General features: G+C 40.2%; 4 protein-coding genes across 7 annotated transcripts in view; 1 reads left to right on the plus strand and 3 right to left on the minus strand.

Annotated features, from left to right (window-relative positions):
* Nucleotides 1-60,424: 60,424 nt before the first annotated feature.
* On the minus strand, nucleotides 60,425-141,017 carry asmt (acetylserotonin O-methyltransferase). The gene is made up of 8 exons (XM_061879906.1): nucleotides 140,763-141,017; nucleotides 127,480-127,654; nucleotides 115,767-115,896; nucleotides 103,742-103,810; nucleotides 89,524-89,642; nucleotides 68,666-68,806; nucleotides 66,113-66,235; nucleotides 60,425-61,018 (listed from the first exon to the last, which is right to left on the minus strand). The coding sequence occupies exons 1-8, from the start codon at nucleotides 140,844-140,846 to the stop codon at nucleotides 60,795-60,797; spliced, it is 1,065 nt and encodes a 354-aa protein (XP_061735890.1). The 5' UTR covers nucleotides 140,847-141,017; the 3' UTR covers nucleotides 60,425-60,794.
* A 111-nt stretch (nucleotides 141,018-141,128) lies between these two features.
* On the minus strand, nucleotides 141,129-180,402 carry akap17a (A kinase (PRKA) anchor protein 17A). Of its 4 annotated transcripts, XM_061879908.1 has the most exons (8): nucleotides 180,211-180,402; nucleotides 175,202-175,615; nucleotides 167,885-168,103; nucleotides 164,560-164,772; nucleotides 157,993-158,141; nucleotides 157,689-157,929; nucleotides 145,588-146,436; nucleotides 141,129-145,350 (listed from the first exon to the last, which is right to left on the minus strand). In XM_061879908.1, the coding sequence occupies exons 2-7, from the start codon at nucleotides 175,526-175,528 to the stop codon at nucleotides 145,600-145,602; spliced, it is 1,986 nt and encodes a 661-aa protein (XP_061735892.1). In that variant the 5' UTR covers nucleotides 175,529-175,615; nucleotides 180,211-180,402; the 3' UTR covers nucleotides 141,129-145,350; nucleotides 145,588-145,599. The 4 variants fall into 4 exon arrangements, with proteins under 4 accessions (XP_061735892.1, XP_061735894.1, XP_061735893.1 ...); XM_061879910.1 differs by having other exon boundaries at nucleotides 141,129-146,436; nucleotides 175,202-175,546; XM_061879909.1 differs by having other exon boundaries at nucleotides 141,129-146,436; nucleotides 175,202-175,549.
* A 25,283-nt stretch (nucleotides 180,403-205,685) lies between these two features.
* sowahca (sosondowah ankyrin repeat domain family Ca) lies at nucleotides 205,686-215,618 on the minus strand. The gene is made up of 4 exons (XM_061878864.1): nucleotides 215,076-215,618; nucleotides 209,585-209,946; nucleotides 206,461-206,850; nucleotides 205,686-206,391 (listed from the first exon to the last, which is right to left on the minus strand). The coding sequence occupies exons 1-4, from the start codon at nucleotides 215,398-215,400 to the stop codon at nucleotides 205,918-205,920; spliced, it is 1,551 nt and encodes a 516-aa protein (XP_061734848.1). The 5' UTR covers nucleotides 215,401-215,618; the 3' UTR covers nucleotides 205,686-205,917.
* Nucleotides 215,619-218,547: 2,929 nt separating this feature from the next.
* septin10 (septin 10) overlaps nucleotides 218,548-232,500 on the plus strand; it is a 50,765-nt gene continuing 36,812 nt past the window's right edge. Inside the window, exons 1-4 of the mRNA XM_061879911.1 lie at nucleotides 218,548-218,707; nucleotides 229,380-229,494; nucleotides 231,778-231,973; nucleotides 232,050-232,236. Coding sequence (XP_061735895.1) covers nucleotides 218,678-218,707; nucleotides 229,380-229,494; nucleotides 231,778-231,973; nucleotides 232,050-232,236 — 528 coding nt within the window. The 5' untranslated portion in view covers nucleotides 218,548-218,677. The remainder of the gene's footprint in view (nucleotides 218,708-229,379; nucleotides 229,495-231,777; nucleotides 231,974-232,049; nucleotides 232,237-232,500) is intronic.

Consider the following 232,500-nt stretch of genomic DNA (forward strand, 5'->3'; position numbering starts at 1 on the left):
ATATATATATATATATATATATATATTTATATATTTATATATTTATATATATATATATATATATATATATATATATATATATATATATATATATATATCCATCCATCTTCTTCCGCTTATCCGAGGTCGGGTCGCGGGGGCAACAACCTAAGCAGGGAAACCCAAACTTCCCTTTCCCCAGCCACTTCGTCTAGCTCTTCCTGGGGGATACCGAGGCGTTCCCAGGCCAGCCGGGAGACAAAGTCTTCCCAACGTGTCCTGGGTCTTCCCCGTGGCCTCCTACCGGTTGGACGTGCCCTAAACACCTCCCTAGGGAGGCGTTCGGGTGGCATCCTGACCAGATGCCTGAACCACCTCATCTGGCTCCTCTCCATGTGAAGGAGCAGCGGCTTTACTGTGAGTCCCTCCCGGATGGCAGAGTTTCTCACCCTATCTCTAAGGGAGAGACCCGCCACACGGCGGAGGAAACTCATTTCGGCCGCTTGTACCCGTGATCTTATCCTTTCGGTCATGACCCAAAGCTCATGACCATAGGTGAGGATGGGAACGTAGATCGACCGGTAAATTGAGAGCTTTGCCTTCCGGCTCAGCTCCTTCTTCACCACAACGGATCGGTACAACGTCCGCATTACTGAAGACGCCGCACCGATCCGCCTGTCGATCTCACGATCCACTCTTCCCTCACTCGTGAACAAGACTTCTAGGTACTTGAACTCCTCCACTTGGGGCAGGGTCTCCTCCCCAACCCGGAGATGGCATGCCACCCTTTACCGGGCGAGAACTATGGACTCGGACTTGGAGGTGCTGATTCTCATATATATATATATATATATATATAACCCTTAACTCAACAATGAGTAGATGAGTGTTATGTGAGTGTAAATAAATTAACACTGAAATTAAAGTATTTATTTTATATATATAAGTATTTATTTTATATATATATTTATTTTATATATATATATATATATATATATATATATATATATATATATATATATATATATATATATATATATATATATATATATATATACATATATATATATATAAAATAAATACTTTAATTTCAGTGTTAATTTATTTACACTCACATAACACTCATCTACTCATTGTTGAGTTAAGGGTTGAATTGTCCATCCTGGTTTTTCTAACCATATGCATGTACAGTAGATGGCAGTATTGTCATGTTTAAGAGTGTAACAACATTGCTGTTTACGGCAGACAAACTGCTTGACGGTAGACGAAAACGGACTGCTGTTGTTGTGTGTTGTTACCCGCGCCGGGAGGATGTTAATGGAACTGCCTGACAATAAACCCATATAAGAAACCAAGGGACAGCGTGGCGCAGTGGGGAGAGTGGCCGTGCGCAACCCGAGGGTCACTGGTTCAAATCCCACCTAGAACCAACCTCGTCACGTCCGTTGTGTCCTGAGCAAGACACTTCACCCTTGCTCCTGATGGGTGCTGGTTGGCGCCTTGCATGGCAGCTCCCTCCATCAGTGTATGAATGTGTGTGTGAATGGGTAAATGTGGAAGTAGTGTCAAAGCGCTTTGAGTACCTTGAAGGTAGAAAAGCGCTATAGAAGTACAACCCATTTATCATTTATTTATTTAACTTGCCCTCGATCATTCTAGAGTTATAACGTCATTGGGCAGACATGCTGTTTATATTGTGGGAAAGCGGACGTGAAAACAAGCTGTCAACACGTCACTCAGGTCCGCATGGAGCTGGAGGGGGCGTGGCCTCCAGCTTCGCCTGAATTTCGTGAGCTTTTCGGGAGAAAATTTGTCCCGGGAGGTTTTCGGGAGACGCGCCGAATTTCGGGAGTCTCCCGGAAAATCCGGGAGGGTTGGCAGGTATGCGGCGGGCAGGGTTTGAACTACTTCTAAATCACTAATCACTTATTTGGAACATCCCACAGGTGTGCAGGCTAATTGGGAACAGGTGGGTGCCATGATTGGGTATAAAAACAGCTTCCCAAAAAATGCTCAGTCTTTCACAAGAAAGGATGGGGCGAGGTACACCCCTTTGTCCACAACTGCGTGAGCAAATAGTCAAACAGTTCAAGAACTACGTTTCTCAAAGTGCAATTGCAAGAAATTTAGGGATTTCAACATCTACGGTCCATAATATTATCAAAAGTTTCAGAGAAACTGGAGAAATCACTCCAAGTAAGTGGCATGGCCGGAAACCAACATTGAATGACCGTGACGGCACTGTATTTAAAAACCGACATCAATCTCTATAGGATATCACCACATGGGCTCAGGAACACTTAAGAAAACCACTGTCACTAAATAGAGTTTGTTGCTACATCTGTAAGTGCAAGTTAAACCTCTACTATGCAAAGAAAAGCCATTTATCAACAACATCCAGAAACGCCGCCGGCTTCTCTGGGCCTGAGATCATCTAAGATGGACTGATGCAAAGTGGAAAAGTGTTCTGTGGTCTGACGAGTCCGCATTTCAAATTTTTGGGGGAAATATTCCACATCGTGTCATCCGGACCGAATTGGAAGCGAACAATCCAGACTGTTATCGACGCAAAGTTGAAAAAGCCAGCATGTGTGATGGTATGGGGGTGCATTAGCGCCCAAGGCAAGGGTAGCGTACACATTTGTGAAGGCACCATTAATGCTGAAAGGTACCTACAGGTTTTGGAACAACATATGGTCTTTTTCATGGACGCCCCTGCTTATTTCGGCAAGACAACTCATATGGAAACGACGATTCCAGAAAAAAAAAAAGATGCTAATCACGATGAAATTATTTTTTTGTCTTAATTATTGGTATTTTACTTTGAATAAGCAGGCAGTAGAACATCTTTTAGCAAATAATCAGTCATTGAGGGTGAAGGTAAAAAAGTAGGGGTTGCTTGTCATGCTGCGGGCCAAACTGACGGAGGCGACATGAGCAGCATCCTTGCAGCTGCAGAATCAATGTCAGATAGCAAGGCTGCCACTCATGCTGATAACGGGCGCTGCTCTGCGGTATGGGGGGGCGGGCGGGGTGTGGGGGGGACGGGGGGGGGTGGTTGGTGGTAATGTGACGAGGGGCCCGCTGCAGTCGGCGTGATTAATGTTGACTGAAGTCCCTCCGGTCCAGTCAAGTGTTGGCCCTTTGTTCCCCTGACAAAGAGGTCTGAAACTATATCCGCCAGGGGAAGTGAAGCAATCCTCCCCAATAACCGCCAGCGATTGTGTTTGGGCTTATCGGCCCTTTTTTGCTTATCGAGAGCCACGGTCGCTCGGAATGAATGATATCAGACACAATACAGCTGAGGTCAGAGGAGTACTTTTGATTGGTTTTATGTTTCCATTAGAGACAGCGCAGACCTGTGGAGATGTCATTTACAGTCGACTGCAGGCAGAATTCAACAATAATAAATGAAGGCGACAACGGTTTCAGTCGGTCTCTATCCTGGGTTATGGATGTCAAACTTTAAATCCAAAAATCGTGAAATTAAAGCATCAACTGGATTCTGTATCGGCCCATAACAACGTTCTTTCAAGTTATTACTGACGGATTATTTGAAGGGGAAGTGCCCTTTTTTTTTTTAAATGTTTTCTATCATTCTGACAAGAACATTTGATATCCTTTTTTTTTGTTAATGCATTCTAAATGGTAAAATATGGCAAGTCAGAGGTGGCTAACAAGGCAGATAACGGGAGTGCACTACCCATAAAAAACATCCTAAAAGTGCCAACAATACTCCGTTTACATGTGGTGACCTGAATATTAACAAGTATTATCGATGTTGTTATTATAAGTGCTGACGCAGACGGACTATTTTAGCCAGGCTAACTAGTTTATGCTGCTATATTGACATATTGAGCTGCTGCATCGCCTCTGATTTGGTGAAAGTTAATTCTAGATTATAAATCAAGTATCTCACCTGGATAGTAGAAGGTTGTGGACATAAACCCACAAGTTGGTACACCTAAACATATAATTTAGACCCAGAAATGGCGGTAAGACACGAAAAAAAACACTTTTTTTCTCCCCTTTGTGAGAATTATGATGCATTTTTGATGGAAAGGGGAAGATATAAACATCCCGTCAGTCTTTATCCCAGTGAGAGCACATTAAATACTCTGTAAAACATCCAAAAAGTGCCAACAATACTCCGTTTACATGTCGTGACCTAAATATTAGCAAGTATTAGTCATGTTGTTATTATAAGTGCTGACGCAGACGGACAATTTTATCCAGGCTAATTAGTTTATGCTGCTATATTGACATATTGAGTTGCTGCATCGCCTCTGAGTTGGTGAAAGTTAATTCTAGATTATAAATCATGTCTCTCACCTGGATAGTAGAAGGTTGTGGACATACACCCACAAGTTAGTACATCTAAACATATAATTTAGACTCGGAGATGGCGATAAAGACACGAAAAAAATACTTTTTTTTTTTACCCTTTGTGAGGATTATGATGAATTGTTGATGTAAAGGGGAAGATATAAACATCCCATCAGTCTTTATCCCAGTGAGAGAACATTAAATACTCTGTAAAACATCCAAAAAGTGCCAACAATACTCCGTTTACATGTCGTGACCTGAATATTAACAAGTATTATCGATGTTGTTATTATAAGTGCTGACGCAGATGGACAATTTTAGCCAGGCTAACTAGTTTATGCTGCTATATTGACATATTGAGCTGCTGCATCGCCTCTGAGTTGGTGAAAGTTAATTCTAGATTATAAATCATGTCTCTCACCTGGATAGTAGAAGGTTGTGGACATAAACCCACAAGTTGGTACACCTAAATATCTAATATAGACCCAGAGATGGCGATAAAGACACAAAAATAAACACCTTTTTTTTTACCCTTTGTGAGGATTATGATGAATTGTTGATGTAAAGGGGAAGATATAAACATCCCATCAGTCTTTATCCCAGCGAGAGCACATTAAAAACTCTGTAAAACATCCAAAAAGTGCCAACAATACTCCGTTTACATGTGGTGACCTGAATATTAGCAAGTATTATCGATGTTGTTATTATAAGTGCTGACGCAGATGGACTATTTTAGCCAGGCTAACTAGTTTATGCTGCTATATTGACATATTGAGCTGCTGCATCGCCTCTGAGTTGGTGAAAGTTAATTCTAGATTGTAAATCAAGTATCTCACCTGGATAGTAGAAGGTTTTGGACATAAACCCACAAGTTGGTAAACCTAAATATCTAATATAGACCCGGAGATGGCGATAAATACACGAAAATAAACACTTATTTTTAACCCTTTGTGAGGATTATGATGAATTGTTGATTTAAAGGGGAATATATAAACATCCCATCAGTCTTTATCCCAGTGAGAGCACATTAAATACTCTGTAAAACATCCAAAAAGTGCCAACAATACTCCGTTTACATGTCGTAACCTGAATATTAGCAAGTATTATCAATGTTGTTATTATAAGTGCTGACGCAGACGGACTATTTTATCCAGGCTAACTAGTTTATGCTGCTATATTGACATATTGAGCTGCTGCATCGCCTCTGAGTTGGTGAAAGTTAATTCTAGATTGTAAATCAAGTATCTCACCTGGATAGTAGAAGGTTTTGGACAAAAACCCACAAGTTGGTCCAATTTAACATCCAACTTAGACCCGGATATGGCAAGAAAGACAGACACAAAAAAAACAGTATTTTTAACCATTTTTGAGGATTATGATGAATTGTTGATGTAAAGGGGAAGATATAAACATCCCATCAGTCTTAATCCCAGTGAGAGCAGATTAAGTGATTATTTTTTTATGTTTGTATATCTAGTTTAGCATTTAGTGTTTGAATACAGCTGCATCTATTTAGCACACAGCTTGTAAAACTTGTAGATCATCCTCCTTATGTTCAGGCTCAAAAATAAAAGTTTCTGGATCATCATTTGTCCCAAAGTAGTCTTTGTTGTCTCTCATCAAGTCTGCCATGATGAGTAGTCTTGTTGTTGTTGTGAATTTAATACGCCTGCTGTATGCTTTTAATGATCAAAATATGTAAATATTAAACATTATTATGAATGTTACTAGATACTACATATATATATACCATTATGAATTATGGACTACAACCAAGATGGAGGACAGCTTAAAAAAAACTACACGTGGTAATACCCCTTTCTGCCTTTAGGAGTGATAATAGTTATAGTTATAACTTATGGCAGTGGTCCCCAACCACCGGGCCGCGGTAAATAAATATTGGTACCGGGCCGCAGAAGAATTTTTTATTAATTTTTATAAAAAAAAAATAAAAAAATGTATTATTTTTATTTTTTATTAAATCAACATAAAAAAACACAATATACACTTACAATTAGTGCACTGACCACAAAAACCTCCCTTTTTCATGACAAAAACATCCCTTTTTCATGACAAAAAAAAAAAAGACTCCCCCTCCCCCCCACCCCCGGGCCGCGGGACAAATTATTAAGCGTTGACCGGGCCGCGGATACAAAAAGGTTGGGGACCACTGACTTATGGTCCACAACTAAGATGGGGGACTGATACATTTTTTTTACAAAATTCAAATGGCGACCATACACTTCCTGTTTCCGGTTTAGGCCACGCCCTATGAGTGTGATGTCAGATACAAACAAGGTAACAAGACTACAATATTATTTGTATCAAATACATCAACAAACTGTATAAATATATATATATATATATATATATAATACCTTCTGCAAAAAAACTAACAAAGATTGTTTGTATTCGTTTCAAAAGGCAATTTGTTGTCGACATTGCACATTATCGAGATAAACATCGTTACGTCGTATTAGTCGCCAACTTCCTGTGCACCCCACAACAACCTTTGATCCGGCCCAGTCAGGCCGCGCCCGCTAACGATCCATTTTTGTTTATGTCTGCGAGACTCTCTTCCTCATTTGAACCGGGATTAGGAGACATGGCACACAGAGTCCGAAGGCCAGACTTGATTGATCGTCCTGGCTGGAGAGTCGCACTCCACCCGCGGGGTGCCAGACACAGATATCATCTTAGGCTTTTCCAGGAAGAAGCTTTTTTTTTTCTTATTAAGATGACTATTTCACGCGGATCACCATGAAGGATTCAGAGGGATTTTCTTCGTATGTAGACTTGGAACTCATCAATTATGCGTCTGAATGTACTTTGTGACTCGATGAATATTAAATAGTTTGACGGGACAGACATGAGTCGTGTTTCCAAGGTACTTTTATCTGATTCGAATCTCAGTGATGGCCGTTAAAGGTTTTAAAGACCTCTTTGGGGTCCACATAACCAGTAATGCTGGTTCTTTGCTCAAAATCGTGTTTTACCGACCCTCTTTAAGACAATTTATTACTGTAAGCTACGCTACGAGCTACATTGCTAACGTAACAAAAGATTATATTACTATCTGGTCCTTTGCCAAACACGGAAGGCACTGAACCAATTAAAATTTGTTTTTAAGAAAAACATTCTTTTGTCTTGAATTGAAAGGCTGAGCTAGCTACACAACATATCGAGCTATTATTAGCAACGCATCATTCGCACATTTATAAGACAGTGTCTTTACCTAGGCTGGCCCTGGACTTTGGACTGCCTCTCTCATAGATCGTAATCACAGAAACCGCCATTAAAAGTAGTTTTTAGGAAAATTATTATTTATTTTGCCGGTGAACGTAATACTATTGTCTTGCGTTGAAAGGCCAAGCTAGCTACACAACACATCAATCCAACATTAGTAACGTATCATTCCCACATTTATAAGCTACTGTTATTACTTACCGTTTTATTGTCTCCTCCATTGCCATAGATCGTAGTCAGAGAGACCGCCATTAAAAGTAGTTTTTATGAAAATTATTCCTTATTTTGCCGAAGAACCTAATGCTATTGTCTTGCATTGAAAGGCCAAGCTAGCTACACAACTCATCAATCCAACATTAGTAACGTATCATTCACATATTTATAAGCTACTGTTATTACTTACCATTTTATTGTCTCCTCCATTGCCATAGATCGTAGTCGGAGAGACCGACATTAAAAGTAGTTTTTACGAAAATTGTTCTTTTTTTTGCCAGGGAACGTAATGCTATTGTCTTGCGTTGAAAGGCCAAGCTAGCTACACAACACATCAATCCAACATTAGTAACGTATCATTCACACATTTATAAGCTACTGTTATTACTTACCGTTTTATTGTCTCCTCCATTGCCATAGATCGTAGTCAGAGAGACCGCCATTAAAAGTAGTTTTTATGAAAATTATTCCTTATTTTGCCGAAGAACGTAATGCTATTGTCTTGCGTTGAAAGGCCAAGCTAGCTACACAACACATCAATCCAACATTAGTAACGTATCATTCACACATTTATAAGCTACTGTTATTACTTACCATTTTATTGTCTCCTCCATTGCCATAGATCGTAGTCAGAGAGACCGACATTAAAAGTAGTATTTAGGAAAATTATTCTTGTTTTGCCGGTGAACGTAATGCGATTGTCTTGCATTGAAAGGCCAAGCTAGCTACACAACACATCAAGCCAACATTAGTAACGTATCATTCACACATTTATAATTTACTGTTATTACTTACCATTTATTGTCTCCTCCATTGCCATAGATCGTAGTCCTGGAGACGACATTAAAAGTAGTATTTATGAAAATTATTCTTGTTTTGCCGGTGAACGTAATGCTCTTTTCTTGCATTGAAAGGCCAAGCTAGCTACACAACAACAGTAATGTATCATTTACATATTTATAAGCTACTGTTATTACTTACCATTTTACTGTCTCCTCCATTGCCATAGATAGATAGATAGTAGTCACCGAGCCCACCATTAAAAGTAGTTTTTAGGAAAATTATTCTTTATTTTGCCGGGCGACGTTGATGCTACAGTCTTGCATTGAAAGGTAACATTGCAAGCTAACATTACTAACGTATCATTCCCACATTTATAAGCTAGTGTGTTTACTTACCATTTTATTGTCTCCACCATTGCCATATATGGTAGTCACCGGAATCGCTAATAAAAGTAGTTTTTAGAAAAATGATTCTTTATTTTGCCATGGGGGCGGTGACGCAATTGTCTTGCAATGAAAGGCCAAGCTAGCTACACAACACATCAATCCAACATTAGTAACGTATCATTCACACATTTATAAGCTATTGTTATTACTTACCGTTTTATTGTCTCCTCCATTGCCATAGATCGTAGTCAGAGAGACCGCCATTAAAAGTAGTTTTTATGAAAATTATTTCTTTATTTTGCCGAAGAACGTAATGCTATTGTCTTGCGTTGAAAAGCCAAGCTAGCTACACAACACATCAATCCAACATTAGTAACGTATCATTCACACATTTATAAGCTACTGTTATTACTTACCGTTTTATTGTCTCCTCCATTGCCATAGATAGTAGTCAGAGAGACCGACATTGAAAGTCGTATTTAGGAAAATTATTATTTTTTTGCCGGGGAATGTAATGCTATTGTCTTGCAATGAAAGGCGAAGCTAGCTACACAACAAGAGTAATGTATCATTTACATATTTATAAGCTACTGTTATTACTTACCATTTTACTGTCTCCTCCATTGCCGTAGATAGTAGTCACCGAGCCCACCATTAAAAGTAGTTTTTAGGAAAATTATTCTTTATTTTGCCGGGCGACGTTGATGCTACAGTCTTGCATTGAAAGGTAACATTGCAAGCTAACATTACTAAGGTATCATTCCCACATTTATAAGCTAGTGTGTTTACTTACCATTTTATTGTCTCCACCATTGCCATATATAGTAGTCACTGGAATCGCCATTAAAAGTAGTTTTTAGGAAAGTTATTCTTTATTTTGCCGGGGAACGTAATGCTATTGTCTTGCAATGAAAGGCCAAGCTAGCTACACAACACATCAATCAAACATTAGTAACGTATCATTCACACATTTATAAGCTACTGTTATTACTTACCGTTTTATTGTCTCCTCCATTGCCATAGATCGTAGTCACAGAGACCGACATAAAAAGTAATATTTAGGAAAATTATTCTTTTTTTGCCGGGGCACGGTGACACTATTGTCTTGCATTGAAAGGCCAAGCTAGCTACACAACACATCAAGCCAACATTAGTAACGTATCATTCACACATTTATAATTTACTGTTATTACTTACCATTTATTGTCTCCTCCATTGCCATAGATCGTAGTCCTGGAGACGATATTAAAAGTAGTATTTAGGAAAATTATTCTTGTTTTGCCGGTGAACGTAATGCTCTTTTCTTGCATTGAAAGGCCAAGCTAGCTACACAACAAGAGTAATGTATCATTTACATATTTATAAGCTACTGTTATTACTTACCATTTTACTGTCTCCTCCATTGCCATAGATAGATAGATAGTAGTCACCGAGCCCACCATTAAAAGTAGTTTTTAGGAAAATTATTCTTTATTTTGCCGGGCGACGTTGATGCTACAGTCTTGCATTGAAAGGTAACATTGCAAGCTAACATTACTCACACATTCACTCATTTATAAGCTAGTGTGTTTACTTACCATTTTATTGTCTCCACCATTGCCATATATAGTAGTCACTGGAATCGCTAATAAAAGTAGTTTTTGGAAATATTATTCTTAATTTTGCCGAGGGACGTTGATGCTATTGTCTTGCATTGAAAGGCCAAGCTAGCTACACAACACATCAAGCCAAAATTAGTAATGTATCATTCACACATTTATAATTTACTGTTATTACTTACCATTTTTTGTCTCCTCCTATGACATAGATAGTAGTCACCAAGCCCGCCATTAAAAGTAGTTTTTAGGAAAATTATTCTTTATTTTGCCGGGGGACGTTGACGTTCTTGTCTTGCATTGATGACACAACACATTAATCCAACATTAATAACGTATCATTCACACATTTACTTACCGTTTTATTGTTTCCTCCATTGCCATAAATATAAGTCACCGAGCCCGACATTAAAGGTATTTTTTATTAAAAAAAATATTCTTTATTTTGCCGGGGGACGTTGTTTCAAGAGCCCAAGGTCTCAGGGGCCTGACATCGAAAAGTGGATATTTGGCCAGAAAGTGCCTCTGCAGGCTAATAAAGACATCGGCTTTCACACTGCACTGACAATACACTCACTATTCTGCCCTCGCTATTCGCTTCCAGCGTGTGCGGCTCGACAGATAGTTAACAGCATGAAGAAACATGATCCTTCTTTCTCAGTTTTATTTATTTACACCTCCTTCATTTAGGTTCGTAAGACTGAAAATGTATACATTAAAAATTATGTTTGTTACATATTTTACGTAAATAATGTCTGTTTTGTGATTTCAATTAATTATTACGCAAAAAGCTACAGATGTTTACACATGTAGAAATTTAAACATTCACGGCAAAATTGCTCACATGTGACTCATCACAATCCCCAATATCCGTACAACTGACGGTTAGAAGTAGCAGACATGAACTCTAAATATTGTCCTGACTAGTTAAGACTTGGACTCAGAGCGAGGAAGAAGACAATGTTTGGATGGCCACGCCTGAGAATGTGACGTCACCCCCCCTCCCCCCCCCCCCCCAGAGGCCTCCAAGGTCAAAGAGAAGTTCAAAGACACATGGACTCACTTCATCTTTCTGCTGCCATGAAACATTATCATCACTTCCTACTACACTCTGTTTATAGTTATTCAGTATAACATTAATATTTATATACTTAACATGATATAATACTAATGTTTATATACTTAGCTTAATAAAATATTAATATTTATATACGTAGCATAATACAAAATTAATATATGTATATACTTAGCGTAAGATACCATTAATATTTATATGCTTAGCATATTGTAATACTAATATTTATATTCTTAGAATAATAATATGTATATTCTTAGCATACTAATATGTATATACTTAGCGTAATATAACCATTTGTAAATATTTAGTATTATGTAACATGAATACGTTTGTATACCAAGCATATATATATATATATATATATTTATATATATATATATTTATATATAATACTAATATTTATATATTTAGCGTAATATAATATTAATATTTATATAGTTAACATAATACAACAGTAATATTTATGTACTCAGCATAATGTAACATTAATATAATAATTATATACTTGACATAACACAAAATTAATAAAATATGTATATACATAGCATAACGTAACATTAATATAATATTTGTATATTTAGCATAATACAAATCTAATATAATATTTATATACTTATCATACTATAATATTAATATTTATATACTTAGCGTACTATACCATTATATGTATATGCTTAGCATAGTATAATACAAATATGATATTTAAACACTTAGCATTATATAATATTATTTATATACTTAGCGTATTATAACAATACGTATATATTTAGTATTAGTTAATATTAGTACTAATAAAATATTTATATGGTTAATATAAATAATACAAAATGTATATAATATTTATATACTTAGCATTATATAATATTAATATTTATAAACTTAGTGTAACATACCATTAATATTTATATACTTAACATAGTATAATACTAATATAATATCTATATACTGTGCATAATATAATATTAATATTTCTATACTTTTTTTAAAATTCCTATTATGTTTATAAAGTCATGAAATACACACGAGGACTTTGAGTATGACCAATGTATGATCCTGTAACTACTTGGTATCGGATCGATACCTAAATGTGTGGTATCATCCAAAACTAATGTAAAGTATCAAAGAAGAGAAGAATAAGTGATTCTTACGTTTGAACAGAAGTGTAGATAGAACATGTTGAAACAGAAAACAGCGCGACACCTACCCTTTACATACATTTTTTTTTAACCATATTATTGTTTTATTAGGTATTATATTTTATTGTATGATCCTGCAACTACTTGGTATCGGATCGATACCTAAATGTGTGGTATCATCCAAAACTAATGTAAAGTATCAAAGAAAAGAAGAATAAGTGAAGTGTAGATAGAACATGTTGAAACAGAAAACAGCGCGACACCTACCCTTTACATCGGTATTTCTTAACCATATTATTATTGGATTATTAGGTATTATATTTTATTGTATGATCCTGTAACTACTTTATATCGGATCGATACCTAAATGTGTGGTATCATCCAAAACTAATGTAAAGTATCAAAGAAGAGAAGAATAAGTGATTATTACGTTTGAACAGAAGTGTAGATAGAACATGTTGAAACAGAAAACAGCGTGACACCTACCCTTTACATCATTTTTTTTAACCATATTATTGTTTTATTAGGTATTATATTTTATTGTATGATCCTGCAACTACTTGGTATCGGATCGATACCTAAATGTGTGGTATCATCCAAAACTAATGTAAAGTATCAAAGAAAAGAAGAATAAGTGAAGTGTAGATAGAACATGTTGAAACAGAAAATAAGCAGATATTAACAGTAAATAAACAAGAGAATTAAGAATCAATTTTTACAGTTTGTCCCACATAATGTGTACAAAATGACACAAGATGTTACTGCATATGTCAGCAGACTAATTAGGAGTCTTTTTGTTTATTTACTACTAAAAGACAAGTTGTCTAGCATGTTCACTATTTTATTTGAGGACTAAATTACAATACTAAACATATGTTTCATGTACTCTACGATTTTGTGTTCAAATAAAGCCAATAATGACATTTTTGTTGCTGTCCCCTTTATTTAGAAAATAATCAAAAAGTACATTTTGGTACCGATCCCAGAATATTGGTACAGTTTCAGGACAATTGTAGTCTAGATTACTAGCAAGTTCTTTAAATGTTATCAAATGTCCCCCCAGAAGACTTCCCCGCCAAGACCACTTGCCAACATCCTTTCACAATAAAGGTAAACACGAACTACAAGACCACGCAAGAAAGTGGGACTCAATGGCACAGATCAGGGCTGAAAAGTGTTCGTAACGATAATTTGTGATATTTCCATGTAAACACGAAGGAACCTGAGAAGAAGTAATTTCTGCCGGTTTAGTGGCAGGACGTCACAGCAGTGCTCTAAAGGGTGAGCTAAGGCGCGCTTGCATTTGGACTTTCCCTTCTCACCAAGCAAACTTGATGCTGTCACCTGATTGGCTGTTAGCGCGTCACGTGATCACTTCCTGCACAATTGTGTACAAACCCAGTTTTCAAATGAGTTGGGAAATTGTGTTACCATATTTCCTTGAATTGCGCTAATTAATTTAAAACCCTCTTCTCACCCCTGCGCTTACCAAAGGCATGCGGTAAAAGTAAGCATGCGCTAATTATTTTAAAACCTCTTCTTACTCCGGCACTTACCAAAGGTATGAAGTAAAAATTGGAGTGTGATGTAAGCTTGGACCTTAAATCCTTCTGAATAGCTCTTAATCTTCTTCCCATTATGCGATTTCAAATTACCGGTACTGAAATCAGCCTCCTCCATTTTGAAAATGATGACAGGGGAAGTGTCACTCGTAACGTCACGAGTTTGACCCGGCAGTAATTCAAGGTTCTGCGGCAATTCAAGGAAATACGGTAGATGTGAATATAAACGGAATACAATGATTTGCAAATCATTTTCAACCCATATTCAGTTGAATATGCTACAAAGACAACATATTTGATGTTCAAACTCATAAATGTAATTCTTTTTTTGCAAATAATAATTAACTTAGAATTTCATGGCTGCAACACGTGCCAAAGTAGTTGGGAAAGGGCATGTTCACCACTGTGTTACATCACCTTTTAACAACACTCAATAAACGTTTGGGAACAACTAATTGTTGAAGCTTTGAAAGTGGAATTCTTTCCCATTCTTGTTTTATGTAGAGCTTCAGTCCTTCAACAGTCCGGGGTCTCCGCTGTCATATTTTAGGCTTCATAATGCGCCACACAATTTCAAAGGAAGACAGGTCTGGACTGCAGGCGGGCCATGAAAGTACCCGCACTCTTTTACTACGAAGCCACGCTGTTGTAACACGTGGCTTGGCATTGTCTTGCTGAAATAAGCAGGGGCGTCCATGATAACGTTGCTTGGATGACAACATATGTTGCTCCAAAACCTGTATGGACCTTTCAGCATTAATGGTGCCTTCACAGATGTGTATGTTACCCATGCCTTGGGCACTAATACACCCCCATACCATCACACATGCTGGCTTTTGAACTTTGCGCCTATAACAATCCGGATGGTTATTTGCCTCTTTGTTCCAGAAGACACCACGTCCACAGTTTCCAAATATAATTTGAAATGTGGACTCGTCAGACCACAGAACACTTTTCCACTTTGCATCAGTCCGTCTTAGATGATCTCGGGCCTAGAAAGCCAGCGTCATTCCTGGGTGTTGTTGATAAATGTGTTTTGCTTTGCATAGCAGAATTGTAACTTGCACTTACAGATGTAGCAACCAACTGTAGTTACTGACAGTGGTTTTAAGAAGTGTTCCTGGGCCCACGTGGTGATATCCTTTACACACTGATGCCGGTTTTTGATGCAGTAACTCCTGAGGGATTCAAAGGTCCGTAATATCATCGCTTACGTGCAGTGATTTCTCCAGATTCTCTAAACCTTTTGATGATTTTACGGACCGTAGATGGTAAAATCCCTAAATTCCTTGCAATAGCTCGTTGAGAAATGTTGTTCTAAAACTGTTCGACAATTTGCTTACAAAGTGGTGACCCTCGCACCATCCTTGTTTGTGAATTACTTAGCATTTCACGGAAGCTGTTTTTATACCCAATCATGGCACCCACCTGTTCCCAAATTAGCCTGCACACCTGTGGGATGTTCCAAATAAAAATTTGATGAGAATTCCTCAACCTTATCAGTATTTATTGACACCTTTCCCAACTTCTTTGTCACGTGTTGCTGGCATCAAATTCTAAAGTTAATGATTATTTGCAAAAAACCATTTTTTTTTATCAGTTTGAACATCAAATATGTTGTCTTTGTAGCATATTCAACTGAATATGGGTTGAAAATGATTTGCAAATCATTGTATTCTGTTTATATTTACATTAAACACAATTTCCCAACTCATATGGAAAAGGGGTTTGTATATATATATATATATATATATATATATATATATGTACATATATATATATATATATATATATATATATATATATATATATATATATACATATGTATATATCTGTGTATGTATATGTATATTGACATATGTACAGTATATATATATACATATATACTTATATATATATATATATATATATATATATATATATATATATATATATATATATATATATATATATATATACAGTGGGGCAAAAAAGTATTTAGTCAGCCAGCGATTGTGCAAGTTCTCCCACTTAAAATGATGACAGAGGTCTGTCATTTTCATCATAGGTACACTTCAACTGTGAGAGACAGAATGTGAAAAAAAAATCCAGGAATTCACATTGTAGGAATTTTAAAGAATTTATTTGTAAATTATGGTGGAAAATAAGTATTTGGTCAACCATTCAAAGCTCTCATTGATGGAAGGAGGTTTTGGCTCAAAATCTCACGATACATGGCCCCATTCATTCTTTCCTTAACACGGATCCATCGTCCTGTCCCCTTAGCAGAAAAACAGCCCCAAAGCATGATGTTTCCACCCCCATGCTTCACAGTAGGTATCAATCAATCAATCAATGCTTATTTATATGGCCCCAAATCACAAATGTCTCAAAGGACTGTACAAACCATTACGACTACGACATCCTCGGAAGAACCCACAAAAGGGCAAGGAAAACTCACACCCAGTGGGCAGGGAGAATTCACATCCAGTGGGACGCCAGTGACAATGCTGACTATGAGAAACCTTGGAGAGGACCTCAGATGTGGGCAACCCCCCCCCCCCTCTAGGGGACCGAAAGCAATGGATGTCGAGCAGGTCTAACATGATACTGTGAAAGTTCAATCCATAGTGGCTCCAACACAGCCGCGAGAGTTCAGTTCAAAGCGGATCGAAGACAGCAGCGAGAGTCCCGTCCACAGGAGACCATCTCAAGCGGAGGCGGATCAGCAGCGTAGAGATGTCCCCCACCGATACACAGGCGAGCGGTCCATCCTGGGTCCCGACGAGCGGTCCATCCTGGGTCTCGACTCTGGACAGCCAGTACTTCATCCATGGTCATTGGACCGGACTCCCTCCACAAGGGAGGAGGGGGGACATAGGAGAAAGAAAAGAAGCGGCAGATCAACTGGTCTAAAAAGGAGGTCTATTTAAAGGCTAGAGTATACAGCTGAGTTTTAAGGTGAGACTTAAATGCTTCTATTGAGGTAGCATCTCGAACTGTTACTGGGAGGGCATTCTTGAGTACTGGAGCCCGAACGGAAAACGCTCTATAGCCCGCAGACTTTTTTTGGGCTCTAGGAATCACTAATAAGCCGGAGTCTTTTGAACGCAGATTTCTTGCCGGGACATATGGTACAATACACTCGGCAAGATAGGATGGAGCTAGACCGTGTAGTATTTTATACGTAAGTAGTAAAACCTTAAAGTCACATCTTAAGTATCTTAAGGTGTGATGTTCTTGGGATCCAACTCAGTATTCTTCTTCCTCCAAACAGGACGAGTTGAGTTGAAACCAAAATGGATACATGGATGATACGGCAGAGGATTGGGAGAATGTCATGTGGTCAGATGAAACCAAAATAGATCTTTTTGGTATAAACTCAAGTGGTACCCCAGATACGGTACTGTGTCTTGCCTTGCCCCTGCCCGCTGGTGCTCGTCCTCAGCACCACGGATAGCGGCGGTGACTTTTGCTGTATATATATATATATATATATATATAACATAGTTTCATGTCAGTTTTAATATCGAGCCTTCCAAAATGGCCGCCGTGAATACAAACATACTGTATGTCCCTTGAATACGAATGAGCCCGGCCTGTCAGTCTTCTGAGGGTTCACTTCTCGGGGGACCTTGGCATTTACGTGCTAATGAAAACAATCATGGAGGTATGTTAATGTCCCGCCGTGGTTGGCTGAGAGCAAGTGTGATCTTTAAAAAAGCCGGATGAAGAACCTGCAGCATTGAGTTGACCACGGTATGCACAGCACACTGACACCCGTTAGTGACCCCTCCACGTTCACACCCCGGGGACCCACTGGGCCCACGGTGATTAGCGTACAGGTGAGCGTGGATACCTGCAAATATGAACGCTCTCCAGTGGGGCCTCGAGCTGGACTGATGATGACATAAATGAGCACCGCACTTGGAGTGTGGCAAACACGGCCGCGGGATCAGTGATGATAATGGCCGGGCAGGAAGAACTATTCATTTATGCAGGAGTTAAGAGGAAGTGACATGCCCTGAATAGCCAGGATGCGTGCGAATCAAATATCACATATATTATATTTGTTTTCCCGGGGTAAATAAGGCTTGTGTCTCTGCACGCATAGCAACACTTTGTTTTTATCATCTCTTTTATCACAGCATCAATTAAATTTATATATATATATATATATATATATATATATATATATATATATATATATATATGTATATTGACATATGTACAGTACATATATACATGTACATAGATGCAGTATACAAATATACACATATATATATATGTATATATATATTTATATATATATACATATGTATATATCTGTGTATATATATGTATATTGACATATGTACAGTATATATATATACATATATACTTATATATATATATATATATACATGCACATATTTATACAGTATACATATATACACACACATATATATATATATATATATAAATACACACATATATACATACATATAAATATATATATATATATATATATAAACCCCGTTTTCATTTGAGTTGGGAAAGTGTGTTAGATGTAAATATAAACAGAATACAATGATTTGCAAAACATTTTCAACCCATATTCAGTTGAATATGCTACAAAGACAACATACTTCATGTTCAAACTGATAAAAACATTTTTTTTTTTGCAAATAATCATTAACTTTAGAATTTGATGCCAGCAACACCTGACAAAGAAGTTCGGAAAGATTGTAATAAATACTGATAAAGTTGAGGAATGCTCATCAAACACTTATTTGGAACATCCCACAGGTGTGCAAGCTAATTGGGAACAGGTGGGTGCCATGATTGGGTATAAAAGCAGCTTCCATGTAATGCTAAGTAATTCACAAACAAGGATGGGGTGAGGGTCACCACTTTGTAGGCAAATTGTCGAACAGTTTTAGAACAACATTTCTCAACGAGCTATTGCAAGGAATTTAGCAATTTTACCTTCTACGGTCCATAAAATCTTCAAAAGGTTCAAAGAATCTGGAGAAATCACTGCATGTAAGCGATGATATTACGGACCGTTGATCCCTCAGGTAGTACTGCATCAAAAACCGACATCGATGTGTAAAGAATATCACCACGTGGGCTCAGGATCACTTCATAAAACCACTGTCAGTAACTACAGTTGGTCGCTACATCTGTAAGTGCAAGCAAAACCCATTTATCAACAATACCCGGAAACACCCCGGGCTTCGCTGGGCCTGAGATCATCAATGACTGACTGATGCAAAGTGGAAAAGTGTTCTGTGGTCTGACGAGTCCATATTCCAAATTATATTTGGAAACTGTGGACATGGTGTCCTCGGGAACAAAGAGGAAAATCCGGATTATATAGGCGCAAAGTTCAAAAGCCAGCATCTGTGATGGTATGGGGGTGCATTAGTGCCCAAGGCATGGGTAACTTACACATCTGTGAAGGCACCAATAATGCTGAAAGGTCCATACAGGTTTTGGAGCAACATATGTTGTCATCCAAGCAACGTTATCATGGACGCCCCTGCTTATTTCAGCAAGACAATGCCAAGCCATGTGTAACAACAGCTTGGCTTCGTAGTAAAAGAGTGCAGGTACTTTCCTGGCCCGCCTGCAGTCCAGACCTGTCTCCCATGGAGAATGCGTGGCGCATTATGAAGCATAAAATACGACAGCGGAGACCCCGGACTGTTGAAGAACTGAAGCTCTACATAAAACAAGAATGGGAAAGAATTCCACTTTCAAAGCTTCAACAATTAGTTTCCTCAGTTCCCAAACGTTTATTGAGTGTTGTTGAAAGAAAAGGTGATGTAACACAGTGGTGAACATGCCCTTTCCCAACTACTTTGGCACGTGTTGCAGCCATGAAATTCTAAGTTAATTATTATTTGCAAAAAGAAATATAGTTTATGTGTTTCAACATCAAATATCTTATCTTTGTAGTGCATTCAACTGAATATGGGTTGAAAAGGATTTGCAAATCATTGTGTTCTGTTTATATTTACATCTAACATGATTTCCCAACTCATATGGAAACGGGGTTTGTATATATTTATATACATACACAGTATACATATACACACACATATACACAAGCATATATATATATATATACATATACATTGTACGTATATATTTATACAGTATATTTACACACACACATATATATATATACATACATACAATATACATATGTACAAACACATATACTGTATATATGTGTATGTATACATATACACTAAACTTTTCTCCACCAAACTGAAAAAGTGTCAAGCGACACTCACCTGGCTATATCGATGAAAGGTGCACGTCAGAATCAATATTCTCTCCTTGCTACTCCTTGAAAGTTGCACGAATGTGACTTTGAGGGACCGTGGGAATTATCGCTTGCATCTAAGTGGGTGACAACCTACGCCATTAGGACAACGTATTTGAAACGCCCTTTTTATGTATTCTCATAAAAAGATATAAAATCGGTAAAAAAAAAACCCACACAAACACAGTTTTATTAATTAATAAAGCACTTGAGGTAATGAATAAGTGAATAAAAAGAAATGTTTTGTCTCGATCACGACTTCACCAAATGTTTACTTTGCATGTTGAGGGTAAACACAATTTAGATGTCACCTTCAGTGTGTGTTTGTGTGTGTGTGTGTGTGTGTGTGTGCGCGCGCTTTCCACGGCCACTCGTTAGAGGCATCAAGGCTTTGAAAAATCACTTTAATAAAGAGAAGCAGATGGCTGGATGTATTTTTCCCTACAGCTTGCCTGACAGGATCACATTTATTCTCCTGGCGTTTTTCTTTTTTAATATATATATATATATATATATATATATATATATATATATATATATATATATATATATATATATATATACATATATACATATATATATATATATATATATATATATATATATATATATACATATATATATATATATATATATATATATATATATATATGTATATATATATATATATATATACATATATATATATATATGCGAGAGGACAAGTGACAACTGTTGGGAAATATGGCCGCCAGACAGCGAGACCCTCCTTGGTTCTCGCTGTCTGGCGGCACACACACACACACACACACACACACACACACACACACACACACACACACACACACACACACACACACACACACACACACACTGCATTTAGCCATGCTAAGGGGCAGGACAAAGATAATAAAAACAGAATGGATTGCAAGTGACAGGGAGGAAGAGGAAGGGCAACAAAGTTGTCATCAAGTAGAGAAGTGTACCTTAAACACACATTTGTGTAGTTCCGACCTTCTTGGGACCTGATAAAAATGCCGACCTCTTAAAGACCACCCTTTCTAGATATATAAATATTTGTATTTACAACACTAATAACATATATATACTGTGAATATATATATATATATATATATATATATATATATATATATATATATATATATATATATATATTATTTTTTTGTTTTGTTTGTGACTTCAAGCTATTACAGTACGTCTCTATATACATATTTACCTTAGGAATTTTGGCCAAAGGGGGCGCATTTCAATTTCTTACAGACACTTGTTATTTCATAAGGTGACCGGAGGGGGAGCACTTTTAAAAGCAACACACAGTCAATTGGATAAATCTCTCCTTTTTGGGACCGCCCTTATTTTGATAGATGTCACCAGCAGGGGTACAAGTGAGACATTCTCTATTAGATGCGATGTTATTGGGACCATGGTTTATGTCCTCACTTGTTCACACCTCCTCATATGGAAGCTACTTTTCCTTGTTGATGTCTCCAGAAGGGTAGAAATACAAGAAAGCACACACACACACACACACACACACACACACACACACACACACACACACACACACACACACACACGTTTTTATATTTCGTACCTTCTTGAGACCTGATAAAAAGGCCGACCTCTTTAGGACCACCATTTCTAGATTTATAAAGATGTGTATTTACAAACCCCGTTTCCATATGAGTTGGGAAATTGTGTTAGATGTAAATATAAACGGAATACAAGGATTTGCTAATCATTTTCAACCCATATTCAGTTGAATATGCTACAAAGACAACATATTTGATGTTCAAACTGATAAATATTTAAAATTTTTTGCAAAGAATCATTAACTTTAGAATTTGATGCCAGCAAAACGTGACAAAGAAGTTGGGAAAGGTGGCAATAAATACTGATAAAGTTGAGGAATGCTCATCAAACACTTATTTGGAACATCCCACAGGTGTGCAGGCTAATTGGGAACAGGTGGGTGCCATGATTGGGTATAAGGGCAGCTTCCACGAAATGCTAAGTAATTCACAAACGAGGATGGGGAGAGGGTCACAAATTTGTAAGCAAATTGTCGAACAGTTTTAGAACAACATTTCTCAACGAGCTATTGCAAGGAATTTAGGGATTTTACCATCTACGGTCCGTAAAATCATCAAAAGGTTCAGAGAATCTGGAGAAATCACTGCACGTAAGCGATGATATTACGGACTTTAAATCCCTCACGCAGTACTGCATAAAAAAACGACATCAGTGTGTTAAAGGATATCACCACATGGGCTCAGGAACACTTCATTAAACCACTGTCAGTAACTACAGTTGGTCGCTACATCTGTAAGTGCAATTTAATACTCTACTATGCAAAGCAAAAGCCATTTATCAACAGCACCCGAGCTGGGCCCGAGCTCATCTAAGATGGACCAATGCAAAGTGGAAAAGTGTTCTGTGGTCTGACGAGTCCACATTTCAAATTATATTTGGAAACTGTGGATGTGGTGTCCTCCGGAACAAAGAGGAAAATAACAGTCTGGATTGTTATAGGCACAAAGTTCAAAAGCCAGCATCTGTGATGGTATGGGGGTGTATTAGTGCCCAAGGCATGGGTAACTTACACATCTGTGAAGGCACCATTAATGCTGAAAGGTCCATACAGGTTTTGGAGCAACATATGTTGTCATCCAAGCAACGTTATCATGGACGCCCCTGCTTATTTCAGCAAGACAATGCCAAGCCACGTGTTACGACAGCGTGGCTTTGTAGTAAAAGAGTGCGGGTACTTTCATGGCCCGCCTGCAGTCCAGACCTGTCTTCCTTTGTGTGGCGCATTAGGAAGCGTAAAATAGGACAGCGGAGACCCCGGACTGTTGAAGGACCGAAGCTCTACATAAAACAAGAATGGGAAAGAATTCCACTTTTCAAAGCTTCAACAATTAGTTTCCTCAGTTCCCAAACGTTTATTGAGTGTTGTTGAAAGAAAAGGTGATGTAACACAGTGGTGAACATGCCCTTTCCCAACTACTTTGGCACGTGTTGCAGCCATGAAATTCTAAGTTTATTATTTGCAAAAAAAAGAGTTGGAGTTTCACAAGAAAAAGGTCGCAATATCACAAGAAAAACTCAGAATTTTGGCAGTATTATAATAAAAGCCGTCATTTTACGCAATGTGAGTCAAAATTTGACAAGAAAAACGGAACATTTGTAAAATATTATGGTAAAAGTTGGAATTTGACTCAATAAAAGTCACAATTTTACAAGAAAATCGTCAACTTTGGGCAATTTCATGAAACGAGTCGTGATATTACTCTGCAAAAGTCACAACTTTACAAGAAAACTAACATTTTTGCAGTATTATAAAAACAATCGGAATTTTACTTGGCAAAATGATGACAGAAGTCGTAGTTTTGCTCAATAAATTTCACTGTTTTACAAGAACAACAACAAAATGGGCAATATTGTGATACAAGTCGGAATTTTATACGACAAATGTCACCGTTTTGCATTAAAAAGCAATAATTTTACATATAAAAATAAATCATTTTAGGAGAAAATATTGCAATATTACAGAAATACAAAAAATATGAGAAATTGTTCCCTATTTTATAAGAACAAAGTTGACACATTGTGAGAAAAAAACTGATTTTAGTTCATTTTTTTTCATTTTCAACCTTTTTGTTTGTAATTAGTTTGTAATCTTAATTTTTTACTACAAGTTATTACACTTTTTCTCTATATTAATATTTATTTTATTTTTTTAATACATGTTGGCCAAAGGGCCATTTCATATTCTTACACACACTTGTTATTTCATATGGTGACCAGAGGGGGGAGCACTTTTAAAAGCGACACACAGTCAATTAGAAAAATCCCTCCTTTTTGGGACCACCCTCATTTTGATAGATGTCACCAGCTGGGGTGCAAATGAGACATTCTCTATGAGATGCAGTGTTATTGGGACCATGATTGATTGATTGATTGATTGATTGAATGATTGATTGATACTTTTATTATTAGATTGCACAGTACAGTACATATTCCGTACAATTGACCACTAAATGGTAACACCCCGATACGTTTTTCAACTTGTTTAAGTTGGGGTCCACGTTAATCAATTCATGGTAGATGGAGCATGATTTATGTCCTCACTTGTTCACACCTCCTCATATGGAAGCTACTTTTCCGTGTTGATGTCTCAAGAAGGGAAGACACACAATCACACTCACACTAACATAAACACACACACAAACCTGTTCACACCTCCTCATATGGAAGCTATTTGTCCTTGTTGGTGTCTCAAGAAGGTTAGAAATACAACACACACACACACACACACACACACACACACACAAAGACACATTATCAAACTCACACTAACACGCAAACACACATTTGCACGCGCGCACACACACAAATACACACAATCCCACTCACACTAACACAAACAAACACACACACACACACAAAAACACGCAACAATACAGAGACACACAATCAAACTCACACTAACACACACACGCACAGACACACACACACGTGCACGCGCACACACATGCAAAGACACACAATCCCACTCACACTACCACAAAGACACACACACCAACATACACACATACACACAAAGCTCACTTTCACTAACACAAAGACACACTCACACTCACACACACACAAAGACACACAATCACACTCACACCCACATACACAAAGACACATAATCAAACTCACACTAACACGCAAACACACATTTGCACGCGCGCACACACACAAATACACACAATCCCACTCACACTAACACAAACAAACACACACACACAAAAACACGCAAAAATACAAAGACACACAATCAAACTCACACTAACACACACACGCACACACACACACACACGTGCACGCGCACACACATGCAAAGACACACGATCCCACTAACACTACCACAAAGACACACACACCAACATACACACATACACACAAAGCTCACTCTCACTAACACAAAGACACACACTCAAACACACACACAAAGACAGACAACCACACTCATGCTAACACAAAGAAACACACACAAACACACAAAGACACACAATCCCACTCACATTAACACAAGGACACAAACACACACACAAAAACACACAAACACACCCAAAGACATACAATCCCACTCACACTAACACACACACAACAACACACTCACACAAAGACACACAATCCCACTCACACAAAGACAAACAAAAAAACACACATACACACAAAGACACACAATCCCACTCACACTAACACAAACAAACACACACACACAAAAACACGCAAAAATACAAAGACGCACAATCAAATTCATACTTACACACACACACGTGCATGCGCACACACATGCAAAGACACACAATCCCTTTCACACTACCACAAAGACACACACACACAAACATACACACATACACACAAAGCTCACTCTCACTAACACAAAGACACACACACAAACACACACACAAAGACAGACAACCACACTCACGCTAACACAAAGAAACACACACAAACACACAGACACACAATCCCACTCTAACAAAAAGACACACACACACACACAACCAAAGACACACAATCCCACTCACACTAACACAAAGACACAAACACAAAAACACACAAACACACCCAAAGACATACAATCCCACTCACACTAACACACACACACACAAAAACACACTCACACAAAGACACACAATCCCACTCACACAAAGACAAACAAAAAAACACACATACACACAAAGACACACAATCCCACTCACACTAACACAAAGAAACACACACACACAAAAACACAAAGACACACAATCAAACTCACACTAACACACGCATGTGCACGCGCACACACACAAATACACACAATCCCACTCACACTAACACAAAAAAACACACACACAAAAACACGCAAAAACACAAAGACACACAATCAAACTCACACTAACACACACACGCACACACACACGTGCACGCGCACACACATGCAAAGACACACAATCCCACTCACACTACCACAAAGACACAAACACACCAACACACACACAAACACACACCCAAAGACATACAATCCCACTCACACTAACACACACACACACACAAAAACAGACTCACACAAAGACAAATAAAAAAACACACATACACACAGACACACAATCCCACTCACACTAACACAAAGAAACACACACACAAAAACACGCAAAAACACAAAGACACACAATCAAACTCACACTAACACACGCATGTGCACGCGCACACACACAAATACACACAATCCCACTCACACTAACACAAAGAAACACACGCACACAAAAACACGCAAAAACACAAAGACACACAATCAAACTCACACTAACACACACACGCGCACACACATGCAAAGACACACAATCCCACTCACACTACCACAAAGACACACACACACACAAACATACACACATACACACAAAGCTCACTCTCAGTAACACAAAGACACACACACAAACACACACACAAAGACATACAACCACACTCACGCTAACACAAATAAACACACACACACACACACACACACACAAAGTCACACAATCCCACTCACACTAACACAAAGACACACACACACACACACACACAACCAAAGACACACAATCCCACTCACACTAACACAAAGACAAAAACACACACACACAAACACACCCAAAGACATACAATCCCACTCACACACACACACACAAAAACACACTCACACAAAGACACACAATCCCACTCACACAAAGACAAACAAAAAAACACACATACACACAAATACACACAATCCCACTCACACTAACACAAAGAAACACACACACACACAAAAACACGCAAAAACACAAAGACACACAATCAAACTCACACTAACACACACATGCACACATACACGTGCACGCGCACACACATGCAAAGACACACAATCCCACTCACACTACCACAAAGACACACACACACCAACATACACACATACACACAAAGCTCACTCTCACTAACACAAAGACACACACACAAACACACACACAAAGACAGACAATCCCACTCACACTAACACAAAGACACACACACACAGACAACCAAAGACACACAATCCCACTCACACTAACACAAAGACACAAACACACACACAAAAACACACAAACACACCCAAAGACATACAATCCCACTCACACTAACACACGCACACAAAAACACACTCACACAAAGACACACAATCCCACTCACACTAACACACACAACTAGTTCACACTTCCTCATATGGAAGATACTTTTCCTGTTTTGTGTCTAGAGAAGGGTAGAAATACAACACACACACACAAACACAAACACACACACACTTCTTCACACCTCCTCATATGGAAGCTACTTTTCCTTGTTTGTGTCTCAAGAAAAGTAGAAATAAAACACACACACACACACTTGTTCACACCTCCTCATATGGAAGCTAGTTTTCGTTTGTGTCTAAAGAAGGGTAGAAATACAACACAAACACAAAGACACACACACACACGCAAAGAGACACACTCATACTAACAGACACACACTTGTTTACACCTCCTCATATGGAAGCTACTTTTCCTTGTTTGTGTCTCAAGAAGGGCCGAAATACGACGACGCACACACACGCGCACAGACACACACACACACACACACGCACACAGACGCACACACACACACACGCAGACAGACACACACACACACAAACATCCGTACACATGTTAGTTAAATCAAATTTGGAGTTTGTGAACACTGACAACTAGCGTGTGTGTGTGTGTGTGTGTGTGTGTGTGTGTGTGTGTGCCAAGATACTGTCAGCAAGACCTCCAATAAAAGGTCAGTGTCACACCTCGATGCGGTGATGAGGATGTTTTACATACCAAGATGAAATGTCATTTGGAAAGATGACTCAAAAAAGGCCTCCGTCTTTGTAACAAACTGGATGTCCAAATATGGGCGTTGTGACAACACAGCCTAAAAAGCGTTGTGACAACACAGGCTAAAAAACAAACATGTTGCCTCTAAAAAAACAAACATGTTGCCTGGAGCACATTAAATGCACGCAGGGAAGAAGGCCTACTGTATATACTGTACAGCATTGTCTCTTAACCATAGGGCCGTGAGCGCCCCCTACAGGGCAGCCAAATAGTTAAAGTTAAAGCACCAGTGGTTGTCACACACACACTAGGACGAGGACACATACGTACTAGAAGTGTCATCCCATTCCTAACCCATAGGGTTCAATATGATGTCGGTCCACCTTTTGCACTTTTCAACTTTTCTGGGAAGGCTGTCCACAAGGTTGCAAAGTTTGTTCATAGGAATTTTCCTCCATTCTTCCAAAAGCGCATTGGTGAGGTCACACACTGAGAAGGCCTGGCTCTCAGTTGCCGTTCTAACTCATCCCAAAAGGTGTTCAATCGGGGTTCAGGTCAGGACTCTGTGCAGGCCAGTCAAGTCCATCCACACCAGGCTCTGTCATCCATGTCTTTATGGACCTTGCTGTGTGCACTGGTGCACGGTCATGTTGGAAGAGGAAGGGGCCCGCTCCAAACTGTTCCCACAAGGTTGGGAGCCTAGAACTGTCCAAAATGTTTGGATATCCTGGAACATTCAAAGTTCCTTTCACTGGAACTAAGAGACCAAGCCCAACTCCTGAAAAACCACCCAAACCTGTCTTTTATTCCCCCTTATTTCTAGGGTACCGGCGCTGCTGAGAGGCGTTTCCCCCGCAGACTGCACCTCAGACACCAGGGCAGGTGTGTTGGAGGTGCGGGCAACCTGGTCACGTGAGGCGGGAGTGCTCCCTAATGGAGGTGGGCCAGGTGATACGGGTTGCCGGCTCTCCAGCACCCTCCCCCGATCCAGGGGAGACGTATTGTGTCCCGGTAAGGTTACAAGGGAGAACATACGGGCCATGGTGGATTCGGGTTGCAAACAGTCCATGATCCACCGAAACCTGGTTCGACCCGGGGCTTTGAGGCATGCGACACAGGGGCGAATAAGGTGTATACATGGGGATGTGCACGCGTATCCTATTGTGCCAGTAGAGAGTTGGTATAAGGGACAAAAGCATATTTTGAAGGTTGCCATAAACCCGCATCTTACGCACCCTATAATTTTAGGGACTAATTGGCCAGGGTTTAGCCATCTAGTAACACAATGTGTGGGGATGCGTTCACAGACTGTAGGACAGGGGAGTATCCGCGCAGTACTCAGTGGCGACGCGGGTTCATCCGGCACTGCCGAATGGGAACCGGCCCCTCATTGGCAACCCACGGAGGATTTTTCCCTCGACCAGTCCCGCGATGAAACTTTGCGTGCGGCCTGGGACCAGGTGGATTACATCGACGGTCAGCTGGTGCGCCCAGGGAAAACGCGGGTATTCCCCCCACTTTGCGATTATTAGAGATAGGTTGTACAGAGTGAGCCGTGACACTCAAACTGGCGAGGAATCCACCCAGTCGTTGGTGCCAAAACCCCGCCGGGCAATGGTTTTCCAGGCGGGGCATTGCAATCCCCTGGCTGGCCACATGGGGTACAACAAAACAATCGGGTCATGGTCCGTTTCTATTGGGCAGGTATCAGAGCAGACGTGCGCCGGTGGTGTGCCAGCTGGTTAATCCGGTGGTCATCCCGAAGGCCCCTTTGCGGCTATTACCGCTTATGGAGGTCCCATTCGAAAGAATTGGGATGGACCTCATCAGACCATTTCACCCGAGCACACGGGGATATCGCTTTGTATTAGTCCTGGTGGATTACGCAACGCGCTATCCCGAAGCAGTGTCCCTGCGCTCCATCTCTGCGAAGAGTGTAGCGGAAGCACTGTTTCAGGTCATCTCCCGAGTCGGAATCTCGAAAGAGATTTTGACAGACCAAGGCACGTCCTTTATGTCACGCACGTTAAAGGAACTGTACGGGTTATTGGGGATTAGAGCGATCCGCACCAGTGTGTACCACCCACAAACAGACGGGTTGGTGGAACGGTCAAATAAAACGCTGAAAACCATGATCCCTAAGTTCACACAGGAGGACAAACCTACTTGGGATAAATGGCTGGATCCCCTAATTTTTGCAACGCGAGAGGCACCCCAGACCTCAATCGGCTTTGCGCCTTTCGAGTTATTATACTGCAGGAGGCCGCATGGCGTACTGACCTAATTAAGGAAAGCTGGGAGGAGGGTTCAAGCCACAGTAAAAATGAAATTCAATACGTTATGGACATGCGAGCAAAACTCCACAAGGTGGGGCACTTGTCACGCGAAAATTTGCTCCGCGCCCAGCAACGGCAGCATCGCACGTATAACAGGGGGACCCAGCTTAGAAATTTTTCACCGGGGGAAAAAGTACTTGCACTACTCCCAACCTCCAGCTCGAAATTACTAGCAAAGTGGCAAGGACCTTTTGAGGTCACACGGCAAGTAAATGATGTGGACTACGAGGTTCGGCGCTCCGACCGAGGTGGAGGCACACAAATTTACTATTTAAACCTACTGAAAGCATGGAAGGAGGCGGTGCCTGTCTCCATGGTGACGGTAGTGAGGGAGGAGGAGGAGTTGGGGCCAAAGATCCCGGCCATACAGGCTCCCCGAGCACAAACGCAAAGTAGTTCGGGAAGAATTAAAAACCATGCTGGAGTTGGGGGTAATAGAAGAATCCCACAGTGCTTGGTAGTAGGGAAGAAGCTTGAGTCTGTGCGCTTCTGTGTGGATTACCGCAAGGTGAATGAGGTGTCACGTTTCAACGCGTACCCAATGCCTAGGGTCGACGAGCTCCTGGAGTGACTAGGCACTGCTCGTTCTTTTACGACACTGGATTTAACCAAGGGCTACTGGCAAATTCCCTTATCACCAGAGTCCCGGGAAAAAAATGGCCTTCTCCACTCCGGAAGGTTTATACCAGTTCGTGACACTCCCGTTTGCGACCCCACGCTGCATACGCGGCTGCCTACCTGGATGATGTTATCATCCAGAATAGCAGGTGGGAGGATCACCTGCGGCAGGTGGGGGCGGAGCTCGAGTCCTTGAGGCGGGCGAGGTTCACCGCCAACCCGAAGAAGTGCGCGGTTGGCCGGAGGGAGGTACATTACTGGGGTACCACTTGGGGGTGTGGGGGCAGGTGCGACCGCAGGTCAACAAGACGGCGGCGATCGCGGCCTGTCCACCCCCCAAGACGAAAAAAGAGGTGAGACAGTTTTTGGGTATGGCAGGGTACTACCAGCGATTTATTCCCCGGTTCGCAGACCTGACCAGCCCACTGACTGACCTCACCCGAAAGGGTGCGCCAGAACTGGTCCAGTGGACGGAGTCGTGCCAGCGGGTGTTTGAAAAGGTAAAATCAGCACTCTGTGAGGAGTCGGTGTTGCGCATGCCTGACTTCACCATCCCTTTTTGTCTGCAGGCGAACGGGTCAGGGCGGGGACTGGGGGCGGTGCTGTCCTAGCGGGTGGAGGGCATTGACCGCCTTATCCTGTACATCATCAGAAAACTCTCGGACCGGGAGGCAAGGTATAGTTCGGTGTAGAGGGAGTGCCTCGCCATCCGGTGGGCGGTCAGGGCCCTCCGGTACTACTTGTTGGGGCGGGCCTTCCGTCTCTGCTCGGACCACAAACCGCTCCAGTGGCTCCACCGCATGAAGGATGCCAACGCACTGATCACCCGGTGGTACCTTGCGTTGCAACCCTACAACTTTCGGGTGGTCCACCGGCCGGGTAGGCAGATGGCCATGGCCGACTTCTTCTCTCGCCCCTCTACGGGGGAGGGGGAGTGGACACGGTCGGACGGCTGCCCGACCTGAAACTGGCAGTGGAGGCATGTGGAAGGGGCGTGGTCCACGTGTCCCCTGTGGGCAGGGCATGCGAACAGGTGAGGAGATTTCTTAGCAGGAACGAGTTATCTAATCACCTGTCTCTTTATTAGCAGCGTCGGAGACCATGAAGGGGGGGCTGACGGACTGAGGAAGCTGAAAGCATGAGAGGACATTCGCTGAAAAGCAGAAAAAGGACAATTGCCGAAAAGCGATTGTTAGAGATAGGTTGTAAAGAGTGAGCCGTGACACTCAAACTGGTGAGCAATCCACCCAGTTGTTGGTGCCAAAACCCCGCCGGGCAATGGTTTTCCATGCGGGGCATTGCAATCCCCTGGCTGGCCACATGGGGTACAACAAAACACTCAATCGGGTCATGGTCCATTTCTGTGTGCGTGTGTGTCAATACCCCAAGTGAGTAGAAATGAATGAGGTGGGTTGAAAATGCATCAGAGGTGTCTCACCTGAGCCTGGAGCCATCGCAGTTATTTTGGGGTTTTGTGTTTCCTCTGATGTCACTTTGGGGAGACTGGAAGTTTAGTATACGTATATATCCTTGATCCTTGCCTATTTTTATACTGTACAGAAGCATCCATGAAACCCACTCACTTTGAACGGCCTCAGTAATAACTTCATGAGGTGGAAACGTAAAAGGATGGAAAGGGGGGGAGGGGGGAGTAAAAAAAAAGTCAGCGAGGAAGAGGAGGAAAAGAAAATGTGTGCACCTTTTCTCCAGTCAAGCAGAAGACATGAACTAAATCATTGAGGAAAGTGGGACAAAAGTAGCACTGAGATATAAAACACATTTCAATCTCCCCATGATCACATTTCAACATCGAAAAATCCGGAATTATAAAGACATTAGCCTTAATTATACAGACTCTTTAATAGTAAAAATAAAACTACCATATTTTCAGGACTATATACACCCACAAAAAAATAGCTTTTTTCCGTATATTAGTCGCATCGCCTTAGCCGCAGATATATACGTTGTGAAATTAGATAAGTAGGCAGAACGAGTCTGTAAATGTTTATTCACATACCTTAATTGTGTCCAGGGCAGTAAAACGGCCGATGAAACAAAACAGAAGTCGTCGTCACGGACCCACTAGCTGCGCATGCTCGCTCTCCAATCAGCCAAACATACTTTTTTGGTGAATTTGCTGAGGAATTTGTGAAAATGAAACGATTGTAAGTAAAAAATACGAACACAGACCCTCTTAAACTTGTTGGCGTATCAGCTAATGCTAACGATGCCCGCTTACAAATATGCATGGAAAAACACTCCTTCAGACATCACACATGAGACGGTTTAGTAAGTGTGAATTGTTTTGGTTGCTCGGAGTGATGAATGAAGGATCCAGACAAGTAGGTACGCTATGGACAGCTAGTATGAACAACACTTTTGTATATGGACACGCTTATCCTCTTAAGGCCCAAGATGTTTGTCTACATGCTTTTTTTATTTCTCTTTGCTATTTGGGCTTATTGGATCCTATTTAGAATAAAAACTAAGATTCATCTTTTGATATGATGTACTTTGTCCATAAGTACACAAACGTGTACATCATGTTTAGTGACATGCTAATTCTTATTTTTACACTTTTTTTTTTCTCCAAATTCCATTGCATGTTATACTCTTCTGACACCACCAGATGGCGGTATAAGTGTCCACATAAGTGGCCATAGGACCCCCATTCAGTAGTCTACACAATTTTGGAAACAAGAGCTAAAAGGTGCTGTCCACGCATGTGGCCACTAAGCCTTTAGACATAAAGTTATCACATGGTGATTTAATTGTATTTATTTATCATGCCATAGCACTTTAATCACAATTATTTTATTGGTTTATTATGGTTTAAAATGTTCTTTAAGTTTTATATGATTTGTGTTTACTTGCTTCATATTGTCTTGACGCTGAATCACAAACGTCTGCACAACTATTTTACCTCCGGGTAGCATTAAAGGAACCTTGAACTTCTACTTCGGGTTCAAAGCTTTAAACTTCTCACCCTATCTCTAAGGGGGATGCCAGACTCCCTTCTGCGGAAACTCATTTCGGCCGCTTGTATCCGCGATTTTATTCTTTCGGTCCGGAATCGGATCGCGGGGACAACAGCTCCAGCAGAGACCCCCAGACTTCCCTCTCCAGAGCAACATTAGCAACTTCCTCCTGGGATCCTTAAGCGTTCCCAGGCCAGACAGGCGATGTAATCCCCCCATCTGGTCCTTGGCCTACCACAGGGTCTCCTCCCAGTAGACGTGCAACGAGGACCTACCTCGGGAGACGCTCGTGAGGCATCCGCACGAGATACCCGAACCACTTAAGATGGTTCCTTTCCAAGCGAAGGAGCAGCGGCTCTACTCTGAGTCTCTCTCGAGTGACTGAACTTCTCACTCTATCTCTAAGAGAGATAGATGCCAGCCACCCTTCTGAGGAAACTCATTTTTGCCGCTTGTATCCGCGATCTTATTCTTTCGGTCCGGAATCGGGTCGCGGGGACAACAGCTCTAGCAGAGACTCCCAAACTTCCCTCTCCAGAGCAACATTAGCAACTTCCGCCTGGGATCCTTAAGTGTTCCCAGGCCAGAGAGGCGATGTAATCCCCCCATCTGGTCCTTGGCCTACCACAGGGTCTCCTCCCAGTAGACGTGCAACAAGGACCTCCCTCGGGAGACGCTCGTGAGGCATCCTCACGAGATACCCGAACCACCTAAGCTGGTTCCTTTCCAAACGAAGGAGCAGCGGCTCTACTCCGAGTCTCTCTCGAGTGACTGAACTTCTTACCCTATCTCTAAGGGAGATGCCAGCCACCCTTCTAAGGAAACTCTTTTCGGCCGCTTGTAGCCGTGATCTTATTCTTTCGGTCCGGAATTGGGTCGCGGGGACAACAGCTCTAGCAGAGACTCCCAAACTTCCCTCTCCAGAGCAACTATAGCAAATCCCTTTGGGTATCCCAAATCATTCCAAGGCCAGAAAGGAGATGTAATCCCCCCCATCTGGTCCTTCGCCTGCCACGGGGTCTCCTCCCAGTGGGACGTGCAACGAGGACCTCCCGAGGGAGACGCTCATAAGGCATCCGCACGAGATGCCCGAACCACCTAAGCTGGTTCCTTTCCAAGCGAAGGAGCAGCGGCTCTACTCCGAGTCTCTCTCGAGTGACTAAACTTCTCACCCTATCTCTAAGGGAGATCCCAGCCACCCTTCTGAGGAAACTCATTGTACCCGCGATCTTATTCTTTCGGTCATGACCCACACTTCAGAACCATAGGTGAGAGTAGGAATGTAGATAGCTCGGTAGACCGAGAGTTTTGCCTCCTGGCTCAGCTCTCTTTTGGTCACAACAGTGCGGCAGAGAGACTGCAATACTGCCCCAGCTACTCCGATTCTCCGGCTGATTTCCTTCTCCACCTTCCCTCACTCGTGAAAAAACCCCCGAGATACTTAAACTCCTCCACCTGGGACAGAGTCTCGTTCTCTACCTGGACTGTACAAACCATCGGTTTCCTGCTGAGAACCACGGCCTCAGATTTGGAGATGGTGATCCGCATTACAGCCGCTGAACACTAGGCTGCGAATCGATCCAGTGAGAGCTGAAAGTCACGAACCGAAAGAGGCACCAGGACCACATCATCTGCAAACAGCAGTGACGCAACCTTTAGTCCCCCGAGACGCATACCCTCTCCGCTATGGTCACGACTCTGCCTCGAAATCTTGTCCATGAAAATCACAGGATAGGTGCTGACGTCCTAATTTCTTATGGACAAAAAAAAGCTCTGAGGCAAAGGATGTCAACTTGGTACTTTTTTTGTCTCGTTTTAACCCTTGTGTAATGTTCATATTGTTGCTACTCAGCCAGTGCGTGTGGGTCTGATGGACCCATTGCATTTTGTGTCTTTTAATGCCTCACAATCACACACTTTTATGTTTAAATACTGAAAATAGGTTTACCTTATACCAATAAACATCTGTCCAGTATTTTTACGGAAAAATGTTTGATTGCGAGGCATTAAAAGCCACAAAATGCAACGGGTCCATCAGACCCAAAAACGCTGGCTGAGTAACAACAATATGAACGTTGCAAGGAAAATTTGTCCGCCATTTTCTGCATCCCACAGGGATTCTTCTTCTGCATTTCTGCACCTGCGGTTCCCACAAAAGGTTGCAACATTGTTTGTCAACACTGTCTGCTCTCATTTTCTCGCACATCTGACCCTCTGATGTTCTGTGTACCTACACTCTGTCCTCCTCCTGTCTAGGCTTGCTCTCTGTGTGTGTGGGTGTGGTACACAAAACATCAATTTCCACACTTCTATTAGACCCGGTTCCAGTGGACCCGGGTGTTATATGTAAAAGATAAGGGTGGGGGGGGGGGGTGTTCGGGCTCCAGTACTCTGGAATGCCCTCCCAGTAACAGTTCGAGATGCCACCTCAGTAGAAGCATTTAAGTCTCACCTTAAAACTCATTTGTATACTAGCCTTTAAATAGACTCCCTTTTTAGACCAGTTGATCTGCCGTTTCTTTTCTTTTTCTCCTATGTCCCACTCTCCCTTGTGGAGGGGGTCCGGTCCGATCCAGTGGCCATGTACTGCTTGCCTGTTTATTGGCTGGGGACATCTCTGCGCTGCTGATCCGCCTCCGCTTGGGATGTTTTCCTGCTGGCTCCGCTGTGAACAGGACTCTCGCTGCTGTGTTGGATCCGCTTTGGACTGGACTGTCGCGATTCTGTTGGATCCAATATGGATTGAACTTTCACAGTATCATGTTAGACCCGCTCGACATCCATTGCTTTCGTCCTCTCCAAGGTTCTCATAGTCATCATTGTCACCGACGTCCCACTGGGTGTGAGTTTTCCTTGCCCTTATGTGGGCCTACCGAGGATGTCGTAGTGGTTTGTGTTGTGGTTTGTGCAGCCCTTTGAGACACTAGTGCTTTAGGGCTATATAAGTAAACATCGATTGATTGATTGATATGGTGTGTGGTCATTAAATATGTATTTGATGTATTTTCTTCACAGAAAATGAGCCAAAGTCAGTGAGTCTCGGTTCGACGAATTAGTTAATTGCATAATTGTTCTTTTACTAAAAAATTGAAACGGGTCCCACAGACCTGAACAGCACACAAGGGTTAAGCCTAAGAGGAAGAGGTGGGATGGTCTGATCCGGTTTAAGAGTGAGCCAAGGATAACAGATAACGAGCTATTTAAGTAACGGTTTTAAGAAATCAGACGTGGATTTAGTTGAGCGCATTTTGAAAAACCGCCACCAGGAAGTCTCGGGAAAAGACACAAAAAAGATAAAAATCCAAGTTGAATGTGATATTAGTGTCAATTTGTATTATCAGTGAGTCTGCACCAGGTCAAAGTGTCGCCAGCCTCAGAACTTCATCCTCGCTCATTAACTCCGCTCTTTGTAAAGCCGCCCTCACGGATTTGACATCCTTCTCATTCGCGGCGCTCCGAGGTCTGATTAATTCATAATTATCGTGGGAACGGGAACAAGAAAGTGGAGGCGGAATTTGCGGTCGGACAAACAGACGGTGGAGTGAATAAGAGAGCAGCTCAATGACCAACTCCGGGGTTTGAAGCCCACTGATAATTATTTTCGTGCCTGAAGGCTTCCATCTTCTGATGGTTGATGATTTCATTTGATAGCATGAGGTTTGACTTGACGGAGTGAGGAGCGTCCTCGGCGGCAGGTCGAGTCACAGAGGCAATTTTGTTTTGTCGTTTTGTTGGCATCATTCTGTCAGTTCTGGCTCTCTGCAGGCTGGGACCTCAAAGCGCTTGTGGTTCTATCGCATGTTCTGTCTGCTAATGTGTGGAAAATAGGAGCACTCTTCTTACTAAAGTGTGTCTTGGTCTCTTCTAGGGTTGTACTAGTATAGTATCACGGTACTAATGATGTATCATCCACATCAACAATATGATTTGTATCTACATCAACAATGATTTGTATCATCTACATCAGCCTTCCGGGTAAGGTTTATTCAGGTGTACTGGAGAGAAGGCTACGCCGGATAGTCGAACCTCGAATTCAGGAGGAACAGTGTGGTTTTCGTCCTGGTCGTGGAACTGTGGACCAACTCTATACTCTCGGCAGGGTACTTGAGGGTGCATGGGAGTTTGCCCAACCAGTCTACATGTGCTTTGTGGACTTGTGTACCCCGGGAAGTCTTGTGGGGAGTGCTCAGAGAGTATGGGGTACCGGACTGTCTTATTGTGGCGGTCCGCTCCCTGTATGATCAGTGTCAGAGTTCGGTCCGCATCGCCGGCAGTAAGTCGGACCCGTTTCTAGTGAGGGTTGGACTACGCCAAGGCTGCCCTTTGTCAGCCATTCTGTTCATAACCTTTATGGACAGAATTTCTAGGCGCAGTCAGGGCGTTGAGGGTATTTGGTTTGGTGGCTGCAGAATTAGGTCTCTGCTTTTTGCAGATGATGTGGTCCTGATGGCTTCATCTGGCCAGGATCTTTAGCTCTCACTGGATCATTTCGCAGCCAAGTGTGAAACGACCGGGTTGGGAATCAGCACCTCCAAGTCCGAGTGCATGGTTCTCGCCCGTAAAAGTGCCAGGTTGGGGAGGAGACCCTGCCCCAAGTGGAGGAGTTCAAATACCTCGGAGTCTTGTTCACGAAAGAGGGAAGAGTGGATTGTGAGATCGACAGGTGGATCGGTGTGGCTTATTCAGTAATGCGGACGCTGTATCGATCCGTTGTGGTGAAGAAGGAGCTGAGCCGGAAGGCATAACTCTCAATTTACCGGTCGATCTACATTCCTATCCTCACCTATGGTCATGAGCTTTGGGTTATGACCAAAAAGACCAGATCACGGGTGCAAGAGGCCGAAATTAGTTTCCTCCGCCGGGTAGCGGGTCTCTCCCTTAGAGATAGGGTGAGAAGCTCTGTCATCCGGGAGGAACTCAAAGTAAAGCCGCTGCTCCTCCACATGGAGAGGAGCCTGATGAAGTGGTTCGAGCGTCTGGTCTGGATGCCACCCGAACGCCTCCCCAGGAATGTGTTTCGGGCACGTCCGACCAGTAAGAGACCACGGGGAAGACCCAGGACAAGTTGGGAAGACTATGTCTCCCAGCTGGCCTGGGAACGCCTCTGGATCCCCCGGGAAGGGCTGGACGATGTGGCTGGGCAGAGGGAAGTCTGGGCTGTCCCCGCAACACGACCTCGGATAAGCGGAAGAAGATGGATGGATGGATACATCTAGACCAGACTAGTCTTCATTTTCAGCAGACTTATTGTAATAATGAATATCAGTAAAGTGAGCCAGCGAGGACTGTCAGAGGTTCTTTGGATCAATCATAATAATATTTACATAAAGTCCATGGTCAACTACTGTCATCTGTGTTCTTGGTGGAGGTCAACTGAGACTGGACACTATCGCCCACATGTGAATGACATGTGGACTAAGAACCACATACAAAAACCACTGACAGGTATAGCGGGACCTCTGATGCTGAACATACAGTAGGTCTGGATTCGGTTTTGCCTCAACCCCTCACTTAAAGGGTGAGTGAAGAATAAGTCGGAAAGAGATGATAGAGTATTATCTGCTCACTGATGCTACCTGGTGGTTGTTTGAGCACACTACAGCTAGTCCTGGATAGTCCTTGTTATAACTGCAGCAAGTCATATATATATATATATATATATATATATATATATATATATATATATATATATATATATATATATATATATATATATATATATACCAGTCAATCAATCAATCAATCAATCAATCAATCACAAGTGTCTCAAAAGGCTGCACAAACCACAACGGCATCCTCGGTAGAGCCCACATAAGGCCAAGGAAAAACTCACCCCAGTGGGACGTCGGTGACAGTGACAATGATGACTATGAGAAACCTTGTAGAGGACCGCATATGTGGGCAACACCCCCACCCCCCGAAAACAATGGATTTCGAGCAGGTCTAACATGATATTGTGAAAGTCCAGTCCGTAGTTGATCTAACATAATGGTGAGAGTCCAGTCCCAAGTGGATCCAATATAGTAGCGAGAGTCCCGTCCAAAGTGGAGCCAGCAGGAAACCATCCCAAGCGGAGGCGGATCAGCAACGCAGAGATGTGCCCAACCGATACAGCGGTCCATCCTGGGTCCCGACTCTGGACAGCCAGCACTTCATCCATGGCCACCAGACCTGGGTCACCCCCCTCCACAAGGGAGAGGGGACAGAGGAGAAAAAAGAAAAGAAACGGCAGATCAACTGGTCTAAAAAGGAGGTCTATTTAAAAGCTAGAGTATACAAATTAGTTTTAAAGGCCTACTACTGAAACTCACTACTACCAACCACGCAGTCTGATAGTTTATATATCAATGATGAAATATTAACATTGCAACACATGCCAATATGGCCGCTTTAGTTTACTAAATTGCAATTTAAAGTTTCCTGCGAAGTTACTTGTTGAAAATGTCACGGAATAATGACGCGTGTTGGTGACGTTATTGGTTGGAGGGGACATACTATAGCCCAGCACCACTTACGGCTAAAAGGCGTCTCTTTTCATCCCATAATTACACAGTAATTTGGACATCTGTGTTGCTGAATCCTTTGCAATTTGTTCAATTAATAGTGGAGACGTCAAAGAAGAATGCTGTTGGTGGAAAGCGGTGGATTGCAGCTGCCTTTAGCCACCGAGACACAGCCGGTGTTTCTTTGTTTGTTGTGAAGCTTTAACACAGAGCGGTCAAGCGAACATGTTTTCTCGACGTCAACCAGCATGTTTTTGGATGGGGAAATTGTTATATATATCTTACCGGAGACATCAGTGTATTATGCGTCCTCCTGCAGTAGCTGTCAAAAAAAGCAGCTGTGAGCTTGGCTCCTCGGCTTCTCTCTGAGACACTGCCGTGTTCACCGCAGCCATCCGACTTTGAGGTATGTCTTTACAATCTCACTAAAACACTATTAAAACAATGAGCAGATAAGGGATCTTCCAGAATTATCCTAGTAAATGTGTCTAATTACATCTGAAACGCTCACACTGCCGCCGCCCGGAGCCGTCGCTTTTTATTTTATCTTATTTTATTTATTTTTTCTAGTCCTTCACTATCAATATCCTCATCCACAAATCTTTCATCCTCGCTCAAATTAATGGGGAAATTGTTGCGTTCTCGGTCCGAATCGCTCTTACTGCTGGTGTCTCACATTATAAACAATGTTCAGATGTGAGGAGCCCTCACATCGGTGACGTCACGCGCACATAGTCTGCTACTTCCGGTAAAGACAAGGCTTTTTTATTAGCGACCAAAAGTTGCAAACTTTATCGTGGATGTTCTCTACTAAATCCTTTCAGCAAAAATATGGCAATATCGCGAAATGATCAAGTATGACACATAGAATGGACCTGCTATCCCCGTTTAAATAAGAACATCTCATTTCAGTAGGCCTTTAAGATGACACTTAAATGCTTTTACCGAGGTAGCATCTCGAACTGTTACCGGGAGGGCATTCCAGAGTACTGGAGCTCGAATAGAAAACGCTCTATAGCCCGCAGACTTTCTTTGGGCTCTGGGAATCACTAGGAGTCCTTTGAACGCAGATTTCTTGCCGGGACATATGGTACAATACAATCGGCAAGATAGGATGGAGCTAGACCGTGTAGTATTTTATACGTAAGTAGTAAAACCTTAAAGTCACATCTTAAGTGCACAGGAAGCCAGTGCAGGTGAGCCAGTACAGGCGTAATGTGATCAAACTTTCTTGTTCTTGTCAAAAGTCTAGCAGCCGCATTTTGTACCAACTGTAATCTTTTAATGCTAGACATGGGGAGACCCGAAAATAATACGTTACAGTAATCGAGGCGAGACGTAACAAACGCATGGATAATGATCTCGCCGTCTTTAGTGGACAAAATGGAACGAATTTTAGCGATATTACGGAAATGAAAGAAGGCCGTTTTAGTAACGCTTTTAATGTGTGACTGAAAGGAGAGAGTTGGGTCGAAGATAATACCCAGATTCTTATAATATATATATATATATATATATATATATATATATATATATGGGGATAGGTTGATTGGCAACACTAAATTGGCCCTAGTGTGTGAATGTGAGTGTGAATGTTGTCTGTCTAGCTGTGTTGGCCCTGCGATGAGGTGGCGACTTGTCCAGGGTGTACCCTGCCTTCCGCCCGATTGTAGCTGAGATAGGCGCCAGCGCCCCCCGTGACCCCGAAAGGGAATAAGCGGTAGAAAATGGATGGATGGATGGATATATATGTATATATATATATATATATGTATATATATATATATGCACACACACATATATGTATAGACATATAAATATATAGACACATATACATACACACAAATAAACATACAGTATTCACATATGTACAGACATAATTTAATATATATATATATATATATATATATATATATATATATATATATATATATATATATATATATATATATATATATGTATTTGTGTGTAAATTTATGTGTGTGTATATAGGTACTGTATACAGACATATATATATGTATATGTATACATATATATATATATTTATACACACACACACACACACACATATATTTACAGACATATATGTATACACACAAATATTTACATATATTTATACATATATACATGTGTGTATATGTATATACAAATGTGTATATACATATGTATATATATATGTAAGTATTTGTGTGTAAATATATGTGTGTGTATATATACTGTATACAGAGATAGGCGCCAGCGCCCCCCGCGACCCCGAAAGGGAATAAGCGGTAGGTAATGGATGGATGGATGGATGTATACATATTTATACATATATATATATTTATACACACACACAAACAATTTACAGACATATATATATATACACAAATATTTACATATATTTATACATATATACATGTGTGTATATGTATATACAAATGTGTATATATGTATATACATATATGTGTATATATATATATATATATATATATACATATATATATATACATACACATACTGTATATACATACATACATACATATACATATATATATATATATATATATATATATATATATATGTATATAAGCGAAAGTGGCAGAGTGGCCGTGCGCAACCCGAGGGTCGCTGGTTCAATCCCCACCTAGTACCAACCTCGTCACGTCCGTTGTGTCCTGAGCAAGACACTTCACCCTTGCTCCTGATGGGTGCTGGTTAGCGCCTTGCATGGGTAAATGTGGAAGTAGTGTCAAAACACTTTGAGTACCTTGAAGGTAGAAAAGCGCTATACAAGTACAACCCATTTATCTTTTATATATGTATTTATATATATATATATATATATATATATATATATATATATATGCATACATATATACACATACTTATATGTATACTTATGTATACATATACATATATATATATATACATATGTATATATATACATTTACTTATATATGTATACACATATGTATGCATGTCATCATCATCGGCGGTCACTCGTGGTCGAGTATGACTGTCTTGCTTCCTGGTCCTTGTGGATCTTCAGGTGGGCGTGGAGGCCGATTCTGGACCCGATTATTCTGGGGCAATATGGACAAGGGAATGTAGTGGTGGTGGGTTTGGGTTGGGCCTGTTTGGTGGATGCTCTCTCTTTTCTTAGTCTGCGCTTGTCTTGTGCAGCATGGCGGAGATCGTCATTATATTGCGTGACACCCTCACGGACAAGGTTTCTCCACATCGTCCTGTCTGTTGCCTTGTCTTACCAAGACTTAAGGTCTATGCGACCTTAAGTCTATGCGACCTTAAGCCTTGATGTTATCCATAAATCTCTTCTTTTGACTTTCCCTTCAACAAGCTGGGAATAAAGGACTTGTTTTGGGAGGCAAGAGTCAGGCATGCGGACTACATGGCCAGTCTATCTGAGTTGGTTTTGGGCAATCGTGGCAGTGATGGTGGGCAAGCCAGCCTCCTCCAGGACGCTGGTGTTGGTGCGTCGGTCCTCCCAGCTGATCCTGAGGATTTTTCTGAGACATCTATGATAGTAGGTCTCGAGTGCCTTTAAGTGCCTGCTGTAGGTGGTCCAGGCTTCTGACCTATACAGAAGGGTGGGGAGCATGACTGCTTTGTAGACCAGGATTTTGGTATTTGCTTGGAGGTCACGGTTCAATGACAGCTTTAGGTGACAGGAGGCTCCCGAGATATGGGAAGTGGGCCACATTTTCCAGTCGGATTTTGTCAATTGAGAGGTTTGGGGGCAGGACAGGCGCACTACTGTTCGGTGGTGGTTGGTGGAGGATTTGGGTTTTCTTTATATTGATGGCAAGACCCAGCTCTTTGTATGCCTTCGCAAAAGCAGACAGAGTGCACTGTAGGTCCTCTTCTGAAAGGGCTACGAAGGCATTATCGTCTGCATACTGCAGCTCCATGATGGATATGGTGGTGGTTTGACTTTTATCCCCTGAAATGGTTGATGTTGAGGAGTTGACCGTCGGTTCTGTACATTATTTCGACTCCCTGGGGCAGATGTATGTTTGTTAGATGGAGGATAGCAACAACAAAAATGGAAAATAGTGTTGGAGCGATGACACATCCCTGTTTTACACCTGTGTCTACCCTTAAGGGTTCCGTTTCATCTCCACTGCCACTGAGCACTGTGGCTGACATGTTATCATGCAGTAGTCTCAGTACCCGGATGTATTTGTCTGGGCAGCCAATCCTGGACAGAACCAGCCTAAGGACCTGATGGTCAACCGAGTCGAAGGCTTTGGTGAGGTCTATGAAGGCCATGTATAGTGATTGGTTTTGTTCCCGGCATTTTTCTTGCAGTTGTTGTGCGATGAAAATCATGTTTGTGGTGCCTCTGCTTGGGCGAAATCCACTCTGAGACTCAGGAAGCACGCTTTCTGACAGGGGGGTGAGTCTGTTGGCCAAAACCTGAGTGGTGGACAGGAGAGAGATGCCATGATAATTCCCACAGTCTGCCTTGTCTCCTTTCTTAAATATGGAGACAATTAGGGTATCTCTGAGCTGTGCAGGGATTTCCTCTTCTTCCCATGTTTTGAGAAGCAGGGCATGGATGTGCTTGGTAAGATCGGGTCCGCCTTTCTTCAGGACTTCTGCTGGAATTCCGTCAGGCCCAGCAGCCTTGTTGTTCCTCATCTTCCCAATGGCATCCTGCAGCTCATCCAAGGTAGGTGGTTCTCCCATGCTTTCATCTGTGGGTTGTTGTGGGAGTTGGTCAAGAGCCTCCATCTCAGGTATAGCGTCCCTGTTTAAGAGGTCCTTATAGTGTTCTTTCCACTTGTTTGAAATTGCGTCCTTGTCTTTCAGCACCAGCAGACCATCCTTTGAGCGAAGGGGGGTTAGGCAGCGGTGGCTGGGACCATACACCGCTCTTGTGGCATCGAAGAAGCCTCTCGTTTCTCCAGAGTCAGCAAGATGCTCGATCTCCAGAGCCTTCTTTGTCCCCCACTGGTTCTTCAGTTTCCAGTGAAACTGAGTCTGTTGGCCAAAACCTGAGCGAGGGCTTTCCCTATGGTGGAAAGGAGAGAGATGCCACGGTAATTCCCACAGTCTGCCTTGTCTCCTTTCTTAAATATGGAGACAATTAGGGTATCTCTGAGTTGTACAGGGATTTCCTCTTCTTCCCATGTTTTGAGAAGCAGGGCATGGATGTGCTTGGTAAGATCGGGTCCGCCTTTCTTCAGGACCTCTGCTGGAATGCCGTCGGGCCCAGCAGCCTTGTTGTTCCTCATCTTCCCAATGGCATCCTGCAGCTCATCCAAGGTAGGTGGTTCTCCCATGCTTTCATCTGTGGGTCGTTGTGGGAGTTGGTCAAGGGCATTGCAGTAGTCTAAACCATTCCAGACAAAGGCGTGAATTAATTTCTCGAGGTCATGTTCTGACAGAAGCGGTTTCACTTTCGCTATTTGGCGTAATTGATCAAAGCTTTTTTGAACGACGCTGCTGCTTTGTTTTTCGAATTTAAAATCTGAGTCGGACTTTACCCCCAGGTTTGTGACACAGTCGCTGAGATACGGGGTCAGAGTGCCGAGGTCAACGTTGGGGGGAGGGAGAGCGACTTGGACCGAACAACATAACTTCTGTTTTGTCTTCATTTAGACTCAGGAAGTTAGCTGAAAGCCAGGCTTTGATATCGGGCAGGCAGTCAATTAGACGTTGAACTGTACTGTTTTGAGCCATGGGAAAATAGATCTGGCAATCATCGGCATAAAAATTAAATGTAATACCATACTTCCTAAAAATAGAACCAAGGGGGAGAAGGTGAAACGCAAATAAGATTGGGGCAAGGATTGAGCCCTGGTAGAGGAGCTGTGGAAGACTTAAAACTGTCAATTTTTACACAAAAACTCCTGTCGGCTAGGTATGACCGGAACCAGTTGAGGGCGGCGCCCTTAATACCCACACAGTTCTCAAGACCAGTGATTAAGGTGGCGTGGTCGATGGTGTCCTACACAGTAGACAGATCTAAAAACACCAGGACGAGATATTTGCCAGAATCAGTTGACAGGAGGATATCGTTAAAGGGGAACATTATCACAATTTCAAAAGGGTTAAAAACAATAAAAATCAGTTCCCAGTGGCTTGTTGTATTTTTTGAAGTTTTTTTCAAAATTTTACCGGTCTCGGAATATCCCTAAATAAAGCTTTAAAGTGCCTTATTTTCGACTCTCTGCCAAGACACTGGCCATTTTTCTGTGACGTCACACAGTGCTGCCAATGTAAACAAACAATGGGAATACCACAGCAAGATATAGCGACATTAGCTCGGATTCAAACTCGGATTTCAGCGACTTAAGCGATTCAACAGATTACGCATGTATTGAAACAGATGGTTGGAGTATGAAAATATTGAAGAAGAAACTGAAGCTATTGAACGAATAGCTATTGACGCTATTCATAGCCTTAGCATGGCCGAATAGCTGCGTTAGCATCGCCGGTAAAATGTGCGGACCCAACGATCAGGACATTCGCATCTTTTGACACTAGAGCAACTTAAATCCGTCGATTGGTAAGTGTTTGTTTCGCATTAAAAGTGGGTGGAAGGAAACGTAATATAGTTGCAAATGCATCTGCAGGTTATCCATACATCTCTGTGCCATGTCTGCCTTAGCATCGCCGGTCAAATGTGGAGACATTCCAGCACATTCAATGGGGGTCTGGCGGCAGACACTTTGGCATCTTCGGGCCAGTGGTGCAACTTGAATCCTTCCCTGTTAGTGTTGTTACACCCTCTGACAACACACCGTCGAGGCATGTCTCCAAGGTTCCAAAAAATAGTCAAAAAAACGGAAAATAACAGAGCTGAGACCCGGGGTTTGTAATGTGTTGAAAATGAAAATGGTGGGTGTATTACTTCGACGACGTCACATTCTGACGTCATCGCCTCCAGCCCGATAAACAGAAGGCCGTTTAATTCGCCAAAATTCACCCATTTAGAGTTCGGAAATCGGTTAAAAAAATAGATGGTCTTTTTTCCGCACCATCAAGGTATATATTGACGCTTACATAGGTCTGGTGATCATTTTCCCCTTTAAAAACTTTTAGAAGCGCTGACTCTGTGCTGTGGGAGGGCTTTAAAACCGGACTGGAAGAGCTCAGTGATACCATTATCCTCTAAGAAGGGCAACAACTGACTGTAGACAACCTTCTCTAATATTTTCACAAAGACGACAACAAAAAATCCAATCCATTGGTGGTTTTTATTTATTGTTATTGAACCCGTTAGTGGTTTTTTTCTATAAGGTTTTGTGCATGATTGCAACCCATTCATGGGTATATTTGAAGTGAATTTGAAGAGAATTATATTTATATAGCGCTTTTCTCTAGTGACTCAAAGTGCTTTACATAGTGAAACCCAATATCTAAGTTACATTTAAACCAGTGTGGGTGGCACTGGGAGCAGGTGGGTAAAGTGTCTTGCCCAAGGACACAACGGCAATGACTAGGATGGCGGAAGCGGAAATCGAACCTGCAACCCTCAAGTTGCTGGCAGGCTGCTCTATCAACCGAGCTATACCGCCCCAATATAAAATACAAGGTGGTGATTTATGATTTATGATTCCTTGTGCAAGCCCGTTCGTGGGTGAGGTTTTGGTGCGAATAATTGCAAATGAGTAACTGCGGTCTTTGATGTTTGGTGTTTTGAGTGACACTACAAGGTTTCCATATATTTGATCTGATTTTCAATTGTGGGTTGTGTGTAATCATGAATCCCGGAAAAGGCAAACATGATGCTTTGGAAATGCATCATGTTTGCCTTTTTTGCGTTACTGGAGGAGAAAAATGTAACGCATTCAATTGGTGACACAATTAAAGGTCAAATGGAACCCTCACCGGCGGAATTGTCAGAAATTACTTAAAAGCAGGCACAGCATGCGGAATTGGAAAAACAGGTGGACACAGATCAAACATCTGATGTAAAAAAAACACACAATGAAAATCAATCAATCAATGTTTACTTATATAGCCCTAAATCACAAATGTCTCAAAGGACTGTACAAACCATTACGACTACGACATCCTCGGAAGAACCCACAAAAGGGCAAGGAAAACTCACACCCAGTGGGCAGGGAGAATTCACACCCAGTGGGACGCCAGTGACAATGCTGACTATGAGAAACCTTGGAGAGGACCTCAGAAGTGGGCAACCCCCCCCCCCCCCCCCCGCCCCCCCTCTAGGGGACCGAAAGCAATGGATGTCGAGCGGGTCTAACATGATACTGTGAAAGTTCAATCCATAGTGGCTCCAACACAGCCGCGAGAGTTCAGTTCAAAGCGGATCCAAGACAGCAGCCAGAGTCCCGTCCACAGGAAACCATCCCAAGCGGAGGCGGATCAGCACCGTAGAGATGTCCCCAACCGATACACAGGCGAGCGGTCCGTCCTGGGTCCCGACGAGCGGTCCATCCTGGGTCTCGACTCTGGACAGCCAGTACTTCATCCATGGTCATCGGACCGGACCCCCTCCACAAGGGATGGGGGGACATAGGAGAAAAAAGAAAAGAAGCGGCAGATCAACTGGCCTAAAAAGGAGGTCTATTTAAAGGCTAGAGTATACAGATGAGTTTTAAGGGGAGACTTAAATGCTTCTACTGAGGTAGCATCTCGAACTGGGCATTCCAGAGTACTGGAGCCCGAACGGAAAACGCTCTATAGCCCGCAGACTTTTTTTGGGATTTAGGAATCACTAATAAGCCGGAGTCTTTTGAACGCAGATTTCTTGCCGGGACATATGGTACAATACAATCAGCAAGATAGGATGGAGCTAGACCGTGTAGTATTTTATACGTAAGTAGTAAAACCTTAAAGTCACATCTTAAGTGCACAGGAAGCCAGTGCAGGTGAGCCAGTACAGGCGTAATATGATCAAACTTTCTTGTTTTTGTCAAAAGTCTAGCAGCCGCATTTTGTACCAACTGTAATCTTTTAATGCTAGACATGGGGAGACCCGAAAACAATACGTTACAGTAATCGAGACGAGACGTAACAAACATGACACCAAAAGCCTTAATGCACAGAATTGAAACACTTCAGAAGGAGAGAAATTCCAAATTAAACAAGGCAAGCAACATGCAGAAACATATCATGGAAATGATGGAAAATGGAGAGGACAAAATGGAAGTGCAATCTGCTTTACCCAAATATCTCAATGTTAAAAAGGAAGCTGCAAGTGCACACCAATCCCTCCGATCAATTCTACCTACAGAGGACCAAATCAAACACGACATATGGTACAAAGCCCAATTAATCATCCATCATATCCATCTTCTTCCGCTTATCCGAGGTCGGGTCGCGGTGGCAACAGCCTAAGTAGGGAAACCCAGACTTCCCTCTCCCCAGCCACTTCGTCTAGCTCTTCCCGGGGGATCCCGAGGCGTTCCCAGGCCAGCCGGGAGACATAGTCTTCCGGACGTGTCCTCGGTCTTCCCCGTGGCCTCCTACCGGTTGGACGTGCCCTACACACCTCCCTAGGGAGGCGTTCGAGTGGCATCCTGACCAGATGCCCGAACCACCTCATCTGGTTCCTCTTGATGTGAAGGAGCAGCGGCTTTACTTTGAGCTCCTCCCGGATGGCAGAGCTTCTCACCCCATCTCTAAGGGAGAGCCCCGCCACACGGCGGAGGAAACTCATTTCGGCCGCTTGTACCCGTGATCTTATCCTTTCGGTCATGACCCAAAGCTCATGACCATAGGTGAGGATGGGAACGTAGATCGACCAGTAAATTGAGAGCTTTGCCTTCCGGCTCAGCTCCTTCTTCACCACAACGGATCGGTACAACGTCCGCATTACTGAAGACGCCGCACCGATCCGCCAGTCGCTCTCACGATCCACTCTTCCCTCACTCGTGAACAAGACTCCTAGGTATTTGAACTCCTCCACTTGGGGCAGGGTCTCCTCCCCAACCCGGAGATGGCATTCCACTCTTTTCCGGGCGAGAACCATGGACTCGGACTTGGAGGTGCTGATTCTCATTCCGGTCGCTTCACACTCGGCTGCGAACCGATCCAGTGAGAGCTGAAGATCCCGGTCAGATGAAGCCATCAGGACCACATCATCTGCAAAAAGCAGAGACCTAATCCCGCGGCCACCAAACCGGAACGCCTTGACTGCGCCTAGAAATTCTGTCCATAAAAGTTATGAACAGAATCGGTGACAAAAGACAGCTTTGGCGGAGTCTAACCCTCACTGGAAATGTGTTCGACTTACTGCCGGCAATGCGGACCAAGCTGTGGCACTGATCATACAGGGAGCGGACCGCCACAATAAAACAGTCCGATACCCCATACTCTCTGAGCACTCCCCACAGGACTTCCCGAGGGACACGGTCGAATGCCTTCTCCGAGTCCACAAAGCACATGTAGACTGGTTGGGCAAACTCCCATGCACCCTGCAACCCTGCCCAATTAATCAGTGTACATGAATTCATCGAGCATGTTAACACCCGGATAAAAACACCAACCCTGGAAAATATGGAGGATTTGGAAAACGAAATCAATCCGAATGACAGCATTTCTAATGTTACAAGTCACAAATCGCATGGCAGTTGCACACACTCAGGTTCTAGTAGATCAAGCACCTCCTCAGCTCGCAGACTGGCAGAGGCCGAAAGGGCTGCCCTCTGCAGCTCTAAAGGAAAAGCCTGCCTTGGAAGAGGAGGAGGAATGAATCGGAAAGAAAAACAAAATGATGGACCTGGATGCTGATGCAAAATTAGCAGTTTTAAAAGCATCCAGCATTTATTCTTCCTCAAAACAGCATCTGGTGGCATGAAATCCTACTTAAAAGGAACCAAGGAACCACCAATCACTCTCAACCTCCAGGCTAAAGCACCAGTCACTCTCAACCCCCAAGCTCAAGACTATCAACCCCTCAGGCAGCAGCAGTCAAGCCAAGCTTCACCACCACCTCCACCACAGTCTATACACCTTCCATCTGAGCAACAACAATCAACAGCATGGCAACTAAAATATAGGACATCACCTCCCATTCAACCACCCGCATTTTGGCAAGAGCAACAGTTCAATCTTTCACAACCTAATCCCATTCAGGTACAACCACAACCAACATCTTCAATACCAAACCGGCAGCAGGTCTTTTGGAATACCGTGCAGGACCATAGCCTTACAACCCACTTGGACCCCCCCTGTACAGCAAGAAGGGCAAACTAACATTTCCCCTCCAACCAATGGCACCCTCACTTTACATAATTTATTGCACAGGCAAAATGAGATCGCAACATTGCAAATGTCGTTGCAAAGATCTCATCTTCTCCCACCCAGGCAGATTCCCTATTTTGATGGTGATCCCTTATTGTACAGAATAGAGATGCGCGGTTTGCGGTCTCATCCGCGGAGTCCGCGGGTAAACCGCGGGTCAGGCGGTTGACATGACGAAAAATTAGATTTTAATTAGATTCGGGCGGGTGGCGGTTGAAGCATCCGGAAATATTTCGTATACATGGTGCTGGGATCGGTATCCTTTGCCATTCAAAGAGCCATTTAAGACCTGTGTCATAAAGCGAAGAAGTCAATAGGAGACGCTATTATTCGCGGTGTAAAATATATTCAGGATGTGTCATGAATACAAAGGATTATGGGTATTAGTTGTGTTGCGTTTATGTTGTGTTACTATGAGGATGTTCTCCCGAAATGTGTTTGTCAATCTTGTATGGTGTTTCTTCACAGCGTGGCGCATATTAGTACGTGTTAAAGTTGTTTATATCACAACCATCAGTGTACTCTGTGTCACCCAGTATGTCTTTCAATCTCATACGTGAGATTGCGGAAGCTGCACACAACATGCTGCCGGACCAACAATCGGTTCGTACATGTTGTTGAAGCTGTCTAAGGCAATGGCTTCACAGAACGCCCATATTCTTGTCATCAGGATAAACGCAATTGAATATTCGCGACAACGTCTTCATTACTCTGTGAAACAGTTTAAATAGCTCTGTGAGTGGTAAAGGTGGCCAACCTCTGATGTAATTCAGCGGGCGGTTGGTTCGGGTGGACGGCGGGTGGATGAAGATTTTGGTGATGCGGATGATATAATTGCCTATCCGCGCATCTCTAGTACAGAACCTTTGTCAGAACATTTGTAGAATCAATCAATCAATCAATGTTTACTTATATAGCCCTAAATCACTAGTGTCTCAAAGGGCTGCACAAACCACTACGACATCCTCGGTAGGCCCACATAAGGGCAAGGAAAACTCACACCCAGTGGGACATCGGTGACAATAATGACCCAGTGGGACGTCGGTGACAATGATGACTATGAGAACATGATACTGTGAAAGATCAATCCATAATGGATCCAACACAGTCGCGAGAGTCCAGTCCAAAGCGGATCCAACACAGCAGAATGCATTGAGAAAAACGCCAGCAACAAAGGAGACTGTTTGTACTATCTGGAAATGTACTCCAGGGGTCAACCTAAAGAACTGGTGCGTAGCTGTCAACTCATGCCCCCAGAGAGAGGATACAAAATGGCAAAATATTTATTGGAAAAACACTTTGGTGACCAGTACCAGATAACAACATGAAGAAAGTGTTTAACTGGCCTTTGGTCAAATCTGAAGATGTACGAGCTCTGCAAGCCTACTCTCCTTACCTTCGAGAATGTTGCACTGCCATGGAAAACGTGCGGTACATGCAATAACTTAATATGCCAGCTAACATGAAAACTGTGATCTTCAAGCTACGAGAAAGCTGGAGAGTTTCTGCATGCAACATAATGGAAAACCACCATCGCAGACCTCCGTTTTCAGACATCGTTGCATTCATTGAGCGACAGGTGAAAATTGTCTCCGACCCAGTCTTTGGAGACATCCAGAATACACCACAAGGTACAGAAAGTTAGCCTGTGACAGGAATATAATCTCAAAGTAAACCCAAATTCCAAAGTAGCAGTTTTGCCACAACCCCTGATGCGGGAGACCAAACCAGATTCAAACCTGCTCATACCCCAAACGCCTGTATTTGCTGCTCTGAAAATCACCCTCTTGACCAGTGTCTTCAGTTGGAGGAGAAGACCCACAAGGAGAAGATAACTTTCATAAGACAGAAAGGAATCTGTTTTGGGTGTCTACATGTTGGACATCTTAGCAGGCATTGTGACAAGCAAGGTATGCAAGCTAAACCATCCAAGTCTGCTTCATATTGGTCGGAAAGAAAGAGCAAACAACCTCATTCCAACCCAAAATAAGGCAAGGGAACCATCTGTGATTAATGCAGAAATATTTGTACAAACGTGGACAAAAGGGGGCTGGTAACAGAAATGGAACTCTGTCAATTCTGCCTGTACAGATAAAGTCCAACAAAGGACACACGGTCATACAAACTTACGCATTCCTGGATTCGGGCAGCACAGATACATTTTGTTCTGAAAGCTAGATGACAAAGCTCAACTTAAAAGGAAGAAAAACTAATATCAATCTCCTAATCATGGGCCCCAAAACATCAGTTTCCAGTTACATGCCGACGGATTTACAGATTTCAAGCCAGTTCTACGACCTTCCCAAAGTTTACACCCAAAAAAGGATGCCTGTAACTACAAACAACCTCATCATGTCTGTGGAGGCCGGCAGGGGATGGAGGGAGGACGGCGATATCGTACATCCTCTGGAGGTCAGAGGTGGACAGGACGTAGAACTCAGACATCCATGGACCCTCCGATTGAACTTTAGACACTTTTCACTTCATGCCAATAGGTATAACTCGGTTGGTAGCAACTTGAGGGTTCCAGGTTTGATCCCCCGCTTCCGCCATCCTAGTCACTGCCGTTGTGTCCTTGGGCGAGACACTTTACCCACCTGCTCCCAGTGCCACCCACACTGGTTTAGATATTGGGTATTCACTATGTAAAGACCTTTGAGTCACTAGAGAAAAGCGCCATATAAATAAAATTCACTTCACTTCACGGAGTCGGTTTGGAGGGACTGGAGGTGATGCGGATGAGGGGACAGGGCTGCGGAGCTGGCACTGAGCGCCGGGACGGAGAGGCTATGCCATGTTTTGGCTGCGTGAGCAGGTGTCGGACCCCTCAGTCACCTTGGACGTATCCTCGCTCATCCATGCGGACTGGACACTGGCCGAGAGTGGAGTCGGCTGTCTTGGTTGCTTTGTTGGGTCTGCTCCTGTCTCTGGCCATGCTCCCTCCACCCCAGCAGACGATGGCGTGGAACACCGCAGAGGCCACCGCAGTGTATATGTTTCTTTTACTTTTTATTCATAGCTGTATGTAGAAATGGCTGGTTGTATCTGCTGCTTTAATGTCTTTAATGTCCTCTGTGTTCTTTGATGTTTCCCTCTTACACACATGGAAGAGGGATGTGTTCTATGGCTATGAGTTGAGTTGTTTTTTTCCCTTGGCCTCAGTCTGCACCCCCTCTCCAGGGCCCAGGCTAAGACCGATTTTTTAATTTTATTTTAATCTTCTATTTCCCCCCCCCCCCCTCTGTTTACCTGTATCTCATCTTTTTTCTAAGGGGCGCTGGAAGCCGGCAGACCCGTCAGCGATCCTGTTCTGTCTCCCTGTAATGTTTGTCTGATCTTGAATGGGATTGTGCTGAAAATTGTAATTTTCCTGAAGGAACTCTCCTGACGGAATAAATAAAGTACTATCTATCTATCTATCAATAAAGAAGAGTTGGCAAAATGGCTATACTTGGATGGCATCTCTCTTCCTCGTATTGAAGCCAAAGTGGAACTATTGATTGGAACCAATGCCTCTAAACTGCTTGAACCCTGGGAAATGATCAACAGCCATGGAAATGGACCATATGCCGTTAAGACCCTATTGGGGTGGGTCATTAACGGAAGATTGGGTGCTCCACGACTACTGTTAACAGGATCTCTATAGCAAAGCTGGAGGAGCAGCAGCACAACCAATACCACCGTGATTCTAACTACCGGTCATCAGAAAACACAAGAGATTTTTGGAGATGACTAGAAGTTCATGAAAGTCATGAGTGATACAGTTGTGATCAAAATTATTCAACAAACCCCCCCACCCCCCCACAATTTGGGTGTTTTAGCAAGTTGGAAATTTATTCCGTATTTTGTTATTTTGTTTATAGTCATATCAAATAAAGATGTGTCAAATAGACAAATGCAACTTAAATTGTAACACTGTATTTTACAAAATAGCAAAAAAGGACATTTTTCTTAATAGCTCATTGACAAAATGATTCAACCCCCTAGTTCCATGCATCTTTAGTACTTAGTAGAACACCCTTTGGCAGTAATGACATCCTTCAAAGGTGATACATAAGCGGACACAAGCTTCTTGCAACAATCTACAGGTATTTTAGCCCATTCCTCTTGGGCAAAGGCCTCCAGTTCATTCATATTCTTGGGCTTGTGTGCTGCAACTGCCTTCTTCAAGTCCCACCACAGCTTTTCTAAAGGATTTAGGTCTGGCGACTGTGAAGGCCACTCCAGAGTCTTCCAGCCCTTCTTCTGCAACCACTCTGATGTTGATTTGGAGGTATGCTTGGGATCGTTGTCCTGTTGGAAGGTCCAACGTCTCCCAAGCCTCAGCTTCGTCACTGACTTCATGACATTTGCAGCTAATATATCCTGCTAGGAAATAGAATTCATAATGCCTTGAACGCGCTGGAGATTCCCAGTACCTGAGGCAGAGAAACAGCCCCAGAGCATGATTGACCCCCCACCATGCTTAACAGTAGGCAAGGTGTTCTTCTCTTTGTAAGCTTCATTTTTTTCTCCTCCAGACATAACGTTGGTTCATAGGCCCAAAGAGTTCCACTTTTGTCTCATCACTCCATAGAAGAGTTCCCCTAAACCTTTGGGGTTTGTCCAGATGATTTTTGTTATACTGGAGTCTATTTACTTGTGCCTGGTAGTCAGAAGTGGGGTGTGCCTGGGAGTTCTGGCATGGAGGCCTTCATCTCGTAGTGCGCGCCTTATTGTCTGGGACGAAACCTCTGCATTGTCCTGTTGTAGTTCCTCAGCTGTTACCTGGGGGTTTTCACCACTGTACGCACACAGCATCCTCTTTCTACCACGCCCAGGTAGTGTTTCCACTGTGCCTTTAGCTTTAAACTTGCGAATTATGCTCCCAACTGTGTCTCTTGGAATGTGTAATGCCTTTGCTATTTTCTTATATCCATATCCTTTCTTAAGAAGAGAAATTACCTCCTCTCTTGACTTCTTTGACCACTCCCTGGACTTCACCATGTTGCAAATACACCATTGACCATCTACAAGAAGCTGAGCGTCACAGTCTTTTTCAATCAGTTTAATTGTTGCTCGTTATGGTTCTAATCACATCTACAGGTGTTTTCAATACCTGATTGAAAAGACCTTATTCAAATTCTGTTCTTAAGAGTTATGATCTTCAAGGGGTTGAATCATTTTGTCAATGTGATATTAAAAGAAATGACACTGTTTGGTATGTTACGAAATATAATGTTGTAATTCAAGTTGCATTTGTCTATTTAATGCATCTTTATTTGATATGACTATAAACAAAATAAGGAATAAATGCCCTACCTGATAAACACCAAAATTGTGTGGGGGTTGAATAATTTTGATCACAACTGTACGTGCAAACTTCAAGACAGAAAATACACTTTGGAACTGCCATTTAAAAAGGATATTGTATCGCTTCCCAACATTCAGGGCGTTGCTAGGCAACGCATATTTGGTCGGAAAAGGAGGTTTGGGAAACACAATGGCGATACATTAAGCCCACTCAAAATCCTGCAGACAAAGCCTCAACAGGAGATAAATTGGATGACCTACTGACTCACAAAAGATGCACAGAAGGTCCTGAGTTTCGGAAAAAACAGAGGAGGAATGGCCAACTGATAAGTTGGAGTATGGGGTTGCAGCGAAGGACCCTGAGAGGTCAGTTGCCTGGATCCTGAACGTGGGGACTCAACTGGAAACCACAAGATGATGACAATGTGGATCAGAAAGTTGTGCGCATTAAAGCTGCTCTGAAAAGAGGAAACTTAAAGATGATTATTTTTTTATATTTGTGGCTCCATTGTTATTATTATTTTGAATTGTTCATGGCATCCTGCCCTTCTCAACCGGGGGCCGGAGCGTTGGGGCCAAATGTCCTTATTTGTATATATTGTTTTTATTTTATTTTCTCTAATTGATGCTTGGCTCAGACCACGTTGAGTTTCCTATTCGGCAAATTGCTCCACCCACTTCCTGTTAAGAACCAGGACGTGTTGACAGGGATGGGACGGTTGCGGTGGTGTGGTTACCCTGGTAACCTCCTTCAATTGGGTCTAGGTGTGAGCACGGGAGGGCGATTGGAAGACATACAGTTTTCGATCGTGTCGTGTTATGTCAAGACGTATCATTGAACGTATAGTGAGTTTCTTTTGTTGTATAGCATACGTTTGATTTAATTTGATAGCTTGGAGATAAACGGATTGTCATATCTAATCACAGTTCTACAGTATTGGACATTATCATTTACACGCGTCAAACTGGTCAACACAGTCGCCCTCAGTATCGGCCCAGAGGTAAGGGCAATACAGTGTAAATATAAATATATATATATAGATATATCATGTTCGTCCTTCGTTTTCGAAGATGACCAGGTGACTTCACGTTGATTTGTGTGTGCGAAGATGGCTGATGAGGCCAATCATTGCACGGAATGACCGGCTGCAGTGAGGGCAGGTTATGGCTGGGGGGTGGTTGGCTGAGAGGGAGGAACAGTCTCTGGTCTTGCGGAGCTGTCGCCTCTGTTCGGCTTCATGGATCCGTTTTTCCTCGAAGTCTGCTACACCATGCCAGACTGCAGAGCGCCAGTTTGAACGGTGTTGGGCAACGGCTTCCCAGGTCTCTGGGTCCAGAGCACAGCCCTTGAAACTGGTTTTTAGGGTGTCCTTAAAGCGTTTCCGCTGTCCGCCGCGGAATATATACATATATATATATAAATATATATATATGTATAAACGCCCAAAAAAAGGAAATGCTGATTATCGGTCCTGCTAGACACCGACCTCTATTTAATAATACAACTTTAACATTTGACAACCAAATAATAAAACAAGGTGACTCGGTAAAAAATCTGGGTATTATCTTCGGCCCAACTCTCTCCTTTGAGTCACACATTAAAAGCGTTACTAAAACGGCCTTCTTTCATCTCCGTAATATCGCTAAAATTCGCTCCATTTTGTCCACTAAAGACGCCGAGATCATTATCCATGCGTTTCTTACGTCTCGTCTCGATTACTGTAGCGTATTATTTTGGGGTCTCCCCATGTCTAGCATTAAAAGATTACAGTTGGTACAAAATGCGGCTGCTAGACTTTTGACAAGAACAACAAAGTTTGATCATATTACGCCTGTACTGGCTCACCTGCACTGGCTTCCTGTGCACTTAAGATGTGACTTTAAGGTTTTACTACTTACGTATAAAATACTACACGGTCTAGCTCCATCCTATCTTGCCGATTGTATTGTACCATATGTCCCGGCAAGAAATCTGCGTTCAAAAGACTCCGGCTTATTAGTGATTCCTAGAGCCCAAAAAAAGTCTGTGGGCTATAGAGCGTTTTCCGTTCGGGCTCCAGTACTCTGGAATGCCCTCCCGGTAACAGTTCGAGATGCTACCTCAGTAGAAGCATTTAAGTCTCCCCTTAAAACTCATCTGTATACTCTAGCCTTTAAATAGACCTCCTTTTTAGAGCAGTTGATCTGCCGCTTCTTTTCTTTTTCTCTTATATCGCCCCCTCCCTTGTGGAGGGGGTCCGTTCCGATGACCATGGATGAAGTACTGGCTGTCCAGAGTCGAGACCCAGGATGGACCGCTCGCCTGTGTATCGGTTGGGGACATCTCTACGCTGCTGATCCGCCTCCGCTTGGGATGGTTTCCTGTGGACGGGACTCTCGCTCCTGTCTTGGATCCGCGTTGAACTGAACTCTCGCGGATGTGTTGGAGCCACTATGGATTGAACTTTCACAGTATCATGTTAGACCCGCTCGACATCCATTGCTTTCGGTCCCCTAGAGGGGGGGGGTTGCTCACATCCAAGGTTTCTCATAGTCAGCATTGTCACTGGCGTTCCACTGGATGTGAATTCTCCCTGCCCACTGGGTGTGAGTTTTCCTTGCCCGTTTGTGGGTTCTTCCGAGGATGTCGTAGTCGTAATGATTTGTGCAGTCCTTTGAGACATTTGTGATTTGGGGCTATATAAATAAACATTGATTGATTGATTTATTCGATATTTATGTATATACATATATGTATAGTATGTATATATCCAATGATAATTGGGCTAACTTCATACATTGTGACAGGTAGTCGTGGCCCAGCGGTTAACAACGTATACATGAAATCACTAATTTGTTTATATAACCCTTAAATGACGAGTGTCTCGAAGGGCTGCACAAAACCACGACCAGGCAAGGAAAAACTCCAAAAGTACAAGCTGGGGAATGAAAAGAGAAGAAATTTTGGGAAAGTGTGGGGCCGAGTCCATAAATCATTCAAGTCCAGTCCAACAAGAACATTCCAATAAAAAATATTCAGTGTGTGATCTCAAGAACACTATTTTTTTATTATTAAATGTACTTCTTCTTTCGATTTTGACAGAAACAAATGCATGTTATCCAAAAATGGTTCAATCTGTCAACTTAAAAAGTATCTAATGTTGCAACGATTATTGTTATTATTTTTCATTATTTAAAAAAAATATTGATAAGAAGTTTTTGTTCCTCCAAAAACAGTGGCAAAAATAGCAAGAATAGCTTGTTAATAATCTCTGTGAATACTAATAAAGTGCTATAATTCATACATAAAACATCTAAATGACTTAGTTTGGAGTAGAATTGATCATTTGTGGTCACCAGGCTAGCCGTGTCTGTCATTTGACTTGTTTTTAAGTTCCTCCTTCCTTAAGGCCCAGAACCGCGTCATAGATCTTGCCCGTGAGTCGATACTGGACCTGGCTGAAACCGGCGGCAGTCAGCAGGGCGCTGTACTGGGCCCCTGTGCGCTCCCGGCCCTCGGTTTGCACCAGCATGTTCAGGGAGTAGAGCTGCGCCGTGAGCGGGCCGGCGCCGTCCTCGCGCAGCAACGCCTCCACCAGCAGAACGGCGCCACCTGTGGAGGAATACACAGGTGAGCGGCTAGCACCCGAGAGAGGTCCAGGTCCCCACATTGTCAGATTTGTTTGTGCTGTGAAATGTTTTTGTAGAATGTTTTTGTACTTTCTGAAGTTGTCTTTATTTTTAAGTCATCGTGCCGAGATTTTACCAGTCCGGCCCACTTGGGAGTAGATTTTTCCCGATGTGGCCCCTGATCTAAAATGATTTTCACCCCCCTGTTCCAGCCTATAGCGTGTGCATCATTATTTAAGCCACACACACCAAAAAATGAGAAGAAAAATATATTATTTTCTACATTTAAATGTCCTCGTCTTGAGGACTGTGACGCTCTCAGTCTTCTGCCGTCACATTACACAGGTGAGCAGCTAGCACCCAAGTGAGGTCCAGGTCCCCACATTGTCAAAATTGTTTGTGCATTGAAATGTTTTTGTAGAATTTCTTTGTACTTTCTGAAGTTGTCTTTTTTTTTAAGTTATCGTGCCGAGATTTTACCAGTACGGCCCACTTGGGAGTAGATTTTTCCCGATGTGGCCCCCAATCTAAAATGAGTTTGACACCCCTGTTACAGACGATAGCGAGTGCACCTTTATTTAAGCCGCACCCACCAAAAAATTAGAAGAAAAATAAATTTTTCCACATTTAATTGACCCGGTCTTGAGGATTGTGACGCTCTCAGACTCCTGCCGTCACATTACACAGGTGAGCAGCTAGCACCCGAGTGAGGTCCAGGTCCCTACATTGTCAAAATTGCTTGTGCTGTGAAATGTTTTTGTTGAATTTATTTGTACTTTCTGAAGTTGTCTTTATTTTTAAGTCATCGTGCCGTGATATTACCGGTCCGGCCCACTTGGGAGTACATTTTTCCGCATGTGGCCCCTGATCTAAAATGAGTTTGAAACCCCTGTTCCAGACGATAGCGAGTGCACCTTTATTTAAGCCGCACCCACCAAAAATGAGAAGAAAAATATATTTTTTTCTACATTTAAATGTCCTCGTCTTGATGATTGTGACGGTCTCCGACTCCTGCCGTCACATTACACAGGTGAGTAGCTAGCACCCGAGTGAGGTCCAGGTCCCCACATTGTCAAAAATGTTTGTGCTGTGAAATGCTTTTGTACTTTTTGAACAATCTGAAGTTGTCTTTATTTTTAAGTTATTGTGCCGTGATTTTACCAGTCCGGCCCACTTGGGAGTACATTTTTCCGCATGTGGCCCCCGATCTAAAAATGAGTTTTACACCCCTGTTCCAGACGATAGCGAGTGCACCTTTATTTAAGCCGCATCCACCAAAAAATTAGAAGAAAAATATATTTTTCTACATTTAATGGTCCCGGTCTTGAGGATTGTGATGCTCTCAGACTCCTGCCGTCACATTACACAGGTGAGCAGCTAGCACCCGAGTGAGGTCCAGGTCCCCACATTGTCAGAATTGTTTGTGCTGTGAAATGTTTTTGTAGAATTTTTTTGTACTTTCTGAAGTTGCCATTGTTTTTAAGTTATCGTGCCGAAATTTTACCAGTCCGGCCCACTTGGGAGTAGACTTTTCCCGATGTGGCCCCTGATCTAAAATGATTTTCACCCCCCTGTTCCAGACTATAGCGTGTGCACCATTATTTAAGCCACACCCACCAAAAAAATTTGAAGAAAAATATATTTTTCCACATTTGATTGTACCGGTCTTGAGGATTGTGACGCTCTCAGACTCCTGCCGTCACATTACACAGGTGAGCAGCTAGCACCCAAGTGAGGTCCAGGTCCCCACATTGTCAAAATTTTTTGTGCTGTGAAATGTTTTTGTAGAATTTCTTTGTACTTTCTGAAGTTGTCTTTGTTTTTAAGTTATCGTGGCGAGATTTTACCAGTACGGCCCACTTGGGAGTAGATCTTTCCTGATGTGGCCCCTGATCTAAAATGATTTTCACCCCTCTGTTCCAGACTATAGCGTGTGCACCATTATTTAAGCCGCACCCACCCAAAAAATTTGAAGAAAAATATATTTTTCCACATTTGATTGTACCGGTCTTGAGGATTGTGACGCTCTCAGACTCCTGCCGTCATATTGCACAGGTGAGCAACCAGCACCCGAGTGAGGTCCAGGTCCCCACATTGTCAAAATTGATTGTGCTGTTAAATGTTTTTGTTGAATTTATTTGTACTTTCTGAAGTTGTCTTTATTTTTAAGTCATCGTGCCGTGATTTTACCGGTCCGGCCCACTTGGGAGTAGATTTTTCCCGATGTGGCCCCGATCTAAAATGAGTTTGACACACCTGTTCCAGACTATAGTGTGTGCACCATTATTTAAGCCGCACCCACCAAAAATGAGAAGAAAAATATATTTTTTTCTACATTTAAATGTCCTCGTCTTGAGGATTATGACGCTCTCAGACTCCTGCCGTCACATTACACAGGTGAGCAGCTAGCACCCAAGTGAGGTCCAGGTCCCCACATTGTAAAAATTGTTTGTGCTGTGAAATTTTTTTGTACTTTTTGAACAATCTAAAGTTGTTTTTATTTTTAAGTTATCTAACCGTGATTTTACCAGTCTGGCCCACTTGGGAGTACATTTTTCTGCAAGTGGCCCCCAATCTAAAATGAGTTTAAACCCCTGTTCCAGACGATAGCGAGTGCACCTTTATTTAAGCCGCACCCACCAAAATATTAGAAGAAAAATATATTTTTCCACATTTAAATGTGCCGGTCTTGAGGATTATGACGCTCTCAGACTCCTGCCGTCACATTACACAGGTGAGCAGCTAGCACCCGAGTCAAGTCCAGGTCCCTACATTGTCAAACTTGTTTGTGCTGTGAAACCTTTTTGTTGATTTTTTTTGTACTTTCTGAAGTTGTCTTTATTTTTAAGTCATAGTGCCGTGATTTTACCGGTCCGGCCCACTTGGGAGTACATTTTCCCGCATGTGGCCCCCGATCTAAAATGAGTTTGAAACCCCTGTTCCAGACGATAGCGAGTGCACCTTTATTTAAGCCGCACCCACCAAAAATGAGAAGAAAAATATATTTTTTTCTACATTTAAATGTCCCGGTCTTGTGGATTGTGACGCTCTCAGACTCCTGCCGTCACATTACACAGGTGAGCAGCTAGCACCCGAGTGAGGTCCAGGTCCCCACATTGTCAAAATTGTTTGTGCTGTGAAATGCTTTTGTACTTTTTGAACAATCTGAAGTTGTCTTTATTTTTAAGTTATTGTGCCGTGATTTTACCAGTCCGGCCCACTTGGGAGTACATTTTTCCGCATGTGGACCCCGATCTAAAAATGAGTTTGACACACCTGTTCCAGACTATAGTGTGTGCACCATTATTTAAGCCGCACCCACCAAAAATGAGAAGAAAAATATATTTTTTTCTACATTTAAATGTCCTCGTGTTGAGGATTATGACGCTCTCAGACTCCTGCCGTCACATTACACAGGTGAGCAACCAGCACCCGAGTGAGGTCCAGGTCCCCACATTGTAAAAATTGTTTGTGCTGTGAAATTTTTTTGTACTTTTTGAACAATCTAAAGTTGTTTTTATTTTTAAGTTATGTAACCGTGATTTTACCAGTCTGGCCCCACTTGGGAGTACATTTTTCTGCAAGTGGCCCCCGATCTAAAATGAGTTTAAACCCCTGTTCCAGACGATAGCGAGTGCACCTTTATTTAAGCCGCACCCACCAAAATATTAGAAGAAAAATATATTTTTCCACATTTAAATGTGCCGGTCTTGAGGATTGTGACGCTCTCAGACTCCTGCCGTCACATTACACAGGTGAGCAGCTAGCACCCGAGTGAGGTCCAGGTCCCCACATTGTCAAACTTGTTTGTGCTGTGAAACCTTTTTGTTGATTTTTTTTGTACTTTCTGAAGTTGTCTTTATTTTTAAGTCATAGTGCCGTGATTTTACCGGTCCGGCCCACTTGGGAGTACATTTTTCCGCATGTGGCCCCCGATCTAAAATGAGTTTGAAACCCCTGTTCCAGACGATAGCGAGTGCACCTTTATTTAAGCCACACACACCAAAAATGAGAAGAAAAATATATTTTTTTCTACATTTAAATGTCCCGGTCTTGAGGATTGTGACGCTCTCAGACTCCTGCCGTCACATTACACAGGTGAGCAGCTAGCACCCGAGTGAGGTCCAGGTCCCCACATTGTCAAAATTGTTTGTGCTGTGAAATCTTTTTGTTGAAATTTTTTGTACTTTCTGAAGTTGTCTTTATTTTTAAGTCATAGTGCCGTGATTTTACCAGTCCGGCCCACTTGGGAGTACATTTTTCCGCATGTGGCCCCCTATCTAAAATTAGTTTGACACCCCTGTTCCAGACGATAGCGAGTGCACCTTTATTTAAGCCGCACCTACCAAAAATGAGAAGAGAAATATATTTTTCCACATTTAAATGTCCTCGTCTTGAGGATTGTGACACTTTCAGACTCCTGCCGTCACATTACACAGGTGAGCAGCTAGCACCCGAGTGAGGTCCAGGTCCCCACATTCTCAGAATTGTTTGCGCTGTGAAATTTTTTTGTAGAATTTCTTTTTACTTTTTGAAGTTGTTTTTATTTTTCAGTTATCGTGCCGTGATTTTACCGGTCCGGCCCACTTGGGAGTAGATTTTTCCCGATGTGGCCCCTGATCTAAAATGAGTTTGACACCCCTGTTCCCAGACTATAGCGAAATATAAATACAGTCTATATACCATGAATAGAGCATCATTCAGATGTGAATAATGCTATTATTTGAATAATTACATTATTATATTATATTATTTCCTCTTAGGTCTCAGTGCTGGTCTTACAAAATATTTCAAAAGTCTTGTTTCTTTGTAGAAATGTGTAGAACCGATCAGAAGTAAAGAAAGTGCTGCAGGTGGCTATTGAATGTGTCTCCTCAGATGAAGATGTCATTTGTTGTGCCGACCCGGGATCCGATTAAGGTCTCTTGCCCAGAAGGGTTTGAACGATCGAGATCCTGGAGCTGTAATTCATTTCACCAGTGATGGATGTTCACACCTTGGGCCAGACGGTTTTTGGTCTCGTGCCAAGGACCTCAGACTCCCACCCAGCTTGAAAACCCCAGAGACTCTGACCCACCTGCTCGGCAGGCCCCGTGGACTCTCCTCAGCAGTTGGAGGCACCGCTCATCCGTCCAGTCATGGAGGATCCTGGCCAGGATGTAGAGGTCCGCCTCCTGCAGGGGGTCCTTGAAGAAGTCACCTGAAAAGACACAAAGTGTGGTTTTCTTCATCTGATGCCACCTGGGATGGGTCCCCTGGACTACAAATCAGGAAGGGATGGAAAAGAAAAATAAACAAAAAATGGAGAGCCTGGCCCCCGGCAAAATTAGTCCAGCCCACTGTGGCCCTTGGTCTAGCCCTGAGATCGGTAGGTTGTGAGTTCAAACCCCGGCCCGAGTCATACCAATGACTATAAAAACGAGACCCATTATCTCCCTGCTTGGCACTCAGCATCAAGGGTGGGAATTGGGGGTTAAATCACCCAAAAATTATTCCCGGGCGTGGCCACCGCTGCTCCTCACTGCTCCCCTCACCTCCCAGAGTGGTGATCAAAGGGTGATATGCAGAGAATAATTTCGCCATCATTAGTTCCTTTAACTTTACCTTAATTTGATACAGGTGTGTCCATACTTTTACCCGCTGTTCTACCAACTCCTCACAAGTGATCAGAAACCCCCCGGAAAATCCTTCATTTTAACAAGCATATTGCAACAATAGTAAACATTTTAAAAAGTAAAATCCGCATCGGGAAGGAGGAGCTGAAAAGAAAAGAGGGGGTGTGCGTGAACAAGAAGTAGTCTTCTTTCCCGCTGTGAAATAAGTCAGCTTTGGCATAATTTTTCCCGGATAAGTCTGTTCTCATCGCAACTAAAAACTTGCTGTGGTATGGAACCGGCTTCCTCAAAGTCTTTTATAGGAGCAAGCACAGCTGATTAGCTGATTGGAGAGATAAACAGACTTCTGTTTTGTTTAGCCAGCCGTTTTACTGCCATGTTACAGACACCGTTTGGCAACAATTAAGGTATGTAATTAAACATGAACAAAATATTTCTGTGCAAATAACTCATTTCACAACGTATGCACGATATTGCCAAAAGTATCTGGCCAACAATAAAAAGAAATGAGAATCAGGTGTCCTAATCACTTGGCCCGGTGTATAAAATCCAGCACTTAGGCATGGAGACTGTTTCTACAAACGTTTGTGAAAGAATGGGCCGCTCTCAGTGATTTCCAGCGTGGATCTGTCACAGGATGCCACCTGTGCAACAAATCCAGTCGTGAAATTTCCTCGCTCCTAAATATTCCAAAGTCAACTTTATTATAAGAAAAGTGAAATTTGGGAACAACAGCAACTCAGCCACCAAGTGGTCGGCCACGTAAACTGACAGAGAGGGGTCAGTGGATACTGAACCGCATAGTGCAAAGACTTTCTGCACAGTCAGTTTGTTTCAACAGTACAGTACGCAGAGAGCTTCATGGAATGGGTTTCCATGGCCGAGCAGCTGGATCTAAGCCATACAGCACCGAGTCCGATGCAAAGCTTGGGATGCAGTGGTGTAAAGCACGTCGCCACTGGACTCTAGAGCAGTGGAGACGCCTTCTCTGGACTGATGAATCACACTTTTCCATCTGGCAATCTGATGGAAGAGTCTGGGTTTGGAGGTTGGCAGGAGAACACAACATTTCGGACTGCATTGTGCCGAGTGTGAAATTTGGTGGAGGAAGAGTTATGGTGTGGGGTTGTTTTAGTTCCAGTGAAAGGAACTTTGAATGCTCCAGGATAGCAAAACATTTTGGACAATTCCCTGCTCCCAACCTTGTGGGAACAGTTTGTTGCGGGCCGCTTCCTCTTCCAACATGACTGTGCACCTGTGCACAAAGCAAGGTCCATAAGACATGTATGACAGAGTCTGGTGTGGATGAACTTGACTGGCCTGCACAGAGTCCTGACCTGGACCCGATAAAACACCTTTGGGATGATTTAGAACGGCAACTGAGAGCCAGGCCTTCTCAGTGTGTGACCTCACCAATGCGCTTTTGGAAGATCAGTGTAAAATTCCTATCAACACACCACGCAACCTTGTGGACAGCCTTCCCAGAAGAGTTGAAAGGTGCAAAAGGTGGACCGACGTCATATCGAACCCTATGGGTTAGGAATGGGATGACACTTCAAGTTCATATGTGAGTCGAGGCATGTGGTTTATAATCTGCTGGATCTAATATATGGAAAACTATTTGTTTACAAAATTTTAGTGGGTGTGGCTTGGCGCTCTATAGTCCAGAAAAAGATGGCAGTTTTTAAGAGTCAACATTTCAAATTTGATCTGTACACTTATTCCGCTCTTTTTAGTTTGCAATGGTATTTTTAAACTGTGAAGTGAAGTGAAGTGAATTATATTTATATAGCGCTTTTCTCTAGTGACTCAAAGCGCTTTACATAGTGAAACCCAATATCTAAGTTACATTCAAACCAGTGTGGGTGTCCCTGGGAGCAGGTGGGTAAAGTGTCTTGCCCAAGGACACAACGGCAGTGACTAGGATGGCGGAAGCGGGAATCGAACCTGCAACCCTCAAGTTGCTGGCACGGCCGCTCTACCAACCGAGCTAAACCGCCCCTGTGTGGACTCACCTTCGATGAAGCTTATCCTGCAGTCGGCCTCCTTGACAAAGTGCTCCCTGGAGGTCTGCACCACCTTGGGCAAGTCAAAGATGGTCACCGTGCACTCCGGGTAAGCCGCCGTGCAGCGCTTGGCCAACGCCCCGCTGCAGCCTTGGGAGAGACGGCAAAGACACACGCGGGCCTCGTTAGGGGCGCTCACAAATAAGTCCGGAGCGCGGCCATTATTTTTGATGATCGCATGATTTGTACTCGGCATTACGGACACGCTTGGTTTCATACGCGGGAACAAAGCGGACGGAAATGAAGCGAATGTGGGGCGCCGCAGAGACAGATGCGTCATACTCCCGAGTAGCGACGCTATGCTGGGAACCTTTTTCTCAATCTTTTTTGAGCCAAGGAACACTTGAAAAAATCTGCAGTCACACCACCAGCAGAAAACATAAAAAAATTAAACTCAACAACCCTCGCAATAGGACTTTAAAGCATAACCAAGCATGCAACACTATAGCTCTTGTCTCAAAGGAGGTGTACTGTCACATCACGCTCTGACTTATTTGGACTTTTATTTTGGTATTTTCCTGTGTGTAGTGTTTTAGTTCTTGTCTTCCTCGAATGGCCTTGATGCAACAACAGGAGCAGGCTGTTCTGAAAACACTCCCCCACCCCAAGGACTCCTCAATTAATGACGTTTTTGACCTCCCTCCCTTCCTCAACGGCACCCGTAGTCAAAGTTTTGTTCGTATGCAGAATGGCCCCAGGCCTACGGACACTACATCAACACACCCAAAACAATGGGCATGTAGACACACACATTCCCCGCCTTCAGCACCACTTGATTCCCCTTCGGAGTGATGGACGGCTGGCAGTGCTTCATAGCAGCAGTCGACCTCCAGGGCTCTTCCTTAGGAACCCAGTCTCGGTTGTATTTTTTTACCCATCTTTTCCCCCAGCGTTTTACATTTTCCCCCAGCTTTTACGGGGCGCGTAGTGGCAACCCATTGGCGTTCCTATTCTGTAACCCGCTGAAAACATAGTTTTGTTGTACTTGTTGCATTGACAATAAAGACCGAACCTATTCTATCTCACCCTATTTTGGTGGCTGTTCCTGTTTTGTTATTGTTTTGTCTTCGTTTGAGCGCTACACCCACAACTGCTTTGTTTCAGCAATCCAGGCTATTTAAGTTGTTTTTATCCTTCTTTGTGTGGACATTGTTGATTGTCACGTCATGTTCGGATGTACTTTGTGGACGCCGTCTCTGCTCCACTGTAAGTCTTTGCTGTTGTCAAGCATTCCGTTTTTGTTTACTTTGCAGTAAGGTTGTACGGTATACCGGTACTAGTATAGTATTGTGGTACTGATGAATTAAAAACCGTACTATAGTCTGTGTAAAACGTACTGATTTTTTTAACGGGCATGATGGCGACAAATAAAGTCAGTTTCTTACAATAGCATTATCACTGGAGGACAAGGACTACAATAGCTGACCGGCGTCAAAATGTAAACAAATGCCATGAGTGGATCTACACCTGACATCCACTGTAATGATACCAAGTACAAGAACGTATATAGATGATACTACTATGATTACATCGATATTTTCTTATCGTCGCAAAATCTTTTTTCCATTTTTTTTTTAATTTAAATTATCTTTATACAGTCATGAAATACGTCCTTGGACAAATGAGGACTTTGAATATGACCAACGCATAATCCTTTAAATCTCTGGATTGATGAAGTAATGTGCTGTTCATACTTACTGGGGACCCTGGGGAAAAAGAGTTAATATGGTTCATGGGGACCAAATTTCAATAATTTTGCATCATTCAAACAAATTTGTACGTGACTGCTGAGGACCATTTAACATTTAGGCATCTTCAGAATGGAACGGACTATCATTTAAAAAGGTTACCTGATTTTTGGTCCCCATACCGTAAGAGGTCCCATAAAGGTGTAAACAGAGCGATGTCCCCATTAAGTCGGAACACACACACATTATTGTATCTACTCACTCTTACTCATGCGAGGAGTAAGAGTGGACAACAATGTGTGTGCCCAACACACACACAAAAATTGAACTTTTCAGTTTTCAATCCCTGAGCGAAATACAACGCTTTAGAAGTTACTAGCTTTTTGTATTCGTTTTGCTCGAAGAGATAAACACAATGATCTCTCCCTGTTTCTTATTCACACACACACACACACCGGTTATCATTTGGAATGGGGACTAAATTGTCGATCATGACTTGTGGGGACCACCCTTTCTACAGGTTGTGGAGGCATAAAAAAAGGGGGGTAAAATGGCCACTGCCCAGTTAGCTGATACATATTCTTTAAATCTCTGTATTGATGAAGTAATGTGCTGTTCGTACTTAGTGGGGACCCTGGGGAAAAGGAGTTAATATGGTTCATGGGGACCAAATTTCAATCATTTTGCATAATTCACACAAATTTGTACGTAACTACTGAGGACCATTTAACATTTAGGCATCTTCAGAATGAATCTGACTATCATTTAAAAAGGTTACCTGATTTTTGGTCCCCATACCGTCAGAGGTCCCCTAAAGGTGTAAACAGAGCGATGTCCCCATTAAGTCGGAACACACACACATTATTGTATCTACTCACTCTTACTCATGCGAGGAGTAAGACTGGACAACAATGTTAGTGTCCAACACACACACAAAAAGTGTACTTTCAGTTTCAATCCCTGCACCATTGAGCGAAATACAACGCTTTAGAAGTTACTAGCTTATTGTATTCGTTTTGATCGAAGAGATAAACACAATTATCTCTCCCTGTTTCTTATCCACACACACACACACACTTGGAATGGGGACTAAATTGTCGATCATGACTTGTGGGGACCACCCTTTCTACAGGTTGTGGAGGCATAAAAAAAAGGGGGGTAAAATGTCCACTGCCCAGTTAGCTCATACTCGTCTTTAAATCTCTGGATTGATGAAGTAATGTGCTGTTTATACTTACTGGGGACCCTGGGGAAAAAAAGTTAATATGGTTCATGGGACCAAATTTCAATCATTTTGCATCATTCAAACAAATTTGTACGTGACTACTGAGGACCATTTAACATTTAGGCATCTTCAGAATGAATCTGACTATCATTTAAAAAGGTTACCTGATTTTTGGTCCCCATACCGTCAGAGGCCCCCTAAAGGTGTAAACAGAGCGATGTCCCCATTAAGTCAGAACACACACACATTATTGTATCTACTCACTCTTACTCATGCGAGGAGTAAGAGTGAACAACAATGTGTGTGCCCAACACACACACAAAAAGTTAACTTTCAGTTTCAATCCCTGCACCATTGAGCGAAATACAACGCTTTAGAAGTTACTAGCTTTTTGTATTCGTTTTGCTCGAAGAGATAAACACAATGATCTCACCCTGTTTCTTATCCACACACACAGGTTATCATTTGGAATAGGGACCAAATGGTCGATCATGACTTGTGGGGACCACCCTTTCTACAGGTTGTGGAGGCATTAAAAAAATTAGGTAAAATGGCCACTGCCCAGTTAGCTGATACTCGTCTTTAAATCTCTGGATTGATGAAGTAATGTGCTGTTCATACTTACTGGGGACCCTGGGGAAAAGGAGGTAATATGGATCATGGGGACCAAATTTCAATCATTTGCATAATTCACACACATTTGTACGTGACTACTGAGGACTATTTAACATTTAGGCATCTTCAGAATGAATCTCAATATCATTTAAAAAGGTTACCTGATTTTTGGTCCCCATACCGTCAGAGGTCCCCTAAAGGTGTAAACAGAGCGATGTCCCCATTAAGTCAGAACACACACACACTATTGTATCTACACACTCTTACTCATGCGAGGAGTAAGAGTGGACAACAATGTGTGTGCCCAACACACACACAAAAAGTGAACTTTCAGTTTTAATCCCTGCACCATATAGCGAAATACAGTGCTTTAGAAGTTACTAGCTTTCTGTATTCGTTTTGCTCGAAGAGATAAACACAATGATCTCTCACTGTTTCTTATCCACACACACACACACACACACACACACACACACACACCGGTTATCATTTGGAATGGGGACTAAATTGTCGATCGTGACTTGTGGGGACCACCCTTTCTACAGGTTGTGGAGGCATTAAAAAAGGGGGGTAAAATGTCCACTGCCCAATTAGCTCATACTCGTCTTTAAATCTCTGAATTGATGAAGTAATGTGCTGTTCATACTTACTAGGGACCCTGGGGAAAAGGAGTTAATATAGTTCATGGGGACCAAATTTTAATAAGTTTGCATCATTCAAACAAATTTGTACGTGACTACTGAGAACCTTTTAACATTTAGGCATCTTCAGAATGGAACGGACTATCATTTAAAAAGGTTACAGGATTTTTGGTCCCCATACCATCAGAGGTCCCCTAAAGGTGTAAACAGAGCGATGTCCCCATTAAGTCAGAACACACACACACACATTATTGTATCTACACACTCTTACTCATGCGAGGAGTAAGAGTGGACAAGAATGTGTGTGCCCAACACACACCCACACGAAGTCAACTTTCAGTTTCGATCCCTGCAAAGGCACTGCAGCCGTTTTAAGCGACCATTTTAGAGAATGTTTTGAACTTTAAACTGCTCGATGTCCTCTGCAGGGCTGGTTTATTGTTAGTTTGTACTTACTTGGATGTGTATCAAACAAAATATTCATCTTCAATTCCAGTCACCTGACTTTATTTTCGACAATTTTAGGATTTAAGCATCTAATAGGACTCTTCCCAGGGTCCCCGAAACTCATTATTTTTGATCATACGTGATTATTTTCGGATGAATAAACTCATATAATAAACACACACTGTAACGAAAGCGGGACTTGGCCAGGTTGTTATTTACGTGCATTTATTTTTTTTTCTCCCACGATTGAACTCAATTTGAAGCAGAAGGAGACCGAAAAAAGAAAAAAAAAAAGCGAGTGTACAAATTGGATGCGGCGAGCGAAAAGCAGCGAGGTGGAAAACGGGATCAAAAGATCTCATTTAGACAAAAGCACAAATGTGGATGTCTTTTGGCCTCGCTGACGTTGTGTGGCACAACCCTGCACCTACACACACACACACACACACACACACACACACACACACACACACACACACACACACACACACACACACACACACACACACACACACACACACACACACAAACGAGGGTCAGAGGAGGATGCAATATGTGGGAGTAAAGCCAACAAATGAGACCCAAAGTGAGGTGGATGAGTCAGTTTTACCAATGACCTTCTTTCATGGAAGCTTTGTGACTTTCTTCTTGTGAAATATACAGTCGCGGTCAAAAGTTTACGTACACTTGTAAAAAACATCATGTCGTGGCTGCCTTGAGTTTCCAATCATTTCTACAACCTGATTTTAGCTTGTCCTGAAGAATTTGGAGGTAATCCTTCTTTTTCATTGTCCCATTTAATCCACTGGCAGCAAAACAGGCCCAGAGCATCATACTACTACCACCACCATGCTTGACGGTGGGTATGGTGTTCCTGGGATTAAAGGCCTCATATTTTCTCCTCCAACATAATTTTGGGTATTGTGAGAGAGTATTAAGCCTATACCTTTAGTCAAAAATGATTTATGGGGGTCAAAGGTCAATGATTTAGGGGGGTCAAGGTCAAAGGTCAAGATCAAGGTCAAAGTCAAGTGGGTGTGGCTTAACCCGGAAGAGGGTGGGGTTAAGACCTGGTTAAAACTCCACCCTCTTCCTGGTTAAACCACTCCCTCTCAAAGTCTTAACTCCACCCTCTTCCTGGTTAAAACTCCACCCTCTTCCTGGTGAAACCACTCCCTCTTCAGGTCTTAACCCCACCCTCTTCAGGGGGAAGCCACACCCACTTGACTTTGACCTGACTTTGACCTTGATTTTGACCTTGACCCCCCATAAATCATTGACCTTTGACCCCCATAAATCATTTTTGACTAAAGGTATATGCTTAATACTCTCTATTGTGGCCTAACAGCTCCATTTTTGTTTCATCTGACATCACATGGACAAAGATAAGACCTTCTGGAGGAAAGTTCTGTGGTCAGATGAAACAAAAATGGAGCTATGTGGCCACAATACCCAGCAATATGTTTGGAGGAAAAGTGAGGCCATTAATCCCAGGAACACCACACCTACTGTCAAGCATGCTGGTGGTAGTATTATGCTCCAGGCCTGTTTTGCTGCCAATGGAACCGGTGCTTTACAGAGAGTAAATGGGACAATGAAAAAAGAGGATTACCTCCAAATTCTTCAGGACAAGCTAAAATCATCAGACCGGAGGTTGGGTCTTGGGCACAGTTGGGTGTTCCAACAAGACAATGACCCCAAACACACAAAAAAATGGCTAAATCAGGCTAGAATGAAGGTTTTAGAATGACCTTCCCAAAGTCCTGACTTAAACGTGTGGACAGTGCTGTATGTAAACTTTCGATCGCAACTGTATGTACTGTAACCATCCTGGCAGAGTGAACCTTCTCTTGGAATTGTGTCTATTACTTTTTAATGCATTCTAAGTCGTAAAATACAGCAAGTAAGAGGTGGCTAACAATCCAGCTAACGTGACTAAGCTATTACATCCACAAAATCCTCTAAAAAACATCCAAAAAGTGCCAACAATACTCCATTTACATGCCGTGACCTGAATATTAACAATTATTAGCGATATTAATAATATAAGTGGTAACACAGAGGAACTACTTTTAGAGAGCCAACTAGCTTATGCTGCTATATCGACATATCGAGCTGCTGCATCGTCTCGGAGTTGGTGAAAGTTAATTCTAGATTATAAATCATGCCTCTCACCTGGATAGTAGAAGGTTGTGGACATAAACCCACAAGTTGGTCAACTTTGGCAACCAATTTAGACCAGGAGATGGCGAGAAAGACACGAAAAGACGCTCGTTTTGTAAACGGGAAGATATAAACATCCCATCAGTCTTTATCCCGGTGAGAGCAGATATTGTACAGTAAGGATTTAGTCTTGAATCTACAAGACATTCAATTTATACCCTGAGATGGAGACAAACACACACTGCCTAAGACGGTGTATGGAGGGAATTTTCCTTGTTAATCCTTTGTGAGGATTATGATGAATTGTTGATGTAAAGGGGAAGATATAAACATCCCATCAGTCTTCATCCCAGTGAGAGCAGACATTGTACAGTAAGTGATTGCTTTATTATGTTTTTATAACTTGTTTAGCACTTAGCAATACTGCTACATGAGGCTTAGTGTTGGACTAAAGCTGCATCTGTTTAGCACACAGCTTGTAAAACTTGTAGATCATCCTCCTTATTCTCAGGCTCAAAAATAGAAGTTTCTGGATCATCATTCAGGGTCACCACTTTGTAAGCGAATCGTCCAACAGTTTTAGAACAACATTTCTCAACGAGCTATTGCAAGGAATTTAGGGATTTTACCATCTACGGTTCGTAATATCATAAAAATGTTCAGAGAATCTGGAGAAATCACTGCACGTAAGCAATGATATTACGGACCTTTGATCCCTCAAGCAGTACTGCATCAAACACGGACATCGATGTGTAAAGGATATCACCACATGGGCTCAGGAACACTTCATAAAACCACTGTCAGTAACTACAGTTGGTCGCTACATCTGTAAGTGCAGGTTAAAACTCTACTATGCAAAGCGAAAGCAATTTATCAACAACACCCAGGAACGCCGCCGGCTTCGCTGGGCCCGAGCTCATCTAAGATGGACTGAGGCAAAGTGGAAAAGTGTTCTGTGGTCTGACGAGTCCACATTTCAAATTATATTTGGAAACTGTGGACGTGGTGTTCTCCGTAACAAAGAGGATAATAACCATCCAGACTGTTATCGGCGCAAAGTTCAAAAGCCAGCATGTGTGATGGTATGGGGGTGTATTAGTGCCCAAGGCATGGGTAACTTACACATCTGTGAAGGCACCATTAATGCTCAAAGGTACATACAGGTTTTGGAGCAACATATGTTGTCATCCAAGCAACATTATCATGGACGCCCCTGCTTATTTCTGCAAAACAACACCAAACTACGTGTTACAATAACGTGGCTTCGTAGTAAAAGAGTGCGGGTACTTTCCTGGCCCGCCTGCAGTCCAGACCTGTCTCTCATCGAAAATGTGTGGTGCATTATGAAGCGTAAAATACGACAGCGGAGACCCCGGACTGTTGAACAACTGAAGCTCTACATAAAACAAGAATGGGAAAGAATTTCCACTTTCAAAGCTTCAACAATTAGTTTCCTCAGTTCCCAAACGTTTATTGAGTGTTGTTAAAAGAAAAGGTGATGTAACACAGTGGTGAACATGCCCTTTCCCAACTACTTTGGCACGTGTTGCAGCCATGAAATTCTATGTTAATTATTATTTTCCAAGAAAAAATTAAGTTTATGAGTTTGAACATCAAATATGTTGTCTTTGTAGCATATTCAACTGAATATGGGTTGAAAAGGATTTGCAAATGATTGCATTCCGTTTATTTTTACATCTAACACAATTTCCCAACTCATATGGAAACGGGGTTTGTACATGTTATTATGAATGTTACTAGATACTACATATTTACTTACAGCATGATCAGAATATGTAAATATTATATGTTATTATGAATGTTACTAGATACTACATATATACTTACAGCATGATCAAAATATGTAATAATTACATGTTATTGTGAATGTTACTAGATATTACTTATATACTTACAGCATGATCCAAATATGTAAATATTACATGTTATTATGAATGGTACTAGATACTACATATACTTAAAGCATGATCCAAATATGTAAATATTACATGTTATTATGAATGTTATTAGATACATATATACTTACAGCAAGATCAAAATATGTCAATATTACATGTTATAATGAATGTTACTAGATACTACATATATACTAACAGCATGATCAAAAAATGTCAATATTACATGTTATTATGAATGTTACTAGATACTACATATATACTTACGGCATAATCAAAATATGTCAATATTACATGTTATTATGAATGTTACTAGATACTACCTATATACTTAAAGCATGATACAAATATGTAAATATTTAATGTTATCATGAATGTTACTAGATACTACATATATACTTAAAGCATGATTAAAATATGTCAGTATTACATGTTATTATGAATGTTACTAGATACTACATATATACTTACAGCATCATCAAAATATGTCAATATTACATGTTATTATGAATGTTACTAGATACTACGTATATACTTACAGCACAATCCAAATATGCAAATATTCCAAGTTATTATCAATGGTACTAGATACTACAAATACTTACAGCATGATCCAAATATTTAAATATTACATGTTATTATGAATGTTACTAGATACTACCTATATACTTAAAGCATTATACAAATATGTAAATACTTAATGTTATCATGAATGTTACTAGATACTACATATATACTTAAAGCATGATCCAAATATGTAAATATTAAATGTTATTATGAATGTTACTAGATACTACTTATATACTTCCAGCATGATCCAAATATGTAAATATTACCTGTTGGCATGAATGTTACTAGATACTACATATATACTTACAGCATAATCAAAATATGTCATTATTACATGTTATTATGAATGTTACTAGATACTACATATATACTTACGGCATAATCAAAATATGTCAATATTACATGTTATTATGAATGTTACTAGATACTACCTATATACTTAAAGCATGATACAAATATGTAAATATTTAATGTTATCATGAATGTTACTAGATACTACATATATACTTACAGCATAATCAAAATATGTCATTATTACATGTTATTATGAATGTTACTAGATACTACATATATACTTACGGCATAATCAAAATATGTCAATATTACATGTTATTATGAATGTTACTAGATACTACCTATATACTTAAAGCATGATACAAATATGTAAATATTTAATGTTATCATGAATGTTACTAGATACTACATATATACTTAAAGCATGATTAAAATATGTCAGTATTACGTGTTATTATGAATGTTACTAGATACTACATATATACTTACAGCATCATCAAAATATGTCAATATTACATGTTATTATGAATGTTACTACATACTACCTATATACTTACAGCACAATCCAAATATGCAAATATTCCATGTTATTATCAATGGTACTAGATACTACATATACTTACAGCATGATCCAAATATGTAAATATTACATGTTATTATGAATGTTAATAGTTACTACCTATATACTTAAAGCATTATACAAATATGTAAATACTTAATGTTATCATGAATGTTACTAGATACTACATATATACTTAAAGCATGATCCAAATATGTAAATATTAAATGTTATTATGAATGTTACTAGATACTACTTATATACTTCCAGCATGAGCCAAATATGTAAATATTACCTGTTGGCATGAATGTTACTAGATACTACATATATACTTACAGCATAATCAAAATATGTCATTATTACATGTTATTCTGAATGTTACTAGATACTACCTATATACTTAAAGCATTATCCAAATATGTAAATATTTAATGTTATTATGAATGTTCTAGATACTACTTATATACTTAAAGCATGATCAAAATATGTAAATATTACATGTTATTATGAATGTTACTAGATACTACATATATATTTACAGCATGATCAAATTATGTAAACATTACATGTTATTATGAATGTTACTAGATACTACATATATACATACAGTGTGTATATAAAACCTTGATGGAGTTTTTTAGTGTGCTTTATTGGCAGAACAGAGCGACTCTCATTGTTGGCTGACTTTTGCTAGCCTTTATTTCCGACTTAGACTGTATTAAAAAAAATGTGTTCTTGTCTTACATGATGATTGTGAATGATGGACCACATTGCCATTAAAAAAGTGCAGTTCCCCTTTAAAAGTCCTCTTTCAAAGAGTCCCTGGCCTCACGGAAATCCAGCAAAACTTCATCGTTGTGAAAATTACGCCTCAGTTGCGCGAAAAGTCGGCATTTTTATCATTCATGCATGGCGTCACCACAAATGTCAAGCGTATCGCATGAGACCTCATAAGAGCTCAGTTCAGCGAGCTTTAAATGACTCACTGACCTTCGTCTTTGACTTTTTTTTGTTGGTGCGTTTTTATCGACTTGTTCCAAAACAACAAAAGGTGTCCGGGAAACTTTTATCTGAGCCCATTAAAAGGGGAACTGCACTTTTTTTTTGTAATTGTGTCCATCATTCACAATCCTTTTATAAGACAAGGACACATGTTTTTTTTTCTTTTGTATGCATTCTAAGTCATAAATAAATGCTAGCAAAAGTCAGCTAACAATGGAACTAATCAGAGTCGCTCTTTTCTGCCTATAAAGCGCTCTAAAAATATCCATCAAGGTTTTATATACACACTGTAAGTGTATATGTCAGGGGTAGGGAACCTATGGCTCTAGAGCCAGATGTGGCTCTTTTGATGACTACATCTGGCTCTCAGATAAATCTTAGCTGACGTTGCTTACCACGATAAGTAATTAATAATTACGCTGGTAATCACAGTGTTAAAAATAACGTTCAAATTATAAAACATTCTCATGCATTTTAATCCAACCATCCGTTTTCTACCGCACCTGTCTGAGATGTCGCATTAATGGTAAGAAGTATAACATGAATTATTGGTTAAATTTAAAATAACAATGGTATTAAAAAGAATAAGAGACTTATTATACTCTAAAAATATTGGTCTTGTCAAGACCTGGACTATGGTGTGGTTTGTTTTCCAATCTTGCAAAGCGATTGGAACGGACATGGCGTGAAGGTAATGACATCTTTAATCTTAACTCAAAAATATTACAAAAACAAAGGGTATAAACAAAAGGCGCTCTCAGTGGAGGTTAAAAACTTGGCTAGGAAAACTAAAACTCGCACAATGGGAGAACTACGAACATAAAATAAAACTTACAAACTAAGGCATGAAAAACTTACTTGGACCGAGAACTCAAACTCAAATACAGAGTGGGCCAACATTTTAAAATTGAACAAATTAACTTTTTAATAGGGACCCCAAAAAGTTTTGCATTAAATATTGAAGAAGCAAGACTCATATTACTTTAGTGACATGCAAAATCCAGGTTCAAATAATAATAATAATAATTGAAAAAAATATCAATTGGCATAACAAATACAATTTAAATAAAAATGTTATGCCTTTTTTTCTATTTGCAATCTTCTGAGGTGAATATCAACTTCTTTCCACAGGCTAATAATAAATTAGAAAATAAAATAACAAAAATGAATGAACCAAACATTCAAGCCTTGAAGTAGCAAGAGAACATGCATGAATGAAACGTTAATTATTGCTCAGTTTGCTGGAAGTTTCCCGGAGGAGTTAGTGCTGCAAGGGTATTCTGGGTATTTCTTCCGTCGTGTCACGTGCGGATGTTCGCCCGAAATGTGTTTGTCATTCTTGTTTGGTGTGGGTTCACAGCGTGGCGACTATTTGTGACAGTGCTAAAGTTGTTTATACGGCCACCCTCAGTGTGACCTGTATGGCTGTTGACCAAGTATGACTTTCATTCACTTGTGTGTGTGTGTACAGGCCACAAATATTATGTGACAGGCTGTTAGTATGGAGAAAAAGCGGACTTGACGACAGGTTGTAGAGAACGCTAAAGGCAGTGCCTTAAAGGCACGCCCCCAATATAGTTGTCCAGGTGGAAATCGGTAGAAATTCGGGAGAATGGTTGCCCCGGAAGGGGCACTGAACTTCGGGAGTCTCCTGGGAAAATTAGGAGGGTTGGCAAGTATGAGTATTAGCGGTGAATGCGGTGTTAAAGCGGCACCGACGCTGTATAACACCGGCGAGCCAGCTCTAATGCTAAATTGATATTGCCTCAAGGGCCAGAGTTTGACACCCATGCCATAAGGCAGGGTTCGGGAACCTTTTTGGCTGAGAGAGCCATGAAAGCCAATTATTTCAAAATGTATTTCCGTGAGAGCCATATCATATTTTTTTTACACTGAATACAACTAAATGTGTGCATTTAGAGTAAGACTAACATGTTTAGAGTATAATAAGTCTCTTATTATTTTTAATAACATTGTTATTCTGAAGCTAACCAATAATAAATCAAATCTCATGTCTGTTGACCATGTTTTTGTTTGGCCATGTGCTGTTTGTCCTTTGGACTCTTTAAGTTCCTGTTTTTTTCCACTCCCTTGTCTGGTTTCCTTGGTTACTCATTTTGTCCACCTGTCTCTGGTGGACAAAACGCCTGCTCAGCTGCTTCCCGAGCACTAATCAGAGGCAGTATTTAAGCTCGTCTTTGCCAGTCAGTCGCCCTGTGCTGACTTGTTTCATGCCTTGCCAAGTAAGTTTTGTTTAACTTATGTTCATAGTCTGTTTATGCGTTAGCTTTGTTCCTTACCTCAATCAATCAATCAATCAATGTTTATTTATATAGCCCCAAATCACAAATGTCTCAAAGGACTGCACAAATCATTACGACTACAACATCCTCGGAAGAACCCACAAAAGGGCAAGGAAAACTCACACCCAGTGGGCAGGGAGAATTCACATCCAGTGGGACGCCAGTGACAATGCTGACTATGAGAAACCTTGGAGAGGACCTCAGATGTGGGCAACCCCCCCCCTCTAGGGGACCGAAAGCAATGGATGTCGAGCGGGTCTAACATGATACTGTGAAAGTTCAATCCATAGTGGCTCCAACACAGCTGCGAGAGTTCAGTTCAAAGCGGATCCAAGACAGCAGCGAGAGTCCCGTTCACAGGAAACCATCTCAAGCGGAGGCGGATCAGCAGCGTAGAGATGTCCCCAATTGATACAAGCTCAAGTTGTGCCTCCACTGTGAGCGATTTTTGTTTAGTGTAAATTAAATCATCTTTTTAGCTAAATGCCACATCCCGAGTAGTCCGTCCGCCTTCCTGGGGGAACGACCCCGCGGCAAGCTGCGACCCCCCCCCCCCCCCCCCATCGTGACATAAAATACTTCTTACCATTAATGTGACTTCTTGAACAGGTGCGGTAGAAAACGGATGGATGGATTTGTTTTATATTTTGCATGTTATTTTTAGCACTGTGATTACCAGCAAAATTATTCATAATTATCGCATTAAGCAATGTCAGCTAAGATTTATCCGAGAGCCAGGTGCAGTCATCGAAAGAGCCACATCTGGCTCTAGAGCCATAGGTCCCCTACCCCTGCCTTAAGGTGTGGTCACGCCCTCCACACCTCCTGCTGTCTGCACACTTCCACTCAGATGCTGCTTTCTGCAAAACGTGAAAGCCCAGAAGAGGAAAGGAGACAAGATGTCCTCTATTAGTGGCGTCACAGCGCCCCTCTGTGGCCAAATGCGGTAATCACACTGGGTTATCACAAGAAAAGCTGCTTTTACATGATTAAAGTTCAAGTAAAGTAGCAACGATTGTCACACACACACACTCAGTGTGGTGAATTTGTCCTCTGCATCCCCTCGACCACCCCCTGGGAGGTGAGGGGAGCAGTGAGCAGCAGCGGTGGCCACGCCCGGGAATCATTTTTTTTGGTGATTTAACCCCCAATTCCAACCCTTGATGCTGAGTGCCAAGCCGGGAGGTAACGGCTCCCATTTTTTTATAGTCTTTGGCCGGGGTTTGAACTCACGACCGACCCATCTCAGGGCGGACACTCTAACCACGAGGCCACCTGTGCTAATAATCGGATTGTCAGACATAAAAACAACAATTTTGAACTGCACACTTAAGGGAAATGATGTGCTTCACTGAGTCTAATATATCTTAAACATTGTCAGAATTACACTATATTGACAAAAGTATTTGGCCAACTGCACAGGTGCACAGTCATGTTGGAAGAGGAAGGGGCCCGCTTCAAACTGTTCCCACAAGGTTGGGGGCATGGAATTGTCCTGACTGACCTATGAACATGAAGTGCCATCCCATTCCTAACCCATAAAGATCAATAGTATGTGGGACCACGTTTTTGCAGCTATTACAGCTTCAACTCTTCTGGGAAGGCTGTCCACAAGGTTGCGGAGTGTGTTTGTAGGAGTTTCTTCCAACAGCACATTTCTCAGTCTCCGTTCTAATTCATCCCAAAATTGTTCTATGGGTTTCAGGTCAGGACTCTGTGCAAGCCAGTCAAGTTCCTCCAGACGAGACTCTGTCATCCATGTCTTATTGATCTTGTTTTGTGTACAGTCATGTTGGAAGAAGAAGGGGCTCGCTCCAAACAGTTCCCACAAGGTTGGGGGCATGGAATTGTCCTGACTCACCTATGAACATGAAGTGCCATCCCATTCCTAACCCATAAAGATCAATAGTATGTGGGACCACGTTTTTGCAGCTATTACAGCTTCAACTCTTCTGGGAAGGCTGTCCACAAGGTTGCGGAGTGTGTTTGTAGGAGTTTCTTCCAACAGCACATTTCTCAGTCTCCGTTCTAATTCATCCCAAAATTGTTCTATGGGTTTCAGGTCAGGACTCTGTGCAAGCCAGTCAAGTTCCTCCAGACGAGACTCTGTCATCCATGTCTTATTGATCTTGTTTTGTGTACAGTCATGTTGGAAGAAGAAGGGGCTCGCTCCAAACAGTTCCCACAAGGTTGGGGGCATGGAATTGTCCTGACTCACCTATGAACATGAAGTGCCATCCCATTCCTAACCCATAAAGATCAATAGTATGTGGGACCACGTTTTTGCAGCTATTACAGCTTCAACTCTTCTGGGAAGGCTGTCCACAAGGTTGCGGAGTGTGTTTGTAGGAGTTTCTTCCAACAGCACATGTCTCAGTCTCCGTTCTAATTCATCCCAAAATTGTTCTATGGGTTTCAGGTCAGGACTCTGTGCAAGCCAGTCAAGTTCCTCCAGACGAGACTCTGTCATCCATGTCTTATTGATCTTGTTTTGTGTACAGTCATGTTGGAAGAAGAAGGGGCTCGCTCCAAACAGTTCCCACAAGGTTGGGGGCATGGAATTGTCCTGACTCACCTATGAACATGAAGTGCCATCCCATTCCTAACCCATAAAGATCAATAGTATGTGGGACCACGTTTTTGCAGCTATTACAGCTTCAACTCTTCTGGGAAGGCTGTCCACAAGGTTGCGGAGTGTGTTTGTAGGAGTTTCTTCCAACAGCACATGTCTCAGTCTCCGTTCTAATTCATCCCAAAATTGTTCTATGGGTTTCAGGTCAGGACTCTGTGCAAGCCAGTCAAGTTCCTCCAGACGAGACTCTGTCATCCATGTCTTATTGATCTTGTTTTGTGTACAGTCATGTTGGAAGAAGAAGGGGCTCGCTCCAAACAGTTCCCACAAGGTTGGGGGCATGGAATTGTCCTGACTCACCTATGAACATGAAGTGCCATCCCATTCCTAACCCATAAAGATCAATAGTATGTGGGACCACGTTTTTGCAGCTATTACAGCTTCAACTCTTCTGGGAAGGCTGTCCACAAGGTTGCGGAGTGTGTTTGTAGGAGTTTCTTCCAACAGCACATGTCTCAGTCTCCGTTCTAATTCATCCCAAAATTGTTCTATGGGTTTCAGGTCAGGACTCTGTGCAAGCCAGTCAAGTTCCTCCAGACGAGACTCTGTCATCCATGTCTTATTGATCTTGTTTTGTGTACAGTCATGTTGGAAGAAGAAGGGGCTCGCTCCAAACAGTTCCCACAAGGTTGGGGGCATGGAATTGTCCTGACTCACCTATGAACATGAAGTGCCATCCCATTCCTAACCCATAAGGTTCAATATTACTTTTTGCAGCTATTACCGCTTCAAGTCTTATGGGAAGACTGTCCACAGGGTTGAGGAATTTGTTTGTTGGAATTTCTTCCAAAAGCGCATGTCTCAGTCTCCGTTCTAATTCATCCCAAAGGTGTTTTATGGGGTTCAGGTAAGGACTCTGTGCAGGCCAGTCAAGTCCATCCAGACGAGACTCTGTCATCCATGTCTTATTGATCTTGCTTTGTGCACAGTCATGTTGGAAGAAGAAGGGGCCCGCTCCAAACTGTTCCCACAAGGTTGGGGGCATGGAATTGTCCTGACTCACCTATGAACATGAAGTGCCATCCCATTCCTAACCCATAAGGTTCAATATTACTTTTTGCAGCTATTACCGCTTCAACTCTTATGGGAAGGCTGTCCACAAGGTTTCGGAGTGTGTTTGTAGGAATTTCTTCCAAAAGCGCATGTCTCAGTCTTCGTTCTAATTCATCCCAAAGGTGTTCTATGGGGTTCAGGTCAGGACTCTGTGCAAGCCAGTCAAGTTCATCCACACCAGACTCTGTCATCCATGTCTATATGGACCTTGCTGTGTGCACTGGTGCACGGTCATGTTGGAAGAGGAAGGGGCTCGTTCCAAACTGTTCCCACAAGGTTGGGAGCATGGAATTGTCCAAAAATGTTGTGGTATCCTGGAGCGTTCAAAGTTCCTTTCACTGGAACTAAGGGGCCAAGCCCAACTCCTGAAAAACCAACCCCAATCCATAACTCCTTCTCCATCAAATTTCACACTTAGCACAATGCTGTCCGAAATGTAGCGTTCTCCTGGCAACCTCCAAACCCAGACTGGTCCGTCAGATTGCCAGATGGAAAAGCATGATTCACCAGTCCAGAGAAGGCGTCTCCACTGCTCTAGAGTCCAGTGGTGACACACTTTGCATTGGACTTGGTGTTTTATGGCTTAGATGCAGTTGCTCGGCCATGGAAACCCATTCCATGAAGCTCTCTGCGTGCTGTACGTGGGCTAATTGGAAGGTCACATGAAGTTTGGAGCTCTGCAACTCTTTACAGTAGGCGCTTCAGTATCCGCTGACCCCTCTCTGTCCGTTTACATGGCCTACCACTTGGTGGCTGAGTTGCTGTTGTTCCCAAATTTCACTTTTCTTAACATAAATTTCAATATTTAGGAGCGAGGAAATTTCCCGACTGGATTTGTTGCACAGGTGGCATCCTGTGACAGTTCCACGCTGGAAATCACTGAGAGCGGCCCATTCTTTCACAAACGTTTTTTAAAACAGTCTCCATGCCTAAGTGCTTGATTTGATACACCGAGCCAAGTGATTAGGACACCTGATTCTCATCATTTGGATGGCTGGCCAAATACTTTTGGCAATATAATGTATGTCAACTTAAGAATACCTCGACTTAAGAGTGTTTTGGGATAAGCGCTCTGACCAAAGTTGCAAGGAAAAACTCGAGTTCCAAACATCCCTGCTATTGGTTAGGGTGGCAAATGAACGATGATGGTATTTCTTGAATCAAAGAAAGAAATCGTCAAAAACATGAACCTATTGTGTAGCTAACTTGGTGAAGCAGTTAGAGCGGGTCAAAGCACGCAGAATGACTCGAGTCCCACGTGAGCCAAGAACGTCAAAATGATATTGAAACATTTATTCCGGGGAAAAAGATGGAATAGCTGCTGATGGTGTGTTTGACGGAAAAGAAGCTAAGAGAAGATACTGTCGAATAGAGATGGATATGATATTTTCCTTTTAGAAGAAAAAATATCTTCTTTTTTTTTTTTTACATATAATAGCCGCAGATATATATATATATATATATATATATATATATATATATATATATATATATATATATATATATATATATATATATATATATATATGTGCATACACTGTAAAAAAATATATATACACATTGGGGCGGTTTAGCTCGGTTGGTAGAGCGGCCGTGCCAGCAACTTGAGGGTTGCAGGTTCGATTCCCGCTTCTGCCATCCTAGTCACTGCCGTTGTGTCCTTGGGCAAGGCACTTTACCCACCTGCTCCCAGTGCCACTCACACTGGTTTGAATGTAACTTAGATATGGGGTCTCACTATGTAAAGCGCTTTGAGTCACTAGAGAAAAAGAGCTATATAAATATAATTCATTTCACTTCCCATACAGTGTACATACAGTATTTGTATAAATATATATACACAGTTGCATCTACATACATACATATATACATACATATATAAATACATACATACATACATACATCACACTCAAATCTTTACTGCATGCCTTTGGTAAGTGCCGGAGTGAGAAGAGGTTTTAAAATAATTTGCGCATGCTTACTTTTACCGCATGCCTTTGGTAAAAGCAGGAGTGAGAAGAGGTTTTAAATTAATTAGCGCCCTGGCGGCAATTCAAGGAAATACGGTATATATATATATATATATATATATATATATATGTATATATATATATATATATATATATATATATATACACATATATATATGTATGTGTGGGAAAAAAATCGCAAGACTACTTGATCTCTACAAAACTGTTTCATGAGGGGTTCCCTCAATCATCAGGAGATTTTAATGGAAGCATTCACAAAGGCAACACCCTAAGAAATATTCAACAAGAACAAAATTAAATTGAGCTACAGCTGTATGAATAACATACAACAAATCATTTCAAACCACAACAGAGCAATTGCAAAAGGACTACCTACCCCCAGACGGGGGGTGCTTACAAACATCAGTCGTTTACCAAGCAAAGGTAATACGCAAGGACATTAACACATCCGACACGTACGTAAGATTAACCGAAGGAGCGTTTAAAACCAGATGGAATAATTACAAGGCCTCCTTTAGAAACCAGACCCTGCGGAATTCTACAGAACTCAGCAAGCACATTTGGAACCTCAAAGACAATAATGTTGAATATTCAATAACATGGCAAATTCTTGCATCCAGCACACCTTACAACAGTGGTAATAAAAGTTGCAACCTATGCTTAAAAGAGAAACTGTTTATTATAAATCATCCAGACCTCAACAATCGCAGTGAAATCATTTCAACATGCCGCCATAGACGGAAACACCTCCTAGGTAACACATGAGCCAATCACCACGCCCCTACGCCTGCCTGTACCCACCCGCTCTGTGCCCTATATTGTATGTGAATGCTTCCATTAAAATCTCCTGATGGTTGAGGGAACCCCTCATGAAAGAGTTCTGTAGAGACTAAGTAGTCTTGTGATTTTTTTCCCACACATACATATTGCGCTCTACCACGGTATCGAGCACTATTCTCTGGATAATCCCATCACACACACATATTATATATATATATATATATATACACACACACACACACATATATATACACATACATATATATATTTATACACGACACTGAATTTTAAATTAATTAGCGCCCCGGCGGCAATTCAAGGAAATACGGTATATATACATATATATATATATAAATATATATATATATATATATATATACACATATACACATGCACACACACACACACACACACACATATACATACATATATACACGACACTGAATATATCATCTTACTTTTGATTTGAATCATAATTATATCTAACCTACTTACAGTTGAACAATTTAACAACCTTGTCAAATGATGTGAAACCGCGTGTTCATCACAACGATTATTATTTGTTTAACATATAAACCTTACTGTAGGCTCAGGTCAAGCTGATGAAAAAATAGGTCATGACTGACTAAATAACTGATGAAAAATAAATTGCCATGCAAATGCGTAGTGCTAAACTAAATAATTAATACACAATAACATATATGTTATGGAATAAAGTTAAAGTGAAAATGAAAAACACAGCTTAACCACTTTAGATTGTTGTGCTTTTGTTTGATGTTGTCATTACTGCCACAAGTGGTGGAAAAGTGCATTACAAGCGAGTGCTGCTGAGACCACGGCTGAGAAATATATTTTTCGGGGGGCGCCCAAGAGTCGGCCTACGGTTCAGAACCATTCCATTAAAGGTCGGTGCCCTGTACTGACTTACCTCCAAGGTCGCAGATGACCTTAAAAGGTGAAAGGTCAAAGGCTGTGACCACATCTCGGCCGCAGACGTTCCAAATGGAGTTCATGAGCTGCATGAACTTCACCATCTCCTGGTCGGACCTAAACACACACAGAAGCACAACCTCTTTTCACTCCTCTTTTCACCATACTTGCTTTCAACCTTTTTTGCGTCTAAAAAATGCGGAGACACACCACCGGCGGAAATCATTAAACAAAACTAAACTTATTCGACAGTAAAAAGCCGTTGTCGCAATTGTTGAATGATAATAATAATAAATTTTATTTGTAAAAAGCACTTTATATTGAGCAAACCTCAAAGTGCTACAGTGTAATAAAAATAAAAAAAAATAAAAGCATAAAATAAAAACTAGAACAGCCTAATACCTAGAACTAGTACACATATATCTAAAAAATAGACTTTTTTACAAAGAAGAGTTTTTAAGCCTTTTTTAAAATCATTCACAGTCTGTGGTGCCCTCAGGTGGTCAGGGAGAGCGTTCCACAGGCCGGGAGCGGCGGAGCATTGTTCGTAGCTTTGTCCTCGGAGGTTGGAGGTTGAGGATGTGACCTTAAACCATAACCAAGCATGCATCACTATAGCTCTTGTCTCAAAGTCGGTGTACTGTCTCCACCTGTCACATCACACCCTGACGTATTTGGAGTTTATCGCTGTTTTCCTGTGTTTACTGTTTTAGTTCTTGTCTTGCGCTCCTATTTTGGTGGCTGTTCAAATAATTGTTTCTAAGTGATCACAAAAACTTTGTGTTACTTTGAGTGACGGGTGAGAAGCAAAAGCTGTTTTCGGAACCAACCAAGAGTAAGGCTGGTAAAAGTCCACTGTGTGGGTGCGGGGGTGAAAAAATGAAGGTGTTCTGTTTATTTCATGTATTGTAATCAAACAGAAAGATACCGTTTGACCCAAGGCCGACAAAAGCGAAGAGGAAGCAGGGCCAAACTCCCCTCTCGGCGACCTCTCTTTGAACTCAGTTACGAACCTCTTCTTTGAACTGTTTCACGACCTTTTCTGTGAACTGTTTTACGACCTCGTCCGTTAGAAGCAGCTGTTGTCATGTGGTCAGCGAAAGTCCAAATAAAGGGGAAGGCGTACAATCTTTTGGCAGACTTTAACCACACCGTACAGGGGTACGGATGTCCAAGCGTCTCTCCTCAAATTGAGTCCAAATTGAAGTTAATCAATCAATCAATGTTTATTTATATAGCAATAAATCAATTATAATAAATGTGTACTCTCACACACATTTATTATAATCTGAAGCTAAGGGTTTCCCCTTAATCTCGTTGAATGTGGCGCACCGACACCCAACTTTTGTTGCCGCCACACCTTGAAAATACGTCTGTTTTCTTTTTACTTGGAAAAAAATTTAATAAAGTATATTGTAGCCCCCAGAAAAAATCTCATCGTCTGACGCTATTTTTAACTTTTATTACCAAACGGCACGATTGCAACAGGTTTTACCTTCCATGCAAACACTTTCGTCTCCTTGAGTCTTTGCTTACCAGACACAAAACAACACTTCCTCGTTCTCCGCCAATCACCTTTCAGACACCAACAGCGTGTTCACAACAATGGGAAAAAATGACTAACCACACGGACATAAAACATTAACACTAGCAGGTGGTTACAATATGAATCGATATATATATATTGCCTATTATTTGTGCACTATTGACAAGTGATGCGCTGAAAACTCAACCACCAAAAAAAAGACTTTGATTACTGAAAACAGTGCAAAACCGGATGTAAACAAAACGCAAGCCGTTGTCTGGATCATTGTCAGCATGTCTGTGATGGGGATGTGATGTTTATATACAAACCCCGTTTCCATATGAGTTGGGGAATTGTGTTACACGTAAATATAAATGGAATACAATGATTTGTAAATCATTTTCAACCCATATTCAGTTGAATATGCTACAAAGACAACATATTTGATGTTCAAACTGATATACCATTTTTTTTTTGCAAATAATCATTAACTTTAAAATTTCATGCCAGCAACACGTGACAAAGAAGTTGGGAAAGGTGGCAATAAATACTGATAAAGTTGAGGAATGCTCATCAAACACTTATGTGGAACATCCCACAGGTGTGCAGGCTAATTGGGAACAGGTGGGTGCCATGCTTGGGTATAAAAGCAGCTTCCATGAAATGCTAATGTAAGCAAATTGTCGAACAGTTTTAGAACAACATTTCTTAACAAGCTATTGCAAGGAATTTAGGGATTTTACCATCTACGGTCCGTAAAATCCTCAAAAAGTTCAGAGAATCTGGAGAAATCACTGCACGTAAGCGATGATATTACACTTTTCATTCCTCAGGCGGTACTGCATCAAAAACCGACATCAGTGTGTAAAGGATATCACCACATGGGCTCAGGAACACTTCATAAAACCACTGTCAGTAACTACAGTTGGTCGCTACATCTGTAAGTGCAAGTTAAAACTCTACTATGCAAAGCCAAACCCATTTATCAACAATATCCCGAAACGCCGCCGGCTTGGCTAGGCCCGAGCTCACCTAATATGGACTGATGTGAAGTGGAAAAGTGTTCTGTGGTCTGACGAGTCCACATTTCAAATTATATTTGGAAACTGTGGACGTGGTGTCCTCCAGAAAAAAGAGGAAAATAACCATTTGGATTCTTATAGGCGGAAAGTTCAAAAGCCAGCATGTGTGATGGTATGGGGGTGTATTAGTGCCCAAGGCATGGGTAACTTACACATCTGTGAAGGCACCATTAATGCTGAAAGGTCCATACAGGTTTTGGAGCAACATATGTTGTCATCCAAGCAATGTTATCATGGACGCCCCTGCTTATTTCAGCAAAACAAATGTTACAACAGTGTGGCTTCGTAAAAAAAAAAAAGAGTGCGGGTACTTTCCTGGCCCGCCTGCAGTCTGTCAGGCTTGCCCCTGACAGTTTGTCTATATTTTAGTTTTTTCCTCTGCATTTGTCTGTTTCCTGTGTTTAGTATTCCCTGTCTTTTAGTTCCTGTCAAGTGCTCTTAATTTGTCAGCTTCCTGTCTTGTTCCCTGAGTGCTGTGTTCCTCCTCAGTGTGTTTAGTATTTCCTGTACTTAGTTCCTGTCTAGTGCTCTTATTTTGTCAGCTTCCTGTCTTGTTGCCTGAGTGCTGTGTTCCCCTTTGGCTGTGGCTGATTGGCATCTGGCCACAGCTGTTGCCAATCAGCCGGCTCCTATTTGTACCTCCTTTGTCTTGTGTCAGTTGCTGGATCATTGTATTGTCTTGTCGATGTCACGTCTAGTCGCTCTTGTGATGTGTTATCGCTCCTGTCGTGTCGTACCTTGTCTTTGCAGCGTAGCGGTAAGCTATATTCAGTTGATGTTTTTAGCTTACTGTTTTTTGCTCCCTGCTTCCGTTTTATTTTTCTATATACAAGTACGACTTCTGTTTGCCTGTTCGCTGCCCGCTAAGCTCCTGCTCGTTATTTTCTAGCTCCCAGGCTAGCTCCTTTTGTTTGATTATCCGCATCATGCGCGCTTTGTGTTTGTACCCTTTTGGTTTTGTTTTTGTCTTAGTATTTAATTAAATCATGTGTTCACATTCCATGCCTGCCTCCATCTCCGCATCTTGGAGTTCGTCACCAAAAAACTGTGACACAGTCCAGACCTGTCTCCCATGGAAAATGTGTGGCGCATTATGAAGCGTAAAATACGACAGCGGAGACCCCGGACTGTTGAACGACTGAAGCTCTACATAAAACAAGAATGGGAAAGAATTCCACTTTAAAAGCTTCAACAATTAGTTTCCTCAGTTCCCAAAAGTTTATTGAGTGTTGTTAAAAGAAAAGGTGATGTAACACAGTGGTGAACATGCCCTTTCCCAACTACTTTGGCACGTGTTGCAGCCATGAAATTCTAAGTTAATTATTATTTGCAAAAAAAAAATAAAGTTTATGAGTTTGAACATCAAATATCTTGTCTTTATAGTGCATTCAACTGAATATGGGTTGAAAAGGATTTGCAAATCATTGTGTTCTGTTTATATTTACATCTAACACAATTTCCCAACTCATACAGAAACGGGGTTTGTTTATCGCAGATTGACCCGCGGACAGCCATCTACAAATTGTGCAAATATTAAGAGGACATTGGCGGCTTTTAAGTAGAGAAAGTCCAACCGGAGCAGCAGCTACTAGCAAGTGTGACCTCATGCTCGCTACAGCTATCTTTTCATCAAGGACATCAAGGGACAGAAGTCAAGAGTCTCCCGATTTCCACCCAGCCAACAATATTGTCGTCACGTCCGCTTTTCCTCCATAAAAACAGCCAGTCACATAAGATATTGCGGCTTTTACACTCACATAAGTGAATGCAAGGCATACTTGGTCAACAGCCATACAGGTCACACAGAGGGTGGCCGTACAAACAACTTTAAGACTGTTACAAATATGCGCCACACTGTGAACCCACAACAAACAAGAATGGCAAACACATTTCAGGAAAACATTCGCACCATAACACAACATAAACACAACAGAACAAATACCCAGAAGCCCTTGCAGCACTAACTCTTCCAGCACGCTACAATATACACCCCCGCTAGTTTAGAGGAAACCCTGAAATACCAGCCTGGAATCAGAGTGGAGGAGAATGTGCACACACACATCAAGTTAACTTTCCGTTTTGAGGTGGACAAAAGCATAAGAGACGGGCAACTATTTTAAAGATTCTTCCGACCGTTAAACAGATCGGTTCCCTCCCTCAAGCGCCGGTATGACAATTGTTTGTACATACTCCTTGCTTGTAGAATAAACGATTCAACTTGATTTCTAGTCACCTCTCATCTCAGGGTTTCCCGCGGCACTTTGATGCTAAGGCAGCCGCTAAGACTACAAAGAGCCGCCGCCTAAGCTAAAGTCTTAACAAGCTGCTCCGCTTCATTCTGCCTCCGTCTCTGTCAGTACGTCTCTGCAGCACCCATCATTGTCCCACCCACAGAACCATCTGATTGGTTACACGCAGAGCTGTAACAGCCAATCAGAGCGCATGGAGTCTTTACTCCAGCGTCGTGATGAGCAGATAGGGGTTTAGCAGGTAAGCATCAGGCAGCGGACTCTCCCCAAATTATAATAAACACCTTCCAGTCAGTTACTAGTAACATCACTACGAGCCCGTGGACGTTCTAGAAACATAAGTGGCAGCTCAGCTCGCTTGCAGTCCTTGATGTGGAGGCTAATTAGCTAATTTTGTGGTGTGTGTTTGTTACGGGCAGCAACAAAGCCCTGTCTGTCTGAGAGAAAGACAAGCAATATTGACCTACAGTTAACAACTAAGTCATTTCACTTTACCTTTTTCTGTGTTGAAGCAGCAAAAAAAAAAAGGACATGGGGCGGCATGGCGTAGTGGGTAGAGCAGCCGTGCTAAAAACCTGAGGGGTGCAGGTTCGCTTCCCAGCTATTGACATCCAAATCGCTGCCGTTGTGTCCTTGGGCAAGACACATCACCCTTGCCCCCGGTGCCGCTCACACTGGGGAATGAATGATGAATGAATGATTGGTGGTGGTCGGAGGGGCCGTAGGCGCAAACTGGCAGCCACGCTTCCGTCAGTCTACCCCAGGGCAGCTGTGGCTACATATGTAGCTTACCACCACCAGGTGTGAATGAATGATGGGTCCCCACTTCTCTGTGAGCGCAATAGAAAAGCGCGATATAAATCTAATCCATTATTATTATTATTATTATTATTATTATTATTACATTATGTTAAATGAAGAGTTTCTGTCTCTGATAGTGTATATAATAATGTAAGTGCATCATAAAGCCTACATGAACTCCTTGGTGTTCAGGAATGAATAGTCTCTCCTATTGCTATTGTACTATTGTTTTTCAGCTATGGTTACATTAATCACTAGTAATGTAGCAGCCTAGTTTTGAATGGCAGGGTCCCTGTTATCACTTGTTGATAAAAATATAACATTTACGTGATAAAAATCAACTCCAGGCTTCCCAAATGCTGTAAAAATTAAGCATGATGAGTTGAGCATATGTCAAAATGTGGCATAATAACGACATAATTAGTATCTCAGGAAACTAGGACTGCATGTGGCCCCACTTTTAACTTCCCCCCCCCCCCCCAGAAGCTTATTGCAAACGCTTATTTACAGTAAGTCATTCATTTGACTTAATCACTATTTTGTCTTAGTAAGTCAATATTTAATAAGTCAAAAATAATGACATACTTAGTATCTCAGGTAACTAGGACTGTTTTGTGTTTTGTTTTTACTTTATGGAAAAAACATCGAGATACAGTTGTGATCAAAATTATTCAACCCCCACACAATTTTGGTGTTTTAGCAAGTTGGACATTGATTCCGTATTTTGTTAATAGTCATATCAAATAAAGATGTGTCAAATAGACAAATGCAACTTAAATTACAACATTATATTTTGTAACATACCAAACAGTGTCATTTTTCTTGATATCTCATTGACTAAATTATTCAACCCCTTGAAGATCATAACTCTTAAGAACAGAATTTGAATAAGGTCTTTTCAATCAGGTGTTGAAAACACCTGTGGATGTGATTAGAACCATAACGAGCAACAATTAAACTGATTGAAAAAGACTGTGACGCTCAGCTTCTTGTAGATGGTCAATGGTGTATTTGCAACATGGTGAAGTCCAGGGAGTGGTCAAAGAAGTCAAGAGAGGAGGTAATTTGTCTTCATAAGAAAGGATATGGATATAAGAAAATAGCAAAGACATTACACATTCCAAGAGACACAGTTGGGAGCATAATTCGCAAGTTTAAAGCTAAAGGCACAGTGGAAACACTACCTGGGCGTGGTAGAAAGAGGATGCTGTGTGCGTACAGTGGTGAAAAACCCCCGGGTAACAGCTGAGGAACTACAACAGGACATTGCAGAGGGGGGAACGCAGGTTTCGTCCCAGACAATAAGGCGCGCACTACGAGATGAAGGCCTCCATGCCAGGACTCCCAGGCGCACCCCACTTCTGACTACCAGGTACAAGAAAAAAATAGACTCCAGTATGCCATAAATCATCTGGACAAACCCCAAAGGTTTTGGGAAACTGTTCTATGCAGTGATGAGACAAAACTGGAACTCTTTGGGCCTATGAATCAACGTTATGTCTGGAGCAGAAAAAATGAAGCTTACAAAGAGAAGAACACCTCGCCTACTGTTAAGCATGGTGGGGGGTCAATCATGCTCTGGGGCTGTTTCTCTGCCTCAGGTACCGGGAATCTCCCGCGCGTTCAAGGCATTATGAATTCTATTTCCTAGCAGGATATATTAGCTGCAAATGTCATGAAGTCAGTGACGAAGCTGAGGCTTGGGAGACGTTGGACCTTTGGAGGTATCCCAAGCATACCTCCAAATCAACATCAGAGTGGTTGCAGAAGAAGGGCTGGAAGACTCTGGAGTGGCCTTCACAGTCGCCAGACCTAAATCCTGTAGAAAAGCTGTGGTGGGACTTGAAGAAGGCAGTTGCAGCACGCAAGCCCAAGAATATGAATGAACTGGAGGCCTTTGCCCAAGAGGAATGGGCTAAAATACCTGTAGATGGTTGCAAGAAGCTTGTGTCCGCTTATGTATCACCTTTGAAGGATGTCATTACTGCCAAAGGGTGTTCTACTAAGTACTAAAGATGCATGGAACTAGGGGGTTGAATCATTTTGTCAATGAAATATTAAGAAAAATGTCATTTTTTGCTATTTTGTAAAATACAGTGTTACAATTTAAGTTGCATTTGTCTATTTGACACATCTTTATTTGATATGACTATAAACAAAATACGGAATAAATGTCCAACTTGCTAAAACACCAAAATTGTGTGGGGTTTGAATAATTATGATCATAACTGTACATGTAAAACACTTCCTTGTGGTCTACATAACATATAATGGTGGTTCTCAGGTCAACATTTTGCATAGATAGTTTTACAGGTCATCTTCAAGCTTCTTTCTGACCGTCTCTTCAGGGTGTGCCTTAATTACGTGCCTCCACTTCGACAGCGTCTCCTCCGTCAAGTTTGTTGTACCGGTAGTTTTTAGCGCTTTCATCGCGAGTCTACTTTATATTAGAAATGGCAACACTGTAAAATACAGTGTTACAATTTAAGGTGCATTTGTCTATTTGACACATCTTTATTTGATATGACTATAAATAGACCTCCTTTTTAGACCAGTTGATCTGCCGCTTCTTTTCTTTCTCCTATGTCCCCCCCTCCCTTGTGGAGGGGGTCTGGTCCGATGATCATGGATGAAGTACTGGCTGTCCAGAGTCGAGACCCAGGATGGACCGCTCGTCGGGACCCAGGATGAACCGCTCGCCTGTATCGGTTGGGGACATCTCTACGCTGCTGATCCGCCTCCGCTTGAGATGGTTTCCTGTGGACGGGACTCTCGCTGCTGTCTTGGATCCGCTTGAACTGAACTCTCGCGGCTGTGTTGGAGCCACTATGGATTGAACTTTCACAGTATCATGTTAGACCCGCTCGACATCCATTGCTTTCGGTCCCCTAGAGGGGGGGGGGGGGGGTTGCCCACATCTGAGGTCCTCTCCAAGGTTTCTCATAGTCAGCATTGTCACTGGCGTCCCACTGGATGTGAATTCTCCCTGCCCACTGGGTGTGAGTTTTCCTTGCCCTTTTTTGTGGGTTCTTCCGAGGATGTTGTAGTCGTAATGATTTGTGCAGTCCTTTGAGACATTTGTGATTTGGGGCTATATAAATAAACATTGATTGATTGATTGATTGATATAAATAAAATATGTTGGTCACGGTGGCAGAGGGGTTAGTGCGTCTGCCTCACAATACGAAGTTCCTGCAGCCCTGGGTTCAAATCCAGGCTCGGGATCTTTCTGTGTGGAGTTTGCATGTTCTCCCCGTGAATGCGTGGGTTCCCTCTGGGTACTCCGGCTTCCTCCCACTTCCAAAGACATGCACCTGGGGATAGGTTGATTGGCAACACTAAATTGGCCCTAGTGTGTGAATGTGAGTGTGAATGTTGTCTGTCTATCTGTGTTGGCCCTGCGATGAGGCGGTGACTTGTCCAGGGTGTACCCCGCCTTCCGCCCGATTGTAGCTGAGATAGGCGCCAGCGCCCCCGCGACCCCGAAAGAGGAATAAGCGGTAGAAAATGGATGGATATAAACAAAATACGGAATAAATGTCCAACTAGCTAAAACACCAAAATTGTGTGGGGGTTGAATAATTTTGATCACAACTGTATATATCGAATATCGCCATTCAGCATATGGAGCGGAAAACACAACTCAAAAATTGTAGGCTTCTTCACGCGACGAAGCCGGCCTACTTCACAGCAGCCTGTCGTGTATTGACCCCCCCCCCAGGCTGTGGTGGCAGCAACGAGGTGGAGACGTGATGGCCGAATTACACCAACGCTTACAGCCACCCACCCCTGTCCGCCGGAGAGACACCACCTTAACCAACACATTTTCTGAGGGGAAACACTGTCATTTCTTGAGTGATGAATATTAAAGCAAGTCTTTAATGTTCTCAGTCCAATCTGTGCTCTCTGTTTTTTTAGACTGTTGGAACTGGAGTCCTCTTCCACACTTGGCCGTAGATGACTCAGGTGCATCATGCGGCTGGTTAAATGGCAGGCGGTAAAGAAGAGTCTGAGTCATGCTGCTCCAACAAAGCTCTCAATGCCTACCGCTCATTTCCTCCCCCGCCTCCTCGGAGGAAATCAACACAGACAAACATCTTCCAGCATGGAGAGCAGGTGTCCGTGTTTACTCTTCTGTCAATTAGGCGGCGGTTGACAAGTGCATCTTGTCGAGGACCGATTCCAATTTGTTTGGACGACTCTCCGACGGCGTGCGGCTTTTTCAATGGCATCAAGTCAGTGAGGTAATCAGACGCTCGGCATGCGGGCAATCATGCAATTAATGAACGCATTCCGACGCAGCAAAGTGAGCACACCCCTTACTTTTCTGCAAAGATCTGTAAAAGCCCAAATGTTGTCAAAATGTGCTAGCGAGATGCTAATTTACATTGTATTTGCCATAGACAGGTGTCGGAAAAATTGTATCGAAGTTATATTGAGATCAGTTCGCCCGGCGAGAAGACAAAAGCTGTCTTTGATCCAACCAAGAAGAAGGCTTGTAAAACTCCACTGATATATTGATATATTGTAATCCACAGAAAGATGTTGTCTTGACCCGAGGATTACAAAGCGGAGGGGAAGCAGGGCCAGACTCCCCTCCAGGCGACCTTTTCGTCGAACTTTTTGTAATCAAAGGCGATGGCTGTTCACCACCCACGCCCCTTAGAAACAGCTGTTGCCAGTCTTTCATCAGAGCGTGGGGGTTAGAGCGTTGGGGCCTTGCATGGCAGCTCCCTTCATCGGTGTGTGAATGTGTGTGTGAACGGGTGAATGTGGGAATAGTGTCAAAGCGCTTGGAGTACTTTGAAGGGTAGAAAAGCACTATACAGTATAACCCAGGGGTCGGGAACCTTTTTGGCTGAGAGAGCCATACAAGCCAAATATTTTAAAAAGTATTTCCGTGAGAGCCATATAATATATATTTTTTTAAAGACTGAATACAACTAAATGCGTGCACTTTTAAGTAACACCAACATTTTTAGAGTATAATAAGTAACCGTATTCTTTTTAAGTCATCTGTATACTCTAGCCTTTAAATAGACCTCCTTTTTAGACCAGTTGATCTGCCGCTTCTTTTCTTTTTTCTCCTATGTCCCCCCCTCCCTTGTGGAGGGGGTCCGGTCCGATGACCATGGATGAAGTACTGGCTGTCAAGGGTCGAGACCCAGGATGGACCGCTCGCCTGTGTATCGGTTGGGGACAATTCTGCTGATCCGCCTCCGCTTGAGATGGTTTCCTGTGGACGGGACTCTGGCTGCTGTCTTGGATCCGCTTTGAACTGAACTCTCGTGGCTGTGTTGGAGCCACTATGGATTGAACTTTCACAGTATCATGTTAGACCCGCTCGACATCCATTGCTTTCGGCCCGCTAGAGGGGGGGGGGGGTTGCCCACATTTGAGGTCCTCTCCAAGGTTTCTCATAGTCATCATTGTCACTGGCGTCCCACTGGATGTGAGTTTTCTTTGCCCTTTTGTGGTTTCTTCCCAGGATGTTGTAGTCGTAATGATTTGTGCAGTCCTTTGAGACATTTGTGATTTGGGGCTAAATAAATAAACATTGATTGATTGATTGATTTTTAATAACATTGTTATTCTGAAGCTAACCAACAATAAATAAAATAATTCTTACCATTAATGCGACTTCTTGAACGGGTGCGGTAGAAACCGGATGGATGGATTAAAATGCATGAGAATGTTTTATATTTTGAACGTTATTTTTGACACTGCGGAATTATTCATTAGTTACCGTGTTCAGCAATGGCAACTAAGATTTATCTGAGAGCCAGGTGCAGTCATCAAAAGAGCCATAGGTTCCCTACCCCTGGTATAACCCATTTACAAAAATACCGAAAACTGGTCCCGTTGAGCAGTGGTCCCCAACCTTTTTGTAGCTGCGGACCGGTCAACGCTTGAAAGTTTGTCCCACGGACCGGGGGGGCGGAGGGTTTATTTTATTTTTATTTTTTTTTCATAAAGAAATACAATCGTGTGCTTACGGACTGTATCCCTGCAGACTGTATTGATCTATATTGATATAAAATGTATATATTGTGTTTTAATGTTGATTTAATAATTTGAAAAAAATAATAATAATATATGTATATATATATATTTTTTTTATTTCTTGTGCTGCCCGGTACCGATCGTTCCTCGTACTGGTACCGGGCTATGGCCCAGTGGTTGGGGACCACTGCCGTTGAGTACCACTATGGATTCATTCATCCTAGGAATCTGGCAGTAGAGGCTCCTCTATGGGGTCTTGGGGCACTAGGAGGTTAAACCCTTTACTACTGTTACCCAAGGTAGCCCTTGGCAAAGGCCTAGTACCTGACTGCCCCCTAGCCAGGGATCAATGAAGACCTCAACGGCGGAGCAGGCAGAAGACGGTATATTTAAAGGGGAACATTATCACAATTTCAAAAGGGTTAAAAACAATAAAAATCAGTTCCCAGTGGCTTGTTGTATTTTTTGAAGTTTTTTTCAAAATTTTACCGGTCTCGGAATATCCCTAAATAAAACTTTAAAGTGCCTTATTTTCGCTATCTTCGAAACCACTATCCATTTCCCTGTGACGTCATACAGTGCTGCCAATACAAACAAACAATGGCGAATATCACAGCAAGATATAGTGACATTAGCTCGGATTCAAACTTGGATTTCAGCGATTTAAGCGATTCAACAGATTACGCATGTATTGAAACAGACGGTTGGAGTATTAAAGTATTGAAGAAGAAACTGAAGCTATTTAGTGAATAGCTATTGACGCTATTCATAGCCATAGCATGGCCGAATAGCTGCGTTAGCATCGCCGGTAAAATGTGCGGACCAAACGATCAGGACTTTCGCATCTTTTGACACTGGAGCAACTTAAATCCATCGATTGGTAAGTGTTTGTTTCGCATTAAATGTGGGTGGAAGGAAACGTAATATAGTTGCAAATGCATCTACAGGTTATCCATACATCTCTGTGCCATGTCTGCTTTAGCACCGCCGGTAAATAGCATGTTAGCATCGATTAGCATAGCATCCTAGCATCGATTAGCTGGCAGTCAACATCAACAAAACTCACCTTTGTGAGTTCGTTGACTATCGTTGCAAATGCATCTGCAGGTTATCCATACATCTCTGTGCCATGTCTGTCTTAGCATCGCCGGTTAAATGTGGAGAAACTCTGGCCCATTCAATGGGGGTCTGGCGGCAGATTTCTTGCCAGTGGTGCAACTTGAATCCCTCCCTGTTAGTGTTGTTACACCCTCCGACAACACACCGTCGAGGCATGATGTCTCCAAGGTTCCAAAAAATAGTCGAAAAAACGGAAAATAACAGAGCTGAGACCCGGTGTTTGTAATGTGTAATGTGTTGAAAATGAAAATGGCGAGAGTGTTACCTCGGTGACCGATAAAAAGAAAGGCGTTTAATTCGCCAAAATTCACCCATTTAGAGTTCGGAAATCGGTTAAAAAAATACATGGTCTTTTTTCTGCACCATCAAGGTATATATTGACGCTTGCATAGGTTTGGTGATAACGTTCCCCTTTAAAGTGCATCTGGCAGTGGAGGCTCCACTATGGGGGTCTTGGGGCACTAGGAGGTTAAACCCTTTACTACCGTTACCCCAGGTGACTCTTGGCAAAGGCCTAGTACCTGACTGCCCCCTAGCCAGGGATCAATGAAGACCTCAACGGTGGAGTGGCAGAAGACGGTAGATTTAAGAACTACCACAACTGCGGAAGAAGGCTGCAGCATGAAAGTGTCCCCAGTCTCCTTGGACTTCAATGCCACTGGACCCTGACCCGATTTCTGTCAAGGATCGCGTGGTGACCGTCTGTGCACCAGTCTCCCTACTTTAAACTAAGTCACGCAGTCAGTGTACAGCTTGAGTACACTCCCGATTATTCCAACACAATTCTTGTTGCGAGTGTGAAAAGTCACTGCAATAATAATGAATGTGGTTGTCTTTTTATTTCCTAGTCAGATATTGTTGGATTTGGTTGTCTTTTTATTTCCTAGTCAGATTTTAGAACAGCTAAAGTCTGAGCCTTTTTACATAGACCTTGAGTGTGGAATGTCGGAATGAAGCCATAACAAATCTGTTATCTCAACTGTCCAAAGTAGGGAGGAGAAGAAGAGGGGCGGGTGAGAGTGAGTGAGGAGGGAGAAACTGCCATTTTAGGATTAGATCAATTCGGACCGAGCTTTGAAATGTTGTATCTAGATTGATCTCCCAAGGCGCTTTGGTAATAAAATAGAAAAATGAGCAACCTCTGTCTCTGATTGATTTAAAACCAGCTTATGTGTCATCAAACAATCTGGGGGGCGTTGACCGAAGGAAGAACGGGTCAAAACGCAACACAACATACCATAATCATAGCAACTGGGTTGTAAACAAGTAAAAGTTGGACATCAGGGCCAATATGTGGAATGCTTGGGCTCCATGATAAAGATAATAATCATTCCAGACAGCAGTGAATCCTGAAGACACCTATTCTGCTGTATGACCGCCATCAGGCGTCGATGGAGGGAAAACAAATGTCTGTGCATCTTCATCAAAGATTGTTACCTGTAGAGCGCCTCGAATAAGTCCGTCGAGCTGACGCCAAAGGCTTTCTCGTATTGGTTTCTTCCCTCCCTAGAACACACAATACATGTTTTGTTTTATCAAACTGATACTAAAACATCATCACAGTTATTTGCATCAATATTGAAATCACGATTATTTACTATGTTATGTAGGACATAATTGTATCGCACTTTCTATCTTAAACAAACAGTATGTGAACTTGGTTTTCATTTCAAAATGAAAATACAAATCGTTCATAGGTCATAGAATTAAATCTAAACGGCTAGCAAAAGAGAAAATAGCATCGCAAAGTGCAAAGAAGGGAAACTAATACACAAAACACAAAACTAGTGAAGTTGCCACGTTGTGCATGTAAATGGTAAATAAAAACAGAATACAATGTGTGGAGGGAGATGTGGCCGGCGCTGCCTGCAGGAGGAAAGGTCAGCGCCTCTGTCCAAGGTGCTGAGGACAGAGCACCATCAGACGGGGGCGTGGCAGTGCTGACGGCGAGACACAGCTGGCAGGTGAGTAGATTTCACAGGCGGTACGTGTTAATCTAATCGCCTGTTGCCTTTAAGAGCAAGCGGCCGGGAGCAGGAGGGAAGAGAGGATACAGACGAGACTGAAAAGTCACGCTCCAGTACAGTTTTGTGAAAACATTATTATTAAAATCTTGTTAAAACCTGTGTCGTGTCTGACAGTGGGACTGCGAGGACGCAACGTCCACACAATGATTTACAAATCCTTTTCAACTTATATTCAATTGAATAGACCACAAAGACAAGATATTTAATGTTTGTACTGGAAAACTTTGTTATTTTTTGCAAATATCAGCTCATTTGGCATTTGATGACTGCAACATGTGGCAAAAAAGCTGGCACAAGTGGCAAAAAAAGACTGAGAAAGTCGAGGAATGCTCATCAAACACTTATTTGGAACATCCAAAAGGTGAACAGGCTAATTGGGAACAGGTGGGTGCCATGATTGGGTATAAAAGCAGCTTCCATGAAATGCTCAGTCATTTACAAACAAGGATGGGGCGAGGGTCACCACTTTGTCAACAAATACGCGAGCAAATTGTCGAACAGTTTAAGAACAACATTTTTCAGCAAGCTAATGCAAGGAATTTAGGGATTTCACCATCTACGGTTTTTAATATCATCACAGGGTGCAAAGAATCTGGAGAAATCACTGCATGTAAATGGCATTTCCCGTGACCTTTGATTCCTCAGGTGGCATTGCATCAGTGTTTAAAGGATATCACCACATGGGCTCAGGAACACTTCAGAAAACCACTGTCAGTAACTACAGTCGGTCGCTACATCTGTAAGTGCAAGTTAAAACTCTACTATGCAAAGCCAAAGCCTTTTATCAACAACACCCAGAAACGCCATCGGCTTCGCTGGGCCCGAGCTTATCTAAGATGGACTGATGCAAAGTGTAAAAGTCTTCTTTGGTTTGACGAGTCCACATTTCAATTTCTTTTTGAAAACTGTGGACGTCGTGTCCTCCGGACCAAAGAGGAAAAGAACCATCCGGACTGTTCTAGGCGCAAAGTGTAAAAGCCGGCATCTGTGATGGTATGGGGGTGCATTAGTGGGTAACTTACACATCTGTGAAGGCACCATTAATGCTGAAAGGTACATACAGCTTTTGGAGCAACATATGTTGCCATCCAAGCAACTTATTTTTCTTGGACGCCCCTGCTTATTTCAGCAAGACAATCCCCAGCCATGTGTTACAACAGCGTGGCTTCGTAATAAAAGAGTGCGGGTACTTTCCTGGCCCGCCTGCAGTCCAGACCTGTCTCCCATTGAAAATGTGTGGTGCATTAGGAAGCCTAAAATACCACAATGGAGACCCCGGACTGTGGAACAACTTAAGCTCTACATCAAGCAAGAATGGGAAAGAATTCCACCTGAAAAGCTTCAAAAAACCGTCTCCTCAGTTCCCAAACGTTTATTGAGTGTTGTTAAAAGGAAAGGCCATGTAACACAGTGGTAAAAATGCCCCTGTGGCAACTTTTGCAATGTGTTGCTGCCATTAAATTTTAATTTAATGATTATTTGCACAAAAAAAAATATGTTTCTCAGTTCGAACATTAACTATCTTGTCTTTGCAATCTATTCCATTGAATATAAGTGGAAAAGGATCTGCAAATTATTGTATTCTGTTTTTTTTTTTTTATAAATTACACTTGTTTTGTGTTTTGTACATACCTTAATAGTTTCCAAACGGTGTCTGCAACAAGGCAGTAAAACGGCTGATCAAACAAAACACAAGTCCTCGTCATGGACCCACTAGCTGCGGAAGCTAAAGCTCTACAATCAGCTAAACAAACTCCATAACTCCACGGTGACATTTTGGTGAATTTACAGAGGAATTTATGAAACTGAAACAATACACAAAAAATACCATTGTAAGTTAATAACACTAACACTGATACTCGTAAACCTGCTAGCAGGTTAGCTTGATTACATTACGATAGCACGTACGAATACGCATGAACACACTCCTACAGACGTCGCACATGGGGCGGTTTAGTGAGTAAGAATTGTTTTAGTTATATTGTAAAACTTACAAAATGTTGCTTGGAGTGATGAAAAGGGAATCTATACGAGTACAAATGCTTTGGACAGCTGGAAGACTGAATGACACCAACAAAAAAAAAAAACATTGGTGGTAAATGGGAGGACACTGCACACTGCAAAAACTGAAATTTACGTGTGTGTGTGTGTGAGTGGGGGGGCCTGCAGACCTGCAGCGAAGGACTGGCTTCGAGATTAGCGACAGGTGCAGTGGATCACACACCTGGTGACTGCTTATCAACCCACCCGTCGCTCTGTTAAAAGGCAGCAGCCGGAAAGAAAAGGGCAGTGGGCCTTTCCACAGACGACCCAATGGAGGGAAACCATTTGTGTGCTCATTTAAGTAAAAAGACGACGGCTGGAAAGCAATAAAAAAAAAAAACTCGGATTGCAAAATGAAGCATTGTTCGGAACTGTGAACGAAGCTGATTGGTAGTCCGAAGAACCCGGAAGAGCAAGTCTTCCACACTATGTAGGAGGAAATATCTCATATATTTGCTTATTTTCTGTCTGACAAGATAATTCTTTCTTTCTTTGTTTATTTCGAACATGAACATGAACACACTTACAACATAAAACATCAAACAACCCCACATCATTTCACATCACATCATGTCGGAAAAGGAGTAGGAAGAAGCAAAGCTTATTTAATCCTAACCTCTTTCCCAGGTCAGATTGATTGATTGATTGATTGATTGATTGATACTTTTATTAGTAGATTGCACAGTACAGTACATATTCCGTACAATTGACCACTAAATGGTAACACCCCAATAAGTTTTTCAACTTGTTTAAGTCGGGGTCCACGTTAATCAATTCATGGTACAAATATATACTATCAACATAATACAGTCATCACACAAGTTAATCATCATAGTATGTACATTTAATTATTTACATTATTTACAATCCGGGGGGTGGGATGAGGAGCTTTGGTTGATATCAGAACTTCAGTCATCAACAATTGCATCAACAGAGAAATGTGGACATTGAAACAGTGTAGGTCTTATTTAGTAGGATATGTACAGCCAGCAGAGAACATAGTGAGTTCAGATAGCATAAGAACAAGTATATACATTAGAAGTACATTTGAGTTGTTTATAATCCGGGGAGATGGGATGTGAATGGAGGAGGGTATTAGTAAAGTGTTGAAGTTGCCTGGAGGTGTTGTTTTAGAGCGGTTTTGAAGGAATATAGAGATGCACTTACTTTTATACCTGTTGGGAGTGCATTCCACATTGATGTGGCATGGAAAGAGAATGAGTTAAGACCTTTGTTAGATCGAAATCTGGGTTTAACGTGGTTTGTTGAGCTCCCCCTGGTGTTGTGGTTATGGCGGTCATTTACGTTAAGGAAGTAATTTGACATGTACTTCGGTATCAAGGAGGTGTAGCGGATTTTATAGACTAGGCTCAGTGCAAGTTGTTTTACTCTGTCCTCCACCCTGAGCCAGCCCACTTTGGAGAAGTGGGTTGGATTGAGGTGTGATCTGGGGTGGAGGTCTAAAAGTAACCGGATTAGTTTATTCTGGGATGTTTGGAGTCTAGATTTGAGGGTTTTGGAGGGGCTGGGGTACCAGGAGGTGAAAGCGTAATCGAAGAAGGGTTGAATGAGAGTTCCCGCTAGAATCCTCAAGGTGCTTTTGTTGACCAGAGAGGAGATTCTGTAGAGGAATCTCGTTCTTTGGTTGACCTTTTTGATCACCTTGGTTGCCATTTTATCACAGGAAAGATTAGCCTCTAGAATGGAACCTAGGTAGGTGATCTCATCCTTCCTGGTGATAACAATGTCACCCACTTTTATAGTGAAGTCACTGACCTTCTTAAGTTTGATATGGGACCCAAATAGGATGGATTCCGTTTTACCTAAGTGTATGGATAGCTTGTTGTCAGCGAGCCAGGTGCAAATATTGAGGAGAGCGTTTACAATCATATTCATTCATCCACTGACCTCTTTTAAAGTAAAATGACATCCGTGAATGAGTAATACAACAGTTTTGTAACATGTAATTAATTAATTCAGTCATTATTAACATACTGAGATGAAGAATATCTTATTTTCAATAAAGTAGAAAGTGTTTCTCATAATTCTTCTTCTTTGTATTTTGTAAGCACTATTAATTTAAACAACCTCTTAAAGTGGATCATATCAGTACAATGTTTAACTTCTTTACCTAATCCATTCCATCATTTAATTCCACATACTGATATGCTAAAGGTTTTAAGTGTTGTACGTGCATACAAATGTTTTAAACTAAATGTTCCTCTAAGGTTATATATCTCCTCTTTAGTTGAGAATAATTGTTGTACATTCTTTGGTAGCAGGTTATAATTTGCTTTGTACATCATTTTACCAAATCATCCAGCTTTAATATTTTTGACTCAATAAATAAAGGGTTTGTATGTTCTCTATATCCAACATTATTATTCTTTTCGATCTTTTTTGTAACACAGTTAACGAATGTGGCGCACATTTGTAGTTGTTTCCCCATATTTCTGCACGATAACTCAGATATGGTAACACTAGCAAGCAGTAGAGAATATAAAGTGATTTTTGGTCTAGAACATATTTGGCTTTATTCATTATTGAAATGTTTGTTGCCACCTTATGTTGATGTTTTGTATATGAGATTTCCAGTTCATTTAAACATCTATTAAAGGGGAACATTATCACAATTTCAAAAGGGTTAAAAACAATAAAAATCAGTTCCCAGAGGCTTGTTTTATTTTTCGAAGTTTTTTTCAAAATTTTACCGCTCCCGGAATATCCCTAAAAAAAGCTTTAAAGTTCTTGATTTTCGCTATTTGCGGTGCGACTCTCCATTTCCCTGTGACGTCATACAGTGCTGCCAATACAAACAACATGGCGGTTACCACAGCAAGATATAGCGACATTAGCTCGGATTCAGACTCGGATTTCAGCGGCTTTAGCGATTCAACAGATTACGCATGTATTGAAACGGATGGTCGGAGTGTGGAGGCAGATAGCAAAAACGAAATTGAAGCTATTGAGCGAATAGCTATTGACGCTATTCGGCCATAGCATGGGTGTACCTAATGAAGTGGCCCATAGCATGGCTGCCGTATTAGCGTCGCCGGTAAAATGTGCGGACCAAACGATCAGGACTTTCGCATCTTGTGACACTGGAGCAACTTAAATCCGTCGATTGGTATGTGTTTGTTTCGCATTAAATGTGCGTATCTAGTTTCAAATGTACATACAGCTAGCGTAAATAGCATGTTAGCATCGATTAGCTGGCAGTCATGCTGCGACCAAATATGTCTGATTAGCACATAAGTCAACATCAACAAAACTCACCTTTGTGATTTCGTTGACTTTATGGTTGCAAATGCATCTGCAGGTTATCCATACATCTCTGTGCCATGTCTGTCTTAGCATCGCCGGTAAAATGTGAAGACACTCTGGTACATTCAATGGGGGTCTGGCGGCAGATTTCTTGCCAGTGGTGCAACTTGAATCCCTCCCTGTTAGTGTTGTTACACCCTCCGACAACACACCGACGAGGCATGATGTCTCCAAGGTTCCAAAAAATAGTCGAAAAAACGGTAAATAACAGAGCTGAGACCCGGTGTTTGTAATGTGAAAATGAAAATGGCGGCTGTATTACCTCGGTGACGTCACGTTCTGACGTCATCGCTACAAGAGCGATAAACAGAAAGCCGTTTAATTTGCCAAAATTCACCCATTTAGAGTTCGGAAATCGGTTGAAAAATTGTCTTTTTTCTGCAACATCAAGGTATATATTGACGCTTGCATAGGTTTGGTGATAATGTTCCCCTTTAATACTCCCAAAAATCTGGTTTCTTTTACCCTTTCAATATCTACCCCGTCTATTTGTATTTGTGTATTCGCATTCTTTATTGCATGGGTGTCAAACTCTGGCCCGCGGGCCAAATATGGCCCGCCGTGCAATTTCATTTGGCCCTTGAGGCAATATCAAATTACAGAGCCGCTGTAACACTGCATTCGCCGCTAATACTCATACTTGCCAACCTTCCCGATTTTCCAACCATTCTCCCGAATTTCTCCAGATTTCTACCCGGACAACAATATTGGGGGCGTGCCTTAAAAGCACTGCCTTTAGCGGTGTCTACAATATGTTGTCACGTCCGCTTTTCCTCCATACAAACAGCGTGCCGGCCAAGTCACATGATATATGCGACTTATACACACACTTAAGTGAATGCCATCATACTTGCTCAACAGCCATACAGGTCAGACTGAGGGTGGCCGTATAAACAACTTTAACTCTATTAAAAATATGCGCCGCACTGTGAACCCACACCAAACAAGAATGACAAACACATTTCGGGAGAACATCAACATGTAACACAACATAGACACAACAGAACAAATACCCATAACCCCTTGCAGCACTAACTCTTCCGGGACTCTACAATATGCACCCCCCCGCTACCACCTAACCCTGCCCCCCACTCCCAACCCCACCCATCTCATTGTTATTTTATTTTAAGATTTATTAGCCTGTGGAAAAATGTAATGTTGACATTTACCTCAGAAGGCTGCAAATAGAAAAGAAGCATTAAATGTTTTATTTAAATTGTATTTATTTTACCATTGATGTTTTTTTTTGTTTTGTTTTTTGAAAGTTGATTTTGCACTTTGAAGTTATATAAGTATTGCTTGTTCCATATTCAGTGGTAAAGCAAAAACAGTGCAGCAAACTGAGCAATAATTAACGTTTTATTCATGCATTTTCTCTTGCTACTTCAAGGTTTAAATGTTTGATTTATTCATTATTGTTGTTTTATTTTCAGATTTATGATTAGCCTGAGGAGAAAGTTCATTTTGATATTTACCTCAGAAGGCTGCAAATAGAAAAAAAGGCACTCAATTTTTATTTAACCTTCGTCTTGTGTTAGGGTCGGCACCGACCCGTTTTAGTTTTTAAATGCATAAAAACACCACATACATTTATTTTTTTGCATCAAAGCTTTTTTACTTTGTCAGGAACCTCTTTGTCAACAAAATAAAACATTTTAATTTTTTTCACTAAATTATAAAATGCTCTGGTAGAAATTATGCCCTTGGTGTTGTTAGGGTCGGTTTCGACCCAGTTATAAAAATAAGATGATAAAGCAATGATAAGAGCCAAAACTGAACACACTGACAGCCAGCTCCTCTCCCAATCATGTGAGCTTTAGTGGATTCTCATTTTACCTTGTTATCCTGTACAAAAACAAACAAAAGACGGACACTAAAAGTGTCACTTTTTGCCACTCTGATTTTGTTTTTTTATTAGTTTTGGAACTAGTAATCTATTTCTCTTGGTTTCATTTCCTTGATTGGTTGTTGGTTGTTTGATGTTGGATTTCTGTTGCTGAAAAAAATAAGTTTTAGCCTTTTTCTTGAAGTAAATATATATGGGTCGAATTTGACCCGTAACACCATAGATGTTACTATAGTTAAAATTCTTAAAATGAAAAAATAAATAAAACACATTTATTTAAGAGATGTGTTCTAATACCCCTTAGTAATAGTTAGGTAACACAACAACCTTTTTTTTTATTTATATGATTCTCTTGAGGTTCGTTTTACCATTTTTAAAAATTGAAATCGAGGGGTATACTGACAAAAAAAGGCCCAATGGCCCAAACCAAAAATATTAAAACCAATATTTTCAAGGATAAGGAAGCCTAACGAGGTAACCAAGAGATGAGAAAAAAATTGGATGATAGATAATTGTTTTTAGTGTATTTTACAGCTGATTTAAGACATGGGTCGAAACCGACCCGTTAACATAAGAGATGGTAACAGAAAGCTAACACAAGAGGAAGGTTAAATTGTATTTGATATGCCATTGATATTTTTTTATTATTATTATTATTATTTGAAACTCGATTTTGCATGTCACTATAAAGTCATATAAGTCTTGCTTGTTAAATATTTAATGCAAAACTTGTTTGGGTCCTTATTAAAAGGTTAATTTGTTCCAATTTTTTTTACTTATATCATCCCGTGAGGTGTATATTACTTTTTTTTTGTTCGATTTGTACTTCGTGAAGTTTTGCACTTGTTGTGTTTTCTTGTTTATTTTCATTATATTTGGACATAATTTTTGGTTTGTATGCTATCCATTAAGTAACACTACGTATTATGTCAGGCCTGGGCAATTATTTTAACTCGGAGAAAAAAATGTGTCTGGGGGGCGGTATATCTATTTTTAGGAACACTAATACAAAACCTCACAATAATGTCTGATTGAATGCTAAAAGCGTCATGACAGACCGCCTTAAAAAAACGTAATGGAATTTTACATTTTTTTCTATGAAGGATAAAACACTGAATATTGACAAAATATGAATATCACATCCAGTTTTGATCGACATATTTTATAATCAAGTGAAACAACGAATGCAATAACAGTGAAATATGAACGCGAAGGGTACAAAATTAACCCACCTACAATCTGATATATATTTTTATGATATATGATATATGTAATTTTTTATTTTTTTTCCAAGATGGCGCTACTGTAGTGGCTGCTGTTGACAGGAGCTCTGTGCTCTTGTGTCATCCTTTTGTGTTTCCCTCTTGTTTTCATGTGTTATTATATTTTCTTGCCTTTTGGTCCGGGACCCTTTGGGACTGTGTGACAAGGGGTGGCACTTTCGTGACCTCTGTGGTGCTATTTTTGTGGACTTCTGGATCTGCCTCCCGGGAGCCTTTTGGCCATGGAGACCAGCTGTTGGGTGTCTGCCACACCGGAGTCGGTTTGGAGGGACTGGTGGAGATGCGGATGAGGGGACAGGGCTGCGGAGCTAGCACTGAGGGCTGGGACGGAGAGGCTTCGCGGTGTCTTGGCTGGGTGAGCAGGTGTCGGACCCCTCAGTCACGTTGGACGTATCCTCGCTCATCCATGCGGACTGGACACTGGCCGAGAGTGGAGTCGGCTGTCTTGGTTGCTTTGTTGGGTCTGCTTCTGTGTCTGGTCATGCTACCCTCCACCCCAGCGGACGATGGCGTGGAACACCGCAGAGGCCACCACAGTGGATATGTTTCTTTTACTTTTTATTCTCTGTAAGGTCTATGCAGGTGTACTGGAGAGGAGGCTACGCCGGGTAGTCGAACCTCGGATTCAGGAGGAACAGTTTAGTTTTCGTCCTGGTCGTGGAACTGTGGACCAGCTCTATACTCTCGGCAGGGTCCTTGAGGGTGCATGGGAGTTTGCCCAACCAGTCCACGTGTGCTTTGTGGAATTGGAGAAGGCAATAGCTCGGTTGGTAGAGCGGCCGTGCCAGCAACTTGAGGGTTGCAGGTTCGATCCCCGCTTCCGCCATCCTAGTCACTGCCGTTGTGTCCTTGGGCAAGACACTTTACCCACCTGTTCCCAGTGCCACCCACACTGGTTTAAATGTAACTTAGATATTGGGTTTCACTATGTAAAGCGCTTTGAGTCACGAGAGAAAAAAAATATATATCATTCACTTCATAGCTGTATGTAGAAGTGTCTGGTTGTATCTGCTGCTTTAATGTCTTTGATGTCCTCTGTGTTCTTTGATGTTTCCCTCTTACACACATGTAAGAGGGGTGTGTACTATGGCTATGAGTTGTTTTTTTCCCCTTGGCCTCGGTCTGCACCCCCTCTCCAGGGCCCAGGCTAAGACCGATTTTTTTATTTTATTCTTCTGAGGGTTGCAGGTTCGCTTCCCACCTATTGGGTGGGTGAGCAGGTGTCGGACACCTCAGTCACCATGGACGTATCCTCGCTCATCCATGCGGACTGGACACTGGCCGAGAGTGGAGTCGGCTGTCTTGGTTGCTTTGTTGGGTCTGCTCCTGTCTCTGGCCCCCCTAACCCCCCCCCCCCGTTTACCTGTATCCCATCTTTTTTGTAAGGGGCGCTGGAAGCCGGCAGACCCGTCAGCGATCCTGTTCTGTCTCCCTGTAATGTTTGTCTGATCTTGAATGGGATTATGCTGAAAATTTAAATTTTGCTGTTTAATCTATCTAATCTAATCACTAAATTTTAGAACTTTGTTGTGAAAAGCTCCTTCCGCGTCTGTGGCTCTTTTGATGACTACATATGGCTCTCAGATAATTATATTTACATAGCGCTTTTCTCTAGTGACTCAAAGCGCTTTACAAAGTGACACCCAATATCTAAGTTACATTTAAAGCAGTGTGGGTGGCACTGGGGGCAGGTGTTTAAAGTGTCTTGCCCAAGGACACAAAGGCAGTGACTAGGATGGCAGAAGCGGGAATCCAACCTGGAACCCTCAGGTTGCTAGCACGGCCACTCTACCAACCGAGCTATGCCGAGTAACCGTGTAATACTCTTCCATATCAGTAGGTGGCAGTCGGTAGATAATTGCTTTGTAGATGTGGGAAACAGCGGGAGGCAGAGTGCAGGTAAAAAGGTGTCTAATGCTATGGCTCTAGAGCCAGATGACTGCACCTGGCTCTCAGATAAATCTTAGCTGACATTGCTTAACACGATAAGTAATGAATAATTCGGCTGGTAATCACAGTATCAAAAATAACGTTCAAATGATAAAACATTCTCATGCAATTTAATCCAACCATCCGTTTTCTACCACACCTGTTCAAGATGTCGCATTAATGGTAAGAAGTATTATATGTATTATTGGTTAGCTTTTATAATAACAATGTTGTTAAAAAGAATAAGAGACTTATTGTACTCTACAAATGTTGGTCATACTTAAAAATGCACAAATTTAGTTGTATTCAGTGTTGAAAAATGTTATATGGCTCTTACAGAAATACATTGTGAAATATTTGGCTTTCATGGCTCTCTCAGCCAAAAAGGTTCCCGACCCCTGGTGTATATAATAATTTAAGTGCATCATAAAGCCTACATGAACTCCATGGTGTTCACGGATGAATAGTCTCTCTTATTCCTATTGTACTATTTTTTTTTCAGCTATAGTTACATTAATCATTAGTAATGTAGCAGCCTAGTTTTGAATGGCAGGGTCCCTGGTATCACATGTTCATAAAAATATAACATTTACATAATAAAAGTAAACTACAGGCTTCCCAAATGCTGTAATAAATTAAGCATGATGAGTTGATTTGAAACTGTTTAATGTTGCACTTTTTATATGTAGAAGAAAAGTTGTGTCATTTTATTTAATCTAAGCAACAATTTGAGGCAGTTTAATGTGGATTAACGTGGGCAGAATTATCATAGTGTTCCCAATGTTGAAAGGATCAAGCCATTGTTTACAAATTTGGTAAATACATAACCAAAAAATTTATATTTTGTTGTTTTCTTACTGTACCGAAAATGAACCGAACTGTGACCTCTAAACCGAGGTACGTACCGAACCGAAATTTTTGTGTACCGTTACACCCCTAGTATCCATAAATGAACATTTTTAATGAATGTCAGTAGAATAAGCACACATTTCTCCTTTAAGTTGACTGACCTGACGGCATCAGTCAGGTAGTGCCAGCACAGGTAGATGGTTCTGGAGCTGTACTGGATGGAATGGTAGAGGGTGGCGGGACCGGCGCGCGTCAGGTAGAGGCTGGCCTGCTCGGTGTTACTGTAGGACACTGACAGACATGGCGTGAGAGGAGACTGAGAATGAGTTCCTGCGGGTGTTATAACACGACTTGACCTTTCACGACAAGACATGAGGAACAAGACGGAACACAGGAAGTGATAATAAGAACTCATCGAGTGGTCATCTTGACATAGGCTAACCATATTCTGAAATCCCAAAAAGAAGACATGTGTATGCATGTAAAGGCCGGGACTAGGTGAAAATTTGCCAATGATACTTGCTTTATAAATAATATCCATCCATCCATCCATCTTCTTCCGCTTATCCGAGGTCGGGTCGCAGCCTGGACTTCTCTCTACCCAGCCACTTCGTCCAGCTCCTTCCGGGGGATTTCGAGGCGTTCCCAGGCCAGCCTGGAGAGATGGTCTTCCCAACGTGTCCTGGGTTTTTCCCGTGACCTCCTACCGGTCGGACGTGCCCAAAACACCTCCCTAAGGAGGCGTTCGGGTGGCATCCTGACCAGATGCCCGGATCACCTCATCTGGCTCCTCTCGACGTGGAGGAGCAGCGGCTTTATTTTGAGCTCCTCCCGGATGAGCAAGCTTCTAAGTGAGAGCCCCGCCACCAGAAGAAGGAAACTCATTTTGGCCGCTTGTACCCGTGATCTTGTCCTTTCGGTCATGACCCAAAGCTCATGACCATAGTTTAGGATGGGAACGTAGATCGACCGGTAAATTGACAGCTCCTTCTTCACCACATCGGATCGATACAGCGTCCGCATTACTGAAGACGCCGCACCAATCCGTCTGTCGATCTCACGATCCACTCTCCCCTCACTCGTGAACAAGACTCCAAGGTACTTGAACTCCTCCACTTAGGGCAAGATCTCCCCCCCAACCCGGAGATGGCACTCCAACCTTTTCCGAGCGAGAACCATGGACTCGGACTTGGAGGTGCTGATTCCCATCCCAGTCGCTTCGCACTCGGCTGCAAACTGATCCAGTGAGAGCTGAAGATCTTGGCTAGATGAAGCCATCAGGACCACATCATCTGAAAATAGCAGAGACCTAATCCTGCAGTCACCAAACCGGATCCCCCAACGCCTTGACTGCGCCTAGAAATTCTGTCCATAAAAGTTATGAACAGAATGGGTGACAAAGGGCAACCTTGGCGGAGTCCAACACTCACTGGAAACGGGTCCGACTTACTGCCACCAATGCGGACCAAGCTCTGACACTGATTATACAGGGAGCGGACCGCCACAATAAGACAGTCCGTTACCCCATACTCTCGGAGCCCTCCCCACAGGACTTCCCGGGGTACACGGTTGAATGCCTTCTCCAAGTCCACATAGAACATGTGGACTGGTTGGGCAAACTCCCATGCACCCTCAAGGACCCTTCCGAGAGTATAGAGCTGGTCCACAGTTCCACGACCAGGACGAAAACCACACTGTTCCTCCTGAATCCGAGGTTCGACTACCCGGCGTAGCCTCCTCTCCAGTACACCTGCATAGACCTTACTGGAAAGGCTGAGGAGTGTGATCCCAAGATAGTTGGAACACACCCTCGCGTCCCCTTCTTAAAGAGAGGAACCACCACCCCGGTCTGCCAATCAAGAGGTACCGCCCCCGATGTCCACGCGATGTTGCAGAGTCGTGTCAACCAAGACAGCCCCACAGCATCCAGAGCCTTAAAGAACTCCGGGCGGTTCTCATCCACCCCTGGGGCCTTGCCACTGAGTAGCTTTTTAACTACCTCGGCAACTTCAGCCCCAGAAATAGGAAAGCCCACCACAGATTCCCCAGGCACTGCTTCCTCATAGGAAGACATGCTGGTAGGATTGAGGACGGCTTCGAAGTATTACTTCCACCGATCCACAACATCCGCAGTTGAGGTCAGCAAAACACCATCCCCACCATACACGGTGCTGACACTGCACTGCTTCCCCTTCATGAGGCGGCAGATGGTGGTCCAGAATCGCTTCGAAGCCGTCCGGAAGTCGTTTTCCATGGCTTCCCCGAACTCCTCTCATGTCCGAGTTTTTGCCTCCGTGACCGCTGAAGCCGCACACCACCTATCAGTACGCCTGTCGGTACCTGTCTGCTGTCTCCATAGTCCTATGAGCCAAAAGAGCCCGATAGGCCCATTTCTTCAGCTTGACGGCATCCCTCACCACTGGTGTCCACCAGCGGGTTCTAGGATTACCACCACGCCAGGCACCAACCACCTTGCGGCCACAGCGCCAATCGGCCGCCTCGACAATAGAGGTACGGAACATCGTCCACTCGGACTCAATGTCCAGCGCCTCCCTCGTGACATGTTCAAAGTTTTTCCGGAGGTGGGAATTGAAATTCTCTCAGACAGGAGACTCTGCCAGGTGTTCCCAGCAAACCCTCACACAATGCGTTTGGAGCTGCCAGGTCTGTCCGGCATCCTCCCCCACCATCGCAGCAAACTCACCACCAGGTGATGATCGGTAGAAAGCTCCGCCCCTCTCTTCACCCGAGTGTCCAAAACATGGGACCGTAAATCCCATGACACAACTACAAAGTAGATCATGGAACTGCGGCCTAGGGTGTCCTGGTGCCAAGTGCACATATGGACACTTTTATGTTTGAACATGGTGTTTGTTATGGACAATCTGTGACGAGCACAAAAGTCCAATAACAAAACACCACTCTGGCTCAGATCCGGGCGGCCATTCTTCCCAATCACGCCTCTCCAGGTTTCACTGTCGTTGCCAACATAAGCGTTGAAGTCCCCCAGTAGAACGAGGGAATCATCCGGTGGAGCACTCTCCAGTACTCCTTTGAGTGAATCCAAAAAGCGTGGGTACTCTGAGCTGCCGTTTGGTGCGTAAGCGCAAACAACAGTCAGGACCTGTCCCCCCCCCACCCGAAGGCGGAGGGAAGCTACCCTCTCGTCCACTGGGTTGAACTCCAACGTGCAGGTTTTGAGCTGGGGGGGAAACAAGAATTGCCACCCTAGCCCGCCGCCTCTCACTGCCGGCAACGCCAGAGTGGAAGAGAGTCCAGCCCCTCTCAAGAGAACTGGTTCCAGAGCCCTTGCTGTGCGTCGAAGTGAGTCCGACTATATCCAGCCGGAACTTCTCCAACCTCGCGCTCTAGCTCAGGCTCCTTCCCCCCCAGCGAAGTGACGTTCCATGTCCCAAGAGCTAGCTTCTGTAGCCGAGGATCGGACCGCCAAGTGCCCTGCCTTCGGCTGCCGCCCAGCTCACATTGCACCCAACCTCTATGGCCCCTGCTACTGGTGGTGAGCCCATTGGAGGGGGGACCCACGTTGCCTCTTCGGGCTGTGCCCGGCCGGGACCCATGGGGACAAGCCTTTAGGCGCTCGCCATCGTGCCCCACCTTCGGGCTTGGCTCCAGAGGGGGGGGGCCCGGTGACCCGCGTCCGGGCGAGGGAAATTTGGGCCCTTTGTTTGTGTTCTTCATAAATATTTATTGAAATAAAGAATTTTTTCTCCTCTGTTGACAGCAGTGTTGACGCTAGGAATTTTCAAAATGTGGTCCAATTTTGAAAGGCAACTCTTCATTGTGGGAATGTCAGAGAATAAAAGAGTTATGGTTGAAAACAACAAAAGAAGCAATCACATTCCTTAATATAAACGTCCCAATGACACTGCAAACTTGTATTCTTGGGGATCTCCCTCAATTTAGTAACAAGTCATCAAAGAGTAAAAATGCATTTCTTTCAATATGCACAATAAAAAAAAGGGTTATATTAAAAAAATGGATAGATGTTGATAGTCCAACACAGTCTGACTGGCACACACAAGCTATGGAGATGATATCAGTAGAAAAAACTGCATTTAGTTGAGATAATAATGAGTCATATATTGGAATATGAGATCCATTATTTAAATTTGTTTTAACTATTTAATGAACCAAAAATATGACTTATTTTATCTTTGTGGAAAATATTGGACACTTTGTGTGGTCAAGTTTATTAGATGTGATGCAAGCGTTCTTTTTTTGTTATTATTTTTATTAATGTTTGTAATGATAATGTCAATGACAGATTTTTAATCACTGCTATGTTGAAATTGTCACTAATATACGTACAGTTGTTGATAATATTCATTTTTTAATACTTTTTTTTATTAATAATAAATAAATAAATACAATTGCATGCACAATTAGTTTTGTTATTAACCCCTTCATAATCCTGAACGTACATTGAAAATACACGCGACCATAACTCAAAATGCGGGACATTTGAGGCATTTAAGAAACTCCGCCCAGACAGCCCCGCAAAAGAGGAAATGTCCGTATGGTCAGTCTATCTCGACATCCTTATTACTCCACTAAATCCCGAAATTTTATGACATTACGCACATTTTGTATTTATTTCAAGGCTCTGTGGTCGACTGTTACGAGGCAGTAAAATATAAAAATTAAAAAAACATAGCAATTGCTTTTGAAATGGAAAAGGGACATGATGAAAAGAGAACCTAGAAACTGGGATGTGTCATGTAATTGTATGCATTTTTGAAATAGACAACAATCGTATTAGTATTGTTGAATCATGTGCTCAAAAGTACTTCAACACAAACTGAAAACTTTTAACCAGGTTTTATTTAAAGGAGCCATATGTAACATTTTCATGTCAAGTCATCATTAAATGGCCTTGATATGTCAAAAAGGCATCAATAAATCATGATGTCCGATAATGGCTTTTTTGCCGATATCCGATATTGTCCAAATCTTAATTACCGATTCCGATATCAACTGATACCGATATATACAGTCGTGAAAGTAACACATTATTATGCCTAATTTTGTTGTGATGCCCCACTGGATGCATTAAACAATGTAACAAGGTTTTCCAAAACAAATCAACTCAAGTTATGGAAAAAAAAAATGCCAACATGGTGCTGCCATGTTTATTATTGAAGTCACAAGTGCATTATTGTTTTTAACATGCCTCAAAACAGCAGCTTGGAATTTGGGACATGCTCTCCCTGATAGAGCATGAGGAGATTGAGGTGGGGGGTGGGGTGTATATTGTAGCTTCCCGGAAGAGTTAGTGCTGCAAGTGGTTCTGGGTATTTGTTCTGTTGTGTTACGGTGCAGATGTTCTCCCGAAATGTGTTTGTCATTCTTGTTTGGTGTGGGTTCACAGTGTGGCGCATATTTGTAACAGTGTTGAAGTTGTTTATACGGCCTGTATGGCTGCACTGCAAAAAGTGAAATCTAAGTAAGATTAAATACCTCAAATAAGGGTGATATGTACGTCTTTTCTGTCACTAAGCAGATTTTATGTTAGAGTGTTTGACTTGTTTTAAGGGTTTTGGTCCTAAATGATCTCAGTAAGATATTACAGCTTGTTGCTGAGATTTTATGACCAATATTGAGTAAAAAATGCTTGAAAGTAGAATATCAACTTTTGCAAAGCTGTGTCATCAAGACTCACAAGTATAAAACTACTTTTTTTAAAGTAATAATTTCTTACTTCAAGCATGAAAAAAAAAAATCATGATGCCGAACGCATATCATTATGTGCAGATATTGGCACTAGCATTTACTTAAAGGCCTACTGAAATGAGATGTTCTTATTTAAAAGGGGGATAGCAGGTCCATTCTATGTGTCATACTTGATCATTTCAAAATATTGCCATATTTTTGCTGAAAGAATTTAGTAGAGAACATCCACGATAAAGTTCGCAACTTTTGGTCGCTAATAAAAAAGCCTTGCCTGTACCGGAAGTATCAATCAATCAATCAATGTTTACTTATATAGCCCTAAATCACTAGAGTCTCAAAGGGCTGCACAAACCACAACACAAATCACTACGACATCCTCGGTAGGCCCACATAAGGGCAAGGAAAACTCATTGTCGGTGACAATGATGACTATGAGAACCTTGGAGAGGAGGAAAGCAATGGATGTCGAGCGGGTCTAACATGATACTGTGAAAGTTCAATCCATAATGGATCCAACACAGTCGCAAGAGTCCAGTCCAAAGCGGATCCAACACAGCAGCGAGAGTCCCGTTCAAAGTGGAGCCAGCAGGAAACCATCCCAAGCGGAGGCGGTTCAGCAGCGCAGAGATGTCCCCAGCCGATACACAGGCAAGCAGTACATGGCCACCGGATCGGACCGGACCCCCTCCACAAGGGAGAATGGGACATAGGAGAAAAAGAAAAGAAACGGCAGATCAACTGGTCTAAAAAGGGAGTCTATTTAAAGGCTAGAGTATACAAATGAGTTTTAAGGTGAGACTTAAATGCTTCTACTGAGGTGGCATCTCGAACATGGGGTATTCATATGGATATTAAAGTCCCTCATTATGATTATATTATCGGCGTGCGTCACTAGATCAGCAACGAACTCTGAGAATTCATTGATAAAGTCCGAATAGGGCCCTGGGGGGCGGTAGATAACAGCCAGGTGTAGAGGCAGCGGTGTGACAGACCTCATAGTAAGCACCTCAAACGATTTATATTTATTATTTATGTTAGGACTAAGGTTACAGTTTTCGTTGTATATTAGTGCGACCCCCCCCAACCCTTTTAAGGGGACGGGCAATATGCGCATGTGTAAAGTTAGGAAGACATGCCTAGTTTACGCAAAAAAGTTGTTTGGTTTAAGCCAGGTTTCGCTGAGACCGATGACGTTAAGATTGTTGTCTCTGATGATATCATTAACTAACAACGTTTTGGGAGACAATGATCTTATGTTTAAAAAAACTATATTATAGGTAATGGGCTGTATTAGGGAATTTTTGATCAAATTATCCGTAGTAGCAATATTAATAATGTTGTGTTTATAATGCCCAGTGCATTTAGTATAATTACGACCATATCTAGGAATTGATACGACAGGAATTTTCCAATTGTTTGTTTGTTGCTTTGATAAACCGAACGCATCATAGTTTGCCACCTCAGTAGAACGCATGTCCAACTCTGAAACAATCAAAGCAGAAAAAACTTGTTCTAATTTAACTGACACCTTACTCAGACCAGTAGTCTCGCATCTTCCATTTAAATCCGGCTTCAGGATGGAGGGAAGTGGTGTTCTGTGGGGATTAGCCTTCTGCTTTGTTTTCAGCCCCGCTCGGCATCCGCGTTTCCGATCACACCGCTGGCGTCTGCTACGTGTGCGCGTGACGTCACGGGTTGTGGAGCTCCTCACATCTGAACATTGTTTATAATCATGGCCACCAGCAGCAAGAGCTCGTCAGACCGAGAAAGCGACAATTTCCCCATTAATTTGAGCAAGGATGAAAGATTCGTGAAACAGGAAAGTTAAAGTGAAGCACAAAAAAATAAAAAAATAAAAATAAAAAAAGACAAAAAAGAAAAGGCGGCGGCAGTGTGACCGTTTCAGATGTTATCAGACACTTTTACTAGGATAATTCTGGAAAATCCCTTATCTGCTTATTGTGTTAATAGTGTTTTAGTGAGATTATAAAGTCACACCTGAAAGTCGGAGGGCTGCGGTGAACGCCAGTGTCTCTGAGAGAAGCCGAGGAGCCAAGATCACAGCTGCCTTTTTGAGCTGCAGGAGTAGGTCGCGTAATCCACTGAAGTCTCCGGTAAGAGCCGACTTAATATCACAATTTTCCTATCCAAAAACGTGCTGGTTGATGTAGAGAAACATGTCCGCTTGACCGCTCTGTGTTAAAGCTTCACAACAAAGAAACACCGGCTGTGTTTCGGTTGCTAAAGGCAGCTGCAATCCACCGCTTTCCACCAACAGCATTCTTCTTAGACGTCTCCATTATTAATTGAACAAATTGCAAAAGATTCAGCAACACAGATGTCCAAAATACTGTGTAATTATGCGATGAAAAGAGACTACTTTTAGCCGTAAGTGGTGCTGGGCTAATATGTCCGCTATAACCCGAGACGTCACAAACACGCGTCATCATTCCGCGACGTTTTCAACAAGAAACTCCGCGGGAAATTTAAAATTGTAATTTAGTAAACTAAAAAGGCCGTATTGGCATGTGTTGCAATGTTAATATTTCATCATTGATATATAAACTATCAGACTGTGTGATCGGTAGTCGTGGCTTTCAGTAGGCCTTTAAGAATATTTTTCAACATCCATCCATCCATTTTCTACCGCTTGTCCCTTTTGGGGTCACTGGAGCCTATCTTAGCTGCATTCGGGCGGTAGGCGGTGTACACCCTGGACAAGTCGCCACCTCATCGCAGGGCTATTTTTCAACATATTGAGCAAAACGGTCTCTTTTAAGTGCACTTGTTATTAGTGAGAATATACTAACATATTTTTTGGTTCATTGAGGTTAGCTAATTTTACTTGTTTCGGGAAGTCTTGACAAGCCAAATTTTCTTGTTCTGTGGGCAGATAATTTTGCTTAGTTCAAATAAAATACCCCTCATTGTTGTATTATTTTTTCTCGTTTTTGAACACTGACTTTTTGCAGTGTGTTGACCAAGTATGCCTTGCATTCACTTGTGGGTGTGAAAAGCCGTAGATCATGGGCGTCAAACTCTGGCCCGCCGTGTAATTTCATTTGGCCCTTGAGGCAATATCAAATTAACATTAGAGCTGGCCCGTCGGTGTTATACAGCGCAGGTGCCGCTGTATAACACCGCATTCACCGCTAAGATTCATACTTGCCAACCCTCAGGATTTTCCCGGAAGACTACCGAAGTTCAGTGCCTCCTCGACTATTTCCTGGGGCAACCACTGTCCTGAATTTCTTCCGATTTCCACCCGTACAACAATATGGGGGGCGTGCCTTTAGGGCACTGCCTTTAATGTCCGCTACAACCTGTCGTCACGTCCGCATTCCCTCCATACAAACAGCGTGCCAGCCAAGTCACATAATATATGCGGCTTGTACACACACACCCAAGTGAATGCAACACATACTTGATCAACAGCCATACAGGTCAGACTGAGAGTGGCCATATAAACAACTTTAAAACTGTTACAAATATGCGCCACACTGTGAACCCACACCAAACAAGAATGAGAAACACATTTCGAGAGAACATCCGCACTGTAACACAACATGAACACAACAGAACAAATACCTTGAACCCCTTGCAGCACTAACTCTTCCGGGACGCTATATTATGCACCCCCCGCTACCACCACACCCCGTCCACCTCATTGTTATTTTATTTTCAAATGTATTAGCCTGTGGAAAAAGTTAATGTTGATATTTACCTGCAAATAGAAAAGAGGCATTCATTTTTTTTAATTTACATGTTATTAAGTATACCATTGATGTTTTTTTGTTTGTATTTTTAAAAGTTGATTTTGCACTATAAAGTTATATACAGTAAGTGTTTCTTGTTCCATATTCAGTGTTAAAGCAAATCAGTGTAGCAAATTGAGCAGTAATGAACCTTTTATTCATGCACTTTTGTCTTGCTACTTCAAGGTTTGAATGTTTCATTCATTCATTATTGTTATTTTATTTTCAAATGTATTATTAACCTGTGGAAAAAGTTTATTTTGATATTTACCTCAGAAGGCTGCGAATAGTAAAGAGGCATTCGATTGTAATTATTTATTATTTATATATATATTATATATATATATTATATATATAATATATACGGCGTGGCGCAGTGGGAGAGTGGCCGTGCGCAACCCGAGGGTCCCTGGTTCAAATCCCACCTAGTACCAACTTCGTCACGTCCGTTGTGTCCTGAGCAAGACACTTCGCCCTTGCTCCTGATGGGTGCTGGTTGGCGCCTTGCATGGCAGCTCCCTCCATCAGTGTGTGAATGTGTGTGTGAATGGGTAAATGTGGAAGTAGTGTCAAAGCGCTTTGAGTACCTTGAAGGTAGAAAAGCGCTATACAAGTACAACCCATTTATTTATTTATTTATTTGATATGCCATTGATATTTTAAAAGTATTATTATTATTTGAAACTCGATTTTGCATGTCACTATAAAGTTATATAAGCCTTGTTTGTTCAATATTCAATGCAAAACTTGTTTGGGTCCCTTTTAAAAGGTTCATTTGTTCAACCTGGGCCCGCGGCTTTGTTCAGTTTTAAATTTTGGCCAACTCTGTATTTGACTTTGACACCCCTGCCGTAGATACTATGTGGTTGGGCCGGCATGAAAAGGTAGTGCCCATCCATCCATCCATCCTCTTCCGCTTATCCGAGGTCGGGTCGCGGGGGCAGCAGCCTAAGCAGGGAACCCCAGACTTCCCGCTCTCCAGCCACTTCGTCTAGCTCTTCCCGGGGGATCCCGAGGCGTTCCCAGGCCAGCCGGGAGACATAGTCTTCCCAACGTGTCCTGGGTCTTCCCCGTGGCCTCCTACCAGCTTGACGTGCCCTAAACACATCCCTAGGGAGGCGTTCGGGTGGCATCCTGACCAGATGCCCGAACCACCTCATCTGGCTCCTCTCGATGTGAAGGAGCAGCGGCTTTACGTTGAGTTCCTCCCGGATGGCAGAGCTTCTCACCCTATCTCTAAGGGAGAGCCCCGCCACACGGCGGAGGAAACTCATTTGGGCCGCTTGTACCCGTGACCTTATCCTTTCGGTCATGACCCAAAGCTCATGACCATAGGTGAGAATGGGAACATAGATCGACCGGTAAATTGAGAGCTTTGCCTTCCGGCTCAGCTCCTTCTTCACCACAACGGATCGATACAACGTCCGCATTACTGAAGACGCCGCACCGATCCGCCTGTCGATCTCACGATCCACTCTTCCCCCACTCGTGAACAAGACTCCTAGGTACTTGAACTCCTCCACTTGGGGCAGGGTCTCCTCCCCAACCCGGAGATGGCACTCCACCCTTTTCCGGGCGAGAACCATGGACTTGGACTTGGAGGTGCTAATTCTCATTCCGGTCGCTTCACACTCGGCTACGAACCGATCCAGTGAGAGCTGAAGATCCCGGCCAGATGAAGCAGAGACCTAATCCTGTAGCCATCAAACCGGAACCCCTCAACGCCTTGGCTGCGCCTAGAAATTCTGTCCATAAAAGTTATGAACAGAATCGGTGACAAAGGACAGCCTTGGCGGAGTCCAACCCTCACTGGAAACATGTCCGACTTACAACCGGCAATGCGGACCAAGCTCTGACACTGATCATACAGGGAGCGGACCGCCACAATAAGACAGTCCGGTACCCCATACTCCCTGAGCACTCCCCACAGGACTTCCCGAGGGACACGGTCGAATGCCTTCTCCAAGTCCACAAAGCACATGTAGACTGGTTGGGCAAACTCCCATGCACCCTCAAGGACTCTGCCGAGAGTATAGAGCTGGTCCACAGTTCCACGACCAGGACGAAAACCACACTGTTCCTCCTGAATCCGAGGTTCGACTATCCGGCGAAGCCTCCTCTCCAGTACACCTGAATAAACCTTATAGGCAGTGCCTATAAGGTTTATTGGCGCTCTGTACTTCTCCCTACGTCCGTGTACACAGCGGCGTTTTAAAAAGTCATACATTTTACATTTCCGATATCACATTTTAATAGTATTATCGGACATCTCAACTTCTGTGTCGTCGTTCACTCACAACAATAGCTCCTTTTAGTACAAAATTATTCCGGTTCATGCTTCTAGAGAGAAAACAGCAATGTACCTTAAATACTGCAAATGCCAAAACTTTAGGTGCTGGCGTAATAGAGCAATGACAGTGAAACTCACCTCGTCCATCATGCCGGTGCGCCTCGAGCAGCTGGAGGCCACTGCAGGCGGCGAGGAGTCTCTCGGCGCCGTCCAGACTGGCGCCGACTGCCCGACTGATCTCCTCGGCAGACAGAGGCCGTGCTGCGGCCAGCAACACGTCGAACACGCCCAGCTCGCAGGCCGTGAAGAGTGTCTGGTCCGGAGGGTCACAAGAAGTAGTAGATCATTGTCAGACACGTGGGCTCATTTTTTATATTTTTTAAGGAATTGATTAATCAATCAAACAAAACAATACATCAATCAAATTCCAAAACCAAACCCGACCGAGCAACATGCAGAATAGCAATAAACAGAGCACGGTACAGTCTAAAAGTAGTGAAACAAAAATGAATATTATCAATATTAATAACAATTTCAAAATAGCAGTGATTAAAAATATCTCATTGATATTATCATTAAAAACGTTAATACAAAAAAATAATAATGAAAAAAAATTGTGATCAAAATTATTCAACCCCCACACAATTTTGGTGTTTTAGCAAGTTGGACATTGATTCCGTATTTTGTTTATAGTCATATCAAATAAAGATGTGTCAAATAGACAAATGCAACTTGAATTATAACATTATATATTGAAAACACCTGTAGATGTGATTAGAACCATGACGAGCAACAATTAAACTGATTGAAAAAGACTGATGCTCAGCTTCTTGTAGATGGTCAATGGTGTATTTGCAACATGGTGAAGTCCAGGGAGTGGTCAAAGAAGTCAAGAGAGGAGGTCATTTCTCTTCATAAGAAAGGATATGGATATAAGAAAATAGCAAAGACATTACACATTCCAAGAGACACAGTTGGGAGCATAATTCGCAAGTTTAAAGCTAAAGGCACAGTGGAAACACTACCTGGGCGTGGTAGAAAGAGGATGCTGTGTGCAACTGCTGTCCGGTATTTGAAGCGTACAGTGGTGAAAAACCCCCGGGTAACAGCTGAGGAACTACAACAGGACATTGCAGAGGGGGGAACGCAGGTTTCGTCCCAGACAATAAGGCGCACACTACGAGATGAAGGTCTCCATGCCAGAACTCCCAGGCACACCCCACTTCTGACTACCAGGCACAAGGAAAATAGACTCCAGTATGCCAAAGATCATCTGGACAAACGCCAAAGGTTTTGGTTAACGGTTCTATGGAGTGATGAGACAAAACTGGAACTCTTTGGGCCTATGAATCAACGTTATGTCTGGAGGAGAAAAAATGAAGCTTACAAAGAGAAGAACACCTTCCCTACTGTTAAGCATGGTGGGGGGTCAGTCATGTTCTGGGGCTGTTTCTCTGCCTCAGGTACCGGGAATCTCCAGCGCGTTCAAGGCATTATGAATTCTATTTCCTAGCAGGATATATTAGCTGCAAATGTCATGAAGTCAGTGACGAAGCTGAGGCTTGGGAGACGTTGGACCTTCCAACAGGACAAGGATCCCAAGCATACCTCCAAATCAACATCAGAGTGGTTGCAGAAGAAGGGCTGAAAAACTCTGGAGTGGCCTTCACAGTCGCCAGACCTAAATCCTCTAGAAAAGCTGTGGTGGGACTTGAAGAAGGCAGTTGCAGCACGCAAGCCCAAGAATATGAATGAACTGGAGGCTTTTGCCCAAGAGGAATGGGCTAAAATACCTGTAGATGGTTGCAAGAAGCTTGTGTCCGGTTATGTATCACCTTTGAAGGATGTCGTTACTGCCAAAGGGTGTTCTACTAAGTACTAAAGATGCATGTAACTAGGGGGTTGAATCATTTTGTAAGAAAAATGTCCTTTTTTGGTATTTTGTAAAATACAGAGTTACGATTTAAGTTGCATTTGTCTATTTGACACATCTTTATTTGATATGACTATAAACAAAATACAGAATAAATGTCCAATTTGCTAAAACACCAAAATTGTGTGGGGGTTGAATAATTTTGATCACAACTGTAAGCTTGATAACACACTGTGTCCAATATTTTACACAAAAACATGTGGGCTCTTGTTTATGCATTGTTTTGAAGCAGAGCAGTAAGTCTTTGCTGTCGTCCAGCATTCTGTTTTTGTTTACTTTGTAGCCAGTTCAGTTGTAGTTTCGTTCTGCATAGCCTTCCCTGAGCTTCAATGCCTTTTCTTAGGGGCACTCACCTTTTGTTTATTTTTGGTTTAGGCATTAGACACAATTTTACCTGCACTATGCCTGTCAGAAAAATTGTGTGTAAATCCATCCATCCATCCATCTTCTTCCGCTTATCCGAGGTCGGGTCGCGGGGGCAACAGCCTAAGCAGGGAAGCCCAGACTTTCCTCTCCCCAGCCACTTCGTCTAGCTCTTCCCGGGGGATCCCGAGGCGTTCCCAGGCCAGCCGGGCGACATAGTCTTCCCAACATGTCCTGGGTCTTCCCCGTGGCCTCCTACCGGTTGGATATGCCCTAAACAGCTCCCTAAGGAGGCGTTCGGGTGGCATCCTGACCAGATGCCCGAACCACCTCATTTGGCTCCTCTCCATGTGAAGGAGCAGTGGCTTTACTTTGAGTTCCTCCCGGATGGCAGAGCTTCTCAACCTATCTCTAAGGAAGAGAGAGCCCCGCCCCCCGGCGGAGGAAACTCATTTCGGCCGCTTGTACCCGTGATCTTATCCTTTCGGTCATGACCCAAAGCTCATGACCATAGGTGAGGATGGGACCGTAGGTCGACCGGTAAATTGAGAGCTTTGCCTTCCGGCTCAGCTCCTTCTTCACCACAACGGATCTGTACAACGTCCGCATTACTGAAGACGCCGCACCGATCCGCCTGTCGATCTCACGATCCACTCTTCCCTCACTCGTGAACAGGACTCCTAGGTACTTGAACTCCTCCACTTGGGGCAGGGTCTCCTCCCCAACCCGGAGATGGCACTCCACCCTTTTCCGGGCGGTGTGTGTAAATTATCAAATAAAACCTTGTATTACATTGTGTTCCTGACTAGAAGAAAAAAGACTGGAGCTTTCCAAGAAGAATGCTGGACTTCCAGGCGGACAGATGGCAGAATCTGCCCAACTTCCAGAGGAACTTTTTTAAGTATTTTTACGAACCCTCTTTGATGTATTTTATGGGACTTTCTTTGATCTGTTCGGGAACCGAAGGCAATGCTGGTCACGACCCACTTCCTTGAGGAAGCAGCTGTGGGAAGGAAGGGGGTGAAAATCAAATAAAGAACCACGAGAACGATCTTGGGTTAGAGCATGGTGCAGGAATGGTAGAGACAGTACCGGGCCGTGTCTCTCCTCAAGAATGAGTCCAAATTTAACTCTGTCTCTGTTTGATTCCTTGTCTTTAGTCCCGTTTAATAGATGTCAACAGTGTCTGATCCTGACAATGCCTACCGCTGTTTCCAACATCTACAAAGCAATTAGCTAAATGCTGCCACCTACTGATTTGGAAGAGTATAACGTGGTAAGTCTGCCGAGCTCCAGACAGTACAGGCACTCAATAACGGCACATTATTTTCGGACTATAATTACTGGTTTGAAAAACATATTTTTAACCTAAATAGGTCGAATTAGATAATCTCCCACGGCACACCAGACTGTATCTCACAGCACACTAGTGGATGAAAAACACTGTTCTAAACAATAGTGTGAGCGTGTGAATTATATTTATATAGCACATTTCTATAGTGACTCAAAGCGCTTCACCAGTGTGGGTGGCACTGGGAGCAGGGGGGTAAAGTGTCATGCCCAAGGACACCAGGGCAATGACTCGGATGGCAGAAGCGGGTATCGAACATGGAACCCTCAAGTTGCTGGCACGGCCACTCTACCAACCGAGCTATACCACCCCAATAACAATATACTGTATTTTTCATACTAAAGGGCGCACTTAGAATCCTTCCATTTTCCATGGTTGTGCTTACCGACCGCAAAGCTATTTGATTTGGAATGATAAGTGTGACCAGTAGATGGCAGTCACACATAAGAGAAACATGTAAACTGCAATAAGACTCAAGTTAACAACACCCTTTTATATGTTCCATTGAAAATACGGAATATTACACAAGGCGTTCAACAATGGGGCGGTATAGCTCGGTTGGTAGAACGGCCGTGCCAGCAACTTGAGGGTTGCAGGTTCGATCCCCGCTTCCGCCATCCTAGTCACTGCCGTTGTCTCTTTGGGCAAGAAACTTTACCCACCTGCTCCCAGTGCCACCCACACTGTTTTAAATGTAACTTAGATATCGGGTTCCACTATGTAGAGCGCTTTGAGTCACTAGAGAAAAAGCGCTATATAAATATTGTTCACTTCACTTACTGTGCTTCAACATCCATCCATCATCTTCCGCTTATCCGACGTCGGGTCGCGGGGGCAGCAGCCTAAGCAGAGAAGCCCAGACTTCCCTCTCGCCAGCCACTTCGTCCAGCTCCTCACAGGGGATCCCGAGGCATTCCCAGGCCAGCTGAAGACATAGTCTTCCTAACGTGTCCTGGGTCTTCCCCGTGGCCTCCTACCGGTTGGACGTGCCGGAAACACCTTCCTAGGCAGGTGTTCGGGTGGCATCCTGACCAGATGCCCGATCCACCCCATCTGGCTCCTCTCCATGTGGAGGAGCAGCGGCTTTACTTTGAGCTCCCCACGTTTGGCAGAGCTTCTCACCCTATTTCTGAGGGAGAGCCCCGCCACCCGGTGGAGGAAACTCATTTTGACCGCTTGTACCCGTGATCTTGTCCTTTCGGTCATAACCCAAAGCTCATGACCATAGGTGAGGATGGGACTGTAGATCGACCGGTAAATTGAGAGCTTTGCCTTCCGGCTTAGCTCCTTCTTCACCACAACGGATCGATACAGCGTCCGCATTACTGAAGACGCCGCACCGATCCGCCTGTCGATCTCACGATCCACTCTTCCCTCACTCGTGAACAAGACTCTGAGGTACTTGAACTCTCCCCAACCAGGAGATGGCACTCCACACGTTTCCGGGCGAGAACCATGGACTCGGACTTGGAGGTGCTTGAACCTTCGAGGATTACTATGATGTGTATAAGGTAAGACATTGTCTGGTGTTTAGTTCGCAATATTATGCAAAAGTAACTTTTCTTACCTTCTGGTACCTGCTGATCTGTATTTGGGATCTACATAAGTCCTGAAAAACTTACTCGCTTCCGCCTTTGTTGTCCGTGACGACTCCGTAGTCGATAAGCTTCTTTTTTTTCTCTAGTTTCTTGTTATGGGACATTCATCCTCCGCTGTTGCCATTTCTAATATAAAGTATCAATCAATCAATCAATCAATCAATGTTTACTTATACAGCCCTAAATCACGAGTGTCTCTCAAAGGGCTGCACAAGTCACAACGACATCCTCGGCTCAGATCCCACATCAGGGCAAGGAAAAACTAAACCCAATGGGACAATGACAAACCTTGGAGTGGACCGCGGATGTGGGGGACCCCCCACTCGGCGACCGGTGCAATAGACGTCGATTGGATCTAACATAATATTGTGAGAGTCCAGTCCATAGAGGATCTAAGATAATAGTGAGAGTCCAGTCCATAGTGGATCTAAGATAATAGTGAGAGTCCAGTCCATAGTGGATCTAACATAATAGTGTGGGAGTCCAGTCTATAGTGGATCTAAGATAATAGTGAGAGTCCAGTTCATAGTGGATCTAAGATAATAGTGAGAGTCCAGTCCATATTGGATCTAACATAATAGTGAGCGAGTCCAGTCCATAGTGGATCTAACATAATAGTGTGGGAGTCCAGTCTATAGTGGATCTAAGATAATAGTGAGAGTCCAGTTCATAGTGGATTTAACATAATAGTGAGAGTCCAGTTCATAGTGGATCTAACATAATAGTGTGAGTCCAGTCCGTGGTGGATCCAGCGTAATATTGTGAGAGTCCAGTCCCTAGTGGATCTAACATAATAGTGTGACAGTCCAGTCCATAGTTGATGTAGCATAATAGTGAGAGTCCAGTCCATAGTGGATCTAACATAATAGTGTGAAAGTCCAACCCACAGTGGATCTAACATAATAGTGTGAGTCCAGTCCATAGTGGATCTAACATAATAGTGAGAGTCCAGTCCACAGTGGATCTAACATAATAGTGTGAGAGTCCAGTCAGTCCATAGTGAACCTAACATATTAGTGTGAAAGTCAAGTCCATAGTGGATCTAACATAATAGTGTGAGAGTCCAGTCCATAGTGGATCTAACAATAGTGAGAGTCCAGTCCATAGTGGATCTAACATAATAGTGAGAGTCCAGTCCATAGTGGATCTAACATAATAGTGTGAAAGTCCAGTCCATAATGGATCTAACATAATAGTGTGAGAATCTAGTCCATGGTGGATCTAGCGTAATATTGTGAGAGTCCAGTCCATAGTGGATCTAACATAATAGTGTGAGTCCAGTCCATGGTGGATCTAACATAATAGCGTGAGAGTCCAGTCCATAGTGGATCTAACATAATAGTGCAAGAGTCTAGTCCATGGTGGATCTAGTGTAATATTGTGAGAGTCTAGTCCATTGTGGACCTAACATAACAGTGAGAGTCCAGTCCATAGTGGATCTAACATAGTAGTGAGAGTCCAGTCCATAGTGGGGCCAGCAGGGACCATCCCGAGCGGAGACAGGTCAGCAGCGCAGAGACGTCCTCAACCGATGCACAGACGAGCGGTCCTGCCCGGGTCCCGACTTTTGACAGCCAGCGCTTCATCCGTTCCCACCCCCTCCTGAGGGGGCAGAGCAGAAAAGAAACGGCAGATCAACTGGTCTAAAAGGTGGGTCTTTTTAAAGGCTAGAGTATACACGTGAGTTTTAAGATGGGACTTAAATGCTTCTACTAAGAAAGTAGTGTAAAGTTCTTACTTAGATCAGTAAACTCGCCATGAAAGCGCTAAAACATACCGGTGTAGTGAGTTTACATTATTCACCCAAGGAACTTTAGTTCACTAGTGGACACATTCGTTGCACTAGTGAGCCACGGATAAGGATTTTTCTCCGTTTTTGATTGCAGTGTGAATGTCATTAAAACAGTTAGCTCCATCTTTTGACACTTCTTCCACTCCCGTCCTTGCACGCTACACCGCTACAACAAAGATGACGGGGAGAAGACGCTTTGTTAGTGGAGGCACGTGAATAAGACCGCCCACAAAACGCCCCATCCAGAAGCGACTGTCAGAAAGCGACTTGAAGATGGTCAGTGAAACATCATCAATGCAACATTTTGACCAAAGAACTACCATCACATGTTTTGTAGAACAGTGTTTTTCAACTTTTTTTAAGCAAAGGCACATTTTTTTTTCCATAAAAAAAATACAGAGGCACACTACCAGCAGAAAAGGTTAAAAAAGTAAAAACTCCACAAGTGTCACGATCCGTGACTTGGATCATTTATGGTTTTGCCTTTTGATATGTTTTTAATCACGTTTGTTTCTGGACTCTGCCGATCCTTGTGTTTGAGCACTTCCTCGTTTGTTTTAGTCACCATGGCAACGTAATGTGCTCCTGTCACACACCTGTTTCTGATTATTATTTGGGTATTCAAGCCCACCTGATTCCTTAGTTTGTCCTCGGCTCATTGTTTGCTAACGGCAACAGTTACGTATGTATTCTCTGCTTATGTCTGCTTTAGTTGTGCTAAGTTCCGTCTTAGCTTGGCGTGCGTTCGGCACGTCACCGTTTTGGACCCTTTTGTATCCTGCTAAGTTTAGCGTTAGCTTCCGTGCGTAGGCACGCGCTTTATTTTGTCCTTCTGTACCAGTGTTATTTTATTTTTGTATTAAAAACCAAGTTCTTACCTGCAATCCTGCCTGTCTGGTCAAAGTGCATCCAAGAGGTGGCAACTCCGTGCAACCAAGTGCGCCGTGCACACGTGACAACAAGGTGGTCGTGCCTTATTTTGAGTTTGTTTGTTTGTAGTGCTTTAGCTTCATGCCTTCCTTTGAGTGCTATTTCCCGCACCTGCTTTGTTTTCGCATTCGAGACTATTTCAGTTATGCGTACGCTATCCTTCTTTGTGGGGACATTGTTGATTGTCATGTCATGTACGGGATGTGCTTTGTGGACGCCGTCTCTGCCCCACATGCTGTAAGTTTTTGCTGTCGTCCAACGTTCTGTTTTCGTTGACTTTGTAGCCAGTATAGTTTTACTTTTGTTTTACATAGCCATCCCTATGCTTCAGTGCCTTTTCCTAGAAGGACTTGCCTTTTTGTTCACTTTTTGGTTCAAGCCTTACATACCTTTTTACCTGCACGCCGTCTCCCGCTGTGATCTGCATTTTGGGATCACGACAAACCATCATCGACGGGTTCCGACTTCTCCCTGCTGCCACCTACTGGTATGGAGTATTACAAGATTACCCTGCCGAGCTCTACACAGCACAGGCACTAGACAACGGCACATTGTTATGATTATTGATTTGCAAAAAAATATTTTTTGGACCAATTAGGTGAAGTTGCATAATTTCCCACGGCACACCAGACCATATCTGACGGTATCACTGGTGTAGACCACAGAGAAGTCTTTTACATTTAGAAAACTAATCAGTTCTTGGAGGTTTCAATAGATTGTAATCACAAATTACTGTTTCATAGTATACGTTTTCTCCCTTAATTTCTGCCTTACCAATTATACGAGGCTTAAATAATGTCAATGTCAATAACCAGGAAGATAAAGTGTTTGTCTCACACCTTGTAATCAGCCGTGGACAGACGAAGCCTCACATTTAGGCACAACGGGAGTAAGTCGGACCTGTTTTCAGTAAGGGTGGCAGTCCGCCAGTACTGCCCCACTGATTCTGTTCATAACTTTTATGGACAGATTTTCAAGAGAAAAGACATTCGAACGTAATGAAAAAGACTGAAAATAAGCCGGCGATGCCCTGGTGAGGGTAGAAGGCTTCCAAGTGGGCACATTGCGGATTCCCTGGACGTCGTCTACATCAGTGTTTTTCACCCACTAGTGTGCCGTGAGATACAGTCTGGTATGCCGTGGGAGATTGTCTAATTTCACCTATTTGGGTAAAAAATATTTTTTGCAAACCAGTAGTTGTAGTCTGCAAATGATGTGTTGTTGTAGAGTGTCGGTGTTGTCTAGAGCTCGGCAGACTTACAGTGGGGCAAAACAGTATTTAGTCAGCCAGCGATTGTGCAAGTTCTCCCACTTAAAATGATGACAGAGGTCTGTAATTTTCATCATAGGTACACTTCAACTGTAAGAGACAGAATGTGAAAAACAAATCCAGGAATTCACATTGTAGGAATTTTAAATAATTTATTTGTAAATTATGGTGGAAAATAAGTATATGGTCAACCATTCAAAGCTCTCACTGATGGAAGGAGGTTTTGGCTCAAAATCTCACGATACATGGCCCCATTCATTCTTTCTTTAACACGGATCAATCGTCCTGTCCCCTTAGCAGTAAAACAACCCCAAAGCATGATGTTTTCACCCCCATGCTTCACAGTAGGTACGGTGTTCTTGGGATGCAACTCAGTATTCTTCTTCCTCCAAACACGACAAGTTGAGTTTATACCAAAAAGTTCTATTTTGGTTTCATCTGACCACATGACATTCTCCCAATCCTCTGCTGTATCATCCATGTATCCATTTTGGTATAAACTCAACTGGTCGTGTTTGAAGGAAGAAGAATACTGAGTTGCATCCCAAGAACACCATACCTTCTGTGAAGCATGGGGGTGGAAACATCATGCTTTGGGGCTGTTTTTCTGCTAAGGGGACAGGACGATTGATCCGTGTTAAGGAAAGAATGAATGGGGCCATGTATCGTGAGATTTTGAGCCAAAACCTCCTTCCATCAGTGAGAGCTTTGAAGGGTTGACCAAATACTTATAAATTCTTTAAAATTTCTACAATGTGAATTCCTGATTTTTTTTTTCACATTCTGTCTCTCACAGTTGAAGTGTACCTATGATGGAAATTACAGACCTCTGTCGTCATTTTAAGTGGGAGAACTTGCACAATCGCTGGCTGACTAAATACTTTTTTGCCCCACTGTAGTTAGTGGCGGCCGATGCTAATTGCTTTGCAGATGTCGGAAAAAGCGGGAGGCATAGTGAAGGTAAAATTGTGTCTAATGTTTAAACCAAAAATAAATAAAAGGTGAGTGCCCCTAAGAAAAGGCATTGAAGATTAGGGAAGGCTATGCAGAACGAAACTAAAACTGAACTGGCTACAGAGTAGACAAAAACAGAATGCTGGACGACAGCAAAGACTTACTGCGGAGCAAAGACAGCGTCCACAGTGTACAACCGAACATGACGTGACAATCAACAATGTCCCCACAAAGAAGAGTAAAAACAACTGAAATATTCTTGATTGCTAAAATAAAGTAGATTCGGGAAATACAATTCAAAGACATGAAACTGTTACAGGAAAACACCAAAAAAAGAGAAAAAGCCACCAAAGTAGGAGCGCAAGACAGGAAGTAAAATACTACACACAGGAAAAACACAAAAAATAAATCAGGGTGTGATGTGACAGGTGGTGACAGTACACCTACTTTGAGACAAGAGCTGTATTGATGCATGCTTGGTTATGCTTTAAAGTCATATCCTCAACCTCAAACCTCCGAGGACAAAGCTACGAACAATGGGAGACCGGGCTTTCTGCTCTGCCGCTCCCAGTCAGTGGAACACTCTCCCTGACCACCTGAGGGCACCTCAGACTGTGGATGCTTTTAAAAAAGGCTTAAAAACACTTCATTTCAGTTTTTGTGTTGATCAAAGTACTGGTTATCCTTTCTTTTTCTTGCTGAAATTTGGTGACTTTTCCTCATCTAGGGTCATGAACTGGTGTGTAAAATCTGGACATTTTGATGTGTAGTGGAATGTATTTCAGAGTTTGTATACAAAGATGATGTTGCGGGTCATTTTGACCCAGGCGCTTTAATGTGGGTACATAGCTGTTCAGATCCCCCCAAAAAACATGTCTCCTTGATGTACTTTTTACTTTGATGTAAAACTGCTTGTATTTTGATTGTCCCTGAGACCCAGAGCCAGGTTCGTGAAAAGAGGGAACTTTCTCACACTTGTCCTTGTCACTGTTCTCATGTCATCTTTTTGACAAACTCACCAAAAATGAGCTCCAGAAGGATGACATCTGAGTCAAAATTGACCCTTGATATAATACAATCGATGAGGTGGCGACTTGTCCAGGGTGTACCCTGCCTTCCGCCCGATTGTAGCTGAGATAGGCGCCAGCGCCCCCCGCGACCCCAAAAGGGAATAAGCGGTAGAAATGGATGGATGGAATTAAAAATGTATTGTATGTCACTTTTCTAAATGTTTATATAACTTAAAATAAAGTTGTTATTGGTTTAACCTGTTTTCTTGACTGTTTTGAGTGTATTTACACAGTATGGGTCAAAATGACCCGCAACATAATCAATGTCATTTTTTCCAAAATAATACTAGGGTTAAAAAAAAAAAAACCCTTTTTCTTAGATGTATGCATACTACTTCTAGCTATTAGCCTGCTGTAGTTTTTATTTATTTTTATTATTTTTTAATTTAATTTTTTTAATACACTGCAGCACTTTAAAGTTGTTTGCTCAATATAAAGTGCTTTTTACAAATGAAATATACCGTATTTCCTTGAATTGCCGCAGGGCATATAGTATGCGCCTGCCTTGAATTACTGCCGGGTCAAACTCGCTTCCCAAAATAATTAGCGCATGCTTAGTATTACCGCCTGGTCAAAGTCGTGACGTCACGAGTGACACTTCCCCTCTCATCATTTTCAAAATGGAGGAGGCTGATTTCAATACCGGTAATTTGAAATCGCATAAAGGGAAGAAGATTAAGAGCTATTCAGTAGGATTTAAGGTCCAAGCTTACATCACACTCAAATTTTTACTGCATACCTTTGGTAATTTTGACAAGAACAAGAAAGTTTGATCACATTACGCCTGTACTGGCTCACCTGCACTGGCTTCCTGTGCACTTAAGATGTGACTTTAAGGTTTTACTACTTACGTATAAAATACTACACGGTCTAGCTCCATCCTATCTTGCCGATTGTATTGTACCATATGTCCCGGCAAGAAATCTGCGTTCAAAGGACTCTGGCTTGTTAGTGATTCCCAAAGCCCAAAAAAAGTCTGCGGGCTATAGAGCGTTTTCCGTTCGGGCTCCAGTACTCTGGAATGCCCTCCCGGTAACAGTTCGAGATGCTACCTCAGTAGAAGCATTTAAGTCTCACCTTAAAACTCATTTGTATACTCTAGCCTTTAAATAGACTCCCTTTTTAGACCAGTTGATCTGCCGTTTCTTTTCTTTTTCTTCTATGTCCCACTCTCCCTTGTGGAGGGGGTCCGGTCCGATCCGGTGGCCATGTACTGCTTGCCTGTGTATCGGCTGGGGACATCTCTGCGCTGCTGATCCGCCTCCGCTTGGGATGGTTTCCTGCTGGCTCCGCTGTGAACGGGACTCTCGCTGCTCTGTTGGACCGCTTTGGACTGGACTCTCGCGACTGTGTTGGATCCATTGTGGATTGAACTTTCACAGTATCATGTTAGACCCGCTCGACATCCATTGCTTTCCTCCTCTCTAAGGTTCTCATAGTCATCATCGTCACCGACGTCCCACTGGGTCATTATTGTCACCGATGTCCCACTGGGTGTGAGTTTTCCTTGCCCTTATGTGGGCCTACCGAGGATGTCGTGGTGGTTTGTGCAGCCCTTTGAGACACTAGTGATTTAGGGCTATATAAGTAAACATTGATTGATTGATAATCGCCGGAGTGAGAAGAGGTTTTAAAATACCGTAATTAGCGCATGCTTACTTTTACCGCATGCCTTTGGTAAGCGCAGGAGTGAGAAGATGTTTTAAATTAATTAGCGCCCCGGCGGCAATTCAAGGAAATACGGTATTATTATTATTATCCAAAAATAGTAACAACAACTTTGTACTGTCGACTGAGTTTCGTTTTTTGATTATTTCGGCTGGTGGTGTGCCTCTGGTTTTTTTTAACGCTCAAAAAAGGTTGAAAAACACTGGTCTACATATGCTAAAAGAAAAATCTAAGGAAGACAATCCCTCTGCCATCTTCCAATTGTTTTTTTAATATATAAATCGCCCGCTTGAATATTATCTCGTCTTCTCCGACTCTCTCGTCGTCATTTAAGGCAACACTTGCCTTGACCTTAAAAATTAAAAATTTCCAGGCCTGGATTCAACAGGATCACAATCCTGTCAATTGTTGGACCTCAATTTGTTTAACTGCGTTGGAACAAGCACTACGGCACTGTTCTGACAAATGTGCAGGTCTGGAGGTTTGCATTACCTTGGAGACCAGGAAGCCTTCCATGTACTCCAGTATTTTCTTGGGGTACGCGCCAGCATCGGGTGTCGCCACGGTCGAGTCCATTCCTTGTCCTGTGACTCGAACGTCTGGAAAGTGGAGAAGAAAGCAGACTAAAGTGCCCACCCGGCAGTGGTAGCAGTGGGCTAAGCCGATTAAGACTTTGGTAACCCAGATTAGACCTGGGGCTCACTTCAAACTAAACAATGCGGTTTTGTTCACCGTCACTCACGCTCCAGTGGGAATTTCATTTTAGAGATGGTCTATTTGATCGGTCTTTTGGTCGGAAGAACATTTGCCCAGTGTATCAAAGACCCTGAGGATGAAGTAGAACAGAGATTTACCTGGTTCAGGTGCAACATCATTTTAATTTTCCTGAAGGAATTCACCTGAAGGAATCAATAAAGTACTATCTATCTACAAACCCCGTTTTTATATAATTTGGGAAATTGTGTTAGATGTAAATATAAACGGAATACAATGATTTGTAAATCATTTTCAACCCATATTCAGTTGAATATGCTACAAAGACAACATATTTGATGTTCAAACTGATAAACATTTTGTTTTTTGTGCAAATAATCATTAACTTTAGAATTTGATGCCAGCAACACGTGACAAGGAAGTTGGGAAAGGTGGCAATAATTACTGATAAAGTTGAGGAATGCTCATCAAACACTTATTTGGAACATCCCACAGGTGTGCAGGCTAATTGGGAACAGGTGCGTGCCAGGATTGGGTTTAAAAACAGCTTCCCAGAAAATGCTCAGTCTTTCACAAGAAAGGATGGGGCGAGGTACACCCCTTTGTCCACAACTGCGTGAGCAATTAGTCAAACAGTTTAAGAACAACATTTCTCAAAGTGAGATTGCACAAAATTTAGGGATTTCAACATCCCTATATCCCATAATATCATCAGAAGGTTCAGAGAATCTGGAGAAATCACTCCACGTAAGCGGCATGGCCGGAAACCAACATTGAATGACCATGACCTTCAATTCCTCAGACGGCAATGTATCAAAAACCGACATCAATCTCTAAAGGATATCACCACATGGGCTCAGGAACACTTCACAAAACCACTGTCACTAAATACAGTTTGTCGCTACATCTGTAAGTGCAAGTTAAAGCTCTACTATGCAAAGGGAAAGCCATTTATCAACAACATCCAGAAACGCCGCCGGCTTCTCTGTGCCCGAGATCATCTAAGATGGACTGATGCAAAGTGGAAAAGTGTTCGTTGTCTGACGAGTCCACATTTCAAATTTTTGGGGGAAATATTCGACATTGTGTCATCCGGACCAAAGGGGAAGCGAACCATCCAGACTGTTATCGACGCAAAGTTCAAAAGCCAGAATCTGTGATGGTATGGGGGTGCATTAGTGCCCAAGGCATGGGTAACTTACACATCTGTGAAGGCACCATTAATGCTGAAAGGCACATAAAGGTTTTGGAACAACATATGCTGCCATCTAAGCGCCGTCTTTTTCATGGACGCCCCTGCTTATTTCAGCAAGACAATGCCAAGCCACATTCAGCACGTGTTACAACAGCGGGGCTTAGTAAAAAAAAGAGTGCGGGTAGTTTCCTGGCCTGCCTGCAGTCCAGAGCAGTCTTCCATTGAAAATGTGTGGCGCATTATAAAGCGTAAAATACGACAGCGGAGACCTTGGAATGTTGAACGACTGAAGCTCTACGTAAAACAAGAATGGGAAAGAATTCCGAGGTGGCGACTTGTCCGCCCTATTGTAGCTGACATAGGCACCAGCGACCCCCCCCCCCCCGCGGCCCCAAAGGGAATAAGCGGTAGAAAATGGATGGATGGGAAAGAATTCCACTTTCAAAGCTTCAATAATTAGTTTCCTCAGTTCCCAAACGTTTATTGAGTGTTGTTAAAAGAAAAGGTGATGTAACACAGTGGTGAACATGCCCTTTCCCAACTACTTTGGCACGTGTTGCAGCCAAGAAATTCTAAGTTAATTATTATTTGCAAAAAAAAAAAATAAAGTTTATGAGTTTGAACATCAAATATCACTCCACGTAAGCGGCAGGGCCGGAAACCAACATTGAATGACCGTGACCTTCCATCCCTCAGACGGCACTGTATACAAAAAGGACATCAATCTCTAAAGGGTATCACCACATGGGTTCAGGAACACTTCAGAAAACCACTGTCACTAAATACAGTTGGTCGCTAGAGCTGTAAGTGCAAGTTAAAGCTCTACTATGCAAAGCGAAAGCCATTTATCAACAACATCCAGAAACGCCGCCGGCTTCTCTGGGCCCGAGATCATCAAATATCTTGTCTTTGTAGTGCATTCAACTGAATATGGGTTGAAAATGATTTGCAAATCATTGTATTCTGTTTATATTTACATCTAACACAATTTCCCAACTCATATAGAAACAGGGTTTGTATCTGTAAAGGAGCAATGACCTTCTAGACAAGCTTTGGTTTTAGTTCAAATGTCTAAACGTCAATTTATTAATTTTATTACAACTACCTTATGTAGAAGATGCACCAGGATGCCACACAGTACACATTCAAAAACTAATCCAGTTAAAAGCACCATCTTTGCACCGACACAATGTAAAGCCTCCTAACGTTCCCATCTTGGTCTACGAGTCGTTCGGTGTTCACACCTTGTCTCTCGGTTACATTCGAATCAGTTCATTAAAAAAATATAAGTCTTTCGAGAAATAGAGATCTTTGAACCCCTAAAAAAAAAAAAAAATTTGCTCCTGTGGTTCGAAATCCTGAGTCTCCAGAGCTGATGGGGGGAAAAAAAATCAAATAAAAACCAGTGTTAGAGGCAGCTTAGAAAAGTCTTCCAAGTTCGTATTGGGGAAAAAGAGCAGCATTCGAGTTGTTAGCGGTGGTCCCGAGGCTTGTTGGGGGGCTATTTTGAAACGAGATATTCTGAGCTTTGTGACTATAAAGGCTCCCATTTGTGATGAGTAATCAAGTACCCAATAAACTAATAAGCGTGCCATGTAGAACTAAAGTGTTCCCCATAATACACTTCCGAGTTAACCATTTTTAATTTCAATGTTTTTCCCCACCCAAGCCATCACAAATTAAAAGGAAACTGCACTTGGAATTTTGATCATTAACAATCCTTATGTTAGAAAAGAACACATGTGATTTTCTTTATTTAATGCATTTTAAGTCGTAAAATACGGCAAGTACGAAGTGGCAAAGATTGCAGCGAATGGGACCATAAAGTCCTCTAAATAAACATCCAAAAAGTGGCAGTGTTTTTATAAGGGCTAACGCAGAGGAACTACTTTTAGTGTATTTGTTTTTCACTATTTTTTAATGGTTGTTATCGGAGAAAAAAACCCACAAATCAACCGCACCGTCTTATAAGCCACAAGGTACAAAGTGTAAAGAAAAATGTAGCGGCAAATTGTCCGGAGTTTACGTTGTAATTATACTAACTGACTAGCTAGCTCATGCTGCTTTATTGAGCTGCTGCATCGCCTCTTAGTAGGTGAAAGTTAAATCTACATTGTAAAACATGCTTCTCACCTGGAGAGTAGAAGGTTGTGGACATAAACCCACAAGTTGGTCAACTTTGACATCCAACTTAGACCCGTAGCGGGTGAGAAAGACACGAAAAGACACTATTTTTACCTTTTTATTTATTTATAAATGGTTGATTTATATAGGCTAGTAAGGTAAAGTGCTGTACCTGACAAGTTTCGGCTACCTTGCTTCTGCAGCCTTCATCAGAAGCAAGGTAGCCGAAACTTGTCAGGTACAACACTTTACCTTACTAGCCTATACAAATCAACCATTTATAAATACACGTCAGGCTTTATCCCAGTGAGAGCAGACATTGTACAGTGAGTGATTGTTTATTTATGTTTATACATCTTGTTTATGACTTAGCAATACTGCTACGTGATGCTTAGTGTTTGACTAAAGCTGCACAGTACCGTATTTTACGGACTATAGGTCGCAGTTTTTTTCATAGTTTGGCCGGGGGTGCGACTTATACTCAGGAGCGACTTATGTGTGAAATTATTACCACGTTACCGTAAAATAGCAAATAATATTATTTAGCTCATTCACGTAAGAGACTAGACGTAAAAGATTTCATGGGATTTATCGATTAAGAGTGACAGATTGTTTGGTAAACATATAGCATGTTTTATATGTTGTAGTTATTTGAATGACTCTTAGCATAATATGTTAGGTTAACATAGCAGGCACCTTCTCAGTTGGTTATTTATGCCTCATATAACGTACACTTATTCAGCCTGTTGTTCACTATTCTTTATTTATTTTAAATTGCCTTTCAAATGTCTATTGTTGGTGTTGGATTTTATCAAATAAATTTCCCCCCAAAAAATGCGACTTATACTCCAGTGCGACTTATATATGTTTTTTTCGGCATTGTCGGCAGGTGCGACTTATACTCCGGAGCGACTTATACTCCGAAAAATTCGGTAGATCCTTATATTCAGAATCAAAAATAGAAGTTTCTGGTTCGTCATGTGTCCCGAATTGGTCTCTACTGTTGTCTTTGAAAAGTGATGCGTCCGTGAATACACCGCTGTATGCCTATAAAATAAGCAAAACACATAATTATTATGAATGTAACTACTACATTACATATATACTTATAGTGGGTATATAAAATTATGGAGGTTTTTACAGTGTTTTATAGGAGACTTCCATTGGCTGACTTTTGCTAGCATTTATTTACGAGTTAGAATGCAAAAAGACGAAAATCTAGAGTGTTCTTGTCTTGCATATGGATTGTGAAAAATGAAGAAAACTAATCAGGAGTGATAGGACCTGCTCAAGTGTTTATCTTCTGGGGTGACTCCTGTCTCTGCTGTGGCTGTGCCTCCTGTATCCACGACTGTGGTGACTCCGGTCTCTGCCCCTGCTGCTGCTCCTGGAGCTCCCTCGGCTGTATTTCCGGCGGCTGTCCATGCGGCTCTTCCCCCGGCTGTAGCTCCTCCCACTGCTGCTCCTGCTTCTGTCCCGGCTGGAGCTGGCGCTCCGGCTGTAGTGGTTGTGGCTCCGCCTCCCGCCGTTCCTCCTGCGGCGGCTGGAGGTCCCGTGGCGGCTGGTGCTCCGCCTCCTGTCGCCGCTGGAGCGGCGCCTCCTGGAGCCGCGGCGTCTCGCGTTCTCCTCGCCGAGGCCGCTCTTCACGCTCTCTTTCTTCTTGACGTCGTCACTTCCTTTCTTTTCCTTGGTTCCTCTGCTTTTCCGGGGAATCTCGGCGGGAGCAGCCGTTTTGGACATGCCCTCCGCCGCCTTCACGCCGTTCACCTGGCCCAGGACCACGAGGGTGACATTCTGCCTTGCCGCGTCAGAGGACGCCATGCTTCCTGCAGGGCCGGCCTGATCCTGCGACGCAGGGTCTTCTGCGGGTTTCTCGCAGCTTTTCTTCAACATGTTGGAGAGCAACTTCTCTCGCAGCTCCTTCTCCCGCCGCTGGAGTTCAAGGGCGCGCTCCTTCTCCAGCTCCACCCTGAGGAGCTCCTCCTGCTGCCTGAGGAGCTCCTTCTGCTTCCTGCGGCGGGAGGCCTCCAGCTGCTGCCTGCGGGCCACTTCCTCTTCCTGTCGGGCCTTCTCCTGCTTTTCCCGGGCCTCCTGCTCCGCCCGCTCCTTTTCCAGCTGCTGCTGCTTGACGGCCTTGGAGGGACAAGATGCAAATTACAATACAACACACAATAAAGTTGATCACAATTCATCTATTTCTTCTTCTTGGGGCGGTTGGTAGAGCGGCCAGGCCAGCAACTTGAGGGTTCCAGGTTCGATCCTGGCTTATGCCATCCGAGGGGCAAGACACGTTACCCACCTGCTCCCAGTTAAAAATGTAACTTAGATATTTGGGTTTCACTATGTAGAGCGTATTGAGTCACTAAAGAAAAAGCGCTATATAAATGGAATTCACTTCACAATTCACTTCTTCTCCGGCCGGATTTTGCCGCACTTTGTAGCTTCCACATTTTTCATCCGATTCAAAGCATTCAAAATCGCATTTTTTCCCTTGACAATGTCCAAAAATTCCCAGATTTCCCAAGACACTTTTCCCATTTAAAATGAATTTATAATTTTTTCAAATTTCCTTCATTTCCGCATTTTTCAAGCGATTCAAACCAATCCACTTTCAACATATTGCACTCGTACTAGAATTTTGTTTTTCCAAGTTAAAAAAAAAAATGCCAGGAATTCTCAGATTTCACGTTTTTTTCACACTTTTTTGTGAATTATATTTTATATAGCGCTTTTCTCTAGTGACTCAAAGCGCTTTACATAGTGAAACCCAATATCTAAGTTACATTCAAACCAGTGTGGGTGGCACTGGGAGCAGGTGGGTAAAGTGTCTTGCCCAAGGACACAACGGCAGTGACTAGGATGGCGGAAGCCGGAATCGAACCTGCAACCCTCAAGTTGCTGACACGGCCACTCTACCAACCGAGCTATGCCGCCCCATATATTTTTCTGTCATTTACTCCTTCCAAAGTCCGAAGTTATTTGAACTGGAAAATTCCCCGGTTATCCCGAAATTCCAGGAATTCTATAATACAATTTCTCAATTAAAAATGTTGCTACTTCAACATTTCTCGACTGTTTTGAAAAATTCCAACACCAATCATATTAACTCATTCAGAAAATTTAAGCTTTTTACCATTTTCAAAAAAGTCCCTTTTTTTCCCGGAATTACCAAATTTTGATAAAATTCCCATTGAAATTAATATGACATTTTTCAAAGTTCCACAACTCCCATATTTTTATCCGATTCAAAGCGTTCCAACTTCAAACTGTTCAGCCTATTCGGGAGTCGCAGGCTTTCCCTCGACAAATTCCAAAAATTCACAGATTTTTTTAGATATTTTCCCCATTCAAAATGAATTGGACATTTTTCAGATTTCCATCATTTCCGCATTTTTCAAGCGATTCAAACCAATCCATCTTCAACATATTGCACTTGTCCTGGAATTTTGTTTTTCCAAGTTAAAAAAAAATTCCAGGAATTCTCAGATTTCACGTTTTTTTCACCCTTTTTTCTATCGTTTACTCCTTCCAAAGTCCGAAGTTATTTGAACTGGAAAATTCTCCGGTTATCCCGAAATTCCAGGAATTCCGTAATACAATTTCTCAATTAAAAATGTTTCTACTTCAACATTTCTTGACTGTTTTGAAAAATTCCAACACCAATCATATTAACTCATTCAGAAAATTCATGGTTTTTTTTTACCATTTTCAAAAAAATTCCCTTTTTTTCCCGGAATTACCAAATTTTTATAAAATTCCCACTGAAATTAATTAGACATTTTTCAAAGTTCCACAACTCCCACATTTTTATCCGATTCAAAGCGTTCCAACTTCAAACTGTTCAGCCTATTCGGGAATCGCGGGCTTTCCCTTGAAAAATTCCAAAAATTCACAGATTTCCCGTGACATTTTTCCCCTCCAAAATGAATTAGCCAATTTTCAAACTTCCATCATTTCCGCGATTCAAACCAATGCACGTACAACATATTTCACTCGTCCTGGAATTTCAAACTATCGGTTTTCCAAGTTTAAAAAAATTCCAGGAATTCTCGATTGGTACCTAGCCGCAGAAGAATTTTTAATTATTTTTTATTTAATTAAATAAATGTATTTATTTTTATTAAATCAACAAAAAAAACCACAAGATACACTTACAATTATTGCACCAACCCAAAAAAACTCCCTTTTTCATGACCAACAAAAAATAAAAATTAAATAAATAAAATAATAATTCTCAGAATTCCCGTTTTTTCACCCTTTTTTCTGTCGTTTACTCCTTCCACATTTCTTCAACCCACTTCAACCGTTCCACTGTCAAAGCATTCCGCTTAATCAGGACACAAATCGAAGTTATTTGAAGTGGAAAAATTCCCTGTTTTTCCTGAAATTCCATAATACAATTTCCATCCATCCATTTTCTACCACTTATTCCTTTTGGGCTCACAGGGGGTGCTGGAGCCTATCTCAGCTGCAATTGGGCGGAATTTCTCAATTAAATATGTTACTACTTCAACATTTCTCGACCGTTTAACTCATTCAGAAAATTCGCGTTTTTTTTTTTTACCATTTTCCAAAAAATTCCCTTTTCTGCCGGAATTTCAAAGTTTTCATGAAATTCCCATTGAAATGAATGGGACATTTTTCAAAGTTCCACAACTCCTACATTTTTATCCGATTCAAAGCGTTCCAACTTCAAACTGTTCAGCCTATTCGGGAATCACGGGCTTTCCCTTGACAAAATTCCAAAAATTCCCAGATTTCCCGAGTCATGTTTCCTATTCAAAATGAATTGGCTATTTTTCAAACATCCATCATTTTCGCATTTTTCAACCGATTCAAACCAATCCACCTTCAACATATCCCACTCGTCCTGGAATTTCAAACTATCGTTTTTCCAAGTTCAAAAAATTTCCAGGAATTCTCAGAATTCCCGTTTTTTTCACCCTTTTTTCTGTCGTTTACTCCTTCCACATTTTTTCCACTGTCAAAACATTCGTCTTAATCAGGACAAAAATCTAAGTTATTTGAACAGGAAAAATTCCCTGGTTTTCTTGAAATTCCATAATACAATTTCTCGATTAAAAATGTTACTACTTGAACATTTCTTATTCGTTTAGAAAAATTCCAACACCAACCATATTAACTTATTCAGAAAAGTCACGTTTTTTACCATTTTCCAAAAAATTCCCTCTTCTGCCGGAATTTCAAAGTTTTCATGAAATTCCCATTGAAATGAATGGGACATTTTTCAAAGTTCCACAACTCCCATATTTTTATCCGATTCAAAATGTTCCAACTTCAAACTGTTCAGCCTATTCGGGAATCGCGGGCTTTCCCTTGACAAAATTCCAAAAATTCCCAGATTTCCCGAGTCATGTTTCCTATTCAAAATGAATTGGCTATTTTTCAAACATCAATCATTTTCGCATTTTTCAACCGATTCAAACCAATCCACCTTCAACATATCCCACTCGTCCTGGAATTTCAAACTATCGTTTTTCCAAGTTCAAAAAATTTCCAGGAATTCTCAGAATTCCCGTTTTTTTCACCCTTTTTTCTGTCGTTTACTCCTTCCACATTTTTTCCACTGTCAAAACATTCGTCTTAATCAGGACAAAAATCTAAGTTATTTGAACAGGAAAAATTCCCTGGTTTTCTTGAAATTCCATAATACAATTTCTCGATTAAAAATGTTACTACTTGAACATTTCTCATTCGTTTGGAAAAATTCCAACACCAACCATATTAACTTATTCAGAAAAGTCACGTTTTTTACCATTTTCCAAAAAATTCCCTCTTCTGCCGGAATTTCAAAGTTTTCATGAAATTCCCATTGAAATGAATGGGACATTTTTCAAAGTTCCACAACTCCCATATTTTTATCCGATTCAAAATGTTCCAACTTCAAACTGTTCAGCCTATTCGGGAATCGCGGGCTTTCCCTTGACAAAATTCCAAAAATTCCCAGATTTCCCGAGTCATGTTTCCTATTCAAAATGAATCGGCTATTTTTCAAACATCCATCATTTTCGCATTTTTCAACCGATTCAAACCAATCCACCTTCAACATATCCCACTCGTCCTGGAATTTCAAACTATCGTTTTTCCAAGTTCAAAAAATTTCCAGGAATTCTCAGAATTCCCGTTTTTTTCACCCTTTTTTCTGTCGTTTACTCCTTCCACATTTTTTCCACTGTCAAAACATTCGTCTTAATCAGGACAAAAATCTAAGTTATTTGAACAGGAAAAATTCCCTGGTTTTCTTGAAATTCCATAATACAATTTCTCGATTAAAAATGTTACTACTTGAACATTTCTCATTCGTTTAGAAAAATTCCAACACCAACCATATTAACTTATTCAGAAAAGTCACATTTTTTACCATTTTCCAAAAAATTCCCTCTTCTGCCGGAATTTCAAAGTTTTCATGAAATTCCCATTGAAATGAATGGGACATTTTTCAAAGTTCCACAACTCCCATATTTTTATCCGATTCAAAATGTTCCAACTTCAAACTGTTCAGCCTATTTGGGAATCGCGGGCTTTCTTTTGACAAAATTCCAAAAATTCCCAGATTTCCAGAGTCATTTTTCCTGTTCAAAATGAATCGGCTATTTTTCAAACATCCATAATTTTCGCATTTTTCAACCGATTCAAACCAATCCACCTTCAACATATTCAACTCATCCTGGAATTTCAAACTATCGTTTTTCCAAGTTCAAAAAAATTCCAGGAATTCTCAGAATTCCCGATTTTTCACCCCTTTTTCTGTCGTTTACTCCTTCCACATTTTTTCAACCTACTTCAACCGTTCGTTCCACTGTCAAAACATTCCTCTTAATCAGGAGAAAAATTTAAGTTATTTGAACTGGAAAAACTCCCCGGTTTTCCTGAAATTCTATAATACAATTTCTCGATTAAAACTGTTACTACTTGAACATTTCTCGTTGGTTTGGAAAAATTCCAACACCAACCATATTCACTTATTCAGAAAAGTCACGTTTTTTACCATTTTCAAAAAAATGTCCTAATTTCCCGGAATTCCCAAATTGTACCATGAATTGATTAACTTAAACAAGTTGAAAAACTTATTCGGGTGTTACCATTTAGTGGTCAATTGTACGGAATATGTACTGAACTGTGCAATCTACTAATAAAAGTATCAATCAATCAATCAATTCATGAAATTCCCATTGAAATGAATGGGACATTTTTCAAAGTTCTACAACTCCCACATTTTTATCTGATTCAAACCGCTCAAACTTCAAACTGTTCAGCCTATTCGGGAATCGCGGGCTTTCCCTTGACAAATTCCAAAAATTCCCAGATTTCCCGAGACATTTTTCCCATTCAAAATTAATTGGCCATTTTTCAAACTTCCCTTATTTCCACATTTTTCATCCGATTCAAACCAATCCACCTTCAACATATTGCAGTCGTCCTGGAATTTCAAACTATCGTTTTTCCAAGTTCAAAAACATTCCAGGAATTCTCGGAATTCCCGTTTTTTCACCTTTTTTTCTGTCGTTCCATATTTTTTCAACCCACTTAAACCGTTCCACTGTCAATCGCAGTTATTTGAACTGGAAAAATTCACAGTTTTTCCCGAAATTCCATAATACAATTTCCATCCATCCATTGTCCACTGCTTATCCCTTTCGGGGTCACGGGGGATGCTGGAGTCTATCTCAGCTACAATCGGAAGGAAAAGAGAAAAAGTCACCAAAATAGGAGCGTAAGACCAGAAGTAAAACACTATACATAGGAAGACAGCAAAAAAATCATCTATGCAACATTTTGACCCAAAAAAAACATTATGGGGACAAGCAGTAGAAAATGGATGGATGGATGTTATGTAGACCACAAGGAACGCCTGGTCTGGTGCGCCCAATGGTATGGAAAATATGGTACAGGGTGTCCCGCAGTTAAGGCGGCCGCCTAAACAACAAAGAGCCACCGCCTAAACTAAAGTCTTAAAAAAATATGTATATTATTTTATCATTTGGTGCTAAATTTAAGTCTTGACAAGCTGCTGCGCTTCGTACTGCCTCTGTCAGTACGTTTCTGCAGCACCCAGCATTGTCCCACCCACACAGCCATCTGATTGGTTACACGCAGAGCGGTAACAGCCAATCAGCAGTGCTTATTCAGAGCGCATGTAACAGCCAATCAGCAGTTCGTATTCAGAGCGCATGTAACAGCCAATCAGCAGTTCGTATTCAGAGCGGTAACAGCCAATCAGCAGTTCGTATTCAGAGCGCATGTAACAGCCAATCAGCAGTTCGCATTCAGAGCGGTAACAACCAATCAGCAGTGAGTATTCAGAGCGCATGGAGTCAGTCCTCACGGCAGAGGCAGGCAAACAGGAGAGACGGTGTGGGTTAGCAGAATGGTGTTTAGCAGGTGGGTATAATGCAGCGGACTCTCCCCAAATTATAATAAACACCTGCGAGTCAACTACTAGTAACATCACTATAAGCCCGGTGACGTTCTATAAGCGACATAAGTGGTATTTGGGCGACGCCCTCTTCCCCCTTAACTAAGGATGCAACAGTACTCGCTATAATACTGCATTTGACAATCTGCCTTCAAGGAAAAAAAACAGTGTAATTTTTTTTCCTGCATTCTAAATCGTAAATAAAAGCTACAAAAGTCAGCTAACAATGGAGCAAATGAAAGTTGCTTTTTGCGCCTATAAAGCGCTCTAATAAAAATCTAAAAACCTCCATCAAGGTTTTGTATACACACTGTAAATATCTATGTAGTATATAGTAACATTCATAATAATTTGTCCAGAGTGTACGACGCCTTCCGCTCGAATGCCGCTGAGATAAGCCCCAGAAGGGACAAGCGGTAGAAAAATGGAGGGTTGGATGGATGGATGGATAAACGTGATTGGATATGAAGAAATTATTCATGATCATTGTTTTGGTCCTATTGCCCCACCCCAGTTCCTTAGCTTTAGTTCTTGCAACTTGGTTGATATACAAGTGGCTGTATGTAAATAGAGCATTGCTGGCTTTTTTGGGGGGAGCTTTAGAGGCGGCGTAGATTAAACCCATTGGTTAAATTGTTAACTGCCTCTTACTATTTGTTTTTCACGACTTGGACAGACCAGAAAAAGAGCAAGACGTTGTTTCCTGTCTCAAATAAAGATTGTGAATCCTGGGGAAAACACAACCCAAAAAGTGCAGATAACTTTTTTTAAAATCCATATATTCTAAGAAACAAGATATTATAGTACCGTATTTTCCGCACTATAAGGCGCAGCTAAAAGCCTAAAATTTTCTCAAAAGCTGACAGTGCGCCTTATAATCCAGTGCGCCTTATATATGGGCCAATGTTGAGCCACAACAGGCCTCACAACTACGGTAAGCAGCCGCCAATTTCATGTTCCCGCATAGGAGAAGAAGAGCGCGGTGCCATTTCATTTCCATTTGTGTGATTATGTAAAGACCCCAAAATGGCTCCTATTGAGAGACATGATTTCAGGAAAGCAGGAATTGTCACTGAACTGCTAGACAACAGCAGCGACACGGACTCCATTAACGACGTCTTGAAATAGTGCAAAGCAATAATATATCAATAACTCAACGTTGCTCAAACGGTAATGTCACACAACACAGCACACAAAATAAACATGGAAAGCTCACATTGTTAAGTTATTCCTCATCCACGAATCCTTCTTCTGGGGCGGTATAGCTCGGTTGGTAGAGCGGCCGTGCCAGCAACTTGAGGGTTGCAGGTTCGATCCCCGCTTCCGCCATCCTAGTCCCTGCCGTTGTGTCCTTGGACAAGACACTTTACCCACCTGCTCCCAGTGCCACCCACACTGGTTTAAATGTAACTTAGATATTGGGTTTCACTATGTAAAGCGCTTTGAGTCACTAGAGAAGAAGCGCTATATAAATATAATTCACTTCACTTCACTTCTTCAGTGCCCGAATTAAACATGCCACAAGAGGTCTCGCAACTACGGTAAGCAGCCGCCTACCTTATTTTCCCTCTTAGAAGAAGCGCGTGGTGCATGCTGGGATATATGACTGCGGGAAGCGTGCCGTTTCTGTGTGTTTATGTACAAACCCCAAAATGTCTCCTAAGAGACACGCTTACGACGCAGAGTTTAAACTCGAGGCGATCAGTCACACAGTAGAAGACGGGAATAGAGCAGCAGCGAGAGAATTTAACATTAACAGCTGCGACTCTGACTCGTTTAATGACGACTTCGATGAGACATATTCGCCCAACTGTTTGATTCGAACACTGAAGAAGAAGAATTTGAGGGATTCGTAGATGTGGAATCACTTAAAGGGGAACATTATCACAATTTCAAAAGGGTTAAAAACAGTAAAAATCAGTTCCCAGTGGCTTGTTGTATTTTTTGAAGTTTTTATTTTTATTTTACCGGTCTCGGAATATCCCTAAATAAAGCTTTAAAGTGCTTTATTTTCGCTCTCTGCGAAGACACTGGCCATATCCCTGTGACGTCACACAGTGCTGCCAATGTAAACAAACAATGGGAATACCACAGCAAGATATAGTGTCATTAGCCCGGATTCAAACTCGGATTTCAGCGACTTAAGCGATTCAACAGATTACGCATGTATTTAAACAGATGGTTAGAGTATAAAAATATTGAAGAAGAAACTGAAGCTATTGAGCGAATAGCTATTGAAGCTATTCATAGCCATAGCATGGCCGAATAGCTGCGTTAGCATCGCCGGTAAAATGTGCGGACCAAACGATCAGGACTTTCGCATCTCGTGACACTGGAGCAAATTAAATCCGTCGATTGGTAAGTGTTTTTTTCACATTAAATGTGGGTGGAAGGAAACGTAATATAGTTGCAAATGCATCTACAGGTTATCCATACATCTCTGTGCCATGTCTGCCTTAGCATCGCCGGTAAAATGTGGAGACACTCTGGCACATTCAATGGGGGTCTGGCGGCAGACACTTTGGCATCTTCGGGCCAGTGGTGCAACTTGAATCCTTCCCTGTTAGTGTTGTTACACCCTCCGACAACACACCGTCGAGGCATGATGTCTCCAAGGTTCCAAAAAATAGTCCAAAAAACGGAAAATAACAGAGCTGAGACCTGGTGTTTGTAATGTGTTGAAAATGAAAAGGGCGGGTGTGTTACCTCGGCGACGTCACGTTCTGACGTCATCGCTTCCAGCGCGATAAACAGAAAGGCGTTTAATTCGCCAAAATTCACCCATTTAGAGTTCGGAAATCGGTTAAAAAAATAGATGGTCTTTTTTCTGCACCATCAAGGTATATATTGACGCTTACATAGGTCTGGTGATAATGTTCCCCTTTAATAAAGTGAGCTTTACATGTTTATTTTGTATGTTGTGTTGTGTAACATTATCGTTTGAGCAACGTTGAGTTATTGATATATTATTGCTTTGCACTTTTTCGAGTGTTACTATATTGTGATTGCACCAACGTTTGATTTACCGTAACAGTATCAGACTGTTTTTTACGTGTTTATGGAATCGGGGAAAATAATAAAACAGCGGTTTATTCAGTTTGGGAGTGAAGGGAGTTGTCAGAATGCTGGTTTGTAATCTATTAATAAAGTTTGACTGACCTATCTGACTATTTTGTTGACATTCCTTTTAGCGCAGCTCCATCTAAAGCAGGGGTCGGCAACCTTTACCACTCAAAGAGCCATTTCGACCCGTTTCACAAAATGAGGAAGACAATGGGAGCCGCAACTATTCTCGCCAATACCTACCTGCTGGTGGTCACCCAGATGACAAGAATAAGGGCGTGCTATGAAGCCATTGCCTTAAACACCTTCTACATGTGCAAACTACTTGCCAGCCCAGCAACATGTTGCGAGAGGCTTCCGCAGATGCACGCACACGACTGGAAGGCATACTGGGTGACACAGAGTACACTGACGGTTGTGATATAAACAACTTTAACACTCCTACTAATATGCGCCACATTGTGAAGCTACACCAAAAAAGAATAGAAAAACACATTTCGAGATAAAATCCTCACAGTAACACAACATAAACGCAACACAACAAATACCCAGAATCCTTTGTATCCAAGACACCCCCTGACTATGTTATACACCCCGCGAACACCAAACCCTGCCCACCTCAACCGCGCGGGGAGTATGGGGGGGGGTCGGTGCTTGCGGGGTGTATAACATAGTCAGGAAGTGTCAGGGATGCAAGGGATTCTGGGTAGTTGTTGTGTTGCGTTTATGTTGTGTTACTGTGAGGATTTTCTCCCGAAATGTGTTTTTCATTCTTCTTTTGTGTGGGTTCACAATGTGGCGCATATTAGTAGGAGTGTTAAAGTTGTTTATATCACAACCGTCAGTGTACTCTGGATTTCAGCGACTTAAGCGGTTCAACAGATTACGCATGTATTTAAACAGATGGTTAGAGTATGAAAATATTGAAGAAGAAACTGAAGCTATTGAGCGAATAGCTATTGACGCTATTTATAGCCATAGCAAGGCCGAATAGTTGCGTTAGCATCGGCGGTAAAATGTGCGGACCAAACGATCAGGACTTTCGCATCTTTTGACACTGGAGCAACTTAAATCCGTCGATTGGTAAGTGTTTTTTTCGCATTAAATGTGGGTGGAAGGAAACGTAATATAGTTGCAAATGCATCTACAGGTTATCCATACATCTCTGTACCATGTCTGCTTTAGCACCGCCGGTAAATAGCATGTTAGCATCGATTAGCGTAGCATGTTAGCATTGATTAGCTGGCAGTCAACATCAACAAAACTCACCTTTGTGATTTCGTTGATGTGATCTCGGTCGGCACGCAAATAGCATTCCGTGAATAGCGGGCGCGATGACGTTCAAGAGGACGCAAATAGCATTACGTGAATAAGGGGCGCAAGCACGTTAAGAGTAATATCATCGTAGTCCGAGTGAAAATTGGAGAACGTTGACTCCGGGTGATGTCCGGGAGAAGCATTGAATTCCGCAATCTCCCCGCAACAATTTGGGGGGTCGGCGATTGTGCAGCTGAGCCGCATCAGAGTTGCCAAAGAGCCGCATGCGGCTACGAAGCCGCGGGTTGCCGACCCCTGATCTAAAGGATGCATAACGTAACCCCAGCCCGTACTGTAGCATCTATTCTATGCGCCTTACAATGCGGTGCGCCTTATATATGAACAGAGTTTTAAAATAGGCCATTCATCGAAGGTGCGCCTTATAGTGCGGAAAATACGGTAATTGACTGCAAATAATAAAAGCCGGTAATTTACTGAACAAGAACTATAGGCTAGGGAGAGGAAAGTCTGGGCTTCCCTTCTTACGCTGCTGCCCCCGCAATCCGACCTAGGATAAGCGGAAGAAGATGGATGGAATGAAGAACTATAGGCGTTTATCTTTCAGTACCTTGGCTCTGGCCAAAAGCTCAGCGATGATCCGGATGGACTCCAGGTTCCGCTGGGCGAGAAGAAGCCTCCTTTCCTCCATGGCGATCTTCATTTGAAGCTTCTTCTGCTCCTCCTCTTGCTGCCTCCTCAACCTCTTGAGGTTCCTCCTCTCCTCCCTCTCCTGCAGCTTCTGCTCCCGCTTCCGCTGCTTCTCCTCCTTCTTGCGCTCCCTCTCCTCTTCTTCCTGCTCTTTCTGTTTCCTGCGGAACACCCGGATGTGTCAGCACGTGAGTATTTCTCTGGTTTGAAACGTTCGGTCGTACCGCTCCTGCTCTTTACGTCGCTCCTCCTCTTCCCTCTTGCGTCGCTTCTGCTCCTCTCGCTGCTTCTCCAGCTCCTGCAGCTTGAGCCTCTCCAGGTTCCGCTTCTTTATGGCCGAGTCGCTGAGATGCTTGGTGGTGTCAAAGGTCACCTGGACAGAACACGACATCAAAGGTCAACAAAGCATTGTATTGACGCAGGTGAGAGGGTCGAGGACCTCACCATGTCTGTCACCCGCCATCAGAGCTAAAGTTGACAATCATGTTGTTATTCTTTCATATTTTACAGGGTTAACTAGCTCCAGCATCCCCCGCCACCCTGAATGGGACAAGCGGTAGAAAATCAATGGATGCATGGAACTACAGAGCCAACTTTTACTGCTGCCAATATTTGGCATTTTGACGTATATCGTATCGGCATTTGTTTTGACAACGCCAACAGAACTATACACTATATTGCCAAAAGTATTTTGCCACCAGCTTTTACTCACATATGAACTTGAAGTGCCATCCCATGGGTTTGTCAAAAATGTTTTGGTATCCTAGAGCAGTGGTCCCCAACTTTTTTGTATCCGCGGACCGGTCAAGGCTTAATAATTTTTCCTGCGGCCCGGGGGGGGTCCTTTTTTTTTTTTTTTTTCTTTGTCATGAAAAAGGGACGTTTTTGTCATGAAAAAGGGAGGTTTTTGTGGTTGGTGCACTAATTGTAAGTGTATATTGTGTTTTTTATGTTGATTTAATTAAACAATTTTTTTTTTTATAAAAATGAATAAAATTTTTTTTTTATAAAAATGAATAAAAAGTTGTTCTGCGGCCCGGTACCAATCGGGTCACGGCCTGGTGGTTGGGGACCACTGTCCTAGAGCATTGTAAGATCCTTTCACTGAAACTGAGCTCCTAAAAAACAACCCACACCATAATTCCTCCTCCACCAAATTTCACAGTCCGAACTGTAGCGTTCTCCTGGCAACCTCCAAACCCAGACTGGTCCATCAGATTGCCAGATGGAAAAGTGTGATTTATCAGTCCAGAGAAGGCGTCTCCACTGCTCTAGAGTCCAGTGGCAACATACTTTACACCACTGCATCCCACGCTTTGCATTGGACTTGGTGATGTATGGCTTAGATACAGCTGCACGGCCATGGAAACCCATTACATGAAGCTCTCTGCGTCCTGTACGTGGGCTAATTGGAAGGTCACATGAAGTTTGGAGCTCTGTAGCAACTGACTTTGCACTATAAACTTCAGAATCCGCGGACCCCTCTCTGTCAGTTTATGTGGCCAACCACTTGGTGGCTGAGTTGCTGTTGTTCCCAAACTCTTCACTTTTCCTATGATAAAGTTAACTTTGGTATATTAAGGAGCAAGGACATTTCACGACTGGATTCGTTGCACAGGTGGCATCCTATGACAGTTCCACGCTGGAAATCACAGAGCGGCCCATTCTTTCAGAAATGTTTGTAGAAACAGTCTCCATGCCTAAGTGCTGGATTTTATACACCGGGCCAAGTGATTAGGACACCTGATTCTCCTCATTTGGAAGGGTGGCCAAATAATTTTGGCAATATACCGTATTTTTCGGATTATAAATCGCAGTTTTTTTCATACATATACTCCGGAGCGACTTATGTGTGAAATTATTGACACATTACCGTAAAATATTCAATAATATTATTTATCTAATTCGCGGAAGAGACGAAGAAAATGTCAGCAATTATCAAACAAACGTCAGCAATCGTCACACACATGTCAACCAATAAGAATTCAACGGGGGAGGGTCATGGCAGAAGTGCATTGTGGGTCATGGGAGGCTAACTGCTATATGTTATATGCTACTTCCGTAGCCATTAAAATGGATAATTTCAACGTTGGCGGTAACTTATAAAAACTGAGAAGGGGTGAACAAAAATGGCACCGAAAAGGAAAATCATGTACTGCAGATTACAAGCTGGACGTAGTGAAATATGCAGCAGAAAACGACAAGAGGGAGCGGCGCATACCTTTGGAGTTGGCAGAGTTGTTTAGAAGCGACATCGAGAAAGAAGATTGCATCTAATTTATCGATTAGGAGTGACAAATTGCTTGGTAAAGGTATACCATGTTCTATATGTTAGTTATTTGAATGACTCTTACCATAATATGTTACGTTAACATAGCAGGCATGTTCTCCGTTGGTTGTTTATGCATCATATAACGTACACTTATTCAGCCTATTCACTATTCTTTACGTTTCGGGATTTCAGTTTTACCTTTAGCTTTTCGCATTGCGGCGGGTCGCAGACGTTAGTGCAGGGGTCAGGAACCTTTTTGGCTGAGAGAGCCATGAAAGCCGAATATTTCACAATGTATTTCCGTAAGAGCCATATAACATTTTTCAACACTGAATACAACTAAATGTGTGCATTTTTAAGTCTGACCAACATTTGTAGAGTACAATAAGTCTCTTATTCTTTTTAACAACATTGGTATTATAAAAGTTAACCAATAATACATATAATACTTCTTACCATTAATGCGACATCTTAAACAGGTGCGGTGGAAAACGGATGGTTGGATTAAAATGCATGAGAATGTTTTATAATTTCAACGTTATTTTTGATACTGTTATTACCAGCGGAATTATTCATTACTTATCGTGTTAAGCAATGTCAGCTAAGATTTATCTGAGAGCCAGATGCAGTCATCTGGCTCTAGAGCCATAGGTTCCCTCCCCCTGGTTTAAGCATTAGACACCTTTTTACCTGCACTCTGCCTCCCGCTGTTTCCCACATCTACAAAGCAATTAGCTACCGACTGCCACCTACTGATATGGAAGAGTATTACACGGTTACTCGGCATAGCTCGGTTGGTAGAGTGGCCGTGCTAGCAAACCTGAGGGTTCCAGGTTCGATTCCCGCTTCCGCCATCCTAGTCACTGCCGTTGTGTCCTTGGGCAAGACACTTTACACACCTGCCCCCAGTGCCACCCACACTGCTTTAAATATAACTTAGATATTGGGAGTCACTTTGTAAAGCGCTTTGAGTCACTAGAGAATAGCGCTATATAAATATAATTATCTGAGAGCCATATGTAGTCATCAAAAGAGCCACATCTGGCTCTAGAGCCATAGGTTCCCTACCCCTGCGTTAGTGCCTCTTGTGTCTTAAACGGCAGTTGCTTCTGTCGCGACTTGCGGCACTTTTAACTTTGTTTTAACAATTTCGTACCTTTCACCATTCAAAGACCTTTTCATATCACTCTGCGTCGTCGGAAGCACTTTAAAAACAGCTGTAAACTCGCCGTAGCATTTGGTTGCTGGGCAACAGCTTTGAATTGCGGTAAGGCGCCGTTGGCTTGAGGCTGACGGCTCTTCCAACTCGCCTTATGTCAGCGGAACAGTGCCTCTCAACTGACCAAAATCAGGTTGACGATGCCAGGTGACTCTCCTGTGGCTGCGATCGCAAATCGGTGGTCAAAATCTTCAGACTTAAAGGCCTACTGAAATGAGATTTTCTTATTTAAACGGGGATAGCAGGTCCATTCTATGTGTCATACTTGATCATTTCGCGATATTGCCATATTTTTGCTGAAAGGATTTAGTAGAGAACATCCACGATAAAGTTCGCAACTTTTGGTCGCAGACGATGACGTCACATGTTGATGGCTCCTCACATATTCACATTGTTTTTAATGGGAACCTCAAACAAAAAGTGCTATTCGGACCGAGAAAACGACAATTTCCCCATTAATTTGAGCGAGGATGAAAGATTTGTGTTTGAGGATATTGAAAGCGACGGACTAAAAAAAGAAAAAAAAACGCGATTGCATTGGGACGGATTCCGATGGTTTTAGACACATTTACTAGGATAATTCTGGGAAATCCCTTATCTTTCTATTGTGTTGCTAGTGTTTTAGTGAGTTTAACAGTACCTGATAGTTGGAGGTGTGTATCCATGGCCGGGTGTCTTGACGCCATGCAGTGTCTCAGGGAAGTCGACGGCAGCTTTATGCACGGCGCAAGCTCAGCTGATCTCCGGTAAGAAGCGACTTTTTACCACAATTTTCTCAACGAAACCTGCTGGTTGACATTCGGTCGGGATCCATGTTTGCTTGACCGCGCTCTGATCCATAGTAAAGTTTCACCTCCGGGAATTTTAAACAAGGAATCACCGTGTGTTGGTGTGGCTAAAGGCTAAAGCTTCCCAACTCATCTTTCTACTTTGACTTCTCCATTATTAATTGAACAAATTGCACAAGATTCAGCAACACAGATCTCCAAAATACTGTGTAATTATGCGATTAAAGCAGACGACTTTTAGCTGTGTGTGTGTGTGCAGCGCTCATATTTCCTAACAGTCCGTGACGTCACGCGTACACGTCATCGTTACGCGACGTTTTCAAGAAGAAACTCCAAGGGAAATTTAAAATTGCAATTTAGTCAACTAAAATGGCCATATTGGCATGTGTTGCAATGTTAATATTTCATCACTGATATATAAACTATCAGACTGCATGGTGGGTAGTAGTGGGTTTCAGTAGGCCTTTAACAAAAACTCCGGTAGCAGAAATGGAGCCTTTTTCTTTGCGTCCTTCCTCACTGACAGGAAGTGACGCTTCGTGTATATTATTCATTCTGAAAAAAACTCATTGGTCAATCTCTAGTGTTAACTTATCTATATTCTTTAGATGTGCCAGTGTATTAGTAAACACATCAAGTCATACAGAATCTTGCACCGTCCTTCTACAAACCCCGTTTCCATATGAGTTGGGAAATTGTGTTAGATGTAAATATAAACAGAATACAATGATTTACAAATCCTTTTCAACCCATATTCAGTTGAATGCACTACAAAGACAACATATTTGATGTTCAAACTCATAAAGTAGTTTTTTTTTGCAAATAATGATTAACTTAGAATTTCATGACTGCAACACGTGCCAAAGTAGTTGGGAAAGGGCAAGTTCACCTTTGTGTTACATCACCTTTTCTTTTAACATCACTCAATAACAGTTTGGCAACTGAGGAAACTAATTGTTGAAGCTTTAAAAGTGGAATTCTTTTTTCATTCTTGTTTTATGTAGAGCTTCAGTTGTTCAACAGTCCGGGGTCTCTGCTGTCATATTTTACGTTTCATAATGCGGCACAAATTTTCGATCGGAGACAGGTCTGGACTGTAGGCAGGCCAGGAAAGTACCTGCAATCTTTTTTTACGAAGCCACGCTGTTGTAACACATGCTGAATGTGGCTTGGCATTGTCTCGCTGAAATAAGCAGGGGCGTCCATGAAAAAGACGGCGCTTAGATGGCAGCATATGTTGTTCCAAAAGCTGTATGTAGCTTTCAGCATTAATGGTGCCTTCACAGATGTGTAAGTTACCCATGCCTTGGGCACTAATGCACCCCAATACCATCACAGATGCTGGCTTTTGAACTTTGCGTCGATAACAGTCTGGATGGTTTGCTTACCCTTTGGTCCGGACACGATGTCGAATATGTCCAAAAACAATTTGAAATGTGGACTCCTCAGACCACAGAACACTTTTCAACTTTGCATCAGTCCATCTTAGATGATCTCGGGCCAAGAGAAGCCGGCGGCGTTTCTGGATGTTGTTGATAAATGGCTTTCGATTTGCATAGTAGAGCTTTAACTTACACTTACAGATGTAGCGACCAACTGTATTTAGTGACAGTGTTTTTCTGAAGTGTTCCTGAGCCCATGTGGTGATATCCTTTAGAGATTGACGTCAGTTTTTCATACAGTGCCGTCTGAGGGATCAAAGGTCATGGTCATTCAATGTTGGTTTCCGGCCATGCCGCTTACGTGGAGTGATTTCTCCAGATTCTCTGAACCTTTTGATGATATTATGAACCGTAGATGTTGAAATCCCCAAATTTCTTGCGATTGCACTTTGAGAAACGTAGTTGTTAAACCGTTTGACTATTTGCTCACGCAGTTGTGGACAAAGGGGTGTACCTCGCCCCATCCTTTCTTGTGAAAGACTGGGCATTTTTTTGGGAAGCTGTTTTTATACCCAATCATGGCACCCACCTGTTCCCAATTAGCCTGCACACCTGTGGGATGTTCCAAATAAGTGTTTGATGAGCATTCCTCAACTTTATCAGTATTTTTTGCCACCTTTCCCAACCTCCTCGTCACGTGTTGCTGGCATCAAATTCTAAAGTTAATGATTGTTTGCAAAAAAAAAATGTTTATCAGTTTGAACATCAAATATGTTGTCTTTGTAGCATATTCAACTGAATATGGGTTGAAAATGATTTGCAAATCATTGTATTCCGTTTATATCTAACACAATTTCCCAACTCATATGGAAACAGGGTTTGTACCTCTCTAAGAGGACACTTTCTGCAACCACAGCATGAGCAGCTTGGTTTCTCATTTCATTAAAAAGGCTTCTTAAGGAGCCTTTGCTGAAAGAAGCTTAAGTAAATCCCGCACTTGACTGAAGTATAATATTGAGTACATGGCGATATAGGCAGGTGCTTGAAAGTTCAAGATGGTGGACATCGTTATTAGTCTGTGACCAAGCAGCAGACTGGTAAATATTCACTATTAAGGGGATCTGGTGTACCTTTATGTTGCAGGCCACGGCCTTTCCATCGTCGCCTTTCAGCATCAGCTTCATTCCGCGCAGCGTGTCCATGGCCTTGGTGAAGCCGTCGTATTCTTGATATTGGACATAGGCCTCAAAGTTCAGATGGCCTCCAAAACTAAACGTGTTGAAGTTCTTGTCCAACATGTCCTCCCTGTATGGATCCAACATGGGGATGTCGACGTTCCGCACCTGTGCCCACAAATAAAACGTGTTAGTAATCGTTAAAGTGGGTGTCACACAATGTCAAAGCTAACATCAAATATATATGCTACTAGGGGTGTAACGGTACGTGTATTTGTATTGAACCGTTTCGGTACGGGGGTTTCGAATCGGTGCGGAGGAATACCGAACGAGTTCAACACGTACATATGAAGTAACCGCCTATGCTAAAGTCTTAACAAGCTGCTCCGCTCCGTTCTGCCTCTGTGTCTGTACACAGCACCCAGCATTGTCCCTCCCTCACAACCATCTGATTGGTTACATACAAAGCCAATCAGCAATGCGTATTCAGAGCGCATGTCGTCAGGGCTTCAGTGTCGATGTCGAGCAGGTAGGTGTTTAGCAGGGGAGCAACGCACTCTCCCCAAATTATATTCCAAGTCAACTACTTTCTAAACATCACTATGAGCCGTTGACCTTCTAGAAGAAAACTGCAGCTCAGCTCACTCGCAATCCTGACTTTAGGTGAAGGTTAGTTAGCTTTTAGCGAAACGTTAACTCATTTTGCGGTGTGTGTGTGTGTGTGTGTGTGTGTGTGTGTTACGGACAGTGTTGATTGAGGTGTGTTGAAGCAGCAAAAAAGGACATTATATTTAATGAAGAGTTTCTGTCTCTGATAGTGTATAAAATAATTCAAGTGCATCATAAAGCCTACATAAACTCCATGGTGGTCAGGGATGAATTTTCAGCTATAGTTACATGAATCATTAGTAATGTAGCAGCCTAGTTTTGAATGGCAGGGTCCCTGCTATCACATGTTGATAAAAAATATAACATTTACATAATAAAAATCAAATCCAGGCTTCCCAAATGCTGTAATAAATTAAGCATGATGAGTTGACTTGAAACTGTTTGTTGCACTTTTTATATGTAGAAGAAAAGTTGTGTGATTTTATTTAATCTAAGCAACAACTTGAGGCAGTTTAATGTGGATTAACGTGGGCAGAATTATTATAGTGTTCCCAATGTTAAAAGGATCAAGCCATTGTTTACAAATTTGGTAAATAAATACCCCAAAAATTTATATTTTGTTGTTTTCTTACTGTCTCAAAAATGAACCGAACCGTGACCTCTAAACCGAGGTACGAACTGAACCGAAATTTTTGTGTACCGTTACACCCCTATATGCTACTAATGATTTTATTTTTTAAAAAAGACAATGAAGGTTATGGCGAGCAGAAAAAAAGTTTGTATATCATTCACAATCCTCATGTAAGACAAGAACACCTTTTTCTTTTTTACATGCATTCTAACTCATAAACAAACACTAGCAAGAGTCAGCTACCAATAGACTCGCTCTTTTCCGCATTCTGAAAATACATCCAAAAACCTTCAACGTTTAATATACATGATGTAAATATATATGTGATGTAGTAACATTCATTATCCATCCATTTTCTACTGCTTGTCCCTCTCAAGGTCGTGACGGTGCTGGAGCCTAACCTAGCTGCATTCGGACGGAAGGCCGGGCACACCCTGGACAAGAATATGCAATATTTCCATATTTTGCTCATTTTAAGTATAAGGCAGCGTATTAATTTCCCAGACGCATCACAACGTTCACTTTCCCTTTGACGACGACAACAAGACTACTAATCATGGCAGACTTGATGAGAGACAACAAAGACTACTTTGGGACAAATGGTGATCCAGAAACTTCTATTTTTGAGCCTGAACATAAGGAGGATGCTGTACAAGTTATGGAAGCTGTGTGCTAAACAGAAACAGCATTAGTCAAACAATAGGCATCATGTAGCAGTATTGCTAAGTGCTAAACAGGGGCGGCGTGGCGCAGTGGGAGGGTGGCCGTGCGTTCCTGGTTCAATCCCCACCAAGTACCAACCTCGTCATGTCCGTTGTGTCCAGAGCAAGACACTTCACCCTTGCTCCTGATGGGTGCTGGTTAGTGCCTTGCATGGCAGCTCCCTCCATCAGTGTGTGAATGGATAAATGTGGAAGTAGTGTCAAATTGCTTTGAGTACCTTGAAGGTGGACAAGCGCTATACAAGTACAACCCATTTATCATTTATTTATCATTTATGCAACAATCACTTACTGGACAATTTCTGCTTTCACTTAGATAAATACTGATAGGATGTTTATATCTTCCCTTTTACATCAACAATTCATCATTTTGCAGCTCCGACGCTCCCAATCTGTGGAACGCTCTCCCTGGCCACCTGAGGGCACCACAGACTGTGGACGCTTTTAAAAAAGGTTTAAAACCCCTTTTTTTTTTTTTTTTTAAAAAGCCTTTTTTTTATATATATATGCGTGCTAGTTCTAGTTTTTATTTTTATTATCTTTTTATTTATTTTTTCAAAACACTGTAGCACTTTGATGTTGTTTGCTCAGTGGAATAGGCTTTTTTACAAATAAAATCTAAAAAACCCTAATCCTCACAAAGGGTTAAAAACAAAAATTGCCACAAATGAATGTTTTTTGGGGACTTTCTCACCATCTCCGGGTCTAAGTTGGATGTCAAAGTGGACAAACTTGTTGGTTTATGTCCACAACCTTCTACTATCCAGGTGACAGGAATGATTTATAATCTAGGATTAACTTTCACCAACTCAGAGGCGATGCAGCAGCTCAACGTGTCAATATAGCAGCATAAGCTAGTTAGCGTGGCTATAATAGTTTGTTCCCGTTAGCGCTTATAATAACAATATCGCCAATATTTGTTAATAATCAGGTCACGACATGTAAATGGTGAACTGTTGGCAATTTGGGATGTTTTTAAAAGGTTTTATTGGCACAATAGTTAACTTCCATCATCTGCATTGTTAGCCACCTCTTACTTGCCATATTTTATACAAGTTAGAATGCATAAAAAAGAAAAACAAATGTTTCTGTCTTACATAAGGATGATAAGCAACACTCCCCAAAAAGTGCACTTCCATTTTAAATGTAACTACGTAGTCAATTAATTACTTGATTACTCAAATAATCAATAACTGCGGCTGTAAATGTAATGGTTGTGTATTTATGTTTATTAATTAACCAACCAACAACAGCAGTCACAACAAGAGTTGCACTGAACAAACTTGAAAATAGTACAGTGACAGTTACGAAGTTTTACCTTGCCGAAGCCTTCGAACACAGCGATGAGGGCCTTCTCAGAGGGCCGGTCGGGGAAGTTGCTCTGCTTCTGGTTGAACCAGCGGCAGGGCAGCCCTTCCAGGTGAATGGTGTCTGGCCGCTCTCCTGGCAGAGTCTCATTCATGTCTTTGGCATCTCGGAAGAAGGAATCCCAGTCGTGTCTGGTAGGGAAGTCCACTTTATTCTCAACTGCACGCACCTGACCGGGCATGGAAACACTCAGTTATGCTGTGTTGATTGTCACATCCGGAACATCCTTTTAATGGTTATGTATGTGTTCTACATCGCTGGTCAACCTAATAGAATATTAGAACAATACCACAATACGACAATAAAATAATAGAATAATGAAATACTAGGACAATAGACAAGCAGTAGAAAATGGAAGCATGGATAGAACAATAGAACAATAGTGTTTACTTGTGTGTGTGATATTATGTGCGATATAAGCAGTCCTGCAGAGTGTTTACTTGTGTGTGATAATGTGTGATACAAGCAGTCCTGCAGCTTGTTTACTTGTGTGTGATATCATGTGCGATACAAGCAGTCCCGCAGCGTGTTTACTTGTGCATATATCATGTGCGATACAAGCAGTCCTGCAATGTTTACTTGTGTGTGTGATATCATGCGCGATACACGCAGGGTTTACTTGTGTGGGATATCATGTGTGATACAAGCAGTCATGTAGCATGTATATTTGTGTGTGATATTATGCGCGATATAAGCAGTCCTGCAGAGTGTTACCTTGTGTATGTGTGATATCATGTGCGATACAAGCAGTCCTGCAGAGTGTTTGCTTTTGTGTGATATCATGTGCGATACAAGCAGCCCTGCAGTGTTTACTTTTGTGTGGTATCATGTGCGATATAAGCAGTCCTGCAGAGTGTTTACTTGTGTGATAACATGCTCGATACAAGCAGTCATGCAGCGTGTTTACTTGTGCGCATGATATCATGTGCGATACAAGCAGTCCTGCAGAGTGTTTACTTGTGTGGGTGATATCATGTGCGATACAAGCAGTGTTTACTTGTGTGTGATATCATGTGCAATACAAGCCGTCCTACAGCTTGTTTACTTGTGTGCGATATCATGTGTGATACAAACAGTCACGCAGCATGTATATTTGTGTGTGATATCATGTGCGATACAAGCAATCCTGCAGAGTGTTTACTTGTGTGCGATACAAGCAGTCCTGCAGTGTTTACTTGTGTGATAACATGTGCGATATAAGCAGTCATGCAGCGTGTTTACTTGTGCATATATCATGTGCGATACAAGCAGTCCTGCAGTGTTTACTTGTGTGTGTGTGATATCATGCGCGATACACGCAGGGTTTACTTGTGTGAAATATCATGTGCGATACAAGCAGTCCAGCAGCATGTTAACTTGTGTGCGATATCATGTGTGATACAAGCAGTCATGCAGCGTGTATATTTGTGTGTGATATTATGCACGATATAAGCAGTCCTGCAGAGTGTTTACTTGTGTGTGTGTGTGATATCATGTGCGATACAAGCAGGCCTGCAGAGTGTTTACTTTTGTGTGATATCATGTGCGATACAAGTAGTCCTGCAGAGTCTTTACTTTTGTGTGGTATCCTGTGCGATACAAGCAGTCCTGCAGAGTGTTTACTTGTGTGATAACATGTGCGATACAAGCAGTCATGCACCGTGTTTACTTGTGCATATATCATGTGCGATACAAGCAGTCCTGCAGTGTTTACTTGTGTGTGTGATATCATGCGCGATACACGCAGGGCTTACGTGTGTGTAATATCATGTGCGATACAAGCAGTCCTGCAGCGTGTTAACTTGTGTGCGATATCATGTGTGATACATGCAGTCATGCAGCGTGTATATTTGTGTGTGATATCATGCGCGTAAAAGCAGTCCTGCAGAATGTTTACTTGTGTGTGTGTGATATCATGTGCGATACAAGCAGTCCTGCAGAGTGTTTACTTTTGTGTGATATCATGTGCGATACAAGCAGTCCTGCAGAGTGTTTACTTTTGTGTGGTATCATGTGCGATACAAGCAGAACTGCAGAGTGTTTACTTGTGTGATAACGTGCGATACAAGCAGTCATGCAGCGTGTTTACTTGTGCGCATGATATCATGTGCGATACAAGCCGTCCTGCAGAGTGTTTACTTGTATGTGTGATATCATGTGCGATACAAGCAGTGTTTACTTGTGTGTGATATCATGTGCGATACAAGCAGTCCTGCAGCTTGTTTACTTGTGTGAAAACATAAGCAGTGTGTTTACTTGTGTGCGGTATCATGTGCGATACAAGCAATCCTGCAGTGTTTACTTGTGTGCGACACAAGCAGTCCTGCAGAGTGTTTACTTGTGTGATAACAAGTGCGATACAAGCAGTCATGCAGCGTGTTTACTTGTGCATATATCATGTACGATACAAGCAGTCCTGCAGTGTTTACTTGTGTGTATGATATCATGCACGATACACGCAGGGTTTACTTGTGTGTAATATCATGTGCAATACAAGCAGTCCTGCAGCGTGTTAACTTGTGTGCGATATCATGTGTGATACAAGCAGTCCTGCAGTGTTTACTTGTGTGTGTGTGATATCATGTGCGATACAAGCAGTCCTGCAGTGTTTACTTGTGTGTGTGTGATATCATGTGCGATACAAGCAGTCCTGCAGTGTTTACTTTTGTGTGATATCATGTGCGATAAAAGCAGTCCTGCAGTGTTTACTTGTGTGTGTGTGATATCATGCGCGATACACGCAGGGTTTACTTGTGTGAAATATCATGTGCAATACAAGCAGTCCAGCAGCATGTTAACTTGTGTGCGATATCATGTGTGATACAAGCAGTCATGCAGCGTGTATATTTGTGTGTGATATTATGCACGATATAAGCAGTCCTGCAGAGTGTTTACTTGTGTGTGTGTGTGATATCATGTGCGATACAAGCAGTCCTGCAGAGTCTTTACTTTTGTGTGGTATCCTGTGCGATACAAGCAGTCCTGCAGAGTGTTTACTTGTGTGATAACATGTGCGATACAAGCAGTCATGCACCGTGTTTACTTGTGCATATATCATGTGCGATACAAGCAGTCCTGCAGTGTTTACTTGTGTGTGTGATATCATGCGCGATACACGCAGGGCTTACGTGTGTGTAATATCATGTGCGATACAAGCAGTCCTGCAGCGTGTTAACTTGTGTGCGATATCATGTGTGATACATGCAGTCATGCAGCGTGTATATTTGTGTGTGATATCATGCGCGTAAAAGCAGTCCTGCAGAATGTTCACTTGTGTGTGTGTGATATCATGTGCGATACAAGCAGTCCTGCAGAGTGTTTACTTTTGTGTGATATCATGTGCGATATAAGCAGTCCTGCAGTGTTTACTTTTGTGTGGTATCATGTGCGATACAAGCAGAACTGCAGAGTGTTTACTTGTGTGATAACGTGCGATACAAGCAGTCATGCAGCGTGTTTACTTGTGCGCATGATATCATGTGCGATACAAGCCGTCCTGCAGAGTGTTTACTTGTATGTGTGATATCATGTGCGATACAAGCAGTGTTTACTTGTGTGTGATATCATGTGCGATACAAGCAGTCCTGCAGCTTGTTTACTTGTGTGAAAACATAAGCAGTGTGTTTACTTGTGTGCGGTATCATGTGCGATACAAGCAATCCTGCAGTGTTTACTTGTGTGCGACACAAGCAGTCCTGCAGAGTGTTTACTTGTGTGATAACATGTGCGATACAAGCAGTCATGCAGCGTGTTTACTTGTGCATATATCATGTACGATACAAGCAGTCCTGCAGTGTTTACTTGTGTGTATGATATCATGCACGATACACGCAGGGTTTACTTGTGTGTAATATCATGTGCGATACAAGCAGTCCTGCAGCGTGTTAACTTGTGTGCGATATCATGTGTGATACAAGCAGTCCTGCAGTGTTTACTTGTGTGTGTGTGATATCATGTGCGATACAAGCAGTCCTGCAGAGTGTTTACTTGTGTGTGTGTGATATCATGTGTGATACAAGCAGTCCTGCAGTGTTTACTTTTGTGTGATATCATGTGCGATACAAGCAGTCATGCAGCGTGTTTACTTGTGCGCATGATATCATGTGCGATAAAACCAGTCCTGCAGTGTTTACATGTGTGTGTGATATCATGCGCGATACAAGCAGTGTTTAATTGTGTGTGATAGCATGTGCGATACAAGCAGTCCTGCAGCTTGTTTACTTGTGTGCGATATCATGTGTGATACAAACAGTCATGCAGCATGTATATTTTTGTGTGATATTATGCGCAATATAAGCAGGCCTGCAGACTGTTTACTTGTGTGTGTGTAATATCATGTGTGATACAAGCAGTCATCTTTATTTTTTAATGCATTCTAAATCGTAAAACACGTAAAATAGAAGGTGGCTAACAATGCAGCTAATAGAAGTACACTAATATACCATAAAACCCTAAAAAAAAACATCCAAAAAGGGGCAACAATACTCCATGTACTGGGGCAGTATAGCTCGGTTGGTAGAGTGGCCGTGCCAGCAACTTGAGGGTTGCAGGTTCGATTCCCGATTCCGCCATCCTAGTCACTGCCGTTGTGTCCTTGGGCAAGACACTTTACCCACCTGCTCCCGGTGCCACCCACACTGGTTTAAATGTAACTTCGATATTGGGTATCACTATGTAAAGCGCTTTGAGTCACTAGAGAAAAGCGCTATATAAATATAATTCACTTCACTAGTGACCTGAATATTGTTATTATAAGCTGTAACGCAGAGGAACTACTTTTAAAAGCGCCGTGATCACAGAGAGCTAACTCACTTATGCTGCCAAATTGACATATTGAGCAGCTGAATCACCTCTGCATTGGTGAAAGTTAATTCTAGATTATAAATCATGCCTCTCACCGGGACAGTAGAAGGTTGTGGGCATAAACCCACAAGTTGGTCAACTTTGACATCCGACTTAGATGGTGAGAAAGACACGAAAAAAAACAACTTTTTTTTAACCCTTTGTGAGGATTATGATGAATTGTTGCTGTAAAGGGGAAGATATAAACATCCCATCAGTCTCTATCCCAATGAGAGCAGACATAATACAGTAAATGATTGTTTTGTTATGTTTGTATATCTTGTTCAGCATTTAGCAACACAGCTACATGATGCTTAGTGTTTGACTACAGCTGCATCTGTTTAGCAAACAGCTTCTAAAAAATGTAGATCGTCCTCCTTATATTCATGCTCAAAACTAGAAGTTTCTGGATCATCAATTGTCACAAAGTAGTCTTTGTTGCCTCTCATCAAGTCTGCCATGATTAATAGTCTTGTTGTCGTTGAAGGGAAAGTGAACGTTGTGATGCGTCTGTGAAATTGATTTGCCCCCGTATGCTTAAAATTAGCAAAATATGTAAATATTACATATATTCTTATCCAGGGTCTGCCCTGCATTTTGCCCGAATGCAGCAGTAGAAAACAGATGGATGGATAATGAATGTTACTACATTACATATATACTTAAATCATGTATATAAAACGCTGATGAAGGTTTTTGGATGTATTTTTAGAATGCTTTATGGGCGGAAAAGAGTGAGTCCATTCTAAGCTGACTCTGGCTAGTGTTTGTTTATGAGTTGGAATGCATATAAAAAAGAAAAAGGTGTTCTTGTCTTACATGAGGATTGTGAATGATAGACAAACTTTTTTTCTGCTCGCCATAACCTTCATTTTTTTCTTAATAAATGCATTAGTAACATCCATCCATCCATCCATTTTCTACCGCTTATTCCCTTTCGGGGTCGCGGGGGGCGCTGACACCTATCTCAGCTACAATCGGGCGGAAGGCGGGGTACACCCTGGACAAGTCGCCACCTCATTGCAGGGCTAACACAGATAGACAACATTCACAGTCACATTCACACATTAGTAACATGGATCATCATTTGTCCCAAAGTAGTCTTTGTTGTCTCTCATCAAGTCTGCCATGAGTAGTAGTCTTGTTGTTGTTGAAGGGAAAGTGAACTTTGTGATGCGTCTGTGAAATTAATACACCGCCGTATGCTTGAAATGATCAAAATATGTATAAACCCCGTTTCCATATGAGTTGGAAATTGTGTTAGATGTAAATATAAAACTAAATACAATTATTTACAAATCATTTTCAACTCATATTCAGTTGAATGCACTACAAAGACAAGATATTTGATGATCTCGGGCCCAGAGAAGCCGGCGGCGTTTCTGGATGTTGTTGATAAATGGCTTTCGCTTTGCATAGTAGAGCTTTAACTTGCACTTACAGCTGTAGCGACCAACTGTATTTAGTGACAGTGGTTTTCTGAAGTGTTCCTGAGCCCATGTGGTGATATCCTTTAGAGATTGATGTTTGTTTTTGATACAGTGCCGTCTGAGGGATCGAAGGTCACGGTCATTCAATGTTGGTTTGCCGCTTACCTGGAGGGATTTCTCCAGATTCTTTGAACCTTTTGATGATATTATGGACCGTAGATGTTGAAATCCCTAAATTTCTTGCAATTGCACTTTGAGAAACGTAGTTCTTAAACTGTTTGACTATTTGCTCACGCAGTTGTGGACAAAGAGGTGTACCTCGCCCCATCCTTTCTTGTCAAAGACTGAGCATTTTTTGGGAAGCTGCTTTTATACCCAATCATGGCACCCACCTGTTCCCAGTTAGCCTGAACACCTGTGGGATATTCAAAATAAGTGTTTGATTAGCATTCCTCAACTTGATCAGTATTTATTGCCAACTTTCCCAACTTCTTTGTCACGTGTTGCTGGCATCAAATTCTAAAGTTAATGATTATTTACAACAACAAAAAAAATGTTTTAAGTTTGAACATCAAATATGTTGTCTTTGTAGCATTTTCAACTGAATATGGGTTGAAAATGATTAGCAAATAATTGTAATCCGTTTATATTTATATCCAACACAATTTCCCAACTCATATGGAAACAGGGTTTTTACATATTACATGTTATTATGAATGTTACTAGATACTACATATATACTTACAGTGTGGAGGTTTTTAAAGCGCTTTATAGGGGGAATACGGCAACTTCCATTCCTTCGTTTGTTAGCTGACTTTTGCTAGAATCTACTTATGATTTAGAATGCCTAAAAAAGATAAACATGCGTTTTTGTCCGACAAAAGGATTGTGAATGATCGGCCGAATTAAAAAAAGTGCAGTTTCGCTTTAAACCACATAAATGACTGTGTTAAACCAAATGACTTAGCTATGATGACGTATATATTGTCAGCTCAGTCAGAAGAAGACATTCCTACCTTTAGGACATCCGTAAATCCACTCAGTTTGATGCTCTTCCCATCCAAACATTTCAGCAGGCTTTTGACAACTGTTTTGTTCTCCACTTCTCCCTCAAAGCGAATGAAGTCCATGGTGCTCTTGGAGATGCGCAGTGTTGAGAACTGGTCGGGCACCACCATGGCCTTCACCCGCTCCATCACCTCCCAGTTGGAGATGCTCTTCCCGGGCAGCTTCAGCTGCGGCAGGGTCACACTCACGGTCATCTTGGCAATGGGCTTCAGGTAGATGTTGTAGTCTGCGGCGAGGCACACCGCCTCCGTGGTGTCGTGGACGATGGTCGTCATGGTTCAGCAGCAGGGATCCTGCTGAGTTGATTCAGAAATTTGTGGTTGATGATACGATTTTGATGTCTGTTTTTCCAAAAATAGGATCTGAAATGATTCAATAAGATGAAATCGATTTAGTGACTCTTTCTTATTAAAAAAGAAAAATCAAGTAGTGTGAAATAAATATTGGATTTTCCTATATTCCTGTTATTTATTGTAGGTGTGAAAATGAGATATTTTTAAATCCATAGTCATTTTTCCAACATTTAGTATTTTCCCCATGTAGTGTGTCTTCTCGTGACCTCCTTGCTTGTATCTTACTGTATGTCCGCTAGTATAGTGTTTTTCAACCACTGTGCCGCGGCACACTACAGATACAGTCCGGTGTGTCGTGGTAGATTGTCTGATTTCACCTATTTGGGCAAAAAAAACATTTTGCAAAGCGCTAAATTTAGTCCGCAAAATATGTGTTGTCTAGTGCTCGGCAGCCGGTGCTGATTGCTTTGTAGATGTCGGAAACAGCGGTGGGCAGAGCGCAGGTAAAATTGTGTCTAATGCTTAAACCAAAAATAAACTAAAGGTGAGTGCCCCTAAGAAAAAGGCATTGAAGCTTAGGGAAGGCTGTGCGGAACGAAACTAAAACTGAACTGGCTACAAAGTAAACAAAAACGGAATGCTGGAGGACAGCAAAGACTTACTGTGGAGCAAAGATGGTGTCTACAATGTACATGACGTGACAATCAACAATGTCCCCACAAAGAAGGATTAAGACAACTGAAATAGTCTTGATTGATTAAAGAAAAAAAGGAGATGCGGGAAATATCGCTTAAAGGAAGACATGAAACTGCTACAGGAAAATACAAAAACAAAGAGAAAAGGCCACCAAAATAGGAGCGCAAGACAAGAAGTAAAACACTACACACAAGAAAATAGTAAAAAAAAGTCCAAATAAGTCAGGGGGTGATATGACAGGTGGTGACAGTACACCTACTTTGAGACAAGAGCTGTATTGATACATGCTTGGTTATAGTTTAAAGTCATATCCAACAATTGCGACAACTTTTAACTGTCAAGTGTGTTTCGTTTTTTTAATGATTTCTGGTGGTGGTGTGCCTCTGCATTTTTTTCAACGCAAAAAATGTGCCTTGACTCAAAAAAGGTTGAAAAACACTGCACTAGTAAACTCTTTGTTTTGTCTTAAGGGCTCCTGTTTGTCAGCTCACAGAGCTGTTTGGGCCAGCTCCTTATCTGTTTTGAAGAAGCACCTGCGCTCCTTTCTGGGCCAAGAGGGGCTGCTTTCGCTCTACAAAAGCTGACTCTTTTTGTTTGAATTTAGACCTTGCTTGCTGATGCTATGGTTGCACAGTAAGGGCTGGTCTCCTGAAGCTTCAGTAAAACTTGGTAATGTACCATTAAGGTCTCTGGGTCTTTTCCAAAAAATAAATGTAAAGAATTAATTTTCCTCTCTGAGCTGCCACCTTATCGTGGTAGAGGATTTTGCGTTTCCCAATGATCCTAGGAGCTATGTTCTCCAGGGGCTTTATGCCCCCTGGTAGGGTCTCCCAAGAAAAACAGGTCCTAGGTGGGAGATCAGACAAAGAGCAGCTCAAAGACCTCTAAGAAAAATATAAACAAAGGAACCAGATTTCCCTCGCCCCCCTCTGGAGCCAGGACCGGAGTTGGGGCACGATGGCGAGCGCCTGGTGGCCGGGCCTGTACCCATGGGGCTCGGGCACAGTCAAAAGAGGCAACGTGGGTCCCCACTCCAATGGGCTCACCACCCATAGCAGGGGCCATAGATGTTGGGTGCAATGTGAGCTGGGCGGCAGCCAAAGGCAGGGCACTTGGCTGTCTGATCCTCGGCTACATAAGATAGCTCTTGGGACGTGGAACATCACCTCACTGGGGGGGGAAGGAGCCTGAGCTAGTGCACAAGGTGGAGAAGTTGATATAGTCGGACTCACTTCGACGCATAGCAAGGGCTCTGGAACCAGTTCTCTCGAGAGGGGCTGGACTCTCTTCCACTCTGGCAGTGAGAGGCGAAGGGCTGGGGTAGCAATTCTTGTTTCCCCCCCGGCTCAAAGCCTGCACGTTGGACTTCAATCCAGGGTGGGGGGACGGGTCCTGACTGTTGTCTGTGCTTACGCGCCATGCAGCAGTTCAGAGTACCCACCCTTTTGGGATTCACTCAAGGGAGTACTGGAGAGTGCTACCCAGGGTTATTCCCTCGTTCTACTGGGGGACTTCAACGCTCTAATTGGCAACGACAGTGAAACCTGGAGAGGCGTGATTGGGAAGAATGGCCGCCCGGATCTGAACCCGAGTGGTGTTTTGTTATTGGACTTTTGTGCTCATCACAGATTGTCCATAACAAACACCATGTGCAAACATCAGGGTGTCCATATGTGCACTTGGCACCAGGACACCCTAGGCGGCAGTTCCATGATCGACTTTGAAGTTGTGTCATCGGATTTGCGGTCTCATGGTTTGGACTCTCGGGTGAAGAGAGGGGCGGAGCTTTCTACCGATCACCACCTGGTGGTGAGTTGGCTGCGATGGTGGGGGAGGATGCCGGACAGACCTGGCAGGCCCAAATGCATTGTGAGGGTCTGCTGGGAACGCCTAGCTGAGTCTCCTGTCAGAGAGAGTTTCAATTCCCGCCTCCGGAATAACTTTAAACATGTCACGAGGGAGGCGCTGGACATTGAATCCGAGTGGACCATGTTCCGTACTTCTATTGTCGAGGGTTTTTTGCGTTGAAAAAATGCAGAAGCACACCACCAGCAGAAAACTCAAGTTAACAGTAAAAAGTTGTCGCAATTGTTAGATATGACTTGAAAGCATACTCAAGCATGCATCAATACAGCTCTTTCCTCAAAGTAGGTGTACTGTCACCACCTGTCACATCACACCCTGACATATTTGGACTTTTTTGCTGTTTTCCTGTGTGTAGTCTTTTAGTTCTTGTCTTGCGCTCGTATTTTGGTGGCTTTTTCTCCTTTTTTAGTATCTTCCTGTAGCAGTTTCATGTCTTCCTTTGAGCGATATTTCCCGCATCTACTTGGTTATAGCAATCAAGAATATTTATGTTATTTTCATCGTTCTTTGTGGGGACATTGTTGATTGTCACTTCACGTTCGGGTGTACACTGTTGTCGCAGTAAGTCTTTGCTGTCGTCCAGCATTCTGTTTTTGTTTACTTTGTAGCCAGTTCAGTTTTAGTTTTGTTCTGCATATCCTTCCCTAAGCTTCAATGCCTTTTCTTAGGGGCACTCACCTTTTGTTTATTTTTTGGTTTAAGCATTAGACACAATTTTACCTGCACAATGCCTCCCGCTGTTTTCGACGTCTACAAAGCAATTAGCACCGGCTGTCACCTACTTACTCCGTCGAGCTCTCGACAACACCGACACTCAACAACAACAAATCATTCACAGACTACAACTACCGGTTTGCAAGAAATATTTTTCACCCAAATATGTGAAATTAGACAATCTCCAACGGCACACCGCCACAGTGGTTGAAAAACACTGGCCTAAAGCATTGTTTTTCAACCTTTTTTGAGCTAAGGCACATTTTTTGCGTTGAAAAAATGCGGAGGCACACCACCAGCAGAAATCATTACCAAAAAAAAACTCAGTTAATAGGGAAAGGTTTTCGTCGCAATTGTTGGATATGACTTTAAAGCATAACCAAGCATGCATCAATACAGCTCTTGTCTCAAAGTAGGTGTAATGTCACCGTCACACCCTGATCTATTTTGACTTTTTTGCGTTTTTTCTGTGTAGTGTTTTACTTCTTGTCTTGCGCTCCAATTTTTGGTGGCTTTTTCTCTTTTTTTGGTATTTTTCTGTAGCAGTTTCATGTCTTCCTTTAAACGATATTCCCTGCTTCTACTTTGTTTTAGAAATCAAGAAGATTTCAGTGGCTGTTATCCCTCTTTGTGGGGACATTGTTGATTGTCACGTGTCTGTTGACGCAGTAAGTCTTTGCTGTCATCCAGCATTCTATTTTTTTTTTACTTTGTAGCCAGTTCAGTTTTAGTTTTGTTCCGCATAGCCTTCCCTAAGCTTCAATGCCTTTTCTTGGGGGCGCTCACCTTTTGTTTATTTTTTGCTTGAAGCATTAGACACAATTTTACCTGCACTATGCCTCCCACTGTTTCCGATGATTACAAAACAATTAGCACCGGCTGCCACTAACTTACTCTGTCGAGCTCTAGACAACACCGACACTCAACAACAACACATCATTCACAGACTACAACAACTGGTTTGCAAAAAATATTTTTCACCCAAATAGGTGAAATTAGACAATCCGTGGTTGAAAATCACTGGTCTAAAGGACAACCTGTAAAACATTTCGACAGGTGTAGCAGATGATCACAATGTGGTTTTTTTTGTTGGGGAGGGGGTAAAAGGCAAATTGTTTTTGTCGCGCGTCTAACATTACCCAGCGTCATTGGGACAAGCGGTAGAAATAGATGGATGGATGGAGGGAGGTACCACCGTCCAATAGCATTATCAACTGCAATTTGACAGATTTAAGTATGACAAAATAGTAGAACATATGAACAAATAGAATTAGACTATATTACGAGGTAAACATGATAGCTGACGCGAGCGAAACGTTACATGATGCTAGTAGTTAGCACGCTAGCTGTTAGCATGCTAGCCAGAGAGTTCATCGACTCGGACTTACCTCGATAGCGAGTCCGTGGAATTTGCGTCAAGTCGCTACGACGAACCGAGCCGGACAGTCACAATTCAAATAAACTTTCGGTGGAAATTAATAGAATTGTTTTGAGGGACGCAAAAAAAAAGGAGCATAAATATTAAAGATCGGACAAGCCAAGCCACTTCCTCATGCTGTCCACTTTGACCCCGGAGTAAAACCGACGGGCAGGAGAGAGAGTTGTTATTCTGAACAGCGACACTCTGAGGACATATTGAGGTATTACACGTTGTGAACATCTAGACCAGGGGTCGGCAACCCGCGGCAGGGGCGTCACTAGAACGAATACTGTACTGGGGCACAAATAATTCATGTGAGCGTGCAAAGCGCGCAAGCAAAAACATTTTTAGCACTTATTCATCATAAAAAATACATAAATAGCGCTTTAAACTATGAAATCATATCTGATTATGTTGTATGGATCTTTGATTAACCACCTGAAATTAACTAATGCATTTGACCTACTTGTGCACTTTTTTACTCCAGACTTCTAAACTGCTACTGGTAAAAGCAAAAAGGAAAAGCAATGAATATTTTTGAAATATATATTGCAGTAGTCATCTGCAAATTTAACATCTACAAAAGTAAAACAAAAAATAAAGCACCCCTACATCTCTGGGTTCTTTTATATTATTTAGTTTCCATTTATGGCAATGTGGCTAATCCTATTTCAGATACACAAAACTATAAAATATACACAAAACAAAGCCACAGTAGTAGAATAAATGAACAACTGTTGTGTGTCTGTTCAGGGAATCATTTTCTGAGAAGTAAACTGTAACGTCTCGTTTTCATTTTTGCAAAGTGGTCAATCACTCTGGACAGACATGGAAATATTACAGTAACTGTTATACAGTTGACCAGTGGTTCCCAACTGCTGGGTCGTGACATAAAAGTGGATTGTGTGTGATTTTCAGTGAGTTGCAGTCAGATGTGTGCATGGAAAAAAAAAAGTTTCAGGAGAAAAAAATCAAATTGTGGCAACAAAACCAGATATTTTTAGCCATTTTTCTAGTGACTATTAGTGAGTATAAATTAAATATGATAGTGTATTTGTTGCATTATTATATAATACATGTATTTTAAAATAAAAACAAGTTGAATATGATGGTGTCTTTGTTACATTATTATTTAATACATATATTTTATATAAAAAACTAATTGAATATGATAATGTTGCATTATTATAAAATAAATGTATTTTAATAAAAAAGATGTTAAATATGATAGTGTATTTGTTGCATTATTATATAATGAATGTATTTTGATTAAAAATATGTTAAATATGACAGTGTATTTGTTGCATTACTATATATTAAATGTATTTTAAATTTAAAACAAATTAAATATGATAGTGTATTTGTTGCATTATTATAAAATACATGTATTTTAAAATAAAAACAAGATAAATATGATGGTGTCTTTGTTGCATTATTATATAATACATGTATTTTAATCAAAAACAAGTTAAATATGATAGTTTATAAGTTGTATTATTATATAATAAATGTATTTCAAATTAAAAACAAGTTAAATATGATAGCGAATTTGTTGCATTATTATATAATACATGTATTTTAATTAAAAAATTAATTGAATATGATAATGTGTTTGTTGCATTATTATATAGAAATGTGTTGTAAATAAAAACAAGTCAAATATAATAGTGTATTTGTCGCATTATTATATAATAAATGTATTTTAATAAAAAATATGTTAAATATGATAGTGTATTTGTTGCATTATTATATAATAAATGTATTTTGATTAAAAATATGTTAAAGATGACGGGGTTTTTATTGCATTATTATATAATACATGTATTTTAATCAAAAATAAGTTAAATATGATCGTTTATAAGTTGTATTATTATATAATAAATATATTTCAAATTAAAAACAAGTTAAATATGATAGCGAATTTGTTGCATTATCATATAATACATGTATTTTAATTAAAAAATTAATTGAAAATGATCATGTATTTGTTGCATTAGTATATAATACATGTTTTTTAAATAAAAAGCTAATTGAATATGATAATGTATTTGTTGCATTATTATATAGAAATGTGTTGTACATTAAAAACAAGTCAAATATGATGGTGCATTTGTCGCATTATTATATAATAAATGTATTTTGATAAAAAATATGTTTAAATATGATAGTGTATTTGTTGCATTATTATATAATACATGCATTTTAAATAAAAACAAATTAAATATGATAGTGCCTTTGTTGCATTATTACATAATACATGTATTTTAATTAAAAAATTAATTGAATATGATCGTGTATTTGTTGCATTATTATATAATACATGTATTTTAAATTTAAAACAAGTTAAATATGATAGTGAATTTCTTGCTTTATTATACAATACATATATTTTATATAAAAAACTAATTGAATATGATAATGTATTTGTTGCATTATTATATAATAATAATGCAACAAATACATTATCATATTCAATTAGTTTTTTATATAAAATATATGTATTGTATAATAAAGCAAGAAATTCACTATCATAATGTATTTTAATAAAAAAAAGTTAAATATGATAGTGTATTTGTTGCATTATTATATAATAAATGTATTTTAATTAAAATATGTTAAATATGACAGTGTATTTGTTGCATTACTATATATTACATGCATTTTAAATAAAAACAAATTGAATATGATCGTGTCTTTGTTGCATTATTATAAAATACATGTATTTTAAATTTAAAACAAATTAAATATGATAGTGTATTTGTTGCATTATTATAAAATACATGTATTTTAAAATAAAAACAAGATAAATATGATGGTGTCTTTGTTGCATTATTATATAATACATGTATTTTAATCAAAAACAAGTTAAATATGATAGTTTATAAGTTGTATTATTATATAATAAATATATTTCAAATTAAAAACAAGTTAAATATGATAGCGAATTTGTTGCATTATTATATAATACATGTATTTTAATAAAAAAATTAATTGAGAATGATCATGTATTTGTTGCATTATTATATAATACATGTATTTTAAATAAAAAGCTACTTGAATATGATAATGTATTTGTTGCATTATTATATAGAAATGTGTTGTAAATAAAAACAAGTCAAATATAATAGTGTATTTGTCGCATTATTAAAAAATAAATGTATTTTAATAAAAAATATGTTAAATATGATAGTGTATTTGTTGCATTATTATATAATAAATGTATTTTGATTAAAAATATGTTAAATATGACAGTGTATTTGTTGCATTACTATATATTACATGCATTTTAAATAAAAACAAATTAAATATGATAGTGTGTTTGTTGCATTATAATATAATACATGTATTTTAAATTTAAAACAAATTAAATATGATCGTGTATTTGTTGCATTATTATAAAATACATGTATTTTAAAATAAAAACAAGATAAATATGATGGTGTCTTTGTTGCATTATTATATAATACATGTATTTTAATCAAAAACAAGTTAAAAATGATAGTTTATAAGTTGTATTATTATATAATAAATGTATTTCAAATTAAAAAGTTAAATATGATAGTGAATTTGTTGCATTATTATATAATACATGTATCTTAATTAAAAAATTAATTGAAAATGATCGTGTATTTGTTGCATTATTATATAATACACGCATTTTAAATAAAAAGCTAATTGAATATGATAATGTGTTTGTTGCATTATTATATAATAAATGTATTTTAATTAAAAAATAGGTTAAATATGATAGTGTATTTGTTGCATTATTATATAATACATGTATTTTGAATAAAAACAAATTAAATAGGATTGTGTATTTGTTACATTATTATAAAATACATGTATTTTAAAATAAAAACAAGTTAAATATGATGGTGTTCTTGTTGCATTATTCTATAATACATGTATTTTAATTAAAAAATTAATTGAATATGATCGTGTACTTGTTGCATTATTATATAATACATGCATTTTAAATAAAAACAAATTAAATATGATAGTGTATTTGTTTCATTATTATATAATACATGTATTTTAAAATAAAAACAAGTTAAATGTGATGGTGTTTTGTTGCATTATTATATAATACATGTATATTAATCAAAAACAAGTTAAATATGATAGTTTATAAGTTGTATTATTGTATGATAAATGTATTTCGAATTAAAAACAAGTTAAATATGATAGTGACTTTGTTGCATTATTCTATAATACATGTATTTTAATTAAAAAATTAATTGAATATAATCGTGTACTTGTTGCCTTATTATATAATAAATGTATTCTAATTAAAAAATAGGTTAAATATGATAGTGTATTTGTTGCATTATTGTATAATACATGTATTTTAAATAAAAACAAGTTAAATATGATGGTGTTCTTGTTGCATTTTTTATATAATACATGTATTTTAAATAAAAACAAATTAAATATGATAGTGTATTTGTTGCATTATTATATAATACATGTATTTTAAAATAAAAACAAGTTAAATATGATGGTGTTCTTGTTGCATTTTTTATATAATACATGTATTTTAAATAAAAACAAATTAAATATGATAGTGTATTTGTTGCATTATTATATAATACATGTATTTTAAAATAAAAACAAGTTAAATATGATGGTGTTCTGTTGCATTATTATATAATACATGTATTTTAATCAAAAACAAGTTAAATATGATAGTTTATAAGTTGTATTATTGTATGATTAATGTATTTCAAATTAAAAACAAGTTAAATATGATAGTGACTTTGTTGCGTTATTCTATAATACATGTATCTTAATTAAAAAAATAATTGAATATGATCGTGTACTTGTTGCATTATTATATAATACATGCATTTTAAATAAAAAAACTAATTGAATATGATAATGTGTTTGTTGCATTATTATATAGAAATGTGTTTTAAATTAAAAACAATTAAATATGACGGTGTATTTGTTGCATTATTATATGATAAATGCATTTTAATTAGAAAATAGGTTAAATATGATAGTGCATTTGTTGCATTATTATATAATACATGTATTTTAATTAAAAAATAAATTGAATATGATCATGTATTTATTGCATTATTACATAACACATGTATTTTAAATTTAAAACAAATTAAATATGATAGTTTATAAGTTGCATTATTATATAACAGATGTATTTTAAATTAAAAACAAGTTAAATATGATAGTGAATTTGTTGCATTATTATATAATAAATGTATTTTAATTAAAAAAACAAGTTAAATATGATTGTGTATTTGTTGCATTATTATATAACACATGCATTTTAAATAGAAAACTAATTGAATATGATAATGTATTTGTTACATTATTATATAAAAATGTGTTTTAAATTAAAAACAATTAAATATAATAGTGTCTTTGTTGAATTATTTTATAACACATGTAGTTTAATTAAAAACAAGTTAAATATGATAGCGTATTTGTTGCATTATTATATAATACATGTATTTTTCATTAAAACAACTTAAATATGATAATGTATTTGTTGCATTATTATACAAAAATGTGTTTTAAATTAAAAACAAGTTAAATATGATAGTGTATTTGTTGCATTATTATATAATACAGGTATTTTAAATTAAAAAACAAGTTAAATATGATCATGTATTTGTTGCATTATTATATATTACACGCATTTTAAAGAAAAAAATAAAATATGGTAGTGTCTTTTTTGCATTATTGTATAATACATATATTTGAATTAAAAACAAGTGACATATGATCGTGTATTTGTTGCATTATTATATAATACATGTATTTAAATTAAAAACAAGTTAAATATGATTGTGTATTTGTTGCATTATTATATAATACACGCATTTTAAATAAAAAACAAGTTTAATATGATAGCTATTTTGTTGCATTATTATTTTATACATGCATTTTAAATTAAAAAACAAAGTAAAAATGACAGTGTAATTGTTGCATTATATAATACAAGTATTTGAAATAAAAACAAGTTAAATATGATAGCCTATTTGTTGCATTATTATGTAATACATGTATTATAAATGAAAAACTGTGGAGGGGGCCGTGGTCTGCGGGCCTGCTGCAGGAGTGGGGTACGTAAGGATCGGCCTCGAAGCACATTTGGCAGGTGATTAGATTACCCAGCTGGGACTGATCGTCCAATCACCTGTCATGCTTATTAGCAGCAGCCGGACCGAGACGCGGTGGTTGGGAGTGGGAGTTCTGGACATGAACAAACTGAAAAGTTGTGGCGCAGAGTGCTGTCCTGGCGTGTGCATACAAAATAAAAAGATTGTTGAACCCAGACTCTCGGGCTTTCGAGAAGTGGTATCACTGTCACGGTCAATAGAACCCACAAGAGGGAAACCATCACAAAAACAAGTTAAATATGATAGTGTATTTGTTGCATTATTATATAATAAATGCATTTTGTCCGTCCAAATGGAAAGAATGTATACATTTACTTCACATTTTGTATTATTTCAAGGGTTTTTAGCAGGTCCCCCGGGGTCTTGAGTTTGAGAGCCGGGCCTCATGGTTGAGTCCCAGAGTAGATGACGGTCCTTACATAACAGGCATTAGCCGCTCCAGCGGGTAAGTAGGTCAGTCTCTCTGCTGAGTCCCCAGCTGAGGACATGGGACACATTCACCAGGACTCGGGCAAACCGCTGAATCAGCAGAAAGACCTAGAAGAAGGAGTTCCGGACTGCAGGACAGTGTCCGGTAAAAACCTATTTACCTGACACGCCTTTGTCAACGTCGCTGATACGTGTTTATTTTCTGCTTTTGAGCTCAGCACGAAAGGATCAGCTTGGATTAATCCCACCTGACACCTGCCGGTTGGAAATTTGCCGACAGGTGCGCCAGGATGAGATCGACCCACATGGGACGATACGGACTACGAACAGTCAAAGAGGCCGATAACTGCTGTTATTAGAAGTAGAAATTAATCAAGCGTGAATATTATGTCAGTAAACAAGGCTTTTTTTCAACATTATTTTTAGTAAAAGGTGTGACCAGTAGTGACATAATGTTTGATGTTGTGTTTAATTGATCGTCAAAAAACATCAAACACCTTTATTAAGTGTGTCTAAGTGGAGCATCAACATTTTATTTCTAGAACTCCTGGAAAAATGGGTCAAAATATGACATTTCGCTACATTATACAACAGCTTCCGTGGCTCCCACTTCCTCCACTCTGTTGCAAGTTTTGTTGGTCCTATGAAAAAATCCAGGAATTCACATTGTAGGAATTTTAAATAATTTATTTGTAAATTATGGTGGAAAATAAGTATTTGGTCAACCATTCAAAGCTCTCACTGATGGAAGGAGGTTTTGTCTCAACATTTTTTCAACATTATTTTTAGTAAAAGGTGTGACCAGTAGTGACATAATGTTTGATGTTGTGTTTAATTGATCGTCAAAAAACATCAAACACCTTTATTAGGTGTGTGTAAGTGGAGCATCAACATTTTATTTCTAGATCTCCTGGAAAAATGGGTCAAAATATGACATTTCTCTACATTATACAGCAGCTTCCGTGGCTCCCACTACATCCACTCTGTTGCAAGTTTTGTTGGTCCTATGAAAAAATCCAGGAATTCACATTGTAGGAATTTTAAATAATTTATTTGTAAATTATGGTGGAAAATAAGTATTTGGTCAACCATTCAAAGCTCTCACTGATGGAAGGAGGTTTTGTCTCAACATTTTTTCAACATTATTTTTAGTAAAAGGTGTGACCAGTAGTGACTTAATGTTTGATGCTGTGTTTAATTGATCGTCAAAAAACATCAAACACCTTTATTAGGTGTGTGTAAGTGGAGCATCAACATTTTATTTCTAGATCTCCTGGAAAAATGGGTCAAAATATGACATTTCTCTACATTATACAGCAGCTTCCGTGGCTCCCACTACCTCCACTCTGTTGCAAGTTTTGTTGGTCCTCTGAAAAAATCCAGGAATTCACATTGTAGGAATTTTAAATAATTTATTTGTAAATTATGGTGGAAAATAAGTATTTGGTCAACCATTCAAAGCTCTCACTGATGGAAGGAGGTTTTGTCTCAACATTTTTTCAACATTATTTCTAGTAAAAGGTGTGACCAGTAGTGACATAATGTTTGATGTTGTGTTTAATTGATCGTCAAAAAACATCAAACACCTTTATTAGGTGTGTGTAAGTGGAGCATCAACATTTTATTTCTAGATCTCCTGGAAAAATGGGTCACAATATGACATTTCTCTACATTATACAACAGCTTCCGTGGCTCCCACTTCCTCCACTCTGTTGCAAGTTTTGTTGGTCCTGTGAAAAAATCCAGGAATTCACATTGTAGGAATTTTAAATAATTTATTTGTAAATTATGGTGGAAAATAAGTATTTGGTCAACCATTCAAAGCTCTCACTGATGGAAGGAGGTTTTGTCTCAACATTTTTTCAACATTATTTTTAGTAAAAGGTGTGACCAGTAGTGACATAATGTTTGATGTTGTCTTTAATTGATCGTCAAAAAACACCAAACACCTTTATTAGGTGTGTGTAAGTGGAGCATCAACATTTTATTTCTAGATCTCCTGGAAAAATGGGTCAAAATATGACATTTCTCTACATTATACAGCAGCTTCCGTGGCTCCCACTACCTCCACTCTGTTGCAAGTTTTGTTGGTCCTATGAAAAAATCCAGGAATTCACATTGTAGGAATTTTAAATAATTTATTTGTAAATTATGGTGGAAAATAAGTATTTGGTCAACCATTCAAAGCTCTCACTGATGGAAGGAGGTTTTGGCTCAACATTTTTTCAACATTATTTTTAGTAAAAGGTGTGACCAGTAGTGACATAATGTTTGATGTTGTGTTTAATTGATCGCCAAAAAACATCAAACACCTTTATTAGGTGTGTGTAAGTGGAGCATCACCATTTTATTTCTAGATCTCCTGGAAAAACTGGTCAAAATATGACATTTCTCTACATTATACAGCAGCTTCCGTGGCTCCCACTACCTCCACTCTGTTGCAAGTTTTGTTGGTCCCATGAAAAAATCCAGGAATTCACATTGTAGGAATTTTAAATAATTTATTTGTAAATTATGGTGGAAAATAAGTATTTGGTCAACCATTCAAAGCTCTCACTGATGGAAAGAGGTTTTGTCTCAACATTTTTTTAACATTATTTTTAGTAAAAGGTGTGGCCAGTAGGGACATAATGTTTGATGTTGTGTTTAATTGATCGTCAAAAAACATCAAACACCTTTATTAGGTGTGTGTAAGTGGAGCATCAACATTTTATTTCTAGATCTCCTGGAAAAATGGGTCACAATATGACATTTCTCTACATTATACAACAGCTTCCGTGGCTCCCACTTCCTCCACTCTGTTGCAAGTTTTGTTGGTCCTGTGAAAAAATCCAGGAATTCACATTGTAGGAATTTTAAATAATTTATTTGTAAATTATGGTGGAAAATAAGTATTTGGTCAACCATTCAAAGCTCTCACTGATGGAAGGAGGTTTTGTCTCAACATTTTTTCAACATTATTTTTAGTAAAAGGTGTGACCAGTAGTGACATAATGTTTGATGTTGTCTTTAATTGATCGTCAAAAAACACCAAACACCTTTATTAGGTGTGTGTAAGTGGAGCATCAACATTTTATTTCTAGATCTCCTGGAAAAATGGGTCAAAATATGACATTTCTCTACATTATACAGCAGCTTCCGTGGCTCCCACTACCTCCACTCTGTTGCAAGTTTTGTTGGTCCTATGAAAAAATCCAGGAATTCACATTGTAGGAATTTTAAATAATTTATTTGTAAATTATGGTGGAAAATAAGTATTTGGTCAACCATTCAAAGCTCTCACTGATGGAAGGAGGTTTTGGCTCAACATTTTTTCAACATTATTTTTAGTAAAAGGTGTGACCAGTAGTGACATAATGTTTGATGTTGTGTTTAATTGATCGCCAAAAAACATCAAACACCTTTATTAGGTGTGTGTAAGTGGAGCATCACCATTTTATTTCTAGATCTCCTGGAAAAACTGGTCAAAATATGACATTTCTCTACATTATACAGCAGCTTCCGTGGCTCCCACTACCTCCACTCTGTTGCAAGTTTTGTTGGTCCCATGAAAAAATCCAGGAATTCACATTGTAGGAATTTTAAATAATTTATTTGTAAATTATGGTGGAAAATAAGTATTTGGTCAACCATTCAAAGCTCTCACTGATGGAAAGAGGTTTTGTCTCAACATTTTTTTAACATTATTTTTAGTAAAAGGTGTGGCCAGTAGGGACATAATGTTTGATGTTGTGTTTAATTGATCGTCAAAAAACATCAAACACCTTTATTAGGTGTGTGTAAGTGGAGCATCAACATTTTATTTCTAGATCTCCTGGAAAAATGGGTCAAAATATGACATTTCTCTACATTATACAGCAGCTTCCGTGGCTCCCACTACCTCCACTCTGTTGCAAGTTTTGTTGGTCCTATGAAAAAATCCAGGAATTCACATTGTAGGAATTTTAAATAATTTATTTGTAAATTATGGTGGAAAATAAGTATTTGGTCAACCATTCAAAGCTCTCACTGATGGAAGGAGGTTTTGTCTCAACATTTTTTCAACATTATTTTTAGTAAAAGGTGTGACCAGTAGTGACATAATGTTTGATGTTGTGTTTAATTGATCGTCAAAAAACATCAACACCTTTATTAGGTGTGTGTAAGTGGAGCATCAACATTTTATTTCTAGATCTCCTGGAAAAATGGGTCAAAATATGACATTTCTCTACATTATACAGCAGCTTCCGTGGCTCCCACTACCTCCACTCTGTTGCAAGTTTTGTTGGTCCTCTGAAAAAATCCAGGAATTCACATTGTAGGAATTTTAAATAATTTATTTGTAAATTATGGTGGAAAATAAGTATTTGGTCAACCATTCAAAGCTCTCACTGATGGAAGGAGGTTTTGTCTCAACATTTTTTCAACATTATTTCTAGTAAAAGGTGTGACCAGTAGTGACATAATGTTTGATGTTGTGTTTAATTGATCGTCAAAAAACATCAAACACCTTTATTAGGTGTGTGTAAGTGGAGCATCAACATTTTATTTCTAGATCTCCTGGAAAAATGGGTCACAATATGACATTTCTCTACATTATACAACAGCTTCCGTGGCTCCCACGTCCTCCACTCTGTTGCAAGTTTTGTTGGTCCTGTGAAAAAATCCAGGAATTCACATTGTAGGAATTTTAAATAATTTATTTGTAAATTATGGTGGAAAATAAGTATTTGGTCAACCATTCAAAGCTCTCACTGATGGAAGGAGGTTTTGTCTCAACATTTTTTCAACATTATTTTTAGTAAAAGGTGTGACCAGTAGTGACATAATGTTTGATGTTGTCTTTAATTGATCGTCAAAAAACACCAAACACCTTTATTAGGTGTGTGTAAGTGGAGCATCAACATTTTATTTCTAGATCTCCTGGAAAAATGGGTCAAAATATGACATTTCTCTACATTATACAGCAGCTTCCGTGGCTCCCACTACCTCCACTCTGTTGCAAGTTTTGTTGGTCCTATGAAAAAATCCAGGAATTCACATTGTAGGAATTTTAAATAATTTATTTGTAAATTATGGTGGAAAATAAGTATTTGGTCAACCATTCAAAGCTCTCACTGATGGAAGGAGGTTTTGGCTCAACATTTTTTCAACATTATTTTTAGTAAAAGGTGTGACCAGTAAGGACATAATGTTTGATGTTGTGTTTAATTGATCGCCAAAAAACATCAAACACCTTTATTAGGTGTGTGTAAGTGGAGCATCACCATTTTATTTCTAGATCTCCTGGAAAAACTGGTCAAAATATGACATTTCTCTACATTATACAGCAGCTTCCGTGGCTCCCACTACCTCCACTCTGTTGCAAGTTTTGTTGGTCCCATGAAAAAATCCAGGAATTCACATTGTAGGAATTTTAAATAATTTATTTGTAAATTATGGTGGAAAATAAGTATTTGGTCAACCATTCAAAGCTCTCACTGATGGAAAGAGGTTTTGTCTCAACATTTTTTTAACATTATTTTTAGTAAAAGGTGTGGCCAGTAGGGACATAATGTTTGATGTTGTGTTTAATTGATCGTCAAAAAACATCAAACACCTTTATTAGGTGTGTGTAAGTGGAGCATCAACATTTTATTTCTAGATCTCCTGGAAAAATGGGTCACAATATGACATTTCTCTACATTATACAACAGCTTCCGTGGCTCCCACTTCCTCCACTCTGTTGCAAGTTTTGTTGGTCCTGTGAAAAAATCCAGGAATTCACATTGTAGGAATTTTAAATAATTTATTTGTAAATTATGGTGGAAAATAAGTATTTGGTCAACCATTCAAAGCTCTCACTGATGGAAGGAGGTTTTGTCTCAACATTTTTTCAACATTATTTTTAGTAAAAGGTGTGACCAGTAGTGACATAATGTTTGATGTTGTCTTTAATTGATCGTCAAAAAACACCAAACACCTTTATTAGGTGTGTGTAAGTGGAGCATCAACATTTTATTTCTAGATCTCCTGGAAAAATGGGTCAAAATATGACATTTCTCTACATTATACAGCAGCTTCCGTGGCTCCCACTACCTCCACTCTGTTGCAAGTTTTGTTGGTCCTATGAAAAAATCCAGGAATTCACATTGTAGGAATTTTAAATAATTTATTTGTAAATTATGGTGGAAAATAAGTATTTGGTCAACCATTCAAAGCTCTCACTGATGGAAGGAGGTTTTGGCTCAACATTTTTTCAACATTATTTTTAGTAAAAGGTGTGACCAGTAGTGACATAATGTTTGATGTTGTGTTTAATTGATCGCCAAAAAACATCAAACACCTTTATTAGGTGTGTGTAAGTGGAGCATCACCATTTTATTTCTAGATCTCCTGGAAAAACTGGTCAAAATATGACATTTCTCTACATTATACAGCAGCTTCCGTGGCTCCCACTACCTCCACTCTGTTGCAAGTTTTGTTGGTCCCATGAAAAAATCCAGGAATTCACATTGTAGGAATTTTAAATAATTTATTTGTAAATTATGGTGGAAAATAAGTATTTGGTCAACCATTCAAAGCTCTCACTGATGGAAAGAGGTTTTGTCTCAACATTTTTTTAACATTATTTTTAGTAAAAGGTGTGGCCAGTAGGGACATAATGTTTGATGTTGTGTTTAATTGATCGTCAAAAAACATCAAACACCTTTATTAGGTGTGTGTAAGTGGAGCATCAACATTTTATTTCTAGATCTCCTGGAAAAATGGGTCAAAATATGACATTTCTCTACATTATACAGCAGCTTCCGTGGCTCCCACTACCTCCACTCTGTTGCAAGTTTTGTTGGTCCTATGAAAAAATCCAGGAATTCACATTGTAGGAATTTTAAATAATTTATTTGTAAATTATGGTGGAAAATAAGTATTTGGTCAACCATTCAAAGCTCTCACTGATGGAAGGAGGTTTTGTCTCAACATTTTTTCAACATTATTTTTAGTAAAAGGTGTGACCAGTAGTGACATAATGTTTGATGTTGTGTTTAATTGATCGTCAAAAAACATCAACACCTTTATTAGGTGTGTGTAAGTGGAGCATCAACATTTTATTTCTAGATCTCCTGGAAAAATGGGTCAAAATATGACATTTCTCTACATTATACAGCAGCTTCCGTGGCTCCCACTTCCTCCACTCTGTTGCAAGTTTTGTTGGTCCTATGAAAAAATCCAGGAATTCACATTGTAGGAATTTTAAATAATTTATTTGTAAATTATGGTGGAAAATAAGTATTTGGTCAACCATTCAAAGCTCTCACTGATGGAAGGAGGTTTTGCCTCAACGTTTTTTCAACATTATTTTTAGTAAAAGGTGTGACCAGTAGTGACATAATGTTTGATGTTGTGTTTAATTGATCGTCAAAAAACATCAAACCCCTTTATTAGGTGTGTGTAAGTGGAGCATCAACATTTTATTTCTAGATCTCCTGGAAAAATGGGTCAAAATATGACATTTCTCTACATTATACAGCAGCTTCCGTGGCTCCCACTACCTCCACTCTGTTGCAAGTTTTGTTGGTCCTATGAAAAAATCCAGGAATTCACATTGTAGGAATTTTAAATAATTTATTTGTAAATTATGGTGGAAAATAAGTATTTGGTCAACCATTCAAAGCTCTCACTGATGGAAGGAGGTTTTGTCTCAACATTTTTTCAACATTATTTTTAGTAAAAGGTGTGACCAGTAGTAACATAATGTTTGATGTTGTGTTTAATTGATCGTCAAAAAACATCAAACACCTTTATTAGGTGTGTGTAAGTGGAGCATCAACATTTTATTTCTAGATCTCCTGGAAAAATGGGTCAAAATATGACATTTCTCTACATTATACAGCAGCTTCCGTGGCTCCCACTTCCTCCATTCTGTTGCAAGTTTTGTTGGTCCTATGAAAAAATCCAGGAATTCACATTGTAGGAATTTTAAATAATTTATTTGTAAATTATGGTGGAAAATAAGTATTTGGTCAACCATTCAAAGCTCTCACTGATGGAAGGAGGTTTTGGCTCAACATTTTTTCAACATTATTTTTAGTAAAAGGTGTGACCAGTAGTGACATAATGTTTGATGTTGTGTTTAATTGATTGTCAAAAAACATCAAACCCCTTTATTAGGTGTGTGTAAGTGGAGCATCAACATTTTATTTCTAGATCTCCTGGAAAAATGGGTCAAAATATGACATTTCTCTACATTATACAGCAGCTTCCGTGGCTCCCACTACCTCCACTCTGTTGCAAGTTTTGTTGGTCCTATGAAAAAATCCAGGAATTCACATTGTAGGAATTTTAAATAATTTATTTGTAAATTATGGTGGAAAATAAGTATTTGGTCAACCATTCAAAGCTCTCACTGATGGAAGGAGGTTTTGTCTCAACATTTTTTCAACATTATTTTTAGTAAAAGGTGTGGCCAGTAGTGACATAATGTTTGATGTTGTGTTTAATTGATCGTCAAAAAACATCAAACACCTTTATTAGGTGTGTGTAAGTGGAGCATCAACATTTTATTTCTAGATCTCCTGGAAAAATGGGTCAAAATATGACATTTCTCTACATTATACAGCAGCTTCCGTGGCTCCCACTACCTCCACTCTGTTGCAAGTTTTGTTGGTCCTATGAAAAAATCCAGGAATTCACATTGTAGGAATTTTAAATAATTTATTTGTAAATTATGGTGGAAAATAAGTATTTGGTCAACCATTCAAAGCTCTCACTGATGGAAGGAGGTTTTGGCTCAACATTTTTTCAACATTATTTTTAGTAAAAGGTGTGACCAGTAGTGACATAATGTTTGATGTTGTGTTTAATTGATCGTCAAAAAACATCAAACCCCTTTATTAGGTGTGTGTAAGTGGAGCATCAACGTTTTATTTCTAGATCTCCTGGAAAAATGGGTCAAAATATGACATTTCTCTACATTATACAGCAGCTTCCGTGGCTGCCACTACCTCCACTCTGTTGCAAGTTTTGTTGGTCCTATGAAAAAATCCAGGAATTCACATTGTAGGAATTTTAAATAATTTATTTGTAAATTATGGTGGAAAATAAGTATTTGGTCAACCATTCAAAGCTCTCACTGATGGAAGGAGGATTTGTCTCAACATTTTTTCAACATTATTTTTAGTAAAAGGTGTGGCGGGTAGTGACATAATGTTTGATGTTGTGTTTAATTGATCGTCAAAAAACATCAAACACCTTTATTAGGTGTGTGTAAGTGGAGCATCAACATTTTATTTCTAGATCTCCTGGAAAAATGGGTCAAAATATGACATTTCTCTACATTATACAGCAGCTTCCGTGGCTCCCACTACCTCCACTCTGTTGCAAGTTTTGTTGGTCCTATGAAAAAATCCAGGAATTCACATTGTAGGAATTTTAAATAATTTATTTGTAAATTATGGTGGAAAATAAGTATTTGGTCAACCATTCAAAGCTCTCACTGATGGAAGGAGGTTTTGGCTCAACATTTTTTCGACATTATTTTTAGTAAAAGGTGTGACCAGTAGTGACATAATGTTTGATGTTGTGTTTAATTGATCGTCAAAAAACATCAAACCCCTTTATTAGGTGTGTGTAAGTGGAGCATCAACATTTTATTTCTAGATCTCCTGGAAAAATGGGTCAAAATATGACATTTCTCTACATTATACAGCAGCTTCCGTGGCTCCCACTACCTCCACTCTGTTGCAAGTTTTGTTGGTCCTATGAAAAAATCCAGGAATTCACATTGTAGGAATTTTAAATAATTTATTTGTAAATTATGGCGGAAAATAAGTATTTGGTCAACTATTCAAAGCTCTCACTGATGGAAGGAGGTTTTGTCTCAACATTTTTTCAACATTATTTTTAGTAAAAGGTGTGACCAGTAGTGACATAATGTTTGATGTTGTGTTTAATTGATCGTCAAAAAACATCAAACACCTTTATTTGGTGTGTGTAAGCGGAGCATCAACATTTTATTTCTAGATCTCCTGGAAAAATGGGTCAAAATATGACATTTCTCTACATTATACAGCAGCTTCTGTGGCTCCCACTACCTCCACTATGTTGCAAGTTTTGTTGGTCCTATGAAAAAATCCAGGAATTCCCATTGTAGGAATTTTAAATAATTTATTTGTAAATTATGGTGGAAAATAAGTATTTGGTCAACCATTCAAAGCTCTCACTGATGGAAGGAGGTTTTGTCTCAACATTTTTTCAACATTATTTTTAGTAAAAGGTGTGACCAGTAGTGACATAATGTTTGATGTTGTGTTTAATTGATCGTCAAAAAACATCAAACACCTTTATTAGGTGTGTGTAAGTGGAGCATCAACATTTTATTTCTAGATCTCCTGGAAAAATGGGTCAAAATATGACATTTCTCTACATTATACAGCAGCTTCCGTGGCTCCCACTACCTCCACTCTGTTGCAAGTTTTGTTGGTCCTATGAAAAAATCCAGGAATTCACATTGTAGGAATTTTAAATAATTTATTTGTAAATTATGGTGGAAAATAAGTATTTGGTCAACCATTCAAAGCTCTCACTGATGGAAGGAGGTTTTGGCTCAACATTTTTTCAACATTATTTTTAGTAAAAGGTGTGACCAGTAGTGACATAATGTTTGATGTTGTGTTTAATTGATCGTCAAAAAACATCAAACACCTTTATTTGGTGTGTGTAAGCGGAGCATCAACATTTTATTTCTAGATCTCCTGGAAAAATGGGTCAAAATATGACATTTCTCTACATTATACAGCAGCTTCTGTGGCTCCCACTACCTCCACTATGTTGCAAGTTTTGTTGGTCCTATGAAAAAATCCAGGAATTCCCATTGTAGGAATTTTAAATAATTTATTTGTAAATTATGGTGGAAAATAAGTATTTGGTCAACCATTCAAAGCTCTCACTGATGGAAGGAGGTTTTGTCTCAACATTTTTTCAACATTATTTTTAGTAAAAGGTGTGACCAGTAGTGACATAATGTTTGATGTTGTGTTTAATTGATCGTCAAAAAACATCAAACACCTTTATTAGGTGTGTGTAAGTGGAGCATCAACATTTTATTTCTAGATCTCCTGGAAAAATGGGTCAAAATATGACATTTCTCTACATTATACAGCAGCTTCCGTGGCTCCCACTACCTCCACTCTGTTGCAAGTTTTGTTGGTCCTATGAAAAAATCCAGGAATTCACATTGTAGGAATTTTAAATAATTTATTTGTAAATTATGGTGGAAAATAAGTATTTGGTCAACCATTCAAAGCTCTCACTGATGGAAGGAGGTTTTGGCTCAACATTTTTTCAACATTATTTTTAGTAAAAGGTGTGACCAGTAGTGACATAATGTTTGATGTTGTGTTTAATTGATCGTCAAAAAACATCAAACCCCTTTATTAGGTGTGTGTAAGTGGATCATCAACATTTTATTTCTAGATCTCCTGGAAAAATGGGTCAAAATATGACATTTCTCTACATTATACAGCAGCTTCCGTGGCTCCCACTACCTCCACTCTGTTGCAAGTTTTGTTGGTCCTATGAAAAAATCCAGGAATTCACATTGTAGGAATTTTAAATAATTTATTTGTAAATTATGGTGGAAAATAAGTATTTGGTCAACTATTCAAAGCTCTCACTGATGGAAGGAGGTTTTGTCTCAACATTTTTTCAACATTATTTTTAGTAAAAGGTGTGACCAGTAGTGACATAATGTTTGATGTTGTGTTTAATTGATGGTCAAAAAACATCAAACACCTTTATTAGGTGTGTGTAAGCGGAGCATCAACATTTTATTTCTAGATCTCCTGGAAAAATGGGTCAAAATATGACATTTCTCTACATTATACAGCAGCTTCCGTGGCTCCCACTACCTCCACTCTGTTGCAAGTTTTGTTGGTCCTATGAAAAAATCCAGGAATTCACATTGTAGGAATTTTAAATAATTTATTTGTAAATTATGGTGGAAAATAAGTATTTGGTCAACCATTCAAAGCTCTCACTGATGGAAGGAGGTTTTGTCTCAACATTTTTTCAACATTATTTTTAGTAAAAGGTGTGACCAGTAGTGACATAATGTTTGATGTTGTGTTTAATTGATCGTCAAAAAACATCATACACCTTTATTAGGTGTGTCTAAGTGGAGCATCAACATTTTATTTCTAGATCTCCTGGAAAAATGGGTCAAAATATGACATTTCTCTACATTATACAGCAGCTTCCGTGGCTGCCACTACCTCCACTCTGTTGCAAGTTTTGTTGGTCCTATGAAAAAATCCAGGAATTCACATTGTAGGAATTTTAAATAATTTATTTGTAAATTATGGTGGAAAATAAGTATTTGGTCAACCATTCAAAGCTCTCACTGATGGAAGGAGGTTTTGTCTCAACATTTTTTCAACATTATTTTTAGTAGGTGTGACCAGTAGTGACATAATGTTTGATGTTGTGTTTAATTGATCGTCAAAAAACATCAAACACCTTTATTAGGTGTTTCTAAGTGGAGCATCAACATTTTATTTCTAGGTCTCCTGGAAAAATGGGTCACAATATGACATTTCTCTACATTATACAGCAGCTTCCGTGGCTCCCACTTCCTCCACTCTGTTGCAAGTTTTGTTGGTCCTATGAAAAAATCCAGGGATTCACATTGTAGGAATTTTAAATAATTTATTTGTAAATTATGGTGGAAAATAAGTATTTGGTCAACCATTCAAAGCTTTCACTGATGGAAGGAGGTTTTGTCTCAACATTTTTTCAACATTATTTTTAGTAAAAGGTGTGACCAGTAGTGACATAATGTTTGATGTTGTGTTTAATTGATCGTCAAAAAACATCAAACACCTTTATTAGGTGTGTGTAAGTGGAGTATCAACATTTTATTTGTAGATCTGGAAAAATGGGTCAAAATACTCCCTTCCACTCTCCAACGTTTACCAAAATCTCACGATACATGGCCCCATTCATTCTTTCCTTAACACGGGTCAATCGTCCTGTCCCCTTAGCAGTAAAACAACCCCAAAGCATGATGTTTCCACCCCCATGCTTCACAGTAGGTATGATGTTCTTGGGATGCAACTCAGTATTCTTCTTCCTCCAAACACGACGAGTTGAGTTTACACCAAAAAGTTATATTTTGGTTTCATCTGACCATATGACATTCTCCCAATGCTTTTTGGCAAACTTCAGACGGGCCTGGACATGCACTGGTGTCCTTCGACAGCTCTTTGGTCTTGGCCATAGTGGAGTTTGGAGTCTGACTGTTTGAGGCTGTGGACCGACGTCTTTTATACAGATAACGAGTTCAAACAGGTTCCATTAATACAGGTAACGATTGGAGGACAGAAGAGCTTCTTAAAGAAGAAGTTACAGGTCTATGAGAGCCAGACATCTTGTTTGAAGTGACCAAATACTTATTTTCCACCATAATTTACAAATAAATTCAGAAAAAATTCCTACAATGTGAATTCCTGGATTTTTTTTCACATTCTGTCTCTCACAGTTGAAGTGTACCTATGATGAAAATGACAGACCTCTGTCATCATTTTAAGTGGGAGAACTTGCACAATCGCTGGCTGACTAAATACTTTTTTGCCCCACTGTATATATATATATATATATATATATATATATATATATATATATATATATATATATATATATATATATATATATATATATATATATATATGTCTTGATTGGATTATCCAGAGAATGGTGCTCGATACCGTGGTAGAGCGCAATATGTAGGTGTCGGAAAAATCACAAGACTACTTCATCTCTACAGAACTGTTTCATGAGGGGTTCCCTCAATCATCAGGAGATTTTAATGGAAGCATTCACATACAATGGTTTATATAGGACACAGAGTGGGTGGGTACAGGCAGGCGTAGGGGCGTGGTGATTGGCTCATGTGTTACCTAGGAGGTGTTTCCGTCTGTGGCGGCATATTGAAATGATTTCACTGCGCTTGTTGAGGGATGACAGGTCCGGTGGATATATAATAAACAGTTTTTCTTTCAAGCATAGGTTGCATCTTTTATTACCACTGTTGTAAGGTGTGCTGGATGCAAGAATTTGCCATGTTATTGAATATTCAACATTATTGTCTTTGAGGTTCCAAATGTGTTTGCTGAGTTCTGTAGAATTTCGCAAAGTCTGGTTTCTAAAGGAGGCGATGTGATTATTCCATCTTGTTTTGAACGCTCCTTCGGTTAATCCTACGTACTTGTCGGATGTGTTAATTACCTTTGCTTGGTAAACGACTGATGTCTGTAAGCACCCTCCGTTGAGAGGGCAATCAGGTTTCTTGCGACAGTTACATTCCTTATTGGTTTCAGAGTCGTTTAGTCTGGGGGTAGGCAGTCCTTTTGCAATTGCTTTGTTGTGGTTTGAAATGATTTGTTGCATGTTATTCATACAGCTGTAGCTCAATTTAATGTCGTTCTTGTTGAATATTTTTCTTAAGGTGTTGCTTTTGGGGAAGTGCTTGTCGATCAGAGTGAGGAACTTGCGGCCGATGTTGGTTGAGACGTTTTTTGCTGAATGGCGGATTGTACCAGATGATGTTGTTTCGTTTTCTGCTCTTTTTTGGTTGGTTTCCTGGAGTGGGTTCATAGGTGAGGGTGAAGTTGTATCCGCTTTCATCAAGTGCTTTCTGGTACGGGGGGGTTGCTTGGTCGAATTCAGCTTTGCTAGATGACAGCATCGATAGCCTTTTATTAATTCCGGTAGGTATTCTTTTTGTGGTGGTGGGTGGGTGGTTGCTGTCATGGTGCACGTATTGGCGTGTTGTGTTGGGTTTCGTGAATGGTTGGTAGCTGTTATTACTCAGGTTGAAAGTGACGTCGAGGAAGTTGACGGTTTGCTTGTTGGCTTCAATCGTGATCCGTAGGCCGTTTTCTTTGAAGATTTGGCATATGCGCTTGGAGCAGCAAGAACACCAAGAAGCGCATATGCCAAATCTTCAAAGAAAACGGCCTACGGATCACGATTGAAGCCAACAAGCAAACCGTCAACTTCCTCGACGTCACTTTCAACCTGAGAAATAACAGCTACCAACCATTCACAAAACCCAACACAACACTCCAATACGTGCACCATGACAGCAATCACCCACCCACCACCACGAAAAGAATACCTACCGGAATTAATAAAAGGCTATCGATGCTGTCATCTAGCAAAGCTGAATTCGACCAAGCAACCCCCCCGTACCAGAAAGCACTTGATGAAAGCGGATACAACTTCACCCTCACATATGAACCCACTCCAGGAAACCAACCAAAAAAGAGCAGAAAACAAAACATCATCATCTGGTACAATCCGCCATTCAGCAAAGATGTCTCAACCAACATCGGCCGCAAGTTCCTCACTCTGATCGACAAACACTTCCCCAAAGGCAACACCCTAAGAAAAATATTCAACAAGAACAACATTAAATTGAGCTACAGCTGAATGAATAACATGCAACAAATCATTTCAAACCACAACAAAGCAATTGCAAAAGAACTGCCTACCCCCAGACTAAACGACTCTGAAACCAATAATGAATGTAACTGTCGCAAGAAACCTGATTGCCCTCTCAACGGAGGGTGCTTACAGACATCAGTCGTTTACCAAGCAAAGGTAACACGCAAGGACATTAACACATCCGACACGTACGTAGGATTAACCGAAGGAGCGTTCAAAACAAGATGGAATAATCACAACGCCTCCTTTAGAAACCAGACTTTGCGAAATTCTACAGAACTCAGCAAACACATTTGGAACCTCAAAGACAATAATGTTGAATATTCAATAACATGGCAAATTCTTGCATCCAGCACACCTTACAACAGTGGTAATAAAAGATGCAACCTATGCTTAAAAGAGAAACTGTTTATTATACATCATCCAGATCTATCATCCCTCAACAAGCGCAGTGAAATCATTTCAACATGCCGCCACGGACGGAAACACCTCCTAGGTAACACATGAGCCAATCACCACAACCTACGCCTGCTTGTATTCACCCACTCTGTGCCCTATACAAACCATTGTATGTGAATGCTTCCATTAAAATATCCTGATGATTGAGGGAACCCCTCACGAAACAGTTCTGTAGAGATGAAGTAGTCTTGTGATTTTTTTCCCACACCTACATATATACATATATATGTATATATATATATACATGTATATGTATATATATATATTTATATATATATATGTATATATATATATACATGTATATGTATATATATATATATATATATGTATATATATATATAAGGCTACAGTATCATTGAGAGTATGATGCTTATGCAATATTGATGCTGTGTTCGTCTGCTGGGGCTATTGCGTAATCGCTGGACGCACGAGACATCCAACGATGAATAATTCAATATTCAATGATTCCAACGATAAATAATTGCAGATTAGCAGACAAGGATGAATAATTGCAGATTAGCAGACAAGGAGGCGACACGATGCCGGTGTGTGTTCTTTAACTTCACCAAACAACTTTTGTTGTGCTCTTGCTTTATTCCACACACAAGACAAGCAAACAACCATCTGCTTCCTTCACAGCATCCTCACAAGGACTGTTTCCTCACTCACATGCAGGGCGAGGGGTCAAAGGGCACGCGAGGAGGTCAAAGGGCAGGCATTCACAGTACAAACAGCAGGTGACGTGTGCTGGACAGGAGACTAAAAAAACAGAATGAGTTTGTAAACATTGTCTCAATGACATATGCGGACGTGACGGCAGCCCCCGAACACGACGGACCACGATTGCATATTTACTGAAGGTCCCTGAACTCATCGCGTTTAATAATCAGCAGGAAAGAAGTCAGCATTCGGAATGGGAATGATGACATAAACATGTGGACTAACAAGAATGTAGCATAGAAACAATGTAATGATGTCCATGTCAACTAAAAAGGTGCATAAAATATGAAAATGATGCATTCAAGTTCCTCCCTGGTGTGCGCACATCTTCAAAGTGACAAGTGCCAACATAATATTCGGAGTGTTTTACCCCGTAAATCATATTACACAATTCCCCGGTGTGCGATGAAAAAAAAGCACCAGAAAAGTGACTTGTGTGATTAAAAATGAGAAATATTCCTTAAGCATGTTTTAATGGACTGGAATAAAAGATGCGTTCAATGTTTATGTTTAACGTGGATGAATTGAACACTACATTAGGAATTGTCTTGCTTGGAAAATTAAATTAAAGAAAAAAATTTAAAAAATGAATGTTTTTGCCCAAATTTTTTTGTAAAATTATAAATGAAAAAAAGAAAAAAAATGTCATTATTTTACTAAAAAAGATAGAATTAAAAAAGAAAAAAGAGGAATGCTTTGCTGAGGAAACTGAGAAAATTAAAAAAGAATAAAAATGGATGTTTCTCCTAAAAGAATAATCAGCTAGCAATAATAATAATAATGATGATAATAATAATAATGTTTTTGACCGAAAAATGTTGATACAATTAAAAAAAGAAAAAAAAGAGATAGAATTAAAAAGAAAAGAAGTATTTTTTCTCCCAAAAGAAGCTCAAATAAAACAAAAAATAAATATTTCTGCTAAAAAAAAAGCTCAAATTGAAATTTTGAGAAAGGAAAACAAAGGAATGTTTTTGCACAAAAAATGTTGACATTAAAAAAGAAAAAAAAGTAATGACTTTGCTAAAAGACAAAAAAGGAGATAGAATTAACAAAGAAAAACATTTCTCCCAAAAAAGATCAAAAAAACAAAAAAGATAAAAATAAATATTTCTCCTAAATCAAAAGATGTTTTTGCTAAAAAAAAAAAAAAAAAAAAAAATAGAATTTAAAAAAAAAATGGAATGTCTTCCTAGGAAATTTAGAAAATTAAAAAAGAAAAAAAAAGAGTAATGTTTTTCTTTCGAAAAAAGATAAAAGAAGAAAAGGACAAGGAATATTTCTTCTAAAAAAAATACAAGAAAAAAAAGGATTGTTTTTACCCAAAAAACGTTGATAATATTAAAAAAGAAAGATATTAAAAAAATTAATTTTCTTTGCTTGAAAAAAAAAAAAAGAAGTCAAAAAGAAAAAAAAAGGAATGTGTTGCCAAGGAAATTGAGAGACTTAAAATTGGAAAAATAGTAATGTTTCTCTTAAAAAAAAATCAAATAAAATGTTTTTACTCAAAAAATGTTGCTAAAATTAAAAAAGGCAAAAAAGTCATCAGTTTGTTAAAAGAAAAAAAAAAAGAGAAACATTCCTCCCAAAAAAAGATCGAATAAAACAAAAAAGACGAAAAAAGAAATATTTCTCCTAACATAAAAGATCAAATTAAAATAAAAAAAGGAAAATAAAAGAATGTTTTTGCCCGAAAATTTTTTGTAAAATTAGAAACGATAAAAGGAAAACAAAAGTTATTTTTTTTATTTAAAATAAAAAAGGAATGTTTTGCCAAGGAAATTAAGAAAATTAAATAAGAATAAAAAATATTCTTTCTTCTAAAAAAAGATCAAATACATTTTTTTAATAAAAAGGGAATGTTTTTGCCCAAAAAATTTTGATAAAATAAAAAAAATAAAAAAAGTCATGACTTTGCTGAAAAAAAGAGAAAAAAAAAGACAATAAAAATTCCTCTGCCAAAAAATAAAATCAAACAAAAAATAAATATTTCTCCTAAAAGAGATCAAATTAAAATTTAAAAAAGGAAAATAAAGGAATGTTTTTTTCCCCCAAAAATGGTGATAACATTAATAAATCTCTCCATTTTTTTCAAAGTCATGTTTTTGCTGAAGAAAAAAAAGATATAATTAAAAAAGAAAAAAAATGGAATGTTTCTTCTAAAAAAAGATAAAATAAAATAAAAAGAAAACAAAAAAGGATGGTTTTTACCAAAAAACTGTTGCTAACATTAAACATTAAAAAAATAAATAAATCATGTTTTTGCTAAAAAAAAAAAAGAGATAGAATTAAAAAAGGAAAAAGTTATATTTTTTGCCAAGAAAATTGATAAAATTAAATTTCAAAAAAAGTAATGTTCTGTCAAAATAAAGTAGATCAAGTTAAAGAAAAAGGGGAAGTTTGGCTTTAGTGAGTAAACTATGTAGTTGTGTTGCTGTACAATAAAGTATGAATCTGAGCAGTCACCCGAACAGGTTGGAGAGCGGTCGTGTTCTTACGGGGCTGACGGGAAGCTCCTCCCCTCCCCACACTTCCCCCGTGTCCCTGAAGGAGGCGCTGTGTATGATCTGGGCCCTGTGTCGGCCCCGATGCAGCCGAGCGTTCAGCCTGCTCAGAGACGACTTCCTCAGCACGCCGGCCCCCTTGGTCCTCCCGTTGCCTACCGCCTCCGGGGATGCGGTCCCCTCGTCGGCCGGCGAGTTGAGGAACCGCAGCGGGTTCAGGCTGCCCTGGAGCACTTTGGGGAAACGCCAGCCGCGCCCCCAGCTGCCGCCGCCCGTATTTTCGCCGTCCGACTTGGCTCCCGGCGACTTGGCCGCTCCTCGCTCCTGCGGGTTCCCGGGCGGGAGCACGGGGAGGTACTGGGTGGCTCGCCTGCCGCTGTAGTCTCTGGCTTCGGGGTCTGCCTCCCAGTCTGACATCAGCACGCGTACCACCTAGTCATCAAAAACATGCTTATGTTTAATCTTTGCCATGCACTTTCACAGAGTACTTTCACACCTGACCTGAGTGTGTCCGTGCATGGCCGCCAGGTGCAGAGGGGTGTACCCGGCGCTGGACCTGGCGTTGACGTTGACGGGCACGCCGTTGTCCTTGGCGAAGGTCAGCAGCCGCGAGAGGAGCTCGGCCTTGCCCTGCTTGGCCGCCCAGTGGAGGCAAGTGAAGCCCGTCACAAAATCCCTCTTGGCCACGAGCCCCGCCTCCACGGCCAGCAGGGGCTGCAGGCTCTCCCACAGGCCGTCCGAGGCGCACAGCATCCACTCGTGCTCCAGCGGGTCCAAGGTCACCGAGGCGCAGTCCTCGTCGGTGGCGGAGGAGAGGAGAGACGAAGAGTCGCCGTCGCTCCTCATTGAGTCTCGCAGACGCGGACCTCGATTGACGAGGGACCTGCGCACCTGCCGAGGGATGAGGAAAGACTCAATGTGGGGACATGAAGACCGCATCTAAAGAAATGTTGAGAGTCCTCATAGTGACTACTTTTAATGTCCTGGGCATGACGTTGGAGTGCATCCGGCAGTAAAGGCTCATCTATGGGGTCTTGGGGCCCTAGGAGGTTAACCCCTTTACCCATGTTACTCCAGGTGGCCCTTGGCAAAGGCCTACTGCCTGACTGCCCCCTAGCCAGAGATACGGTGAAGACCTCAACGACGGAGCAGGCAGAAGACGGTACATGTGAGAATGACCCCAACTGCGGTGGAAGGCTATGGCAGAAAAGGGTCCCCAGTCGTCTTGGACTCCATGCCACTGGACCCTGACCCGATTCTGTCACGTATCGTGTGGTGACTGTCTGTGCACTAGTCTCCCCACGTAAAACAAACTCACGCACAGGCCTCTTCCATAAAGGGATACACCCCTATCAGGAGGGTCGTCATACTCGTTCGAGTGACCGCCGATGAGTGGCTAAGAAACGCAAGCTATGGAGTAGGCTGGTACAACATAGGCTACTCATGAAGTACCACGCGACCACGGAGTTAAAAAAGATATGCAGATTATTTTATTCTTCCTGGAAATGACGACACGCTACGGTAACATTGCTGGGGATAAGAACCGAGGCGCATGCGAGTCTACACACACAGAGCACTTACAAGCACAAACAGTGTGGAGACAGAAGACGGGGGATGGATCTATTTCGGCTTTAAAACTAATGATAAAGGTGAATGTTTAAATCCCACCCACCTTCTTCCGCTTATCTGAGGGGTAGCAGCCTAAGCAGAGAAGTCCAGACTTTCCTCTACCTAGCCACTTAGTCTAGCTCTGACCACTGGTATTCTGATACGTTCCCTGGCCAGCTGGAAGACATGGTCTCGCCAACATGTTGTGGGTGTTCTCCGTGGTCTCCTATTGGTCGAACAAGTCTTAAACACTTGGATGGTCCTGATCAGATGCCCGAACCAACTCATGTGGTTCCTCTCGATGTGGAGGAGCAGCGGTTTTACTTTGAGCTCCTCCTGAATGACAGATCTTCTCACTCTCTCTCTAAGGGAGAGATCCGCCACCCGACGGAGGAAACTCATTTCGGCCGCTTGTACCCGTGACCTTGTCCTCTCAGTCATAACTCAAAGCTCATGACCAGAGGTGAGGATGGGAACGTAGATCGACCGGTAAATTGAGAGCTTTGCCTTCTGGCAGAGCTCCTTCTACACAACAACGGACTGATACAGGCAGACGTTGCATTGATCCGCCTGTCGATCTCATGGTCCGCTCTTCCCTCACTCAGGAACAGGACTCTGAGGTATTTGAACTTCTCCACCTGGGGCAAGGTCTCCTCCCCAACTCTGATATTGCATTCCACCCTTTCCCAGGCGAGAGCCATGGAATCGCAAGGCAAACTTTGCACTGATCCGCCTGTCGATCTCATGGTCCGCTCTTCCCTCACTCATGAACAGGACTCTGAGGTATTAGAACTTCTCTACCTGGGGCAAAGTCTCCTCCCCAACTCTGAGATTGCACTCCACCCTTTCCCAGGCGAGAGCCATGGACTTGCAAGGCAGACATTGCACTGATCGCCTGTCGATCTCATAGTCCGCTCTTCCCTCACTCATGAACAGGACTCTGAGGTATTTGAACTTTTTCCACCTGGGGGAATGTCTCCTCCCCAACTCTGAGATTGCACTCCACACTTTCCCAGGCGAAAGCCATGGACTCGCAAGGCAGACATTGCACTGATCCGCCTGTTGATCTCATGGTCCGCTCCTCCCTCACTCATGAACAGGATTCTGGGGTATTTGAACAACTCCACCAGGGGCAAGGTCTCCTCCCCAACTCTGCGATTGCTCTCCAACCCTTTCCCGGGCGAGAGCCATGGACTTGCAAGGCAGACATTGCACTGATCCGCCTGTCGATCTCATGGTCTGCTCCTCCCTCACTCATGAACAGGACTCTGGGGTATTTGAACAACTCCACCTGGGGCAAGGTCTCCTCTCCAACTCTGCGATTGCTCTCCAACCCTTTCCCGGGCCAGAGCCAAGGACTCGCAAGGCAGACATTGCACTGATCCGCCTGTCGATCTCATGGTCTGTTCTTAGCTCCCTCATGAACAGGTCTCTGAAGTATTTGAACTTCTCCACCTGGGGAAAGGTCTCCTCTCCAACTCTGAGATTGCACTCCACCCTTTCCCAGGCGAGCGCCATGGACTCGCAAGGCAGACATTGCACTGATCTGCCTGTCAGTCTCATGGTCTGCTCTTCCCTGACTCATGAACAGGACTCTGGGGTATTTTAACTACTCCACCTAGGGAAAGGTCTCCTCCCCAACTCTGAGATTGCACTCCAACCCTCTCCCGGACGAGAACCATGGACTCGTACTTAGAGGTGCTGATTATCATCCCAGTCGCTTCACACTCGAACTGATCCAGTGAGAGCTGAAGATCCTGGCCAGATGAAGCCATCAGGACCACATCATCTACAAAAAAGGTTTTGAGCTGCTCTTTGTCTGATCCCTCACCTAGGACCTTTTTGTCTTGGGGCATAGAAGCCCCCGGACAACATAGCTCCTAGGACTCTTGGGACTCGCAAACTTCTCTAACATGGTAAGGTGGCAGCTCAGAAAGGAGTAATAATAGAAGGAGTAATAATAACAATGGTGTCTTATATTCATGGTGTCGTACATGCGTTACAAACAACATCTGACCTGAGGAGAACTATTCATCATCAGCTCGATGAAGTTCCTGCGACTCCCCTTGGGGGTGTTGATGTCCAGTCGGAGGTCCAGACCCTCCATGGAGCTGTCCTCAGACAGGCAGCTGGTCAGCATGGCTCGCTGGGACCCTCTGGACACCCGGCGGGCTCCTCGGACTTGTTGTCCGTGGGAGCCTGGAGCGTGGTGGTCCGGGTCCGGGACCCCGATAACCGGGGCGGACTCTCGCCTCCTCCTCTCTCTCAGCTTCACCTCACCTGCCCCCAGGGAAGTAGTGACGGTCTTGGTCAGGTGGGCGGGGTCTGCAGCCAGACTGATGACATCATCCACGTTGGAGGCAGGCGGACTGGAAGCTTCTGTAAAAAAAAAAACATATACATTCTAAAAATATTTTTACAAAAACATACTTTTACGGAAAGAGCAAACATGTGAAAAGTAAGGAGAACAAGTTGCAATGTTGACTCTAATAACACAAAGCTGCCATGTTTTTTTTTCCTTTAAAACTGATATTTTTAACCAAAAGGGGCATAAAACATTTAAAAAAATATACTTTATATCAAAACATAAATCTGAAGTTGATCAAGGGATTTATGTATTAAAAAAATACTTTTTTTTTTTTTAACAATTTTATGACTGGTACCCTTTTGGGTCCTGAATACATTTTGTGGGATTTTTTTTAACTGTCATTGCTCAAAAAATAATAATAAATTAAAATCAAAGTTGTTATGATCCAGGCTCCATTTACTTCACAACAAATATTCCACCTAAAACATTTTTTGGGGAGGGCGGGGGATATTGCATATTTTGTGTTTTGGCCACAAAAAGAAGTGTTTTTATTTAACAAAAAAAATGTCTTCACATATTGTACATATTTGCATATTAAGTATACAAACCCTATTTTCATATGAGTTGGGAAATTGTGTTAGATGTAAATATAAACAGAATACAATGATTTGCAAATCCTTTTCAACCCATATTCAGTTGAATATGCTACAAAGACAACATATTTGATGTTCAAACTCATAAACTTAATTTTTTTTGTGCAAATAATAAACTTAGAATCTCATGGCTGCAACACAAGCTAAAGTAGTTGGGAAAGGGCATGTTCACCACTGTGTTACAACACCTTTTCTTTAAACAACAGTCAATAAACGTTTGGGAACTGAGGAAACTAATTGTTGAAGCTTTGAAAGTGGAATTCTTTCCCATTCTTGTTTTATGTAGAGCTTCAGTCGTTCAACAGTCCGGGGTCTCCGCTGTCGTATTTTACGCTTCATAATGCGCCACACATTTTCGATGGGAGACAGGTCTGGACTGCAGACGGGCCAGGAAAGTACCCACACTATTTTTTACGAAGCCACGCTGTTGTAACACGTGCTGAATGTGGCTTGGCATTGTCTTGCTGACATAAGCAGGGGCGTCCATGAAAAAGACGGCGCTTATATGGCAGCATATGTTGCTCCAAAACCTGTATGTACCTTTCAGCATTAATGGTGCCTTTAGAGATGTGTAAGTTACCCATGCCTTGGGCACTAATGCACCCCCATACCATCACAGATGCTGGCTTTTGAATTTTGCGTCGATAACAATCTGGATGGTTTGCTTACCCTTTGGTCCGGATGACACAATGTCGAATATTTCCAAAAACAATTTGAAATGTGGACTCGTCAGACCACAGAACTCTTTTCCACTTTACATCAGTCCATCTTAGATGATCTCGGGCCCAATGAAGCCGGCGGCATTTCTGGATGTTGTTGATAAATGGCTTTTGCTTTGCATAGTCAAGCTTTAACTTGCACTTACAGATGTAGCGACAAACTGTATTTAGTGACAATGGTTTTCTGAAGTGTTCCTGAGCCCATGTGGTGATATCCTTTAGAGATTGATGTCGGTTTTTGATACAATGCCATCTGAAGGATCGAAGGTCACGGTCATTCAATGTTGGTTTCCGGCCATGCCGCTTACGTGGAGTGATTTCTCCAGATTCTCTGAACCTTTTGATGATATTATGGAGCGTAGATGTTGAAATCCCTAAATTTCTTGCAATTGCACTTTGAGAAACGTTGTTCTTAAACTGTTTGACTATTTGCTCACGCAGTTGTGGACAAAGGGGTGTACCTCGCCCCATCCTTTCTTGTGAAAGACTGAGCATTTTTTGGGAAGCTGTTTTTATACCCAATCATGGCACCCACCTGTTCCCAATTAGCCTGCACACCTGTGGCATGTTCCAAATAAGTGTTTGATGAGCATTCCTCAACTTTATCAGTATTTATTGCCACCTTTCCCAACTTCTTTGTCACGTGTTGCTGGCATCAAATTCTAAAGTAGCATATTCAACTGAATATGGGTTGAAAAGGATTTGCAATACATTGTATTCTGTTTATATTTACATCTAACAGAATTTCCCAACTCATGGAAATGGGGTTTGTATGTATGTGTTGCAAATATTGTCTGTATTAGCATAAATATGTGCATGCATTGTGTACATTTGCATATATTGTACATATGAGCATGTATTATACACATTTGCATATAATATCTATATTGTACATATTTGCATATATTGTCTGTATTGCACATATTAGCATCTCCAAGGTTTCTCATAGTCATTCACATTGACATCCCACTGGGTTCTGAGTTTTTCCTTGCCCTTCTGTGTGCTCGGAAGCGAGGATGTCGTTGTGGCTTGTGCAGCCCTTTGAGACACTTGTGATGTAGGGCTATATAAATAAACATTGATTGACTGATTGATTGATGTATTGGACATATTGTACTTATGTGCATATAATGTTTATATTGTACATATTTGTATATATTGCCTGTATTTTACACATTAGCATAAATTGTAAATATTTGCATCCATAGGTACATATTTGCTGACATTGTGTATATTGTACATATTTTCATGTATTTTCTATATTGTATATATTTGCATATGTCTTACATATTTGCATATATTCTCTATATTGTACATATTTGAATATACTGTCTATATTGTGAATATTTGCATATATTTTACATTTTTGCATGAATTGTCTATATTGTATCTATTTGTACATATTTCCATACATTGTCTATATTGTACATACGTACATATAATGTTTATATTGTACATATTTACATTTATTGTCTATATTGTACATGTTACCATATATTTCTACATATTTGCAGACAGTGTCATTTTTGTACATATTTGCATATATTGTACATGCTTGCATGTATCGTACATATTGTACATATTTAGTATACATATTGGCATATATTTGTGCATATTTGCATATATTGCATATATTTTACATATTTGCATATATTGTCTTTACTGTATGTATTTGTACATATTTGCATAGATCGTCTATACTGTACATATTAGTATATATTGTCTATATTGTATATATGTACATACAATGTTTATATTGTACATATTTGCCTATATTGTCCATATTGTGCATATTAACATATATCGTAAATATTAGCATACATTGTACATATTTGCATCTATTGTAAATAGTTGCATACATTGTACATATTTGCATACATTGTACATATTTTAATTTAGTGTACACATTTGAATATATTGCATATATATGTACATATTTGCATATATTGTCTATGTTGTGCATATTAGAATATATCACACATATTAGCATACATTGTACATATTTGCATATATTGTCTTTATTGTACATATTTGCATTTATTGTTTATATTGTACATATGTGCATAATTGGTAAATTTTGGCATACTTTTATATATATTGTACATATTTGCATACATTGTACATATTTTAATTTGGTGTACACATTTTGAATATATTGCATATATGTACATATTTGCATATATTGTCTATATTGTGCATATTAGAATATATCGTACATATTAGTATACATTGTACATACCTGCATATATTGTCTTTATTGTACATATTTGCATATAATGTACATATTTGCATACTTGTATATATATTGTACATATTTGCATACATTGTACATATTTTAAATTAGTGTACACATTTGAATATATTGCGTATATGTGTATATATTGCATATAGTGTCTATATTGTGCATATTTTCATATATTGTACATATTTGAATTTAGTGTGCACATTGGAATATATTGCATGTATATGTACTTATTTGCATATATTGTCTATATTGTACATACGTGCATATATTGTACATGTTGTACATATGTGTATATAATGGTTATATTTTACATATTTGCATGTACTGTACATATTTTCATATTATGTCTATATTGTACATATTTGCAAACATTATACATATGTGCATATATTGTCTATATGGTGCATATTTGCATATATGGTACATATGTGCATATATTGTACATATTTGCATAGATCGTCTATATTGAACATATTAGTATATATTGTCTATATTGTATATATGTGCGTATAATGTTTATATTGTACATATTTGCATATATTGTCTATATTGTGCATATTAGCATATATCGTAAATATTAGCATACATTGTACATATTTGCATATATTGTCTTTATCGTACATATTTGCATTTATTGTCTCTATTGTACATATTTGCATATATTGTGAATATTTGCATACCTGTAGCTATATTTTACATATTTGCATGCATTGTACATCTTTTAATTTGGTTTACACATTTGAATGTATTGCATATATATGTACATATTTGCATATATTGTCTATATTGTGCATATTAGACTATATTGTACATATTAGCATACATTGTACATATTTGCATATATTGTCTTTATTGTACATATTTGCATTTATTGTTTATATTGTACGTATGTGCATAAATTGTAAATTTTTGCATACTTGTATATATATTGTACATATTTGCATACATTGCACACATATAAATTTAGTGTATACATTTGAATGTATTGTATATATGTACATATTTGCATATAGTGTCTATATTGCGCATATTAGCATATATCGTACATATACATATACATTGTACATATTTGCATATATTGTCTTTATTGTACATATTTGCATACATTGTACATATTTTAAATTAGTGTACACATTTGAATATATTGCGTAGATGTGTACATATTGCATATATTGTCTATATTGTGCATATTTTCATATATTGTACATATTTGAATTTGGTGTGCACATTGGAATGTATTGCATATATTTGTACTTATTTGCATGTATTGTCTATATTGTACATATGTGCATATATTGTACATGTTGTACATATGTGTATATAATGGTTATATTTTACACATTTGCATGTACTGTACATATTTTCATATATTGTCTATATTGTACATATTTGCAAACATTATACATATGTGCATATATTGTCTGTATGGTGCATATTTGCATATATGGTACATATTTGCATACATTGTGCATATTTGCATATACAGTATTTTTCATATTAGCACGTCTATTGTACATGAGATATGTCCTGACACCTGTGCTCATGATGTACGCGCAAACATCAATTAAAAAAAAAACACGCACCTGTTTGCGGTCCGTTGTCACGGCTGCGGTTGACTCCGGTGTTGTTGTCCGGTGTCTGGTGCGCGTACCCGTTGCACGCGGCTTGATCGTGGCCCTCGGCGTGCGCGCGCGCGGCCGACAACTGCTCACTGCGATCGGCGTGGAGGCTGACAAATTCCACGCCGCCTTCCTCCGCTCCCACGACGCCGAGCGCGTCCACGATGCGACTCAGAGCCGCCTCGCTTCCGTCCGCCGCGAAGTGATCGGTGAGCTCGGTCTGGCGGACCCTCCCTCCCCGCTCCATCAGGAACTCCCGCACGGCCTCAAGCGTGCAGCGGGACGCCATAAATATCTCTTCTGACAACCGAATAAATGGATGACATGTTTCCAAATGATTTGCTGGTCATTTTGCTGTCACAGGCATGACAGCATCTTCATCCTCAGCTGCTGTCCTCCATGGGCGTAATCAGTCGGGATGGGTCGTTCGCGAGTGAAGCGGCTCTTACGACTGGATCTTTAAAATCACCATTGGGAAGGGAACCTTTTCCAACGTGTGATTATTAAAACACGTGTTATTCCTATCATACATTGAAACTAGCAAAAAGAAAGTATTTACACAAACTAAGAAGTACTGAGAGTGTGGTAGACAAGAGAGCCGACTCTCTGCTACAAATTGAGTTAAAAAAGACAACTCTCAAAAGGAGCTGAACTTCCCATCAGTGGTAATCAGTGTATAGCGATGGCCAGCAGGGGGCACACCTCGCAACCATTCGCGCGTCACCGTGCTGCACTCATGGACTTCACGTAAATTCAGCTTTTCGCGACGACGTCAACCATTTGAACTCTTTGTGTGACGCTACCGGTAATTACGTCACACGTGTGTATCATCTTAAATGTTTGTGTGATCATTACATGCAGGAAAATAAACTTAAATATTTATTGTTTGGTATGATGTGTTGTTTTTTTTTACCGGCACTTGTGAGCGGTCGTTAGCGAACACATGTCTTAAAGAAAGATACAAAAAAAAGCCGATCATACCCAATATAATGTTAGTAAAATACGTCCAAAGGGACAAGCGGTAGAAAATTGGATGGATGGATGAATGTCACGTCTTCTCACGGGGTCCATTTCTGTACCTTGACTTGTGTGTTGTACAAAGTCCCACTCACTTTGTGGATCTTGAACGCAACAGTTTGACTGTACCAACTTCTAACGACGAGTTACGCTTAAAAAAACCCGCTTGTATTTTTAAACCAAAAAAGGCATGAAACATAAAAAATATACTTTATATCGACGGATGGATCTGAATTTGATCAAGAGACTGTTTTTATTTTTAGTGGATTTTTTTTCTTTCTTCAATGTTAGGAATTATGAACACATTAAAGGCTCCCATTACTTCCAATTGTGTATTTTATACATGCAGAATGATTAGAACTGTGAAAATAAGGAGTGAAAGAAGACAAGTTACTTTTCAACATATTCTTGTCTCAATGTGCCACACATTAGAATAATATTCAATCATTTATTTTAAAACATCTATGGAGAGTTTTAATAAAATAAAAAAAATGAAAATATTACAATAATGATATAAATACAAGCAACAATTATATATATATATATATATATATATATATATATATATATATAATACATTAAATGTTATATATAACATACATTTTAATAAATAATAAATAAATTCTACATACATATAATAAATTATTATAAATAAATTATACATATATATATATATATATATATATATATATATAAAATAAATGGTAATAAATCAAATAAATTGTCATTGTTGCTTTTATTTTAATTTTTATTCTTGTTGTAATATTTTCTTTTTTTTTTCATTTATACACCCCATTATTTACTTTTTACTTTGATCTCAATTCTGTACACTGCTGCTGGAATTGTAATTTTCCTGAGGGAACTCTCCTGAAAGAATCAAGAAAGTACTATCTATCTATCTATCTATCTATCTATCTATCTATCTATCTATCTATCTATCTATCTATCTATCTATCTATCTATCTATCTATCTATCTATCTATCTATCTATCTATCTATCTATCTATCTATCTATCTATCCATCCATCCATCCATCCATCCATCCATCCATCCATCCATCCATCCATCCATCCATCCATCCATCCATCCATCCATCCATCCATCCATCCATCCATCCATCCATCCATCTATCTATCTATCTATCTATCTATCTATCTATCTATCTATCTATCTATCTATCTATCCATCCATCCATCCATCCATCCATCCATCCATCCATCCATCCATCCATCCATCTATCTATCTATCTATCTATCTATCTATCTATCTATCTATCTATCTATCTATCTATCTATCTATCTATCTATCTATCTATCTATCTAGCTATCTATCTATCGTATGTATATACTTATATCATATATATAATATATATACATATGTATATATATATGTATATATATATAATAAATTATAATAAATTAATTATAATTGTTATTTTTATTTTTATTCTATATATTTATGTATAGAATAAAGTATAGAATATATATATATACATATATATATATATATATGTATGTATATATCCATCCATCCATTTTCTACCGATATATATATATATATATATATATATATATATATATATATATATATAAAAAATTTTTATTTATTTCATTATTATTTTTGGAGCAATGACAGTTAAAAAAAAAAATCCTACTAAAATTCTTGGGCATCCAAAAGGGTCTCACTCATAAAAGTGTTAAAAATAAGTCACACCTTTTTTTTTCTTTACTTTCAACACTCAAGATCAACTTCATCCAAATCCATCCTTCCACAACTATTTTTTTTTAATATTTTTTTTGTTTTTTAATTTGTGCTATGTTATTTTTTTGACAAAAAACAATTGTATAGGGCAAACACACTCCAAAAATACTTTGTATTGGAATTTTCAATTTAATTGGAGCTTTAAATAGGTCAATAATTGCTAAAAACATTGATTTTGATTCATTATTATGTTTTCAGCAATTCTAAAACAAGCCTGTTGTATTTTCACAGTTGTCTTTGCAACTTTTCCCCGTTACATTTCACCTGGTTGCTCTTTCATGCCACTTTTTTTTTTTTTATTACAACAGTAAAAAAGGTCAAAAAAAGCCGATCACCCCCAACATAATGTTAGTGAAATACGTGTAACAATGTGACGTCATCTCACGGGGTCCAATTCTATGGGTCGACCTGTGCGTTCTACAAATTCCCATTCACTTTGAGTACCCTGAATGCGACAGTGGACTGTATCAACTTCTAACAATGAGGGACGCTTTAAAAAACAACAACGCTTGTAACAATTTATATATTTAGCATATCAGAATATTAGTTGTTATTTCAAGCAATGCAAATATTTGCAAATGGTCAAATTCAAGTAAAAATATTATTATGTTTATTCTGAACAAAATTCATAAGGAAAATACTAAAGTGAAATCCCTCCTCCTTAAGTGGTGTCGTCCGTCCACGACGAGGCGGTCTCACTCGGGAATCTTCGGAAAGGAAAATTGGACTTAAACTGTTGCTTTAATAAGTCTTTACTCTACCGGGAATTGTCCATTTCGTCGAAAAGCATGTCTTCACCCGATGTTGCTCGGCAGCCGGTTTGTATTTTTCTGTGTTTGTGGTGAACTTTTAATGACATTTGTGTTCGGGCAAGGGAGTGTCTTTGAGGCTACAATGAAGTTCGCTACTAAGCTAAACCTCTCCCTCAAACTCAACAAGCTCGCCTAAATTCACTTCCTACAATCTAACGAGTTCGCCAAGTGTGATAATGTCAACAATAACGATGCTCATTTGCGTCAAAGTTGATTTTTTTAAATGTGTTTTTCGTAGAATTAAACGTGTTTGGTCAGAGGGGCGTTAGCTGGCTGAAGCATGACGTCATCAAACTGGCTTGGATGTCAGCAAAAACACAATCTGCTAAAAATGCATCCATTTTTTTTTTTTACCGCTTGTCCCTGTGCTAAAAATACCACTTTGAAATGTATTGTCTTCTGCAGCTCATATTTGTAGCTTTCATTAGAAGACCCAAAGTTGCCATTGTTTTTTTTTGCATAAATGTAGAAGTAGGTCACCTAAAATGGGTTAATTGAATTCAATTTGGAGGAATTGTTTTTCCATCCAGGATTATAAAGTATGCTATTGTTGAAAGTAGTAGAAGTAAATTATTTCCATAATAAATCTGCACTATTTTGAGAAGAATTCTAACAGCGATTTAACTCCGAAAAGATGCGATCGCACTTCCCAATTTTGTATTTTATACATAAGACTGATTAGAAGTGCGAAAACTCGTTACTTTTTAAAGACTGTCAATCAACATATTTTTGTCTTAACACAGAATAATATGCAATAATTTACTTTAAAACATAGTTATGCAGACAGACTAAGAGCTTCTGTCAACATTATGCTTTAAAACTGCATAAATAACCAATAAAAACTATACCCTGTTTATGATGTAATGTAATTATAATATGTAATAATAAAAGTAAGATTTAAAAAAAATAATTTACTTAAAAAACAAAATTATGCAGACAGACTAAAAACTTTTGTTGAAATTATGCTTCTAGACCGCAGAAATTACCCATAAAAACTATACAGTGTTTTTAATTGAATGTAATTATAATACATAATAATACAAGTACGATTTTTTAAAAACCTGAATCTTAATGCATTTAAGCCTGAAACCACAAAAAAATTTACAATTTCCCCCAAGTGGAATATTTTTATGTGAATTGGAACCTTAAATATGCCAATAATTCATAACATTTTTGGAGCAGTGACAGTTAAAATAAAAAAATCCAACTAAAATTATTGGGTATCCTCAAAGTGTTAAAAATAAGTAATTTTATTATTTTTATTTTTTGGTGGAAAATATTGCACATTTTGTATTTTTTGCCAAAAAACAAGGTTAGTTTTATTAACCAAAAATGGCATAAAACTTTAAAAATATATATTTGATATCGACAGATAGATCTGAAGTTGATTACGAGATTTAAGCATGAAAAAAAAATACTTATTTTTACCAGTTTTACGAGAATTTTAGTGGGATTTTTTTCTTTAAACTGTCATTGCTCCAAAAATAACAATGAATTAAAATCAGTGTTATGAATTATTGACATATTCAAGGCTCAACTACAATTTTTTTTTTTACAATTTTCCCAAAGTGGAATATTTTATGTGAATTGGAACTTTAAATATGACAATAATTCATAACTGATTTTATTTTATTATTATTTTTTGAGCAATGACAGTTTAAAAAAAATCCAACTAAAATTATTAGTGTTAAAAATAAGTCAATTTTTTTGTTGTGGAAAATATTTTTTTTTTGCCAAATGTTTTTTCTTTTTTAACCAAAAATGGCATAAAACATTTAAAAAATATACTTTAAATTGACAAATAGATCTGAAATTGATCAAGAGATTCAAGCATTAAAAAAACAAACTTATTTTTACCACTTTTACAAGATTTTTAGTGTTTTTTTTTTTCTTTAAATTGCTCCAAAAATAATAACACATTAAAATCAATGTTATGAATTATTAACATTTTTAAGGCAAATTTTCCCTAATGGAATATTTTATGTGAATTGTCAATAATTCATAACATTAATTTTATTTTATTATTATTTTTTGGAGCAATGACAGATAAAACAAAAATCCAACTAAAATTATTGGGCATCATAAGTGTTATAAATAAATCATACTTTTTTTTATTTGGTGGAAAATATTGCATATTTTGTATTTTTGGCCAAAAATCTAGGTTTCTTTTTTTTGTAACCAAAAAGGGCATAAAACATTGAAAAATATGTTTTATATCAACAGATAGATCTGAAATTGATCAAGAGATTTAAGCATTAAAAAAATACTTATTTTTACCACTTTTAAGAGAATTTTAGTGTTTTTTTTTCTTCTTTAAACTGTCATTGCTCCAAAAATAACAATGAATTAAAATCAATGTTATAAATTATTGACGTATTCAAGGCTCAACTAAAAATGTTTTTAAAATTTTCCCCAAGTGGAATATTTTATGTGAATTGGAACTTTAAATATGCCAATAATTCATAACATTGATTTTATTTTATTATTACTTTTTGGAGCAATGACAGTTGAAAAAAAAATCCAACTAAGATTATTGGGCATCATAAAAGTGTTAAAAATATGTCATACTTTTTTTTTTTTGGGTGGAAAATATTGCATATTTTGTGTTTTTGCCAAAAAACAAGTTGTTGTTTTTTAACCAAAAAGGTCGTAAAACATTTAAAAATATACTTTATATCGACAGATAGCCCTGAAGTTGATCAAGAGATTTAAGCATTAAAAAACAACAACTTATTTTTACCACTTTTACGAGAATTTTAGTGGGACCAATTAAGAAATGATCAATTAAAATCAATGTTATGAATTATTGACATTTTCAAGGCTCAACTACAAAACAAATTACAATTTTTTCCAAGTGGAATATTTTATGTGAATTGGAACTTTAAATAAGCCAATAATTCATAACATTGATTTTTTTTGATCATTTCTTTTTGGAGCAATGACAGTTAAAAAAAAATCCAACTACTGATGGAAAATATCGCATGTTTTGTATTTTTTGCCAAAAAATAAGGTTTCTTTTTTAACAAAAAAAGGGTATATAATATTAAGAAATATATTTTTTATAAACAGATCGATCTGAAGTTGATCTAGAGATTTAAGCATAAAAAAAATACTTATTTTTACCACTTTTACGAGAATTTTAGTGGGATGTTTTTTCTTTAAGCTGTCATTGCTCCAAAAATAATAATGAATTAAAATCAATGTTATGAATTATTGACATATTCAAGGCAATTTTCTCCTTGTGGAATATTTTATGTGAATTGGAACTTTAAATATGCCAATAATTCATAACATTGATTTTATTTCATTATTACTTTTTGGAGCAATGACAGTTAAAAAAAAAAATCCAACTAAAATTAGTGGGCATCATAAAAGTGTTGAAAATAAGTCATACTTTTTTTGGAGGTGGAAAATATTGCATATTTTGTGTTTTTGCCAAAAAATAAGTTTTTTTTTTAACCAAAAAGAGCATAAAACATAAAAAAATATACTTTGGATTGACAGATAGATCTGAAGTTATTTTTACCACTTTTACGAGATTTTTAGTGCGATTTTTTTCTTTAAACTGTCATAACTCCAAAAATAACAATGAATTAAAATCAATGTTATGAATTATTGACATATTCAAGGCTCAACTAAAAACATTTTTACAATTTTCCCCAAGTGGAATATTTTATGTGAATTGGAACATTAAATACTCCAATAATTCATTACATTGATTTTATTTTATAATTATTTTTTTGAGCAATTACAATAACAAAAATCCAACTAAAATTATTGGCCATCATAAAAGTGTTTAACATAAGTCAACATTTTTTTTTTTTGTAGAAAATATTGCATTTTTTTGCCAAAAAATGTTTCTTTTTTAACCACAAAGGGCATAAAACATTTAAAAATATACTTTAAATTGACAGATAGATCTGAAATTGATTTAAGCATTAAAAAAACGAACTCATTTTTACCACTTTTACGAGATTTTTAGTGTTTTTTTTTTCCTTTAAATTGCTCCAAAAATAATAATACATTAAAATCAATGTTATGAATTATTGACATTTTCAAGACAATTTTCCCCTAGTGGAATATTTTATGTGAATTGCCAAAAATTCATAACTTTGATTTTATTTTATTATTATTTTTGGAGCAATGACAGTTAAAACAAAAATCCAACTAAAATTATTGGGCATCATAAAACTGTTAAAAATAAGTCAGACTTTTTTTTATTTGGTTAGTGCGTCTGCCTCACAATACGAAGGTCCTGCAGTCCTGGGTTCAAATCCAGGCTCGGGATCTTTCTGTGTGGAGTTTGCATGTTCTCCCCGTGAATGCGTGGGTTCCCTCCGGGTACTCCGGCTTCCTCCCACTTCCAAAGACATGCACCTGGGGATAGGTTGATTGGCAACACTAAATTGGCCCTAGTGTTTGAATGTGAGTGTGAATGTTGTCTGTCTATCTGTGTTGGCCCTGCGATGAGGTGGCGACTTGTCCAGGGTGTACCCCGCCTTCCGCCCGTTTGTAGCTGAGATAGGCGCCAGCGCCCCCCGCGACCCCGAACGGGAATAAGCGGTAAAAAATGGATGGATGGATGGATGGAAAATATTCCATATTTTGTATTTTTTGCCAAAAAGCTAGGTTTCTTTTTTTTTGTAACCAAAAAGAGCATAAAACATTGAAAAATATACTTCATATCAACGGATAGATCTGAAGTTGATCAAGAGATTTAAGCATTAAAAAATGTTTATTTTTACCACTTTTACGAAAATGTTAGTGTTTTTTCTTCTTTAAACTGTCTGTCATTGCTCCAAAAATAACAATGAATTAAAATCAATGTTATGAATTACTGACATATTCAAGGCTCAACTACAAATTTTTTTACAATTTTCCCCAAGTGGAATATTTTATGTGAATTGGAACTTTAAATATGACAATAATTCATAACATTGATTTTATTTTATTATTACTTTTTGGAGCAATGACAGTTAAAAAAAATCCAACTAAAATTAGTAGGCATTATAAAAGTGCTAAAAATAATTCATACTTTTTTTGGGGTGGAAACTATTGCACATTTTGTGTTTTTGCCAAAAAACAAGTTGTTTTTTTTAAACCAAAAAGAGCATAAAACATTAGAAAATATACTTTATATCGACAGATAGACCTGAAGTTGATCAAGAGATTTAAGCATTAAAACAAAATTATTTTTTTTTTACCACTTTTACGAGAATTTTAGTGGGATTTTTTTCTTTAAACTGTCATTATTCCAAAAATAACAATGAATTAAAATCAATGTTATGAATTATTGACATTTTCAAGGCTCAACTACAAACATTTTTACAATTTTCCCAAGTGGAATATTTTATGTGAATTGGAACTTTAAATATGCCAATAATTCATAACATTGATTTTATTTTATAATTATTTTTTTGAGCAATGACAGTTAAAAAAAATCCAACTAAAATTATTGGGCATCATAAAAGTGTTAAAAATAAGTAAATATATATATATTTTTTTGTGGAAAATATTGCACTTTTTTTGGCCAATTTTTTTTAATTTTTTAACCAAAAAGGGCATAAAACATTTTAAAATATACTTTAAATCGACAGATAGATCTGAAGTTGGTCAAGAGATTTGAGCATTAAAAAAACAAACTTATTTTTACCGCTTTTACGAGATTTTTAGTGGGTTTTTTTTCTTTAAATTGCTCCAAAAATAATAATACATTAAAATCAATGTCATGAATTATTGACATTTTCAAGGCAATTTTCCCCTAGGGAAACCTAAATGGCATGTTAGCATCGATTAGCTGGCAGTCATGCCGCGACCAAATATGTCTGATTACCACATAAGTCAACAACATCAACAACATTTTATGTGAATTGCCAACAATTCATAACATTGATTTTATTTTATTTTTATTTTTGGAGCAATGACAGTTAAAACAAAAATCCAAATAAAATTATTGGGCATCATAAAAGTGTTAATAATAAGTCATACTTTTTTTATTTGTTGGAAAATATTGCATATTTGTTTTTTTTCCCCAAAAAGCTAAGTTTCTTTTATTTTGTAACCAAAAAGGGCATAAAACATTGAAAAATATACTTTACATCGGCAGATAGACTTGAAGTTGATCAAGAGATTTAAGCATAAAAAAAAAAATACTTATTTTTTACCACTTTTACGAGAATTTTAGTGGGATTTTTTTTCTTTAAAGGGGAACATTATCACAATTTCAGACGGGTTAAAACCAATAAAAATCAGTTCCCTTTGGCTTATTTTATTTTTCAAAGTTTTTTTCAAAATTTTACCCGTCCCGGAATATCCCTAAAAAAAGCTTTAAAGTGCCTGATTTTCACTATCTGCGAAACCACTGTCCATTTCCCTGTGACGTCAAATAGCGATGCCAATACAAACCGTAAGCACAGTAAGATATAGCGACATTAGCTCGGATTCAGATTCGGATTTCAGCGTCTTAAGCGATTCAACAGATTACGCATGTATTGAAACAGATGGTTGGAGTATGGAGGCAGATAGCGAAAACGAAATTGAAGACGAAACTGAAGCTATTGAGGGAATAGCTATTGACGCTATTCGGCCATGCATGTCTGCCTTAGCATCGCCGGTAAAATGTGCGAACCAAACGATCAGGACTTTCGCATTGAGACTGGATCAATTTAAATACGTCGATTGGTAAGTGTTTGTTTCGCATTAAATGTGGGTGGAAGGAAACGCTGGGTGTAAATATAGTTTGAAATGTACATACAGGTAACCTAAATTGCATGTTAGCATCGATTAGCTGGCAGTCATGCCGCGACCAAATATGTCTGATTACCACATAAGTCAACAACATCAACAAAACTCACCTTTGTGATTTTGTTGACTTTATCGTTGGGAATGCATCTGCTTTGAGTGTCGCAGGATATCCAGACATTCTTGCCATCTCTGTCGTAGCATTGCCAGTAAAAACCAAACGAGAGACTTTCGCATCTCTTGACACTGGAGCAACTTAAGTCCGTAGATTGGTATGTGTTTGTTTGGCATTAAATGTGGATGGAGGGAAAGGCTGGATGCAAATATAGCTACAAATGAGGCATAACGATGCAATATGTATGTACAGCTAGCCTAAATAGCATGTTAGCATCGAATAGCATGCCGTGCTAATGGATGCACATACTACGTAAATCAACTTGAATCCGTCACGTTCTGACGTCATCGCTCCGAGAGTGATAAAAAGAAAGGCGTTTAATTCGCCAAAATTCACCTATTTAGAGTTCGGAAATAGGTTAAAAAAATATATGGTCTTTTTTCTGCAACATCAAGGTATATATTGATGTTTACATATGTCTGGTGATACTGTTCCACTTTAAACTGTCATTGCTCCAAAAAATATAAATGAATTAAAATCAATGTTATGAATAATTGACATATTCAAGGCTAAACTACAAAAAAATTTACGATTTTCCTCAAGTGGAATATTTTTATGTGTATTGGAACTTTAAATATGCCAATAATTCATAACATTGATTTTTTTTGATTATTAGTTTTGGAGCAATGATGGTTAAAAAATAAAAAAATACAACTAAAATTAGTGGGCATCATAAAAGTGTTAAAGATAAGTCATACTTTTTTGTTGTTGTTGGAAAATATTGCATATTTTGTGTTTTTGCCCCAAAAAACTAGTTGTTTTTTTTTAACCAAAAAGAGCATAAAACATAAAAAAATATACTTTATATCGACAGATAGACCTGAAGTTGATCAAAGGATTTAAGCATTAAAAAACAACGTATTTTTTTTACCACTTTTACGAGAATTTTAGTGAGATTTTTTTTCTTTAAACTGTCATTACTCCCAAAAAAATAATGAATCAAAATCAATGTTATGAATTATTGACATATTCAAGGCTCAACTACAAAAATGTTTACAATTTTCCCCAGGTGGAATATTTTATGTGAATTGGAACTTTAAATATGCCAATAATTCACATTGATTCTATTTCATTATTATTTTTGGAGCAATGACAGTTAAAAAAAAAATCCAACTAAAATATTTGGGGATCATAAAAGTGTTAAAAATAAGTCATACTTTTTTTTTATTTGGTGGAAAATATTGCATATTTTGTATTTTTTGCCAAAAAGCAAGGTTATTTTTTTTTTTTAACCAAAAAGGCCATAAAACGTTAAAAATTCTACTTTTTATTGACAGATAGATCTGAAGTTGATCAAGAGATTTAAACATTACAAAAATAGTTAATTTTACCACTTTTACGAGTGGGGCCCTTTTGGGTCCCTAAGAATTTATTATTTAAAAATAATAATACATTAAAATCAGTGTTATGAATTATTGACCTATTTAAGGCTCCCTTTACTTAACATCAAAAAATTTCACTTTGAAATATTTTTGGTGGAAAATATTGCATATTTTGTGTTTTTGCCCAAAAAAACGGGTATTCTTTTTTTTTTTAACCAAAAAGAGCATAAAAAAAACTTTTTTTTTAAAAACCTTTATCTTAATGTATTAAAGCCCGAAACCACAAAAAAAATGAACACGTTTCCCCAAGTGGAATATTTTATGTGAAGTCATAGGAACCTTAAATATGCCAATAATTTATTACAGCATTGATTTTATTTCATTATTATTTTAGTTTAAAAAAAAAATCTGACTAAAATTCTTGGGCGGAGTGTTAAAAATAAGTCACACTTTTTCTTTTATTTTTTGGACTTTCAACACTTCAGATCAACTTAATGCAAATCTATCCCTCAATTATACATTTTTATATTTTTTTAAGTTTTTTAATTTGTTTTGTTTTTTTGTCTTAAAAAAAAAAACATTTTATATAGCAAAGACACAAAATATCTAATATTTTTGCTCCAAAAATATTTCCGATTGGAATGTTTGATTTAATCGCAGCCTTTAAATAGGTCAATAATTCATAATATGGGTTTTGATTCATTATTATTTTTTGAGCAATGCCAAAACAAGCCTGTTGTGTTTTTAGAGTTATCTTTCTCATTACATTTCACCTTTTTAGCTCTGTAATGCCACCTTTTTTTTCTTTACTGCTGTACCGCTACACTTGCCAGCAGTAGTAATATATTATTCCCACACTTTTAGATTCACATTCCCTTCAATTTGTTTGTTTTAATGACACACACCAAACCGGTGGTGTCCAAAGTGTGGCCCCGAGCTAATGTTTAATAGCCCGCAGCACAACAATTAGCATTCTAATATTAGCCTGTTGGCTTTTTTGCTGACTGTGCAACTGTACTTGGCGTCATTATTTGTTACTTGGAGAATGATACATGTTAGTATGCAACCTAATTGTGTCGGGCAGTGTTTTCAACCACTGTGGGTTAAAAATATTTTTTAGCAAACCAGTTATTCTAGTCTGCAAATGATGTGTTGAGTGTCAGTGTTGTCTAGAGCTCAGCAGAGTATCCATGTAATACTCTTCCATATCAGTAGGTGGCAGCAGGTAGCTAATTACTTTGTAGACCTCAGAAACAGCGGGAGGCATTGTGCAGGTAAAATTGTGTCTAATGCTTAAACCAAAAATAAACACAAGGTGAGTGCCCCTAAGAAAGATATTGAAGCTTAGTGATGGCTACGCAGAAGGAAACTACAACTGAACTGGCTACAAAGTAAACAAAAACAGACTGCTGGACGACAGCAAAGACTTTCTGCGGAGCAAAGACGGCGTCCACAGTGTACAATCGAATATAATCAACAATGTCTCCACAAAGGATAAAAACAACTGAAATATTCTTGATTGCTTAATCAAAGTAGATGCGGGAAATATCGCTTAAAGCCAGACATGAAACTGGTACAGGAAAATACCAAAAAAAGGAAAAAGCCACCAAAATAGGAGCGCAAGACATAAAGTAAAACACTACACACAGGAAAACAGTTAAGGGTGTGACGTGACAGATGGTGACAGTACACCTACTTTGAGACAAGAGCTGTATTGATGCATGCTTGGTTATGCTTTAAAGTCATATCCAACAACTGCGACAACAAATGTTTACTGTCAACTGAGTTTCATTTTGTTAATGATTTCTGCTGGTGGTGTGTCCCCGCATTTTTTTTTTCAACGCAAAAAATGTGCCTCGGCTCAAAAAAGGTTGAAAAACATTGGCGTAGGTATACAACTCAGTCTAATTTGGGTACTTGATTCATGCCGACGTTAGCGTGCTAGCATTTCAACACATTTTTTCAGGTACACACATAAAAGTAGTATATTTTAGTACTTGATGCGTTTTAGCATGCTAACTTTTTTTTTTTGCAATATTTGCAGGTATACACGTCAGCGTCATACAATTTGGTATTTCCCTAACTGTAAGCACGCTATATATTAGCCTAATACTGTTAGCACACTAGCCTTTTTAGCTAATTTTACTATTTTTTTCTGTTATTTGACGCTATCTGGCCAGCATGCAAACTGTTTGCTTTTCAGTTCGGCTCCGGCTCTTGAGCACTCGCCAAATTTCCACCGAATTTGCGTTTTTTTTAGTTCTTCAAAAAATAACTACATCTTTTACTGGCCCCCCTGCAGTTAGCAAAATGATTTATTATGCGCTTTTTTGTTTACATTTCACAAGTGTGCTGTTGTTTGATTGATAATTTGGGAAAACAAAGTGTTGCCGTGTTATGAAGCGGGTGTGATGTCTTTTGTGCGTGTTGTGTTCTTTAGGACACGGGAGTCCGGCCTCTCTCCCTGGCGGGCCACGTGGGCTTCGACAGCCTCCCAGACCAGCTAGTCAACAAGTCCACCAGTCAGGGATTCTGCTTCAACATCCTCTGCATTGGTATGGCGTCATACATACATACATACATATATATATACGTGTGTGTGTGTGTGTGTGTGCAACGTTAAGTACTATTAAAAATATTTATTTGTTATTTTTTGAGCAGCACCTCTTTGTATGTGTTTGTGTGTGTGTGTATATGTATTTATGTATGAATGTATGTGTGTGTGTGTATGTATGTATGTATGCATGTATGTATGAATGTATGTTTATATATATATATATATATATATATATATATATATATATATATGTATATAAATGTATGTGTATATGTATGTATGTATGTATATATGTATGTGTGTGTATATATATATATATATATATATATATATATATATATATATATATATATATATATATATATATATGTATATATATATATATATATATATATATATATATATATATATATATATATATATATATATATATATATATATATATATATATGTATATACCGTATTTTTCGGACTATAAGTTGGGTTTTTTTTTGGGGTTTGGCCGGGTCTCACCCCCTCGCTGGACTGTGGTGAAGACTGGGACTTATAGTCCGAAAAATACGGTAAGTATGTATCTGTATGTATATATGTATGCATATATATATGTATAAAAGCACAGCAAGACTGTTATTAATCTGATGACATTTAAAGGGGAACATTATCACCAGACCTATGTAAACATCAATATATACCTTGATGTTGCAGAAAAAAGACCATATATTTTTTAACCGATTTCCGAACTCTAAATGGGTGAATTTTGGCGAATTAAACGCCTTTCTGTTTATGCCTCTCTGAGCGACGACGTCAGAACGTGACGTCACATCGGTACCCAACGGCATTTTTCCCTACACATCAGACGCATCGAATCAAATCAGCTCTGTTATTTTCCGTTTTTTCGACTGTTTACCGATACCTTGGAGACATCATGCCTCTTCGGTGTGTTGTCAGAGGGAGTAACAACACGATCAGGGGCGGATTCAAGTTGATTTACGTAGAATGTGCATCGATTAGCACGGCATGGTAATCGATGCTAACATGCTATTTAGGCTAGCTGTGTGTATATATTGTAGGATTATTCCTCATTTGTAGCTATATTTACATCTAGCCTTTCCTTTCATCCACATTTAATGCCAAACAAACACTTAGCAATCGACGGATTTAAGTTGCTCCTGTGTCAAAATATGCAAAAGTCCCCCGTTTGGTTTTTACCGGCGAGGCTATGACAGATATGGCAAAAATGTCTGGATATGCTGTGACACTCAAAGCAGATGCATTGCATTCCCACCGATAAAGTCAACGAAATCACAAAGGTGAGTGTTGTTGTTGTTGTTATTGACTTATGTGCTAATCAGACATATTTGGTCGCGGCATGACTGCCAGCTAATCAATGCTAACATGCTATTTAGGCTACCTGTATGTACATTTTGAAACTATATTTACATCCAGCGTTTCCTTCCACCCACATTTAAATCGAAACAAACACTTACCAATCGACGGATTTAAGTTGATCCAGTGTCAATGCGAAAGTCCTGATCGGTTGGTCAGGTATTTAGGCTAGCTGTGTGTATATATTGTAGGATTATTCCTCATTTGTAGCTATATTTACATCTAGCCTTTCCTTTCATCCACATTTAATGCCAAACAAACACTTAGCAATCGACGGATTTAAGTTGCTCCAGTGTCCAAATATGCAAAAGTCCCCCGTTTGGTTTTTACCGGCGATGCTAAGGCAAAGATGGCCGAATAGTGTCAATAGCTATTCGCTCAATAGCTTCAGTTTCTTTTTCAATTTCGTTTTCGGTATCTGACTCCATACTCCAACCATCTGTTTCAATACATGCGTAATCTGTTGAATCGCTTAAAACGCTGAAATCCGAGTCTGAATCCGAGCTAATGTCGCTATATCTTGCTATTCTCCATCGTTTGTATTGGCATCGCTATGTGACGTCACAGGGAAATGGACAGTGGCTTAAACAAATAGCGAAAATCAAGCACTTTAAAGGTTTTTTAGGGATATTCCGGGACGGGTAACATTTTGAAAAAATTTTCAAAAAATAAAATAAGCCACTGGGAACTGATTTTTATTGGTTTTAACCCTTCTGAAATTGTGATAATGTTCCCCTTTAAATGCTCGTTAGGCAGCAAGAAAGGTCTTCTCTAACAGGCATTGACTGATAAAATGTGTGACTATATGAATAAATGTGTACTTGCCTCCCTTCAGTACAAAAAAAACAACAAATGCTCACTCTGTCATAACCTTGATCTTATTTTCCCGCTTCAGGTGAGACGGGGATTGGCAAGTCCACTCTGATGGACACTCTGTTTAACACCAACTTTGAAAGCTTTGAGTCCTCGCATTTTGAGCCTCAAGTCAAGCTGCGCGCTCAAACCTACGACCTGCAGGAAAGTAACGTGAGTCTACGCCTTACCGTGGTCAACACGGTGGGATTTGGCGACCAGATGAACAAACAGGAAAGGTGAGCACCCGACGGTGGTAGATTGATGTGGGACGAGGGGTGTGGTCGCCCACCAGCCTGTTGCTTTGTCCTGCAGCTACCAGCCGGTGGTCGACTACATCGACAGGCAGTTTGAGAGTTACCTGCAGGAAGAGCTCAAAATCAAGCGCTCCCTTTTCAACTACCATGACTCCCGAGTCCACGCCTGTTTGTACTTCATCTCTCCCTCGGGCCACTCGCTCAAGTCCCTGGACCTGGTCACCATGAAGAAACTCGACAGCAAGGTAGGAGCACTTCTTTACTTTAAACCTTGTTGCATTTGGATTTTGACAGCCACCAAGGAAGAGACAACCAACCAAAACAACTACACGCTCTGGCTTTCAGGGAATAATCGATTGTTTCCACTACTTATATTTTAGAGCCGGGTGATGAATCAATAAGATTACAGGACAGTGGAACCTCAATATACAAACCTAATTGGTTCTTGTAAATGTTTTGCAAACTGAAACGTTTGTATTGTGACACAGAGTTCTCCATAGTGGTTCTTC

The sequence above is a fragment of the Nerophis ophidion genome, linkage group LG19 (genome assembly GCF_033978795.1).
Source record: "Nerophis ophidion isolate RoL-2023_Sa linkage group LG19, RoL_Noph_v1.0, whole genome shotgun sequence".
Classification (NCBI taxonomy): Eukaryota; Metazoa; Chordata; class Actinopteri; order Syngnathiformes; family Syngnathidae; genus Nerophis; species Nerophis ophidion.

Bases quoted from the DNA above. Each gene is read 5' to 3' on its own strand.
- asmt (XM_061879906.1), bottom strand. From the start codon at position 140,846: ATGGACTCGACCGTGGCGACACCCGATGCTGGCGCGTACCCCAAGAAA. The intron at 103,811-115,766 runs GTCAGTCAACTT...TGTGTGTTCTAG, and splicing joins TACCTGACTGATGCCGTCAG to GGAGGGAAGAAACCAATACG. The intron at 61,019-66,112 runs GTGGGTCAGAGT...ATTCCTCCACAG, and splicing joins CCACGGGGCCTGCCGAGCAG to GTGGCGCCGTTCTGCTGGTG.
- akap17a (XM_061879910.1), bottom strand. From the start codon at position 175,528: ATGACGACCATCGTCCACGACACCACGGAGGCGGTGTGCCTCGCCGCA. The intron at 164,773-167,884 runs GTAAAACTTCGT...TTGTGGGCACAG, and splicing joins TGTTCGAAGGCTTCGGCAAG to GTGCGGAACGTCGACATCCC. The intron at 146,437-157,688 runs GTACTGAAAGAT...TGTCCCTCCAAG, and splicing joins AGCTTTTGGCCAGAGCCAAG to GCCGTCAAGCAGCAGCAGCT.
- sowahca (XM_061878864.1), bottom strand. From the start codon at position 215,400: ATGGCGTCCCGCTGCACGCTTGAGGCCGTGCGGGAGTTCCTGATGGAG. The intron at 209,947-215,075 runs GTGCGTGTTTTT...TTTTTTTTACAG, and splicing joins TGACAACGGACCGCAAACAG to AAGCTTCCAGTCCGCCTGCC. The intron at 206,392-206,460 runs GTCAGGTGTGAA...TTTGATGACTAG, and splicing joins CCATGCACGGACACACTCAG to GTGGTACGCGTGCTGATGTC.